This window comes from Buteo buteo, chromosome 3 (genome assembly GCF_964188355.1).
Source record: "Buteo buteo chromosome 3, bButBut1.hap1.1, whole genome shotgun sequence".
NCBI classification, from domain to species: domain Eukaryota; kingdom Metazoa; phylum Chordata; class Aves; order Accipitriformes; family Accipitridae; genus Buteo; species Buteo buteo.
The window spans coordinates 49,316,256-49,604,613 of NC_134173.1; the positions used below are offsets into that span (position 1 = coordinate 49,316,256).

The window sequence follows — 288,358 nt, forward strand, 5'->3', positions numbered from 1 at the left end:
ATACCGAAGTTTCAGAAAATAATCTATCAGTTCCCTGTTACAAAGGGGATCCACCAACTTAATGGGAAATTTGACAGTTTGAAATGGTCATGCATATGTGTAATCATTCATGGTGAATGATATAGCTGCACTCCTGCCCTTCACAGTCAGGCATGGTCTTAGATTCTTAATATAAGAAAATACTTGATAGTGAAGGGATCCTATCTCAGAAAGAAGACCAGACAACAGTAAAGTTATTGCTAAGCTGAAAAAAACACTTGTTCTGTGGCAAAAAAACTTTCGTCAAGATGAAACTTAAGTTGTGAAGCAAAAATTGAAACACCTTTTTTGTCTTCTTAAAACAATAGCAAAGAATTTTCACCTCCTCCCTACATAAGATATTCAGGTATTTATGGCCTATACAAAGACATCAGTTTTCATTATCAATAATAGCAAACACAACTGGGGTTGCTTTTTGCCACATTAATACAGTATCTTGTTCCCACTTTCTTCCAGGCTGCAAGCCACACAAAATTAATTAATGACCTGCTTCCAAGCTGTAAGTGTCTTACTCCCATCCAAAAGCAATGAAAAATTAAATTTATCATATTTCATGCTCTTACTCTCTCAAAGAAAGCATTGGGTAAAAGTGAACTTTTGTGTGTAAGAAATGTGTGTAAAACAATGAAGGTATAAGACTTGATGAATTTAAACTAAACTAACCTCTCTGGCTTTTGAAAGCCTTGCTGGCTCCTGAAAGCTAGATGCTCAGGAATTATACTACCTTGTCAGACAGAACTACATTAGTTAGAAAATAAGTCCTCAGGCAAAAACACAGAAGGAAAAAAAAAATCAGAATAAACTAATTTTGTATTAGAAAAAAAAAATCAGAATAAACTAATTTTGTATTAAAAGCAAAACTTAAAAAAGCACTACTGCTGCACATCTTGATAACTCCTTATAGAAATCTTCAGAAAATTGTCAACATTTCATGCCATCGAGTGGATTACATACATGAGAGAAATTATAACCAGTCAGTTTACTGGCAAGATCTAAGTCAGTTCTTTTCCTCAGTATGTGAATGACTGAACTCAATGGAAAAACTCTCCAAACAGTGACTTTCCCTGATCCAGTTTACATTTGCTCCACAATCTCCTAACAGTGATTTCCAGAAGGTTTTTTTAATTGTAAGAGAAAAACAACAACAAAAAATAAATATTTTGGAATTTTAGATGGCAGATTTTGCATTAAACCATGCAGAAAAATAATGTATTCAACTCACACAGACCATCCAGGCCAGCAGTACAAGAAAACTGCCCTTTCATAAGTGAAATACTGACAATGCTAAAGACCAGAAGAGATTTTAATAACTGACCATCAAGGGACAAAGAGTCAACTCCACTAACTAATGATTACAAAATTAAACTCCTTCACAAAGATCATTTGACTTGAGTCTTCTGACTGGAGCCTATCCAGTTTTGTCAGTTATGTTGGTTGCAGTAAAAAAAATATTGCTTGCAGTTCAGTCTTGTTATCAATTATTTATTCGCAGGTATTTCAGTATATTAAAAATGACAGCGGAACTTTAGAATCCTTTTAATTATAAACGATTTGTAATTTTTACACTAAACCTGTACATTCAAGCTTTGCTTTTTAAAAGAAAATGCTTTCTCATCTCCATTACAGCGTAATCCAGATTGACTGAAAATGCAATTACAACATCTTAGCTGTTGTCCAAGTCTTGTGTTTGTTGTTTGGCCACTGGTAGTGCAGCAGGCACAGCTGCTGAAAAAATAAAAGTAATACCTTGGAAACAGCAAAGTCTAAGTATATGGATCACTCTCTTATGCATAACATTTGAGGAAAGAAATCTGATTCAATTACAACCAAGAAGCTAATGTAATTGAACAAGAACAGATTGACATAGCTTTGCAGAAAGCCCAAACAGTTGTTTGCTGTAAGCAAACTATTTCAGAGTAACTCTGGATTATCTCTGCCTTAAAAGGGATATTACTTACACAGAAATATCTACACTTCCTTCTGCTTTTCTTACCATTTCCCTTTCAAATAATGACTGACCTTGAACCTTCAGGAGTGTGTAAAATCACTCAGATGCAAGGCAAGTTACCATTAAAAAAAATTACATATCCAAGATCATGAGAGTTCTCATTTTGCCGCTATATGAATCTTTTACCCCTCATTTCATTGAATTCCACTTCTGTTAACTTCTCTCTCATTTTCTTTGCATTTCACTTTCATAAAATAAACATGAAAATAAACTTGTATCCCAAGACAAATCAACAAAATTGGTCTGTAACTTCCCTGAATATGGCAAGGCTAGCATGCTCCTTAACAAACTTAATGTGATACATCTTGGGAGAGAGGGGAGAAAATAAGACTTATATTTGAGAAATGCAAGTTAACCCTCTCCTCCTAAATGTACTTTTTCATTTAATTCATAATAAAATCTATATCATTAGGGAACTTGGTCTTGACATTTTTATATTATTGACTGACATTTTTATATTATTATAGGTATTCAACACAAGTTAGAATGCTTCAACATTTTCACATAAACTGTTATTTTACTGGAAGAAACATCAAGAAACATCACTGGATATTGCTGGAAAACTATTTTTGAACATTGTGCAGACTTAAATACAGTAATCAACTGTCTGCAAAGTTACATCAGTCAATATACCTTTTTTCCTAGTAATTTTTTGGAAAAGGGCTGAAAATGAATCATGTCTTTGGGGTTACAAAATTATTATTTTTTTGTAGGTAACACACTTGTTAAATTTAACAAAATCCATGTAAATAATACTCCCTCTAGTTAATCATTCCTTCATGTATACCAAAGCAGTATTTGTCTTTTAATTCTAAAGAGGAAAACTAACACACCTTAAAAAGAACTATGCTGGTGCATGTTTCATTGCCATATGCTATATATTGTTTCTCCCTCAGGAATAGTTAGAATTGTTAGCAGGAGCAATAGTAATAGTAATAGTAATAATGTATATGGACATTAATCTTGTTGATTTCTGTTATTCAAAACAATCCATCTTCCTCCACCTTTCTCCTTTCAACCCTGCTTTTGTTTTTCTCCTACCTACCACCCAGTGAATATAAGAAAGCTGATGGGTAGTACTATTTTCTGAAAATAGGAACCAACCCTGAGGCCATAGTCATAAAGCAGAGTTTTTGTGCACAGTGTCTCACGTCAGTTCTGTAATTCACTCAGTGCTTGGTAGAGAGCCAAAGGAGACGCCTACAGTTCATACGCAGAGATGTGCAAGATAGGACTCACCCTTTAAAAACACACGAAAATGAATCTATTTGAGCTTATCTCCCACGTATATCTTCCACATACCTTTGCATATAGGAATCTATACACTTGAAAATTCTGAACTAAGCCTCTTCTTAAAAGTCTTACATCAGACAGAGAAAGACCTATGGAAAAACCTGTATTTTCTGAACTAAAAGTCAGAAAGAAATGGGCTTTCACTCACAGTAGAAGCTCACTTCCCTCCACTATACTGAAAACAGCTGAGACTACAGCAGGAAATACTGACTTAGACTTCATTGAATTGCTTGCGACATTGCCAATATTTTAGTGACCATGTCACAAACAGGCCCAACAAAGCTACAGATGTCATCTAGGTGAATGCAGAAGACAAAAGAGAGCGGAAAAGCAGCTCTATTTCAAATGTGTCTTTTGTCATTCCATCACATTTGTGCTAAAATTTTACATGTTAAATTGAGTATGCAGAATGTGGAAGAAAAACTGCAATGTATTTTTAAATGCTCTTAAAGAGCAACAGGACACTGATTTCCACAGAGTGATCATGCAAGTGTAGATCCATATTAATATTTAATTGGTTAAAACACTCCTGTATAAGTCATAAGAAAAAAGAAGTTTTAAAAATAACAATCTAAAAATTATTATTACTCCCTTCTGCGCCTAGAAGATTCTAAATAGCAAATTAAGTATACATAAGTATAATTTTTATATCTCATTTTAAAATATACAACATGCACAAATTGCTAGTGAAACTTTAATAACAATCTGGGGACAATGTCTCGTAGCTGCATTAAAAAAGAGAATAATAAGAAAGTCAAAAGTGGCAAAGTTAAACATTCTCCAGTCTATTCCTATTAACGGTTTAAACAGTCATGGAAGGAAGCGTTCACCAAGACTATTATGTTCTACCAAGGATGTGTATTGCCTTAAAATTGAAATACATTTAACTTACATTAAACATTGGAATTATACATAAAGAAATAAAACAGTGCTATACTGTAAATACCTGACAAAAAAACCTTTAACTAACAATTTGTTAAAACACATGCATGGATTTGTGAGTCTATTTTATTTACTGATATACATATAGTAGCATGGTCTAATTCTTATCTCCAGTTCAAGAAAAGAAGAGAGGATTTTCAGAGACAAAAAGAAGTACTAGGACTTGAGAAAAAAAGGCCTGCAGGTAAGAATCCAAGAAAGGTCAGAGAGGCAGGTCAGGAGAAAGCTGAGGTTCAAGATCTGTGTTTTTCCTTAGAATAAAAGAAAGTCATGGCAAGAGTTCTGCACAGAAATGAAATATGCATATATTCTATATGAAAGGAAGACAGAGCTCTCAGCTCTCATCATGAACATTCTAACAACCACTGTAACGTTAAGAGAAAAAATAGATGGTTAAGTCTCAGAAAATACAAAATTGAAGATTCGGATTTCTTAGTTTTTCTGATTAATGCTCATAGAAGTATCAAGAAAAGACAAGAGTAACTTGCAGCTCAAACTGATGGCTGCTCTGGTTCACTTAGGCCATGCTCTCACAAAGGACGAACACAAATTACATCCACTTGAGCATTTTCAGTTACACTACCTAAATAGGGCAATAAAGGAAAAAGGACATATGGTCTCTTACAACAACCAGAGCCTTGATTCTCTGATTGTGGTCTCTAGACCACAACATTTCTCAACCTTTTTAATTGAAGGAACACTTAACCTCTGGAAGAAAAACAAACTCACAGACCATCTTGTGCTTACTGTGCCGAAGTAGTCACAATGGCCTTCTTTTAGAGACAAATAAAGATTAAAAATTTATCCTAATTTGTATTCTCCTCTTCCATTTTGCTTGTATGTATGGGAGAATGTGGCTGTGCAGGAATTTCTGGTTTTGACTTGCTTTTTGAGCTCCCTTTTGATATTTTATTGACCATCAATTATCTGCAGACTATGGGCTGCATAGCATTGCTTTAGGTGGTGCTGCAATTAAATCACATCACTCAGTGAGTACTGGAACTAATGAAGCTTGGTCTCTTAAAGATTTGTTTTTCATGGTTGATTGACTGTGGTGCCTAAGAATGCAAACTCCAACTGAAGCCTTCTCTTACGGCAGGCATTTATAAGGGCTGGCTGGCTTATTGTTTACTCTTTCTCTCCGTGCTCCCCATTCTCCAGTGGTTAATAGTGTGCAATTTAACGATGTAGCTTTTTCTTTGTCTGTAGCCCTTCCAGGGGACATTTACAGAAGCTTTCTACTATACTCTGCCATCTATTTTCTCAAAGTTTGTAAGAATTTATCAGTCTTTGTAAGACACACTTGAAGTTGGCCACTGAACTCAAAAAAGTTATTGGTAGGGTTAATTGGTCACTGAACACACACTCAATAAACACGTATCTTGCTTCCATACAAAATGAGGCTAAAATAATTTACCATACTCTGATTTTCTTTTCCAAAACTCGTTTTCCATTTATTGGGGAGAAAAAAATACAAAATCTTGCTACAGAAATACGAACAGAACAAGACAAACCATTCCCCTCCCCTTAAATGCCCTCCCCATACCTGACACCTTCTGAACAATCTTATTCTCTTCCTTCCTTCAGCCCCAAACTGAACTGCTATGCTCCCACACTCTTTTGTTGCATACCACTTACTCTCATACGCTAGGACCAGAGTCCCTCACTCTCCATTACCTGTCTCTGTACTCTATCTCCTCAGACATCTAAGCCATACCCAGCCTACTTACTATCTGCTCCCAACCTCACCCCATCTGAGACCCACTTCAGAGCCAGAAGTGCAGGCATGCTTTGAAACAGTAACCCTGTATGAAGCAAGAGACTTCAAACAGTGGTTCAACATTTATCTGCCACAATTTCAAGAGAGAAGTGAATTTACATTAATACATTTCACACTATTTTCAGTGTGAAAACAGTACTTGATAAAAAGATAACTGTATGCTTTGTCTGCCTTTCAAATACATTCCAGTATGTTCACATAAAACCTGAGTTTTCTGAGTTTAGAGAAGACCTTGCAGTACTAGACTTAAAGCAAATGTTTGTGTTCATTACAAGAGATGAGACATACTGGTTTGTAATTTTTTTTTCCCCCCACAAATTAAGTCGTACATCCTGTGCCACTAAGAGATAGCCCACCAGAAACAACAACACTTTGACAAGTTGTTTTCATAGATTTTTAGGATTCGGCACACAAACCTGTAGGTTTACATGAAAAAGTAATAAATTCATTGCTGATTAACCAGCACCTCAATGATGAGTAACAGATCTGAAAAGACGACAATGTCAAGGTATTGAAGTAATTGTATTCTCAAAACACAGAGCCATTTGGGAAGATGTTTGTACACAGGAAAATACATTTTATGGAACTGTAGATGAAAATCAATGGTTTTTACGCCTCTCAAGCATTCACTCATCCTTTAAAGTTACAACTTTTGAATTAACACTTTTTGATCTAGGAAAAAGGCATAGGAAAAAGGCATAGGAAAAAGATTCTCCTTATAATTCCAAATCTATAGATAAAGAAACTAATAATGTCTAAAACCAGAGGCAAGCAATTTTACTGATTTCTACTAACTGGTGTCAAGTCTTTGGAATTTGTCACTTTTTAATTTCTCCACAATGCTGCTTAAAAAAACCTAATCATTTTATATGCAATCAGATACCAAATTCTTGCTAAGCATCGAGTTAAATTAAATGTGCCCGAGGTGATTACTGTTATATATTATTTACAGTGCTACATATGCAGAAAACCTCGTATTACAGACTAGAACCTTATTGTGTCAAATATTGCATACATAATAGTAGAATCCATATCGCATATCTTAAATGAGAAGCAACGAATGCATACCTCTGAGAGATGGGGAGGAAATATGAGACAGTAAATAACTGTAAGGTGCAGTACCCAAGTTCCTTAACCACTGTAAAACTAGAGACTTTAAATTACAGGCAGTAAAAAAATGACTACAGTAGGATTCTTCTTTAAGTATAACATCAATAAACCATATACCACCAGAAGAACAAACCCTTGCCCCTTACTTATCATATAGGTAAGATATTTTGTAATGGCAATACATATTTAAGCTCTAGTTTTACAGACACAAACATATATATGTATATAAATAAAACATAGGCATAACTATACTCAGTCTGCTTTCAGAACATAATAATCATAGAATCGGAGAGAGAAATATGAGGAGACTCTGACTGAATGCCAACAGTGCAGATATTCAGTTTTTATAGGGAGTGTTTATTGTCCTGGAACAGGAGCCAATATTGTGCATTGAAAAGCCATTGGTTAAAATGTCTGAACACTGTTGGGAGGAAGGACCAGAAACTAAAACTTTCCAGCTGTTCTAGCTATGTTCCCTAATTGTTGAGTTGTCCAGCAATACTTTCTCGCACTACTCCAGTGTGCCTTTGTGAAGTTGCACAGAGCTGGCACAGTAGGGATAATCCTGATCCCAAATCAGACAGCACTCATTGGTCATAGTCTGCCTTGAGAGAAGAGATTGGTTTGAGCTCAGCAAGGTACAGAATGCAAGTTTTCTAGGTCTCAAGTTCTCTAATCATTATGATACTGTAGGCCCCCTCATCACTGCTACTGTGTTTCCCTCTGCTTCTCTCCTTAACACAACTTCTGTACTGTGTATTGATTCCAGATGTTTTGTGTACTGGATATAACCTTAACCATGCCTGATTCAGCCCTCCATGGATTTCAGATGATATACTACCCACTGTCTGGACCCCAAACAAAACAGGCATAAGTCAAGCAGTAGTTCTTTTGCTGCAATGAAGACACCAGGTGCCCACTGCACATGCTTATGGACACCGAGTACATCCACTGGCAGGCTTGGGTGACTACATCTACAGGGTTTTGTGGCTTGTGCTCTTTAAGGTAGAATTTAAGTTCTACCTAAAACACATTTCAGGTGCCTAAATGCTTTTTTTTAATATGGTCCAAAGAAACTTATCCAAAAGTTTTCTTACTCTGTATGAGTTTTTGTAATATTAAATCTCCATGTAAAAAAATAACAATTACCAGAGAAATCTTCCCTCTACTCTTGGTACATACTGCTTTTTGGATTTTTCGCAGTTGGAAGATTAGGGCTGCATAAGCAACCAACCTAACCACTTGTATTTAAGACTTGTGTTATATAACTTTGCTCATTTCAAACAAGAGAAACCACACATATACACAGGTGAAATCAGCGTGTATTTGAATCTATTACAGGCAGAAAGATCTGGTTTCAGCCTCATCCTTTACTACTGCATTACTGTTAAGGAAGTGAATTATTACACTTCACTTTTCTATAGAATTTTTTAAACTATTCTGTAGCATGAGGGAATTATAGTTTAACATAAGGCTTTCCTAAGACGTTTGAGAAATTAAAGAGCAGAAATGCAAATAGATGGTATTGTATAGTAATTTTATGTGCTGCTGGAGACATTAATTTACAGTTTTACTGCTTCACTTCATATTGAGTTCTAGAAGAGCTCTCCAGAAGTAGAGTTTGAGCAAAACTGCTGCCACTCACATAGACCTTCCAATTAAAGGCTAGCAGTGCTCACTGCCAATCCTCTGCGTGCAGTAACAACAGCAAAAACATACACTGAAAAGGAAAGGTAAAACTCCAGCCAGTGGACACTCTAGTCTTCTGTAAACTAGATTATGCAAAAGCCCATCCTAAAATCCGTGCTTATCAAATGTACATTATTCAACCATGCAGAAACGATCTATTAATATCTAAGGAAAACCCCAGTGTATTCTGCAGCCTATTTTATAGGTATCTATTCTGAATCTGAGTTCTCCAAAACTCTCCTTACTTTGCGAGGAAAAAAATGTCAGAAATACACCCAAGGAGATGCTGTTAAAAACTTCCAATAGGCTCATAAATGACTATCTCAGGAATACTGTGTACAGAAGCTACTTTTATATTTATTTAAAATAAATCTTCATGCAGACTCTTTTGCAAAGTTCCAACTTTGGTTGATTTATGTTTTGATAAGTTTAGTGGCTTATGGGACCTTAACCTGAGGTTAACAGAGTATTTCAACCCTGCAAAGAGCAAAGCTCTGAAGCAATGCGGCAACTGAACCTGCATTAATTCCTCCTAGCCTTCAGCACTGTATGGTAGAATCTGTAATCTTTACTGGCCACGGCACAGCAGAAAAAAAAATAAAGGTGGTTATCTGCAAAATAAAGAAAACTGTGTTTGTACTTTTTCAGATACTTAACGAGTATAACTCAAGTATAACTTAAATATTTTCAGCAAGTTTTCAATGTATGGCTTCTAACCGCTACATAATTATTTATTACCTACTGCCCTAACAGTAGTTGGAAAAATGCAAGAATCTTGAGGTTTTATAAGACATTTAAAACCAAACTTCTGACATTAACAAACTTGTGACATTTTGTGTTCATAAGTGTATCAAATGTCTTTTAAGAGGGAATAATACTTGGAATGTCACTGTTCCCCAGGGTGAGACAAATGTATGACAAAGCTTGTTTTGAAACAGGGAGGAGGCAAGCCAGAGAAGGCCATAACTTGTGTATAGAGGATTTTTTCAAGTCACTACACAGTTTTCATACTTCATAGGGCAAGTAAGCAGCACTTAGTAATTTTACACATATCATCTATTAAGAAATAATGCTCATACTTTTCATGAAGTACCAGTATCAGATTACTGATATTAGTAACAAGCAAAGCCTGAAGTAGAGAAATTAAGAGCTTATGCAAAGAGCAGAGATAGAAATATTGCCATTTACACATTTACCTGCCCTTTGCGGCTGGGAATATAATGCTGCCTCTAGTGGAAAGTTCCTAAATACATTTTTTTCCCCATTAAAAAGCGTTCCAACCTAAAGGTACAGGTATTTTTTTCTCTCAATTAGATTGGTTTACATCTGAAAAACAAACACATGACCAAGCGGGGAGAGAGACGGAGATTACTAGGAGACTCTGGAAGTGCTACCAAAGGTTTGTGCAAGTAGTCCCTTGGAGCAAGTAAGTACCCAATTTTGGACAATCTCTGAACAAAAGCAGGACTGTAGTTTTCTTTAAATGTAAGCTTTTGTTGATGTACAGAAAACAGTATTTCTTGAATTCTGCAAATCAGATGGACTAATTAGGTTGCTAACTGCAAACAGCTAACCTTACTGCCCATGATGTATTTAGTACAGTTTGCATGTTCCGTGCGTGCAAATACTCCAACTACCACAGTTTTCAGGCACTTGCACTAGTATTACCAGTTAAGAGAAGACTAGCGTTGTTTTCTTTCAGAAAAGTCTAGTCTAAGATACTTTTTAAAGTTGAACTGTATGTAACGTTTTTTCTTTTCCAAAGTTTGTGCTTTTCCTATAGATTTTCTACGGAGAACGAGTAGGTTGGAAAGCAGTATTTTTAAGATCTTCCCTTTTCTCTCCTGAAGGCATTTACGAGCCCAAATCAGACTGCTGGCCCTCATGTTGTTTTTTTTTTTTTTTAAGAACAACAAAATACCAGGCTTTGCTGGAAGTTGCTTCAGGGTCTCATACTGCAAGCTTTTGTTCCTTCCAATTAACAGCGGCACTGGACCTTCTGAGACAACCACTCAAAGGCCTTGTTTGTGCCCAGAAGCTCATGCTAACGTTGCCTCCGCAGCATTACGCCGCACGGTACGAAGCTAAAGCTTCGTTAGTCTTCAGTGCAAGACGCAACTTCAGCCCCGCACGTTTCCGCACCCAAGTCCTTTCAGGTTTGTCAGTCTGCGCCTTTTTTACCGGTGGCTGACGACAGCCGGCCCCTCGCCCGGCCGGGGACGGCCCTCAAGGTGTCGCCGGGGTCGAAGGCAGCCCGCCCCGGGGTCGAAGGCAGCCCGCCCCGGGGTCGAAGGCAGCCCGCCCCGGGGTCGAAGGCAGCCCGCCCCGGGGTCGAAGGCAGCCCGCCCCGCGGCCAGGCGGCCACCGCGGGCCCCCCGCGCCCCGGCCGGCCGCCGCTCCGCCGCCGTCCCGGGCTGCGCCGAACTGCCGCTCCTCCACCTCCGTCCGTCCTCCCGCCCACGGGGCAGCGTAAGTCACTCGGAGAGGGAGAAGAGGCCAGGCGGTCGAGGAAGGGGAGCGGCCGGGCGGATGCCGCTGGCTGCGAAGCGGAGCGACGGCCGCGGCGCAGCCTGCCGGCGGGGCGCGGACGCCCGCCCTGCCTGCTTCGCCCGCGGAGGGGGGCGGCTGGAGAAGACGCCCCCGTCTTTATCGCTCGTACGCCACCGGGGCGTGCGGGTTCTCGGCGCCGCCGAGGAGCTTTCTCGGGGGGGGCAGTGACTCACGCAAGCTTTCCTTATCCTGCCCAAGCACGCTCCCCGCCGCGGACGGCACCCCGGCGCTGGAGCCTGGCCCCTCCTCCCCTGCCTTCGCAGAGGTTGATGCAGTCCGCTCGGCTCTTCTCCCCGCCGCAGCGCCCGAGTTGGTTCAGCCCGGGGCAGGCGCTGGGAATTAGCCCTGTCCCCTTTGAAGAGCCTCGGTGTGAGCTCGCCTTTTTCCCTCCCACCGCCGCTGCGCACTACTGGGTTCCGACGGGGCCCTCCCGCCCGAGCGCCGGCTCCTCCACAAGTTCCTGCTGCCCGTGCCCGGCGCGCGCGCACGAGGCTGGCTCGGCCCTTGGGGGCGCGCGGCGGCGGGAGCGGCGGCGGCAGCAGGAGCAGCAGCAGCAGCAGCCGGAACAGGGGCGGCCGCGGCGGCGGCGGCAGCAGCAGCAGCAGCAGCAGCAGGAACAGGGGCGGCCGCGGCGGCGGCAGCAGCAGCAGCAGCAGCAGCAGCAGGAACAGGGGCGGCCGCGGCGGGAGGGGGGTTGTTGTGCAGGAGCCGCCGATGCCGCTGTGAGATGGCATCATTCTGCGCGGCGGCGGCGGCGGCGGAGCGCGGCGCGGAGGGGTGAGGAGCCGCCGCGGCGGCGAGGAGGAGAAAAAGAAGAAGAAGAAGAAGAAAAAAAAGGTGGGAGGAAGGAGAAGGAGGAGGCGGCAGCAGCTGTGAGGCTGCGAGCCACGGTAAGGAAACAAAACAGGCTGTGCCGCAGCCGTCTCGCTTTGCGGTCTGGCCCGGCAGAGCCCGACCGGCCTGAGGAGAAAAACGGCTGCCGTTTTTCTCGCTCTTCTTCGCCGCCGTTCGGCCGTGGGGAAGGGGGGGTTGGGAGGCGGCGAGGACAGGGGGGTGGGCTCTGGAGGGGTGCGAGCTGCCCCTGTCACCGAGGGGCGGGGAAGGGGGGAATGGGCGTGGGGGCTAAAATGGCGAAGGGAGCTGTAGTAAGGTCTCGGTCTCTCCTTTCCGGCACTTCAGCTCGTCGCATCCCTCGGGCCCTCCCGGTGGGGGGGCGGCTGTTGCTTCTCCCCTTTCGATGCCCCCATTCGGTGACGGGAGGGCTGCTGTGTTTCCCTGCCGTCTCCCGCCCTGGCTCACGTCTGGGCAGGGCTGAGGGCCTCCTGGCCCACACCTGGCAAGGGGAGGGAGGGTCGGTACTTTGGTGAGCTTGTGGAGGTATGGGGCGGGGGGGAAGGAGAGGGGGAGTGTCGCTGGTGTCTGGTGTCAGGCGAATAACCTTGTTTATTCCCGTCTACGGCCTTTCGAGTGGGGGTGACTGAGGGCTGAGTCCCGACCTGTGTCAACGCTGAGTGGATTGCGAGAGGCATTAGTGACTGGAGTCAATGAGGTAGTTCTACGGCCGGCCCTCGCTGGCTTATCTACGGGATGAAAGCAGAGGAGAAGGATATTGTTACGTTTCAGTTCACCTTCCTTTGGTGAAACTGGGGAAGGAGGAGGTGAAGAGCCGTTTCCCCTCTACAATGAGCTGCTGTCACCCCTCACACAATATGCGTAGTGTGCCTCCCCTCAAGAGGAGGGAGCACAGCAGGGTGGGAAGTCGTTACGGTTACTGCTCAAGTTATATGTGTCTGCTAGTGTCTCTGCGTCCTCTTAATGTATGTTTTGCTGAGCAGACTGTGTGAATTCGAGACCTCGAAAGACCTATTTATGTCATTTATCTTTGTTTATGTTGTGGCAAAACGTTACAACTAAGTGTAAGTGTTTATTTACTTGGTTTTATTTGTAGTTGTCTTATTTTCAGAACAATACCAGTTCTTATCCCAGTTTAACTAGAATGATCTAGCTCTGCTTCCAGTTCTATAAATGTTTAAACGGTACATCAAAGAGAGAAAAGGACTTCGACACACTACTATCTAAGTATTTTAATGGGAGCTCTTCGATGTTTGGGTGAAACTGTAAAAAGAGACTTTCATATTTCAGTCATGTTTTCACATGGCACCTGTGTCATATAGAAAGTCATCAGGATATTTTGCATTAAAAAACCCCCAGGTTATGCAAGTTTAATAACACTGTCTTACTAGGTGATACTGTCACTGACTGCAGGTGGCTGGATTATATATGGTCATACACGTGACCATTGAGAGACAATGTGGCCTTCATAGTAATAAGAGTCTCCCCTTAAAATTCGTATTCTGGTTTAATCCCTTTGTGATATAGGAGCAAACATTATTGGTGGGCTGTGATAATACTTCACTAACATGGACTGGCTTTTTTTTTTTTTTTTTTAATTTTATATGCTGCCTTATCTGAGTCTGTGTTAGTCAAGGTATAAACTGAATTATTATTTCTCATTGATTTTAATACTAATAAAGATTAAAGAAATTTTGCATAGAAAAAAGTTTAAAGGATTCTTCAACCTCTTGAGAAGAATTCTACAGTTGTAAAAGCACAGTTAATCTGGAGTCTTGACGAAGACGCGTCCAAATGCGGCAACTAGAAATACTTTCAGCTGATCTTGCTTGTGAAACTGTGGATTTAGAATCCTTTTGTCATCTCTTTGGTGTGTATTTTGAGCTATATTTTAAAGGTCTGATCCTATAAATGCTTCTAGCTTGAGTAACTCTACCACTATCAGTAGTTTCTTTCCAGTGACACTGTAGAATGCTTCCCTTAAATACATAATTTTACTTGAAAACATGAAAGCAATTTTATGTACCTGGGACTGATTTAATCTCTTGGCATCGGACACCTTGTTACCAAAAGGATATGGATTATTTTTGTTGGAAAAATAATTTACGTTTGTGGCTAAACATCCGTGAACAAAACATTGTAAGTCAGCCTGTCTGTTTTTGTTAAAGGGTTGGCAATAAGATTTAAATAATCACCTGTCTACAGGTGCTTCTTAAATCATGGCAATACTGACAGTTCAGAGCCAACCTCTTTTCCTGAGGCTGTGGAACCCTTGGAAGAAGGAGGAATGTCAGCTAAGTTCTGTTGCTTTTCATTTTCCTTCTTATCTTTCCACATGAAGTTGGAAATTTTGATAAGTTGTAATTTCTACTCCCTTTCCTGTTTTTTCTTTTAAAGAATGTGTGTGGGGAAAGAGGTTTCTCCTGGGTTTTGGACACAAAGAAGAGTCGGGGGTAAGGATCTGTGACAAGAAGTTGGTATTGCATTCAGTTTTTTCATGCTTCAGTATTCCTATGCCATTAAAACACTAGATTTGAAAACTAAGGTTCCATAATCGAAAAATCGTGACCTAAGCCATGATTGTTAATTGAAAATGGGTACTGTTTATGCACTTAGAGCAAACACTTGTTGTTAGCTTAAAAAAGCCACAACCCAAATTCCCCCAAAAAACCCAAGTTCCTCCTGGAATTTAGTTGGATGAAATGCAGATAACGAAGTGAGAAGGCTTGGAGAGGGAATGGATGGTGGTAGACAAAACCAAAAAGGAAGTGCTTGCAGCAAGCTATGCTTAAGTGATTCTTGGAAGTTACTTTTAACTTGGTTAAAAAGACTCTTTTGTAAAGACTGAAGAGAAGGAGTGAAGCTACTGATAAAAATGTCTGTCTTTTCAGCTAGGTTAGTACTGCTCTTACCTGCTTCTGCACAGTATAACATTCACCTCAATTAAAAAAAAAAAAAAAAAAAGGCTTTCCAGCTCTGCATCAATTGCATATGACTCAAAGTCAATAGAAAACCTGCTCCAGTGTGCCTTCCTGTATGAGGGTGTGTAAATTGGGATAGGGTTCCCCAGTTTCTATGGTAGTGTCAGTTTAATCAAAATCCTGTTATTTTTGCTGTCCTTATGAAACTTGTAAACCAGAACTGCCAAACTCTTCCTTTGAATTCTGAGTTAAGCAATGTATAGCGATATTCTTCTGTATTGCTTTGGTCTGTGTACAAATGCAGCCAATAGGAGTTGGTTGCATCCAGGTCCTTCTTTAAAAGTTTGTTTTTGTTGCATCAGTAGGACACTTTCTTTCTCTGTAGGTGTTCAGATTTATCATAAACTGCTGACGTTCTCCTGTAGTGATGTAAAATAGTCATGGGTAAGGACCATTGGAAGTATTGGAGATCTCACCTCTTTTTTTTTGAAGGAAAACTATATGGCTGGAGTTGGAGTGTCCAGAAGAGGCATTCCAAAAGCTTGTAGAAGAGAACAGGTCTTATGAGTGGTGCACCCTCTTTTTTTTCACTGTAGAACAGTGACATGGCATGGTTTTTGCTGAAAGCTGCTACAGTACCTTTTAAGAGGGTGTTTTTGTTTTTAATTGCTTTCTCTAAGTAGAAAGTTCTAATTACTGCTTTTTGGGATATGTTTTTGCTCTGTTTGAAGACCTAATAGTTTAACCAGGAGCATACTGAAATTTAGCTCTGTTTTGTGAGCGTAGTGTTGCTTTACAGAGGCATGCTGGAGATTCCAGGGAAGCTATTAGCTCTCTGAGTAGTTGCAGTATGTCAGAATTATTTACCTGGGAGAACACTATGTTTTTTTTGGTTGTGTTTTTTTTTTTTTTTTTTTTTTTAAATTTCATAGCATGTCAGGGAAACCTTTATGCTTGTGTTACATATAGGTCTTAGTAACTACTACATATGTGGTATGTAGTATGAAGCAATTAAACATTGCAGGTTTGCATGATTCTATACTGCTGTGGTTCTGGAACAGCAGATATATGGCAAACATAATTTTTTTTAATTCCCTCTCCCCTTAGTCAATGTTGAGGATTGTGTAAGTTTGTAATCTAATGTACAGTTTGAACTGAGTATTGTCAAAAAAGCAAAAAAGCACTTTCAAAATCCTATTTAAAGAGAATATGGATTTGCATTTAATGTATAAATTCTACCGACTTTGAAGAATAAACTGAAATTTACTTAGGTGGTTGTGTTACTTTATAATGGCTTCTGACTAAAGTAAAGTCTTCAATAAAAATTGAAGTGAAGCATGTGTTTAACAAAGCAGATTACATTCTTGTGCTTTTGAAACTTTTTTTATTAATCACCATTTTTCTTATTGCAGGAATATGTTAGAGATGCTTATGTTCTGCTTTAAGTGACTAGAGTCTGAGCGTGCTTAAATGTAACCAGTTCAAAACCTGAAGACTTCTTAACATCCTCACTGTTAAGGATGTTAACTTGGAGTGATGTAACTTGTACAGCCAATAGTCTTTTCTTTTGTAGTGAAATTTAGCCTCTGATATCTAATGCAAGGAATCTTTCATTGGCTCAAATCACTTCAGAATAATTCTTTCAAATATAATATCTGTTACTGAAAACACAGTAGGACATTCTCTTGATTTGTCTTATGCGTAAATGGCATTGAGAATACAAATACATGTTGGTAACCGACCTTCTCAAGTAGTTCTAACAGCACAGAATTACTCCCATCTACTTTTTTCTGTTAAGATTTTAGAGTTATCTTGCTGAAAATCATTGTGGAGATGGCAGAAAACAATTTTTAAAACGTCGAGAAGAGGATGTCACATTTTAAAAACAAACAGCAAAATAATTGTTTTACACGTTCAAGTATCTTCACCTTGCAGCCTGAAGTGGGCAGAAGAGAGCTCTTGTCTGTGCTTCTGTGAACACTGACATAAGTATACAGAGTATACTCTGCGCACATTTCTAGTTACTGGGATTTCTAACCAAGATTTTTTGCTGTAAGAATTAAATGGAGCAGGAGATTAGCAGAAGGGTGCTTTAAAAAAGAAACAAATGGGACCTTTAATCTGTTCCTCATATAGGTGGGTGAAAAATACGAGAGAACTTTGGATTGTATGTGGATTTCAGGGTAGCCAGTGATTTTTCAGTATAAATCAAATCAAAGGAGTTTTAGAAGAGGGAAAGTAAACAAGAAAGATAAACTTCATAATCTGTAGAATTGCACAATATACTTGGGTATCAGAACTGAAAAAAGAACACGTGCAGTTTTGAAACAGTGGTCTGCTAGTTTGTGAGAAATCTAGTAAGTTTTTTTTTTTGCTTGCTTGCAAGCACGAACTAAAACTGCTGAACAGATCAAGATATATTTGTCTTAAAAACTGAACTTGTTTTCACTAACTGGTGTATTGGAGTTGGCTCTCTTGCATTTTCTAGTACACACAGCGTGACATTAAAGTATCTGTGTGTAAATAGAACAGTTGAAAAGCAAAATAAAATATAAGAGGAAAGCTAAATAGAAGATGAAGAGTAACAGGATTGCCAAACTTCCGTTTTCTCTTCCCCTGGGCGTAGAAGTGTGGAAGCTGCTTTTTCTTAAGTTTTAGTTCTGTTTATGCCTTCATTCTTGGCACTTTTTTATATTCTGCTTCCAGCTACCTCTTTACAGTGTTATCTTTTTAGAAAATGATCACTGTCCTTCTGTAGTAGCTGGGAAGATTCTGGGTTTGAAAGGAAAAAGTGTATTTTGACTTCTGGATGCAAGTTAGAAGGACAGGAAAAATTCAATTAGTATTGAAAATTTGGTGGAAGACTGATATTTGTGTGTCATTTCAAAATAAAATAAAATAAATCCCGGCTGAATGTCTTATGAGAGGTTGCTGACAAAGCTATGTTGTCTTGGCATGGTGAGTAAAACTGCATTGTTAAGGGAATAGCTGTGGGGAAGAAAACTAGTTGGAGTCTTAGTTCATAACATGACAAAAAGACTGCTAATAATGATCTGGCTGGCAAAATCTGTAGGTGGTGATATTACTGAGTAATGGAATTGGAAACTTCAGAGGGACATAATGGGGCTAGTTTAATATTTGGCGATAGGTGCATTTTTGTGTTAATATAGGAGACCTAATACATATTGGAAGGAGTAGCTAGAACTATTCATCAAAATGGGGTGTAAATTAAGTATTTGGTAATAAAAGCCCTACATAATTATGAATTGCTTTATGAAAATGTCCTATTAGGAATGGAATAAAAAGTAGATGTTGGAATGTGTTAAGAATATAACATATACTAGGTTGCATACTATTTTTATAATAATTGCATAAGTGTATTTGAAAACTGCTAAATGTTACTATTGTATGGCAAGTGGTTCTGGTACTGTGTAGAGACCTCCTAGCTTTAGCTCTTTTACAAATGGACTATTGTGTTTCTTTGTTGTTTGTATTCCATTTTTGATCAGGAAAAAATAACTGATGCATGAGAAAGCTGTTAGAATAGTACTGCTCCTGTGCAAATAAAATGGAAAATATTTTTTATATTTAGCATGAAAAGAAGTGAAGGAAGAGAGGCCTCCAGCAGAGGCCAACAGAATCTTGAATAGAATATGAGTAAATTTCAGCCTATGGTTTTAACCTTCTGTGGTACAACTAAACAAGGAGATGTTAGAGCACACTTTGAAAGTTGAGTAGGGTAGTCTATCAAGAAGTAGTTCTTACAAGATTCAGTTGGGATTGGCTGATGTATGATTCAAAATAAGGAATAGGTTGTTATACAGACAAGGAAAAAATCCGTTCCTAAGTAATAGGAGTTTTATTAAAAAAGATTATACAGATTGCATTTCAGTGCAGACTAACCACATTTTTAAATATTTCCTATGAGCAAGTTAGTCTAGACTGCCCACTACAGCCTGCCTTGTTTTGTTGTTTTTGGTTTTTTTTTTTTTCACTACCAGGGGCAGCTTGCTTTCAGAGTTGGTTGATGTTCTTGTCTATTTTGAGCAAATCTATTATGCTGGTTGCTTCAGTTTCAAAGCTTTAAAAGCTGTAAGAAATTAAAATTAGATTAAATAAATCTGTATTAGCAGAGACATAAATTTTGGACTTATTTTCCTGAATACTTGAAAATTTTGTGTTTCAATCCCTCCCTGTTAACAGAGGGGAAGTAAGAACATTTTTCCAGATGTTTATTGGTGCTCCCCCGCTTAAAAGCTGATGGTTTCAAAGGCCGATGTGGTAGATGTAAGAATAGAATGAAGAATAAAACAGACATCATCATCATGCCACTGTTTATAATTCACAGTGCATTCCTATCTTGAATGAATGCTTTGTGCATTTTTTCATCTTTTCCACTTTCTACCCTGTCTCAAAAGGTATAGAGTAGAACTGGAGACAGTACAAAGAAGGACAGCAAGGATGACTGATTTATGTGGAAGGAGACTTACAGAATGACTAAGGATAATATTCTTCAGGCTGGAAGACCTGTGTGTTGACCATGTTATGCAAGTGTACGTTACGTGGGTAAAGGATGCTGGAGATGCTTTTCCCTTGCTTGTCTTTCCTCTCTCTCTAATATCTACCCCTGAAAGTTCCTTGAAAACCAACATAAGGGAATTGAAAATTGACTTCTTTTGGTGGGGAGTTGGATGATCTTTTCTGTGCACTTTTTGTAGTCACTTGGTTTCAAGGCAGCATTGTTCTCAAGAATTAGCTGATAATGATTTTAAGTTATATGATTTAGCCTTTAGCTATTTACCAGAAAGGATACTTGACCCTCATGAGAGTATCTGCATTTCTCATGAACTCCATCTGTTCACCTAAAATGAAAATAACTAATATTTCAAACACTCTTTTACTACGAAATTTAAATAGTTTTCTTATAGCCCATTGATTCCTTTGTAGTGTTGAGTTAGACTTAATATGCAATGTATTGATGTGGTCCAATATTGACCCTTGAGAAGCCAAGCTTTGGGCTCTTCTGGTAAGGCTTATGTGTTATTAATTTTCATGTTTTCAACTTGTCATTTTTATGTTGTTAAAGTTTGGAATTAGATTAACTCAGGTTAGAATTGCATTGGAAAAATAATTAGCAGAAACAGGCAACTCTTTGTTTTAAGCAGTGAGAATTATTTATCACCTGGGAGCGTTACTAAGGATCTGGTTGAATTCTCTCCACTGTAGAGACTGAAGGGCTGTTTTTGAAAAAGTATGTGACAATGCTTGTGTAAGGGCTCTCGGGTAGTAATAGGTAAGATTAGTGCAGTCTGTGATTGGAATTAGGACAGACGTGTTTTAGTGTTTTAGCACTGCTGAGATTGACAGCTGGAAAGAGGCTTGCATAGCACATTTAAAAAAGCATATATTCAGAGAAAAAAGAGTAAGAACATGCAGTGAATTCTACTTGTACCTCTTTGAGCTATTTTTTGAGACAGAGTTACTGAGGAGAGGTGGATCACATCAAATCTCTTACTGCCCAAAAATGTGCAAAGGACCCTTTCTGCCACTTAAGCCCGTAATACTGAGAGGTTCTCTTCCCCGCTTCTTCAAATTGTCATCTTTTACTGACTTACCAGAACAATGGGGAGACTGGGAGACTATTTTGTGGGGCAGTATTAATGTATTTACCATTATTGGTATTCCTTAGTCATGGTTTCTTCATATCCCCACAAAAACAAGGGGGAGGGTGTAAGAGAAACAGCAGCACTCTTGGTTAACCATCTTTAATGTTATTTTATGTTTCTTTGGAATTTGTTTGTTTGTTAATTTTGCTGTGACTGCAGTAGAGATGTGCTTATGCTAGTCATGGCTATTGTGACTAATCAGGTGGTGGTGACAGGCATGAGTTCTTGTGAGTGGATTTTATAAGCTATCTGGACACTCTTGGTATGTGCTCAGGCTGCCTGCCTGTTCTGAAGCCCATACCTCTCTGTTTTCCATATTGTTACGATATGTTACCTATAGAGTTAAATTTAATATGGAAGTGCCTACATGTAACTATGGTAAGGTTTTCTGTTTGTGGTGTAGGTATGCTAAAATCTGCCCGTATTTTAGCGGTATATCTCAGTATATTACTTTACTCTTGATGCAAGTCTGATAAACAATAATTTATACCAACCATTAGCATTATCCATAGCAGAAGGCAACCCAGAGAGGCTGAAGACCAGTGTGTAGTTAGTGTATTATGTATTCTGGCAGATATGAAGGCTATTCAGCTGAATTATTAAAATGAAGGAGGAAATACTCTTCCCTGATTTCTTGACATATGTGTTGTACTGTCGGCCTTTAACTACCATTGTTCTGTTGAAGCAACCTGGAAGTAATTTATTCCATTTGTGTCACTGTGCATGTGGTCCTATCTGTAATACACAGAGGAGGCATTGTGATATTTTTCATTGTTTGATATTGCAGTAGGACCTAGAAGCATCATCGTGATTAAGCTTCACAAGTGAGGTGGACCCTAAATATTTTGCCAATAAGTTGCTTTGTGAGCAGTGGAACTAGGCTTCATACAATTTTTTCTTACATCTTTACAATTCTCTTCTTCGTCTGCTATTCCAGACCTTTCTTAATTGTAGTAAAAAAGCTGCTATGGATGGCTCCAGCTCATACTTGATTCAGAGCTCTGTCTGTGGTGACTGTGTAGCCTTTGAGCCAGGCAGCGTGGATAGCTTGAGTTCATGCTGCAGTCCTTAGCTCAGCAAGTGCAGGAAATTGTGTCTCTTTCTTCTACCTAACTGTTGATTTTCATGAAGCTCATGGGAACTTAGTGTATTGGAGGACATTACTTATCAGTTTATTTTAACTGAATTTGGTGAACAGATTCATTTAGAGGGGTGGACATGAAAGGAAGAGTGGGAAGAGGCAGGTGGACAGTATGAGTCATACATGTGATGTTTGCTTGGGAAACCAGGTTAAAAAGGTCTTTGCTAATCGAAGTATAAGGCAAAACAGAACAGGCAGACGTGTGCATTGGAATCATAGCCTGTCATTTGTTTGGATGTCCTGCATAACACTCTGAAAAATGGGTCTTTATAAACCTCTGTAATTGTACTATATTTTTTCTTAGATGCTAATATGAGGCTGGCAATATATTGTAGATAACGCATGGATCAATGTTGCAGCATCTGAAGCAATGGTCAGTGCATGTGCTTGAAAAAATACAGAAAATGAAACATTTTTTTGCTCTCCATGCCAATTTGAGTGGACAAAGATTTGTTTTCTGAGGTGGGTGGGGTGGGAACTGCATATAGGTTGGCTTAAAGATAAAAATAGAAATGTTTTCTTCACACACCAGGTCTGATACGTATTAGAATTTGTCCTAAAGAGGGCAACAAAAATGGTGAAAGGACTGGTGTGTGTGTGTGTGTGTGTGTGTGTGTGTGACTTACAAGGAGCAGCTGAGGATATTGGGTTTGTTCAGCTTAGAGAAGAGGAGATTGAGGGGTGACCTCATTGCTCACTACAACTTCCTCATGAGGGGGAGTGGAGAAGGAGGTGCTGATCTCCTTCTGGTATCCAGTGATAGGATGTGAGGGAATGGCTTAAAACTGCATCAGGGGAAGTCCAGATTGGATATAAGGAAAAAGTTCTTCACTGAAGGAGTGGTCAAGCACTAGAACAAGCTCCCCAGGGAAGTGGTCTTGGCCCTAAGCTGTCAGTGTACAAAAATAGAACAGACTGTTTCAGTTGGGAGGGATCTACAACGATCATCTAGTCCAACTGCTTTGACCACTTCAGGGATGACCAAAAGTTAAAGCATGGTGTTAAGGGCATTATCCAAATGCCTCTTAAACACTGAGAGGCTTGGGGCATCGACCACCTTTCTAGGAAGCCTGTTCCAGTGTTTGGCCACCCTCTTGATAAAGAAATGCTTCCTCAGGTCCAGTCTGAACCTCCCCTGACGCAATGTTGAACCCTTCCCACATGTCCTATCACGGGATACCTGGGAGAAGACATCAGCATCTCCCTCTCCACTTCCCAGTCAGCAAACTTGCTAATGGTACATTCAACTCCAGCATCCACATCATTGATAAAAATATTGAACGGAACTGGCCCTAGAGTTGAGCCCTGAGGAACACTGCTGGCGACCGGGTGCCAACCAGCTGTAGCCCCATTCACTACAACCCTTTGAGCCCTGCCCTTCAGCCAGTTCTTCACACAGTGCACCGTGAACCCACTCATCGCACAGTTGAACAACTTGTCCAGAAGGATGCTACGAGGGACAGTATCAAAAACCTTACTAATATCCAGAAAAACTATATCCCTCGCCTTCCTTTCATCCATGAGGAGGGTGACCTTATCATAGAAGGATATGAAATTAGTTAAACAGGACTTCCCTTTGTGAACCCATGTTGACTGTGCCTGATGATTGCATTATTCTTTAAATGCCTTTCAATAGTGCCCAGTATGATTTTTTTCCATAACTTTTCCAGGAGCTGAGGTTAGACTACCAGGTCTGTAGTTCCCTGGGTCTTCCCTGATGCCCTTTTTGTAGATTGGAATAACATTGGCCAGCTTCCAGCCAGCAGGGACCTCCCCAGACTCCCAAGACCTTTGGTAGATGATAGAAAGGGGTCCTGCCATAACATCCACTAGCTCCTTCAGTACTCTGGGATGAATCCCATCAGGCCCTATGGACTTGTGAACATTCAGCTGATACAGCTGGTCCCTTACAATTTCAGTGTTCACAAATGGAAAGTCACTGTTCCCATACTCATGGCCCTCCGATTCAGGGGACTGGGCAGCCCAAGGTCTATCAATGTTATTAAAGACTGAGGCAAAAACCCCATTGAATGCCTCTGTGTTTTCTTCACCCCTATTAGTCAGATGACTATCTTCAACAAGTATTGGTCCAATGTTTTCTTTAGACTTCCTCTGGCTATTAACATACCTAAGAAAGCCCTTGTTATCTGAAACAACACCGGCCACTTTCAATGCTAATTGAGCTTTGGCCTTTTGTGTCTTCTCCCTGCGTATATGAACCACAGCTCTGTAATCTTGCTGTGAAGCCTGACCTTGCTTCCAGAGATCATATAATTTATTTTTCCTCTTGAGCTCCATGAGGAGTTCCCTTGTGTTGAACATGGAGGAATTCAGCCAAGCTGGTCTTCTGCCCTGCTTGCTTGACTTACAACACAGTGGAATTGCCTACTCCTGCGCTTCTAAAAGGTGGTTCTTAAAGACTTATCAGCAGTCATGGATTCCTAAGCCCTCAAAAGCAGATTCCCAGGGTACTCTGCTAAACAGCTCCCCGAATAGCTTAAAGTTTGCTCTCCTGAAGTCCAGCATAGCAAGTCTGCTGTCCTTTTTTCTGATTACACTGAAAATGTTAAACTTGACCATTCTGTGATTGCTGTGGTCAAGACAGATACCTACCATCACATCGCCCACGAGTTCTTCTCTACTCACAAGTAGCAAGTCCAGAAGGGCATCTTTCCTAGTTGGCTCACTGAGTGTGTACTTGTGACGAGTCATCTTCCACAAACTTCAAGAATTTACCAGGCTTGCTCATATCAGCAGTATGATATTCCCAGTTGATATTTGGGATGTTGAAATCTCCCATAAGGACAAGGGCTACAGTTCCAGGGATTTCTCCTAATTGCCTATAAAATAACTCATCAGTGCTTATATCCTGGCTGGGTGATAGGTAGTAGACACCTGCTACGCTACCTCCTTTGTTTTCTATCCCCTTAATGCTCACCCAGAGGCTTTCAACCACATCATCACTAATTGTAAGGGCCATACAATCAAACCCTCCCTTGCATATAGTGCAGCTCCTCCACCTTGCCTATTCCTCCTGAACATCCTGTAGCCCTCCATCCCAGCAGTCCAACTGTGGGACTCATTCCACCAAATCTTGCTAATACCAATGATATCATAGCTCTGGGAACTGACCAACACTTCCAGTTCAAGAAGCGGTCAGACAGTGCTCTTAGATACATTGTTTAACTTTAAGGTTGCCCTGTGTGGAGTCAGGAGTTGGACTCCATGATCCCTGTGGGTCTCTTCCATCTCAGGATGTTCTGTGATTTAAGAACAATGACAATTTGCTTTCCAGTTCAGTTTTGTATAGGTGTGCTGTAGGGTTGGAATTTAGTAACAAAATATTTGCAATGTATCATGGATATTGAAGTATCTCTGGGGAAGCTGTTAGTTGTCAGGAAGAACTAACGCCTTGCCTTGCTGACAAGGCCTTACAGACCATGAGGAGGAGACTGCTGAAGCTGAAATTCTACTAATGTCAAAGAAGATCCTAAGGAAGCTACTGGTATATCTATACCTGTCAGTATGTGCTGTGGGCTCAATGAAAACATGAGAAATGAAATGCTACTGTGTCCCTTACTGTTTTGGCTGGCTTGCAGATTCCTTCCAAAAAGTATGTTGATCATAACAGAAAATATGAGGACTTTCGTATAGCTTTATTCTCCTTTGGTTTATTGAAGTTGGATTTACTACTTAATATTTTTGGGTCCTTTTTCAGCCTTCTCAGCCTCAAGTAATTCCTTCTTTTTGACAATGCTTGTAAGCTACTCGTAGGTAAAGGAGTGAAGGATATTGTCAATTGAAGATGGTTTTGGTAGTACTTTTTGAGTTTTAACAGGAAGAAGCAAGACATTCTGCTGGCAGAAAAGGACCTGGGGGTCCTCATGAACACCAAGTTGCACATGAGGCAGACATGTGCCCTGGGGGCAAAAATGGCTAATGGCATCCTGGGCTGTATTAGACAAAGAATTGCCAGCAGGTTGAAGGAGATGATCCTTCCCCTTTATTCAGTGCTGGTGAGTCCACACCTGGAATGCTGTACTAGGCTCCACAGTACAAGAGAGACATGGACGTACTGGAGGGAAGTCAGTGAAGGGCCATGAAGATGATTAAGGCACTGGAGCACCTCTCCTTTGAGGAGAGGCTCAGAGAGCTGGGACTGTTCAGCCTGGAGAAGACTTGGGGGGGATCTCATTAATGTATATAAATACCTGAAGGGGGGTGCAAAAAGGACAGAGCCAGGCTCTTCTCAGTGGTGCCCAGTGACAAGGCTAGAGGCAATAGGCACAAATTGAAATACAGGAGGTTCCCTCTGAACATGAGGAAGCACTTTTTTACTGTGAGGGTGACCAAGCACTGGCACAGGTTGTCCAGGAAGGTTGTGGAGTCTCATCCTTGGAGATAATTCAGAAGCCGTCTGGATACAGTCCTGGGCAACTGCATCTAGGTGGCCCTGCTTGAGCAGGGGGATTGGAACAGATGACCTCCAGAGGTCTCTTCCAACCTCAACCATTATATTTTGTGATTTGGGATTATATTTAGTCAATGTGTCATTTATGGGATGAATGTTTGGTGCTAAGAGCACTTTCATTGGACCGTTGACTTAAAAAAATGTTCACTTTTAGCATAGAATATGTCCTACAGTTAGAAAGATTTTGAAGAGCACTTACTACTGTCCTTTCAAGTTTTCCAGATCTATTTGTTTGTATAGGTAATATTTGTAAGTCTGATGGAATCCAGTTGTTGGGGTTTTTTTTTCATATATGTATTTTTAAACTCACCAATATCCAAGGAATTAGAGAAACTAGTAGTAAGTAGAAGTAAGTAGTAAAGGGATTTGCAGGAGTCTTATTATCTTGATAAGTAGCTAAGTATTCTGTTAAATAGTTTAAAGTTGCTAGTTTTTCATTTTGTTAAACAGTACCCTAGAATTTTCCCTTGGACCCTCAGTCCATCAATATTTGTTTGACCGAAGTTTAAAACCAAGAGTAGGTGCCACAGAAAATAATTTGTTGCTGAGCAAATGATGATCTTACTACAATCTTGTCATGAAAGTACTGCAGTTGTGTCTTTCCCTTGTGTGATGAGAAGTAAAATCAGTGCTCTTAGCAGTATTATTTTAAATGATCAGTGAAAAACTGATTTTCATTTCTAATATTCTCTAAACAATGACTTAAGCTACTATTTATAATACTTTTACAAATGATGCTTCATAGGGAAGGATACCGTTCAATACTACTCATTGCATCTTACAAATTTCCAAGTTAATTATTAAAGTTACTCTGTTTTATGGTTCCGAATATGTCTTGTGCCATCTTTTGCCTTCAGTTTGAGCATAGGACTGTAGCTTAAATTGTTTTCACAGGAATTCTTAAAGTTAATAACCTTTTCTTCCTCGAGCACACTGTCGCAGAAGTTAGGACAGGTAATGTTGCAGGTTCTTTCATCTTCGTGATGCATAATTTTAAGACATAGTTAGAAAAACTGATGGCAAACATGCATGGTTCCAAGCATAAATATTTTTTATTTCCTAACATACAGCTTTCATGTGTACTTCTGTGGTGGATAATTAAAATATTTCCCATAAAAATTCTAAATGATTGAGGTGTAAAACTCAAAGACAAAAATATACATAGGACTGAAAGGTAAAGGTAGTAAAGGTGAAAACAACAAAAAATAAGCGGTTTAAAAAACAGAAAGTGATTGAACTCATGCAGGTAAAAAAAGAAGCGTGATTGGGAATTTGAAGCTTGTGTTGGGGCAAAAGCAGAATACCAAAAGACAAGGAACTTGACTTATTCTGTGAAAAAACCATAACATTTCGGTGTCATATAAAGAAATCTATTAAAGAATCTAAGACCTTCAGTGTAAAGCATTCAGATTAGAAAACAAAGGTTAGAGCTGTTTGTCTAACTTGGACTTTGCCTGCCTTGCATATGTCTACCAGGAGTCACAGATCAGAGCACTGGTTACTGGTTTTTGTCTCTGGACTGTGTTTCTTTCAGTGTATGTATGAGAGAGACAAAACAAGGCCTGCTGCTTAATGGTGCTTTATTAGTCTGTAGTTCTTGTTCTATTCCTTTACTTAGTTTCAATAAATTAAAAAATGTCAAGCCTTCCTATTTGACATTAAAAAAAAAAAATCTCTTAACATTTTTGCAACTTTTAATAATTTTAAGGGGGACTTACTGGCTGTGTAACTGTTACAATATGTTCATTTACAACTAAATATAACCCTTTTTAAACTCCTTGCTAGCTGGAAGGATGTGTAATGTGAGATAATGAAAACAGTAGTATGACTAAACAATATTTTCCTTTTCTTAAAGTTTGTCCTTGTGTTCAAACAATTTGGTTCCTTAAGAGTGAGTGTAACATAGTGCATACATGAAGGAAACCTTTTAAACGTCTGCAGCATATCAAGGTACCATCTCTCCACTGTTAATTTTAATTAGTTATACCTGAAAAGGAGGAATGTAAAACAGTGTGTGAGTATTTTAAATTCTGGCATCCAATTGAAAGGAATAAAACCAGCAAGTATTTAGATTAAATGTATGTCTATGAATATAGCTTTTTGCTGGAAGCTTTTGTTTCCAGGAGAGGTTTTTTTTTCCTCTTCACATACACTGATAAATTACCGATTAATAAAAGCTAATGCCTTGGCCTACATAATGTCTCCTGCCTGTATCCCTAGTCCATCACACCTAAAAAAAGTACAAACTGGGCTTCGCACTATATTCCTGGTTACCATATATTTGGTCAGAAAGGAGAAGGGAATTGCAGACATTTTGAATTAGCCTGTAATAGTAGATCTTAAAAAGGAAGAAGGCATCTGAAATGGAAGAGGACAGATCAAATTTTTGTGAAGAGCAATGAATTAATTTTGCCACCCATGTCAAGCAGAAAGTTCAGATGTCTATATTGGTGTTTGTGGAGGATACACCTTGCTGATAAGCATAGTCTTTCCATTGCATCTTAAAGTAGGAAGCAGGCTTGTGGCATTCAGGGAAATAAAACTTTGACTTTAAAATTCTCTATTTGCCAAGGTGTAAATATTATTGCAATTTTAGTTGTTGATGACCAAAGCTATCTGTTTAGGGAGTGTCAAGTCTTAGAATTTTGTTGTTAGTGTTGCTGTAGGCAAGATGAGTTGTAGAAATGATCCTTTACTATCCCGCTCAGTTTAATAAAGGCCAACACGTTTTTGAGTCTACAGATTCTTTTCCAGATCTGAAACAGATCTGTTCTCTATTTGTGTGTGAACAGTTTCTGAGATGAAACTTTCCCAATGTCAAAGGGAGATACCCTTAATTTTTTTAAATGATATAGAATTACTGCTTCTCTCTGCAAGGAATACAGTTAAAATCTCTATCTTTTAAAAAAAACCTCAGTTAATTAGACATAAATTCAATTTGCTGTAACAAAATTAGAAAAATATTGTGCCTTTGGTAGAGATGTGATCAGAATATATTCAGATCAGAAAATTCAAGGGGTCTTGGTGTTGAGAATGTTCCTGCTGAGATTAGCAATCATTGCCATTCTTATTGTTGATAAATAGTGAAATAGACCTTCAAATCTACTGCATTTCAAATCAATTGCATTGAATAAAAGTTCTGGATTTTGGAAGCCTGAATGGAAAGGAATCAGTTAAGAAATTTATTTGCATCTGAGATAAGAAAAGTTCTTTTTTCTTTTCTTATTTTTGTTCTTTGTTCTTATTTTCATATCAGGAAACTTGCTTCCAACGTTATACTTTCTGATTTTGTTGTAGAGGAGTCATGAGTCATGTCTGTGTCCGTCATCCGTCCCGTCCCGTCCCCCCCCCGCCCCCATTGAAAGTAAACGCTTTTTGAGAGTTGAAGAGGAGAAGTGGAAAGTTAAGTTTTCTTTGGTATATCATCAATTTCATTGCCTTTAAAAGCTGTCTCTTCTATTCTGGACCATTGTATAACTCCTTTAGTATGCTGTTTTAGGAACTTTGCTATCTTCAAAGCTACTATACTATCTCTCATTTCTCTATTTCTGGTTTTGCTACCACTTAATAACACCTATTTTTGGTTTTACCTTGTGCTTTTGTGGTACTGGGTTTTTGGATAATGTAAAAAGGCCAATTGTTGCAACACTGCTAAAGGTTTTGGACAAGTGACCGGTGATTTCAGGAGGCTGTAGGGGGCAGAATCTCTGTGTACTGTAGCTGTTCTGATCTTCTGGAGTGTGAGGTGTGGGAAGGAGGGATGTTCTTGGGAGACTTTGCCCATGGTGGAGCATGCAGTACAGGGTGACAAAGCAACTGTGTGTGAGCATCTTTCAGGAAAAAGACAGCTGTTCCACTGTGTTAGGGGGAGTAGGAAATGATCCACATTTCTAGTCCTGCCTCCATGTCCTCTTTTTCCACTGAAGGAACAAGGTTATTGCCAGCAGGATTATCCCATCTTGAAAACAAAAGTGTGTGTATGTGGAGGCAGGAGAACAGGAGGGAGTGTCTGAAGTGTAGAACGCAACTTTGTACTGCTAATACTGTGATAGTGCACATATTGTTCACTTTTACATCTAATAGAATTGTGAAAGTATTGTGGTAACTTCAGGTAATCCAGCACTAAATAGTGCTGATAAAGGCATAATTGTGTTGTTGGATATCTTGTTAATCTGAACCTAAAACATTTTTGGTTTGGGGTTTTTTTTTGTGTGTGTGTTTTTTTTTTCTTTTTGTTTTAAGGATTTCTTACATGTAGGACTTTATAATCAAAGTAACATGGCCTTTCTAATGTTTGTGTTTACACTTTGTAACAAGGAAAAGTAACTAATGTCAGTGGTGTTATTTTCCCATGACTCTCCATAGAACTATTTATTATGTTAAATAGCCATAGATTTTAGAGTTTCAGATCAGTTATTTCTTCCCCACCCTATCCTTCTTCCTTCAACCTTTCCTACCTTTTTGCTTGGGGGGTGAGGTGGGAATAATCTTGAATAGATGAACTTCCTTCCCTGTTTTAAAAAAAAAAAAAAAATTATTAAGAAAATATTTTTCTGCATTTCCATTCTTGTTTGGAAGATATGCTCAGATATGTGAAAAACAGTATTTGTGGCATTATGGTGATTTTACCTAGCCAACTCAATTCTTACTTACGGTAAATTGAATTAAAGATGTTAGTAGGGAGGTTAGTAATAGGCATTTTGCTCATCTATGTACTTTGTCCTTGCTTAGTGCATTTATACAACTACATCTCAAGTTTTCTTATTCTTGTTTTGGGCATTCAGGAAGACTTTTGACTTAACAGTGCTCACCCATGGTGTAATCTTTTCGTGTTTATTTTTTCTCCTCCCTTATCCACCATGTTCTATATTATTTCCGGAACAGAAGTGTCAGGTTAGCAAGAGAATAAATCAGTGGTCATTAAAGCACCATCAGTAAGCACAAATACATTGTGATTGAATATAACTCATTTTAAATTAGAATTATATTTATTTTCTTTTCAGTGTTTTGTCTTGTATCAGATGAAACCGATAAATGATGAAACTGATAAAATTCTTAAAATTCTTATTCTGAAGTATAAATTAATAAATGCCGTTATTGTTAAATAGACTCTCTTCCATGAAACTGTTGATTCACATGAGTTAGGAAATGATCCTTTAATTTTTTAATAGACTACTGTGTCAGCCATTTCATGGTTTTGCTAGGGTCTTATTTTGTCCTAGTGGATCTGTAGTTACCCAAAATAATTTATACAACTGAAGTAATACTAATTTTAAAAATATCTGTAATAGGGGTTAATAAATAAATTGTACTCTTCCAGTTGATGTAATGGTTATTTATGATGAGAATGGTTTAGATATAAGTGTTGTGATAACTATGATCTTTACATGGCTGTCAAGACTCTCTCTTAATTTACTTCTGGTATCCAGGAATTTTGAGTGGGTGGGGGGTTGTGTGTATCAGTGAAACAGTTCTGAAAGTAAAGCTTCACATCCTTTAGGCCAATGAAGTTTAACCTAGAACTTGAATAAAGAGGTGTAGCAGGTTCATATTCGGGAATATGTGGTGACTAGCCCTGTTAGAATTAATCCCCTGATTTTCAGGAATATTATAACTACAAGGATGGTGACTCTTACATTGCTGTATGTAATCCTCTTTTTAAGATTATGTAGAGATAACCTCAAAGATTTTAACCCTTAATGAACATGTTCAGTAGCCAAACTGGGCATTTATTTTGAGTAACAAGAATTTAGGGGGATTTAGGGCTGACAAAAAAAAAGTGTGTGCATGATGCAAGAAAGCAGTAAATAGTGCCCATATGGCGTAGTGTTCCCTTGCCCATTAGTGGTTAGGACTTGCATTATTTGAAATAACACTTTCTAAAATTGTTTCTTTAACACCCCCCCCCCCCCATCTTTAACTGCTGCTTCGCCACCTGTTTTTCTTTCTCATATAGGCTTTCTTGCAAATTAGATCAAGAAAGTGCTGGTATTTTGCTTCTGACGTTATCCCTGGTTGTGAAAACTTCTCAATCCTCCAAATGAATATCATCACTTCACTTCATGTAGTTACCATCCCATCTCTTCCTTCACCAATATCAGACAATTTGTTTAGTTGAAATTTTGGTTATTTTTGGCCATACAGATACAGTTTCTTCTGGCTCATAAACACAGGAGGCTGCTAGTCCTTGAAACTTCCAGTTTTTCAGTAGAAACTATAAGAATTTCTAATTGTAGAACTTTTTAAAAACTTTCTCAACTTCTGAAAATTTATAGTTCTAATGAGACAAAAGACTGATGGTGTAATCCCATCCTAATGCAAGTCTGTCAGTCCCTCTGCTATGTGACTTCATTGTCCCTGCTTAGTTTCATACAGTATATGCTTGCTGCCTCTCTCTGCTGCAACCTTGCCCCCCAGAAACGTGAGATTTTTGGAAACATTTATCTCGACACTATTCTTTTAATTCAGTAGCCTTTTGTTTGTTTTTGTTTGTTTTCTACATGTTCCTGACATATTTATAGTTGATGAGCAGATTTACTTCTAGGACACTTATTGTTAGACTGCTCTTTTGTTGTGTTTATTCTCCCAGTAGTGCTCTTCATGTCCTGTCCTTTTCTTGAATATGACAATCAGTACTAGTACCTTGCACAATGTCTCTAATACTGTTTTTATCACTACTGCAAACAGTTCATGTGATAAATAGCATTGTTGTCCCATGTCTCATCCCCCACGCCCCACCATGACTGCATCAGGGTAGTAATTTTCCTATCAAAGGCTGAGGGGCTTAGTTTTGGATTATGCTTCTCCTCTTCAATTGTGTAGCAGCATTTGTCACATATCCAGACTAGCCTTCAAGGAGTAATAGATGTCCAAAGCTCTAGGTAAGATCCTTCATCTTGTACAATGAAACTTGGCCAGCTTTTCTTCCTGAAGGCTTTGTTTACCTGGAAAAAAGACATGTTCAACTGGGAGTGAGTGTGACCCCGTGTGCACCAGGCAGTGAAGACTTCTGGTTTTTTGTTTGGGTTTTTTTCAATAATACAGTAAGAGTAGCTTTTTGGATCTTGAATGAAAATTATAATCATCATGGCGTGAGCAGGCTCTTTCTTCTCCCAGGAGAGCCAACCTGCATCAGAGCTCATTAGACAATAATCTGTTAAGTTTGTTTAAAAGTGTCAGTAGCTGAGTTTGGGTAGTTACTGATGAAAATAACTGATGACTCAAGCCTTAAATAATTTTTTTTGATGTATTCCTGAAAAAGAAGTTAGTAGAAAAACCAATTGATTAGTTTTCTTCTTTTGACTCAGAGAAAATTTAATGTTTCCTTTCCCCTTAATTCCTAACCAGTTCTTAATTCCTAATCTGTTAAATAAGGATGGGAAGTGCTGTAGCTATGGAATCTTTGGAACATGATAGGACCACAATCAGTCAGTTCAACTAATTTGCTCTGTTCAGTAAAGCTGTTTTGAATATAAAATATGACATAACACTTTCTTCATGTATTGTTGATAAAAAGCTATGTGTATTTAAAAAACTTTAAAATCTTTTTTTGCACTTCCGTATATTTTAATTTGTTTTTCTGAATAGTATTTGACATACATGTTAATGCAGTTTTTTGTTTACAACATACTAAAAATCTGGAACTGTAATTGTTGCTATGTAAATGTACCTAGGTGTACCATATTGGCAAGAATATGAGATAGACTGCTATTATAAAAGGATGTTCATTTTACAAGCGCTGAAACAGAACATTGGGGCACTGTTGATGTGGAATGCAGTCATGTAGTTACTGCAGAAACATGCAGCCCCTCAGCCAACCCCAAACCTAGCTTTGTTTCATCTCCATCCTCTGTTGGGATCTCTCTGGCATTGTAATAATTTCTCCCAGGCATCATGGTCATTTTTTCCTTCAAGGGGAAAGATGCAAAGCTAAGTGTAGTGAATTCTCACTTCCCTGTTATCAGGAGATTGGCAAACACATATTTGCCAAATGCAGTTAGCAGCTTAGTAGCAAGCAGAGCCAGAAACTCAGGTTAGGGCAGGTGGTATGCCTTGTAGACAAATCAGTACCTGAAACCTGAAGTCTGAGGAGGTTAGGCAATGAACTGTCTACCTAAGGACTTTGACACAGTTTATTTCTTTATTTCTATATTTACTTTGCTTTGTGCATGGTGGGAGTAGAGTTAAAAAAACCCACAAACCCCAGCCACCGAACGAACTAAAACAAACAAACAAAACCCCTAGCATTTTAGGTCTCTGCAGGTTGAACAGTAGGAGGAAAAATCCTAGTAAAAATAATCATAATTTGTCAGTTACAGAAGTACGCTAAAACTAATTTTTTAACGTATGATTAGAAGTAGATTGCAGATCTTGGTTTCTTGTGAAGAATTTGAGTTTACCTGCCACAGAATTGATTGCATGTGTTGCTCCTTTGAGTCTTCCATATCAGTAGCCGCCAAAGTGGGATGTGCAAGACCATCCATTGAGGTGTGGGAAGAAAATATTAGGACTTACATTTTATCTGAAAAATAAGAAGGAAATTAAGCTCTATTTAATACATGTATTGACATTTGCACCTTCACTCGGTCTGTATGTCAGATGGTCCTGTGTCATGTATGGTTTGCGAGGTGTCCTGAGGGTGGATTTAGTATTCCACAGTGTGGAGGGATCACAGTAGCACCTTCACTTGTTCATTGTTTACAAGTGCTCGGTTAGGTGGATTTATGGATTGTATTACCTAGTTTTAACTAAACTAACCTTCACAAAATGGGCAAACGGCTTAAAAAAATTCCTGCAAAGAGGCCATGGATTCATTCACTGCATCATAGACAGGCAAGCAACAAGCAAGTTGGAGCCAGAAGTGCACAAAGTGCTGCAGGTTGTCATCAATGTGTTTAATTATATGAAAATAAAACCTTTAAATAGTAGAATCTTTACAATAATTTGTAATGACATGGGGAGTGACCAGGAAAATCTTTTGTACCGTGCAGAGGTTTGCTGGTTATGATGGCAAAGTGCTTAGAAGAGTTGTAAAACTTAAAGATCAATTACATGTTTTCCTTTCAGAAAAAGACAAGTATTCTGGATTTGCTGACCTGTTCTGTGATGAGAAGTGGCTGTCAGCAGTATGCTGACTAACAGATATTTTCAAAAAAATAGAGACACTTAATGTGTTCCTTCAAGGTGAAGGTGACGTTTTAACAATGAGCAAGGTGACTGCTTTTTGAAAAAAATTCGTGCTACGAAGAGAGCATTTTGAAAACATATGTTTGGAAATGTTTCCATCATTGTGTGATTTTGTTGCCAGAAAAGATGTGTGTCATCTATAAAAACTCTCATATCTGTACACTTAAACTTGGAAACAGAATTTCCTCACCTGCTTAAAATTCTTCCAGATCAAGAGTTTCAGGGGGTTTTGAACCCATTTATTAAAAATACAAAAATGCAACACCTTCCATTAGTTTGCAATAACAACTGATTGATATCGGGGAAGATAGAAATTTACTGGCCAAATTTTAAGAAAAAAACTTTGTATAATTAGTACTTGGGAATGAAAAATGAGTATCGTGATTTAGTAAGTGCAGCCAGTGATGCACTTTCATTTGGATGTACGTATCTTTGTAAATTGTGTTTTCCAGCTATGACAGCCGTTAAAACCAAGTACTGAAATAAACTGAATTTAGAATCAGACCTTCAAATTACTGTATTAAAAAGTGTCAAGCCACCATTTTAAAATTTCATGAAGCATATTCATTCACATGGCTGTCTCAAAAAAAAAATAATTTTTTTTTTGCGAGAGTAAAAAGGGGTTTTTGTACCATTAATAATAAAAATATTTTAAAATACTGTTTTATTTCATCCTTATCTCATCGTTTTTAATTTCTATTCTTGTATGTTTTGTAATGTACAGAATTAGTACAGTAGTACCTATATGTAATTTATACATAAATATACACATATTCAGGGTGTGTGCTCAAAAATTTTTTACTGATAGAGGTGCATGACCAAAAAGGTTTGGTGACAACTGTTTCCATATTATTACTGATACCAATTAATGTTCACAGAAATAGATATATGGAAGTTCATGCAGATCTTGGAAAGCGTATTTTAAATGTATGTATTCTTTTCTCATGAAGAACAGTTGTCTGATAGAAACAGAGAATATTTTACTTCTATCTTTGTTTCAGGTGTAGTAATTCAGGAGGACTGGAGTGATGATGTCTGCACGTGCTTCAAGTGCTGGGGTGTCCCAGCTAAGATCGAGCCACACTATTTTAGTTTCCAAATGATAATATGGGGTGGTCCGTGTAAAGTGCTTACTGTCTCAAGAGATAAGGGGAGTGATTTGTGGGTGGACTACAGTGCTATAGAAAGCTGATTGCAAATCTAGAGATAGAATTCAAATGTTTGTTGTCTGAATCACTCGTGTTACTGCTTAAGTGTATTGTTCTGGGGACAGCTTGACTTTCAAGCATGTAAACGTTTCAGATGTTTTGTTCATTTGAAGTTGTTGATGCTTAGCTCATCTGAAATCAGACCATAAGCATACCTTCTGGAGATAGGAGTATTGATATATCACAGCTGAATTTTTTTTCTTGCCTTACACAGTTATTCTAAACTATGCAAATGTATGCATTACTGAAATGTCTTCGCTTTCTCAAAGGTGACATGGGACAAATTTCCAAAGTAATTGTTTTTTTTAACTGGTGTTATGAAATAATGCAGTCTGCCATACCTAAGTAACATTGGTAATTTGCTGATTAGTTGAGCATTTTATTTAATAGTTGTAACTAGCATGCAGAGGTAAGTACTTTTTAAAAGGTACCTGTATGCTTTTTTTTTCAGGCTAAAGCCTAAACCTCTGACATGGCCACAGCCTCACCAAGATCTGATACAAGTAACAACCATAATGGAAGATTACAGATGCAAGTAACAGGCAAGTAGTGATTTGGTTCATAGTGATTTTTACAGGAAAACATGTATTCTGAAAAAGCAATCTTTGAAATGAGTGTAAAAAATGGATCAGTTAATATTTTCATTAATAACTTGAATGTTACAGTTAAGAATATAACTAATTTATGTAGATGAATTGAAGCTAGGTAGAGGTTATACAGTGAGTTGGATGAGGGAGTTTAATGATCTCTTCAAATTAGAAAAAAATGAGATTCAATGCAACAGTAGGGACAAATGTAAGGAATTTTGCTTGGGAACAAATAATGGCACAAATTCTATAGATGGAACACATATTGAAATTCTACAAAAAAGATGGGTAGTTGTAGTGAACCCCAAGCTGAAAACAGGTGCAATGTTATAGTGAAGCTGGAGAAGAACTGGAGGAGTTCACAAAATCTGCTAGCCCTTCAAAAGATTAAGGTCTTTGATTACATATCAGATAAACATCTGTTGAGAATAATATAGGTATTCTGTATTATCCTTAGGGCAGCAGGTTGGATTACGCAGTCATATGGAATAATTTAGGCTGGAAGGGACCTTTGGGGATTTCCTAGTTCACCCTTCTGCTGAAGGCATGGCTACCTCTGAAGTTGGATCAGGTTGCTCAGGGTAGTGTCCAGTTGAATTTTCAGTATCTCAAAGGCTGTAGATTACCAGCTTTCCTGGGCAGCTTATTGGGATGATAAACCACATCACTGTGAAAAAGTTTTTCCTTCTATCCAATTGGAATTTACAATGTTGCATCCTGTGACTGTTTACTTTTTTCCTTTTGCTGTGCTGGTTCTCCTAGTTCAAGGTAGAATTCAGCCATCCCAGTATCTGCTGGAAGGGAAACACAGTGCGCTACAAGCAATTCTGGAAATTTCTGCTTGTATTGGGGACACTTTTTTCAATAGATGTTGAACAGGCCACGTAGGTTATGCATTTTGCTACTCATGGATAAGAACTGGTGAGGGACGTGAGAATTGGTGTCAGTCTTAGCTGCTCTTTCTGTGGGATGGCAGAGCAGAACAAAGACTTCTTGTAGTCCGAAGATAAGCAAAATGCATCTAGGTAAACAAATTTGATAGCTAATTATGACAGTGTTACAGTAGTTAAAAGTGAAAATGTTACCAGCAAGTAGTTAGATATTGTGCATAAATATATATACGCATAAATGTATGTGTGTGCATATGTATGTATATAATTATTATTTTACCATTGATAAATAACTTGAACTTTCCAGGGATCCTGAGAAATCTGGGAACCCTGAAGTAAGAATGAATGCATGACCAAGAATATATTAAGGCTATCTTGAACAAAATTTGGAAAAAACATGAGTGAGATACCATGTCTTAAAAAAAGCTGCATCTCAAGAAAGGTTCTTCATACTGGATGGTCCAGAGATGGCCAGGTTATTTGAGGAAAAAATACATTGTTGGATAGTCCCCAAAATGGTTATTTTATCAAATTAGCTAAGAGATGAACCTTAAAACTGATTAACCTTGTGTAAGGATTACATAACTTGGTAACGTGATGAATCATCCAAACTGGCAATAACTAACAGCATAGGTGGAGCCACCTGTAGATTGAATATATATAACTGTAACAAACAGAGTTATACAAATGACCTGTAACTTCAGATCTGTGTATGCAGACATGATCGTTTTGATATCCTGTACTGTACTGCTCCTTATGTAAGTAGTCTTGTATTTTTCTGGCACTGGAGCTTCTCTTGACTTTAAGAGATCTGGTTCAAGGATCAAAGTGGGAAGAAATCTGTACAATTTTTAAGATTAGTTTTCTGAAGGTTTATTTCTCTAACCAGTCTTTATTGCAAGATCAGAGGTATGCCAGTGGCAGTACAGGGAAAGAGTGTGGGACTGTAGTATTGCTGACCTACACTGGTTTATGCTCAGATTAGTTTATGCTGCTGTAGAATCTAGACTTATATTTCAAGAACAATACTTAAAAAGCACTTTTATAAAGGCAGCAAATAGTATATACTCATTTTGTAGACAAGGAAATTCATATGGAGTGGTGACTTGTTTGAGTTTGGACAGTTACAGCATGTTGCCAACAAGTTTTGCCATCAGTATTTTTTCAAATACACTTGGAGAGATATCCTGTCTTGTTAGTTCTTTTTGAAGTCCTAACCAAAAAATGGTAATGATCTCCTTTCATGTTTGGGGACTAAAACTTAATGACTTAAAACTTAATGAGATAAAAGGGGGGAAACTAAAAGGAAGCTTGAATATTATGACTAGATGCCTGTATTTTAACAAATGTTGCAGTTGCTTTTAGAAAGTAAAATATGGAGGAAAAAGATGGGGAAGAAGTAGAGGTTGTTAAAGCTTAAAAATACATCATGATTTCAGATGAAAAAATATGACCCATGTGTGGAATTATGTTTTTAGTCTTCTACATTTAATTTTTCATTGCTATCAAGGCTGCAGTTCCCTTTTATGACACATGATGCCTGACTTAGACTGAACTTTTCAAATGTGAGGAGTTAAGTGTGCACCTTTTAATTGGAATTAAGTAAAAGTCCATGGCTAATGTCCTTAGAATCTTGGACGGTTGCATCCCGCTAACTTTGAACTAACTAATGTATACATTTCAGAATACTGTAATCCAGAAATACATGACAGACCTTTATTGTCTCCTTTTGATACAGTTTAATTAACTTCCCCTTATTTTTTAACTAGCAAGTACCATACAGATAAATAACAGGGAAGGATTATTTCCGAGTGGCTGAAGATACTTGGCTTCACTTTAGTTTGAAAGTGAAGGGAAAGAGAATCACACTGAAGTATGGGAGGAATGAGAGAGAAGGCATAGTCAGCTGATAGGTACAGCTGTAAGTCCATCGATGTGGCCTTCTGAAGACAACATCTGCCTGAAATAGAATTTAAAATGCTGGCAGTTAGGCTGCTGTTGGTTTTTATAGTAACTTCCTCAGCTGGGCGAGGAAGTGGGAGAACAGATTTGTGTTCAGGAGCACTGAGGACCTCACCAGTGATTCGGAGGTAAAGAATAGCTTCTTTGGTCGTTTGCTCTTTCTTAATTGTTGAATATTTAGCTGAACCTTTGCAAAACTGCTTAAATAGCAGAAATTTGAGAGTTGATTACTTATTTTTAACAAACTGGTGTGTTAAACCACAGGTTAACCACAGAGGTAATATAGGCAAGGAAATGAAGCTCTGTAAACAGGCTTTGCTATACAGGGACATTTTGAAATAGGCCTGAACTGCATATGCTTTCATAACTGCATGTAATAAAAAAAAAAAAAAAAGTCTGCCTGATAATCTCTCAGATGTGTCATACTTAGGTATTTTCAGTTAAGGGAAGAGTAGGAAGAACAATGAGAAAATAAACAAAGAACCCACATGATTTCCAGTGCTTATCCCTAAAATAATTGTTGTGCTGTCTCTCCAACCCATCCTGCCAGTATGTGATGGAAGAGAATATGTCACACTTGGTTTCAGCTATCTGATAAAGTAGCTTTTGAAAATAATAGCTACCATTTTAGCATTGACCTCTTTATGTTCAGCAGAAGTAGAAAAGGTGAGGAATAACATTGCAATGCTCTGCTTCATACATTGTGTAGGCAGTACATTTTCTGTTTTTCAGCAACAGTATGCTGTTACAGAGAAAGCCATGTATTTTGTTAGTTTCTAGTGCCAAACTGAAACGGAAAAAGAATTGGTTTGGAACAACTTTCTACACGGAATTAACTGCAGATGGAGAAATTAAGAAAACAGCAAAATCAAGTAGTTCTTCAAATCCAAAATGGGATGAGCAGCTGACAGTGTAAGTAGATTTTTTGGTTGTTTAATACTATTTATTAGGCAGACATTGCAGGCAAATATTTACTAAGCTTGGCTGCTTACATAGTTTTCTCTGGCTGTTGATGACTAAATGCAGACATAAGATGATATTTATCTCAGATGAATTCTTTTTTGTCAATTCTTAAAATGTTTTGAGAATGTTTTTTGTACAGAGAGTGTTCCTTGCATACAGTTGCTATACATGGTATACTTTTGATATTTGTTAGCACTGTGGACCATTCAAGTTTTAAGATTACTCTCTAGAAGATGTTACTAATTGTAACCATGTCATTCTCAACTTTAAAAGGGAAAAAATTTCAGGAAGATAAGTAGTAGTTATGAGGAAGGTTACTTTTTCCTTTAAATTTCCTAATGAATGGATACACATACAAAAACAGTTTACTGCAAAGTGACCTTGCAACTTATCCTAATATTCGACCTTTTTAATCTTCTTGTGGTTTAATTTGGTTTAACTGTGCTATAGGTATAGATATACCTGAGTATGACTCTATGAAGAACTGGCAATCTTGCACTGTGCAATTGACTAGAATGCATTATTATATAAGCAAGATTGTACTGCTTCAGATTTGGGTCTGGAAACAGCATAGCTACTACCAAGTGGCACTGAGCATGGGCCAGTACCTTTTACAGCATCTGACCTGTCTGTGCAATAGCCAGCTTTGTTAGTAGTAGGAACCATGCCAGGTTCCTATAATTAACGGTGCTGGAGGGTGGCTAATGGTACAAGATACATAGCTTTGGGGAACTGTTTGTTTGGGCACACTTACTTATTAACAGCAGACCTGGGCTGAAGCAATTAGGGTATTCCTGTGCCACATTTCTTAATGTTTCAGGTTTAGTAGAGTTTATTAGCCCTTTGCAATATTGCAAAAGAGAATAAAACAGTCTTGGACCTGACAATGGTTTCCAGGAGTTATTACTAGCACAAGCACAGAGCTATCAGTGTATTCACAGAGAACAGATTTTCTGTTGAGGAGGCAGGTTTGATTTGGCGGGATTTGGTGAGCTGATAGAAATGAGGTGATTTGGCATGCACAGTACAGCCAGACTCATTCCGTCATCAGTATTACTTCCTTAGGATCTTACCCTTATATATATATAAGGTATTCTGGCCCCCTCTTCTTCTGGCTATTGGAATGGTATCATTGCTTCAGTTACCCAGTCTATTTGAGGATAAGTGAACTCTCTGGCTTACCAAATTCCCCTCAGTTCTATGGGTCTGCCTGAGCACCAGCAATATATTCTCTGTGTGTAGGTGGGTTTTTTTTTTCTTTTCTTTGTTGAGCTGGTCTTTTAGTAAGACTTCTATTAGAAGGCAGCCTATTGAAAATGTAAAAATGTATTTGCTCACGGGTTTCAGCAAAAAAAGATCGATGTTGTCCAACATGTTCAAGTGACTGTAAAGCTAGCCCTGTTGTTGGGAGGATGAGGCTTGTTCTTAGTATTGTTTTCATCAATGCTGATGTAACTTTCTGTATCCAATATTGAATGGATATGTGGCCTTTGACTTTTTGCAGTACAGTGATTCTACTCCATTTTTCACAGCCAGGAGCACTCTTGCAGTACTAGACCCTGTACTACAAACTTACTCTCCAGGACCTAGCATAGCTTCCTGTTCTCCTTCTTGAGCAAGGGAGAGATCACTGCCAAAGTTTATCATAATATTACTGTAATTGGGTCTTTTACCTTTCTGCTTCCCTCTAATTTTTATTTTAGCTTCATCATTTGATTTTTCCCCCTCTGATTTCTGTGAGTATACATTATGGTTTTATATATATTTGTGGATTCACCAATGTTTTATTAACACTTCTATGGCAAGCTGATGCCTATTGAGTGGGTTCTTCCTGCTTGCAAGTAGCTGATTGATTGCTTTATCCTTTTTTTAAAATATTTAGTATTTTTCTTTCTAGTGGCAGACAAATATACTTACCACCTTTTTCTCCACATATAATAATGGGAGTTTTTAGTTAGAATTCTGGAATAGTGAGGAATAGGGAAAATATGTCTTTCATAAATAAAGTGAGATATGTTTTATATAACTGAGATTTGAGCTTAGTGTAGGTTATTCTGATACTCATCAAATTCTTTATGCTATCATAGTAATGCACTTTAAGTTTGATCTTAAGTATAAATATAGTGTTTGCAGTTCTTAGTTAAAAATTTCCCCTTGCAGTACAAAAACTTCTTTCAGTTAATTAGTATCAAGAAATACAAGAAATATGAGAAAGTGAATTAAGTTCAAATACTCCTAATAACAAGGATGAATACTTTAAAATCTGTATTTTTTTTAAAAAAATGTATTTTATATGCAGGAATGTGACTCCACAGACTACGCTGGAATTTAGAGTGTGGAGCCATCACACTTTAAAAGCAGATGCTTTATTAGGAAGAGCCACTGTAGACTTGAGACAAGCTTTGGAAATACACAATAGAAAATGTAAGTTATCATGAAGGATATTTTGAGTAAAGTAGAATTATTTTTACTAATCTATATACCAAACTGGCAACCAGACTACTAACTATACATGTAATTACAACTGAGTTTCAGTTGATGTCTTTACTTGTCTCTTTTAGAGATGTCTGTGCTATTGAGAGCAATTTAAATGTAACAATGGGATATAATAATTTTAAAACAAATGTTAGAGAATGAGTTACTGCAGATTAAGTAAAAGCGGAAGTGTTTAAATACAATGTTTTGTGGCAAAATAATAACTAATTGGCTAGAAGATCTGTTTTAGACTTGGTAAAAAAAAAAAAAAAGTCTAAGCTTTCAGAAAAGCCATCTATGTAATTTTTCATGTTTTCCTTCTCTGGAATCACTAATAGAAAGGCTGGATATTTTCCCCTCATAATTTAGCTACCCAGAGAGCAGTAGGAACCACTGATTAATGAAACAATTGAGAATTTCATTGTAGTACATTAGAGATCATTGTGTTCTATGTAACTTTTAAGTGTCTTTAATAGAATTAAAACAGGTCTTCTGTATCTGATTTACTTTCTAAAAATTTTTTCGTTAGTACAAGAAGATGGTGAATCCACACTTTAAATTCCACTTGAGAGTGGCAGTAGAATTCCAGCTAAACCAATCTCTAACCTTTCTTGCAAGTTAGATATACAAACCTGAGAGCTCTGTTCAGGGAGGTGGGGGGAAAGGAGAGCCAAAAAAAAGCTTCATTTTTCTGATTCTTACGGAAAATTGAAACAGAATCCAAAATCAAATGGGATTTCTTCAGCAGTATTTTAAAGATTCTGCCCAAGATTCCGTAGTTAAGCAGAAAAATTGCTTCTTTTTTAAATTAAAAAAAAATATGTCAGAAGAAACTGGGTTGTAATAATGATAGCAAAAAAATGGTTAATATTTTAACTATTTCTAACAAAATAGTTAATATTTTATTACTGTAGATCCAGGGGATGTAGGGTCCAACAACTTTCAGGGAATGGTCGACTGAGTTAGCTGTACATTGCACAAAAAGTCATTTATGTGCAGTGTTTCTGATTTGGGCAAGTCAGCAGTTTAACACGCACCGGATTATTCAATAATTCAGTGGCAGAATAATCTGATTGGTATCCTTCAGTTGTTCAGTTATTGATACCTAATCTAAAATGCAGCACTTGAAAGGCTCTTTACTGAAGAAAACGTAAAGAGGAAGTCCTCTAAATGTAGAAACTTTAGAATTAGTGCTATTACTTTATCCTAAACACCACCAGTATTGAATTGCTGCCCACACCCCTCCCAGCTTTCTTGCCAGCTCAGTTGGACTACAGCCAACTGTTGATCTGTTTTGGGGAGATAACCTGTTAAAATAGCAGAAGCTAAACCAATCACCCTTTGCAGAAATGATGATTTATAAGTATGTTAATTTAACAGCTCAGTGATAGGCTAGTTTCTTCTTCTTTCAGGTAGTACAATTTTCCAAAATGCAGATTGCTAAATCAATAGTTCTGTAGATTTGGGAACTTTATGCTTGCTCCGGCGATTTAAAGTACTTTGAAATCCATTGTAATATAGCAGTGGGTGTCTGCTACTACCTGCTGCCTAACTACACTGTCAAACCTGCTCTTTAACATCTTGGGGGGTATCTGGCAATGGCTTATGGTAGCCTTCCCTGTTTTCATGTTTATTGTTCATTTATGATACATATTAAGAATGAAAAAATGCTAGTTTAATGCATGGAAGTGCACAGTGAGCTTTAGCTTGGAATGCTGTCATTGGAGGGAAATACAGTGGTATATCTTGAAAAATTAATCTTTTAATCTGAGACCGCAAATACTAAAAGGCCTTAAGCATTTTAAACTGATTAATGTGAACTCATAGCTGATTGTGTTTGGATTTATGGTGTGTAGCTTTAACTGCTGTACTAGTAATAGTTGATTTAGAGAGAATTACGGAGCATCCACACCATGTTTTACCTCTGGATTATGTATGTCTCTCTACAAATGTGTGCATTGCTTATCAGTCACGCTGAATTCTTTTACTGCACCATGTACACATTTTTTTGTATATCTCAATTATCTCAAATTATTTGGTGAAAATGGTTTCTGATTTAATTTTTGGTTACTTGAGGTATCCTCTCTGTTACTGTTTAATCCTTGGAGTTGGGATCTATGAAAATGCTAGTAAGGATTTACTAAAAATAATTTTAAAAAATGAGGAGGGACTCTATGCAGTCTTTGCATTTACTTATTCCTCCAAGTGATGTTCTTTTCAGTGGTCTCTTAGAATTAGTTTTGGAAGATGATATGAGAAATGAACATAAGCTCTGGTTGTAGAATTAGGTTCCCCGTGACTTGTGATATTTGGATGTGTAGTTCAGAAGTTGTTTGACTTTTAGCCTTCTCATGTTATGTAAGTAGCGCATAATTTCAAAAGGGCTTAGTGGGAACAGCAAACCTGGGAAATCATTAACAACAAAGTACTGAAACCATGTGGATCCTATAGCATATCTATAGAATATACTACGTAAATGGCCATTTTATTTGTACAATAAACTGTGCTTTTACCCACAGCAGATGTAAATTTACACAGCTCTGTAGTGATTTCTATGTTGATTTGCATCATCTGAATATGTCCCATGTTCAGTTTTGTACAACTATATACATGTATCACATTTTTGTGTTGAAAATCTCTTTTAATGTTGTTTAGAATTTAATCTCTCCTTTATCCCTTCTCTCCTTCTCTGCCCCTACCCACCCCAACTCCATTTTTAGTGGAAAAGGTGAAAGAACAGTTGAAACTCTCTTTGGAAAACAAGAGCGGCATGGTGCAAACAGGTGAACTGACAGTTGTGCTAGATGGTTTGGTTGTTGAACAAGATTCTCTTACAAATCTCAGTTCATCAGCAGCCAGTAAGTTCAAATAATTATATCAGATGGTAATATTTTGATTAAGATTTCAAACAGATATAATGGAATATTTTTGTTGAATTTGTTTCTCACTGTTCAGTAGAAGTTCAGCAAAATGGCGAGGCTGTGCATGAAAGCAGAGATGGTTCAGCAAGAAGTACATCCAGGTTGGAATTTATTTTTGTATTTTACACTATATGAAGTATATTAGCAAATTTATCAGTTGAAAGGTTTGGTTTGTTTGTGGTTTGGTGGGTTTTTTTGGTTTTTTTTTTGTTTTTTTTAAATTTTTTGAAGGTGATAGATTTTAACTGTCAAGCCCTAAATTATGTTACCACAGGTTTTAGAAACATCACTTGTATGATAATTACATAGTTTAGCTCCAGAAGAATTAAATTTACAACTCTTTTCTTCCTCTGCTGGTAGAGTCTGCTTTCCACTACTTTATCATTGCCTCTTGGATGTGTAGCCCTTTAAACATAAAAATTTGACTGATTAGGGGAGCAGTGATTCAGTGTGGTTTTGTCTACTTATTCCATTTGTTTTCTTCTGCTGTTTAAGAACCATTTATATTCATGTTTACCAACTTGTTGCAAGTACCGTCTGAATGGAAGGAAGAAGAAAAAAACCACCTAAATTACTTCCTCTTTACCCGTTGCCTTTTTAAGGTCATGATCAGGAATTTGTTTAAGAGACTTGTATTGAGTTTAGGAAGCAGTATTCAGAACACTGAGGCAAAGGGATTGCCTGCTTTAAGCTGAAGTGGCAAGAAAAAGGCTTTGGGATCAATTTAGAACTTTGTTCTTGAGTTCTTTATCTTTATACCAGCTCAAGGACTGCCTGGAGAGAAGTAGGAGTAGATTGTTTGCCCCCTCACCACTAGTTAATCAAATAGGTCAACATTCAGATCAATTTAATGTTACTGGCCTACTCAGTTACCTTGCAGTAAACCCCTTTCTGTTTTAAGTTCTTGACACACAATGGATTGAAAAAACATACAGTTGCTATGCATTTGAGTGACAGGGACACATTTGTCCTTGTAAGCTTGATTTGATTCTTTTTTTCAATATGTGGAAGTTCATCTCTGTTCCCTCATGGGTGCCCAGTATGAGGGAAGTGAGGATGAAAAGTTGCTTCTCCTTAGTTTTTGTTAGAAGGGCTTGGGACTGTTAAAAGTGATTTGAAACACATCTGTATACCATTTTGAAACAGTAGTAACAATCATTTGTTTTCATTCAGCTATTGTTGCTGGAGGTGTGGCTTTTACTGGGATCCTGCTCTTGATGTTAATGTTTTGATTACAGCAGTTTTCCATACAACTATCCAACACTTTTGATCTACAGTTTTAAAATTAAGTGATGAAGAGAAGTTTTAAGGTAGCTTCTGTGCATGTCTTCAGGGAGCAAACTGGGTTTGTAGTCTAGAGTTGAAAAGGGATAAGACTTTAATTCTCTGTTTATACTACTCCTTTGGAGTTGGGTAAGATAGCATGGAAATGCTGCTTCTTCCTTTCTTACTCTGCAAAGTGGGACTTCTAACAGTTCTCACATTTTTTTGACATCTGTTTAACTTCTCTTTAATTTTTAGCCTTTACTCCTTGATAAGGTGGGGAGTTGGCATTGAATGTAATTTTCACAATATGTGTCTCTGGTGGGTGGCTTTAAGCATTTTGGGATAGATCTAATTAAAAACAGCGTAATTGTACAAGGCTTTCCATTCATAAGCCCTTACACTACATTTATTTCCATGTGGCCTTACAAACACAGAGTTGCCTGTGTGTATCTGTCCTCACAATGTCCCATCCTGCCTATGCATAGAGAAGGTCATCTTATTTTCCTTTTACTGAGGGAGAGTTTTTTTACTTTCTTATGTTATGACTGGAATAATTTTTGGAGATATGACAAACAAAGCCAAGTGTTCCGCTTGCTTAATGAAAGGAAAAGTTTTCCTGCTCCCTGCACTTTGGAAGGGTCCCTAAGGCAGCTTTGGAAGATGTTGCAGGCACATCAGTCTGCCCAACTCAATTCTAATATGTCATTACAAGTAAAGGATGAAGTGAAAATGGAAAATCTTATCTGTTTTAAGTATCTGAAATCCTCAAAACCAAAATTGCCTTTTGTTCCTTAATTGTTTTGGTCTTGCACTTGGTTGTCATCTCGGCTGCAAACACTGTGTTATAAACTGTTGTCAATTTACTTCCATTTCTTTGTTTCTTTAGCGTGATTTAGTGTATGATTTGGTTTATTTGCATAACTGTTTAACATGTTGTTTGTAGTAACCTAAAATGATCTTTTATTTTTACCAAGATCTGCTTGTGACATTTCTAATGGGATAGACAATCAAGTACCTTCCAACTCTGTAGTACAGAATACATTCTGTATAGAAGCTGTTAATGGAGACAGCGCACCATCTCCTACTCACGTTGCAGCCAGACCCAAAAATACACCAGTACCAAAACCACTTGCAGCTCACCCTGTCAACAGCACTGGTAAGAATGGGAAAGTTATGAGAACATGCTCCATAAGGCTTTTTTATCTGGTTGAAATGTACCTGAAGCTGAGCCACTCTTTCTATACATTTTTTTGTTAGATTTCAAAAATACTGACAGTATGTTTCTGGGCTTGAATTTATAATCTTGTGTGTCCACTTCTGTGAATTTTTCTGGAGTAGATCCATACTTAAATGTACTAACTTTCATATTTTCCCATCAGTTCTCTGATGAAGAAAGATGTAAAACATCCAAAACTTCAATTTCTCTGTCCCAGATGACTAACCATATTACTGGTTGTCTGGAGGAAAAATCAGAATTCTTTCACAATTAATTTGAGTAACTGTAGTTAAGTTTCTTTTGCCATTAGATAAATCTGACGTTTAGTGCTGTCAGGGAACTGCTGTGCTCTGAGTTGAGATGTGTTGCACACTCTCCTTGCCCTCCATTTTTTCAAAAGGTATGCTGTTTCAAAACAGGTATTGGCAGCTACTAAATTTCATTTTCCTCTTAAACACAAAAACTTCAATTATGACTACAAGTAACATTCAGTACAGTAAAACAAGTGAAAAGAAAGTCTTCCTTTACTTTTATTCCCTTGGAAAAACTTTGCATCTAATAATGACTGTGCTTTCTAAGCACTTTCTGCCTTTTCTCAGCTGTTTAAGAGAGATTACAGTGATAGCAGAGGAAAAAGATAACCTTATATAGAAATAGGCAAGCTGTTAATAAACGGTAGAACAGAGACTGTCGAACTTTATGTAATAGAGTGGGAAAAGTGGATATGGTGGGGAGATAGCAGAAACAATTATGAACTTTAAAAGATAATTATTAAATTAGGTCTTCTCTGAAGCTTTTCTCTATTTGGAGAACTTGAATTTGATTCCTCTGTCTTTTCAGTTGAATGCCAGAGGGCATATATATATTAGTTAGGCACTGCTCTCTTTTTCTTCAACAGCGAAGAGATCCATTTGAAATCTGTATTAGGATAGGGTAATTGCAAAAATAATTGATTTGTTCAAATAGTAATATTGATGAAATCATCACTGAGCTTGCACTCAGGCACTGATACAACCGTTTTCAACTACTGTACCAGTTGGAGACTTTTTTAAGGCAAGGCTTAAAACAGGTCTCCAGCATTTGTTGATGATAGACTTTTTTTTTTCCCCCCACTTTTGTGCTTAGCAGGATTGTAATTTCATGTGATGTTGCCAGAATTGCTGTTTTAGATCTAATTGGTGAGGTAATTGGCTGATGTAATGTTTTATAGATCTGTTTTGGAGATCAGTTTACTAAAAGAGCTGATGATTTGTCAGTTATTTTGCTCCTAACTTTGTTGTATAGTCCTGTTCACTCTTTCATGTGAATGAATTGAATGTTTTTTTTGTTTTTTTTTTTTTAATGAAAGCTGAAATTTCAGTTGGCTTTTTTCCTATTTAAGTAAAATTATTGCTAGTTAAAGCAGAGGTTTGAAGAAACTTGATCAGATTGTCTGTAGTTTTGATTTTTAATGTCATGCTTTACATTTGCTTGAAATCACACAGTCTTGACATGTAATGTAGTTAACCTCTTTTGTGTGAGCTGGAAGTAGTGATGTATTACACTGGAATAGTTGTGTTCAAAAAGCAGTGCCTTTACAGATCTTACAAATCTGCTGCTGCCTATAAATCATGCTTATCATTATGCATATCAAGAAAATATTTATGGCCCAGTGGTAATTCCTTGAAAAGACTGACTCGTTAACTTAAGTACAATGCTTATGGCAGTTTTATTGTTTATAATTCTTTGACCTGTTTTTCTGACCATCTGGGACAGCAAGAAATTGCTGACATTATATACATATTGCAGATAATAAGTAGAATCTAGCTATTTTTTTGTTCGTAAGAGTATTATACAGAATTAAAGTAAATGAACTCTTTAAAATGGTGGAACAGCATTTTATAGGCAGTAGTCTAGGGTTAAATTTTGCAAATCTGTGTCAATAAGGTTATGAGTATAGAGCAACTGAATTGGCCTCAGTCCTTAGAATTGTTAAGCTGATACTATGCTAGTAGATAGAAAATTACTTGAAGTCTGTGTTGCATATTATATTTAGTCTTGTAGAAAAATAGTTCCAACTCTAGAAGAGGTACAAACTGATGATTTTAAATAAAATCCTCACTGGTGTTGATCAGTGGTGCAGAAAATGAAAGCTGTGAATGATGGTGCACTGCTTTTAATAGGGCCTTGACTTTTAATGGGGGTCCTGCTGACTGCCGTACCTGATTTTGCTTGTCTAAGACAAGATCATCTTGTGCTGATATACTGTTTTGTTAAGCTCTGCAGATGATTGGTATTGATGTATTGTTGGCCAAGTGGGTTTGGGAGTAATAAAGCCTTCTTAGCCTCCTTTTCATGCTAAATACATGCCTGCTTTAAACCTTTTATGAGATTATGATTGCTTGAGTTGGATGACATTTGTATTGTTCTTTAGAAGACAGAAATTGATTTACTTTGTGATTCTTAAATAATTTTCTTCAGTCATTGAAGTATGTAAGTTACATAAGCCAAATACTAATTTTTATATTTTAATCCTGCTTTTGGAGGGGGATTTTTTCCAAGTCATACACAGGTGGTTGCTGCTTAATTGTAGGGTTCTGTACCTCAACTCTGAAAAAAAGGAAAAAAAAAATATCTGTAAGAACTGCCTCTTAGTTTTCCAAATTTTGTAAGAGTTACATATCTCTTAGTATTTTTCTTTCATGTCATACTAATCAAGATTCTTTTTTGAAGTTGATGTAGTTTCAAAGCAAATAAAGTTATCTTGTTTTCTAGGAAGCAGATGGATACCTTTTGATAATCTAAAGAGTAAGGTGTAATGTTGGGTTGACCAAGACATGCAGAAACTACCTTAGCAGGGAAGTATAGAGAATGGCTTGCAGACTGTAAGTTTTAATTACAGCTTTAACTGAGGCAGGTGCATTGTGACTTTCTGTCATCTTAGACAAAAATGCTGTTTATGGCATATAGGTGCGACTTAAATGTATTCGTTCTGTGTTGTTTACTCTAAAAGTTGGTCATTTGAAAAGTAAATAAATCTCCTCAGATTCTGATACACAAATGTTATTTCCCATTTCTCAGTTAATGGCGAGTCATCCGCCTCTGCACCAGAAGCTGGTAATTCTTCTGTCTCTGAGGCTCAGATAGGTTCAGTTGAAGCTCCCATGTCTTCAGATTGCACTAACACTACAGCAGAACCTCAGTCAACAATAGAAGCAACTAGTTGTTCTGAAAGCCACACTTCTGCATTACCTGTTGTGTCTGCTGGACTAGAACCTACAGCTGCAACAGACTGTACTCAACCTAATGCTAGAAACAGTATAGCAGCAGAAGCAGCAAAACCAAGGGAATCCTCCTCCACCTCAAGTGCATCTGCAGAACCTGTAAGACAGCAGCCTGGTAATACCAGTACAGAACCTTTGCCACCAGGGTATGTGGGCTTGATTTTAATGCTATAATGAAGTTTTGTCTGAACATACATATAAAGAAACAGATATTTAACTCTATACTGGGATTGTCAAATGTGGGTCAGTTGGCTATGACGGGGTTATTTGATCTATAATGGGGTTTGTACTGCTACTGTAACTGGCTAGTAGCTCTCGTCCCAGAAAGTAACAAATGATAACTGATTTGCTGAGATGGTATTGTGATCTAAATAGACAAACTCTTGGGCATTATGGACATGAAGACTTTTCATTTGATATATTCAAACTTATTTGGGTCATAATTTGTTACTCCTTTGGTTCTTAAACTATGACAATGTAGTAGGGATCAAAATACAGAGACGTGAAAATTAATAAAATAGTCTAGAAAAACTTGTAGGTTCTTTCTGTGTAACAATGAGATCAGTAATGTTATAGATAAAAATACAGATTTGAGGTGTATGTATGTGCTCAGAATAGCTAGAAGCTTTTAATTCTACTAGACTGTTAGAAACTACTTCTGTAGTCCTAAACCTTAAATGCAAAATTAAAGATGTGTTTAGACATTAAATGAAAATATAGTACATACTTAAATATATATATATAGATCTTAAATTTTTCTTATAGATGCTTTCATGTTTGAGTGAAAAGATGTCTTCAGTAACTAATTGGAAATACTGACATTTCTGTAGTATTCTAAATACTAACTGTTTTAGCATTTTCTGAACACAGAAATTGTTTCTTAACCTGAAGTGTATATACACCTTGTGTCACTGTAGCTGATCTTACAGAGAGCCAGGCTTGTACCTGTTCACTCTGAAGGAGGTTCAGTAAGTTCTTAGTGATGCTTCACTTGAGTTTCTGCAGTTGCATAAACATGAAAACAAGCATCTACAAAGATGGAAATATTGTATATATATTGTTGGGGAAGAGTTACAAAGTTTTTAATAATTTTCAGGTGCTTTGACAATGGAAGCTTTTTATAGGCGGGAATTCCTCTTGTCATCTCCCCTCCACACACTTTTTTTTTTTTTTTAAATTAGTTAATTACATGCTTTCCCACTGGGGACAGGGTCATGAGTTCCAGGCGTAGTGCACACTATGGCCAAATGCATTTCTTCGTCACTCCTCCCTATCATGTTTCTGTGTTGTTGTTTTGTTTGTGGTGTCCTGCCCCTCCACCCCCCATCACCCCCCAAATCTAGTTGACTCTCCATTATGTTTAGCCCTAGTAACTCTGTAACATGCTGCTGCTCCACCTGTCTTACCTTCTTGTAATCTTAGCATTTAACCTCTTGAATTGCAGAAAACATTTTGTAGGAGTTTTATAGGGTACTCTGTAAGAGTGAGGAAATACACATCAAATCCTGTGAGTAGCAGACAAAGGTGTTCTGCCTATGTTTTTAGGAGCCAACTACATAATGTACATAAGAAAACCAAACATATATATATATAATGCAAGCAAGGACTTCAGCTTTTCATCTAACATTTATCCTGGCTTCCTCTCCCATTTATAAATGCTTTTATTGCATTATGGCAATTCTCAGCAGCATGAAGCTTCAGTTGTTTATAATGTTTAGTCCTTTCTCCATCTTCAATGTAATTTTGCTTTGTAACCAAAACTGAAGAAATAAACCCTAGGGATATCAGATGGAGAATTTACCAGGATAGGAAATAGAAACACAGGAAGACCATCTCATAACGCACATTTCAGGTTCACTCTGAAAGATCCTGTTTGTTGGATACAGGGAACAGTGCTTCAAAATGTAAACTCCCTCTTTTTTTTGAGAGGTATGTACTTTGAAATGAAAGAATGCATCTCTAAGCACTTTTTGAATGAGGTTGTTTCAGCATCTGAACCTTGAGCAGATAATTAATTAGCTTTGTTTTCACGTATCTTAAATAGAATTTGAAAATGCTTGTGAATATTGATCTGTGCTCATTTTATGTACCAAGTCCCTTAAAGAAATCTTTATGGTGGTACCAGTTCAAGTAGGAAGTAACTGATACGTATTTTAGTGTGAGTTTTCTTTTGTGTTTTAGAACGAGTTTTGGATCGTAGTATTTTCATTCAATACCAAAGTACTTTTTTGGCATAGTGGGAAATAAGTCCTAAGGAAGCATTTTCTTACTTATCTTGACTTACATGAAAGTCTTTTTGTCTTGAAGGTGGGAGCAAAGAAAGGATCCTCATGGTAGAACCTATTATGTTGATCACAACACACGAACTACAACATGGGAAAGACCACAGCCTTTACCTCCTGGGTAGTGTAGACTTTTTTGATTTAAACATGATAAAGGTACTATATTTTGTTTGTTTGTTTGGTGCAGGAAAAATACCATCTTTTATAAGCAGCTTATCGAAGCTGTATTATACGTCATATATTAAGAAATTCTAGCTTTCAGTTAATTTAGAATTATATTAATTGCAGCTATTGTTGTAGAAATGTTGGTACTCTGTATGTCACTTGTTCTGACCACTTGTTCAAATACAGCTAATAAATTATTTTGTTCTTCCTTTAAAATTTAAGCATTAAATAATGCACATTTGACCACCTTTATTTAGGTGGCACCACTAGGTGTAGTGCACTGGTTCCAAACCTCAGATTTCCAGGCAAAGTGTTTTCTGTGAAACATGCCAACATTGCTTATGGTCACAGGAATCTACAAAGTTAAAAATGAGGTGACAGAGAGCTGAGCATGCTATTGCTTGAAGTCTGTGTTTGCTCAATGTGGTTGTCCTTCTACCAGTAAAGCTGGCGAGTACTTTTGTGTACTTTAGAAATTAAATTCATGCCTGTGACTCCAGTACTTCATTCAACTACTGTCTAGGAATGTAGCATAAAGAGAAAATCAGTTATGTAATATTACTGAAAAATTTAGCTGTTCACATTTGTGTTTCTTGAAAGCTGGGAAAGAAGAGTTGATGATCGTGGGAGAGTTTATTATGTGGACCACAACACCAGAACAACAACGTGGCAGCGACCAACAATGGAATCAGTCAGGAATTTTGAGCAATGGCAATCTCAACGGAATCAACTGCAGGGAGCTATGCAACAATTTAACCAACGATACCTCTATTCGGTAACTTTTACATAAATGATTATGAAATAAATGAATAGAGAGGTATAGGTATACTTTTTGTTCTCTAACTTTTTCTAAAGTGGTTTTATAACTATTCGACCATATGTGTTAACAAGACGTTTGGCATCAGTAATTTAGATTCTGATTCTGTTTAAAAATGTCAACAAAAATCATCCTTTAAGGCAAAAAGTACTCCCTTCTGAGTCTGTTCCCTAACCTAAGCCTTGTGTAGTGCATGGTACTTAAGACTTTTAATGACAGTAGTAAAAGGTAAAACTAAAGCATTCACTTAACTGAAAAGGAACGTAAAAGCTGAGTTATGGGCATTTTGAACATTAAATAGCCTCAAAACTGTTTTAGTGATTAGGAGTCATTCATTAGTACAGGTGGCAATTCTTTTACTTTGAGCTCATTTTGTAGCTTATGAACCGGGTTCAGCTTTGGAATTTCCTACATGGTTTTCCATTTCTCTCAGATAGTTGCTCGCTTACTTCTGCCTGAAGAAAACATCATGAGTAGCTTCAAGTAAGATATTTCTTGAGACAGATTTTTCCGTCTGTTCTGGATAAATAGGATAATTGCTTTTTCAGAGTTAAGAATGATGGTGCCTGCATGTCACTGTCACTCTAAACAGTCCCATTTAAGAATTGTGCTTGGTCTCTTAAAAAAGATCCAATCCCAGAGACTTTGTAAGTGGTACGTAGCAAAGCTGGAGTGTTTTAAAGAAGAAACCATTGAAGTACAAGTCTGAAACAGCTTCATTGGACTGGGACTCTATGCATCCACAGACCTAACTTTGCTTTGAATTTGTTGAACTTTATTCAGGTACCCCTCTGAAATAAAGGATGCTGCAGTATTCTTACATTTAACAGTTCTCAGGCTCATTATCTAATTATACATTATATCTCATCACTGGCAATAGCAGAAACATGCATCACCACTAATTTTCTTAACTTCTGGAGCTGTGCATCAAAGTAGATTTATCTTACGCAGTTAGGGAAAGACAGAATGGTTGAGGGAAGGGACCTCTGGAAGTCATCTGGTCCAACCCTCCAACCCCCCTGCTCAAGCAGGGCCACCTAGAGCTGGTTGCCCAGGACCATATCCAGATGGATGGAGACTCCACAACCTCCCTGGGCAATGTGTGCCAGTGCTCGGTCACCCTCACAGAGAAAAAGTGTTTCCTGATGTTCAGAGGGAGCCACCTGTGTTTCAGTTTGTGCCCATTGCCTCTGATCCTGTCACTAGGTACCACTGGAAAGAGCCTGTCTCCATCCTTTTTGCACTCTCCCTTCAGGTATTTATATACACTGGTATCTTTTAATGCAAATCCAAGAATTACAGATGAAACATAGCAAGCCAAGAACTCTCCCTGAGCAACTTCCTGTACTTGTGTACTACTTTGATCAGTTGCTTAAACATCTGAGAAAACTCTCACTTTTCCTGATTCTAAGATTTATTTTGTTTTGAGCTAGATTTAGTCTCTCAGGGAACAAAACATTTGTTTAGTACAATTACTTTCCTTTCTTCATTTAACGATAATTCTTACTGAAAACCACAGACTAATTTCTTAAAATGTCCCATCTGACCTTAGAATCATTAAATTAGGATTTGTTTGTGAGACAGAATATGCTTGAAGGAAGAGAAAAGATAACTCAATTGTTTGTGTTTCTTTAGAATTCTGTTTTCTAAGTAGTGTATCAGTTGTATACCTAGGACTCATATTTTATTTGGGGAAAAATTGAAATTATATTGAAAAAAGTGTGAATGCCTTTTTTTTTTTTTTTTTTTTTTTTTTTAACTTTAGTGCTGCTGTATACTCTTCTTCTAGAATTGTTTAGTATTGTTAAGGTCAAACTACAGCTAACTGTTCTTCCACTGGTGACATACCAGGACTCTGCCTATATAACAGTTTATAAGTGAGATTGTAATTTATTTTTTGGGAAAAAGTGAATTAATACTTTTAATGAATAAGAGAATGTTTCAGTTACCTTGAATGGTCAAAGCCAAACTATGTGAAGGAAGAAAAATAGGTTACAGTTATTTTATGTCTATTTTTACCTGGGCTAATATATTCAACTCCTTCTGGTATGGAATCTGGCTCATCCCATGCCACTGCTTAGTGTTCCAGTGTGTTCTGTTAAATATACATTAGCCAGCAGCCACACATAAATCCTTGGACCCATTAAGAAGATTGGAAATCTCTGAATCGTGCCACCATTCAGTTCTTTGGCAGACAGCATTTTCTGTTGTGTGCTATTCTTTTTATACTCTGCATGGGGAAGTCTTTGGTTACAGGGTCATTGTGACTGTATAGTTTCCAAAAGCAGAAAAGGCTAACTGCATTTGCTGCTGAGGTAGTGATAGTTCTCTGTTCACATCTAGTAGCTGGTGGCCAGAACAAAGAGGCAGCTTGATTTTGAGGGTAACTATTGCATTTTCTTCTGATCCTTCCTCTTTTTCTGTTTCACAGTAAAAATATCATAGCTTTTTTTTTCCTGGATTTGCTGTTGTAAACTCTTAAGTAGATTTCAGATTTTTGGATGGCAAATGCTATATAAAGCAATATTAGTAGCAAGGTGATCCTTAAGATACTCTTTGGAAAATGTAGATTAGTTCCCATATATCAAAATTACACTCTGTGCAAAAAAAAAAAAGAATTTTAGTGTCAAAAAAATTTTAGGGGTGGATGCTTTTAGTTATAAATCAAAGCATGGATCCTGTAGTGTGGGGGATTTCTGCCTTTTATGTTTTATTTTTCCCATGCTTTGTATTCTTGGGAGCGACTGGGGGTCTTCTGTGAGGTTACAGTATATTATGTTATGAGCTTAGCAGGGTTTTATGTAATAATTTGATCTGGTTTTTTTACTTATTTTTTCCTTTTAACCTTACTGTGTGTTGGTATAATTTTAACCATCCACATATTTTAATGAATGCAGCTGCATTTGCAAAGAATGACAAAGTCTGAAAATAGCCAAACATCCAGGGAAGACATCGTGTATTGAGGAAGCAAAAACTCCTGTGTTGGCAGTAATCACTGTGCTTGGAAATGTTTATTATGGTAAAGCATGTTCTTAAGCAAGAACATTGTGCTTATCTGCTTATACATGCTTACGCAAAACTTCTATGAACTTTGCATCTTTAAGACCACTGACTCTCTCAAGTTTGCTGTAAGAAGGGAAAGGGAGGGTACATTGGGTTGGAAACAGTGGAGGCAAGCGCACAGATCATATCATTGTCATATAATCTATGTTTCTTCACAAAAACAGACTAAAAATGGCATGATGTTTTTTCAGAATGGATAGTCTTCAGAAATAGTGGTAATCTTAAAACACATTAAGGAAAAAAATATGAATAATATTTGGCCTAACTGAATGTCCTCTTGTTTTTAAATAGGCTTCAATGTTATCAGCAGAAAATGATCCACTTGGGCCTTTACCACCAGGTTGGGGTAAGTTAATTAGCTGTTGATTTCAGGAAGTGACAGTTACAGAAAACTGGAATACAATTGTTGTATAGTGGGTTTTTTCTTTTTTTCCCCTAGAAAGGAGAGTGGATTCAAATGATAGGGTGTATTTTGTAAATCATAACACAAAGACAACACAGTGGGAAGACCCTCGAACTCAAGGGTAGGTGTGTACATTGACTGTGCAGATATAAAGATCTTGCTTAATTCTTATATGTCATGATGTGGGGGAAAAAGTACTGTCTGCAATTTCTTCTGCAGTTTACAAAATGAGGACCCTCTTCCAGAGGGCTGGGAAATCAGATATACCAGAGAAGGTGTCAGATACTTTGTTGACCATAATACAAGAACCACCACCTTCAATGACCCTCGTACTGGGAAATCTTCTGTGTAAGTGAGAAATCAAATATATTTTTTGACTTTATACCTTTTTATAGTTTAATAATGAAATCTTCTCATACTAGAAAACAATCTATACTTTTAGCTGGAATTGAGCACTAAATTTTGAACAAACTGTTGTTCTGTAAATTTAATCTATTTTTAAGCTTTCATTGTCAGATTATCTATGACACACCTTGCTGTATTGCTTTAAGGTTCAATAGTTTTTATACACTTTTCAAATACCAAGATTGTAATTATTTTATAAACAGAGAAGGGAAGTGAGGTAAGCTTGAATATTGAACTAATGTAACTGATAGTTAAATTTTTAAAGAAACAGCAAATGGTTGTAATGAGTATTGTTTGTAATTGTACACCTTCTAGCAACATTAATGTCTAAACAAAGTAGTTCTAAGTACTTCTTAAAAATTTTACATGCAAAACTTTTTAAAAATAGTTTAGTCAGAAGTATTGACCCAACCTATGGTGACTGTCTTAATGTCTTTTATATAGGGAAGGGTTTACTTCTGATGACATGATGATGACCTTTCATTCAAAGAGCCTATAGAGTATTGTACTAGAAATTCCTTTGTAGTTCCACAAGCAGCTGAATTTATGAAGCCTAATTTAGCAGTCTTTCTCTCAGTGAAGACAATAAATTAGATGTCTCCACTCTAGCTGACTTGTAATTTTTACAAGATTAACAGGGATTTGAAGTCCTCTAGATCTGTACCTTTCTTTCAAATTTGGTAAATTGACTAGCATCTTAAACGAAGGAAAAAGGCGGGGGTGTGGAAAGGAAGACTGACCAAACCATCAACAGCATTTTGTTTCTGTTCATATCTTACGATATAATGATTTTTGTGTATTTTTGAAATCTACATGCTGTTGTTTAGCATTGATATTACTGTTTGATGTCTGTATGGTTAATGTATCTCAAATTTATTGCCTTACAGAAATAAAGGGCCACAGATTGCTTATGAGCGTAGCTTTAGGTGGAAACTTGCTCATTTCCGTTACTTGTGTCAGGTACTGATTACGTAATTACTTACTTTTTGAAACTAATTGAATTTACATTTATATGTGCTGCCTTTTAACGTTATTGCCTTATGATTACAGTCCAATGCACTGCCAAGTCATGTGAAAATCAATGTATCCAGACAGACTTTGTTTGAGGATTCCTTCCAGCAAGTAAGCCTGCAAAGATTGTTGTGTTTATTTATCAAGACAAAGCATAAGAACAAAAATGGCCATAGCCAGTTCAGACTAATGGTCCTTCAGGCACAATAATCTTCTTCTGGTATTAGCCAAAGGGGTATTCTTAGGGAAGACAGTAAGAACAGAAGCAATGTATATAATACTCGTACCAAATGATCTTTCAGCTCCCAAGTGTTTACAGTTGAAATGCTTCTTGAGCTTGATGTGGTTTCTGGGTATTTTAATAATCCTCAAGAGAATTCTCTTCTGTGAGCTTGTCTGTGCTCCTCTTGTGAACTTTTTGCATCTACAGCATCCTGTGGTAAAGAGTTCCATAGCTTAACCACATTACATACCATATTAACCACACTGGATTTGCTTTTCTGATTCTTGTGTGTGGTTATATACATTACAAAATGTTGTTTTCTCCAATTAAAACTGGTGTCCTGCTTTGTCCTTCAAATGTTGAATCTGTGTAATTGAAGCTTACAGTTCTTGAGCTCTTACAGTCTGCAGCCAATGTTTGTTCCTTCCTTCTTTCTCTCTAACAATGAAAATTCATGCAGCTGTCACCACATCAAAACCTCTTGGGAGGGATTCTCTATAAGTAAAAAGTATGTTATTAATGAAAGTATATTACACTTATTTTGGATTAAATTAAGTGATTTGCATAAAACCAAAAATCTGTAATGTATCAGATGAAATGTCTTTTTGCCTATTTTCCTTTAATGATAATGAATGCTTTAGGAAGAGTATAAGAATAGGGCAACCATATAGTGATACTTTCCAGATACACTCTCCCACTTGCTAGCAGTCTGCTGCTGAAGGATTTTAAGTCCAAGTTGGTATTTTTATGTGGAGTTCATTGGTTGCAGGTTCTATGAGATGGTCTAATTACTTGTCAAAGCTGTGTAAACATTTGACATATACAGCATTTCTGTATCAATTAAATAAAGATATTATTACTCAGAGTAAGAAGGAGCGATTGTATTGACAATGCATAATTTATAACTTATTACAATTTTTCATTTTTTTGATAGATTATGGCATTAAAACCCTATGATTTGAGGAGAAGATTATATGTTATATTCAGAGGAGAAGAAGGATTGGATTATGGTGGCTTGGCAAGGTAAAAGAAAATTTGTTTAAAATAGTTGTTTTGTTTTTTTTTAATAGCACTCCAACCTTGATTTCTAATATTCTGTTGGCAAAGAAACTGCTTGCTTTTGCAGTCTGACCCTGGTTACCTTTTTAGCTCCCTTTAATGTATTAAGGAGGTGGAACTGGCAGCACTGGCTATTATGGGTTATAACCTTGCATTAGTAAAACTGGGATCTCAGTTGTTCAGTTCTTTGACAATGATTGACGTTTAAATTGGAATTTTTTTATGCCAGTTAATTGCTCTAGACCAAGTTATTTCAGAAACTTTCTATCAGAAAGTTCCACTTTACTGGAAGTGGCGCCTGTGGAAAAATAAACTGGTTTGCTTATTTGGAAAAAAACAAGCGAACACCAGATTGAGGCTGATATAAACAGAAAGGACATAAACAAGAGGAGAGTAGTGCAGGCACGAAGTAACAGCCGACGAACAGACTAGGTAGGCTGTGCAGGAATGCAAAACAGCTAGACTACAAGTTTTTCTAGAATCTGAAGTGGAACTTGGAGGGAAAATCTGGTAACAGGAAAACCATAGACAAAGTGTGTTTCATCTGTTGACCATATAGAAGACAACCGCTGACTACTGCTGCTGGTTACTTGACTGAAATGCTACTATTATGATGAAAATTTCAGTACCACTGCAGATTGAGGGAATTAGAAGTAGTCATAGGTGACAGAATTTTCCTTGTTTGGTTGGTTTTTTTAATGTAAAGGTGTTCTGTTTTGGTTTTGTTCTGGTTTTATGTAGCTGTGTTAAAATGAGGTTAGGTGAAAATGTGTAGTACTTCTAAGTAAGGGAGCTTGCCTCTGAAGATTGAGCTTCTTTGCATATGTGGGTGGTTATGCTTCTGAATTACAATATCTGGTAGGCTTTTGGGGGGTGAGTGCAGGGAGGAATCCAATTCTTGCTTTGTGTGGGTTTTCTTTGGCTGGTGTCCCTATCATGATGGCCCTAGGCATAGGATGGAAACCAGGAGGATTGGAGTAATCTGGTCCAGAGAAACAAAGTATTCCAAAGAAGTGATGTTAGAATAATTTAACTGAAGAGTGTTAGTCTCTTAGTAGTTAGAAAGTAGCAGAATAAATAAATATAACAAATATGTAAGTAGTATAATTTCAATAGTTTTAGGAATAAGTCTTGCCCAAGCTTTTGTATGTGAAATTGAGAAGCAGCGAGGATCTTATTGTAACTTGAGCTGAGAATTCTTAAGTGACACTGAGTAAATGTTCGTGTACTGACTTGCTAATGTAATGCTGCATTAATACAAATATAGAAAGCTGATGCACCTGATTTATCACCTGTTTCTCAGGAGGCTAAACTCAGTGTTTCCTCCAGATTTTTACCTTGCGTTTAGGAGGACCAATCTGACACTATGTCCTATGGCTAGTTCTAGCTGTTGACATGAAAAATTCATTGCTTCTGCAAACTTCTTGTTGATGACTGATTACTTTGATTCTTCCTTTGTTAACTGGCTTTGATCTAATTTAAATGCCTATTAAATTTGATGCTTCTATGCAGAGTTAATATAATTGTCTCAGTATAAAACTTGCATAGAATGCTGTACAACATTCTTGTGCTTATTAAAAGAAACACAGAACCCCTTTAGGGTTATCGTATCCTGGCTGCCTTTCTCTGTTTACTCTTTCTGCTTGGCCTTTGGATTTGAAGCGTATTGTAGCGAATCACGATCCATGACTTGAGTTTCATAGAACTTTTAGGAGAAACATGCCAGCAAACCTCTCATTTCTATTCCCTGATCTCAGGTAAATATAGGGATAGAAAAGATGCCTGTTAAATATGACAGCTGAAAGGCAGTCAGGGTGGAATTCAGTCCCTGCAGTTATTGTAGGACAGACTTTCAGCTTTTTTTGGTGGCTTTTCCCTAAGCCTGGTTGTTCAGTTCCAAGCATTTAGGGCTTGATACAAAAACTCCTGAGTATATATGACTGCTTCTGAGGTCTCTGATTATATGCAAATACTATAAAGCAAAAAATATTCTAAAAATCAGGTATCCTAACACTGAAATACCAGATTCTATTATTATTTCAGGTCTGCTACATTGGCAGCTATGAAGGTGATGAATAACATCTATTAGTTAAACCTCAGCAAAAATATGTATTCACACTGTTGTGTCCTGTGGGCTTAACTGATGCATGGTAATTTGTTAAACCACAGTAACTCAGTGTGTGTTCTGCTGTCAGATTGGGAAAGCAAATAAGGTGTGCTGTGGTTTGGGTTTTTTTGTTTTGTTTTGTTTTACCTAGGTTGTTTATAATAAGCACTGCCCGTGGAATAATCTGTAATTTTTTTGAATAAAGATTTGAGTTGTATGCAGTAAAGCAGGCATGAGGAGGATAAATACTGTGTGTACTGGTTGAGGCAAGGACTCTGCAGGCAAAAATGTTACTAATATGCAGCTAAAGCCTGTGCTATGAGGGTGTGTTCAAGGTGACAGTCTTAATAATTTCTAAACTTTGGAAACCATGACTTTCTAACATTATCATTTTTAATGAATTTTTTTATATTTAAGAAAGTATGTAATGCCATATATTATTCTGTGATTCTAATACAACACTGTTTATATTATTTTTCTAAGTTTGCATATATTTTGACCATTTTGCTAGTTACCTAAGGGGAATGGTGATAAACATCTGTATCTGATGGTTTTTATGTGTATACATGTTTTTTTTCCTTAGAGAATGGTTTTTCTTGCTTTCCCATGAAGTACTGAACCCTATGTACTGCCTATTTGAATATGCTGGCAAGAGCAACTATTGCCTGCAGATAAATCCAGCATCAACAATCAATCCTGACCATCTTTCATATTTCTGTTTCATTGGGCGCTTTATTGCCATGGTAGGTTAGATTTTTAAGGTTTTATTATTTGCTGTAGCTATACATTTATTCCTGAACAGTATTTGTTTTTACAGTTATTAAAGGTTATATTAATCTCTTAGAAATGGAAGATTAAGGCATGTAAGGTTATTGAGCCAAAATATTCCCTGAGAGCTAAAGTCTCTTATACACTCAAGTTTCCTGGGATAGTGATGAAAGTTAATGACATTCAATATAATATTTTATTTTTATCAATTGGATGTGTGTACTTCATGCAAATCGCTGTTTGATTGAGTGTCTGAATACTGATGCTCTGAAAAATGTGAGTAGTATTTTCTGAAAAAGGCTCCTCGGTTACACTTGGTATACCTTAACTGTATTAAAAAAAAAGAGTTAGAAATGTTTTTCAGAACACTGAGCCTTAATTTAAACGTACATACTTTGATACAAAGGTCAGATACTGAGGAGAGCAGAAGCTGGCAGGGAGATGATTCTCTGCCATCAGGTTTCTCTTAAACTAAAAGCTGACGAGGCACGTTGTATCATTTCTTCTTCTGGTATCACTGAGTCAGTTTTCTATAGTGGACTCCTGCTCTGTCACATTTCTTTCCTTCCATGTAGTGATACAGTCATCTTTCCACATAATCATCATGATGTCTACAGGTAGTCCTCAGCAACATCCCTGAACATGGTGAATAGTGAAACCAAAAAGAGTAGATAAAAGTGCATTTTCAGATTGAAAAGACTGTCGTCTTCCCCTGTTGTTCAGGCTTCTTGTATGAAATTAGAATAAATACAAGCAAAGTGTAATGTAAATGGAAAAATACTTTCAGACTTAAAATAAGTTAGGTTTGGGGGGGGTTCTTGGTTTTGCTTTTATTATAGAAGCTTCTTGAGAAACAAATTTGTTCAGTTTTGATGATAACATCTCTGATTTCGAGGATTTTATGGCCAAGTTCCCCATTTCTGTGCTGTCATGAAAATTTATTTCATTGGGTTAACACTTTCAGGCTGCCAACTTTTTTCTTTCTTTTAGAATCCTCAGCAAGGTATAAGGCCATTTAGCAGGAAGAAGTGATAAAGCCAACTAGGTGCTAGAGCCAAATTCTGTTTCTTTTGGTCGGTGATTTTTGATCTTGCACATAAAATAAATCCAAAATTGAAATGTTAACTTTAGGAAAACTACTTCATAAAATACAGATCATAGAAGAGGACTTAATTATAAGTATTTAATGTAATTAGAAGACAAGCCTTTCTTTCCTGAAGTATTTTTGTATTTTTATTTTAAATTCTCTAAGGTGGGGTGTGGAGAGAGACCTGTGTAATGGTGCTTAACGTGGTCAGTTGCAAGTTGAGTATAGTCATGGTTTATAATGGATGGTACTTCCTGCAGTACTTCCTGGGATACCCTCCAGTGGCTTAAAATAGCTTAGGTACTAATGTAAGTGGGAATCATTTTAAGGAGTCTAGATAGGCTTTTTAAGTGCAGTTGTAGTTTCTGTCCTTCTCACAGTTCTAAAACAGGTGTGATTTTCAGATCATAAAGACTTCAGTACTGAAATAACCACAGATGTTTTTGGCTGAAAGGGAGTTGAACATAAATAATACACATCTTATTCTGTAACAAAAAGCTGTTAAATGAGGTTGGCTGAGGCAACTTTTATATTTTGCTGTAAGATTATCATAGACATTAAATGAGATGATTTAAGAGTTGACTTTTGCAAAAAGCAGGAAATAGAATGGCTGGATGCTGCACTTGACATTTAGTTTTTCTGTTTTTCAGCTTGCTCTCCAATAAGACGTATAGACTAGTTTAAAGATAAATACACAACCAAACAAATAAATATATAAATAAAGGCCTCTGAGAGAACCTTTTTAAGCTCTCCTAAAGAAGAAGAAAATGCATGCTAGAGTAAGCCTTAGGGGGGAAATTAGAAGGTGGGGAAAAAAGATGGAGCATTGCCTTTTTCTAGAGGAAATGGGCCGTTACATTGGCTCTTTTGCTTATAAAATTTCAGCTGTAAGGAAAGACAAGCAATGAATGCCACATGTGGCCTATGTTTACATGATGTTTTTTAAAGGGGTGTTTTAGTGAAGAAAATGTACTTGGTAAGGATGAGGGAAAAAATATTTTTCATAGTTACAGCTGTGCTGTTAGCTCTCAGATGCACTGAGTCAGTATGGAGGTTAACACTGTGTGTGTGTGTGTGTGTGTGTAATGCTATGCTTCAGTACTAGAAATTAGCTTACACCCTTTGTGTATGCATGGTGAGATAAGTGTGACCATGTTTTGGTTTTTTTTTTCAATTTCATTTTGCAGTAGAAGGGAGAACCTCATTTCTCAGTTCTGTTACTCACCTGTAAAAAAACTGATTCCCAAAGCTCTTTTTGAAGCAGTCTGTGATTGCATTGTGTAAAGGATGATTTTGCAGGATGTATGTATGTAGTAAAAAATGGCAGTAGTACTCAAGTAGGATCAAATAACCCTTGGCATATATACCTATCCACATAATATGGAGGAAACTTAGTTAATTTTCTCTTTTAATAGACTTCATCCTTTTATGATAAGGTTTTTTTAATGAAAGAATTTCTAAATTGTAATGATAACTTATGCGTGGATAAATTTTGTCAATTAATCGTTTTTTTTCTTCCCATTTAATGTAATGTTTTGTTCTTTTTAAATACCAAGCTGCTACTGCTACTTGGTGCTTTGTATTATTTGAAGGAGAAAGGAAAAAAAAAAGAACTCAAGTCCAGAATACTTCAATAATTCAGCAGTTCAGTAAAAGCTAAACAGACTTTTTTCTATTCAACAGGCATTGTTTCATGGGAAATTTATTGACACTGGTTTTTCTCTGCCTTTCTACAAACGAATGCTGAGCAAAAAACTTACCATTAAGGACCTAGAATCTATTGATACTGAATTTTACAACTCCCTAATTTGGATAAGGTTTGTAGATTATTTTTTGTGTGTGTGTTGATGTTTTATGGATTTTTTTTCATGTATACAGCATTCATTGTGCCTTTTTTTTTTTCATTCAGGGATAATAACATCGAAGAGTGTAACTTGGAAATGTACTTTTGTGTGGATATGGAGCTCTTAGGAAAAGTAACCTCACATGAGCTGAAATCAGGAGGTTCAAATATCTTGGTAACTGAGGAGAACAAAGAAGAATATATTGGGTAGGAAGGTGTAGATGTTGAAAAAAAGTGTTCCATATTTATTTTGTTGCTCTAGTCTTTTTTGACACAGTATGTGATTTTTTTTTTCCTATTACTATGTAATTCTTGGGTCTATTATTGAAATGGTATCTTGGTACACATGATCTTTTGATACACTTTGATCTCTCCTATTCCCCTCTTCCCTCTCCTCCAACCCCCCTTCCCCCCGTCAAGAGAAAAAATAGAGAAGACCTCATAGAGAAAAGATGACCTGTCTTGTTATTACATGTACAATGAGAGAACAGGTGAAACTGAAAATGAGCAAACCTATAACTTCAGGTAACAAATCCAGCTGAAGGGAAGACATGTACTTAACAGAGGATTTCAAAATTGTTCAGAACTTTGCTGTCACTGTGGAAACTGAAATTCAGAATGGTGTGTAATGTGATGTGACTTTGAACAAAGAGAAAAAAAAGTTTGTTATGCTGCTCTTACCTGCTTCTCTCCTAATCTTATCACTGCCTTTCTTTTTCTGAACCTGTATTTCTGATCCATTTATTCAGAATGATCTCAGAAGCAGATGTACACGGATCCTTTTCTGTTATACAGTGTATGCCCAGTGCTGCACGTAAAATTTCCACTTAAATTAGCAGTCTTTAGTTTCTCCGTGAAATAGTTTCTATAGTATGTATTTGTATTTATTGGGTTTTTTTTTGTTTTGTTTTGTTTTTTATTCAGAAGTGGCTTGACCATTTTAGTTGAAACTTAAAAAACATTACCTCTTCCTCCAAATCTTAGCATAAATCAGAAGCTCAGAACAGAAATTGACTACTCTTTGTTGAAGCTGGAAATAGTCTTATGCTGGAAGTATTGAGCAACCATAGTTATAGGTATTATAAGCAACGGTATTTCTTATTATTCTCTGCCTACATGGTGTTTTTTGCTCAAGAACGGAATATTTTAAAATCGATGGAAATTTTTCTACCATTGAAACACTAGGATGATGCACTTTTTAAGCTAAATCAAATTTTGCCATAACAAAATTGTAATGCTGAAGTAGCATTATTTTCATTAAAAAGTTGCTGAATTTTGATTAGTGAAAGGTTAATAATAATAATTTTTTTTTTTAACTGGAATGGTAATCTAAGTACATCTTGCTACTTTACTGTTGTCTGAGTTTGGAGATTTGTGATAATACTAGAATGTTAAATCCCTTATAGTCTATGGAATCGTACAGTGTAAGAAAGTAAAATTGGCGGGAGTGCTACCTCATGGGAACACACACACAATCACACATGTTTGAACTTCTTCATGTTGAGTCAAAATTGATGTTTAATTTATGTTTGGTTTTTTCCATCCTAGCCTAATGGCTGAGTGGCGATTTTCTCGGGGAGTTAGAGAACAAACCAAAGCTTTTCTTGATGGTTTTAATGAAGTTGTTCCTCTACAGTGGCTACACTATTTTGATGAAAAGGAGCTGGAGGTGAGGTTTTCTGTTCAAGAGTTTTACCTTTTGCAAAGGTAATACATATGGAATGATTAAATGGATAGATCAGCTTGAAGCTTTCATCTGTGGCATGCTGCATTTGATAGCTTCTGGAACATGGAACATTCAATAATAGGAGCAGTGGGGGTAAATCATGGTGAAAAGACAGTATCTATTGAATTGGTGTGGTGTTCAGCAGTTGGGATTTTTAGATTCCCTCCCCAGTATTAAAATGTGTTTTGCAAGTTTCTATGAAAGGTTCAGAATATGAGGTCACAGATGGATCAATTAGTCCGAGAAAACTTTTCCCTCTGTGGTAGATGGGTAGAATTACCTTGTAGCAGCACAGAAGTTGATTCCGGTGTACAGTGATTGCTTAGTTTCACCTATATAGTCTAGGACAGGTTCTAGGGTTATTACGCTTAAGGACAGAAAGTTGGAGGAATCCACAAGGTTTGAAACTGGAATTTGCAGTATGTAACCCAAGGGCTGGTAACAGGAATCGCTTGCACCATGTTTACTTAACAATCAGCCTGACCTCTATGTTTGTAGCATTCGCTACATATCAAGGTGCCACGCTTAGATCACTGGTCGGCCTGGACCAGGGAAAGAGACAGATAACACACACAGCGTGAGCGCCAACTTCCGCCTTTTATTGCACAGTTAATTCCTTTTATACTAACAAGGGGAGGCGGGATTACAGGTACATCACAAGGCTGCGACTAACCCTCTAACTTTCCATGACATTGCAAGATCTTCCGAACGCCGAACCCTGCATATGTTCACTGTTGGGTTTGTCATTAGGAGCAGGGACAAAAGGCTCTGTAGTGCTATGCTTATTTATTTCTGTGAGACCTGCCAAAGTTCCCTATATATAATGAGCAGTGTTCTGAAAGCTTCTTAAGTTAAATGGGAGTTTTTCCTGAGAAAGGACTTTGATCTATCTTACAAGTTTCTGGTATGCAGGCTTTCAGACCACTTAAATACATAAACAATTTTGGAGGAGTTCTGTAAACTTAGGATAAAGGAAAATCTAACTGTGGAGTAAAACAAAAAAATTACCAGTCCTTTTTTGGAAGCAGGAACTTCCATTTTTGTTAGTGTGTCTCATACAAGATACAAAATTAACTCTTAATTTATGCGTGTAGACATGTATATTGTCAAGTAATCATTCTCTTTTCCAGGTTATGCTCTGTGGTATGCAAGAAGTTGATTTAGCAGACTGGCAGAGGAACACTGTTTATCGTCATTACACAAGGAATAGCAAGCAGATCATATGGTTCTGGCAGGTATGTTGATCAGCAAAATTTCTGACTTCTTCAGATATTTTTTTTTTTGTAACACAAATGACGTGGAGTGGAGGGGTGCCATCTGAATGAAGATTCTCATTGCTTCCTTTCTTTTTTTCTTTTCAGAGAAGGAAAGGAGGATTACTGATTCTTAGGGAGCATACTTTAGGGTGGGAAATGGCAGATAGATACCCACGTTACATTTGGATGGCTGGGTCATGAATATTTTTTCTATATCTTGTCCTTCTTATTGATTGTACAACGATAGAGTTTTTTGTTTTCTTAGCAGTGTTCTACCTTCTAAATGTTCTTGTATGTAGTACACATGTACATCTGAAATGCCACATATTATTTATGATTGTTGTCATATTAACTGTGCCAGTCTTGCACTGACTGATTATAACTCACATTTTAATTAAGCTGGCTAAGAATTATTTTCAGAAAAAACCTCCAAAAATGCTATACAGACTTCCAGTTTCTATGAATTTCCCTAGAGAGAAGTCACAGCTAGGCAGTTCCTGTCTTGTGATAAATCACCACTTTAGAGATGCTTTTAACAAAGTTCCTATAAGAAAATGATGCAAATCAATTATTTCCTAGCTTATTTATATTGTCAGTTAATGTAAGATCTGATGATATGATCTATTTTTAAGAAGCTTGGTAATGAAAGAATCTTAAACAGAAGTTCAAGTAACTTGGATATGGTTTCAACATTCATAGAACAAAAATGTTCATTTTGTCAGGTTTTTCTGAGTCAAAATTCTAGCTTATACATGCCCTGTCTTACTGAGATGTTCTCCCTTTCCCCCCTCTTTTCTTCCTCTTCCCTTTCCCAGTGAATTTCCTTACAAAGTGATGCAGCTGTTACGGATGGTGTTTTCTCTCACTGAGACTGCTACATGCAATCTTGAAATACCCAGAGCCTGTGGCTAGGCTATTGATATGTTTAATCAAAATGGCAATAGCCTTCGTATAAAGCATTGGCATGATTTATATTTTAGTGTAGAATAAAATAGATAAAAATTCTTATTTGCTGTTGCCAGCCTTCACATTGTAACAGTCGACAGTGCATATAATCTGAAATCACTGTCTTCTCCTTCCACCCAATTTTGCTGAAATCAAGAAAGGTAAACTGTTCTCAAGGTGGTGTCTTTTTAAATGGAATTATACTTTTTCAACAATCATGTGGGGTTTTTGTTTTTCTCCAGCTGTGTTAAAGATTTTTATTAAGTAATTTGAATTTCTGTACCTAGTTTGTAAAAGAAACAGACAACGAGGTTCGCATGCGACTTCTGCAGTTTGTCACTGGCACTTGCAGATTACCACTGGGTGGATTTGCTGAACTTATGGGTAAGTAAAAAGTGACCAAAACTTTTATACTGTAACTGTTCCATTTGCAAATGAACCATGCTGCAAGTGTACAGATAGCAGGAACTTCATGTACATCAGCTTGGATCTAGAAGGGCTTTTTATATCAGAAAACCCATTAATACATTTATAAATGATTAGGAAATTAGCTCATTTCTAGGAGAAGAATGTTCATGTAACATTGAGTAGCACCTAATGAGTTCTGTCTGCTGTATCTGAGTTGTCTTATGTCACGTATATATCATGTGTGCTACTTAAAAGGAACAGATTACACTTTTTTAAATCTTCTATTCTAGGAAGTAATGGTCCTCAGAAATTCTGCATTGAAAAAGTTGGTAAGGAAACCTGGTTACCAAGAAGTCACACTTGGTGAGTTGTTACATGTGAACTTTCTGTTCTTTTAGTGGTTCTCTCTTTTGGTCTTGCATTGACCAAATCAAATGAAATCTAATTTGAATCAGTTCGCTATCTCCATCTTCATCTTCTCTGATTGCTCTGACATGCCAGTATGGAAAACTTTTCTGGTTGCCCTGTTCTTAAATTTTGCTACTGTACTGTATACAGTTTGTCAGTATCAGATCTATCAAAAGTATATCATCCTTCTTGCATAGAACTGAGAGGTGTTTTGCTACTTCTGTATTTTAGAGAATATTAAATAACTGAACAAAATTCTTGTTGGTATTAGGTATATACAGTTATTAGACACATTATACAGTAACATTATAAAAGATAAATGTATAGTCATGAGAAAAAGTAGCGTGAAAGAAATCACGGCAAATGTTCAAAACAAGGATGCTTAACCAAGAATGCAGATACTTTTTCCTGTCAGGCTTCAGACTGTTATTGGCTTGGCATTCCTACACCAAACTGGTGGAACAGGCACACAGATCACTTTCCCACATATGCTGTGTGCAAAATGGATGCACCTTCCTTTGGCAACATGGTGACAATAATATTCATCATACTTTTAAACTGCTTCATAGGATTCTCCATTTTACCATTTTCTCCACCGGTGCTGTTTTTTCAAGTGATGATTGCAAGAGTTAAACATCCCTCTTTGTCTAAGATAATTTTGGGGAAGAGAGGGAATGAAACAGAATTTTGGCAGAAGCCTTTTAGGGTAAAGTTTAGAGGGAACACCCCCCCTATATCCAGGCATGTGTAGGAAGGAGAAAAATTCAGCTTTTTCATGCTCTTGCTGGAATTTGGAGACGCATCAATCTAGGATGATATTAAACTTCATGGCGAACATTTCCTTTTCTGAGTATTATAGTTTCTGTCTTTAGTCTTCAAAGGTTCTGGGTTTTATCTGATGTGGTAACCAGTCTTTTGTTTCTTAAAGTATTCCTCTCAAACTTTGTCTGTTTTTACTGCTCATAGAAATGTCAAGGCAGTAAGATTGCACCGATTGCTATTTCTTCATTTCTAATTGTTAGATCAGAACACTTTTAACTTCTGCTATAGCAGTCGAGTTCTGTAGTGTTCTACATGGAATTTAGATAACCTTAACAAAATCTTGTTTTTTTTCTGCTCAGTTTTAATCGTTTGGATTTGCCACCATATAAAAGCTATGAACAACTAAAAGAGAAGCTGCTCTTTGCCATTGAAGAAACAGAGGGATTTGGTCAAGAGTAGAAGTGGCTTCTAGTCAAAAAGGAGATCTTGCATAATAAAAGGCCCAGCCAACTAAAATTGCACACTTAATTGTATATAAGCTTTTTGTTCTGTACAGTGATATTTCTGAAACTCTAAAAGTAGAATTGTTCTCCGTTCTTCCACAAAGATATGCAAAACAGTTCAGCCTTTTCTACTTTTATTTATTGCCCTTCCAAAAGACCAGAAAAACCCCTCATAAATTTTGAAAGCAGACAAGAGACTTATTTAAAATATATATAAAAAATATAAATATATATACTAATAGGCTCTAGTTTTATAGAGCTTTAAGTGTTTGAAAAGTTGCAGCCATTTAAAAGGGCCTGGATTTGCTTTATCTTGGCTTTATTATTCAGAAAAAATGTTTAAACTGCTCTGTGTTTTCTCTTAAGAAACATCTCCAAGTTTGTTTTATTGCATGGCTGTTCTAAAAGGTGTTAAAGGCTTAGGCCAAACGTATCCTAAGTATGTAGAAAGATGCTGCTGGTATTTGAGACGACAGAATATGTTGTTCTGTCAGTTTAATTTTTTTAAATATATAAATAGCTGATATATCCCTCTCTACTGATGTAGCCAAGGTCATGAATAAAGCCTTTACTACTTGCACAAGAGTCATGTACAATAAGATGAATGTGATTTAATGTTGAAAGGAATTGGTGCCACTGTTCTGACTTACTGTAGGAGCTGAACAGAATATTTTAATTCATTTGAGCAGCATTGAAATTTGTTTACGTATTACCTTGGGTTATTACCACGAGGATGTTAGGTAATCTTCAAAGAAAAAAATAATAATAAAAGAGAAAATACTACACATTCTCTCCTTGGTCTGGTGTCTTACAGGTTTCTTTTTTGTTGTTGTTTTTTGTTTCCCTTTTCAATCTGTGATGTCCTTTTTACAACTTTGTAGTATATGAATGTAAACTGAGTTATAAGGTATACAAAAGGCAATGTGAACTGCTGCTTTCTATGTTCATATTCAGTTTCAGTTATTGGATCTAGTAAACCCAAATAAAATGAAAGTTACATAAGCTTTGCACAGATAAAAATATTCCTAAGTATTAAATACTTTCGTTCCTCTTAAGTTCTTACAGAAATTCAGATGTACCTGAATTAAGTTAGTATGTCTAAAATCTGTCATTCTTTTACGTAGGTCAGGTTTGTCCTAAGTGCACAATAATATAAAGCCATTTTAAAATTAGTTTTATTGGCATTGAGGGCATTTGCTGAACTGCAAAGATGTGTTTTAAAAACAAAAAGAAATTTAACACCTTATTCATGTGAATTATATTAAATGCTACTTTTAGCAAACTGTGCTTCCTTATTGTAGAGTAAAAACATGTTTAAAATTACCATTTGTATTATGCTTTAAATATTAACTGTAAATTCCATTACATTTAACTTATACAGAATTTTGTACACATGCAAATGATTTCTTAGAATATGATTAAAACCACTTCTGTAACATATCATATTGCACTGTTAAAAGTGTACATGCAGGAAAAAAAAGCTATATCTGTTCATGTATCTTTCCAACACAGCAACTGAATTCTGCCAAAATTTTATTTTTTCTACATATTGGATTCTCTTGAGGCTTTGTATTGCATATGCACAGCCTACTGTGGAGCTGTTAACCTGCACATAGCTTTGGTAACACTGGTAGTGCAACGGGCCCAATAGACTGCTATCTTAGATGACCTTTCTATAAGAGTTTCAAAAATTTCCACCACTTTGAGGATTTTTCATACTACACCAAATATCTTCTGCAAAACCATTTTCATAAATATAGCATTAAATTAATTTCAAGTGTAAATCCACTTAAATTATGACTTATGCTGGTTAGAGTGGAGGGAGCTTTAAAAAAAGAAAAAAAACAAAAAAAGGTCAAAGGCTGGGCAACAGAAGTGTGTGTGGCTTGCCTAAAAGACAATTAAGAGGGCTAAATGTCATAGAGTTGAACTTCATGAATTTGCACTAATGAATGACTTGGGTGACCCACTACCAACTGCTGAATTTTGTGAACCTGTGAGTAAGTGAACAAAACAGTAATAATAAAAAAGACAGCACATCACAAGAATGTAGTTGCTTTATTGTTTTGATAATTTTAGCTGTCTGATACCTGCAATCGTTTTTCCTGTGGGTAAGGGTTAGTAAGCAAGGAAAAAAACAAACCTAGTGGCCTTCTGTACGTGTATATGATCTATTGGTTTCAAGACTGACTGAAAGCATGGCGCTCGAGGAAAAAAACCTACGATTTATACACTTGTGTGTGTGTGTGTGTAGTTAGACTTTCTGGGAATTTCAGTAATACTGCATTGTAACTTCTTTTCCCATTTGCATTCCCTGTAATTCAGCTGTATTTGGGGGGAGGAAGGAAGACCGCAAAGAGAGGGAAGGTAGCAAAGGCTGGAAATCAGACGAGGGAACCAGCGAGGGAATACCACTTGAAGGAGCTACTGAGTAGGTCATGGGTTCTATTTGTTCCTTTCTTCCTGCAAGCAACTCAGCTGCTCTCCAAACACTCGACAATCTTTACTTGGTACCTGGATACCCTTTCTCTTTGTGCAGATACTGTTTTCTGCAGCAGAAAAGGCACCGAAGTAAGGTGCCTCTGCCACAAAGCTGCCAGAAGCGGTTTTGTGTATGGCAGATGTTTTTGTAGTCTATGAACGCAGAAAATTTTGAAGAATCTCTCTGAAACACTACATGTCATCTACCCCAGGACTTCTGACATATCAAAGACTTCATTTTGATGCTCTACTAATAGAAGAATTACTTTACTGTAGTGGAGAAAACCACCTTTTAACTAGTTTCATGATCTGAGGCTAGAATTAAAACTCTAGATCGTCTCTCAGCTGTGGATTTTTCTACTGACTTGGCACAGGCTTGCTTTCTTAGTCTAAGCAAATTATACCCTTCTTCATCTTTCTCCTATAGATCACAACACTTTTTTCTATTAAAGCGAACACCATGTATTTATAGTCAATTTGTTCTAGATTGTTAGACTTTCTACTGGCAATACCATGTGTATTTGCCTACCATTTTTTCATTATTTGGTCCTCTTTTTTCTGCTGGGTAACCAGAATATATTGTTTGGAAAGTCTGTAAATATTTTCTGTGTTGGTTATCTAACTTAGATTAATTTATTTTTCTGGTGAAAGTTCCTGCTAAAATAGAAACAAGAACAAGAAGAAAGTTTTACTTTATCTCTACAAACAGAAGTGTACGTGCTTCCAAATTGTAGTTCCCTCCTAAAGCACTGGGAGTATCCAGTCATCATAGCCTAAGGGAAGAAGCACATATGTCCAGTAAACATTGTGCAGCCACTAAATCCTCAGACTTCACAGCCGCTCAATGTGCAAATAAGTATTTATATTTCACAGAAAGCTTCTCATTGCATATGCTGGTATCACCCATAAATGGATTTTCTTAGGTATTCCCAATTTCACTTTTTTTTTTTTTTTTTTAAACCACAGCACTTTTTACGAAGTCTAACACTACCATTTAACTGTACTGGAATTAAGATTGCTTGTGCAGCCTTAATGAGAAATCTGTAGGAACATCTAATAATGTGAATATATATTACTCTTGAAGGCCACTGAACCCCACAGAAGGAGAATGCTCTAGAAAAAAATGCAGGTTTGTAATGATGTAATGGCCCTGTACCTCCTTTCTTTAAAGTTATGCTTATTCCTCATACATAACTTGCAGCTGAACAGTGTAAAAAAATTCCCATGTAAATCAACAGACAGGATCACATAATGAAACAGATCTAGCTGACAGTTTAATTGAAACAAAATGGAGACAGCAGGTTTAAGCTATACTTTTATTAACAGCTTCAATAAACCAAAGTAGTATTTGGGGTCTTTTTCCTATGCTGCTGAAACCTGAGGCACTGAATTCCCATTATCTTGTTTCTTGTTATATAGAATTAAGCAACTCCAAAGCTTCTTTCTGTACCTGAAAGAAATAAATATACTCGAAACAAAACAGTGCCAGCTAGTTACAGGCTCTTCTAGCAGAACTTAGCATGCAAGCACCCAAACATTTCACCACAGTTCTGTAAATTCAGAACCCTCCTAAGACTAGTCATTTTTCTTCTGTAGCTCAAGATGCTCAGTACTTGAAACACAGATGCCAGTGCCTTCAGTGTAATTCACTTACTCTATGTAGTAAGTTTGTGTTGAATACAGATGATTAGCTCTTGATCTGCTGTAGTCCAATAGTAGCATGTAGTAAGTTGTCCTGTATCTGACCATAACCAGCCAAGCTAGGGTTTTCAAAACTCTGGACAGTGGCTAAGGGAGTCTGAGAAGACTGTTTCTGAGGCTCCCTTTGCCTAGGGATTTTGGTAAAATCTAATAACATTTGAACATGACCTCTATCATCTATATTAAAAAAAACCCCAAAACCAAAACAAAAAACCAACAAACTTCTGGTCCTGACAGCAAGCAGTGCAGACAATGTAAGCCAGATACTCAAGAGGTAACAAATGTTCAGAAAACCTACTTATGCCTACCTCTGCCAAATGCAGAGACAAGAATTCCAGTTTCTTTGCAAAGGCCAGGTTCCTTCTTACTGGACTACCAAGTCTAGTTCCCAATTAATTTTGCATTTTACACATGCACCCAGAGAATGGAGAGAATACCACCTCTCTCAGGTCAGCAGCTCTGCACGCTTCCAGGAGATAAGGAAAGATATTTGTACCAGGAGGCCAAGCACTGCTGCAAGCTGATAAGCGGTTTAACAACTTGGCTACTGCACAAAAATTGCTACTGACTCCTTTTGCATGGTTTCTAAAGAAAGGCAAGCTTTTGTGATCACTGGTTTCCTATGTGCCTCCAGCTACTAGTAACCGTTAGAAGATTTGACTAATTTCCTACATGCCAAGACCACTACTCCTTCAGGCTATTAAATTCCTATACACTTTGCAAAACAGTGGAGGAACAGAACCTTTACTTGTATTTCTATTGAAAGGTGTTACTGAAGGAGCTCACTTTTGGGAGAAACAGTTCGAGCCTTACTGAAGAATCTACGGAGGCAAACCTCAGTAGTGTTTTTTCTGAGGTGTGAAGTGCAAAATCTTACCAAACTATTTCTTGCAATTAGGACATTCAGAATGTCACAACACATTCTGATGCTTTCTCTAACAGTTAAAGTATCTCATGCTGCAGCTTCATGCTAAATGAATTGGAGGTCAAACACCTATAAGAAAAAATCAATTGGAAATCAGGCTTTGTTACTCCTGATGTTAACAGGATTGTTATGAAAGATAAGTGCAATTGCTGTGGTTTATACTGAGTGAAGTATTAGGTCAGAACAAGTCTAATGGATTAATCCTCCTGGAAGTACTCTGTATGTGTTTAGGTAGGAAGCAGATGTCTACCCATCCAAACCAGGGTCTTTCCGAGCAGTTCAAAAGGGTAATGAAGTGCCTCAGGTCACCTAGTGTTGGAGATTTGCTGTCAAAGATACATTGCTTCCATTTGTCTCAATTCAGATAGTCTGAATCTCTCCCTGGGGGACTGCAAAGGACTACAATGTCAAATTTTATGGATCTAGCAAGTTTTTGATACATCCATGCTTTTTTCTTCCTCCTGTTCGTGTGGTTTTTAGCTCTTCCAAAATATGATTTCTACCTTTCCATTTGTAGGCATATGAAAAGTGAATCTGTGCTCACACAGACATAGGTTAGCTCAGGTGCCTGCCTTAACTTCAACAACACAGTTAAGCCTGAGTTGTTGTTAGCACTACAAAAACATCATGAAGAACAGAGAATAATAGTTCTTTATTATAAACAGAGGATTTCCAACCACTGTGTTCAGAGGCAGTTACCAACATACTAGAATTTCTTGGTGTCTGGATGTGATCCTGGATTACAGGTGCTGAACTACAATTTATTCCAAGTTACCTTTATAAAACATTCCACTGCCATGATGTCACATGTGTTGGTTACAATATATGATTGTACTATTACAGTTCTTAACTTCCTACCTGTTTGTCCTCTTCTGTATGTGCAGGATACTCCTTCGCCTTACTTAACCACAGAAGAGCCATCTTTTTATTGTTTAACTTCAAGTATGTCTTTCCCAAAAAGAGCAAATTTTTGCTGTAGAAATTTGGGTCAGCTGTATAGAGACAGGAGAACAGCTTTAAATGAGAATGAGCAGCATACTACCAATCAAAGCCATGATATAGTGTCACTCCTTTAAATACTTAGTTCAGAAAAGATTAATAGTATTTTGGCTTTGTATCAGAAGGAAGCCAATGTAAAACTTCTACTTGCTAGATTTTGGTCTCATGTACAGTTACATTAGCTAGCAGCTTGTTAGTTAATATACCAAATGAGACTAGATTCCTCACAAAGAGGAAAGCAGTGAGGTCAATGCACAACAGCTTTGCTTTGCAGATTCTGTGATTTTCTGGACCTAGTAGGTGCAACAGGCAATGCAACAGCTTAGCAAGTGCAGGCAAGGAAATAAAATGGCACAGTTCCTAGCTTCAGACCACACAAATACGGTATTAGCTTAGCTTTTGCTGCACAGAAAGAAAACTTAAAACTGTTTGTACCCACATTTAACATTTTTCAGGAGAGATTTAAGAAGTTGGTTTTATAGAGCATACTTTGGCTATCAATCATTATTAGTCTTGCCTACTGTTCATACTTCTAGCAGAGGCTTTCTCTGCTGCTGGATCTAGGGTCAGGATTCAAAACATATGGAGGTGTTTTGGAGGCACATTTTGAGATTAAGTCCACCATTCTGGTTCACAGGTGCATTCCTTGACACTGAGGGGAAGATACACAGTGAACTTTTTTCCTTTTAACTTCACTGATAAAATCTTTCATAGAACACTGTCGTCCCTTGTCTTCCTTTATCTTTCAGCTAGTCAGTTTTGCTTACTGGCTTCCCTCTTGGAAAAATAATAGTCCGTATTTTCTTTTACATCTGGACAGGTTTACTGCCCGTTAGATTGGCACTCTGATCCAAATAGCTTCTGAAATAATAAAAAAAGTGTGCTTTCTCTTTTGTTCTATTTAGAATACAGAGGACTTTTGAACTTTAAATTTAGGAAAAGTGACAAAACATTTCCTTTTGCTTGCTTCTTCCCCCTGCATTCCAGTGGAATGCCTTGGGGAAGAGTACTTCGTTACTAATGAAGGTACAAATTTCACTTTAATACTTATCCTGAAAAAAACCCTGGTGTTACACTCAAAGTGATGATAGTGAGCGTGTAATGTACTTAAAGTATCTCTGATGAAACATTCCAATGTAACAGTCCAGTGTGTTGACTAGCACAACAGGCTGATATGTTTATCTGCAGATCATATGCTACTAAGATAATACGAAAAGCTAGAGTTTTATTGGAAGTCATCATTCCTAAAAGTTATTATTCTGTCCAGAAAAGCTAGAAGTATTACCTTCCTCTGCCATGTGGAAGTAATGAAGAGCCTGCAAAAGATAAGGTTGTCTTCTTTAAAATGGAGAATAAACTCAACACAGTAGTCAAACTAAAGCCTTACACACATGCTTAACACAGCTGAATAAGGACTTTCTGTCCATAAGTACAGTACCTCCTGTTTGTCCCTAGCAAATTGGATTGTGTTTTTCCAGTCTTCAACTTGTCAAGATCATTTTTTAATTTCATTTCTACCATCCAGCATATCTGCAGTTTCCCCCGTCCAGTTCTCATGTATAAATTTAATAGATGAAACAAATCTTATGATTCAGGTCATTAATGTTGACTATACTTCAGGGAGAACTGATTCCTACAGAAAACCAGTTAGTATCCTCTTACATGAGAATACACCTTTATGAAATCCGCATGTATTTTTCAACTGGTTTCCCATCCTGCACATCAGAAATTTCAGTCCATTCCTACCTCTTCTGATGTTACTATCTGGAGGGAAAATACTGTCAGAGAACTTAAAAGCGCGGATGTATCTACAAAACAGATTTTGTACTGAAACTGCAGAAGTCTTACCAGTATGGCTCAACTACAGGTTCTGGGACAAGTTTACTTCTTCAGCCACTTTAAGCGCTACAGAACTCGATGCTGGGACTGGCCTGATTCTGCAGTATTTGAAATCCTGGCTGAGACTGTATTCTTCCAAGAGTGATTTTCAGCAAAACTTAGAAGGTTGATGTTCCATTAAAAAGTTCTATTTCTTTTTCAATCAGAGCTTAAATTGCTTTCTGTGTAACAGCAAGCAGCCTTCTACAATTACTTTGTAGTGACTCTTGCCCCCTGCCCACCCTTAAAAGAAGAAAACATAGTGGGCCCATTATTGGTTGAGCTAAACAAACGAAGATTGTAACAGCTGCAGCAAACTTTCCTAATACCGATTTAGTTTTCAAGTTTCTATATACGTACAAGTGTTTAAATAAGATGCACACTGTGTAGACACCCTAGAAGATATACATATGGACATATGTTCTAGGGCGTATGACAAAGCAATTTTCATAGTAAAGATGAACAAAATTACTCTCAACTGAAAAAAAACACACCATAGGGAGCCAGGGGATGAGAAGGTACTTGTTCGTGCTAAGTAACAAAGCAAGCTGTTGCTTTTTGCATTTAATATAAAGGGAAAAAATCTAGTAGTCCTATCAAATAAGTACATGGTATAACACCACCATATAAATCATCAGCACTGGAACTAGTACAGACAGTTATCTGCAATAGATCATAATAGTAAATACAAACTAAGTTACATATAGCTTGTTATTTTCTGCTGCATGAACTACATGAAATAATTTTCACTATTCTAGGTGTGTTACAGCTGAAAAAAAAATTTTTCTCCTGTTTTTAGATATCCCTCACTCTCCTGTTATATTCACATTTTATTATTGACAGTTGTAAACTCACAAGCGCATGCTTATTCCATAAGTAGAGGTCAGTTTTGTCAGGAAGGTTAGTAAAAGTGTATCAGCAGCTTTGTGAGGGGAATAATAATCTGTGAAACATTTTCATATTGTACCTCTTGAAATGTGGAGGTTGGTGGTGTGGCAAATAGTGTAGCAGCTATTTTTCTTTGGTACCATGGCATTTCAGCAAAGGAGTAACACCTGGAGTGAAAGGAAACATTCATATATACCCTTCACATTTTTCTCTTTTTTTGAGTAACACTCTCATATCTTGGATGTCTTAATTGTTGTTTCCAAGAGTCACAAAAACTGCAGCCACACTGCAAGTTCTATAAGCAAGTTCTTACGACTGTACAACAAAATAGCAAGATGTTTGAAGTTGCCGCGTAGCTCTGCTAAAGAAATTTTGGTGTGTCTTTTACTGGGAACTGCTATTACATTAGACAAAACTGGATACAGTTATTAGCCATGAGACAGCTTTTGAGCTTGAATGATTTTAATGATTTATGTATATTTGATATTTTTCTAATACATTTGCAAAAACAGGGCACAACCAAGTAATGTCATTGCCTTACCTCAACACTACCTTCTTTTTCTTAATTATTAATATAAATCAGATCTGCAGTACATTCCTGAAAGACTCTATAACCTATAAGAATGAAAATAAACCCAGGAATCAAACTACTGTGTTCTAGGCTAGGCCATACTATGCTGTTTTCCTATGTACTAAATAACAAAGGTAATCAGTCACCCATCTCAGAGATGTTGAAAGGATTAAACATTTGTTAAGTATTTCAAATATGTAGAACATTCCAGGTGTAAAAATGTTAAACAATGCTATTCAATTTATTACCCTCCCACAATGAGTATAAAAATATTATTCACTGTGTAAAATAGAGCACTCTAGAGGAGGTGAAAAATTAACAAATGGAAGTGTTCAGAGGAGATGGGGGCAAGGCACGGAATACACAGTCTGAGTTGAAATTTTGCCAAGAGATGTGCCTTACCAGAAATGCCAATAAAAGAGGTTCAATCCAGGATAGACTAGAAAGGAGAAAAATATTCAAGAATTGGCTGATACCAAATCCCAGTTTCAGATGAAGATGCTCTGGGATTCAATAATGAGTATATTTAAATATATAATATGGGGATATTTTAGTGCCAAAAGCAATAATAAATCTCACATTTTTATCACCTTTTCTAATTTTCCTTAGGAACAATGTCTTAAGTATTTTCCAGAACAAGCTTCCTATCTTAAAACTGACCTGGAGGCTCATTCAGTTGGTAGCATACGCTTCTGTTTAGAAATTTGGACTATTGCAATTGTTAGGTCATATGGGAATGAGTGGTGGATGCTGAAAAAACAAAGTAAGTTTGTAAAGTAGTAAACTCTGGAGCAGTAGACTGTAGTTTACTCTGATACTCAGGAGTCCAGAAAAAAACATAGAGAAGGTGGCTGTGGTTTTTACTATTTTTAAGCTACGAATACATTGGCTTTATTTATTTTCAATTTCTCAATCTCCCAGTAGAGATTTCCTGCAAAACAATGTAGCAGCTTTGGTCTCTTTCAGACAAATAACGAGAAATGCTGTCTGGGGTCTCTCACTAACCCATAAAAGATACTGCTTTCAATCACACTGCTTCCACAGAACACTCCGGTTAGTATGGAAAATTGTATTTCCAGTCCCTTCACCTGCTATGTAACAGTAATTCTTAGAACCAATTTCACTGAGCAGTAAATTCAATTTCAGAGATTTTTGTTAATGCATATGCATTTATAAGCTGCTTTACTTAAATGTAACTTCTAAAATACAATGACAGATAATAACAGAAGTCTTTTAGGAACACATCTCACTTTCAATAGCTTTTCACTATACACAGATTGTATTAAGATGCACCCATCACTGAAATTCAATGTAAATTCAGTGTTGAGTTTTGTCTCCATTCACACTAGTAGGACAAAATGAGTTGTACTTACAATCTCTGGTGTCTGCTATGGAAACATACTTGCGTCTGCAAAATGAGTTTTTAATAGTTCCATATAGTAATACAAATAAATTGAATGAACAATTATTTTTCATCTTTTTGAACTGCATAAGAATTAACAGCCAAGACTTTTTTAAGGCATGATGTCCTATACAGGTTCAGTAGGTTTTCATGTTTGCATCAACTAATTACAAGCCACTGAAGTATTCCAAGCATTTCTGCAATTCATGTAATACATTTTATATTCTGGCACTTTTCTTTGCCACATTCTAACTTTTGTTTGAAAATACGCCTTACCAAATGCCTATAAGATGAATTGTTGTAGCATCTTTTGGATTCAGTTCAATGGCTCTCTAGTGAGGGGAAAAAAAAGAGAAACAGAAGATGTAACAAGTTGTTCTGCCACATCTGGATTAAAATACATTAAAAAAAAAAGTAGACTTGTTTTCCTACTGTTAATTAAACCAGATTAACAGTGTGTAGAATTTCAAGGCAATATGGTATTTATTCAGTGCACAAAACTAAATCGGCTCATCTCCAAGAAAGTGAAGACACTGACAGATTGCTAAGCACTTCTGTTTAGTAGGTCATTAAGAGTTTCACATGAGACTTGGCATGTTCAGATTTTGAAATAATTTCTGGTCATATAAAATTAGTAGTCCTTTATCTTCTCCAGTATTTGTCCTTTACTGCTACACAATCCACAGTTAGAAGGACAGCCACACTTCCATTTCTCAATAGCACAGTTACACTTTATCTAGTCCTAAGAGGTTTCAAAAGCACTTCAGCTATTTCGAGACTCCCTTTTATAGGGACTTAGTTTACTGCAGGGGATCATTTGTACTCCTTGCTGCTGGGGCATTCAGGACTGTCACAATAACCCAAAAACCAAAGTGTCACCAGGAGATTTGAACAGAAGTACACTTGCAAATTTTTGCCAAATAGTTCACAACTATCACTCAATCTACATACTGGACGCATTAATGCTGTTGTATGCAAAAAACTTTACATTACCTGGAAGTGCTCTTTGATAACAATGGCATTTCCAATTTTAGTCTTGATTCCTTCAAAATCTCCAACATCACTAAGGCAAATCCCATACCACTGTAATTCAAAGAACAAAAATAAAACATTTAATACAACACTATAGCTATTAATAGTAAATTAAAAAAAAAAAAAAAAAAAGAATAGCTGCCAACACCACTAATGAGAACAAGCAAGAAGTATTTGTTATGAACAGCTCAGGCAGCATCAGAGCAACTTGCTGGTCTGCTTGCATTAACATCCTCTTCTTATCCAAGATGCCAACACAACTGACTATACTTTGTTGCTCTCTGCCTGTGAGAGAAGCAGCACAAAAAAACCCCCAACAGAACAAACCCAGAGCCTGAAGTATTTCCAGAGAAACTCTGCAGAGCTACTACTGTGCACAGAAACACCATGCTGAATGTGGGGCATGTACATTTTTAAGGCTACATCAGAGAAGGATGAGCTGATTACATCAGCTGTAATCAACCTGATCAGTCACCTCCTTCCATGGTCCTGCACACATTTAACCAGTTCCTGTTTCCTGTACAGAGGAAATATAGCTGCAAAAGTCTGAACTCTGATACTCCAAGAAAGTTAGGGAGAATTAGAAGTCTTACTCATTCTCAACTGAAAAGTTGAATTATGCTGAAGTTTGCTGAAACAGCACAATGACATTTGTTCCAGTTTCTACTGGCAGAAATCAAAGAACAAGATTTCAGTTATTTTGCTTGGCTCACCTTGTGTGCTGCAAAATTTGATTCATTTTTTTCAAGTGCCTTTTTTGCATACTCAAGGGCTTCATACGCCAGTTGTCTTTTCTCCTCTGCAGAAGTACTACTAAGCTGAGCTAGATCTCGTGATGCCCGCGCCAGCCGCCATAACAACTCTGCGTCATCACTAGTTATGAACAGAAACACTAACATTTTAAAACAATAATGGAAAAAAAAGCAAGCAAAGCTCTTAAACCAGTCTTTAAATATGTATCTCGAGTGATAAGACAACAGCATATCATCTGTCATTGTATGCTATATACAACCCCAAGCTAATGATACCTTCGTTCTGCGAAGCAAACATATCTGTAGGAAAGGACTTTGTTTTCTCAAAAAAGATGCAGATTTTAAAAACCCAACAGTACCACTCAAAACACCAGAAGGAAAACAAGCACTACTTTGTTCTTAGATAGACGGTATTTTTTGCAGTATTCCACTGATTTTATATTAATGTTTACTAGAATGTTTAAAAAATTATGCATCTTTTTCCCTGTAATTGTACCTAAATAATGAAATTCTTCCTACAACAATAGTGAAAAAACATAGATTAGCCATACCCCCAACATATAAAGCTGTACATTTATAAATTTATTTTTATCACTATATCAAACGGTGTATAGTATGTTATAGCCAAAGATAAGGGATTTTAAGTTTTATTATTGAGTTAACATATTGTTTTGAAACACTGCTTGCACTTTACTATACTTTTAGCTAATTACCATTTTAATTTTGGCTTAGTATTTTAATAGAGACTTTAATATTAAATTTAAGTTTAGAAAGTCTTTCAGAGGTTCTGGCTATAAAACTCCCCCCCCCAGCAATACTGAAGTCAAAACTACCAGAAACCAAAAATACTAAAAAGCATACAAGAGTTATTGCTAAACTCGGAGTATCAATAAAAGCCAGTTTTCTTATCTGGAGTTAAACTGAGTCATTGCTCATGACACAGCAGTCTTGCTCTAATTAACACAGTAACACAGAACTAGCAGACTCGTTTTTCAGCCAAGTCACAAAAATGTGAAGTACTGCTACTGGAATCATTACTCCTCACAGAATAATTAGTATTGTTAAACACCTAGTAGCAAGCTTACATGTTGCTTATGACACAGTGTCCCTTACAGACTAGGACCTTTATTTAACGTCCAGGCTTTATACTTGCACCCCTGGCAAGAACGAGGGAAAAACCCCCAAAACTAGAAACGACTGAAAACAACTGAACAGTTGACTTCCTCCAGAATCGTTCTAGGAGATGCCTTGTCTCCTCCAAAGGAATGGACTCTTCAGTTTGCAATGCATTTTCTGCTTTTTCCTTAAACAGCTTGTCCCAGTTCACTTATCAGTAATGTTCTGTGCAGTTATGACAACTACATGAGTAAGGAGCAATTTTGTTCAGACTCAAATCCTAGTGTGAGACAAATGAAAATGGAAAGAACAGCTGCTCAGCAATGAAAAAGAAATGAAACAATGACTCTCAAAAATTTTCAGTACCTGAATTCTAGGTACTTTGATTATTTAGTAATGTCTAGACACATCACGAGGTTTTGCATTGTATTTTAAAGGATTCTTAGAGTAACAAAACACAAGCAAAAACCCCTCCTCTGCAGGACTGAAAAACTTGAGTGTTAATCCTCACCTTCTACAGCTACCTGTCCTTTCTTCATTCATTTTTGCCATTAGGAGGAAAAAGATCAAGAGTCCTTCTTTCCTGCTTACATAAGGATGAAAGCAAGGTTCTCCAGCATACCACAGTGGGAACATTAGTTGAAAAATTGATACAGAAGAGCACTGAAAAGAAGTCACAGTAATATCTCAATGCAATCAAGTACCTGTTTTTATGTTGAACCAACAACCGATATAGCTTTTCTGTTTCTCCACTCCCATACAGGTAGTCTGCTTGCTCTATAACTTCTTCCACTTAAGGAGGAGTTAAAATTGTGGAAACAGAAGAACAAATTACATGTAATTAGGACATTACAGCATAAATAAAACATTTTAGAGCAAGACAACCTAGCTGAAACACAAAGAACAAACACTGTAGTTCCTTTTTAGGCCATCATTTCAAACAATGTAAACGCACAGCAGGATTGAATAAGCTACATTTACAATGAACAACGAGGAAAAGAAACAGTGCTGAACACATGCCTCTCGTGAAACTACAAAACAGCTTTCAGCAACAGAGTTCTGGATGCTTAACAGACTTAACATTCAAAAGTGTCTTTCTCAATGGATCAGACTAGTAGAAGCAATTTGTTTTCTTCTTTGTGAAAACAGCGGGGGGGGGGGTGGGGGGGGGGGGGGGGGGGGGTGGGTGGGAAGCAGCATGAAAAATACGACCAGGCGGGTAAGTGCAGTAGAGATCTGAAAGTAACAAACCCCCTTCATTAGTATGTATACAGAACTTAAATTTAATAATAATAATTTTTTTAAAAATATTCTTCATTGTCAGTATGATTCCATAGTTTTGCCAGAATGACTGCAGATTGAGTGGGTCCCATTATCTTACTCAACAAGCCAAAATGAAACATTGCTCAAAGGTTTTCTGACTGAAGTCCTTAAGATTTTCACAAACACAACTCCAAAAAATACAGTTCATCTACTGAAACCGCTATGTGTTCAAGAAGATACTAAAAGCAAAAATAATTTTGAAAATCAGAATTGACTTTCTAGAGTATCTATTTATGGACTAAGTACCCATTGTTCTTAGAATACTTTAATTCTTTTTTAGAAAATACTTTAAAACACAACAGAGATGGGGGAGTACGATTTCCACAACTCGCTGAATATAATAATATATAAACAGCATTCCAGAAACAGAAATATTGAACACCACACAATGCCGGATTCTAGCATGAGAACAGATGGAATTAGGAGGAAAAATACCCAAAGGGAAGCAGGTAGATAATTCTGTTGAAGTACATAACTGTACAGGAGAAGAACAAACTCCGCGTTTACTCTTCTGCCAATATTAAAACACGAAAAAATTACCTTTTAAGTCAAAAGCTTTGTCTAATTTCTTACAGAACTTTCAGCTAAGTTTATCATCTCTTTGGTATTACTCCTGGGTCCGTGATCAAACTTTTAAGTCAAAACATAAGCTCTACCCCCCACTTCATAAAAATGAATTTTGTTTATAAGCTTTTATAACTTTTTTCAAGTTATCTACTGAATATGGTAATCATGTTTCACAGCGGCACAGTTTTACTTACAGAAGAAAAAAACACTGAAGGCTACTAAACACAAAAGCCTTCTCTTCAGCTTAAAAAGATCCTAGAATATAAATCGTTGAAGATCAGAAGAGCATTCTGGATAATTTTTAACCCTGCATCTCTAAATGCCCTCTATCAACCATTTCAAAGATAAGATAACGATCTATGTGGACTTTGGATTTTAGTGTCCAAGATTAGCTTCATGGTACATCCTCAGTATTAGCTTCAGTGAACTGTTATCTTTGCTTGTTGAGACTCCCTGAACACTACTAACTTATCTAATGACTAAATGCTCAGAAATCAGTCTTCTGAACACATTTCCCACCAGGTGTTTTACATAAATTATTAGACTTATATTTCTTCAAGAGTATTTTTCAGGTATTTCTTTTTTATTCTTATTTTCACCGTATCTACTACTTGTCTTGCATAGAAAGCCCACTAGCATTGTTTTTCTTGGCAATGCAAATGCCAGATTCAAGTGACAGCACTAAAAAAGACCAGAGGCAACTAAGTAGCGTTACTTATGTTCCTCAGGGGAAAATTTTCTTGTTTGTGTACTCAGTAGCTATCTTAAATCTACTCACCAAAGTTCATTCTATTATAGCAAATGAAACAGTTCCTTATCTGTTCAAAAGTCTATTGTCTGAATTTTTATTTCTATAGGCATAAACATCCAAGTAGTTCCAAACAGGTTATCTGAGCTGACTACTATCTAATCTACACAGTAAGCATACATTTCATTTAGGCTCATTCTCCATCGGGTTAGGCTTACTCTCAAAACCCCTTAATTTAGCACATGATAGACAAGTTCCAAGTCTGCAACAATATCCCCTTTTTAGATAATGTTACTTTTCTTCCAGTAGTGAGACTATCTGTATTCAGATCTCAAGAAGGACATTTTATCACTTGTTCTATTCTTTCCTGGTAGGTAAAGCAAGGCTTTTCTTCCCCTCTTTCAGCGTGGCAAAAATACAAGACATTGCTCAATTTTGTCTGAAATGCAATCTCAGTGTTGCTCAACTAGATTAAATGGGAATTGCACTGTGTTCACATTGAAAAATCTGAGCTAACTAAGATTTCTAGAAACTGATCGAGGTTTGGTCCGCATTCCTAACCGAACCATATCTTTCTCAAGAAGAGTTCTTTAAAGCTTGGGCAACAAGTTAGGTATCATACACCTTGTGCATGTGTTGTAGCCTAGATGGATGAGCTACTAGATCTGCTTTCAGTGACACTTAGGAGAATCACTTGTTAAACTGCTACAAGGCTAAGGTGAGCCAATTCAAAAGCATCCTGTCATGGAAACATGCTGCATTCAGTCTTAGTGGAGAAAATCAAAAGCATTACACCCTTTTCCCCATATAATTCTGGCACTACAGCTTTTAAGTTTTGCATTAGAACAACCTGTGCACTTCAAAATTTGAAAATATTACCTTTGAAGCTTGCATGAACCTCAGCAAAGCCAGAAATCAGCTTGTGAGCTTCATAAACCAAAAAGGACCCTGTTGAAAGTGCAACCCCCCTTCGAAGGCTTTTTCTAAGCACCTGCATGGGATCATAAGATACATATTAATAAACACTGTCACTCAGAGTTAAAAAAGTTCTTCTTGTCTCTAGCACCAGTTATATTTCAGAATTTGAAAAGAGACTTTTGAAAGTTAAAAAAACCCTCGTTAAGAAAAACATCAGGCGGGCATTTTAAGTTTTTTCAGCAGAGGCTCATAACTACTCTTTGAAATAGGAACAGAGCACTGCGCTGAAAATCAACCACGAATATGGAGCAAACACAAGGTAAGAAGCAAAAAAAAAAAAAAAAGCAAACTTGTGCTCTTCAGACGAGCACGGGGATCCCAGCTTTGGCAAAAATAAACGAGCCCTTGGCTACGTCCGGCCAGGCCGGAGTCTCCGCGGCTGCTCCCGCCGCGCCGGGGAGGCGACCGGCGGGGGCACCCGCCCGCCCGCAGACCCTGGAAGCGGTCGCGCCCGCCGCCGCCCCCCCCGAGCAGCAACCCGGCTACCTCGCTCCCGCCGGCCCCCCCCCGGCCCCGCGGGCCGCACGTCGCGCCGCCCGCCCCCCGCCGGAGCAGCCTCCCCAGGCAGGCCGGGCCGCGGCGGAAGGGCCGCGCCAGCGCCGCCATGACAGCAGCCATCGCCGCCGAGCGCCACCGACCGCCGCCGCCGAGCGCCGCCCCCCGCCAGCGGAGGAACCGGTCCGTCCCCCAGCCCTGCCCGGGCGAGGGAGGAAACCAGGGCAGCGGCCGCCCGTTCCGCCTGCCAGCCCGCCGCCGCTGCGGGCGCCAGCCATTGCGCGACGCCGGGACCCGCGCCACGCCTCGGCCCCCAGCCAGGTCGCCGGCCTCGGGCGAGGGGGCGCGGGGGGAGAGCGAGGGGGGGAGGGAGGGAGGGAGAGAGCGGGGCGGCGTGCGCATGCGCCCCTCGCCCGCGGCGGCCTGCGGGGCAGGGCGCGCCCGGTTGGCGTGGGCGTGGCCGCCGCGGGCGCCAGGGGTCCGCAGCCGCCGCGCTGCCGTCGCCGGACCCGGCAGGTGAGGGGCCGGGCCGCGGGGCCGCAGCTCCGCAGGGGAGCGGCGCTGTGCGCCGCGCCGCCGTTCGGGGAGGGACTGGGCGTCGTCCGCGGGCGAGGCAGATCGCTCGGGGCCCCGTCGCCTTGCCGTGCCTCAGGGGCGAGTCCTCCGCCCGGCCGCCGCGGGGTTCGCCCCGCCTCCGGCCCGCAGAGAGGGAGCTGACGCCTTCCGCGCGTCGTGCCTTCGGGCTGCCGCCCTCCCCAGCCGCTTCACCCTTCCGGCGGGCGAGGGCTGTCCCTCGTACGGCCGGGAGACGGGCGCGGCTGGGGCTGGGGCTGCCGGCCGCAGCCGTCCTCACCGCCCGCTCCGGTGGCAGATCCCCTGGGGCGGCTGGGCAGCTCTTCGCGGGGGACTGGGCACCCGCTGCTGCGGAGCTCCCGGAACCCCATCGGCCGCGCGAGTCGCCGTCCCTCAGGTAGCGGGGCGGGGCGGGGCGAGGTGGAAGCTGTACCGCGGAGCGCGTGCGCCGCGGGCGCGGATCTGTGGCGGTGTAACGCTGCTCGGGGAAGCGCCCGTTAGGAAGGAGACTGTCGGGAGTCATCATCGTCCCTAAAAAAACCACGCGCTGTTCCTCCTGAGCTGCTGCTGGAGTGGGTGGTTGTTTTTGCTTTTCTTAATTGCAGCTGCACGGTATGTGTAGGACAAACCTTAGCTGACGTGCACGTTGTCGTAGTTTTCTCCTCCGCTAGGGAAAAGTTAAAATGTGAAAGCTCTTCACTTTTGCTTCCGTGCTTGTGTCTTCAAAGTGCATTAAGTATCCTCAGGGTAATATGCAACGCTCCGCCTCTGAAAGTTACGTTTGTTTTCTTGGGAGTTTTATGTCCCCAAAAGTTCAAGTTAAAGATGTTTCTGTGGCGGTACAAAAAAGTTTATCTAGTAGAAGTAATTAGAGTAAAACTTAATGCCGGATTTTTTTTTCTTTTCAGTTGAAGTTTTAAATTTTAGCTTTATATATGTATAATCACAGCAGTGAGATGTTTCAAAGGGCATGCAGAACATCAACAAGCATTAGAAGAAAAAAAAAAAAGTAAGCAAGAAAGATGTGTAGAGGAGCAAGGAGAACCAGACAGAGCTCCTTTTGTTTTTCTGTTATGCTGTTAGGGAGCATGCAGGGGTTTTCCAACAAGTACATTTGTATTAAATATCTCAGTATTAATCTATACAGATCTATTATATGTGACTGCTAGACTAATTTTAATTCAGCTGTTGAAAGCAAAAGTCCATTTCTGGTAGGTTCAATAACTAAGCCATTGTTAAATGTCATCTGCCAGAATTCAGAGGTAGCAGTGCTGTACCACAGTGTTTTTACAGCCTTGTGTTATGCCCAAGGCATTAATGTTTTTCCAGAATTTAAGGCTAGAGGGAAGCTATAGTAGCTGTTTTGTACCAACAACACCAAAGATCCTTCTTTTAGGGGTAATAAAACTAAAATCTCAATTCCACAAATAGGTTAATGTTATTACCTGGGGTGGCGTGTTTTTTTGGTTTGGTTTTTTTTTTTCCTTTATTCTGATTCAGAATAAGATGCTGTCATTACCATGGTTTCCTTTAGGAAACACCTTTAGGGACAAAGTTGAGCAGAAAGATATGGGTTTTTCCTTCCTTATTAATTCTGTTTATTTTCCAGTGAAAGTCTGCATGCTCTTCCAATATAAATAACATATGGTCGAGTTAGTATTTGTAGGTATTACTTCCTGTTAAACCCAACAAAGTTACTTCTATTCTTGGATCAGTTAGGCTAAGATTCGTAATGGCCGCTTCTAGCATCACATTGGAAGCTGTGGTGTGGCTTGTGCAAATGAGTAGACAGGAAGTAGAATTACGGTGCTCTTTACCGTTTTGTGTTTAATTTCTTTGGTATAACTTTAATATTGCTCTAGATGAGATGCTGTTGCTCAGGGATTTAAAAATGGCATTATTAATCATTTGAAGGATTTCTGAATGTGGGAGTTTTGGGGCTGGGTTGCTGCATTTGAAATTCTGTGTAAGAAATAGTCTTAATGATTTGGATCACTTGCTTCATACTTTCTTCTGTGGTTGAAAGAAGACTGGGTCCTGTGGATCCTTCCTATCCTGTAGCTGGATCAAGTGCTCATGTTCACGCAGTGCTTTATCCAAGACAGAGTTAGGAGCCAGCTGAATTAGTTCTAGTGGTGTCAACTTGCTTCTGGTGCTCCTTGCATTCAGGAGGGTTATTACGAAGTCCTCATGGTAGTGATTAGCAGATGTGCAATAATCTGGTGGTTCCAGGAAGCAGCATGATTGCTGTGAGCTTGTGTTCAGAGCCGCTGCCTACATATACACAGAGCATGTATGATGCTTCCCAGGCACAGTGAATGCAGGGTGCAGGTAGCTGCTATGATACAGAATTGAAGCAGAGCTGACTGGAGAGCTCTTTGTTTGCCTATAGGAAGGTTTGAAATACATCTGGGCTATAGTGTGTAATCTTGTGATTGTCGGTTTCAAGTTAGTGTTGTTTACCCTGAGATACAAAATGTTATGCCGGACCCTTGTGGGATAGTGTTTTTATGGATTTTTCTTAGGCAACCTTTAGCAGTGTAGGAAAGCATAGGATTCTTAGAGCATAAGCCACATTGGGAGTTTGCAAGCCACTGGTTTTGGTCTACTTACTTTAAAACACTATCACCTGATTGGTAAAAAAGGGTTAAATGAATAGGACAAAAAAGGAAATCTGATCTTTGTTCTTAAAATCTTAAAGGGCTTTTCTTGCTGGACTTTTAAAATATCTAATTTATGTTGTAGTTTGTTTTGTAACAAAAGCTCTGAGTTTCTCATAAATAATCTTTACAGTGTGGTTGTCATGGACGCATAGAACTATTGGACAGGTTATTTATTTTAAGAGAAGCTGTAGTTCCTCAAAGAATATGCATTTGAACCTGTTACTTTGATTGATATATGGGAATAACAATTCTTGGTTTTAATTTCCTTTCATTTCACATTTTAATGCTACTGCTGAAGTTTTAGCCTTCTCCTGCACAGAGACAGACCTCTGAGGTAAGTTACCATAAACCCATTTTTAAGAACTGGTATTTCTAACAGTGAAGTGTCACAACATGCCAGACTTGGAATGGACTGTGGGGAGGATTAGTCTAAAACATGTGATCACTTGCATCTTTTTTCTGCAATAAAAAGCAGCAAGTTTTAGTGAGATAAAAGTTTTTGTTTCTTGTGGATAATGTTAATTATGTAAAGTCAGTCAGTGGCTCTACAGAGAGGAATTGCAATGAAGAATACACAATTTGAGATACTATTCAAATTGCATAGTTGATAGATTGTTTTCCATAAAGTAATTCATATAAAAATATTCTGTTAAAACATAAACACAGGAAACATTTTTCCACTGGTTGAATGCTGTCTGCTTAAAACAACTACAGTTTGAAGTCAGGATATCTGTGTTTCTTAATTTTCTTGTTCAGGGCACAATATTACCTTTTATAGTTTAGCTTACTTGTATCAAAACATCACCCAAAATTCTTAAAATGCTTTTGTGTGAGGAAGATGCTGGGAAGAACCCTTAGCATTAAAGATGTGCCTAAAGGGTGAACACGCATATTCAAGGATAAAAAGGTCAACAGAAGGATGTTTAGAAATAGCTGTTTCTAAGTCATCTTGTGAACAGGCATCCTAGAAGTCAAATTAATAGTTTCTGGTCTGTGCAGTGAGGTTTTTTTTTTTTTAAATAGAATTCTAAATATGGTCTTTGGCAATGTGCTTAATGATAGATTTTTATATATAGGAACTATCTGCAAATAGTTGCCTGACTTGTTACACCAGTGTGCTACCAATCCAGTAGATAAATATTTAAACTGCCTGAGTATGGTGAAGCTTGTATAAATAGATGATTCATTTCCCATAAAGAAAATAATGTCTCTCTTCTCACACACTCATATGTCTCAGATTTTTTAAATATTAGCTCTTATTTTTGTTTGGCATAATCACCAGGAGAATGACTTCTGTGGTCATTAGGGTTTTATCAACGTAATCTCACTTGTTCAATTAAGAACGATATCATTCCTTCCTGCATTCTAAATAGTGAATGTGAGAAGATACAGCTTACACTCAAGGTTTTGTGTGATTCTTCAAATACAGAATGATGCAAGTTGAGATGTGTTACTTTGAGCTGCTTCGGTTGTTCAGTTTGCCAGCACATCAGCTAGTGCCACAGGACAATTTTATCAGCTGTGTCTCCTGTAAAGAGAGTGGAAAAGAGGAGCCAGAATTCAGATTTAGAGGTATGGTTTTTAGAGAAGTCTCTAGTTTTCAAATGCAGTGATGAAATTAGGTTATGAAACAGTCTTCGCTGTTGTAACTTTATACGCAGCGTCAGCTCCTGTGAGGTGGTCAGTTTCCTTGAGAATTGAAGGGTTACCCTGAGTGTTTTTTAAATATACATTTATATACATGTAGTCCAAGTTCATTAGGAATTGTGTTGCTGCTAGCCCCATCGGTGGAAAGAAGCATCCATTTGTCATAATTTCATTGTCAGCTTCTTGCAGCAGACGTGGCATTTTCTGTGAGTATGTTGTCATTCTCTGTTCTTTGCATATGCAACTGTTATAAAGAGATGCTAGACAACTATGCTGAGATGATGGATTGAGCAGGTTATATTGTGAGATGGATGTTGTCTCCCAGGTTAATTTCATTTAGATCTTGTTTTGTCCATCTTTGTGCCAGCTCTTCACCGGAACCCTTCTTGTGAAAGGCTGTTGCAAGAAGTGCTGTTATTGCTTGCTCTGAGATGCAATAGAAGAGGTTCTAAGGAACACAGAGATCTTTACCACAAAAATTTCTGTTTGTGAGAAATGGCACCTTAATCCTGTCTGAAAGAGCAGAGACTGAACAATTGCATACACTGAATGTACAGGACAGTAAAGCTTCCTATGTATTATTTCAGGTTTAGGCTTGGTTCAAGACTTTAATTTTCATAGTCTCTCTGAATAATTAATTTATTTCTGTGTTGTCATCTGCCCACGTTCATGGGAAATACTTAATAATTCAAGAAGGGTCTGAGCACTGCTTTTATGTGGTACTGCCTTTTTCAGTCTGGCACACAGTTTACATAAAATGCTTAAGTGTAGCATTATGGCTAGAAGATGAACTGATCAGGAATAGACTTTATTAGCAAGTTCTGAAATGTTTCCCTTGCTTTTTCTGTGTCCATCTGGGCCCTGAGGTAACTACAAAGTATGGATTTTTGGTCCATTGTCATCAGTAGTTTGCAGGAACTAGGAAATGTTCTGTGACAGCAACAGCTTACATCAGAACAGGTTTCAGACTTGTGACTAAAGGCAGTGATGCCAAACCCAGGTATAGCAGTGCTCACTTCATTAGTCTTTTTGTTATCTTGTAGTTATGTATTTTCTGCTTGTCAGATTGGGAAACACCTATAGTTATGAACATAATACCATTGTACTACTCTGGTATGTTATCTGCACAAGCCTGTACTCTCCTCTGGTATTGCAGCATAGATAGGGTTGCTGCAGTCTGACAGTTCCCAAGTACTCTGTTAGAAGATTATTCTGATAATAGATCTGTTCCCTTCCAGGTAGAATGTCATGTTTACAGTTTCTGTTGAAAAGCAGACATTGGCTGGATTATTTGGTGGATGCCATTTATCTTCGGTAGAATCATTAGTGGAATTCAAAGAACATTATGATCGGTGGAACTGCAAGACAAGACAAGTCCTCGATTTACAGTTTTGCTTTAGTAATGACAGCTCAAGCAGAAGGACTTGTAATATACTTAGTTGACCTAATCATGCTCTTGAGCTGCCTAGACATGGCATAGGATCAGGAACAAGTATCTCCCTTGTGACTGTACATTGCTGCAGTTCACAGTCTGGATGTCACAAGTTCTGCCATACAGTTTATAGTAATTTTCAGTCTTCTCCTGTCCAGAATTATCAGTGGTTTTGGTTTTTTTAAAGCCTGATATGCTCCTGCGGTCATAAAAGCCATACCAATAGAAAGGACTATTAGCTGTCATCTGGTCTCATTCTGGTGTGCTTTACCTTACTTTACGGTGTACCCTACGTAGAGGACAAACAGTTGATAGCTTGAGAAAAGGAGAGGTTTCAATTATATTTGCACAAAGGGGAGCATAGTTACTTTCATAACAATAACTAATTGAATAAAGAAGTCTCTTGTTATGTGATGTAACTTACTGGTAGTCAAGGCTGCCGGACCCCAAACAGTATCATCTGTCCATGTAAAGTTATTCCAGTATCCCAAATGTGCAAGTAATCCAGTCATGTATCTAGAGTATTTTGCATCTGATTTGCCTACTAGATCTGATAGTGTGTTGTAGAATGGTATTTCAGGAGGTAATGCACTAGTGCAGCCATGATTTTTTTACTTCCACTGTCCTGAAGAGACTGCAATTTGCCACACTGTATTCCATCAAGTCTTCGAAAAGAGCATGCTTACTCACCTGATAGTGACTCTGATCCTTGAGGTTGTTTATCATATTTAGGAAGATATTTATCATCTTTAGGAATCCTATCACCCACCTCCCAAACATGTTCTGGAAATTTTCACCTAACACAGGCTTTCAGACGTGAGGAGAATTGGGTGGAGCTGGAGTCATTCTTCCTTTTATACAGTATGGGATTACGAGGATTCATGCAGTATATGCAGAGCTCCAACAACCATGCTGTTGAAAAGACTTCTGAATTCACACATGTGAAGCATCTGTGTGCCCTCTGCAAGTTCTGTAATGACTGCAATGTTGTAAGGAAAGTATCTGTTGTTTATGTACTGAGTTTCACTACCATAAATACTGTTTTGGGTTACCGAGATATGACTTTTTCTCACTAGTATTTTACTAACTTTTAATGTTTATAATGTTATTGAAAATCAGGTTGCATACAACTATTTACTGTAAAATGTATCAGTTTTCTGGTGTTATGGATAGTCATGTTGTCTTTCTTTCAAGTAAAATAGCAAAATTAATTCTTGAAACGCATTAGTATTACAGACCTCTTCAACCCATTATACACATATTGATTCATGATATTCTCAAAACCTCTGAGGAAAATGCCTTGCATTATTTTTCATCTCGGATTTTGCAAAACTGGAAATGGAAGGGATTAAAGGACCATCTCAGGATTTGGGAGGTTTTGCTTTTGTATCTGGGTTTCAAGTTGAGTATCCTCCACTTGGATAAATGCATTTTCTTGTTGTAAGTTGTCTTTTACCTAATATGGACACAATTATTACATCTCAAACAAAAGCATTTGCATTGCAGGGAAGGGAAGCAAGTTTTTTAATCCTTCCTTTCCCTGTGTGTTAAAGGATGCTTTTTGCATAGCACCTTTTTTGCTAAATCTGCTCTTTTCCCACATTAGATGCATAGTGGGACACTCAGTGACGTGAAGGGGGAGAGGGAGTAACAGAATTGATGTATTCATGTGAGAAAGTACTTGTGATGGAAGAGAACTGGGACACACACGTGCACACGCACACACAAATGTACATGCTAAGTAGAGAAAGCTGACCAGATTTTTAGGTTGACTGGATGGTATCCATTTACCAGTGATTTTGGAAACGTTACTTTAACAAAAGAAATGTGGCTACAAGTCCTTTTGGGGACTCAATAATAATGAGTTTCAAGGAAGTTAGAGCAAGAAAATTTTGAGTGTTTTTAGAAATATGTCTCAATTCAAGTTTGAATTCTGTTGAATTTCTTGAAAACCCTTTTTACTTGCTGTTGCAGCAGTGGGTATTAGGCCATCATTTTGTCAGCAGAAAGTTGTTTTTCTGGAAACAGCCATTGAGGAGTCATGCACTGGTCTGCACTGGATTCTATGGGCAAAGCCACTGACTGTTAATGAGCTCTGTCTGGCAGCCAGGAAAGCAACAGGGAATGGAAAATACCAGCACAAAAAGAGAACCAGGAAAAAAGGGACAGACTGCTTTTTAGGGGTATGCTTTCTAAACCTAAAAACCATTGGTTTAAAAACAATTTAAATAGTTAGAGCTTCACTTTTTTTCCCCCTCAAGGACAATGACTGAAGCTTGGTAAAGTCATGGGAGCAGAAGATACTCAAAGATGGAATCACATTTAGGTGTTTAGGAGGTGCAGGAGGATTTCCATGAATCTGACATGCTTCTTAAAAATAATGTATGTGCATGGATGTTTGAGTGGTTCCTTTACAGATAATTTATATTTACTTCAGTCTCCAAAAGGTCCATCTCTAAGATAACAAAACAGAGACAGGAGAGGTAACATGTGAAGTGTGCCCTAGTGGAATACAAGAAGCCTCAGGAAAATTCCTTCAGACCACAGTGTTTTCTTTCTCCTGTTTCCAGTTTATTGTTCCTTTTTATCATGTTCCTTTCCTTTTTTGCCTCTAAAAAAAGTTCCTTTTCACCAAAAGTTGTAAGAATGCAGTGAGAGGAAGAGAGATGGGTTGGGTTAAGTATAGTTACAGTATACTTGAACATGAATGTGTAGGATGCAAGTGAGTTGGCTAGATAGAAGCAGATGCCTTTGCTTCCTTATTCTGTTTAGTGTCTCATGCACTTTCAAGGTAAGTTAATCCACAGAGATACTGTGTCTAGACTGTGGACTTGCTGTAGAGAAGGAGAACCTGAAGCTACAGAGGTTTGGGAACTTCCAGGATAGGCTGCTTGTGGAAAGATTTGGAAGTTTTAGTCTCTGAGTCAAGGGCAATTGTACTGTAGAGACTCATCTCCCAAAGAGGTGTTGGAAATGATCAACTGTATTCCTGAAGAGTATAATTATAGAGATTTTTTTATGTAGAAAATATCTGCTGCTCAGACCTAATAAGGCTTGCAAATGCTCATTATCCCGGTGTGGGATTCATAACTTATAATGAAGTTGGTTTTGTAGTTTGTAATATCTGCTGGTCTTCTTAGTTCCCGTGGAGAATGATTGAGATACTTAAGAGGAAATGTAAGAAAGCTTTCGGTTGTTCTTTTTTTTAAACGAACCTCCAGCAAGAAGAATTGCTCCTAATACTCAGTTGTTACTTGACTTCAAAGTTGTTTATCCCTATTATTAAAAATTGTAGTTGTTTTTGAAGATATACTAAAGCAAGATCACCTATGCTGTTACCTACCTAAACTCCTTGTCCAATCCTGCCATGTTCATGGCTTCAGGATGTAATTTAAAGCTTGCGAAGTTTTATTGTCAGCAGTTCAAACCACTGTACTTTCTTTGTGGTGTTTTCTATTTGGTTCCTCAAGCATTCTAAGAAACCTGATCTTGTTTCTTATGTGCAGATTTTGAAATGAAGTTTTATACATATGTGGCAAAGCCAATATTATGACAGTAATACTGTAATGTTGGTACATCATAAATCTTAAAATCTGCATTTGGAGCCTCAAATCTCGCTCCTGACAAGCTAATAACTCTAATGATCAGTCAGAGAATTAATGCATTGTGACAATCCCATTGTTTGTTTTCTAGCTTAACAAATGGCGGCACAGTGTGTAACAAAGGTGGAGCTGACTATTGCCTGCACCAATCTCTTGGATAAAGATGTTGGTTCCAAGTCAGACCCGCTGTGTGTGCTTCTCCAGAACACGAGTGGTCAGCAGTGGTATGAGGTACAGTGTGATGCTTCTCACAAATCTGCTAAAAACACAGTCAAACTTGTTGGACCTTCTAAAATGCTGAAGTGTGTGATTTTGTTAAAATATTTTAATTATATACCAGCACCTCTGAGTACTTTTCATTAGATTATGTCTTTAATAGTTATACAGGCAGCACACTAATAATCGTTTTCTAATAAATATTTACACCTGTTTGATTTTTAGCACTGTTCCTCCAGCCATGTGTGGACCAACTGAAGAAGCCTTCTCAGTGCTTAAATGTGCTTTTATAAGTACAGTGCTCCAAAACTAGGGTCTCATCCTGGATTTGACAATATCAACATTCTTATTTAACATTCTTATGTTAGTCTTCCGTATGCAGGAGTAGGTACTCCTTATAGGGAGCAAAGAAAAACAGGTCCTCAAATATCTCTGACTTACAGCAGTGGGTTTTGTAATATAATGTGGTTATTTATATTTGATGGAAGGTTTGTAGGAAGATACAGCTTTATACTTTATAGTAAGAAGAACTTTTGAAAGTTTCTAATAAGATGTTATTCGATTGGAGTGCTTGTTTGGTTGGTGAAATACTGGATAAAGTGATATCTTTCTAATTGCAGGTTGATCGCACAGAAAGAGTTAAGAATTCCTTGAACCCAAAGTTTGCCAAGAAATTCCTAATTGATTACTATTTTGAGCTTGTTCAGAAACTTAAGTTTGGAATATATGACATTGATAACAAAACCTTTGATCTGAATGATGATGACTTCTTAGGAGAATTTGAGTGTACACTGGGACAAGTAAGTATGCAGATGATTTTCCTTAGAATTAAGAAAGTGTAAGTTACTGCAAATCATTAACCACTTTTACCTTAAATTTATCACTATGTTCTTGTGTAGTTGGGGTACTCCTAAACTGAATAGGATTCCCTTCATTTGTGTTTACAAGCCTCTTTATTTGCAAAAGGTCTTGAGATGATGCCCTGAAATGTACTCTAGGATGGTGACTGTCCAAATTGCTGTCTGAAAGTAAGTGGACGGTCAATGAGCACAAAGTAATAATTGCTGTTTATTTACTCTAAGACTCAAATTATTATTTTTATGCTCCATAGAAAGACAATTGGTGTTTAGCAGCATAAGAGTGTTCACAAGGGCCATGTTAACCTTATAATTTGCTTTCCGCTCAAGGCCAGCAGTGATTCTGGTTGTGCTAACTGTTGATGTCACTCACATTTCCCTGCCAAATTCTGCTATTGGTGCTATCATAATGGGGCAGCTTCTTTTCAACTTGTTATTTCTAGTAGATCCGTTGAAGGCACTTCTCAGGAGAGTCTACTTGGTTTTTTTCCTCCCCTGTGTCTGAAGTATTTTTATTTTAAGTGCATTATAAAGATGGAGGCATTGTGAAATGAAATTCAGTAGCAATGTAAAATTAATCATTCATTCTTGAAGTAAAGAAGGACCTGTAGAATGAGTAGACACCCTTCTGATAAAGCATTGCCTGAAGAGGATAAAGCAAAATCAACTGGATACACGGCAGGGGAGACTGATGTTTGTTTGTGTGACAAATACTGAGTTTATAAATCTGTTTGCTGAAGCTGTTATGAGATATGGCTTGCCTGTGTTTGAATGGTATGTGTGAAAAACTTAGGAACAATTTGAGATTGGAACTTAAGGTATTACATTTGCCCATGTATGTATATCATGTTACTAGAAGACATTTTATTTCATATTGCTCCTGAAACTCTGCATGTGTTCATCTGCATATGTATTTTAAAATTTTGAAGTGTATCAAGTATTACCTATTTATTCATACGACATCATGGGAAGTAAATGTAATGTTGTTGTCTTCATGATAATGGAAACATTCCTAAAATGAAAACACTTCATCTCATTTCATTCCTTTGAAAATATATGAAATTGTGCTAATAATGCTTGATACTCAAATTTTGTCTTGGCAGGTAGTTTCTAGCAGGACTCTAACGAAACCATTAGTGCTTAAAAATGGCAGACCTGCTGGAAGAGGAAGTATTACGGTAAGACAATAAATCTCCTTAGCATTTATCCTTAAATGTTTTTGTGGCTTTTTTTTTGTTGTTGTTGTTGTTAGTTAGTTAGTGGCTTGAACACAGTGAGTCTAATGTACTGTGGTGTAAAAAGTATCTTAAAGCATTTTTTCTTTCCATTCACTAATATTTCTTTGTTATCCAAAAGGAGAGCAGCCCACTTTCTGCATCTATAAGTCTTAGTGCATCCATCAAAATAATTAGGGCATCTGATGTGCTACTGTTTGGGCAGTATCTTTGTCAGTGTCATCATCTAGTGAATCCCAATGTCAAATCAAATTGTTCTTCCCTCCCCCCACCCCATTTTTTAATGCTTCATTTGTGAGCAAACATGTTTTGTTTTGGTTTTTTTATGGACCTGTCATAGGAGCGTTGAGAATATGAGTAAACAATGTAGTTCCTAAATACAAAATAAGTATTTTGTTTGCCTATCTAGATTACAGCAGAAGAAGTGAAGGATAACAGGGTGGTTGTATTGGAAGTAGAAGCAAGGAAACTGGACAATAAGGTATCTGTGTGATTGCGGTTCCTTTTGATACAGTAATAAAATCAGAATCTTGTCAAAACAGGAAACGTTAAAACGTTCATTCCTACTTTTTGCTGAAATAATGAAATCCATTAAGATTTTTCTTATACCAAAAAAAGAAATTGAAGAAAGATTTGCTTCAGAGTAACTTCATTGACTGTTTTGAAATGAATTGTAATGTATTTCTAAATAAGACAAGTGCATTGCAGGGATAGTCTGTGAATGGCATGCTTCCATTTAAATGTAAATCTTTACATTTAATCATAAAGATAAGGGAGTTTTGGTATATCCATTGGTTTGAATAGCTGTATAAATGATTACCCGTTAGCTCTCTGAAGTAAATGGTGAAGAGTGTACTTGGAGTGTATAAATCTGTTACGTTAAATATTTTGGGGCAGGCTAAAATTACTGTATTTAGAAAGACTTTTAGAAGGAAAATAAAAAAAAATTAATAATGGAAAAAATGTTATCATTTTTCCCAGTCAATTTAATGATACTTTTCTGAACTGGATGAAATCCTTAGTTTCCTAACTATCCATCACAGTACTTATTCATATAAGTATTCTTTTGTTTGAACTGTCAGGTATTTACTGTGTGGACATTACAGAACTTTTATCCTAAATTGATGGACATGCCCTGTTTTCTTTCTCTCTTTCGCAGGTGGTAATATAATCAGACTAAAGCTTTTTCATCCAAAGCTTTTGTTCCCTGAATATTTAGTTTACTTTTTGTTAAGCTAAGCATGTTTTAACTAGCATTTAGTGGCATTCATGCCACAGGCTGTTCTGGGATAATTACACGTTCTTTAAATACAGGACTTTTTTGGAAAGTCAGATCCTTATCTGGAATTCCACAAGCAGACTGGAGATGGAAACTGGGTGATGGTTCACAGAACAGAGGTAGGATATTTTCAGTCAACAACCTAGAGCTTGACATTATTTGATTTCCATTGTGTCACAGCACTAGAGGTACAGTGCCTTACAAAAAGAAGAGAATGATCTGGCAGTTGACATGCAGACCAGTTAGAAACCACCTCTGCTCTTCCACTGATTTTTCTCATAGAACAGGAAGTCTACCTTTCTCTGATTCTGATGTGTGTCATCCTATTTCAAAGGAAAATACCTTTTTTTGTTTTTTTTTTTAAACTTTCTGCAATCCAGAAGAAAACAAATGTTTTTGAAAAGGTACTGCATACTCATACAGGGACATTTGCTTGGGCATTCCTATTACTGCTGTTCTTATGTCAGTATCACCTCGCAGTACTGTTTACTAATAAATGTAATCATACCAAATGCTTGCATAGCAAGGGCAAGTCAAGGATTATGCTGAGTGAGGGAAAACATGCTTGACCAGCAGCCTTCCACCCAGGAGGAGGTGCAGAGGTCCCGTGACAGCAAGTGACAGGGTAGGAGTAGGTTCAAAATGTCTCACTGTAGTGGAAGCTCAGGCCCTAGTCACAACTGAGGTACTACTGTGTGCATTTGAAGTGGTGACTGTATTAATTTTGAAGCCTGGATGTTGAAGAAGTATAAATCCTTTTTTGTGTCAGATTTATAAAAATAGTTTCTCTCATGAGGTGGTTCTTCTGCATAAAATGTGTCTTTTCCATGAGGATTTCAGTCATCTTCAATTTCAGTAATGAATCCAGAATTCGCTGTTCCAGCCTAGAACTGGCTGGAGGATTAGTTCTTTATGTTACAGATTTTAAAAACCTTTTTATGTTACTAACTTTTATTTACTGTTTTCATTTTCAAAAGAGAGGTTTCTTTCACTGCACTCCTGCAGTGCTGGAAGTATAAGTATTACTATTATTAGGTAGTATTAATTAAGTATTGCTTGTTGTGTGTAGTTTCCTGTACTTTATAGTATCATTATTTGGTGTATTGGGTGTATTACAGATACTGTCCTGTTCACAAATTCTGAAGATCCTTCAGTATTATTCTTAAATATCACTTATTTAGCATTCAGCCTGGGAGACCTTTTATCCTCATGCACTGTTTCTGCTTAACCATACCATGAATTTCTTGAGGGAGTATTTCGATAAGTGGCATTTCAGAATAAATATAAGCTGGAGTGAATTGTAATCTCCAGAGTATTGATGTATTCAGAAATTCCAATGTAATCTTTTTTCATGTTTTTTTGGTAAGTCACACTGTTATATATGTTTTTGTGTATGTATATATGTGTGTGCTTATTAAAAAAAAAAAAGTCAATGTTTATGTAAAGATTAATTTTTTGCAGTGTAGTAGCTGAATGATATAGTAGATCACAGTGCAGTCTAGAAAAATATGGAGTTGAAAGATACCATCTCTTTTGGAGAATTATATTGCATGTTAAGAATGTTTAGTTTGTTTATATGCTGTATGTTAGGATTTTGATCACAGGAAGTGATTGACAGCAACATTGGTCAACTGGTTTTGCTTACAACATTCATGGCATGAAGGTATTAGCCATTATGATGACTATTTTCCACTCTGGTGAACAATACTATTCTGTCTTTTTTTTTTTTTTTTTTAACAGGTTATTAAAAACAACCTGAATCCTGTATGGAGGCCCTTTAAAATCTCTCTCAATTCTCTGTGTTACAGTGACATGGATAAGTCAATTAAGGTAATGTATATGAAATGTGCATATAAATTACTGCATTGAAAAAATTAGAATATGTAATAAATGGAAGTTGTGTTATTCTATTGCCTCTTTTTGTTTCAAATTGAATTGAAAGTATTGGGTTTCTTATTCTTACTTGAAAGTCACAGATATATGCATGTTTCAGGGAAAAAAATATATTTCACATTAGTGTTGCATCATGTGGTAAAAGTTGGTCTTTGAAAGTCTGGGAAACCAGTTGAATGCAAGTAGCTTTGAAATGTCCAATTCAGTTTTGTATTTGGATTGTACAGTTTTAGTGTTGCATCAGCCAATATTGGTGGTATTAAGATACTGTATAGTGAAAGATGCATGATAAAGGCTAGAATATGCTTTGTTCTATGTTATGGATTTGTTAATACTTTGGTACTGGTGCAACAGGTAATACTAAAGAAATTCGTAATATACTACCTGATACAATTAGTTACACTTAATGTACTAGCTGAGATAAGATGTGAACCAGATGTCTTTTGTGGATACCAGATGTAGCGACTTTTTCTGCTCAGATAAAACTGAGCTTTCTGTTGGAAAGTCAGCCAAACCTGTGAAATGATAGTTCTACCAGGACTGGTCTTTAACTCTTTGTATCTTCAAATCTTGTCTTGAATAAGTTATGTTTAACTTCTGAATGTTTTTCTTCAGGAATTCCCTTCAGGGGTGGAATTGAAGCTAAACAACCAATCAAAAAGCCATTTATAAGTTATTATGAGCATGTTAGGAGCCTGGCATTTTAGCATTTGAAAAAACCCAAACCAACCAACCAGTTTACTTGCTGTTCTTCCTCTGGGAAGGAAAAATGAGAGCATGATCTGCATGTGACAGGTATTAGTCATGTGACATGAGGCAGTCCTGGAAAAAGCTTAAGAGCCATAGGGATCTGGGTGTTACAAGCACCTGTATAGATTTAAATACATAATTACAGAGCAGAGTAATGAACAACGTTACAAGCCCAGAACCTGTTTCCCTTACTGCTTCTGTGTTTTTTCCTTCTCATTCCTTTCTGCTTCCCTTTTCCCCAAAATAGCTGTAACAGCTCTTACATCTCCATATACTGTAAATATATTTTTCTTTTTCAGTAAACAGCCATACTAAAACTATAGACCATTGATTAAAATATATCTGTTGAGGTGGAGTCATTCTCAGCTCTGTCATCATTTTATAGTCTGTTCTTCGGAATCTTACCTCAGAAGTGTAGGTTTATTTCCAGCAGAAGTAGATTTTACTTGGAGTTGTTACGGACTTGCAGACAGACAGTAGGATTATGTCTTGTCTTAGAAATCTGGGAGCTATCACTTCAAACATTAAAATGCAGACAGAATTATATTGTAATGTTGTTGAAGGATTAAACAATACTCTTAACACTTTTATATGCACACAGTTGCATACGTAATGGGCTATTTATCATAGTAAGTAAACCCACCAACTTTTCCATGATGAGTGGCTTTTCACCTATTTAATGGCTTAGTTTGTGTATCCCCAGCAATGCACAAACCAAGTTGATTCTTTATCTTTTAGACTTATTGCTATATTCCATGTGAGTGTATTTGCAGTCAGTGAAGTTTTTCTGTCTTGAAAATGTGAGCCTTTCATCTGGAGCAAGCATGCCTGGTTCTGCTGGGGAAAATATATATGCAAATTTATCACATAGTTCCCTAGTGGTACTGTGTGTCCATGAGAGCATACCTGGAACAAAAGAAGTATTTCTATCTTGCCTGGAGTAAGTATTGAAAATTGGCTTAGATGTGTCACATATACCAAGCAAGACAAACTTTGATCCCTTTGAAAGGAAAAAGAAATAACTGTGCTAACTGTGAACAGGTATCATAACTGTTGGCTCAGGAAATGTCTTCAGTTTTAAATTTCAGGTACTGAGGCACTTGGCTGAGTATTTGATTGGCTTGATTTATGGCATTCAAAAGAATTTACATAGTATTTGCCATGAACTTTAGTCTGTTGGTTCTGTGGCTGCTTGTATGAGTTTTAAGTTGCTATTGAGTGCATGTGCATGCATTTTAATTATCTCTTAGTGCATTCAAAATGTTGTAGGAGTAGTGCAAGTCACAACTAGAGGCATGTTCTGCACAGCGTAGAACTTGCAATCTACGCATCTTATTTTGTACTACAACGTTACTGTTTGTTTTCAGAAAGTTAATTCCTCTCAGATGCTCAAGTGTATGTTGAAGTTGTTTGTTTTACTTTGTTATTCCTAAATGAAGTGGCCAAGTAATCAACTAAATTGTTTCTTGAATATAGTGTACAATTTTTTCAGTCTGGAAAGACAGACATGAAAATAGCTGTTCAGTTTAACCCATATATGTTCAGAAAAGTTTTTCTTGAAGTTTATGTTTTGATGCCAAATAATGGGTGATTTCTACTTTGACTCTTGATTTATTATTTATCATTACTATTGTTAAATTATTTTGATTTGATTAAGTTAGCTAGCATGTCTGTGTTGCTAATCTGAAATAAAATACCAGAAGTGGATAGAATTAGCATATGCTATTATAGATAATATAGAGAAAGGCAGTTGGGTCATATTCATAAATTGAGCTTTTAAAAAACAAAAATTGAGGACATACAAGGTTAAAGTAACAGTGGTAAAATTATGCTCATTCAAAATGAGAGGTTCTCAAAGAGAAAAAAAGTCTGTTTTTCACTTGTTCTGCCTTCTTTGGTGGTTTAGGGTGTTGAAAGATGAGTTGATTGAATAATAAAACTTAGCATTAAACATTGAATACAGGAAAAGAGGGTTTTTTAGTTGACATTCAGATCCATGAAGTGTGGATCATAGTGACTGTTTAAATTTGCTGATCTTAAAAAAAAAAAAAAATCTTGTTTCTAGATTTAGGGCTAAACCTTCATATACTTATAGATTCTAAGTTTATCTTGAATATTTGTAAAGTAATATAAAAGTATTAAAACTCTTGTGATCCCTGAATAACTATTTATTAAATTTTTAGCTGGATGGTCAGAGATAGTTAAATTTCCTTAATATCTCTTAAAAATTAAGTCTCTTAATCCATCATGACAGTAAAAAAACATGCATTGTTTTCCTACTCTTCCTGATACCCCCTCACTCCCCAAACATAGTTCAATATAATTGATGTTACTCACTCATGCGGGACCTGACACTGCTTAGTATTCTTGTCTCTTCTTCACTTCAGTGGAAGGTCTGAATTGAAACTGGGTATATTGGCTTTTACCCAGTCTGTAATTTTTAGATGTAACTCTATGCAATTCTAAGACTGCAACGTGAGAAAGACTCCATGTTATAAGACATCTAGGAATATTTTGGGTGTCAGTTTTGGCTGAACTAGAAATGCCATTGCAGTGTTTATTGCTTTTGTACGGCCATTTCTGTTACTAACACTGAACAATGCTTCATTTTAGGTTGAGTGCTATGACTTTGATAGTGATGGGTCTCATGATCTCATAGGAAGTTTTCAAACTACTATGTCAAAACTGAAGGAAGCATCTCGGTCCTCACCTGTAAGTCTTACATAGTCTAAGCTGCCTGTGTGTTTTTGATAAGCTGTTTTACTCATTTTGGAGCAAAGCTTACACCACTTGACTTGCAGGTATTGAAGTAGTGTTAGGCTACACCTTAACAATGCTACTGTAGTTGAGGCTGACTCAGCATTTACATTATGCATCCACTTCCCTAGGATTAGTATCTTGGTTACAATTTTTAATATTACATATCTAAATACCCAACTGCCAGCACAAATGGATTTCGCTAATCATAAAAACACAGAAATCAAAAAATTTTGCATGTCAGAGGACAGAATGCAGTACAAATTTCACTGCAGTTAAAAGGCCAAAGCTTGTAGTATTTTTTTCAGGTTTTACTTAGTCCTTTATTTCAAGTATGGCACTTACCAACTTTCATGCATACTTCAGTGAATATGAAAACAATTCAACATTTATGGTACTGCAGAAGAATGCAACTGAATGTGTTACATTAGGTGGCTCTTATTTAAAGTGAAATTACCCTTTATGTTCTTAACGAATGTAACAATTTGCAAACCTTTTAATAGACAAGGTTTACATTTAGAAGGTGGCATAGCAACCTTAACGTAGAAGTCTTTGTTTTATGGACATGTATGTTATCAAAATATTTTACCATCTTTTCCTTTCATTCTGTAAAACCTGCAGAACTGCTCCTGCATTTAATAATAATGGGATATATATACAAGAGTGCCTGCCTGTACTTTTCTAACACCTTGAATGTTGCATTTGTACTGAATTCTTCAGAGCTGTTTAATGCGAAGAGTCAACCTTGTATGTAGTGGTTTTTTGATTGCTGCTTTGTCCCTTGCCATGCTTTTCTTTCAGATACCTGTTTCTGAATTAATTTTGAATTATGCATGGTTTAGTTTAATGCCTGTTAAGGTTTTATATTGTTTGTAAGAAATTTTGGACTCGTATCCTACCTATATAATTCATATGCTGCCTAGTTGGAGCTCTTGGGTGTTTTCTCATTTTTTCTAGATTTTCAGGGGCCAGATGGTATCAGTTTAGCTTTCGATGCTGACAGTGATCCTTCTTATTACTGTAATTAAATTGTGCAAAAAAAAAATAAATCAGGGAGCAGAAGGGTTTCATAAAATCATTTTTTCTGCTTATTTTAAATGAAGACTTTATGAATCTTCTAACAAGATGGTTTTCTTAATTTTTTTTTAATAAAAAAACATTGCACTTATGTAGCAGTGTCATAAATTAAACTAACCTAGCAGGTTAGTATGTTCACATTTTCAAGCACATATTTTTTGTAAGAACTGTGATAGTGTGTTCCCATGCAGTGTGAAGTGTGTTGGGTAAAGGCTCTTTGAGAATACAAATGTCTGTTTTCATTGTGCCCCTAGTAGCATAATAGGTGCGGTCTCTTTTGAATTTAAGGAACAAGTATTTTAAGTTATAATCTGCCTGTGCTGGTTTTGGAAATGCTTTAAGAAATTTATTTTCATGAGAACTGTGGCTATACCTACTCTAAGTAACTTTCTGCTATGTCAGTAAGATGAAGCGAAGATAAGAGACAACACAACTAATGTGCTCCAGGTTTCTTCTACTTTTAAAAGGAACTAACCTCTGATCCTCTGTGATCTGATAATTTGATAATGTCTGTAAAATATTTCTAGTGCACATTAGAATTTGACTTTATATATTCCAAGCATGATCTTTAGTTACTCCCATGATTCTGACATCAACTGCGCCTGTGGGAGATTTGGCACAACTTCTTTGAAGTTTGAGGTGAGCATGAGTGTGACTGTATCCTCAGCTGCTGAAAAAGCTGGTCTTGTATGACTGAAGGGAATGAATGGGTGGCTTTTCTTCTCTGGAGAATTGCTGATTTCTGCCCCCCCCCCCCTCACCCCTTCCCTTAAGGTGTATCTTCCCCCTAAGCATGCTGTTAGTGAGCTCTGGTTGGAGGATGATAAAATGTAGTTGAAAGATTGTAAATGCTATGTATCTCATGGCTGTTATTAGTGAGTACCTCACCAATTGACATAGTACTAAAGTAAGTCAAATAGAAGTGATGCTGGGGGTGAAATGTCCAAAAAAAGAAGGTAAAAAAGAGGCATGTAGACTTCTCAGGTGCTGACCTTGTTAGTGCATTTTTTCACTTGATTAATTGCAAGATCACTTCTTAAAACTTAATTAATTTAAACCAAAGCAGTGGAACCTATTTCTGGCACTGAGCCAGAAGACATGTCTGGAATACCTCCTCAGACTATTTATGCATCAGACACGCTGCATTGTGCTGTCATGACTGCATGATGGCAGGAGCTGCTTAACCTGGCTAGCTGTTGATTACACTCAGAGGTTAAGTTATTGGTTTAGTTGATGAAGCTTCAACAACTGAGTTTGGAAAGCTTAAACATATCCCTCTTATCTCATATGTTACTGCCACAGCTTCTGGAAACAGTGGTGCTTTGCCTGAATCACTGTGTCTTTACCAAAAAGAAAGTTGTTAACAGAATCCTCAGAGGGAAAATGGTACAGAATTTCTTTGTCTGGTTGAAATACAGTTGTCTGAACAAATGTATTTGTAAGTTTTTGAGTAAGAGAGGATTTCTGTCTTGATAATGTTTTTTTTTTTTGCTGATTTTGAGCAGGCTGGGTTTAATTTTGCCGGATAGTGAAATAAACTGCATTTTTAATACAAGCCCAAAGTATCAGTCCTAGAATAATGAATTTTTAAATTTGCTGCGTAAATGATATTTATAGTGCTTTTGTTGGATTTGTTTGCATTCATGCAGGTTGAATTTGAATGTATCAATGAAAAGAAAAGACAGAAGAAAAAAAACTATAAAAACTCTGGCATTGTGAGTGTTAAGCACTGTGAGGTCAGTAATATGTTCTGGTATAACTCTGTTTTTAAGTGTTCAGGCATAACAGTTCTCATCTAGTATGCCTTCACCCTCAACTTTAAAATGTCTGAAAGTTCTGGACACAGTAAATATTTAAGAGCTCTGATTCATATAAGGAGACAGACTGACAGCTGAATCATGTGTCTGTCCTACCCTGTCTCCTCACTTTCTCTTGAAGATGCCATCTATATGGCAAAGGTCGCTTACCAATTTGTAAGGCCATTCCTGAACCACTGCATTCCCCAAGTCACTGTTTTATGGCGAATTAGAGTCTGGTAAGTCTGTTGTAATATGTTGTTTTATAAATGATAGTGCTTTTGGAGCTTCTTTGTTGTCTGTCTGTAATTTTGTAAAAGGCCTGATCCTGATGCACTGAGTGTGTGATGGCATACACTATAAATATCCTCACTGCAGTGGGTGGATGGGATATCTATAGAGTAAAAGTAGTGCTTTGCATGGGTGAAGATAACAAATCCGGAACCTCAAAAGTTGCTGCAATAAAACTTATTGTTTTTCTCCCATTAAAAAAAAAAAGTAAATTTCTATCTTTAACTTCTATTTTTAGATCCTAGTAGAATGCACATTCCTTGATTACATCATGGGTGGGTGTCAGCTGAATTTCACAGTAAGTTAAATCATTTATATAAAGTAGCTTTTGAGTTTTGGAACAAACTGAAGCATATAATTGATTGCCCTTGCTCTTAATTTGATTATTGGGGGGTTTTTTTTGCTGTTGTTGTTCTGTAGCGTGGAGGGGGGGAAGCCATTTTGCTAGAGCTCATCTAGTCTGTTTAGAAAAGATTATTTTCCTTACTCAGGGCACAAAGTTCTGAACCCGTAGTTAGGAGACCAAGGAGACATTTACAGTTCTCTGATTTCCTTCAAGTTTCCTTTTCATAAGGGCTCCCCTGCCCGCCCTTTTTCTGACCAAAGATTTCACTTTTGCCCTTAATGGTGATTTTCAAGGCCCTTTGCCATTGAGGTCAGAGAATGAACTATCTCTAGGCTTCTGTGATGTCTGGCTAGTCGTACTTCTGAGAAAAAATATGTGTATGGCAAGATACAGGATGAAATTAATGTAACAGCTATTGAAGAGCTGCTGTGAATGGTAACTGAAAGTAAAAACACAGCGAAAACCTGACAGATAAAAGTCATTTCAGCCCTTCTGAGAGATGCAGAGCCTTCTGCTGGTTTTGTAGTAGCATTGTTTTAAGAGTGTTAATATTCCAAGAAACCTGCATCTATGTATTGTGCCTGTTAGATTTGTAGATGTCCTGGTAACTACTATTTACAACTCTTTCATGATTTTCACTTTGGCTTTGCCAGAGATAAGAAACATAATTTACCTCTAACAGCAATTTGATATACATATTGCATTTGACAGGTGGGAATAGATTTTACAGGGTCCAATGGGGACCCTCGCTCTCCAGACTCTCTGCATTACCTCAGCCCTAATGGAGTTAATGAATACCTAACAGCCATTTGGTCTGTAGGAATGGTCATTCAGGATTATGATACGTAAGTTTTAGATTTTCATTTAAATAATTTTTTAGGTATGTATTGATTTTTGTGGTAGTTTCTTAAACTGGTGTTGAAGATGCCAGCAGATATATTGGAATGAAACTTCTGAGCTGAAATGTAGAGCTAAAAAAGACTTCATAATCACTGCACGATCGCATAATCAGAAGCAAAAGCTTGTGTCTACAGCAGACAAGCAAGGTTTTTCATCTGTGATGTAAAGAGCAGCATTAATTTAAATAAATACTTGCATTCTTGCCAATTTGGTGGTAAAGATTGGTTTTGGTGCTAGAAACAGTTACAGGGGGGAACGTCCATTTAATTTTGCCTCTTAATGCTTACTAAACAGCATTTTTAATGCTCAAAAGCAGCACTGATTAGCTAACTTACTGAACTGTGACAGCTTTTAAAGGAACACACTTCATTTTCTTTAAAATTACTTTTTTAGAGATAAGATGTTTCCAGCCTTTGGATTTGGTGCACAAATTCCTCCTTCCTTTCAGGTAATGGGATATGTAAATGCACTACATGAGACAACTAAAAGCACTTACTTCAGGAGGAGATTGTATATACAGTCCTGACTATGTCTTTTGTGTATTGGCAGGTGTCACATGAGTTCCCATTAAATTTTAACCCATCAAACCCATTCTGTAATGGTAAGTCTGAGAAGGACCTAGAGAATAAAATGTCGAAGGTGAAGGGATAAACACACTTGAAAAGTGAACTGTGAAGCGTGTTGTTTTAATTAAATAATGAGTTTAGTCATGTAGCAGGAAACAGTTTTATAACTGTTTTCTTAGTTAATAGAAATAGCATTTGGTCTCTCTTCTGTAATGATTTGTGAAATAAGTGTTTTAAAGAGCTAGGGCACAGTACAGGTAAGCTGGGAATGGTTCTGTCATGTTGTCAAGCCACTTCATTCTACTTCACTGCTGGTGTGGAGTTGTCTGGTTTGAGTATGATGCTGCTAGTGCCTGTTCAACGTGGCCTCTCTGATCACACTAGTAACTACCACAAGCTGCCAGGCAAAGGGAACTGTTGTAATTAGTTACACACGCTTGAGTGTACAGTATTTCTATTCACATAAAGCCAAGCATGTTAAGCATGTGCATTAAGCATTGGTCAAGCTGAAGGCCTCCATTGCTCATGAATAATTCTTTTTTTTATCATGATTAGTTTTAAATCTTTGCATCATCACTTTAAATAACTGATATATACAGTGTTTCAGGAAAACGGAGTGCTTCAAAACATCCTAATTCTAATATGAAAAAATTAATATGATCTATTTGTGTTCTCTAGGAATCCAAGGCATTGTTGATGCATATCGGGCTTGTCTTCCTCAAGTGAAGTTATACGGGCCAACAAATTTTTCTCCAATTATAAATCATGTGGCAAGATTTGCTGCTGCAGCTACACAACAGCAAACAGCATCTGTAAGTTCTTTAGGGTAGTATGTGTATTCTGCTTACTTTTTGCTTTCCCTTCTAGTTTATAAATAGTATTTTTCTTTTTTAAGTATGTTTCAACAGCTGGCCATTTACTTTGTGAATTGGTGTTTGGTACCATTAAAACTATATAAAAGCTAACTGATTTTTGCAGATCGTACACAACAATTGTCTCCTAAATTAAATAAACTATTCAGAGTTGAAATATCAACTTAAAAATACATGGCACCTTTATGAATCTTCTATTCAAAGCTCTTGCAGTGCTATATAGGTGTTAAAGTCTAATTTAAGCCTTAGCATATAGGCGAATGATCTAACGTCAGCTGAGAAAAATCAGCTAGACCTTGTTTCATATCAGATAGCTGAGAGACAGAGTTCAGTAAGGTATCAAAGAAATGGAGGATATAGCTCCTGACACCTACTTACCACCATAGATAATTAACTGTCCATACTATAAAGCTTTAGGTGCTATATGTGCTGTGCTCTACTCCCTATCATAAGTTGTTGACCTTATTAAGAAATAGGAGGTCTGAAAAGCAAGTTTTGAGTATTGAACCATTTAGATAATAATCCATGCAAGTTCAGGAAATCTGAAACCATATATATCCTAAATCATTGATGATAGCAAATACTAGTATCTCAGATGTCATGTAAAATCAGGAAGTAAAATCAGCTGTTTTTGCGTATTAAAGTACCTGTGGAAACCAATTTGGAAAAGAGCTATTGATTTTCATATGCCAAGAAGTTTATAAGGTTTTGCTTTGGTAGCCTTTCAGTAGTAACTGTCATCTCTCTCTCTATATATATTAGGAAAGTAGCAAAACCTCTTGTACTTTTTTTTTCTGAGACTGCAATATGCCTAGCAAGAGCTTTATTTTTTCTGCTTAAAAGCATGTATTGAAGAAATTTTGCTGCCTTGCCATTTAATGCATATTGTAGGTATTTTGGGTTGGCTTTTGGTTTTGGTGTTGGGTTTTTTTCAGTACAGGGGAAGTATAAGAAGAGAGAAATAAATCCAATGTGATGTGCTATCATGCCACTGGTTATAGCCTTCTCTGATCGTGGCTGCTTTGTAGATATTCTTGCTGGAGTGGGGGAGTGGACTGGTGGGAAGCCATGAGAAAAGGTGATACCTGAACACAGAGATAAGGGAAGACCAGTTATTTTGGAGGCAGATAAGGGAAGATGGGAAGCAAAGTACTGAAGAGGAAGACTTCTGAGAATACTGGGAATACCTTTGGAAGTTGCATTTGTGCTGCCCAGGAATCATCTGAAATGAACCAAGTGAGAGAAGACCAGAAGTTCAGGAATTTGGTAGTTTCTGAACTTTGTACTTCTAGTTTGTTCTTGGTACTTCAATCCAGAACAGAGGCGAAGATACCAACTTTTAGAAGCCTTGGCAGTATAGTGGAAGTAACTCAAGTGGTACTTGAATAAATTACCAAAATACTCCAAGGTGGTTTCAGATGACTAAGTAATTAACTTAATAAAGCAGCTAGAAAACATGATTAAAGGAATTTGAAAAAGTGCATTCTGTTTTTTTGGTACAGAAAGATGTGTTTTAATCTATGTTTAGGATTTTAGAGATACATTATGAAAATGAAGGCCTGTTCCATTACCCTTGGTAGCACTTTTTGTTCATCTGTTCTTAACTGAATGAAACGAAGGCTAGCATTTCATAAAGGTATTGATAGACCCGAAAGGAAACAAATACAAGTTTCACAGGTGTTAAACTGCCATCTGTCCTAGGACAAATACTTGGAAGATAGGTTAACTGTTGGTTTGTCTGGGGGTTTTGGAGAGGAGGAGGAGAAGGGTGATACCATTGTTTTTTTGGGAGGTGGCTCTTTAAAGATGACTTCTTTTAAAGGATTCATTATGTTGTCCTTATAAATTTCTTTGGACTGTACAGATGAAGCCTGACCACAACTTAAGATGTTTGATTGTAAAATTCAGTGAGTGCATTGAACATGCTCAAAGTAACAACAGTATGTAGTCTGTGTGTGCATTTTTCTAAGTGTACATGTCTACACATTTTCTATTTCTCTGTCATAACACAGTGTGTATTGATTTGACAGCAATACTTTATACTTCTGATCATAACGGATGGTGTGATAACAGACCTTGATCAAACTCGAACTGCCATAGTTAATGCTTCGAAATTGCCTATGTCCATTATCATTGTTGGTGTTGGAGGAGCAGACTTCGATGCTATGGAGTTTCTTGATGGTGACAATGGAGTTCTCAGGTCCTCATCAGGAGAACCAGCTGTCAGAGACATTGTCCAGTTTGTGCCATTCAGGAAATTCCAAAATGTAAGTAAACTTAATAGTATGCTTAATAAATATCGTAGAGGTATGCTGGGTTTGCTAGGATAATCCTACGTATAGTCCTAAGCTTTTGCTTATGAACTCTGAAGTCTGAGATAAGTCTTTATCAAATGCTAAAAAAAAAACCAAAAAACAAAAAAACAAAAAAAACGACAAAAGACTTCAGCATCTGTAGAATTTCCATTAGGTCTGCTGATGCATGTTTAAAAAGACTCCATTTCTGGTTTCAGCACTGCATTTCTGACAAGTTGCTGCAGGGGAATGACCTTTGTATAAATCTCTCCCAGACTTGATTAAACAGATGGATGTGTTTTTCATTTGGGAGGAAGAACTTACTGTGGTTTTGTTCTTATGGTAAAGTGTTTTTTATTGTGGATGCCCATTTGTAAACGTGGATTAGTCTCACATTTTAGTGCAGTGTTAAAATTCAAGGTTAAATTGGGGAGGTCGTAATCAGTAGAAATTGTGTGTGGGCACAATAGTGGTGATAGTTTTCATTTTCATTAAAGCAAATATACCAAAAAAATAGGTGGTGAAAGAATGGAGTCCTGATTTCTTGCTGTAGTACCCAATAAATATGCACAGGCTAATAGAGTCCGACTTTTAAATGCCATATCACTGGAAGTAGTTGATTTAAAAAAAACAAACAGCAAAACAAAAGTTTCCTCAGGATGGGGAAGATAAGGTCATTATTTTTATTTCCATCCTCATATGTTCTAATTTGGTTTTGTTTCTTCATTTTAACCCTATTAATAATACTCCTTATACCTTTGTATTTTGTCTTTGTATTTCTGTTTTTACTTTTGATACAAATTCTTTGTTTAATCTCAGAGCAACTCAGGCAAACTGAAAAGAGAAAGAGAGCAAAATCAATATAGAATATACTTACTGAATAATGCACTTGGATGTAGAGTAACTAGGGTCAATATTCAATATAAAATTACACATTCAAATGCTTTCAGTTTCTAGAAAATGGGGTGCTTTTTTTCCCATGGATAGTTAGTATTACAGTAAAAACTATCTCTTAGAAGAGCTGCTCTGTAGCAATACAGTTACTGTGGATGAGACTTGGTGCAAAAGGTTGCAGATGATTAGAGAAGCCCCTAAAGTATCATCTTAAGCAGATAGTGGAAGTGTGTTTACATGGCTGAAGTTCAACATCTGCACTCTGTGTGTGTGTATATTTCACATGACAAAAGTTATCTTAAGACATGGCAGCCCTTTGAGCACCCAGCTCCTGTTACTTCAGTGGAACAAGGCAGCCAGCTGATTCCTGGTAATGGGAGCAAGCAGGTAAAGATGTCAGAGAAGCTTCCACCTGTCCCACAAGGGCACTGTGTAAAGCCCTCTATAAAATGTCAGACTTTAAATTGGTCTAGTAGAGGAGTTGCTTATTACCTGTCTTAGGATCTCTGTTAAAATTTGGTGAAAACTGAAACTTGATGTTCTTTCTTTCTAAGTCTCCAAAAGAAGCTCTGGCGCAGTGTGTCCTGGCAGAAATCCCTCAGCAAGTGGTGAACTACTTCAGCACCTACAAACTGCAGCCTCCTAAGAATCCTGCTGTAAAGTGAATGGGCTGAGCAGGGAAGCTGAGACTTTGTGCTTGCTTTACTTGCTATATCTGCAGACTCTGGTTCTCAAGATACTTCTGTATACCTGTAAACACACACCTCTGTGTGGTAATGTCTGTTAGCTTTTGCCTGCAAATCACTTTGCCAAATGTGCCTTTTAAGGGCCAAAATCTAATTGTGTTAATATTTGATGTTGATTTGAGAGATAGGGCTTGCATGGGTGCATTTTATTTTGCAAAGTAAGAGTGGAAAAAAGAGGCTGAATATGCAGAGAGAAGGAGAAGAAGGGGTGGAAGTGGAACAGCTGCCTGTTTGATAAATATGGCCAGTGGGAGTGTTCAATTACTTTTGTGGGATCAGCACTGCAGTTTCTCAGTGGTCGTAAAACCAGTCTGAAATGAAAAAGAGGGTATATCCCCACCAAGCAGATAAAAGTTTGTATGTGCTTCAACGAATCTGGAATACTTTAAGCTTCTGTGTCTATTAAGCCACCAGAGCAAAATTTTGTCACAGGAGTTTCATAATTAAACAAGTGCCAGAACAGAGCATAAAGGCCCTCCTTGCATGCCTACTTCACATTTGCCACTTCAGTGCCTTTGGCCAATGCCTGGGATTCAGGGCTGTGTGAACATAAGCCAAACAAGTCATTAAAGTATATATTCTTTTATAGTATACATTGTCTTAAGGTAGTACAGGAATAACTAGGGTGAATCAAGGTGAACCTCTAACATCTCAGAATACTATTGGCCTTCAGGGCTACTACTGTAAAGGCTGTAAGATGTATTTCAGTTTGTACTGTGCTGGAAAACAGGAACTCCAGATTTTATTTTGGTCAGGGTTTTGTTTTGTTTTGGTTGTGGGCTTTTTTCTTTTTTTTCCATAAGAGTCATGACTACTGATCTTTAAAGGGCTTTTTGTGAAATGGGAATTCACTTTCTAGTTAAAAAGTTTTGTCTGATTTATAACTGCATATTTTCAAGCAAAGGCAGTTCTTGAAAGTGCTACCTATGTTGGTTTCGTCATTTTGAATCATGCTTCTTTGTCATGAGTCTACTAATGAAAAGTGCCTGCAAAACCCCCGATCTTCCTTCTTCTCTCCCAGTAGGAAGACATCAAGTCTCTAAGCTCTAATCGTGTAATCATACTGCGTTTCTCTAGGGCAAACAATTTCTGGTTTATTTTCTTGGCCTGAATTTTCTCTTCACCATTTACACCAAGTGTAAATCATATTGTTTGCTTAGTGGAAAGATGAAGCTTTCTTGTCTCTCAGTTGCATACTGCTTGCTGAGGATCTCTTCTGATCCTGTCAGTGCGTGTAAAGTAAGTGGATGTAAAGGTCTCATTTATCACTTCCAAAATGCCCATCTTGAACATTAATTTTGCAGTTTCACATTTGAAGTGGTTTACAGGTTAGGTATCTGACTGATCTGATTCTGGATGGCTTACCTGTAACATGTAAGAACAGAATGGGCTAACACTAAATTTAGAATACTTTGGCACTCAAGATTGCACCAGGTCATAGTGTATGTGACTTCTTTTTAGTTGCTGGAGCTGCAATGTGTGGTTGTTTTTTTTTTTTGTTTTTTCTTTCTATACATGTATACTCCTGTCAAGAATCTGAATTCACATTAACATTGATGGATGAAAGGTATATGTACCGAGATTGTTTTACACATCCTGTAAAACATACCAAGTGTTTTGTAGACAGTTGACTAGTTACCAATCATGAATGAATGTGTTATTCTCCACTCCATTTTCCTTGGTGGAAGGGGTCCTAAATAGTTTCAGTAGTGGAATACTGAGGAAGAGATTTTGTTTCATATTAAGCCAAGCTCTTTCTATTTTTTAAATCTAATTCATGTGTTTATATAAAAATTTACAGACATCTTTTTATCAGCGTAGTGCAAATGTGTTTCTACTTCATACGTAAATTATAATGAAGTGTCATGCCAGATATGCAACACAAAATATTAAGATCAAGGAAGTAGTTATAATGAACCTAAATCACACTGCTGCAAATTGATATTGTATGATTTTTGGAACAGTAAACTGTTTCACAGCTACATGCTCCATGTACAGAGATAACTGGATGCAGTATTAATGCTTTGTCTAGATTAATTGAAGTGGGCGAGTACTACTGATAGGAGTACAGGATACTACTGAAGTTCCTCTAAGCTGTCTGCCAAAAAGATAATGCTGCATCTGAGTTCTGTTACCAATTCTGTTTTAAGTTGCCATGGAAGTGCATTTAAATGCATTTACATATGTTAATAGGTATTATTGTACTAAATACCTGCTTAATATAAAATAAAACCTTCTGTTTTGTCTGTATTCTATACAGTAATTCTGAGTTTCTACAGTAGAGAATTCATTATCTCTTACTGGAAAAGTGCCCCCATGTTCCTCAAGCTTAGGGAATTAAATAGCATATCAACAATACCTACTTCTTAATGTGCCCTATTCTATGTAAAAGAAAAGTGTTTCAAACCTGACGGCGACAAGAACCATTTTTCAGGTATAATTTCTCTTAGAGGTGTACAGCTAACGCTTGTTGAAAAATTTGGAAACTTACAAGTTAAGCTGAAGCAATATTCTGAGTCAAGGAATGCAGCAGATTGTGAATCAAGGGGGAGGGGAGTTACTATGTTGTTTTGCCATTTTTTGTTTGTTTTTACATGTAAAAAATGCCTTATTAGCTTGAGGGTGACAAAGCAAAATATTGTCAGTTTTGTAAAGTGAATGTGCTTATAGGTCACTTGCACCACCTTGTGATAAAAATCATGTATAGCAGTTTTCATAATCAGATGCTTTTTGCCATTTAATGGTCTTGATTATATACATATGTACAGCAGAGAAATAACCTGTAACCTGTATTTTTTACTTTCCTATGTATTTCATTTCTGATGAAGTTAACTGATTTACAATATATATGCATTCAAAATATAATTTCGATATCCTGTTACTCTGTTGTGCTTTTGTATTCAGCATTTTCTATGTAATGATAAATGCTGCTTTTGCAGTTCCTATGAGGAGTATTCCACAGGCTGAACACCTCAGATTTATAACAAGTATTATCAGATGAAAGGAAAAATGCCTTTTCACTCAGTGGTTATGAATGTGCGGTGTATATTTCGTAAAGCATCTCATACTGGCTTTTAGCAAGAAGATATTCTGAAATGGGATGGTTTTAGCAGTGACTGTTTCATGCTCTTTGCCATGTTAGAGTTCTCCCATGCATGGTATTTCATACAATTATTATCAGATTTTCCAAAACTTTTTTCAGAACAGTGTCTACATTTTAAGTAGAGAGTCATGGAGATTTGATTATTTTAATTTTCAAATACATTGTTCTACTCCACCCTTCGGTTTCTTTACATTCAAGTGTAGTCAAGTCTGAGATACTTTTATTGGCAGAGATACTAGAGACATAGTATTGCAGCAGAACGTGATGCCATACAGAACTTGAGTGAGCTTTGATACTGGAAGTTCCATCTTCTAAGTGCTTCAGAGTAATTCACTCAACTTCTCCAGCAGTCAAGGATCCACAGGGTAGAATTAGTTCCTGAAAGGATTTAATACATCTTGACATTTCTTGTGTTGTTCTTTCTGGTGAAAACCCTATAAATAGTTGCAACTTGGATTCCTGGACCCTTCCTCCCCCTGCCTATACCTAAAAATGGTGGAATTCAGGGAAGGGGAAAATACTCCAACAACAGAAAAGTAGGATGTCAGAGAAAACCAGGTGGATGTTACTTGTGTGTGGCCATGATCTTCTGCAAACACTGACACTTCTCTTTCATTTTGGGTCTAAGGAACTCGAGAACTGTGCATAACGGTAATTTTGCAGACAGAACTGACAGGCTTTCCTGCAATCCTGAGCTGTTAAGAGCTGTACCAAAGCAGCAACTTGTGGGATGATGCTCTGTTGCTGCACTGTAACACTTGCTGCTGCAGTCTCAGCTCTTACTTTGTAATATATGTCAGTGCATGATTGATGAACTTAAAAATGCCAATAGTGAAAATGTTTGAAGTTACCTGGTAGCACGTGTAGGCAGAAGGGGATTGGATCTTTTGCAATGAGAGAGTGCTTTACTAATTAATATAAAAAATGTTAAAATATGGGGGGTTATGTTTTTTCTCCCTTTCCATAATGTTTTGACAACTCTCAAAAAAAATTGAGAATCATATATTGTAATGAATTCATAGATCATCATTATTCACAGAAGGCCTCATTTGTGAAGCAGTTCTGCAATATTTCTAATTTTGAGATTGTATTGAGACGTTCCTGGATGTGCAATAGATGAGTAGGTATTTATGATTAATCTTATAATTTTCATCTCTGTTGTGACATCCTTTTTTTTACATACCAAACAAGTAACGTACAATTAAAGATGGTTCTTTCCATGTAGCAGTTGAACCTTGACCTCACTGTTAATGCAGCAGAACTTTCTTTTTGAAAGAGATTTGGGTTTTGGTCATGTCAGAGGATGTGTGGAATACACAACATATGGAATTCAGTCATCCAGCTTTGAATTGGTGAAAGCTCCCACTGATTCTGGTTGGGCTGCCAGCTTTGCCTGTGGTGAGAGAAGTTCAAAGGCGTTAAAAGAGCAGGCCTACAGAATGCATAGCCTGCAGGATCATATATAGCCTGCAAATTGAATGTTTAATTTTGACACGGTGCCTTCTGTGGTTGGCTGGTTAGCTGAGGAGCTGTGAAGCCTGCCCTTACAATTTCTTGGCTTGGCCTCTGTGTAATGGTGTTAGTTCCCAAAACTGTTGATCCAGTGGTGTCCCGTCCCGCTCGGTGGGCTCAGGGGAGGTGATCTTTTAGATGGTCCATTGCCACACACAGGAGTCATGACAATGATTCAGGAGGGACAGGGAAAATTTCAACACCCTGTTTCACTTGGCGAAACCCAGGGTAGGAGTCATGACAATGGCTCCTAAATGCTCAAAATATGTTTTATTTAATGTTGACTTAGAACGCAAGTGTGGCTAACTTTGGCGTAGCAGATACTTCGAATAAAAAACTTGACACCTAACAGCCGTAGCAAAATACTCCTAACAACAAGGTAGGAGGAAGAGAAGAGATGAGAGAGAGAAGAAAGAGAAAAAAGGAGAGGCATCACCACCCTTGCATCGAGCGAAGAAGGAGTCTCGGAAGTAGCTGTGTGAATTCCTCAGGCAGCAGGCCGGCACCTGCGGCTTGGTCTCTCCCCGTTTTTCACCCTCGTCCGAGAGGTCTTTGCGCAAGTGTTGTGGGGTTTTCTTGAAAGTTCTTGGGGGGGTGGGGAGGGGGTGTGTGTCTGTGTGTGTTACTGATGTCCCCTTATCCCATTGAACTTGTTTATACAACTGCCATGGTCAGGGCCTGTGGCAAAACTCCAAACCTGTGGCAAAACATCTGAAGTGCAAATGCTAGCAAACTTCCCAGAAGAATTGCCAGAAAGCCTCTTTGAGGCACAACCGCTAGAAAGCCTCCCAGAAACAGTTCACTACCCCACCTCTGCAGGGCCCGTCCTGTTTTGGCTGCTTGCTGCTACGTGCTTGGTTGGCTGAGACAAAATGGTTGCCACAGTCTCTCACAGTCTCTTGGTTCCTCACAGGTGGGGACTGAAAGTGGATAGGGGGAGAGAGGAGTTGCAAACCCATGGAAGAGAAAAAAGTAAGTGAGAATTAAGCTTAAAATACAGCTTCAGCCTTTTGTTTAATATTGCATCCCTTTCTGTCATGAGTCAGTAGAGAAGGTTGACAGTGTGGGAGCTCCCTGTTAGGAAGCTGTATCCCACTCAGCTGTGGCACTCATAAAGGATTTACTTTAGTTCACAGGTATGATGTAGCTCAGCCCTGGTAAGGCACAGGGCTCACTTTGCACCATCAATCGAGGTCTGTGATAGAGGTGAACAACTGGAGCATTGGTTGAAACTCTGCACCCCAGAGTCAGAAAGTGCAAATCCTGCTTTTTGTAAAATAGCCTTTATTTTTGAAATGGCCAGTTTAAATACCAAGATTCTTCAGAAAGTTAGCCAGTATCAGCTGCTTGCTCTTCAGAGAGCATTATTAATGCCCCATCCCTTGAGAAGATCAAGTGTGTAAATCAGCAGCCCAAAGTTAAAGGTCACCCCTGGGGTGGGGGCTAATATCCAAGTCTCTGCCATGTTTATTCACCAGTCAAAGACAACTGGGGCAGATGTTCCTGCTTTCAGAGAGCTGGCAATAATTCTGCAGTCTGCTTCCCCCTTGTGGATTTTGTGATTTTATTTTTTGACAATGGTTTTGTTTTGTGGCCCTCTGTCCCAAGCTAAAACATCCCAACACACAGCATCACAGCTTTCTGCACTGAGCCATGCTGGTCACAAAAGCAGGTCACTGATTACAAGTATAAGGGGAGGAGAGAGAAGGATCGAGAGAAACATGAGTAACCTCAGCAACAGTAGGGCAGTAACCAGAAAAAGGATAACTATGGGAAACCAGAAAAGAAAATAGAAAAGAACACATACAAAAATTAAGAGCAAACTGAGCAGCAGGAACAGCAGTAAGAAAGCAAGGATAAACAGGAGAGGGAAGAGGAGAAGCAGGAACAAGACAGTGTAAGAGATAAGGGAGAGCATGGATCAAACAAGAAACAAGTGGTCCTGAAATACAATCTGAGCTCTAATTCCTATTACATCAAAGGTTGTCTCCTCAGGCTCAAGGTTAAGAGGTAAGTATATAAATAATTTGCCCAGTTGTCAGGGGAGGAAGGAGAGAAGAAGAGGAACTGGGGTAGATTTTTCTCGAGTAGTCTCTACTATTATCTTCTGTACTCAAAAGCAAAGTCACGCTAGCCCTCTGGATTCAGCAAGACAATAGATGGGGCCACAGCCCAAAGCACCATCTATTTCCTGTTTTTCTCTTTAACTTCAACTTTAAGGATCTCTCCTTCTCCTGCTCTGGGAGATGGAGACATACTAATGATCAGAGACTCATTACTGGTTCCCCTGTGCATAACAGCAGGTTTAGGCTTAGCGCCTGTATTTGGCTCTTCCTTTTGTGCAGGAGGTGCAGATGGGGCTGCGGGCTCCACGGGTTTCTTCTCTTCTCGTTCAGGCTTATTCTCTGCTTCAGCCTGAGTTTCCTAGAAACAAGAAATTAAATGTTTTCCAATGCTGCAGAAGAAATTCAGGAAGTAGTTCTATTCTGTATATGCAGTGGAAAGGCACAGCATGGATACTGTGATGCAACATATGTAAATTTGTATTTAGATGCTGAAAATCAGTTTCTAAATGAAAAACACAATTTCAGAATCAGAATGTCAACATAAAACCTAGGAGAAGCTTGTGGATTGTGATAGTATCTGCTTCTTATTAATACAGCAGGATGAAACAGGCACGTTTTGGGGCACGCAACCCTTCCTCAGGTCTTGCCTTCCTTTATGTACTTACACTAGTATAGAAAGAAAAGGTGTTACGTAAATCTCATCATGTTGCCCAGTGCCCCAATTCCTTGGCAAAGTGTGTTTGCTGTTAAGTTCATAAACACACATTAAATTGACCAATGTTTCTGCTCCAGTCATAGTGTTGTAGTCATTTGTGTAAGCAAAGTTCTTTATTTAACTTAAAAAAATAAATAAAAGCACAGCCAGTTCACCTATAAAAACAGAAAAGGATTCTGCCACCTTTCAGTAAGTATGTAGAACTGAGCAGGTTCTTATTAACATTTCTCAGAACAGAATATAATATGGGAATTATTTTTAATCGAGTAAAATAGCAGTTTTCTCATAAGTGCAATATGTTAGAGATGTAGTCAGTTTTAGCTGTGTGGGCTACACTTTAAATTTTGTCTTCAGGATTTTTGACAACCAGAAATCTGACTTTGAATTGGAAGGGTCCACCATGTGCTTGAGTCAGCTGGATCAGATTACTGTTAGGATATTTCTGTATTTACTGTTGTGAACATAAAATTAGAAGATCAGATGCCCTTAAGGTCTTTGTAACGTCTATTTTATCCTTACTTTCTTTAAGGATTTTTGTTTGCTTGCTTTTTCCCTTGCTTTTTCTTTGCTTTTGTTTTCTCTGTTCTGCATAGAGTCCAGGTCCAGGAAGATTTGAGCCAAATTTTAGAATTAGTGTTTACAGAGGTTAGGTACAGTGATTATATCTCAGCTACTGAGAGGTTTTTTTTCTGTCGATTGCAGTACAGCTGCATTTTTATCTACTCTGTTTGCCTAAGCCCTCCCAGTGTCTTTCAGCACCTGGAAGAATCTAGTCTATTTTCTGTGGCATTACCTGAGTGTCTTGTTGTCTCTTCAGCTGCAGCAGCTTGGCAAGGCCTTCTTTTCCTTTTCCTCCAACCATCGCTTTAAACAATTTTGGAGTTTCCTGTTTCTGCCCGAAGAGACTGGCCAAGCCCCGTGGTTGTTGCACTGGTGGTCCTGGAGGAGGTTTCCCCTTTGTCTTCAGCAGCACCCTGGAGACAGGAAGGAATGAGAACACACAGCATTGCTGTGAAACCGAGCAAAGTTCCTGCAAAACTAAAATGTCATATTCATGGATGAAAATCTGGCAACTTTTCCGGCCAATTTTTTTTGGTCCCGAGTCCAGTGGCAAGAGCAAAGCTGGAAATGGTAAAGGTAAGCCTCCAGAGCTGGAGGCTACTGCTCAAATTTGCAGCTGCTTGCCTATATCCTGGAGAATAAACAAGTGCAGGCTCAAATTAAGGTGTTGCAAAGCAGATGAGAATTTTATAAGGTGAGAAGTAGTATGGAGGGAGATGGATGCCTTGTACCTGAGGTGGCAGTCTCTTACCTGGCCTTCTGGATGGAAATTCAGAGAGCATTTAGTGCTCAATTGGGGAGTCCAGCTGATGCTTGTTCAAGTAATAGTTTACCAAACTAACTTCCAGCATGGCTTATCTCTCACAGGTCAGGTTAGACAGCGGTACTTACTTTTAGTCTTCTTCAGTAGAAGACGACACCCTGAAGATATAAAAATTACTGCCAAGCATGTGGCAGACAAGATTTTCACACCCTTCTATAGCTGTAGTGATTTGCAGCCATAACGACAAGAAGTGAGAACGAATGACAAGGGTAAAGATTAGATGATAGTTCCGAGATAGATGGAACCAGTGAAAAGCAGAGGGTTCCTGTGCTGATTTAAGGCTTTTTATGAACAAGGACTATACTTGCAGTCTGAAGTACAGTAAATCCCATAATACTACAATTTTCTTAAGTGTCTTGTAGTTTGTAACTTTGGGAATTTCAGAAGTGAAGATTTTACTTTTTTTAAAGTTTTATTGACATAAATTTAAAAAGTACGCTTCAGCAGCTTGCGTGGGTTTATTATGTAAAGACCATACAGTGACTATCAGGCAGCTGATAATAGAACAAATTTCTTCCTTTGATTTTATTTCAAGGAGGCCTTTAAAGGTGTGGGATGGCCAATGCAAACCCACAGAGAACTCTAACATAAATGTTCCAGGGAAGAGCAACTCATAACTTGATTCCAAAACTGAACAGAACTTCAATCTTTATCAAAACAGTGCACAAATCTCCTGTCGATGCCTAGTTTTTCTAGAGACATGGCTGACCATATACAGAGCATGGGAGTTTTGGAAGAGTTAGTGGATACCTAGACAGGTGACCAGAATACATGCAGATACTACCTATCTTTCAAATTAAACAGATATCCTGTATCTATTCTGATATCTAGAGAGGGCTTTGAGCTCAAATAGGAGTGCAGATATGAGGGATGGATGATTAAGCTCCTGCAGTTGAGAAAGGCTATCCGGAGGAAACAGAATTTAATGGCTTGGCAGGGTATGATTAGGATGGGGAAGAAAGCAGAAGGCAGCAGCGTGGGACAGAGAGACAGGAATAACAAGCAACTGGTCATACAACTGTTTAGAAAAAAGGTGGAGAAAAGTCAGAATGGATGAATGCTGGGGACCATCAGTCAGTGGATTTGTTCCACCTTTCTACCTGTTGATGCTAGTTTTGAAAATTGGGAAATCAGCCCATTCTGTGTCTATGTTCCTTATTCCTCAGGGATGTGATGATTCTCAAGATACTGTTGTTTGACAACCAGGGCTGTTGAAACATGCTGAATGCAACCATCTGCTAGCACTTTCGCTAAACAAAACATCACTCCTGTGCCATGTTTAGTCTTCTCTGGTAGAATTTCAACTGTCTGGGAGCAACCTTCCAACCTTTGCTAGCAATGCAAGGCAACACCTGAGAACAATAAGAGTACTGAAGTATACTAATAATGACAAACTGTTTCAAGTATTTGGACCTTTTACAAGGTAGCAAGGTACACATTTTTTTTTATGACAAAATCTGACAATATTTTGCCCTTTCAAAGTTGGAGAAATGGTGACCCTAGCAAGCTATAGCCAAAGCAAGATGAACAGCAGTTAGGGTTTGAAATCCCATTTCAGAATCCTTTCGAACAAAATGCACACCTCTCTAATCTGTGTACTTCCATCTTGTTGGGCCTTACTTTAAATCCATTCCTAACTACTGCTTAAGGTTTTGGAAACGCATACAAGTGTGTGGGTGCATTGAAGTGTATCTCTGTAGAATTGTGAGTGTTCGGTTGCATCTTTGAAAACCTACTCTTTAACTGACATCTGTCCTGCAGTTTCTTTCTTGGCTATGTAAGGAGTCCTGATACACATCTGTATCTCCTATTTGTTTTGTTACCTTAAATACAATGGAGAAGGCAACTACATTCAGGACTTCATTCTACTTACCACATTTCCAGAACCCTTGCAATGCCTCCCATGGAAGACCATGACTTCCACTAGATACTACTGGGCAAATTGACCTCTAAATACAAATGTGTTTACATCTGTTACTTTTCTAAGAAAGGAATGCAAATCTGTCTAGAAGCCACAACTGTCCTTTCTGCAGCTAAATAATGTGATTTAAAAACTGTTATTAGGACATACTTTGCTTTCTTCATAAGAAGTTTTTCAGAGTCAGGATAGTGCAGCAAGATTTCATTGAGCGTTTTCTTGTCCAGAATGAAAAGGTTGGCAAAACCATGAGCCACCACATCAGCAGTCCTTCGATTTCCTCCACCTGCAGCTAATAGGCTGGAATGAAAATAAACATCATCTGTCACATCATTACTTGACCTAGTGAGGAATCTCTTTGCTGGTGGTTGTCCATTAAAGTCATCATAAAGCTCACTTACGTACCCAACTGTTCTGTCTGACGTTCTATAAAGGCCCTTTATGGTTGGGATTAGAAATATCTTTTTGCCTCAGGAAAGCAAATTGTCACTACTGGTCAGGCATATGTAGATGCTAAGGACTGTGAAAAGTCTTGCTAGGTAGAGACATTTCTCCCAAGAGACACCCACTTCAAGGACTGCGTTTGTTTTAGTCCTCATGTGAACTTGGCATCTCCTCAATTTTATTGTTGAAAATTATTTATATCAGAATTAGAGCAGCACAAGTCTGTTATTGCTGAAAGTGTTATTTACAGTGAATGAATGATTCTTCAAGAATTTTAATTTTCCTGAGTGAATAACTTCTGTGGGACTCTGGTTTTCAGTTTTCTCACATACCACATCTCACATTTGAATGTTGGCAAATTGAATGATACAGGTTGGGAAAGTCTTTCAGGCTGACAGTTACAAATGTGTCTGCCAGAAAAAGATGACTTTTGTTTTCAAAGGAAGGCATTAGACCAGTTTAGCAAGCAGAAGTTGGCCATAGGAAGGATATCCACATAAGAATTAGATATTGTACGAATAAAAATTAATTTGTTCATCTTGCATTAAGCAAATGGAATGAAGAGACTTCACTTCTTAGCTGGGGTAGTACGCAAGAGAAGTTGCATTTTGCTCTTAGTACTAAAATTGCCTTATCAGTGTGTTCAAGGAGATCTACCCTAAAATTTGTCCCTTAAATATTTCCCAATGAGTTAATACTTTCAGAGAATATTTAGTAATCTCCAAATTTAAAAGTTATTAATAAAGGATAGTCTGGACCCCATAAAATATGAAGAAATACTTATCTAAAATATTAATCAAGGATATATAAATATTGGTTTTAGTATGAAATATATACTATATTTATAAATATTAGATCATACAGATAATATATTTTGTTTATAAAGGATAGTATGAGATGTCTGCAACTGTGTGTATTAGGCTATTTTTACACACACGAACACGCACACACACACAGTGGTTTTCTGCAACCCAAGACAGCAATCAATATATGAACTCAAGCTGAAAATGCAGTATATTGTCTTCTTTTTAAACAATTCTGTACAACTCCTCAGATAGAATAAATCTATTTGCACAATAAGAAAAGCAGCTAAAGAAAATTGCAAACAGCTTTAAGTTCTGATGAATCACTTCTCAACAAGTCATTGAACAATCATTTTCAGGCTTTCCTAACAGAAAGCTCATTTTATCGAGGCAGACTAGGACTGAAGAGATCAGCTTTTTCATTATTGTGATGATGTGAGGTGAATTTTACAAGTAAGGCAGCCCTTGCTCAAACAGAATCATCTTTGACTAAGGACAGCATTATGGACTTCATCACTGAATCTGTTTTGGCTAGTGTTCTAGGAGTTACATGATAGACCATATCTTTAAAAATAACTACATGTGCCTTGCAATGGTTCTTGATAATGTAATATCTATATTAATAGAGAAATTTGCTTTTTTTACCTTACATTTTTTACTTCAGTTGTTAGCCTGAAATGCTGTAATATTAGTATGAGATGATAACTTTTGAATTCTTATGCTAGAAAATTTAATTTTGAGGTATAAAGTTGTCAAAGTAAGTGATGACTCAGCTTATCTATTACTTTTTTTAAAAGCTGATCTCTGTAGGAAGCTGCTGTTCATTGAAATTAGCAGATCGATCCAGGGAATGGTGTGCGTATCAGCTGAACATGCAAGGTTGTGGCAGCTCAGCTCAGCACCTATGTGCATATGGAGAGAACTGGTAAGTCAGGAAAGGGAAATAGGTCTGGGTCTTGCTTCCGACCAGGATGTTAAACACCAAAGGGCAGAGCTCATTGAAAAGAAGCAGCTGCCACTTTGTGGGAAATCCTGGGCCAGAGTGCAAAATGTAATCTTTCACAAAGCTATATACTGCCTGTAGTTTTGATTTTTTTTAATAAAAGTTAAAGTTACTAAACAGCTGAAAGGCTGAAGCTGAGACCAAAAATTTAGAGATCTTCCTGTCAAAAATTTACATATAATAGAGAAATGTTTTAATTTTTCCAGAATTATCATTTTCTGATAGGAAATAGTTCTAGTGAAATATCAGTAAATGGATGAATGATGACAGCTGGTTTAAAGTATAAATTTGTCTGGACTAATGAAGTGTTGTGTTATAGCTGAATTTCTCTCTTTCTCAATTGTCTGTGCAGACAGGCTCTCATTAAGGCAGCAATCTGTTTGCCTTTGATTCTAAGATTATTTTGCTTCCCCAAACTGATATTATCTATACAGAAAAGTAGTAACGAGGCTAAGATGTTAATTGGAAGGCAACTCCTATTAGTTAATCTGTTTCTGTAATAATTTTCAAGGATGAAATTGGCAAAGGACTTGTTTGAACATTAGTCTTGCATTGGCCTTCTAGTATAATTCAGGGAAATTTTTTGAAATAAACATTTTTTGTTTTCTCAACTCCTTTGCCCTCAGAGACTTTTTAAGCATCATTTGCATGCATTTTGAACAGAGTGAGATTAAATAACAAGTGTCTTATAAATTGTGTAGTTAAACCACTCTGAATAAAGCTGACCTATTTCTCTAAACAAATCTTGAATCAGAAGTCAGAAGGAAATCAGTCTGATATCAGGTGATAATTATGCTATGAATACTGAGGGGAAAATTTGGATGTGCTAAATGAAGCAGTATTTCATCCATTAAAAAAATTTTTTTTCATTTGCTTCTGCTATACAATATTCAGAAGACCTTGACAAAACTTACATAGGAAGGCGCTATACAAACTCATTATTTTCTGACACTTTGCCACAAGGAAGAGGATAAATCTCTACTGATACACTTAGTGCTTCATGTCTTTGCTTTTCTTCAGTTTTGGAGATGTCTGCCAGTTGCTGTGTCTTTTCTCCTCGAGTTTATCCACTGCCTGACATTTATATGCAAATTACATGTGTCTGAATAGTATACTGCCACAGTAGGTCAATGATGAATAAAACAAGACTAGAAGTGTAGGGTTATAGCATTGCTGAGGGTTTTACTGGCCATATTGGCAATTATGTAAAGAGTAACACGTATTGGGAAATGAATCTTTAAAGGCCGTTGTGTAGTTCTCACATGGAAACACGTGCTCACCTGTATTAGATCAAAAGTTTGAAAATCCCTTCCTTGTTTTAAAACCAGTCATTATCATTTCTCAGTTTAAAAAATAAAGTCCTTGCTCCAAATACAAGACTAATAAATAATTGAAAACTATGTGCGTGTTATATATCTGGGCTGCTGTAGCTTTTTCTTTTATCTTTTCATTATTCAGCCCTTACTGAAAACCAGTGTATTCTTAGCCTTTCCACATAACTTACAATAAAGCATTTTGTTTTGAGGCTTTGCTCAGGTATTATATTGTCACACAGAGAAATACCTTTCAAATAACCTTCTCTCAAAGCGCTGATATAATTTCACTTCCCCACTCAATGAAAAAGTTCTGTATCTATGGGATATATCAGGTTTTTTCCACTTGAGGTCTAAGCAAGTTCTGGACACACGTCACTGGATAAACAGAAATGTTTCCCCTACTACAAAGGGAGACACAAGTAGAAGATAAATGTAAACCTGGCAAAGATCTGATTACCACTTTTCAAAAGGCAGATTAAAGCTACCAGCAAGAGGATTAACAGTAACAGAAAGGCAGCTGGAAGAAAACAAGGATCCAGTTTATCACATGCAGCAGCACATATATTTTATTACTTTTCTTCAGGCCAACCTCAGCAGGGGATGTAGTGCCTAAAATCTAGCACTTGGTTGGCTAATTGGGGACCATGGCATGTAAGAGTTAATAGATTTTGCATAGCAACCATATGGAGAATATAGAAAACATTTGTAGCCACAAGAGAAGAATTTTCTTCTCCAGACCTAAAAACTCAGAACCAAAAGTCTGATCTGTCAGCCTTTTTCTTGTTTTGTATGCTCTTAAATAAATACATTTTCAAATGTGGGTGCCTGATTTTTGGCAACTTAATCCCTACTTCAGCTCCTAAATGAACTAGTTTTATTTGCTATTTTAGACTTTTTAACTCTTTTGTTGGAAATTAGTTATCATTTTTACCATCTGCTGTGTAAGGGCACCTAGTCTCACTATACAGGCAATAAAATGCATTTGGTCCTGCCGTATTGCAGACCTCAGAACAGGAAGATGTGTTACATCTTTTAAATGCTGAAGGAGAAATTTGTCTGTATACTCCTGTGTACATTGACCAAAACACTGGTCTTGGATCTTGCCAGATTAGCCTCTGATGCTTCACTTAGAATTTCCTTCACTTACCTGCACCTCCTTGCTCAGTGTCCTCTTGGTTGATCCTACCCACTTTCTAGCCTCCCCATGGTACCTGTCGTGCTTACCACAGAGAAGTTAAACAACCATTGATTATTTGACCAGTTCTAAAGAAAGTGTTAAAAATAGAGATGGACCTACCTGATCTCCCCAAATACAGCTCCTGCTCTTAGGGTAACCAGGACTTTTTTACCATCAGGGCCACCAAGGACTTGAACTTCACCCTGTTTGATGATGTACATCTCTCTGCCAATCTCTCCCTGGGCACGAAAACACATAAAGATCCCATGTTTTAGCAGCACAGTGGTTTTTTGTTAGAATAATCTGACAGACTCTTCTTTAAATATCTTTCCTCTTTCTCACAAACAGGTTTACTAGTATTACAGAGAAATAAATGTTTGAGCTACTTTTCCTAGCACTGAGCACAAGCACAAGGACTGACTTTGGCAGTTCCAATTGTGATTTGGGACAATATTTAAACAGGATTAAGCTTGGAAAAAGAAGAGTAGGTAATAATCAGGATTGTAGCAGTCATTTCCATCAGCTGTTCTTGTGGAAACTAAAGTACTGCAGAAGTGTATTTAATAACAGAGAAGTGCAAAAAAGCCCATGCTTTATGGTCTAAATTACTTCTAATCCTCATTTACCTATTTTAAAAGGAAAATAAGAATAAACAATCATTCAAAACTTCAGCAACTTTTATGTAATCACTGGATGGTTTAAGAGATTATTCATTTATTTATTATCCTCCACATGATCTACTAGGATTCAAAGGTGTGACATCAATATATATAACAAAAAGCAGGCAGACTGGAGCAATATAATGGACTTCATGAATATGATCATAAAAGTCCTCACAACATCTAAATAGGGCAGGCAAATAACTATTTTTCCACTCGTGCAGCTGGAGTAACTGAGGCAAAGCAGCAATTTCATTTTAAAAGTGAAAAGGCAACAGCAACAAAGCCGGGACTGAAAACGTGGGACTTACACTTGCTATCCCTTCACTTGCTCTTCCAAGCCTGCGTGCAGGCCTCCTCAGTAAAGTACAATGAGGTCAAGATACATCCAAGGAGGAGGTAGTTCCAACAGGGTTTTATTGCCTACTACGTGTTACAGCATTAATAGGATTACTATGGTTGTTGGCCACATAGTAGATCTATAAAAATGAGAGGCCTTTTAGCTCTGAATCAAGCTGGAATAAACTGATAACTCATTTTCCCATAATCCATCCTTGTTGAGAACTGCTTTGCATCTGACTGTGGTATCAACACTTTGAATCTGTTACTGTCATTTATTTCTCTGTTGTGGCAGAGTTCCAGCCGCAGTCTAAGATCCTTCATGCTGTGCATTGTACAAGCAAACACACCAAACTACTCTTCTACCCTTTCTAGCCAACAGTAATTCTGGGGTTGGTCTTTGAAAGGACACGCATGATCCTTCGGTACATTCACAAATGTTTAACTTCCTACACTGTAAAGTCAGTGGGACTACTCGGCAATCAGGAAGAGGATCCTATGCTTTACTTTTGGAGGGAGCAGGACCTTAGTGAACATGCTGGACCAGAACTGCTAAAGACAAGTTAAGGGGTTCTGATGGTCACTTCTGAGTGTGGTATGAACTGTGGGTTGCTTGCCAGAACAGTATCAGTACTGATGCTTCATCCGTCCCATGCTTTAATTACATCCTACACTGCCTATAAGTATGTTTACATGCCTTCTGAAAACAGACTTCAGCTCACTTGGTCAGAAGCTGAGCTATCTACCTGTTTTACTGTAAGGCCATGTTTGAGCCAAAATGGTAAGAGAAAAATAGACGTCTTTGCAAAGGGACAGCGTGACAGCATTCAGCTGGAAGTACGGAGGCAGCTCAAAGCTGTGAGTGAAGGCAGAGCAAGATCAGATCCTGCTCTAAGGAGCAGTATGGGATGCAGTGTATTTTCTACATACTTGGATAATTCCACTTAAGAGTTTCTGAATGCACAAATGAAGCACATGCAGAGCATCATAGATTGAGATCTGTAGGCTAAGTTTGTTTGTGTATATGTATAAAAAAAAATTAAGCTTGCTCCATTTTAAATATTAAAACTTCATGATGTATCATTAGATAAGCCTTATTTACATTAAATACTTTCCCATATTACTATAATCTTATGTTTGATAATGTAAGTAATAAAATCCATATAGTCTTGTTCTAGGCTGAAATTTGAGAGCACATTTGTTATTATTGCACAGAGTACCTTAATTACTTTTATGCTATCTAATTCACTCAGGATTAATTTTATTTAAAGGACACTGTTGACCGATATCTGAACTCTTTTTCTAAAACACATGCTATAATTATTATTTGAAAGAGACAACAATGCTCACCTTTTTGCAGACAAAGTCACCAGGTAAATACACAATGGATTTCAACCTTAGCAGCATGTCATATATCATCTGGGTATCACACCCCTGTTAAAATAGTTAGAATTGATTGCTCTATTAATTCAGTAGCACAAGTGACTATCAGTGCTTACACTGGGCAGCAAAACCCCAAAATACATGAATGATCCAGGGATTCATAAGTGGAATGCAAACTCAAAACATCATAAGGATCAGCTTTTAGAGCAGAGAAAAGACTGAAAGAATTGTCATTTCAAATACTTCTTATGAAGTCCTCTTTAAGTTGAACATCTCTTAATTTTTTACAAAGTAAGCTTCTGTACATCTAAATTTGCTGTGGAAGCTCAGTTAGTGTTATGTTCAGGAATTTATGGGTCTTTTATGTGAATGTATTTTACTGATCCAGGGAAAAAAACCAGATCATGTCAAATGTTCCTATGAATCTATGAATTCCACGTCTTCAGCAAATGTGGCAGAAACTGTGCAGCTATGTTTATACTGAGATATCATGTGATTTCTTGCAATTATCCTAGCAAACAAATTAGTGTTAAGGTTACTGTATGTCAAGACTACTCCTTAAGTACTAAGACTACAATCTTAAGTAAATACCACATTTAAATTTTATCTCTGGAAATCTATCATGATAATAAAGAGAAAGCTCCTTTGCACAAAAAGTTACTAAAAAGTAGCATTCATTACATCAAAGTTGTGTTGCCAGAACACAGCATTTGTGATCTCTCAGGCAGACCTAGGTGGTATACAGCAAGGTGGACTGTGTTAAAAATTACATTCTTCTATGTCTGACTCTTGAGATTAGTTATACTCTGAAATCACTTACAGTCTGACCATAACATCAGCTTTAGTATGTTGACATAACAGGACTGTGTTTTAATCTCATTTGTTTTTTTATAGTTTTTTTGACACAAAATTCAAAGGCAGGCACTTGGCTTTGTCCTGACATGTCTCCATTAACAGAGATATTTCTTACACCTATTTTGCCTTGCATATTAACAAACATGTTCTTAAGTGTTGCAAGATGGACAAAACAAGGTTTCTGTCTCAGGAATACCACACATCTCTACATTCTCCTGTAAAACTACTTGCTTTGAATAAGTCAACTTTATTGACAATGGCAAAGTTCACATCAATTGCAATGGCTAATTGCATTTTGGTTGGCATCTGCTCCAGTAATTCTGATTCATCTGTAAAAGAAAAATAAAAGCAAACTCTGTTAGTTAGAAAATATAAAGGAAGAATAAAAGAATGTCCATATAAATGAGCATTGTACAGAAAAATAACTTAATGCAGCTATTCTAGCATGTGTGAGTTCAAATGAGAAATCTGGTAATATGCTTTTACTAAGATATTGTCTTTTAAGTTGCATGTCTTGTCTAAAGGTATAACCAAAACATTATATAAATTAATAGAATTTGTGAAGTAGTAAGTGCCATATTGCTTTGGATTTTTTTTCTTTTCTAAAGTAAGTTGAATACTCTCTTCTCACTTCTTGCATGTAATTCAGAAAAGGAGAAATGTGAATTTCACCCTGTATATGTATCTATACAACCACTCTCACTGGAAGTTGCTACATAACTGGAATTAGAAAGTCTTACCCAGCATTCCCTGAGAGTCCCATGTATATTCATACCAGGTTCGAACACGATTTTGGACCACTCTTGGAATAGAATAAGTGTTCATATAGGAGACAGTGTTGTCCATACAGGAACGGTAATAGTTCTGTCCTGCTGTGGCTGCTCCAATTACATCTCTCATCTGCAAACATCAGTTGTTGTTACTACGCATTTCAACAAAAAATAGTCTTGATTTGAATATCTTGCCACCAACATATAAAAAGAATAAAATACTTGTTTGCAAAATCACTGATTAATTATACATTCAGCTGCATGTTTTGAATAGGTCCTTCATCCGCTTTTTCAGAAGCGTTACAGATTTAATCTAATTGTGTTGGAAATTCTATATTTATGATTTTAAAGGTATCATTTGTGCATTTTAACTTATTCTTCTGTCTCATATTTCTGGACATGGATGAAAAATGTAGATAATGCTTTTCTTAAAAATCCATAGTAAAGCTATTCTGCATTTGGTGTGCAATGCAAGTCAGAAGTGAAGCAAACTGGGCTAAATTTCTCTAACAACATCAGCTGGCACCACTAGAATTAAGAACCTGCCACTGTTTAAGTAGCTGAGTGAATCTAAATCAATCCTAAAAATGCACTTTGAACTGAAAGGTGACCTTGAAGTTTTTAGTGCAGGAACATCATTTAACATTCCAAAACAAATGTAATATAGTTTTTAGAAAGTGCATGAGTTAATGGTCATAGGTATTCCTTCTTCAAAACATAACTATATAGACATTTTTTTAGTAGGATGGATTTATATTGCGGTGGCCAAGGATTAGTGTGCCAGTGGGCTGAATTCTGCTCTTTATTACAGAGATACAATTGATTGCAATAGGAATAACAATTTTTAGGCAAGTGTGCTAAACCAGGAATAACTTGGTAATTTTAAGAGCTCTTTATAAACAGGAATTATAAAAAAATGCAGTGAATATGTTCATGTGTTAAGATTTAAGGATTGAGTCTGCAAATAAGTATACTAGTTACAAAACCCAATCTGCAGAATCTTCTTGGGGAATGGTGCTTTCATTGACAGTTATATCAATTTAGGAAAAAAATATAAATATCCAAACTCTGAAGTTTAATCCAATACACTTGAATTCAATAGTTTTCCAGAAGAAATATCTTATATGCACTACTTTGTTTTATTCTTGGTAATTCTTGTTTGTGGATGAATTTTAAATCCTACAGGCAAGAGTCTGTTTCATGATGGTTATCTCTTCTTGCACTTCTAAATGGCAAGGGACATATGCAATTTTTAACTGTTTGATTGAACTTTTTGAATCCTGTATTCAAAATAAAAACTACATTTCAGTTTTCATTTTTATTTTTTTATAATAATTCTTCCAATAACAGACATGTACAAATCAAAAAAGTCTGGAATGATTTATACAGGAATCTGATAAATCACAGTATCACATAGGAACCATGGCATTTCTTTTTCTGTAGGCAAGGCATTTTAAAACCATGCATTTGTTTTTCTGTAGGGAAGGTATTTTAAAACCTATGGATCTAAAGCCCAAGTTTAGTAGTTATAAGCCAGAAACAGTTCAGTTTTATTCATTTGGAAATATAACTGATGTGCTGTGATTTGCTGTGCTATGGGCTTTTTTTTTTTTTGCCCTCTTGCCAAATAAGAACCAAAAGAAATAGAAAACAGTTAATTTTCAGGTTAGCAAATATATTGTAATTTATGGAAGAGAGCAGAATTCTAGTTTGACAAAAATCATAGGATTTGCATTAACAGTATTCTATTGGCAGTAGTATCGAGCATGACTTATTCAATAATTTGTACATATTAATACATACCTATAATTATATTTTTTCTATCAGATTTAACAGTATAATGTGAATGTCAAGGAACTGGGTCCTTGGCTGTGAGGAAGAAAAAAGGAATTATACATAGTTTCAAGAATCATCCATGTCCTGCAGAGTCTTGGCTTTAAATCAGCTTGTGTGCAAAAGGGCTACAAGACTGGGAACTGATTAAACACATGTATTTGTCAGAAGAATAAGTACAGATGACAGTTAAATAGAAGGACATTCAGATGGAGGCTAAACTTCTTCCTAGAACAGAACTCTATTAAATTGAATATATTATCACTACCACTACATTACAGTAATTTGAATGTATCTAGTTATTGACTTTTTTATGTACCTGACCAATTAAGCTGGAGAAGACAAAGACACCCAAGAAAAAATTCAGCAGTTGAAAAACTATTTCAAACAGAGTTTGTGGTTCTGGAAGGCCACCGATGGTGATTAAAGTACGAACTGCCCAGTAGTAACACCTCAGATACCTGTGGATACAGACAGCATTTTTGTTACTGACTGTAGGTACTTATGTGTTTGAAGTTAAGCATATACATACCTGAGTTGGGCCTTTTAGTGATACTTTTCAGTCCAAAAGACCTTCAGCACTTTTTATGAAGGGTTATGATTTTACTAATGATACAGTTGTGTAAATCGTATTGAGCTGAATGTTCTCACTGACAGCAAAATAAGAATACATGGGGAATGCAGCGGTCACTTACTGTTCTCCAATAACTATGCAGCATTACAGAAGACTTCTGTAACAAATTGCCAGGGTGGACATTACTGTGTTAGAATGCTACCAGTGAAGGTGCCATGATGTTAAAAGCAGTGTAAAAATGTTAGAAACTTCCCAGAGTTTATCTGTAGCACACTAGATGCACACACATCTGAAGGTCTCTTCCATGGCTTCACTTCATAACACCAGTGTGAAGCCTTTTGGTGGGTACAACAAATGCAGTGTTGATCTTCTTGTGTCCATTCATTTTCCTAGTCCTTTAACCATGTTAGGTCTTCCTTCCACTCTGCTTAAGCACCCTTCATTGGCTCTGCCTCCTGGGTTATGTCAAACAGAAGTTATATGTTTCCACAAGCTGAGTGTTAATCCAGCTTCTCCAAACCAATTCACTTATTCAGCACTGCAGGGTTGACTCCTGCATTAACTTCTAGTGGCTGGCCTCCACTACCCCTTCTGTCACCTTTAACAAACACATTCTTGCCTTCTTCACTACTTTCCCTCATGCCTGGGAAGAGCTTTCCCTCAATGGCTACAAAACCACCTTGTTAGCACCCTTCAAGACTTTTCTCAGAACACTCTTGGTGTAGAAACCAAATATAGCAGTGAGCAATGGGCAGTCACTAAGACGCTGCTTCAATGTACGGCTCATATTGACTCCTTCACTGTATCCATCTGCTGTCTGTCACTTCTCATACCTGAAGCGTGAGCTCTTTGGACAAAGATTTTTTTGTTCTGTTCGTACAGCACTCTTTGTACAGCCTTGTCCATGACAAAGCCTGTTGCATTCAAGCAGTGTATTTCTATTAGTATGATAACACAAGTTTATGAAACAGCAAAGGACCTGGACAGAATTTTTTTAATTATTATTATTTTGTGAGGATAGTCACACTAACTCTCTTTTTTTTTTTTGTACATATATATATATGTAAAGTGCCTTGGCATATCTAAGATTCTTTTTTAAGAATCTGTTTATCTAAGATTCATGTTTATCTAAGATTTATGTTTCTAGAACATGGCACCACTAGTACTGCAGTATTCCCCCTACTGTGCAGTGGGGATTAATTAGCTCAAATCATTGCTGTGAATGTGCCTTCATTTCCTTCTTTTCTGGGCCTACAAGTAATTGGTTTAGGAATATTTTTAAAAGTCTCCTATTAATTAGAATTTGACTTCCTGAGTCTCTGTACAATCAGACTTCAGCTTCACTAATGATTAGGAATGGAAGTTCATTTTCCTTAATTGTACAATGAGATTTTCTATTATTTCATCTATGACTATTGCTTCTGAAACAATGAAGATTCCTTCTATTTGTTGAATTTCATTGAGTTTGAAATTAAGCAAAAAACACACACAAGAAATATTTTCGGAGATGCTTGTTTTGAAATAGACAGTTTTGCATGCATCTTCTCATGCCTACCCTGAATCTGAGGCCACCTGATCTGCTTGCAGACTTCAGGTGTACATTTTAATTTGGTGGCCTCCACTTTTAAATTCCTCTCTTATTAAGGTACGAGCTCCATTCCTATTAATAAATGGTCCATGTAACAATACAATTGGAGGGTCAGTTTGTGTAAATATGAGAAAATAAACTCACAATAACAATCAATTCCAATGAGGGGTTTTATTTAAATCACTCGAAAGTGTTTCCAAGTCTTTAATCTAAAATGTCAGGCTTTACAAAGCAATTGATTTTTGCTTTTCATTACGAAGTCACTTTTTTCTTGGTTGTAGATTAATGAAATGCATTAACAATTATCACTTTTACCATAGTTTTCTAGTTTTAGATTTTAACAGCCAGAACTGGCTGTTTTCATTCAGAGATCTGCCATCATATAATTTTTCCTTGTTAGGGGTGCAAAATGAACAGCTGGATTAGACCACTATAATGTTTTCACTTGGGTTAAAAAAAAAATCATCACCTATGCATGCTTCCAGCAAAGTATGCATAAGTGGCAGCTTTCTCTTAGACTTCTGTAGCATAAATAAGTAGTAAGAAAAAGCCTCAGATCTGTTTTGGAAGAATTGCAGATTTAAGCATAAAATGATGTCTCTAGCTTGTCTGAGGGGAATTATCATATAAAGCATATTGATATCATATTCCTTTGCCATAACTGAGAATGCTGTAGTGCTTGAAACATGTGTAATTTATTAATATAAAAGTAAAGAAATTAACATTACTCTGTGCTAGTTACTACAGGAAACAGAAGTAATTAACCAACTCCCTCACCCCCAATGGCCTTGGGTGCCAAGCTTGCTAAGTCCACCATGATAGGCAATATAATCTTCATTCTGGGAATGTCTACAAAGAATGAAAGCAGCTCCTCAAAGAAATTTAGGGGTCACATTCTTCTTTGCAGTGTTGTATATGCAAAATATGAGATATCTTTTCCAAATCTGCCCACCCCTTTCTGAACTTGTTAATACAGTATATTCTTCTGCAATTTTTCTTCAAAAGAAACTTTCTACTGGCAGTCACATGATATTCACTATCTCTTAGGCACAGTTTTTATATTTTCTCCATTTACACATTTTATTGTTTTTATTTTAATCTGAAATGAAAGTTACACAGTTGAAATATAAAGCAGCTTTTTTCCCTAAGAAGGGGAAAAATGAGATTGTAAATTTTGTTTAAGGAAAGCCAGAAAAAACAGATTCCTATTTCAACAGTATTAGCAGCTCTGCTTCCTACTAGCTAGTGTCTGGAAACAATCATTGCTCACCATACAGCTTACTACCCTGCTATAAAATTACTGTTGAAGCAAATAACATGAGACAAGAAAAGGATTTTCCCTCCGCACAACATAGAATATATGTTTATCCTTCAGGCAATCAAACTACTAGATTTTTCCCTAAAATAAGTCCTAGGTATGAAAACATTCAGAAACACTGCAAATAAGATAACTTGTAACATTATGTCAATAGAAATATCTTTGTCATAAAAGTCCATTTCAGAATATGCTAAAATTCTTACATGGTTTTGGTTAATACAGGTAAATCAAATCTTTGTGCATGTGGCTATCAGATTTTAAGGTGGTATTCACACATTCATTTCAGCCCAAGGAAGCATTATTTCAGGGCTGTCACATTTGACTCCTCTCAGATTACAGCCAGGATGGGTTTAAGCAGAGTAAAGAAGTGGCCTTTATAAACTGGTACTCTAATGACCTTCTTCTTAGTACCTCTTTTTCTTGAGTGACTTATTCATCGGGTGGCTGTGGGTATGATGATCTTAGGCAGAATGTTGTAAACTACAAAGCTTTTATCTAAAAAGTACGGCTGCAAGTAGCAGGTCTGAAAGCATTAGGTCTGTCATACTTATGAGTTGGGCTGTGCATTCACAGATTGTCTGGAGGCAGATAACTGCCTTTGTATAGCAAGCACTGCTAGTATGACACATCAGACCTATTGCAAGTGCAATGTATAGCTGATACCCACGAGACACCTTTTAAGATATGCCAGTCTTACTGGGTGTTGGGCAATGCATACCAAAGAAGTAGAGTTGTTCTACAAATGTACAGTGACCATTTTCTGGGACTTCCAGATATCTGCTAAGTCTGTGCCCGAGCAGAAAGGCAGCAAGCTACAGAGAAACATAATCAGGATGCAAATAGATGTCTTGATTAATAAATATGCCAGTGAATTTTGCAGACTACTTGTGGATGACTTGCAAGCAGCAGAAGAATTACACCATGAGCAAAGTCAAATTATTTGTTTGGTCTAAATTTAATGCTGACCTGTGGGGTTTGCACAGGAATTTCAGCTCCCAAGTTTTAGTTCCCTTATGGGCAGTGATGAAAGAGACAGATACTTCCATGGGACAATTCAGGACAACACTACATTCCTGCCTTGAATCCCTTTCTAGAGGATTTGTCCATTTTCCTGAGGAATTAGGGAGATGGATCTCTTACTTAGTAGTTAAATTAGATTGTAAATATACACATACAGTTCAAATTGTTCACTTAGCTATAATAAAAAGACCTTTTCAATATCCTGCTGCCTTGGTTACATAGGCTCTACACTATGGTGTTGCATCAGGGATGCTATCCTTCTGCATTAGGGGACACTGAGGTCTCTGCCTAATACAAGCTCATGAGTGCAGTTTTAATGCTGGGAACATCTTGTGTGGCTAATTTGGGTGTGTTGCAGAGGGGTAAAGTTGACTGCCTTTTGCACCTCAGGTCAAAGGCATTTTGATTGAAGGCTGCCATGCAAAAGACCTCAAATCTTCCTGGACTGGCACTAACACTTCAGAGTCTGGACATGATGTGGAAAAGAATACAGCTAGCAGAAATTTGCAAAAAGAGCTACTTTTTGATAATTTTGTTTGTGGTTCTAGTGCTTTGTACAGCTGTTCATTAAAAATTGAAGATCAGCAGTTAGTATGTCTGCTCAGGAACATATATGTAATCAAATTGATAAGGGAAACTGTTGTCTGTGTATTCTTTTAGCCTGGAAAGTAAAAAAAAAAAGATCCTAGAAGTGCTTACATTTTTAAGAACTGGTTTTGGCCATAACTAGCAACATTTTATGGACACAGCAGGGATTCTACATAAAACATTCATGCCACTAAATCAGTGCCAGATCATTTGCTTTGGGTCAGTGTAATCTGAGACCACTAGAATTTTGATTTATTTGTCAAACTGCTTACTGTCATTTTTTTTTTAATTAGCTAAGAAGCTATGTTTGTCTTATCTTCTTTCTGAATGTGTTCCCTTTCTGTGTGAGACCAATGGCATATTTTGCTTCAAATATTGGCAACTCTGACTGCCATGTGAAAGGAAATTACATCCGCACTGCTGTGCCATAATATATACTGCAGTTCTGGTCACTTTTTCTGACAGATTTTTCCCAGATTGTTCTTAATTCCTGCTTTCCAAAGAAATGAATATACCTAGAAGTATCTTGTCTGATATGTTTAAGTTCACATGGCATCTCCAATAATAACTAATGTTCACACAATGCCTCTCTGTTAAAAATCCCCAAATATTTGACACTCAGATAATATGTCATGCCTGATTCTCTAAGGCAATGACTATCCCGTACAGAAGGCATTTGCTGTTAGTGAGATACTGAGCTATACTTCATGAAATGCAGCTCAGCATGGGGTACTCTTTGGGGTTCCATGTACATGGGACCATATAATCCAGTATGAGTTAGATGCAGGCAAAAGAATAAAGTCATACATTCACCAACCAATGTCAAGATGAGGTAGATAAATGGCTTAATGAAGCTTACATGTATATATTCTAATATGCATTTTATTTCAGCTTCTCAGTTTAATGTAGACCTTGAATTATCAGTTTATTATAATTGTTTATAAAAAATTCTGCCCTAAATCCCATTTAAGTTCAGTGTGACATCATTTGAGAAGTGTTTTTGTCTCCTTGTGGAAAAGGTATCACAAAATATTAAAAAACCTGACCATTGCCTCTGGGCACAACCTCATTTTTCTGTGATCAAACTAGCAAATAATTTCTACCAATTGTTTTCCTGAGTGAAATGTAAAATATTATTGTCCGTGAAAAACAAGAAGACTTTCTTGCCTGTTCTCTAGGCTGTTCTGAAGAAGAATAAAAAGATTGAAGACTGAGTAAGCTCTCTACTTTCAGAGTGTTCAAGTTGCTCAGTCTTAGTTACCTTATTTTTTAATTATGAGACAAGTTTTCCCAAGAATGACATTAACAAAAATAGTTATAATGGAAATTCTTTCTGCATTTTTCTTGTCAGATTTCTGGCAGCCTTGATCCTGCAAATAAATACCTGTGTATAATTTCACTTACATAAGCGGTCTCACCTGAGCTCTATGACTTGCTTGCACGTGTCTGACTGTAGTACTCAAGCTGTGTATTTTAGCAGTGTGTGGAAACCAGCCACGTCATTTTTTTTGAAAGAGAACCCTAATTATAAAAAATCAATGCTGCTTTACACAGTGTGTTTTACTCTCAAAGGCTATTTTCTTACCCTTCAAGATAGTGACTTCACACCAAACTCATGAAGTCTGAAAAAATTACAAGCAAGAGAAGCATGTCTCCAAGAGAAACATGAAATGTTGTTTAAAGGGTGATTTATGACAGCAGTAATATATTATATGCTGGTTTGCAAAGAATGTAATTAATGAACAAATTGAGCTTCTGTGACTTTAACTATATTATGGCCTTTGAAAGAAATGAACATTTATACATCTGAACCTACAAGATATGTTTTTATATAACTACACACAAAATATATTATGACTTTGCTATTTTCTCTTGCTTCATCTCCATCATCTTAATGTATGTCCATTACTTGGCACCCAGCCTAGTGCTGTCACAAGGAGTTTATGGAAAAGTGTGCCAACATCTAGTCCTTCCCACTAGAGACACTCTGCCACATGTTTAAGCATGACCTTCTCAAAAGATCAGAGAAAGTGGGTGGAATTTTTTTCAGACCAGTCACCATGGTGTTTAGAGGGACTAAAATGTTGCATTTTAATGACACAATGCTGTGTGGCAGAAAAAAAATCCATGCCTCTGATTCCTTTGAGGAATTGTTCTGCAATCTTTCTAACAGTTCCCATGTGCATATGCAATCAGTAAGTTTAATTTATACCCTTGTTGCTTTCTAAATGTTTAATTAAGTTAGTGCTTAGCACTGACTCATAAACCTATAAAAGCAGTAAACTGATTATTCACTGCACCTGCCCTCCTAATATGTGTTAGTAATGAAAGCTGCTAATCAGCAGCCATGGTGCTAAAAGTTTTCTATCGAAGCACTTGTAAAGTAAGGGTATGCCTTGCAAGCAAAAGCATGGGAGAAGGAGGGGGATGCAGGAAGGAGCAAAATCAACAAAAATCTCTTGCAAGAGAAAAGAACTTACATGTTTCCTTTGCCATCGTACACCCATCTAGTGCTGCCAAGTCCTTCATAGTCTGAAGCCCAATAATACAGGCATGCATTAATGTGCAAGATAAACAGCAAGTATCCAGTTGTTCGAATGACCCTATAAAAGTCAACAGATTCTTTTAAAACAACTTACATTTTTCCTTCCTTTTAATATGGAACCCACTGCTTTTTTGGATCAACAGTGTTTATGTTAAGCATCCACTAAGTAGTTCCCCACCTGTATTGATTCTGTGAAAAAAAGAGCTGGCAGTTACCTGTCCCTCACGTTTGTCCAAGGTCAAATAAATATCTTTCCTAGAATATTTGGCACAGGGTAATTTCTAAATTATCATTCCCTGAGTACTTCATAATCCTCTGCATTAACTGGCTGTGAATATTTACAGAAATTTGAAGCTATATTAATGAGGCTAGAGGGTACAAATTAATGTGTTTGCCAAACTCTGTTCAAGATAGGCTCTAAACTTGTGAACCAAAGCCAAGAAATGTCTGAGGTCAGAAATGAACTGTTTTACAAGAGGTGTGCTAGGAAGTCTGCAGTAGATCCGCTAAATAGTATGATTTACTGGCTACAGCAGGAGTTATATCATTCCTAATCCCAGTTCTTATGCTTATGGCCAGTTCTTTGAAGAACATCAATGAGGAACTACTTAAGCACCAAGCAGCTTTCTGTTTAACACAATAATGATCTCATTGTATATCCTCTGTTCAGTGCATGAGGATGAAAGGGAAGATCTCCTGGATTGAGCTCTCCATTCAAATGTTCATACAGGCAAGGGATAAATAAGCAGGAAAAGTACAGGACTTGCCTAAACACAGGAAGTCTGGTACATAATGAGTTTATCTGCTACAGCTAGAATTCAGTGCAGTTTGCAGTGCATAGAAACTGAGTGCATGGTTTTATGAAAATTTTATAAGATCTAACTAAGTCAGGTCTATAAACTAAGTTAATGGGAGATAACATCTCTGTGGTTGCTTCTGTATTATGCATTCCCTTGCTGTTTCTTGAGGTGCCATTGCATGCCCTCCTTTGCCTCTCCATGCCATTGAGCAATTTATCTACAGGTACTCTTCGTCTTTAGGATGTTGACAAATGAATGCCACTTCTCTCTTTAAATGTTGGTGTTCTTCCAGGACAGCTCTGTTTAGGATTGTAAACTTTTGAGAACAGCAGATAGCTGATGTGATCTGGTAATATTACAATATTGACCATGCTGGGTCTTGTGCACAAGTTTGAATCCATGCAGCTGGACTCCTGAGGTCAGAGTAAAAGTTTTGAAAGCCTTTGCTACAATATGTATTATATTTCTCTAGGCACATGTTGAATCTACCACAATGGGTAGGTAAGGTGTAGTAGCTTTTGCTAGCTGTATTTCAAAACTAATGAGTTTGAGAAGAGAGTCCAACCAGGCACATATACTTGCTGTGTAGAAGTTCAGTTTGACATTATCCAGTTAACTGGTGCCTTATCGCTCAGATGGTGACCATACCAAGATCTCAGATCAAAACAACATTGCTACATTCAAATAAAATGCAGTGGTTTGCACAAACAGCCCATCTTTTTTTTTTGTATTTTTCAGCTCCCATCTGTACTCTTCTGCATAACTACCTCTCTTCTCCTTTTGTTCTTTTTCTTTCCTTACCCTAATGCCGTCTGGTAAGACAATTAAAAGATCTTTGCCATATAAATGTTTTTACTAATGAGTACCTCAAAAACTTGGAGTGTTTTCTGAAGTATGTCTTAAAGCATTGTATCAGGGCATGGCATGACATATTTAATAGGTGTTTTGCAAATACAAAATATAACATTTTGGTGGGACAGTATGCAGACATTTTTTTTTTGACCACAAACCTTAGCAATGCACTGATGGGAAAGCCTATAGATAGTAAAGCGTTAATACTGTTAATGCCATATATGCTGAGCAATATTGAAATCCATGTTCCCTACCATTGTTTTTCTGCACATCTTCAAAGAGATTTAAAGTTGCATTTCAGTTATGAAGAGTGCTCTATTTCACAAGTTTCAGGTTTCTGGCCTCTTAAGAGTATGAGGTAGAAAATGGATTAACTTTGTAATATTTACATTCTGCAATTTACATTCTGCATTTTACATTCTGCAAGTGATTTAATACTGGAAAATGCAAGTGGGCCTGTGACCAGGAAGAAAAGACACAAGCAGCAACAGACAGTTGTGGCACTCAACAAATACCATGCTACAAAACTGTCTAACAAGGCAGAACAGCTTTGCAGAGTAGCTGGCTCTGTCTTTTCAGCTACTTCGTACATTTCACGTGACCAGTGAGATCTTGCTCTGTGTGTCAGCCTTTCTAAACCAGCACCTTCCCTGTTTTTCGACACACAAATCAACATCACATTCTTCAAAGTTAGGCTAGTTTGAAGATACATGCATCCCATTCTCAACTTGCCTTTTAAACAATCATTTCCCATTCCATACTTTTATATAGTGTGAAACTGTCTGTTGCAAAACTGCTTATTTGGGTGAAAATGGGTTTGCTAATTTGTTTCCATTTCATTGAAATCCATATACACACAACATTGTTGTTACATACGAACTAATTACTTGATTCAAAACCATCAATATTAAAAATCTGTATCTCCCAGGACTTACTGCAAATATTATAGGAGATACAGAAAAGTCATTGAATTATGACTCCAAAGCAAAGGACATAATATGGGAAATAATTAATTTTAAAAGTTCTCAACATTAGAAAAAATTAAAAAGTACAAGCAAGGCAGATGAAAACCCATTCTTTTTAATGAGATTAGAAATTGGAGAAGATAGGGAGGCAGTGATTCAGCAACTGACAAGAAATTTCTTCATCTTGTGGAAATTCAGAAAAGCCTTCTCTTGTACCAACAAGAATTTAAAAAAAGAAAGAAAAAAACCCCAACAACCAAACCACACAGACTCTTCAATAAGTGAAAGGAGAGGGCAACATGAGAATAAGCTTTGTGGAGTTTAGCATCTTCAAAAATACTTTAGTAGAATTTTCAAACTTCTAAGTTTTGTTTCATTACGCAGGTACACAAAAATATGAAAGAGATGATGTTTCAACCTCTTCAAATTTAACTAGTCTCTAAATCTCATAAAATATCACATTTGCAATATATAAATACCAAGTCTAACATTTAAGTGCAATAATGTCTGAAATAGAATAAGACAGTAAACAGCAGATTCTTATTTCTGCAGCAGCAGCACACAGGAACAATACATGCCCCAAAACTGGGACAGGGAAAAAAAATCTGTTGGCATAGGAGTTGCACAAGATAAACTAGGGCTGATGACATTGACAGTAGATGACAATAATGGTGACACAGTAGATACGTTCTTTGTCTCTTAGCAGCATCACTGACAGCTGAGGGGCCTATGAAACTTGCCATAACCATGTCCATGGACTGCTTGAGTTGGAAAAAAATTCTTCTTGTCAATGCAGAAGGTGAGAACATAGTGCAGCAGACAACAGTCATAATCATTATTTGAGATCTGTGCTGAGTTGATTCTCATTCCAAGTTTAGTCAATGCAGTGGATGATCAAGTTTCTGTATATGCCAGGTTCATGGTGAGAGCATATTTGAAGAAAAATATTGACACAGGCTCAAGCTCTTAAGTTTTATTAAGTACAAATAAACAGCTACTGAGGATTTGGCACTGCTATTAGCAACCTGAAGGAACTGTTCTTTAGCTCTTTCACTGAAAAAACTTCTTTCTGATACTTCTGATCAGTTAAATTTTGGCAGGAACCTATGTTTGGTGGACATTTTGCCTGAACCAGGCCAGCTGAACTGAGCTAGATTTCATTTTACAGTTGTTATTTTAATGATGACAGTAAAGACAGATATTTTAAAAATCTTAAATTGAACAATAAAAGATGTATCATATTCCATCCAATGCTTCACTGACAACTCATGAAATCAAATAAAATGCATTCTGTGCCAAGCTTTGCATGTTACAAGAGTTTAATAAGCACATACCTGTAGATGTATGCTTTGTCCAGAATAGCTTCCAAACGATCATTAAACTCAAAGAATGTGTTATGCTGAATGGGAAACAAATGAAAGTAACTCAATCACTATTCTTCATTACACGTCTTACTATAATAGTACTGACATTAGTTCATATACACATTTTGAAAATAATGGATTTTTCAGTAGTCTGACTTTCTTTAAACATTTAACTAAATAGTGAAATGCAAAACCAAAGATGAAAATTGAGTTAAACATTGTTTTGGGTGTTGAGTGTCCCACTAATCTGATTATAGAAATAACCTTGCTGTTTAGGTCAGACTGCTGCAGCTGAATGACTTCTATTTCCTCAAACAAATATAATTGCTTGGGCAACTTTATCAGAGAGAATTACACACATAAAAATCCCTTTTTTTCTCTTTCTGAAATTCCAATAATTCTCCAGTAACTCATCATATGTATCAACAACCACATACTAGATGATACCATGTAGTATCAACTGCTGCTATATCGAATTCTTCCTGTTATTTGTAGTTTAGCTTTCATGATAGCCCTTAATATTCACATGTAGCTTTTTTCTTTGTTTTTGTTCAGTACACATCTGTTTGCCTTATATGAGGTACTATTTAACTTTTCATTCTTTCATATTGTTTTGGTTCTGATTTATGGAATTTTGAAGTTTTGTTGAAAACTGAAGAGTACCCTGATTTTATTCTCAGAGTTCTTGTGTCTCCCCCCAACTTTAAATGAAAGCCAATTCTTTGTCAACATACTGATTATGTGAAGGGGAATGTATTTAGTTGCAGAGTGACCTACTAGGTACTGTGAAATGCAGGGAGAGGGTTGCTGTCTAATCCCTTCTCAGACCCTTCATTGCACAGCTCCAGATGTCTTTGGACTCGATAACAAAAGTGGATTTATGCTTGTTAAGTATGCTGTGTATAGTCTATGTTGTCCTTAAAATTCCCTCCTTTGCTCCTAAACACCTGACATTACTAACAGAAGGGGAAAATACATTAACTAGTGATCTTAAATTAATTTTTCTGATCTTTAAAAACCAAACAGGTAATTTAAGATTAATCTAATTTAAATAATGGAAACAAACCAGCCTTAGTGACAAAACACCTTTTGAAAGTAGGAAATAATAAAGTCAGAAGAAAGCTTCATTTGGCTAGACTATAACTTGTATTTTTTGTTGGTTTATTTTCTGATGTTGTAACTTATCCTGAAGATATTTTCCAATTTCTAAATTTCATATTCCTAAATATTATAAACAACTTTCAATTGGGTTGTAAAAACATTTCTGTGTGGTTAGCCATCCGTCACTAACACAGATCTTACCTTTAGCATCCTATTTGCTCTAAATGCTGGGTTAAATCCAAAGAAGAAGTATAAAATGTCAAACGGCAATACTGATATCACATCGAGCTGTTGAAGAGCAGAGAGGTCAATTTAAACTTCACAATAATCATAATGCATTTACTTGCTGTCAAAAACCTACTTAGATTGGATCATGATTGGGTGTAATATTTGAACAGTCAGCATGCTAAGCCTGTAACTTCCCAAGTACTGGCAGGCAAGATTATCTCTTTGAAAAAACACCAACAGCTTTGCTCTGCCCTGCTTTTAAGTCTCCCATGCCTGAGATTTTAATCTGTTTCATGGGGATTCTTAACAGTATCTCAGATATTTGGTTACTAATAGATTCTGTTATTTCGATTACAGTTCTGACGAGAATAAAATGGTAGGCATGTGGCTGGTGAGTGGTTGTGGGGAGAGAAATCCACAAGCCCTTCTTAGAAGTCCTACAGCTTTAAAACCAGACTGCCTAAAGCAACCTGGGGGAGCACAATGAATTAGACTCCTTGCTTGCAACCTCCAGAAGCCATGTGTTCCAAACAACAGGTTCATCATAGGATGGTAAGTCTGGTTGTTGGGTTTTTTTTTTAATAGATATTGTCTTTTGTTACATTTGGGTGCTTCTTCTTCCCATATCACTAAGATTTTCAACATCTCCCTGCAGTCCATCAACTGTGTGATTACTCTTCTTATCTGCCTACTTTATTCTTCCCAAGAATTCTGTGAAAGGAAGGAAAGCTGTGGCAAACTTGGCTTTGCCTTTTTAAAGATCCTGTGATGCCTTGCTCTCTTGCTGATATCATTTGGGAACAAAAGAGGGATGTCGAACTGTAGGCTTCATCTCACTGTAATAAAAAATGCCTTTGCTCTGAAAGATGCAACTCATGTTGGCAGCAACTAGCATGCAGCACTGACCTTTTATTCCATGCAAGTAAGATGCAGTTAATAACCAAACTATGTTAAAAAAGCAAAGCAAACCAAAAAATTGATTGAGGACAAACAGCCTTTTATGGCTTCTCTACCTCTCTTAGGCACATGTCTAAGAGGAGGCAAAATTTAGTCAGAAGTGCTTTAATATCAGTAACTGTTAATTAGTACTTAATCATATGACAAATTCCCAGATTATATCTATATCTTGCATGTGGTGAGAACACTCAACTCTCATTAGTTTCTGCAGAAATCAAGAGCACTAAACATACTGCAAGCGTGGACTTAAAATAAAACCATACATATTGTCTTAGTTCTCTTGCTGTAGGTTTGACTCTGTCCTACTCACTTGCCTGTACAGCGTATATCCTGTACTTTTGGATAGCTTAACCTCAAGTACATAAGTAGTAATACCACAGTCACTGACACAAATTTAACTCTAAAACAAGGCAGGTGCAAAAGTATTTACAGAAGAGGAGGGGGCAATAAGTGACATTTCAGAGATGTGGGCTCAATGTCACAGAGGTGTATGTGTATCAGAAATTCAATAGACTACCTATCCTCTGGTGGCAAAAACAATATTTGGGAACAAAATGAACAATTTTGCTGAATCAAATGCATCTTTGTTTTTACAAAGTGCAATGAGCATCAAAAATCTAATTTTTTGTTTACTTGTGTGAGTGATGACCTATTCAGTACCATGAGGTATTTCATAAGAGTTCACCGAATAGGATTATCATCTAACTTAAAGACTTTTTGTTTAATGAATCTCTGGCAAACCATGCTGTTGTCTTGCAGTGTGTGCAGGGATGACCTCACACAAATAAATCAAAACAGAGAATTGTATTAATTCAATTTTATTAGTTTATTATTATTCAGTATTAATATTTATAATTGCATTTATAATTATTCTGTTTTACAATTAAACACTGTTTATGAAGATGGCAGTCTTCACCTGGTGAGCACTGACATGCCATCAAGCCAATGCTTTCTGGTGATGTTCTTAAACCAACAGTGACTTTCACTGAATGAAAAAAATCCTGTGAAATCCTACAGCCAGACAGTAACATAGGGTCTGCTTACCCGAAACTTCATAGAGCTGTGGTAGAATTTCTTCATTTCCACTCTGTCTGACTACAGTGATAACAAAAGGAGAAAAAGGCATAGTCAAGAACAGAATGTCAAGAATAAGCTTCTGCTACTCAATAATAATTCACTTCTGATAGTAGGGATGATGACAGTTATATTAATGATGGTCTAAGAGTATGAATGGAGAAAGATCTGTAGGAAGAAGAAGTACTTTTATTAGACCAGTTTACATTAGACCAGATTTTATTAGACCTACCTGAAAAAATCAAGTTCGAGGTTTGTCCAATTTTTTCCAAGTCTGGCTGTTGGTCTAACAAAGTATGTTACATATTTCCCACAAATCTTTCTTCTCAAGACATCTGTACCAGTTGGTGCTTGACCCAAACCCCTTCAATTTCAGGGACAAAAACTCCATTTGACTTCAGTGGTTCCAAGAAAAATGCAAAGAACATTTCTGATGGTGCTGTATAAAATTAGCTCTTTGAAAGCTAGTATTAATATGCTAGCATTATTAGCATTATAATAATCAACATTACATTGATTAGTAATGATTAGCTGTTTATTTTTAAATTGCTCTCCATGAGAACTGATGCTAATACCTTAATAGCAAAGGGTAATCACAAGTATCTAAAGAAATATATCTGTTACTATACTTTCTGTATTTATACCAGGGACACTTTAAAAATAGCTTTAAAATCTTAAGGATATTTCCAGCCAACTTTTCACTATTATCCATTTAAACATTAAACTAAATGCAAGAGATCAGGCAGTAGATGATCTCTTCATGGACTAAAATCTATGAATTGTACAAACAGCTTCAAGGGAAATACAAGGTAAGCTTCCTACGTTAGAGTTTTAACCTTGCTCATAAAACATGAGTTTTGTAGGATTTAGGTAAGATTGCCAGTTACTGAATGTCTTGGCATGGAAAAATACATTATACTGCACTGCATTTAATGTCTATCTAACTATATTTGCACAGTTTTATCTGAGATTCCTCTGTAAAGGTATCAGTATTATCTTGTATGCACAATGTGTAAAATTTTATGTAAAGCACTGAACTAAAGCTAGTTCCAAATTACATTTGAAGACATATAATTTTGAATTTTCTGTCTGTTGGGCACAGTAGTGTCACGGAAGCTACCTAAACTCATTTTTTTCCTCATTAGGCTTTCTTCTATAAGAAGTTACAGAATCAAAAGCAGGGAAGATTTTAAAGAAAAGTAAATGTTCTAGATGCCCTTTAGATATGTTAAGGGCAAACTTTTACCTTTTTTCAGATGCTTTCATAGAGTTTTATTTTGCATTTTTCTATAAAAAAGGTAACACAAAAATAGTAGCAAGAAGCAAAATTGAATGTACCTATTTTCCCAAAATAAAATCTCTCAAATAAATTATTTTTAAAGCATCCCAAAATTACAGGGATTTGCTCTGATTTTGCCCCCCCCAACCTCACAATCTGTAACAAAACACGCATATCCTGTCCAGCCCTAGAAGAATATGCACTGTCTTCAACTATGATTCTTGCACAAGGTGAACAGAAAGCTGAAAGTTTCACACAATCATACACCTGCATACACGTATGAGTACATAGTCATATAATCACTGATTCCAGTGAAGCTGCACCAGTTCAGTCCTGGCGAGAAAGAGCTTTATGTCTGTTCCGACTGCTCTCATCTGTTACTTTCAAATCTGTTTTTTCTTTTTTTTTTAAGAATGTAGACAATGGATATGTTTCCTTCTTCCCAAATAGGATAATGGAAGGCCAGTGAAGAACACAGGTATCCTCTAATAAATAAAAAAGTTACATATATTTGACATAGCAGGAAAAAATGTGTCAGATTAGAGGGAATTTCTATAAAGTACTTTAACACACAACTACTACCTGTGGAAATCCCACTTCCAATACTTACTATTATGTCTCCACCTCTTAAAAATTGCACTCGGGGCTGGAAAATCAGTAAGTCACACAGGTAGCAGATATCACAAAGGATGTCCATGGTAAACCAATATATTGTATTACTTGGGGTTTGATATGGGAACACAAAGCGAAGGGGAATAAACCAGCAATTCCAATTATACGCGACTGTCACAAGCATGAGCCATGCTACGTAACGGCGATCTGAAAGAAAAAAACATTGAATTTACAGACATGAACTTAGAATCTTTTCTGATTCTTTTAGACACATTTCTGCTGTAGTCTCTGGGAATGTTTCTTCCCAGAGCAACCTACCATTCTCCCTTTTTCAACAGCACAGGCTGATAAAGTGATATAGGCTGGAACTAGGAGTCACAAAAAGAATTTGCAAAAGGGAAAAAAGATGAGTTTATGAGAGCATATAGAATTTAATGTATCTGGAGAAACTCAATACATATTGCATGCTGCTGGTGTGTGTTATAACTGACAAAGGACTATTTGGCCCTATTGAATAGGACAAATTCTAGATCAAGAATCAGAAGACTTGGGTTTTAATTGTGGTTGGTTTGCATACCAGCTTTGTGCATACCATCTGTACAACTGTTGTCACTTTTCCTGTCTTTTCCCTGTTTGGAATAAATGTTCTTTGGGGCAGGTTGTGTGTGTCCCTCTGAGTTGCAAACTGGAGTGTGGATCTTATGGTGGCTTATAGGTACTATGTAATCATAGGTCACTTCAGTATGGCTTTACCTCATTCTATTGCATAGCTTTTAATTTACCTGTGTATGAGTCTATGCTGTCTGGTAGCTGCAGATGCTCCATGTATTTTTTCAGTGGAGGTTTTTTGAATTTGCAGCATAGCATATCGCAGTAATGATCCTCCTCTGGCTTTGCTTCTGCATCCTCTTTCTTTTCTTCTTTTTTTTCTTCTTTTGGTGGGGGTGGAGGCTTCTTCTTTGATGGTGCTAGAAGATGCAGCGTAGAATGCCGCAAAGGGTGATATCTTTGTAATGGCTCAATTACTACACCCTGGTTTAGCACGTACAAGAGCCTTATCATGCTAAAAACTCTTCTAAAAACACTTGGCAGTGACTAAAGCTACAATTCATTATAATATGGAATGCATTGGAAAACAGATTGGAGAATAAAGTCACCACTGATAATCATGTACATCTGCTATCAAGAACAGGACACTTCATGTTACGGAGTGCGATATATATATTACTGTATTTCCTTGGACAGTGCTCACAACTAATGCTGTAAAAGACTGACAAGAAATAAGGTAATTCATAATTTAACATTCATTAATGCAACTGGGCATTTCTTTTTACATGACTGTTGCAAATAATGCATGCAGTTAGGATGGAGATAAAAAAAGATGACTGTGCCATGGGCTGATCTCTCCCCTCTCCTAAGACCTCATACGCAAGACGCAGCAGGTGAAACTAATGGGAAGCCTACAGTTTTGTATATTTCTAGGCTTACAAAAGTCTTGTGGCACTCCTTTGAGTCCAGTTCTTCCATCTTTGGGCTGGGTAATTTTGTCCATACATTTGTCCCATTAATTCTGGTGGCTTTACCTCTGAGAAGGATACACAGTCTTAGCAGTAAACTGGCAAACTGGATCTATAATGATTTAGGAAATAAATGACTGTAAGTTCTACCAAGAGAACAAAAGAGGTAAAAGACCAAAGAAATAATTTTTTTAAAAAAGGAATTCCTTTATCAGCTGGGATAGTTTATAATACTTCAGGCACTATTTTTTGCAGCTTATTAAAAAACAGGTAAGTAATAAACAGCTTCTAAAAAATGTCAGAATATACAATCACCACACTCAATTCTTTGGAAAAGGAAAAAAAAAGTAAAACTTTCTTCTGAAGAGGAAAAACATCATATTTTTTATGTTTCATATTTTGTCAAAAGTCAATATTTAATTAATTTCAGATGAGTTTGCTCTATTCAAGGCATGTACTTTGAGTCCTCAGTGTGTCTGGAAGATTGCTGCCATGGCTAAAATTTTATTTACTTTTACACAGCAGAGCTAATCTCAGAGAGACTAATGTCTACTCATAAGATACGTATGTTTCTTCATATGTTTCAGATTCATTCCCATGAATAAACGTATCTGGGAGCTATTTTAAAATATAGAAAACTGCTTGACAGGGATGATTCTAGACATTACCCAAGTTTTTTTCCCCCAGTTCTTCAGGGATGGGGTTCAAAGGTAGCTCATACCTAAGGACCTGGCTTGTTTAGCTAATATGGATAAATTGACTTCAGTGGGCACAAACTGATCCATTTCAGTGGGTAAACATGCTATACTTACTTGAAAATTTTATCACAGTATTTTCTGTTCCCACAAAATAGTTTTCATCTTTAAACTCAAAAAATGCACAGCTATTTCTTGAGTCACTTACAAGCTGTAGGACTGCCTTCAGGGGAGGACAGCACTGGGTCTTTCAGCTTTTCCTTGTATACTGTTGCCCTTTCCCGCATTTTTCTGACAATCTCTTGAAGCTGGGCATCAGCATACTCATTTGTTTGGAAACCTGAAGGTGTTGGCTTCTGTATGCTAATTAAAACAAAAGGGAAAAAGCTTAATGTACTGGAAAGCAGTGGAAAGAAACAGTGCTAAATCTACTTCTGAGAAGTCAGACATTAAGATTAGCTCTTTATTGGCCACAGTGCTTATTCACATCACTTAATTCATGGTAGGTGCACATCTAAGTTAACTGTTCTTGCTTCCTGCTTATGCCAGCAGCAGTCTACACGACATTTCAGGCAGAGGTGGTCAGGGTACCCTGTGCTCTGTATAGCCCACTGAACTAATCACTTCTCACTACTGCTTTTCACCAAGTTCTACTGTGGCTATGTAAGGCCTAGAGCTTATCCCATGTATTTGCTAATATACAAGGCACGCTCTTCCCATCTGTGCATAAAAATGTGCTCGTTATTATACTGTAATAGCCTAATGATGACAGGACATAACCGAGTGAGAGAGTGATGTGCAGGTGGGGGAGGAGAGACTATGCTTACTTTATGCTTCCTAACATGGAAAATTTATTTTATCTGGGTTTTGTTATGGATCTTAGCTAACATGAGCTAAAAAGTGCATCTGTTTTACTAAGTGGAAACAAAACACTGGTGTTCTTGCTGAAATTTCTTTGGTTTCCACTAAGCACTCACAGCATTTCCTCAAACCTGAGGACCATTGATTTTCAAATACCTGCAAACTCACATTCTGGACTGAAACTAAAGTTTTTAATAAGATCTATGCATGCTGCACAGTCAATTAGAAAATCTAGGTGAGAGTGATTCTTGATCAACTCTTTTGGGCTTATTCATACTTGAAATTTCATCCTCAATTACATGCTACTGTCTGATTACGCAAACTAGGGCTGTTTTGGAGTGCCACCTAGCTGGCAGCTGGGCCATGCATTTGTACTTCTGTATCCTAGGCTCAACATTTCTCAGCTGGTGTCACGCACTGGTGTCAGAACTGGCTGGAAATGGCTGTGACCAGCACAAGGCAGCTCAAGGCTTCCTCCCATACATGTCACAACTGCCACCCCTGTACCAAAACCCTGCCAGCTATGCCCAGTACAGGGAGTACAGCAGAGAATTGTTCTTTCTTTCTTAACAGTTTTTCAGCTCTGTCCCAAATACCATGGGGATGTGGATGTTACAGTAAGAGAAGAGGCAGACCAAGAGTGAAGCATGCCCCAAATTTCCAGATTCTTGAGAAGACCTTCCCAAAGGTGAGTAGAGGGAAAGTGGTATGACAGCACCTTGGGTAGGGAAGAAACGAAAAACATTGCGAACTGATCTTTGAATAAACACCATGTCTCCTCAAGACCTAAACCTACATTGAAGTTCCTAACAGGAGCTATAACTAAAAAAGGAGAGGGTCAGAGTGGGATGTATGTAGCTTTTTGAGAAGCATGCTTTTCTGGAGGCAACACATATCATGATGCCCAAGGAAGTATAATTTAAGGATGTGAAAATCCTTCAGCAATAAACTATTGGATAAAATGGAGGGAAGCTGTTAAAGGCAGAAGAAGAAGAAATCTGGAAGAAGTACGTGCTTATCATTCCTCTAATTTAAGTCTTCTGTAGTGTCTATTTTTTAAAACTTCCCAGACAGGAGATTAATCAGGCAGTTCTGATATACATTGTAATCTCATCACAGTTCCTTTTGTGTCACATATTCCCTTTGCTCAGGCTATCTTCAGTGTAATGAAATCCTTTCTTATTTTGAGCTAACATGTCATAACTAGTTTTTCAGCTTCTGTGCAAAGAATTTCTTAGTCTTTGCTGTTGCTGTATTTGCTCAGGGCTTTAGCTATCTTATAGTAAAATACACTTAACACAAGTGTCATGCCAAAGGCCCCTTCTATCTGCTTTCTAGGGATAAGCTATAAATTGTGTGGGATTTTCTTGTTATTTCACAGCCTTTCCAATAAAAGTTAAAGTCTCCTCTGTCATGAGTTGGGTCCTTTATCATTGCAATTTAGCCCAAAGGAACCATGTTGTTATTTGGTACTGATCAGAAACTGTGTGACTTTGTTTAAAGTTATTTGCCCCACAGTTGATGAGAAATTGATTTTCCTTGCCCTACTTCTCATTTGGTTTGTGTTATTTCCTCCTCTATTATTTCTACTAAAAAAATGCTTACTTTAAATTTTCTCTGGTTACTGCAGATGGAAGAGGCTGCATGTTGAACACTGCTAATTTGAAGATGTGTATTGTACGTGTGCTTTGTGTGGAGGCACACTTTAAATTGCCTTGGCTAATGAAGCCCATTCAAATTTGACTAAATCACTTCTAATAAACTTGACTCCATCTCTTGCATTAGGTGGTGCTAGGATTTGTCTCTAGGCTGATATGTTATTCTTTAAGCAAATTTATCTCTGACCTTTTTGCAATATGTTACAATAAACCTAGGTCTATATTACTTACTACACCATATAGTCCTTTACAGAGCAGAAATGTTTACTCCCTACAGAAGTAATAATTTCACATGGCCTAGGAAATGAAAAAGTTAGGACCACAACTCATGTACTATGCACACAGTTTTGTTATTACCTCAAACATACTTTGTTTAACAATAGCAACATATGTAACAATAGAATTATAATAATAATGTAGTTTTCTTATGTTTTTGTTGTGGTTTAACCCCAGCCAGCAACTAAGCACCACGCAGCTGCTCACTCACTCCCCCCCACCCAGTGGGATGGGGGAGAAAATCAGGAAAAGAAGTAAAACTTGTGGATTGAGATAAGAACGGTTTAATACAACAGAAAAGAAGAAACTAATAATGATAATGATAACACTAATAAAATAACAACAGTAATAATAAAAGGGTTAGAATGTACAAATGATGAGCAGTGCAATTGCTCACCACCCACTGACTGACGCCCAGCTAGTCCCCGAGCAGAGATTCCCCGCCCCCCCCCCCCCCCCCTTCCTAAACTAGATGTGACGTCCCATGGTATGGAATACCCTGTTGGCCAGTTTGGGTCAGGTGCCCTGGCTGTGTCCTGTGCCAGCTTCTTGTGCCCCTCCAGCTTTCTCTCTGGCTGGGCATAAGAAGCTGAAAAATCCTTGACTTTAGTCTAAACACTACTTAGCAACAACTGAAAACATCAGTGTTATGAACATTCTTCGCATACTGAACTTAAAACATAGCACTGTACCAGCTACTAGGAAGACAGTTAACACTATCCCAGCTGAAACCAGGACAGTTTTTAATTTGTAGGGGTTTTTTTTTCACTTATAGGTTTATACTTGTTTGTTCAGTGAATAAAATTACAGTGCCTTAATTCTCCCCATGCTAAGAGAAAAGATTTAGACACCTATAGCATAGTGGAAGAAAATGGCCTTGAAAGAACAGGCCATGGAAATACTGTGTTGAGTGTGCTAATGTATGTAACACCTCTTAAGTACTGTGGCTTGGAAGTTTTCTGTGTTAAGAGTTCAAACAAAACAGTGATCAAGAAATGCAATAGGTTATTTCAGGATAAATCAAGTTTACCCTTTTCTAAGTTGCAATCTAGAGTTTAATTCTTTCTTGATTTTTGGCCATGAACACCAAGTACCTGAGTTCAATTCCATGTTCTACCTACATGGTGACCGCTGAGAAAATGTATTTCATAAATGTATGCTGCTGCCTGAAAAAAATCCATACCACTTTTTGCTGATTTCAGTTATAACCCCTTTTTTTGCAGCACTTAAGAAACTTTCTCTTATCTTCCTGGAAATAAAATTCTTGATCTTGCAATAGAACTTTTAATGCTTTTATTGAGCTCTGACATTATGATTTATGATTACATTTACAACCTGTGTCTTGAAAAAAAAATTTGTTGTCTTGAATAAATTATGGAGACTCTCTAATTCAAATAACCAATTTTCAGAAGGATATGACAATGCATAGCTATACAAACATGCAAAAAACATGATGGTATAGCTGAGAAAGATTTCAGCGAGATAAAAAAATGTAGTTCTAGGCACCATGAAAGATTGATTCAAAAACACATTCTCAACTTGTGCTGACAATCCCAGTGTGGGTAATGCTATAGAAACCAGAACCCTCTATCTGTCCCCGGTTCCAAGTCTAAGCTCACACATCCTAAATGACTAGGAAACCTAATGTTTCTCTGAAATAGAAAAAAATACGTTAGTCATCTGCTTGGTACAGGAACAGGGGTATTCCAAAAAGCTAACTTTAACTATTCTGATTATGCTCCATTTATAGTCAATAGAAGGCTTCTCTGAGGAGAGGTTCAGAATGACTAAGATTGGTTTCTGCTCTGAATTGCCTGCGAAAGGAGCCTATCCTCCTTTACCTGCACTGGAAGCTGATGGAGTTTTAGGAGTGAGCTTTAATATTTTCTTTAATGATGTCGGTACAAAATGTAGCATTGTGCTAATGATGTTTGATAGGACATTGGATTTGGAAGATTGAAAAGTAGGACTGATTCCTATACAAGAAAAATTGAATTATTTGAACCGAGTAATAGAAAGGAGAACAAATCTAAAGTTACATAATGCAGACATGCATTTAGAAACAAATTGTAAGAATTTCTTTTGTAAATGGTGGGATCATCAATTGCAGATAACAAAAGGATAAATATCCAAGTGTTTTAGTCAACAGCAAGGTGCTTATGAGCCATAGTGTAATCTGGCTACACTGGTACAAATATAATCATAGACTGAATCTGACATATTGCCAGTGAAGGAAACATTACTATTGGTATATAAGCCAACGGTGGGAATTATACTGACCAGCTATACTCAAAAGGTGAATTCATGTAGGAAACTGTATAAAGCCTCTTAGAATGATCAAGGCTGCTGGGAACATAAGGGCAGCAAAACAGACTGAGAGGCGGTAGGATTGTTGTGTATAAATTCAAATTTTGGTGGAGAACTGTGTAGGGAAACAAGTATCTGAGCTGAGGAAGAGTATTGTAATAATAATAAATGTGAATAGAAATGCCACAAAGTAATATGAGTTAAAGGTCTGAAGAAAGTTTCTAAGCCTTTTAAGTCCGGGATACTAGACAGCCTTCTAATGTGAGTGAGGAGCAGTTGAAACAAGCATGACAGACTTCAAGATTATCTTAGCTAAGATCATGAAAACTATTGCAGGCAGTGGTTCCTGAGAATGTAAGACAATGTATGCAGCATGACAGGAAATCCTTTTTAGCAAACAAACTTGAAATACATAAAGGTTTGGAAAGTGAATGAGTGACTTAACCTGTACATATACCACCAGGTCCACTACTACCAAAAATCTCAACAGTTCAAGTGCAAAGAAAGTGAGTTTCTAAGATAAATATATCATCTTACAGTCTTGAAACAAACTGTTGACAGGTTAGATTCCATGGAATTTCAAAAAGCTCTTAATTAAATTTTAATTTTCATTAGCAGTCTTGAAACAAGTATCTTCCTCTGCCCCATCATCTCTTCTTTTAAGAGGGAAAATGTTTGAGAGAGACCCATCTTTAGTGATCCAGAAGATTATGTCTTTCTCTATTTGCTGCATATTTTGAAATACTAGTAGTACATTAACTTGTCTTTGCAATAAAAAAGAATAAAATACATTTCTATTTTCATTCTATTTTGGGATTGAATTGTTCTTCACTATACAATTTGAATTTAAATGGGTGTTACTTTTGTCCTACTATTTTCTTACATATTTCTGTAATTTAAACATAGTGATATAATAATATATGTGTTGGTTTTGATTATATATAGAAGCAAGAATAGGCCATAAGCATTAGTAAGCTTCATGTGGATGACATGTAAATAAAACTTTCTGTTGGATTTCATGACTTTCCCTCAGTTCAGAGTCTTTGTACAGAAATTATGCTCGTTTGGGTGCTAAGCAAGTGTTCTTGAAGTAAGATGCAGAGATCATCCATTTCCCAGATCTCATGTTGTATTCATACAGCAAAACGAATATAGAAGCAACAATGTTCAAGGAAGGCACTATCTTTCAGAGTTATCTACTGGCATTGGACTCAGAACAAACTTCTTGATGCAGTGCAGACTGAAATCTAATCATCTAGGCTGCATGAGATTCCTCCTGTTTAGTTCAAAGGTTTGTCACAGCACCTTCTTTGACAATCCTCCTAGTTACTCAATCACAACAGGGTGCGAATCCTCTAATCTTCTTTACAGTACTCTCTAAGGAGAAGTCTGTCTCAATGCTGAACACATGGAACTCTCACTGAGGTACCAGATTAAAATGTGAATAAGATTTTATTTTAATTAGTAATTTTGCAGTATGAACTATACAAAAGAAAGTAGTAAGAATGTTGAAAGTATCAATTAAATTTGAAAAATCATCTCTCTTTAATGTCACTGGTGATATAAAGTTGTTTAATTGCACTGGATATTTACTATGATGTTAAAAATAAGGGCGGCATAATTTCTGAACTGATTGTTTTAGAAGAAAAATATAATATTCTGAGAAGGAACCATATGATAATAATGAGGCATTCTTGCCTCACTTATTTCCTTATCTGATGCTGTTGTGTCATTGGGGCTTTCTTATCTTTAGGTGATTAAATCTGTCTGGGGCATCTGGCTCTTATCAGGAATTTTTAAAGATATTTCTTATCATGTATATACATAGCATCTGCTACATTCAAACACATTTAAATGCAAACTCATAACTTATTTACATAAGCATATAATGATTTATGGCTAAGGAAGAAAAGTCTTAATCAGAGTATGATCCAGTGCTGTACAGAATTCATGAGCACAGCACAAATCCTTCTTCAAACTTTCTATTCTTCAGTTTTTATTAATACACAGGAAATAAAAAGCTGAAATGAAAACACTATAATATTTCCCAAAGTGAATTTAAAAAAAAAAAGTTGCAATAAAGTGTCTCAAACTTGAAAAACTTAATTTTCAATAGATGCTTTCATTTCTCATCTGTTTTAATACAGATCTTAAAAAATCACACAAGCATAGGACTGTAGAGAACTTTGAGACATCCTGTATTGCTATTCCTGACAGATTCTTGTGTAACCTGTTCTTAAATATGTCTAGTGATGGCCCACAAAGCTGCTCTATCACTCCCCCTCCTCAACTGGACAGGGGAGGGAAAAAATAATGGAAGGCTCATGGGTCGAGATAGGGACAGGGAGGGCAAAACAGACTCAACTTAGGGAAATTAGTTTCATTTATTACCAATCAAATCAGAGTAGGATAATGAGAAATAAAACCAAATCTTAAAAACAACTTCCCCCCACCCCTCCCTTCTTCCCGGGCTCAACTTTACTCCCAGATTCTCTACCTCCTCCTCCTCAGCAGCGCAGGGGGAGGGGGAATGGGGGTTGGGGTCAGTTTGTCACATGTTGTCTCTGCCGCCCCTTCCTCCTCATGGGGAGGAATCCTCACACTCTTCCCCTCCTCCAGCGTGGGGTCCCTCCCATGGGAGACAGTTCTCCATGAACTTCTCCAATGTCAGTCCTTCCCACGGGCTGCAGTTCTTCATGAACTGCTCCAGCATGGGTGCCCTCCATGGCATGCAGTCCTTCAGGAGCACACTGCTCCAGTGTGGGTCTCTTCCATGGGGTCACAAGTCCTGCCAGAAAACCTGCTCCAGCGTGGGCTCCTCTCTCCATTGGTCTGCAGGTCATGCCAGGAGCCTGCTCCAGCGTGGGCTTCCCACAGGGTCACAGCCTCCTTCAGGCACCCACCTGCTCTGGCGTGGGGTCCTCCACGGGCTGCAGGTGGATATCTGCTCCGCCGTGGACCTCCATGGGCTGCAGGGGGACAGCCTGCCTCACCGTGGTCTTCCCCACATTCTGCAGGGGAATCTCTGCTCTGGTGCCTGGAGCATCTCCTCCCCCTCCTTCTTCACTGACCTGGGGGTCTGCAGGGTTGTGTCTCTCACATTCTCACTCTTCTCTCCTGGCTGCTGTTGCGCAGTATTTTTTCACTTTTTAAATATGTTATTGCAAAGGTACTACCACTGTTGCTGATGGGCTCGGCCTTGGCCAGCGGTTGGTCCGTCTTGGAGCCAGCTGGCATTGGCTCTGTCGGACATAGGGGAAGCTTCTAGCAGCTTCTCACAGAAGCCACCCCTGTACCCCCCTGCTACCAAAACCTGGCCACGCAAACCCAATACATCTTCCTAAAGAATTTATTCTAGTGCTTCACTAGCCTCATTGTACGAATTTTTCTTAACATAAATCTCTTTTGGTACAATTTGTCCTATCCATTGTGAACATGGGATAAAATTTATAGTCCCTTTTCTTTTATCTTACTTTTTGGCTGTTTAAACGTTTTCATGTTCTGACTGTTTTTTTTTTGCAAAGGAAAAAAGATTTGGGAAAAGGGTAATAATTGTATGATGACTAAGAATATTAGTTAATTTTATAATTTTCAGTGTGCAGAGGTGTAAGTACCTGAATAAGAATCTTTTAGCTAATATATGCTTCAGGAAGCTTTAATTCAACTAGCAAGAGTAAAAATACAAGGAAAAGAAGTGGTCGCATAGATTCAGCTTGCGTGGCAACTAAAGTTGCTCTGCTATTGGAAACACTGGCAGACTTTCACAATGTACTGAACTTCATGCCATGTACTATTGTTGCCGATGCTAATTATATAAAATTAGCTTGGTGCAACCAACTTTGTTGCAACTCTACCTTCATTAGTTGTAAACTGCTATACAGCCACCTGTGTAGGACCTCATTTCCTGTAGCTTTCCCAGTATCACAAAGAAACTTGGTGAGAGATAGAAAGAACCCATTTCTCTGAGATGACTTCCAATTACCGCTATCTAAGACCATCCTTTCCCCTTCTGCAGGCTCCTGCCACATTCTTTTCCAAATTCAGCAATGAAGTTGGCATGTTCCCTGCGGACAACAGATCATCACACATCTCCTCCTGAGTATGATTCATCCAGGGCACCAAATAAGACTGGGCTGCCAGACGCCTTTGACTTCTCATCTGATCCTCATATCTCTGCCTGTCACTGTTTCCTCTGTTCCTCTCTTGTGCTGCACAACATGGGATGTTTTCATCTTAAATAGCTAATATTTGGAAAATGAGTAAATAAGTGGAGACACAGTGTTTTAAAAAGAAGTGTTGGACAAGATTAATTATAAGCATGAATATTTACACTTGTCATGAAGTAATAATCAGTTTTCCTTTACTAAATGACAATAAGCATGTCTTAGATTTATATGTCTGTTAAATTTATCAAGAAAGACCCTGATGTATGTGCAAATGTTTGGTGTAAATGTAATTGAAATATAAGTGCAATTTAAATACAAATATTTTATACTACACACACTAGTTTACCTGTCACAATGCTCATTGCTTTGCTTTTTTCCCCACAATTGACTCAACAGATAATAGCAGAGATAGCATTTTAAATAAATTATCATTTCTTCCATCAAAAAAAAAGGTATCTTCCTACTTTGAAAAATGTTAGGTCAATGGAGGATTTACACAAAATACTTTTAATTAAAGAAATAAACCAGCAGCAAAGTATGACAAACTATACCCTTGTTTTCTTACATATACTAAAAAAAGAATTTCTCTCATTTAGACAGTCAAAAATAAATATGTATGAGTATTACGAATATATAATTTAAAATAATGCAAGGAAAGAAAAAAAAAAAGCAGCATTTCGGTCTGTGTAATGACATTCCTGTCTTTTTACTTGCTTCATTTAGTTTTCAAGGAAATCGCTACCTTTTTAACTTCAGGCTACCTACTTGATTGTCATGCAGAGTGAGTGGCATTAAATAGCATGGGTAACTGCATCCTGCAGAATGGATAGAATTTAAAGGCTGTAGGAAAATACATCTCAGCAATGATTACAGCAAGTTTAATCCATTTTGGTACAGGCAGCACACCATCACCTTTCTATTTAATTTGCAGGTTCTCAATTTAGCCATTGCAGAAATTCAAATGCAAGCACTAAAAGTAACAAGCTCTGAAAGAAAGACCTAAGCAGAAGGAATGTAAGTGCTAAGAAAAGTATTTTGATTTTTTAATATATTAATGTCTTTTCAGTCAGGCTTACAAACTGTACTGGATGTGTTCCATCTGTTTACAATTTCAAGTACTGCAGTGGTTAGCTGGAAACAACTAAGGAAAGGTATTAGTCTCTTCAGAGAATATACTTGTAACTATGTCTAAACTAGGGTTTTTCAGAAGTGCCCAGGACTGGCCTTGTTTTACTTTATTTCAAGTTGATTGGAATTTAGTGCCAAGAATGTAATCTTTTTGGGTCTCTGGTGTTCCTACAGTAATCAAGGATTTCTGGAGACTCTGCAAAGGGTTGATACTGGTTTTGTTTCACCAGGGAGCTGAGATTTTGTTCTTGTGATAGGACATAGTTTCTCTAAGATGCATCAGCTTGGTGAATTGATGTGTTGCAACTAGTGGATGGCAAGCACTAATAAGCACAGTAATTTTCTTGGTCGAGGTAATTGAGCTAAATGAAGTGCATTACTCACTAAGAACATGCTACCAGCAGGAGCTCTCTTTATTAACCTGGCTATGCACCACATAGCAAATTGCCTCTTAATCTTTGTTTGTTTTGTTATCTTTTTTTGCTATTAGCCAAATTAGAGAGGAAAAAAATCTCCTTTATGGGCCTGAGAAGGACTGGTATAACCTACTAGGTAATAGGATGTGGCTATGAAAAAGGCAAACTACGAGCACAAAACTCAGTCTTCCTGAACTACCTGTGCTCATATGGTGGTTTGCAACACTGGGGCTCCCTTTTTTTGAAAATGTTGAACACTGGGTTCCTGCAAAAGCAGAATCAGAAGAGTACATTTACAGGGTAAGAATGTTAAACTTATTTTGTATAATTTTTGTATTTTATTAAAATTTATTTAGTGCATTTTACAGGAACATGTTTTGTTCATAATACCTAGATTCTGAAGGTGACATATCAGATAGAAATTTTTGTTCTTCTCTAAACATAACCCAGAATGTGTAAGATCTTGAAGTGAAATCCAAAAGCATCCAAAGTCCCAGTTACCCACTGTATTTTTTTCTTCATGGACCTTTGGATATGTGGCCCACAAATATGGATTGTCATTTTACACAGCATTTTGCAGAGTGGGGTTCATGATCCTTGACTGGTGTTTCAGAGTAGTGCCTTAGTATAAATAGTACATTGTAATCACTTTGGTAATCTGGGAAGATGAAACACTCTTATCCAGGCTTAAAGGCTTTTAAAAGACACAGAGGAGAGAAAAGGTCATAGAAGCTCTTTGTATCCCTCCATTTTCTCTGATCTATGCTCTCAGGTGCTTTGTTTACCATTCTTCCATACTCTACTTTTTCTAGGACTTGCTGTACCTTCTTTGTCTTGTCCCCTGATGCCAGGCATTGACTACTACTTGTTTCTTAGGCATCTGTCTTCCCTCTACTCTTACATGCCAAAACACTTCATACATTCCTCCTCTCCATCGGCTACCACATGCCACAGTCTCTTTATTGGTTCCCAGCCTTCAGTGTGGGGTCATACAAAGGTCTCTCCTATGTCACCTTTGCGATCATCTAAGTCATGTCTTTGTGTTTGTTTTTTTTTTTGTTAGATTTTGGGTTCCAAACAGTACCCTCACGAAGCATGTTGTCATTTTCTCCTGAGTACACACGGCTATATTTCTCTGTTTGTGGAGCAAGGTGGTCTGAAGACCTTTGCTTTCATTGGCGGCTGTAGTGCTTGGCCCACAACTACAGCTCCCACTGAGGGGCAAGCGCGACTGGGCCTGGGCCTGGCCGTGGGCCCTACTGATCCTCACCCACCCCCCGCAGGCTGACATCCCGCCTGCCCTCAGCCCAGCCCGGCCTGGCTGCCCCAGGGCTGGGTCTGACCCCGGCTCCCCTCACCGGACACTGACTGACTGACGGGCTGATTGCCTTCCTGGCTTGGCCCCGGATCTGCCTTGTCACCACAGACTTGCCTGGTGATCTGGGCTCTGGGCTGGCCTTGGCTGCTACCTCTGGGCCTGCCCTGCTTGCCTTGCTGGGGCCGGGCCTGGGCCATGGCTGGGGAGGCCCCTGCCCTGTCCACCATGCTGCCAGCTCCCTGTCCCTGAGGCAGGGGCTGGTCCTTGCAGCTCCCTGGCAATGTGCCATATTCGCTTAAGCGCTACGCATATCTCCCGTGAAATGCTTGCGCTGCATTTCAAAGAAGTGCAGGGTTGTGTATGCACATATGTGTTTTTATGAACCCTCCCCAACAGAAAGCAATCTCGATATATTATTAAGGCCACAATGATGTTTTGTGCTGGTTCCTTGTTAATAAGACTCCGCTGTCTTCTATTAGAGTGCAAATTAGGTCCTGAGTGTTGTTTTGTTCCCTCATTTCTTGCTGTGAAGAGGCAGTGTAGTCTTAGCCCTCCCTCCCAGAGATTATTATTGCTCAGTAAATACCTATTCATGGAAATTACCTACCGTTCTGTTACATTATCATTAAAGATGGAGGGGAGAAACAATATATTGGCAGACAGGGTCGACTCGTGTGCAATCCTATCTAAGCCATTAGGAAACAGACATTAGAAGTTTCAGTCACTTGGCCACAATTCAGTGCCTTGGCACATCAGCCATTCTTGTGTGTCTCCTCTTTCAGATGTAGTGTTCAGGTGGCTGAGACCAGTGCTGTGTCTTTCTACTGTTTATTAATGTCCATCGCCATGTACTGCTGTATTTTATAAATGAGGAAGTGCTGAGAGGGAAAGCCAGAAATATTTTTTTTTTTCTTTTGGACAGTTTCTATGGGAATTTTCAGGAGTAAATGCAGTCTTTGTCAAAGCTGTTGTTGACTTAGCAAGAGAAAAGATGATTTGTTATTTCAGAGGAAGTTAAAAAACCCTATTTTCCTATTAATAGATAATACAGGCTGCACCATGAGTAAAAAGCTACTCTAATGCAACTGAACTGAAGAAGGACATAGCTGGTGCACAATCTTGCAAACTGTCATACATATAAGTGGTCTTACTGATTTCAGGTAAGTTAATTACATTAGTATAATTGTTCATAAAACAGTATTACCTAAGATTTTAAAATTTAAAGTCCTTATGTGGAAGCTCATTACCTCCCCCTGAAATTCTGCATGGAGAGGCACAGGTCTAATCCAAATGAAAAGTGTGCTGCTTCAAACAGGACAACTGCCTTCTTCCCTCTTCCTTACTCTATGTATCTGAGGCTGCACAGATGCATTTTAAAAAATTAAAAGTCACAGTAACAGAAGATAAGGTGAAACCTTTTCTGTTAACATAATTTCCATGAAAGTTGAGGTGCTCTGGATGGATATGGATTGTGAACAGATATATATCCACAAACTTTACCTTATTATGTATCTCACTCACAGTCTACAGGCATACTGGTGATTTCTTACTGTGCAGATCAAGTGACTTTTTATTAAACTTTCACTCTTGGAGAATAGTATAGAAAAATAGTCTATCTAAGTAAGTCAAAGCACAGTACCAGGACACTAAGTACACCAACAGGCCTTAAAGGCCCTGAGCAGCCTCCAGTGGGACTTCCACCCACACTCTCTGCTCATGGGCCTGGGATGTCCACTTAAGCTCAGGCCTTAATCACTGCCTGAACTATGCCTAGGTGTCTATAGCTCCATTTCTGTCTCTGGTGCTGTCTCCTGGGTGGAATTTGGAGCCATTTTGTAGCCTTGTCTCCAGTCCTGTCCCTGATCCAGTCTTTTTTCTCCTGACTGGGCTCCCTGGACGGACCCTAAACCTGGTTCATCACTTTGCCTTGTTGATGGACCCTGTTACTAGGATCCTGCTCTGCTTGCTGTGTTCAGACCCTGTGGGACTACACCTTGTTGATAAGGACACTGCTTGTGCTGGGGTTACTCTTGGCTCCCATCTCCCCTCAGATGCTGCCCTGAAATACAGCTGGATGAAATCTGAGATTTCAGTTAAGAAAATTCTGCCAACCATTTCACCAGCCCTGAATTCATTCAACCAACCAAATTATGGCTCTTTCCCTAACAGTATCATAGAATCATAGAATAGTTTGGTTTGGAAGGGACCTTTAAAGATCATCTAGTCCAACCCCTCTCCCATGGGCAGGGACATCTTCCACTAGATCAAGTTGCTCAAAGCCCCGTCCAACCTGACCTTGAACACTTCCAGGGATGGGGCACCCACAACTTCTCTGGGCAAGCATTGTCTCACCACCCTCATCACAAAAAAATTTGTTCTTTACATCTAATCTAAATCTACTCAGTTTTAGTTTAAAACCATTACCCCTTGTCCTGTCCCTACAGGGCCTGGAAAAAAGTCTCTCTCAATCTTTCTTATAAGCCCCTTTTATATATTGAAATGCTGCAATAAGGTCTCCCTGGAGCCTTCTCTTCTCCAGACTGGACAACCTCAACTCTCTCAGCCTTTCCTCATAGGAGCGGTGTTCCATCCCTCTGATCATTTTTGTGCCCCTCCTCTGGACCTGCTCTAACAGGTCCATGCCTTTGTTGTACAGAGGACCCCAGAGCTGGAGGTACTATACATGTGGGGTCTCATGAGAGCGGAGTAGAGGGGCAGAATCACCTCCTTTGACCTGCTGGTCACGCTTCTTTTTATGCAGCTCAGGATACTGTTGGCTTTCTGGGCTGCAAGCACACATTGCAAGCTCATAGCTAGTTTTTCATTCACCAGTATCTCCAAGTCCTTCTCCGCATGTCTACTCTCAATCCATTCATCACCGAGTCATCCACCGAGTGTTGATACTGGTGATTGCCCTGACCCAGGTGCAGGACCTTGCACTTGGCCTTGTTGAACTTCACAAGGTTCATATGGGTCCACTCCTCAAGGTCTCTCTGGATGACATCCCTTCCCTCCAATGAACGAACTGTACCACTCAGGTTGGTGTTGTCTGCAAACTTGCTGAGGGTGCACTCAATCTCACTGTCTATGTAAATAATAAAGATATCAAATAGTATTGCTCCCAATGCAGACCCCCAAGGGATACCGCTTGTTACTAATCTCCATTTGGACATTATCTACATGTGGATTAAACAGTGACAGGGGAAACTACTGGACAATGGAACTCTCAGTTGACTATCTTGTTGAGTTGTATGAACAGTTCTTGATATGGTTTTGAATAGTCAAACTGTCACTTTTCCAAGTAATTCCCAGGTATGGGAATACCCAGAATTTGGCATTGAGCAAAGATAGTTCATAACTGACACTTCTTTCAGGAGGCATTTTCTATTGTTCTAGCTGGCCTCAGTGCTGGAAAGTGATCTGAGCATGTTTCATTTACTGCTATTTTTGTAGACTACATGTATCTATTTGACTCAAATTCTCCATATGCATACACATTTACATAGCTTTCCTCACATGATAAAGGCAGTTGTTCTCCTTAAAAATATTCTAGTGAGTAAATTTGAACTCATAGACTCAATAAGGTAGTGACCTTGATCAAGAATAGTGTCTGAATAGACTCTCATGAATCTTCAGGGGCAATGAATTAAATTCTCTCAAAGGCACATTTTAAAAATTATTCTCCCTCCACCTCTGAAAGTCATATAATAGGTGTTTAGTTTAGTTTCATACCAATGCAATGACACCAGCCCTATGCTTTCCAAGCTCTGCTGCAGAATTTAGCAGGTAACTGTTTTGACAGTAGAATTTACCAAAGATTTACTGTATTTTTAGAAGCTGTTGCTCAAATTAGACTGACTAGATAGATCTGGATGCACACATGACAGTGACTCAGAACAGTTCTGAGAGGAGAATGTTTAACATAAAGATTTTTAATTTCCTTTTAACAGATGGATTTTGTCTTCTACTAATAAGCAACATACCCCTTTGTTTCATAAGCACATTGTAATCATGTTAACCATGGTTACGGGATTTACCAGTGGAACTGTAAGCATCTAATAATATATCCTACAATGACAAAAAAGGAGATACTTTATCTAGGTTTTCATTGTTGACCTACTGATTCACATTCAAATTACCAAGTTATTTATAACATTTCCAGTCATTCTAGTCAAAGTTATTTTAAATTGCATTTATTATTTTATAGAGGCGTATACAGTAGTATTTTGCTTGATTATTCCTTGTCACTGCAGTACAAAGTCTGTCTTAGTGAAGGAGAGGAAACAGATAATCTTCTCTATAATTTAATAACTCTATGTCAGGTAAAGACTTTAGCTTTGTGTCATCAGTGTAATCAAAATAATAGAAGGCAAAAGCAAGCAGGAGGAGTTTCTATCCTGTTCTGTACTGAATGTATCCATTATTTTCCACTCAAAGGGATCTCAACAGGCTGTAGGCACAGACTGGCAGGAACTTCATGAAGCTTAGCAAAGGCAAATGCAAGTTTCCATACCTGGAATGGAATAACCCCATGCAAGAGCAAAGACTTGGAGCTGACTGACTAGAAAAAAGCTTTGCATAAAAGGATCTGGGGGTCCTGGTGGACAAAAAATTGCATATGAATCGATGGTGAGTTCTTTCAGCAATGAAGGCTAACTACATGCTATGCTTTAGAAAAAGCTGATTGAAGGGGAGTGGTTATTTCCTTCCGTGTGACATTTATGAGTTTGCATCTGTATCCAGCTGTAGTCTCCCCTGTACCTGGAAGGCAATACCCACATGGTGCAACACTAGCAGAGGGCTATTAAGATGACTGGGGACTAGAGAACAGGATATATGAGGAGGTGCTGAGAAAGCCAGGTTTGTTCAGACTGGAGATGAAAAGTTGAGTAGATGGAGGTAATTGCAGTGTTCCACTACCCAATGAGCGGTTATAGAGAACGTGGACCCAGACTGTTCTTGGAGGTGCACAGCAAAAGGATGAAAAGCAATGGAAGCAAGTTAGAGCAAAGGAAAATTTAATTATATGTAAGGTAATAATTTTCATAATAAGCATAGTCAAACCATGGAGCAGATTGCCCAGAGAAACTGTGGAAACTCCATTCTTGGAGATACACATTCACAATTATACTGAACAAAGTTCTAGGCAACCTGATCTAATTTGGGAGTTGGGTCTAACCTCTAAATTTGTCCTGCTCTTAGAAGAAGTTTGGACCTCATTCCTTCTGGAGCAGTTTTCCAACCTGAGCTGTTCTATGAAGCTGTTTAATAGCTGTTTAATCAGTGACACAGACAGTGGATTTGAGTGCAGCCACAGCCCAGAAAGCCAACCACATCCTGGGCTGCATAAAATGAAACATGGCCAGCAGGTCAAGCGAGGTGATTCTGCCCCTCTACTCTGCTCTGGTGAGACCCCGCCTGGAGTCCTGCATCCAGCTCTGGAGTCCTCAGTACAGGAAAGACATGGACCTGTTGGAGTGGGTTGAGAGGAGGGCTGCAAAAATGATCAGAGGGATGGAACACCTCTCCTGTGAGGAAAGGCTGAGAGAGTTGGGGTTGTTTAGGCTGGAGAAGAGAAGGCTCCAGGGAAACCTTATTGCAGCCTTTCAATACTTAAAGAGGGCCCATAAGGAAGATGGGGACAGACTTTTTAATAGAGCCTGTAGTGATAGGACAAGGGGTAATGGTTTTAAACTAAAAGAGGGTAGATTTAGACTGGATATAAGGAAGACATTTTTTATGATCAGGGTGGTGAAACACTGGAACAGGTTGCCCAGAGAGGTGGTAGATGCCCCATCCCTGGAAACATTCAAGGTCAGGTTGGACGGGGCTCTGAGCTGCCTGATCTAATTGAAGATGTCCCAGCTCATTGTAGGGGGGTTGGACTACATGACCTTTAAACGTTCCTTCCAACCTAAACAATTCTATGATTCTATGAATCTATGCTTCTGTAATGAATGTAGGCTATTCCAAGACTATTGTTTTCTGGACTTCATGTTTATTTCTATTTTAGCAAAACAAACAGTCACCTAAGCTTTTTCCAAAGGTTGAATGACCCTAGATTTTCCCCTGAAGGAACATTACTGTTTAATTTATTTGTCTCTTCTCAGGAAGAGACGGTCTTAATCCTCTGGTTGTGCAGAGTAATGCTGATTTAATGGTGTAATTCAGCAAAAAATGTGCAGGGTAAAAAGCTTTTAAGTCAGAATGATGTGACAAACATTCCAGCTATTCAGGGCAGAATCCTGGGACTTATTCTTTGCTAAGGTAGAGTAATAATAACTGAGCAACAGCATTGCTAGAATTAGTATATAAGTGTAGTTGAGCAAATCCTTTTCCTCATTCCTGCAATTTAGGATGATGTGCACAACAAAATATCAAAAGCACATACTAAATGAATACCTTATATATATGGTTGCCTTAGAAATCAAATAAAGCTCTTCAGATCCTTACAGGACAGGAGGGACATTTAATGAACTGAAATATGCCACACAGAAATGTTAAGTCACGATGTCTGGAAAAAAGCTTCAAATTTTTTAATTGAATTTACTCACTTGGCATCTTCTTTCCCATCATTGAGCTGATGTTGTTCCTGTTGAGTTGCCTTAGCTGGTTCAGTTGACTTTTCAGTTTTTGAAGGCTCAGGTTCTTTTGCTGGTACTGCATCTAGAAAAAGGTTTTAATTTTTGAATATCAATTTTAAAAGAATTATGATAATACTTTTGGAGGAATCACAGCTTGGCTGCCATTATTTCTTCAGTGGACAAGCACTACATGATACTGATTCTGGGACCTGATCTTTGAATAATTTCCTGCTTAAATCAATCTTAGTGCCAGCTTTACAGAACATGTTTATGGTGAGTGTTCCTTTTAGAATATGTAACTTATTTGTGGTTTTTAAACTAGATGCATCTGTAACCAGCTCAACAATGGTCGATACAGAGCTCATATATTTATAAGCAACACGAACTCATGCAGTAAGATACAATTTTAGTGTGTGCTTATTTAAAAAAATATGTAGAGGACAGATAGATAGATCTCTCCAGAAATGCCTTGTGAAATACAGGAAGAAAAATTAAGTGTAGCTTGTTTGCTTATGCATAGAAATGCTAATGACATTATTTATACTCCAGTGTTTGAATTGCATTAAACCTCTTTTTGCTTCAGCTGCCATGACAGTCCTGTTTGTTGCTGAGTAAATTATGATTTAAATATATCATTAAGGATGTGAGTGTGCAGAACTTTGGCTAGTCTATTTCTTCTTTTTTTGTACAAGTAGCTTTTTTAAAGGTGTTTAAGTGGGAAGTTTGTAGAGTTTGAAACAAACTATGCAAATTGTATAGTCTCTTGCCATTTAAGTGGCCTTATGTAATTAATTTTTACAATTATTCCTATATTTTTATTTTAAATTTTCATGATGACAAATAATTTGAAAGCTCTCATCAGTCTGACACTTTGCATAAAGGAGGAACAAGCTCAGCCTTCATAAATACTTTAAGTAATATGATTATACAGGAAAAAGCTTGGCAGCAAAACATCATACCAAATAAATCAGGAGCCTGTTGTGTGTGCTGTATTTTAAATTCAAGACAGCTCAAAGAAAATCAGACCTTGAGTATTTTGGATAGATAGTGTAAGATTAGTCTTCTGATAGTTAATCTCCATATTTAGAGAATTGTTATTCATTTCAGAGGGGTAAAAGCAGTTACACCGGTAAACTGTTAAGCTGCTCAGCTGGAAGGTGGTTGCTTGAAATGGCATTGAAACAAAACTTAGTGAAGGACAGCAGGTCAGTTTGTTTACAGCACTCGATAAACCAAACTACCCTCCTACTACCATTCATTCAGATTTGGGATAATATTTTCTTCCAGGCATCTATTAAGAACAGATGCAATGGTTCTTGAGCTGAGTTTCAGACTTTTACTGGATGGACAATTGATTACAGGACCAGTAGGTCATTTCTAGTATTTTTTCTTAGTATTTATGTTAAGAAGCCAGAACACCCTCTGTGAGCCCTGCTACTCTTACAGGAATTAATTTCTTAAACAGGATCAAAGACAAGACCTGGACAGAGGTATCTGTGGATGCCAGAAATACTCAAGCCAGAGTCAGATAATGAACTGAAGAGAAGGCAAAGAAATCCATGTTCCCCAACATCAGCTGGGTTTTGACAGCAAGTTCAGGGGTTAATTTTCAAATAGTCCCTCGGGGAAATGTAGCACTATTAAGTATGAATGGACAGTCTGCAGGATTTGTACTACTTATCACCTGTAGGCTGGGAAGAATTTTGTGAGGAATTCCATTTAAAACTCTGACATTCGATTCAATTTATGGCTTAAATTGATAACAGTATCTCATCCACTTAATGGAAATGCAGATTATTGTTTCCTTTCTGCAGCAGTTAGTATTGCAGCACTATCTTGAGGAAAAGTCTGTTGAAAATATAACACTAGGGAATGTTTCATCTTACCCGAAGGATCTGCCAGGGAATTTCCAAGGTATAGAATAACACACATTCAGGAAAGTGAGGACTCCAAAGAGGACTGTTGCCATTCCTGTCCCCAGAAAGGTTCAAGAGAGAATGAAAGAGTTTCTTACCATTTGATTACAGGAGTTCAAAATGCTTTTCTGGGAGTTCCAGTCAAAAAGGCTTTTTTTTAGGAAGGAGAATTTTAAAACAGGTTCAGATTTCTAGCACAGTGAACACATTCTCATAGTGAAATAAAATTTATTTCTCCTAGGAATTTCATAGACATCCTCTGTAAGAAAATGGCAGAGGAGCTGCAGTTACAGAAAATAAAGGGGGTTTGGACCTATTTATAACTGACTTATTTGTGGGTCTTGCTACAAAACCTTAACATGTTAAAATTCTATTTAACTCTTTCCCTAGGGGATCTCTATAAATGATGCTACTGACTTTGTGCTTTCCTTGGCACGTAGTCCTGCTGTAGTTTTGTGGTCAACATGTGATGTAGAAAAAAGATGCAAGAGCCCAAAATTTCAGCACTTGCTGAAATACTTGAGGTTTCTGCTCCCTTCTGAATTCATGGTTTGTAGTTTCCCAGTTCTCCCTGCCCTGACGGCCCCAGCCAAAAAGCCATGTACTCAAGAGTGAAAGAAAGGCTAATCTCAACATTTCTGTAATTATCTCACTTTAGGAATTTTCTTTGTAATAGTAATTGCCCCTAGTTACATCTATACTAGCAGAGAATACAACCTGATAGGAGCAATCAGAACAGTGAAATGGTGCTGAAGGCCTGTTATCCAATCTATATTTGTTTGGGGCAGCTGTATTTCAAAGCAGGTCTATTGTGATCCTCTGAAATGGGTGACCATCAGCAGCTTAAGTAAAGTAGGTTTACTCATGGAGTGCTTCTTCTGGTTTAGTTTTATTCTAAAGGAATCCAGTCATGCATTCCTAGAGGTTTTTTTTGGTGAAAAAACAGAGCACAGTGGGGGACAATCAGGAGATTTGTTTCAGAAGGGCATTCTTCATCTGAAACAAAGTGCCAGTATAGACACAGTACCTAGAGTAACAGGCTCCTGAATAAGACAATCCATCTCTGGAATGACAACATGTGTATTGGAAGAGAAGACCACAAAGTAAAAAATATATGGTGCTTGCACATAAGCATCCCATTGCAGAAGGATAATGGCTTCTCAGCCTCCTAGATACTCTCAAGGTATTCAGTCTGAGGTCTGAACCCACACCAGCCATTAAATGCTGACTGGACTCAAACTGATGGAAAACATTGTAATCCTATGAATATTCAATATTTCCACAAGTTTTTAGAGTTCATAAATCTTCAGGACCAGCACAGGACTTACTTGCATTAAGGATTAGGATATCACAGCCTAACACCACTGCCAGCTGTGTGTCAAGTTTTAGTTGTTTCTTTCTGTGTGAAATTGTGTGGGCTGTCTTTGTAGTCACATTTAAAAAACCCTATTCGGTCTTTGCTGCTTAAATCTAGCTTATACTCCCCTGACTTATGAGACCAGCCGCAAAAGAATGCCTTTAAGAACAATGTGGTAGTCATTTTAGGGAACATTTAGAGTACAACAATTGGTTTCTAGAAGAATAGATCCATCAGGTAGATGGCAAAGCTTATGGGACAACAAAGAAATCTTCTATTGGCTTTACATAACTTTGGTCATGGTAAAGAAATCATGAGAAAAAGGAGCCAGAACTATGCCGAGGCACTAACATCTAAAGCAATTTTCAAACCAGATAGAACCATACTTACTCAACAAAATAAGGGATTTGAATTTTTCTAAATGATTTCCATTTCCATTATATTGGAATATAAGTAGGTAAAGCTGCCAAGGTATTAGCAGTGGCAGTTGAGGAATGCAGCCCACTGGTGTCTACGTATTCTAGATCATTTGGCCTCCCCATAAGAATAACATAATTTAAAATGGACTTGGGGTAAGTGTTGCTGGTTCTGTTTTAAGATGGAAGGGAAAAGCGCCAGTTGTGGTAGTATATCTCTGAGGGCAAAACACTGCTTGATGGAATCCCTCAAAAAGATAGCTGGTTAACTTCAGAGGCCCACTGAAACCTCATCATACCAGTGATCTGCCTAGGATAGCAAGGAGCAAGGAACACAATGCAGGTTATAAGACTGATTTGTTTCCCTCTCTTAGTCTTTCAGATTTTTCTGATTTTCCACAGGTCTTTGTTGTGCCAAGAGAGACTTAGGCCAGGCAAAAAAGTAATAAAAAAGACTATTGATGGGTTGTCAGTCTTTTACCTGTGTTATCTTAGGCAGGTTGATGACGCTCCCAGCTGAAAGTTAGTATTACTAAACTTTCATTGTTTATTCTTGTCCCCTATTTTCATACTTCCAGTAAAATAACATTGGAACAGTATTGCAGGATTAGGTTAGAGTAGCCAGAAGATCTCTGCATGTTGGAGGAGTATATCCAACTTATTCTGAGCCTGCTCAGCTCTCTTGTTCCTGTTTCCATAAAGCAGTTTTTATCTTCAGTTTTCACTTCACAATTTTGGACAGAGACCCTTGACAGTCTTTCCAAATTAATTTGATTTCCTACTGCCATACACACACACACACACACACACTTGCAAAATAGCCCATAGCAGAGTATTTCCCATTTCTTAGTAGAGCAAAAAAGAAAATACTTTACTTATCTATGGAAGTAAATACTTATCTATCCTTTTTGATTGATAATTTAGATTTTTCTTCCTCTGCAACTCAAAAGGCTAAATGTTGGGGTTTTTATTAAAACTGTGTAATAATCCCATGAAACCAGGAGTTCAAGCTTTGCAAAAAGCAGAATATTGTGAGGCTAAGCATAACACTGGAAGACCTGGAAAAGTTGTTTTTAATTTGAACCTGCTTATGTAGGATCAACTCCACTGTCATGTTTTTAAGATTTAGCACTATACACACTGTCCTAAAACTGTAGGCATTAGTCCTAAGGACCTTTCTCCACAGAGGAAGCTGTTGGTATAGGTAGATTTGTCAATGCCAGGACACAGCACTGCAGAGTTGCCCTTCTTGCCATAATCAATTTGATTCTTCTAAAGCCTTCACTCAGTGTATGTAAGTATTGGTGGATCCAAAAATCTCTTTCATAGGCCTAGCCCCACAGAGGTGTTGCTGACTTCTCTTCTGGCAATAGGCAATGCCAGCAAAGGACTCTAAAACCTCATGGATCCACTGAGATAAGTGTTATCTTGTAGCCATGAATATTATCGTGATCCTTCCACCGGCAGAGCATAAAATGTTACTTACTAACATAGTAAGTACTAGAAAACAGAAGGGCAGATTAAGTCAGTCATTTTACACTAATTAATAATTTATTGTACTTCCCAGTCCTATTCCTGCTGTTACTGGTGTTCTTCAAAAGCCCTAGATTTGCAAACGACAATGGTCACCTCTCCAGCCTGGCTAGGACAGCTCCTTCCTCTTATTCCCTCCAAAGGTCAACGTGGAGACTGAGGTGCTGCACTGCCAGCTGTGAAAGACTGAAAGAGTTAATGTCTCAAACATTGTGGCGGGGCAAGTTCTGCATAACAATGATGAAACCCAGGTGAGAAGCCAACTGGCCACAGGACAACAGGGAGCGGAGTGTGTGCTGGAGGATGTGCAATTCTGTGTTCTGATACACTGAGCAGGGCAGCTCACCATGCATGGCCAGAGGTCAAGCAACAGTCATGCCTGCAGGGAGGGAGAAGTTACTCCCCAAATAACCCTCAAGTCCACCAACCCATTTTCCAAAGGTTCTGAAAGCAAAAACCGCACATGACACCTAATTAGCCTGATGAGTTTGTGTGCTTGCCCAAAGGAGGGGCAAGGAGAATATCGACAGACAGAAATTGAAGCCCCATGTGCGCATGCCCTCTGGAACTGGACCTCTAACCTGGCTGCACTAATGCTGGACCCAGGGCTGGTGAAATCTTTCTCTTTTCTTTCTCTCTCTCTCTGTCTTTTTTTCACAATCCCCACACCTCATCCCTTTAGACATAAACCGATGACCAAGTCTGGGACTCGTAGTGGATCCAGCCACCCCTAGGCTCCTCTCTGAGAAGTAGTCTAGAAAGCAAGGGGGTCTGCTCCGAGCCTCATGACACAACAGAAGGGGTGTCCTTTTTTTTCTTCCTGCCCAAATAAGCAAGTCTTGTAGTATATGTTTGGTGACCATGGTTAGCACGTTACATGGTTTACTGGTGTAGTTTCATGCCAATTCTTGTTGTGAGTGAATAAAAGTTGAGTTTTGTGAGTTAAAGGATCCCTGGTGTCGTTTCACCTTAATCCTGACCTGGGAGTTGGTGAACCTGAGTCATCGTCCTGAGAAATTGGGATGTGACACCAGCCTGCTCTTCAGAGCAAGTCCTGACCAAACAGGCTCTTTTCTCGTATCTGACCCCCACTTCTGTCTGTGCAAACAGCAGCAGGAGGCTTAGGGACAGGGAAGAAAGCACTTTGTGCTGTGGAGACCACCGGCCTTACTGGTTATTCAGCATCAGGAGCTGTGCCTCTGGAGCAATCAGCCAGTCTGAAGGGACTTTTTTCCAGAAAGTAATAAACCATAAATCTCTCAGTTACTAGGCTGGCTTTAAAAGTTCTATTTCTTGGATCAGTTATGTCCAGGTACACGTTCCCTAGCCATAATAACTGACCTTTAGCATCACAAATCTATTATCCTTATTGAAAAAATGAAGAGAAGCAAAATGTCAAATGAAAGATTAGTCTTTAGAGATAAAGATATGAATAAATGTCAGCAGCTAGATAGTAGCAGTTAAATGTATTCCATAGCTTTTGTTTTGCCATACTTCAGAAGGGGAAGACTTTCTTCCCCAGAATTCCCAGCCAGCTCCATTGCCTTGTACTAGCAAGTCTGACCAGTATCTTATCTATGCTTCCTCTCATTTTCTGGACTGGTTGGTCGTATGTGAATGTAGAACTTTTAATAGCTAGCAGTTACTTATGGGTCTCATATAAAAAACAGAGAGTTCCCTGGGCTGCTTCTTTTGGCTGTACAAAAGCACAGTTTAGCACAACTTGATCATTATCTGACATAGTCACACTTCATCTTGAATCCACAATATATTGTTTTACATGACCATTTACAAAATGTTGGCTCGCTTGTAGTTTTTTTCTTTGGTGTAAGCAATATTTCCATTACAACACCCTAGTATAGTATGTATTTTATATGAATTAAATATGTTTTCAAATATGTTCTTCTACTGCTTCTTAGTGACTTTTTAAAAAATGTAGGCATTTTAAAATAAACTGATGCTTAAAAAATACTATATTAACTCACAATGATGGTGTCGTACTAATTATAGTTAATTGACTTACTATGTATGTAATACAGTTGTAAACCTTAACACTCAGTTCTGATGTTTGTTACCAGGATTAATGTAGGCAATCTTTATTTAAAGAACATTTAATGTTGTTCTTTTGTATGCCTTCAGTAAAGAAAAAAGTCCTGAAAATCTGATTGGCTTTAAGTGTCTTGATCAGCTTCTCAATACTTAGCAGAAACACAGAAGAGAATTAGTCATTAGTCAGAGGAAGTCGTTTTTCTGATAAATATGTATATTTAACAGTTGCCTGAAAACCTTGTGTAGCTTGGTGTTTGTGCTCATACGATAAAACTATTTTAGTTAATACACAAACAACAACCTTGGCAATCTTAACGGTGCATGGAAATACTTGAGGTTAGAAAGCATTGTTTGAGATGGGAAACACTGCATAAAGACATGGGTAGAGCTTGCTAGCAGGAGGCAGAGTGGCTAATGTTTGAGTAATCTGCTTTTTAGCTCTCTCAGTGACATATATCCCTTAGAAACATAATTTTAAGCACTTAAAATCAGTGAATTTTTTTTGTCATTTCCTCTTTTTGCAAAATATTAAAAGTTTCAAAATGGGTTAGACTCTCAAATAGGCTCTTAAATGTTATCACCTGCCAAATAACAAAGAGAGCATGTTCTCTTAAATAACGGGAGTAAAGACTGACTTTGCATTTGAAGAAGTAGCATGGGAATGAGAGAACTGGTCTACAAACTTCCTGGGATACTTCTGACATAGTTAATAATTTTCCTGATTGTCCTTGCCTCCTAGAGGTGTTCTTGAGCTATCTCTGTAAATATTTGAAAAATGGCTATAGGATCATGAAGATGTCAAGAAAAATAAACACACAGGAAACCTATGGACAAAGGAGAGAAGAGGCTTCAGCTCTGACATTACAAAATACACACCTTTGTGTCTTTCCAAGCAAAATTTTTTGAACAAATGCTCTGTGCAGGGAAAAGAGTTCAGAAATCAGTGGGGTTGAAGTAAATCAGTAAGTAGGTCTATCTTAACTCAACCTTCAACTTCAGTGGCTAACAAAAGTATTATAAAAGTTTATTTTCCATGTAAAGAAAGAAAGATTGCATAAGAAGTTGGGTTTATTTTCCTAGCATTTAACCCTGTCACTCACATGAAAAAGGAAGATCTGAAAGGAATTAAAAGACTTTACATGAGCAGGAGTGGAAGCAGTCTGATTTAACATATTCGAATTCTTGGTAATCTCGAAAAAACACATTTTATGGGAATAATAGCTGCCTGTTGACTAAGTGCCAGTGAAGAGTATAAAGGATAAGAAGACAAGGAATAAGATTATTATTTAAAAGACTCTTTGCATTGACAGGTTTGGTTCATTGAGCTGCAGCATATTATATCAAAATGCTGTACCTGATTTGTATTTTTTGAAATACAAACCACTTATTTAACCCAGGATTTCGAGGTGTTAGGGGACAGGTTTTGCAAAGCAGCTTAAAAGCCAGCTTCATAACAGGACAAAGGCAGGTTTTAGCTGTGAGATTTCACATTTAATTCAAATCTCCCTTCTCAGAGACTTGTAACTCAGTTGTAGTCCATGTAGAGTTAGTTGGTGCCTAATTAGCCAAAAGTAGCTGGGGTTTCGCAGGAACAGGACTTTGGTACCCTCAGTAAATATATCTGCTTTATTTCTATCTACAGGAAGAGGGAGTGACTATCTTTTATATAGCAGCTAGTGATTAACGCTTTCCTCTCAGAAGAGGAAATCTTGGCTCTGGGCCTTGTTTATTTGCAACAGGGTCAAATACCCATTGTGAGAATTACTTCTCCCTTTTTTAAAGTATTCAACCATGTTGTAATATAAATGCATACTGAAATCAATGTTCTTCATTCCTCCTACAAGGTTAGTGCTTCAGTTAACTTCCAGGTTAGTTCCAGGCTCAGTGTTGTACTCCATCTTCTCAGACTTCACAGGTTTTTGCATTCTTTTCTGCACAATGGCCCAGCAATTAGGAAGGCTACAGAATTTCCTCCCACATCTCTTTAGTCTAGACCTTACGTGGGTAGTTAGGGAACTCTACTGGAATGTGAGAGATACGGGTTTGAACTCACTTATTATGAAAGAGTGGAGGTAAACCAGCTACGCTAATACATGAAAGCTGGCAGCTATCAGCAGCCTCTGCTGCTTTTCTTTTTTTAGTTAAACACTTAGCAGAAAAGTGAATGTTCCTCGAGTACCTAAACAGAAGTGTACTCACTGGGAGAGAGTCTGGAGTGGACTGAAGTTCCTTTTGAGCAGCCTTTCCTTTGAGGTACTACACATTCAGGGATGTTGATTAAAATTCTTGGTTGGTTGGTGGTTTTGTTCTGTTTTGTTTTGTTTTTTTTTTTTTTAAATTCTGTTTGGGCTTCTCACTTAGGAAATAGATTTTCTGACTCTGTCAAAACCACCAAAATCTCATGCACTATAGAATGGCACTTGCATTTAATTTGCAGGCAGTTATATAACCTTTTATATATCCTCCGTGTACTTTCCAAAGCGTCTAGGCTCTGAAGATACTAAATATCACTGAAAACTAATAGGTAATCTCCCATAAGGAAGGTTCTGTCTACGTTATGATCCAGAGGTGCAATTGTAGCATGGATAGAAATACCTGTGATAGTTTTAGTCTAGCTTTCTCACTCAAGTCCTACCAAGAACAGAGTGATGACAATAGGGACTTTGGTAAAAGCTGTATAAATATGTCTGTGAATCTGGAAAAAATCTTTGAGACACATGTTGATTTAATAGAAGTAGAAAGACCAAAAACTGGAATATTGGAAAAAGGCCAGTTTCTAGTAAGGGAAAAGTGAGAAGATGAGGACAGACTTCAGAAAAGCAGTACTTAAATGTGGTATTGAGAGTGTTTAGAGAAAGGGAAAGAAAAAGTATGAGTTGGAAAGAATCATACTGGAAGGATCTGCTAGGAGGACAAAAGAAATTGTGATACACAGAATGATAATGCAGACATCAGCTAGCAGGTGGAGGCTGGATGTGGCCTTCTAAATAGTATAACCACCAACAGAGCTATTGAACAACAGTGTGTAAACCAAGTGAAGCATTTGTAGAGCCAGTCAGTTATGGAAGATGATAGATATGCAAAAAAACCTATAGCAATCGGATTCAATATCACAGAAAACCTGTAATTAGGTGAATCACACTTTGTTAAGTACATGAAGGAATGCAGGGAAAAAAAAAAAATGAATCCGTTATGGAACAAACTGACTAAGCACAGAGAGTTAATTACAGAGTAAATTAATTATGCAGAGAATTAATCACAAAGCAAGCTAGTGAGAGAGAGGGCAACTGAGGAGGTGGAGATGAGGCAATGAGTAGCCAATAAAGAAGCCAAAAGTACCAGGTGTTGCTGAGTGATGTAAATGTCCAAGTTTTAACCAAACAGACTCCAACTGTGCCTCCTGCTGAGTTCTCATCTGTGTTAGGAACATCATGCTGCCTTGTGAAGTGCTAGCAGAAAGGGAGAAGGTGATGGCTGGTTTTGGCCATGTGAGAAGAAGGGAGTGAAGATAAGTTCTACTCAGCCTGTTGGTTTGTGTTTCAGGACAATGGAGCTGCAAAATGGAACTATGATTAGAGGCTTTACTGGTCTATTTTATTCTGGTTGTACCAGAGACACTAATGAGAGATCTTGGAAAGGGTTTTCTCTAACTAGTTTTAACTACTCTGTTTAACTGATCTCCCTTAACTAGTGTTAGTTGAGGCCTGGCTGTGCATTAATAATTCTCTCCAAATTTGTACATACACTGCAAAATGTTTTCTCTGGTCTCTTGTGCTTTGCTTACCCACAGGCATTCTTATTTTCTTCTTCTAGCAGCTGTCCACATGATTTTAGGTCTGATGATACAAAGTTCACCAAGATTTGCAGGAGTTTTTATCTAGACCTTCCTGTGAACCGCTTGAGACCAGCCTCACTTTTCTGCCCAGAGATAATGGAGTTCCTTATTCACCTCAGATGGTGAGGACTTTTATGTACAGGGTGCTGGAATTCATAAACTTCTTCTGAGGTGTGGTGCCTGTGTAAGTTCTCTGGCTTGTATAGCTGTTGTCTGTCTAACTCATTAATGCCCACAAGCAAAAGGAGAAACTGTGTTGTGGCTGTTTGAAAATGAGATTTGAAGCACTTTCCAGAAAACTATGGATTAAAAAAAACAAACCCAAACAAACATGGAGCCTAACCATGTTATTATATTTTCTTAAAGTAATTGATGAGATAGTTGCTTCTATGCCACCACTTATCTTATAATTTAGAAGGGGAAAAAAAAGTAGTTTAGTATGCCAAAATATAGAGTAATGAATTACATTAATCTGTAAAATTAGATCAGATTTTGGATGGAAACAAAAAAATTTTCTATAATGATACTTAGTTCTGTCATGGGATAGCATCTGTGATTTAGTGTTGCAAAAAGCCACGAAACATCGGATTTGATTTTTTTCATTGTTGGCTTATTGCTACAGTTAATTCATGCCAGATTTTGTTTTCTCTTGATTTAGTGCTACAGCCATTATATAACAAGATAATTGCATTAAATGGACTTTGTTTAAAGTTTCATTATATGAGCAAAGGAATTGTGATACTTGTTATGATTGCACAAAGCACAAGTAAGGATTATGCAAGTTTTCTTGTAGTCTTTTTCCAGTTGTTCCTCTCTCCTTAAATTATCTTTATCACAGAAAGCTGGAGGTTCCTCAGCTTTTGCTTTGCTGTTCCAGTGAAATGAACCTGAATTGTTGTCCCAAAGGAAAACATGAGGTGACTGGAAAAATGGACTTGGTGTTTTTCTCCAGTACTGGAGGATAGAAAAGGAAAGGGCTGCACCACTGATGCTGTGAGGGAGGGAAGAGGGAAAATGGTCCAGCAATAGTTGTTGCTTCACCCATGCTGAGCTCTTATTTTGGTAGCTGCTGCAGCAGTCATTCTGGGTCTGGTATAAGCAAAACAGGCTTGTCTATTGGGAGGTGAGGGAACAGGAGGGCAGAACAGCCATGGCCAGCTGCCACTGTTTTCAGCAACCAGCTGCTTAGGCAAATAATTAGCTTGTATTACTGCCCTGAGCTCTGTGTTCCTGTGTTCTAGTCCTGGATGTCTTCTGAATGGCGATGGCAAATCCTTTTTAATGGAATTGTTGGGTTTTTTTAATTATTTGTTTGTTCACTTTTTTTGAAGAAGTTTTGAATGGCTGTTCAATGAAAGATTTGAATGTCAGATTGTCTCATGTTTGTAGTTTTTTAATACATATGAGAAGTATACCCAAAAGAAACATTAAAAAAATATGCAGTTTTCTTTCTTAAGCTACTAAATATCTTTATTTTAAAGTAAGGTTTCTAAGAAGTCAACTTACAGTAAGAGGAAATAATTTGTTAGACTAGCTAATTAAAGTGGACAAGCTCATGAAGGGACTGCGTGCTTGAAAGCTTGTTGCTTTTTATTATTGTTGAATAGTGCTCATATTTCTGTAACAAATCATTGGTTTGGGGTCAATGGGAATTCAAAGTTCTTAATTTCTTCCACAAATTAAAACCAAGATCAGCACCTGGGAGAGCATTTGAAAGAAGAACAATTTTATTTACAGCCCTATATAGTGTATGTATATTTTGTCCAGATGATCTTTGAACACTCATAAATACTGACCTTGTTCCTTTGGTACAGGTTCTGCTTTCTGTGGTTCATCTGGCTTTTTATTTTCACCCTTAAAAAAAAAAACAAGATTACAAACTGTTGATGCTCATCATTGAGAATTATAAGGATGGTTTGATGTCTACAACATTCTCCTAGGAATTTGATTAACCAAGTTGACACACACTGAGCTTCGTTCCTGGGTGTTGTGTGTGTGTTCCTGGACAAGACTTTCCAGATAGGTTCACAAAAGGACTTGGATGCTGAAATAAAAAACTCATGTCTTCACATCTGCTGTGCAAACCCAGTTACTTAGCCTGGAGTTCTGCTGTTGCATGTTCCCAGAGCCTCCTTCATGTTGTCAAGGCTGACTTGTTCAGTGCTGCCACTTACAAGGCGGTCTGCATCTCTGAATTAGTCATTCTTCTGCCTAAACTTTCTGCTGGGCTAATGCACCTTTGTTAGAGTTACCTTAACACAGTGACAGATCTCAATCTTTACAAAATATAGAGACAGTAGCAACTTTCACAGAAAAAAATTAACTTCCTCCCACACTTACTGGCTTAGATTCATGAACTAAGTCCTCTTGTACCTGTACCTTGGTTCATCTTGGTTTTGACAGAGTGACCCTTGGGGGAGGGAGTGAGAAGTGCATGGGGAGTTTTAGGTGTTCACTACTATGCAACAGCATAGTGCTATTCAAGACCATGAGCATTTGTTAGCCCAGACAGAATGAATACGCCTGGTGTTTACCATGGTGATTAACAGCGAAAGATATCAGTATAAGCATATGGAAAATTATTTGACTTTAGGAGACTTCAGGTCTTCATGCAACTTCCCCTCCCCTGCCCCTCTAAACTCAATGACCTTCTCTTTCTTTGAGTTTCTGATATTAATTTGGAGTTTGTCTTTTTCTATGAAAGTATTTTTTTTCCTGTCTGCTTTTATTCAGAGAATCTGGTACTGAAGTTCTGATGTACATATATATATAAATAATTACATTAGATATTATATATATATAAAAAAATTAAAATTAAAAACCCAATCAATCTCTATGCATACTAGAGGTACTTGCAGGATGTTTTGTTGTAAAGGTTGTTTTCTTTGTTTCAGGCTTCCTTCTGACAGCATAAGAACATTACTGTGAGAATAGTGCTCTACAGTTACCAGATACTGTGTACATTTCTTCTTTTCTCTTTAGATGGTATGTCCTTGCAGGCAGAAAATGTCTTAATGCTTGACCCATTCATCTGCCTCCATCTTAACAGTATCTAAAATTGTGGAGGCTGATGGTGATATAATCTGAGCGTTGCGCTGATATATGGAATTATTCTGGTGAAAAAAGTAATCCATGGGTCCAGGAAAATCTAAATATATATATTTTCCTAGAGCAGTTTCTTAAGTGAGGTATCAGGCTGCACACAAGTCAGCTGCTGAGATTCAGGATTTTTCTTCTTTCAAGGCAATGTTTCATTGACCCAAGAAAACTGATGAGCAGAACTTTAAAAGAAGCATGAACAATACTTTGCCTGCAAATCTGCAGCATAGGAAGTTTTAATAGACATTTTTACCATTTTGTGTGGATGGCAGTATGGTTATGCCGTTTCATCAAACGATTTGTTTTTGCACGTTTATAATAATGACAAATCAAATTTGAGTTGTAGTTGGGCTGGATTAAACTGTACCTCTTCTTGAGGTTGTATAAACCTATAAGCTCTCAGAAAAACATCAGTTCTAGAAATTATTCAGTCTTCCGAACATTTATGTTTCCATCAGTTTTACTTAAAACTGTAAAATTTATGGAACACTTGTACGTGTAAATCAAGGCTCCCAGAAGTTAAGTCAGAGTCTTTGTATATGCTTGACCATTGTGAACATGTTAAAAGAGACTGCTTAGTTAAAATTAACTTTATAATGGTGGCAGTTCAATTGTTTCATTAAGCATGAATTCAGATTAATAGATCAGGCTGACACTAAAGAACTCATTTCACTTTCTAAATTATTTGGTGAAATCCTAAATTGTTGCCATTTTGCCTTGTAAAGTTTTGATTATGTCAAGCTAGAAAAAACCAAAACACTCCATAGGACATTATTGAGGAAAGATAAAAATGCAAAGGTAACAACTGAAGGAGTATCTATCTTTCGGTCTCATTTAAAAATATTCCATTAAAAAACAAAAAACCCCTTAACTTTACAATGAAGACCTACTAAATAAAAAGTATAGACTGTAGACTAATATGACTTACTGTATTTTTCAAACAGGAGTTATATTAATAAAACCAAGCCAAATATAATGCTTCTTAAAAAAGCTACTAAATTACTTTGCCTTTCAGACAGTTACCAGGAAGAAGGCTGATACATATCTTATTCCATTCTAAGATTGAGAAAGGATATACTGACATTTTCTGTGAGCAGGGAACAAGACCTCTCATAAGCTTGTACTATTTCAGGTTAGCCTTATTTGGAAAGCAACTTGCAAAAGGAGGAAATCTATATTTTCTTCATAAAGAAAATGTGGGATGGGGAATAAAGCCATTTATTTGATTTTGCTAAATAAAAATTGATACCATGAGCAGTAAGTATGTTTGAAAATCTAACCTTTGGCATTTACTTACGTAAATAATTTCTAAACAAAAGGTAGTATTACTGAGTCTATACTAAACAATAAAAACTATACCTGGCCTGTAGATGCCTTGGGTGGTGGAGGGACACCTTCATTCTTGCACTCTGCTTCCTCAGGTGATAATTTTGGTCTAGAAAATACCACTTTTAGTTTTCTAAACATCTTGCCTATTCAACTCTCCTGAAGCCTCTATAACTCTTTTATCATGAACAGGTATACAGCACATGTTTTCTTGCCATTAGTAATCAAGCCAATTAGACACTTAATCAGGTTTAGGGCTGATTAATGCCTTAAAGAAATTCCTTGCACAGTCTGTTTCAGTGATGGCTTTTTGTCACCATTAATACTTTTGTTTTATGTTGTAGACAAAGTTATTTCTAGTCTTGACAGTTACATTACATACAGACTCAACTTTTCACGCACAAATTCAGAGGAGAGTGAACACTTTCAGGTTAGAATAAATCAGTGTCTAATCTTTTACGTACTGGTAATTAAGCATTTAGTTTATATATAGAAATTAAGTTTTATGTTCTAAAGACACCTGTAGTTTAACCAGGAAATGAAAAAGATTAATTAACCAGTAATCACCAGCTACCCAGTAGATTACATGAGATCTCAAGAGGTTTAATTTCTTTGCAGTCCTGAACATTTTTAATTTTTTTTTTTTAATTTTTTAAGATAATGACACTAAAAGGTCTTCTGTTGGGGTTTATTTTAGTAAGTTTATACCTGGTTTTATTCCACCCTTCTTATTTTAATACATGGAAATATTTTCATCTTTCATTTTTCAAGGTATTTACAGACAATACTATTTTATGCAGTCTTAGCTACAATTTTGATGAGATTAAGTTTTAGGTGAATGTCCTACAAATTAGTAAAATATAGATTTTTAAAGAGTTTATAACTAGGATGTAATTTTGAGATTCTATAGGCTTTGGGTCATCCTACATAAATTTCCATAAAATCAAGCATGCTTTAGTTTATAGGTAAAACCCAATTTCAGAGTTCACTTCTAGTGCCATGTTGATTCAACCCATTAACAATGGTCTTTACAACTCAATTTTCTTTTCTTGTCCTTAATTCCACTTTATTTATTACAAGTCTAAGCCTTCACTTTAAGGTCTGAATTTAAGCTAACAGCTTATAATTGATTTATGCTGGTCATCAAGTCATCAAGAAATGCAGAAGCCTACTCCTTTGAGTTATTTCCATAATTACATATTTATCAATCATATTGAAGTATTGAAAATGTCCCAATGGCAACCTCCTTGGCGCTTCTATTGTCTGGCGAGAATGGTTTCTAATCCTTATTCTACCATAGTAGTAACCATAAGAATGAATCAACAATATTCATGAGTTAGTTTGTAAGCCTTTTTCCTACATCGACACTTATGAGGCAGACCTTGTAATAGTTGGCCGGACTTCAGTCTTGTAACTGGGAATGCCCCCACATGCATGATTTCGTTGCTGTTAGACGTAGCAAGAGCTTGGAACCTCCATTTTTATTAAGGTCTGTGTTCTGGTTTACTTTAAAAGCAATGCAATTCTTGCTAATTCTTCAGTTGGTGTTTAAGCTTAGTGTTTGAATGACTAAATTATAAATCAGTATCTCAAGTATTTTCACTTACGCAGGTCTGGACAATAGGTAGCTTCTTGTCTTTTGAATGTGAAATTCTGCCTCCATGCTCTTTTTACATCAGCTCATAACAGAAGAATCTCAGAAGAAATCCTAGAAAACAAGTTAGTTTTTCTTTTACTATGTGAAATTTTAGTAGATTAAATTGGTTAATGCAGGAAACTTTAATCAATTGCTACATAAAAACTATACCTGCAGACTAAGCCTTTTTGAGAGCAACTGTTTTCTCATTATGAAAAAGAAATTAATTATTAAAATTTTTTATAACAGGTAATTTTTCCCCTTGTTTATTAAAAATAGTAAAGTTGTGCATAAAGCATAACACAATGGAAATATATAGCAATTGTTAAAGGAAAATATGTATCTTTTAAGAATTTATGCAAAATTATGCACGTTCATCTTTTAAAAAATGTCAAGCAACAACATGTTTTAATTCTTTTTTTTTATTATAGTGTTTATGCTGGTTTTAATTTATAATTACAAGGCATGCAAAAGGAATGTAGTAGACATTAAAAGGAAAGTGCCTTTGGGAGCCTGTTAATAACTATTGACATCTGCAGTTAATGAATGTTATATTGGTTTAGTCTGTGACTAATTAAATAAATGTTTGAAACACCTTCATATGATGTGATTTTGTAAATAATAAGCAGACCACAACAAACCTAATATTTTGATACCAATGGAGGTACAAGTTCACCTCCTGACCCTGGTAAGATAATTAGTCTGCTTCAATATTTCATTTCTCTTCTATGTATTATGGCTATTTAGTTATTTTTGTTGGGCTCTGAACATGCTAAAAGCACTTCAGTTAAATTAATATCATGATACACTGTTTAAGAAGATTAAGAGTGCAGCAGCAAAGCAGATAGCCTGTATCCAGTTAGCTTCTTAGCTAAGTTGGCTTTAACCAGTGCTTACTATATGCTGTATTTATGGTAAACCCTACAGGGTACAGGGATTTCAAGCCTGTCTCATACATTCTCTAGACACAGGTAGAGTACATCCTATATTTATTAATGATGTACCCCCTTCCCCATTTTTATCCTTCGAAGAAATGTTGCTCCTCCATTTAAAAATCTGGCATATGCACTGGCTTTCCAAACTTTTGATAACGTTTTTCTTTAAGAATTTTTTTTTTTAATCCAAAAGTAAATTTGAAAGAAGGCACTAAGACTGGATTTTATGTTCTAAACTTGCGCAAGAGATTATTCTCCACGAAACATAGCAGGTGTCTTATAAACTGAGGTAATTTAAATGCCATATGTTTACTTGATTTGTAATCACTGCTAAAACAATTGGCAGGACTCTTTTCCACCACCCCATTTGAAGCTGTGTTAAAGAGTACAGTACTTCTTAAATCATGAGAATATACAAAAGGAAGCATGGTTTCTTCTTCTAATTAATTGTGACAGTTGCTGATGAGAAGAGATTACTTTCTTCAGGACTGTCCTTGGAGGTGTTGGGTGTTTTGTTTTGTTTTGTTTTGCCTGCTACTTGTTATAAAATGTTTGAAAGCCCTGTGAACTCAGATTTAACTACCAGGGTATTTAATAGGCATAGAGTGAATTCCAAGGACTGCTTTACAGTGTCAGTTGCTCCATTTGTTTGAATCTACAGATCAATAGATATCATGTGAATTTTTTACTTTTGTATTAAATCAGGTGTAGCATGTTAAAAAGATCAAAGCTTGAATTTCACTTCTATTCAGATCTTCCCATGGTGCAAAATGTAATGTGCAGATGTTTTTCATAGGTATTTCTCTTCAGTTTCTCTCTGTGATTCAAGGATCTTGACAGCTAGGAGCAGTACATCTTTCTTTAGAGCTCTGTAATAGTACTCAGACAGAAGGTGGAACTAGCACCTATAATTTTTCCTCTGCACAGTGTCAGATTTGACAATTTTGCCTATTTTTTGGATTAACAAAAATCATAGCACTAATTCATCTGTCTTCCTTAATTTTGAGGACTTTGTTAAAAGACTTTTTTTTTTTCTCAGAAAAAAACGGTTCTGTAGCTCAGATTTTTCATATCTATGCATTGTTGTCTTTTTTTTAAACTCAGGTGATACTATCATCTAAAGAACTATGCCTTAATAAAGAAAATTAATTCATGCTCTTAATGGAAATATGTCTCCTTAAGCACATTATCACAGTCATGGCCAGATGTATGCATTATAACTGCAGCATTCATAAAGTATCTTTAGAAATAACTAAGGTTACTTAAAAGATGATTCTTCACTGTTTCAATATAGGTAATTTTGCACTGGTTCATAAGTCTTTTTTTATGTTGCAGTTTATACACTGGCACAAATGTACCAGAATAGGCCTCTGCATCCTAAGTTTGAGGCAGTAATAGGTCTTATGGTCTGGAGTAATCTGGAAATACACAATAATCTTGATTGATTTGGCCTTCAATGAATGCAGACTCTAATTTTTCCTTTCAAATTCAGTTTTATATATGAAATCCAATTAACAGGATTTGTTCAGCTAACAAGAAAAAAAAAAGATGGGAACAATTTGGTGACAGTACGCTGGAAAAGACAGGGTGCTGATATTTCCTATTCCTTTTCACATTCCTCTATATAAAATTACTTAGTGAAGGTAGGAGCCATATCCTAAAGACTAATTTTCTGGAGCCTTTACCAGATTCTGGCTTGCTCTGAGTGTAATACTATCATGATGCCATAATGTGATGGGTGGGTTAGAGGAGGTGACAAAATTGACTGTCAGCCTGCCAAAATTATGATGGCTGATGCCACCTCTTGCTAGTGACCTCTTCTGATGAAAGTAACATGTGAATCAAAGGAATGGGACATAAGACAGAAGAAAAATTTAAGCCCACTTATATTTAATTATGCCACTGGTCTGGAGGCATAATAGAAGGTGAAGAAAGGTTCCTCTCTACTAGTAGAGAGTACACTGCCCTTAAAATGTCTGAGGTTTTTTTTCTCTCTTTCTTTTTGATTCTCTTTTTTTCCCTCAAAACAAAACAGGCACCACCATGAGATGTTTAGGCCTGTATTTCTTATGTGTCCTTACAGGCAGAATTTTGTTAGTAACAGTGTGTTGCTGCCTAAAATGTGACTCATCACATGAGAAAGCTTTATCAATTAGGGTAGTGCTCAAAAGTCTCTCTCTCTCTCTCTCTCACTCAAGCAAATATTAAAAAAGAGTCTCTGGACCTAGGAGAAAAGAGGAACAGCCCCTCCAGAAAGGTGGTCATGAGACTTACCTGGAGGAGTCTCACCCACGGGCTAGGTCACTGGAAGAATTAGGCCCCTGGACCCCCTCCTGGAAGACCACAGAGTCTCAAACTGGCAATTTAGGGTCTCTTCAGTACCTTAGCTGGTAAGCAGAACTGATTTGGAATGTGTAAGAGGTCATTCTTGTGTCAGAAGCAACCAACCTAAAAAGCAGTGCTCTCATGGCACATGTAGTTGTTTAGTAATCTTATACTACACATGTCATAGTCCCCTCTTTCTTCCCATTTTTCATGCATCTCCATGGAGAAGAATAGATTACTATAGAAGGGAATAGATTCTCTGCATCATCCTTTAGAAGGGAAAGTGCCTGTATGTGGTCGTCTGGATATTTCCCAGGGGAAGCCCTCTGTGTGTGAGCCACTTCTAGGGAGACTGGAATTGTTCAAAATATGAATTTCAAGTGCTAGAGTTTCTCAAAATATGTGAGATGAGCTCAAATATCATTCTGTACTGTTACATTTTTTGTCAATACGTACGGCAGCTGTTTACAGTATGGAAGTTGACAAGGGCTCATCTGCTGAATTTCTTCAGTAGGAAACCCCAGGAAGAAGGCAGGGAGGGCAGACAACCTTTCCCTTCAAAAGGGCTGATTCCTGGACTGGAGCCTGTATTTCAGCGTGGAGCTGCATGGGCTGGCTGTGCACCAAATTTAAAAACTTTTACTGAAAACCACTGGATGAGGTGTGGGTGTTTTTTTTTTTTTTTTTTTTTCCTGAAGTCTATTTACATCAAGAGGTTGAAAAGTAAGTCACTTTGGTAAAATTATTTTCCCCCAAATGCTAGTAGGATCAGTAAGATCTTCTCTGAACCATGCAAGCATACACTGAAATAGTAGGCTGCCAAAAAGCTCAGTAAAATGCCCAGACTCCGAAAAAGGAGGTGGGGTTCTGCTGCTTTGTTCTCTAGCCTTGTAAAATAGCAGCAACCTGGAATACATCTTGCTGTTAAAAAATTTGAATATCTTTTTCACACAAGATATTGTTATTCTGGTTTCAGAACCACTGCTTTACATATAACTTTATACTCAAAGCTAGAATGTAAAAGTTATTCTCTAGTCACTGTGTTCATGTGATTTCACACATGACTAGCTGGTTATGATTGGCTTTTTAAACTGCTAATCATTGTTTCTCTTATGTAGAATACCCATGGAGAACAAGGATGGTAGTATTTATCTTTCCAGAGTGGTAGAAAGGAATTTTATTCACTTAAATAAAACTGTAAGAAAACGTCAGGTGAGTTTAACTTTCATATGTGTGAACACATCAGGAAAAGGAAACTTTGGTGTACATGAAAAGCAGAGAAATTCTTGAACCATGAGTGAATCTCAAATTTTGGTAAGGTTTAGGTCTAGAACCTGTTCTGTTTTAAACCTCAGAACCATTTAATGTGAGGTGAAAAGCAGAACCCATTAAAAAAAGGATTTTTTTTTTTCTATTTTAAAAAAACCCCAAACCTAAATAAGTATCTCTTGTTCAGAATGTTTTCAATATATAATCTCATTCTTGGTGCCTGACCAACACCATCTCAATATTCCTCCATTATATTTCCTTATAGGAGTAAGGGGAGGGGGGGAAGACTTAGAGAAGGAAAGATTTTTATTTTGTTTACACTGAAAAATATCTGAAGGTGATCAGGATAGAGTTGGACTTTCATGTTCAATATTTGACAGCTTTTGAAGCTTCCCTTTTTAATAATATTGAGAAGTTTAAGAAACAGAAGCAAATGTGATAACTTAAGTGATGCAGTCCCATTACTTTTTTTCCTAAGACTACTTTACTTTTCAATCATTTGATTATAAAAGCTTGACATACTTTCCTGAAGAAGGACTGGGGAGATGAACACATGGCTTAATTTGGATTAAAAAGGACCCAGAGGTGCAAGGCAGGCACCTGTGGGGAAGAGCAGAAATAAGCATGGAGGAGAAACATCTGTGGCCACTGCTTTTGTATACTCTTTTGTAAGTGAATGATCATTGTGGGGAGGGGAGGAAGAGAAGGTGATGCATTTAGGGCATTTCATGCCAGTAATGTTAATGCTTGTATAATGTTAACACTTCTATCTGAGGTAAATGGAAATAGGAGCCTGGTTATAAATTGCATCTCTTCTGGAAAGCTGAAATTCACTGTGTTATCAAAAGAATGAAAGCTCTCAGAAGTGTGTCATGTATTCCTCTAAACCCACCATATTTTCTGAGTACCCTCAGAGCATCCTCTTCCCACTGCAGTGATGCTAAGCCTTATGTTTTTGCTAACATTAAATATTTAAAGCATGACACCAACACAAGCTATCTAATCTAGTCAACAACATAGCAACAAACTGAGAACTGAGCACTGCACAAACAGTGGCTTAGTGGAGGAAAAAAAACCTCTTTAGAAAAATCTCTTTAAAAATGGAGTTAATTTGATACAGTTGATAAAGCACTGAACTGGGACTTGCCCCAGTTTCAACCAGTCCATTAAACTTTTACAGTTTTCCTTTGTGTATTTTTCTCTACTTAAAGGGAGAGTTGTAATTACTGTCTGAGAAGGCTTTCCCTGCCACCTATGGATTGAGACCAGTCTACTTGTTTTTGATTCTAGCATTTTTTGGTGCTTTTGCAGTTGTGATGAATGCCAAATTGGTTGTTTGGATGGGGAAACCTCTGGTGGAAGGGACAGGGATTCTTATTATTTTTAATCCATTACTAATGGTACTTTGAAGGCAAATTAACAGTCCAGTTCAGTCTGATGAGATAGTGCGTTACAAAAACCAGATGTTAGGCAAACATTCACTTTTCGTATAAGTAGCTTGGCTCAAGAAAGTAGTGCCTAATATGATTAAATTCTTCAGAGTGCTGTATTGGCTTCTGCTTTCTCTTCTCATCTTCTTTTAAAAGAAAGCAGTGAGAATATTTTAATGAAACTGTCTAGTGGGTTGTATCCTAAGCTCAAATACAGGACCTGGCTTTGGTTCTGACCTCTGATAAAAAGGGATTTATATTCACAGCTCACACTCTTCTGCAGTACTAGGTTGACCTTTTGTAAAGACGAAGAGCACTATTCTTGACATCTCCTGTTGAATCAGTACAGCTATATAAATTATAGCTAGAAGATTAACTGAAACACAAAAAAAGAGGAAGAGCAAGAGCAAGTGTTAGCTCTGCACTTCCATCTTTTGGGAAGGGAAGAACAGAGTGGTAGCTTCTACTGTAAAGACAGGAAATTTTATACAAATAATTTCATTTCAGGTTACTAGATAAAATGCCTGAAACTTGTAGGAGTGAAAATTAAAAGGAAAATGCCTTGAATAAGCCTGGCCTATGTAGTACTTGTGACCTGTTTGGCCTGCACTTCACAAGGGTCTGGTGTTAATGGTTGGATTTGATTTTTAACTCTGATTCAGTAACAAAAAGTAGTAGAGTAATGGCTCTATGAGCAAGTCAGGCTCCATTTCTTGCTTCTCCTGGACCTCTTGTTTGCGAATATAACATTGCCTATACTTCTGGTTTACATGTGATCAGCTCTAAGAGAAGCAGTAGAGGCTAGGATTTCACCATTAAGAGTCACTCCCACTAAACAGTGAGATAGGTATTAAAAGAAGAGCCTTTCATGGCAAAAAAAGTTCTTTATTGATTTGGCTGGCTTACAGTATTCACTTTATATTTGCAGGAAGGGGTTTACTTATGTTCAGGTAACGCTGTGAAGAATTCATCCTCCCTTTTTATTTAGATTTTTCAGGGCAATGTGAATGAAAAGCTGTTCTTCCATTTGCAAATTTTAAATTGATAGATTGTTACTACCACATGCTCTCCTAATTAAAAATAATTCTTCAAATTCTGGCTCTCCTATCCTGTACATAGGGAAATCCTACAACATGCATTGGAGCCCTGCTAACCCCAACAGTATTTTTAAACTTAACGGATTTCTTTTCATTTTAGCCGATTGTCTCTTTAACCTCAATATTCCTACTGCTCCACAAATGCATCTTTCTTTACTTTTAAGGTTAACTCTACACAGCTGTCACATAATTTAGGGAGAAGGGTAACTTAACTTTCTCTAACTTAATGTACTGAAATTGGCTTGCAACCATGTGAAATACCAGTCTGTCTCCTGTGTCCCCACATAACACTGGAGTGATTCTTGTATACATACAACAGCTGTGTGAGACAGTTACTGAAACTAGTGATTCTTCTACCTGCCAGCAGCTATCGTGCTTATTGATTCTGTGTCTGCTGAGATATGTACATACGGCTAACTTCAAAAAAGGTAAATTCTTTCATTGAAATTGTGAGGGGAAAAATAAAGAGAATTTGATGGGATTATTTATCTGTTTAAAGTTCACCATGTCCATAAGTCTTTGGAAGACTGTGTCTTAAGTGTTAGGAGTTATACTTGAATGTTCTTAGACTCCAAAGTACTCTGTGCTGGAGATAAATCTAGATAAAGAGATTTCAAAGATGATATGTTTGGTGGTAAGATGCAATAAAATACTTGCTTTTTAAGGTCACTAGTGCTGGAAGTCTACTTCTATTTAAGGAGGAAAAAACCCCACAGAACACCTGAAGAATTTAAAGGAGTTGGTAAAATAGGGCTTCTCCCCCCCCCCCCCCGTATTAGACTTTCGTAATGTATTTGATATCATCTCAGGTTTAAGCTTGTTCTTGGAACAATGAAAGTTTTAGCAGTGTAGGAAAAGAGATTTATTTAGTATTTAAGAGCTCAATCAGTGCTGTAAAAGCTGGAAAGAAGCCATTTCCCTTCTGTTATAGAGTTAGCTTTGTTATGGCTCTCACTGCTACAAAACTGCCATTTCTTATTCAGATAAAATATGACTTTTTTTCTCTCCCCAGTCATTAATCAAAAGCACTACTAAGTTCATGATTAAGTAGTTTATGAAGAGCAGTAAATTTTATCAGGGAAAGCAGAAGATTTATGTCTCTCTTTAAAATTATAGTTTTTCCAGAGTTATAAAGCAGCAGACCAGCAGTCAGTTTTCCTTCAGATCAAATCCTGGAAAAGTTCTTAGTTACAACTTCCCTGTTTATTCATACATGGCTGTTTGGTCTTTAGCGAAGACACCTTATTTTTAAGGGCATCTGATGGAGGTAGGCTAGAAGCAAAGCACCATGAGCTCCTGGATAACTCTATTCTTCTACTTCCTTCTACGTCCATGTGTATGAGCATGGAGGATGGTATCTGCTCATACCTCCAGTTACCCTGGTCTTTTTTATCCTCAACCCATGTGTATCATGAGAAACATGTTCCTTCAGTAGTTTAGCAAAACTTCCCCCTATTTTCACTGCCAACCTCATGTCAACCCAGAAAACCCATGAATCTTGCTATCAGTTATATAGTTACTAATTTTTACTTGTATAATCATCCAAAATTCTTTTCTTCCTCATTCCCATTCTGCAAGATGTCCCTTAAATCTTGTGATTTCCCTCTTCAGCTCCTCCACAACCAGTAAACATTATATTCTTCCTTAGGTGCTTCAGATGGGAGTTTGGAGAAGAACTTTGTTTAGACCAAGCAAGGGATGACAAATGGTTCACCAGATATGTTTTTTCTGCTTATTGACCAAAAATAATCAGTAGGTCATGAGTTGGAGAGTCCTGCTATTTACCAGTACACACATTGAGCAGTTTTGAAGGTAATGCTAAAGCCCCAATAACAGATTGGGTTTTGTAGCTTCATTCATCCTTTTCATACCAGTCAATTAGAAGTGCTCTACTCTTTTATAAGAGCTAAGTGCTAGATCTAAAAGGGGTTTCCTTGCTTGCCTCCCTTTATAAGTCAATAAATACTAAATGACTATTACAGTATAACGCACACATAAATAACTTTCGTGAATGTAATCCTGAATGCTTAGGGACCAGGTCTGGTGAATTTACAACCAAATGCTATGGATTTAGAGCCTCCTGCTGCAGTGTCTACTCTTCTGCTGGATAGTACTTAATATGTATTAATTTATTCTAGTAGATAACGTTGTACGGGAAGGAGCCTCTTGTGTCAACAGGTCTTTCTTCTCTATTACAGTTGGTAGATATGTATTACAGTCTTCTGGAAATTAATCAAAGTTCATCTTAGGCAGTAGTCAAACTTTTGGCTACCACTCTCCCATCCCAAGGTTGTTCTGAAAACGTGCGTAGCCTGTAGTTAAATTACTGATTTGTCCTGCCATTTCTCACAAAAAACCAAGCTCTGCTTTCAGCACTGCTCCTGCTTTAGTGGTGCCTCAGGCACAAGTGATGGAGAAATTGTCAGATAATTGCACTGCTGTCAGCTGGACAAAAGTGTTATCTTTTTCATATGCTCTCAGCTGTATTGGTTTTGAAGGGCCAAAAGAGGCAAAACCAGTAACAAATATTTTCTAAATGTGCAGGTATGATCCTGGACTCAGAGGAGGAGCAGCCGGTTTGGTAAGATAATGTCATGTCTTTGCAGTTTCTTTTAACATAGACTGAAAATTATATCTTGCTATTTGTAATTGAAATAAGTAGTTCACAGTGAATATACAAATATTTTAATACAGATGTTTCTTTACATATTCATTTTTTTGGGCAGGAGCAAGCAGATTTTGCTGTATTGCTCTGTAGCACAATAACATGAGATAAATATGTCCTATAGGGCAAGCTACACAGAAGAGTTCATGCATTCCTATTGGATTCATTAGCCTAACCACATGCAAAGCCAAAAATAGCTTTGAGGTACTTACAGCCTACAGAATCTGCCAAGAAACCAGATGTCACTGATAGAAAATACAATAACCTCAGCCACCTACTATGCTTTAGCCTTTGATAAATAGCAGGCTCTAAATCATCAGTCACTTTCTTGCCAACTCTTTGTGTTGTATTAATTGTTTCTTAATCCTACTGTGTATTTTATTTGTTCTCCTTTTTATGTTGATTTACACTTTGTCACACACCTGTCCAATGAAGTCGAAAATGACAATTTGGAAAAGGATTCCTTTGACAATAAGCACTGTGTTTAAAAACTCTGACTTGATATGGTCATGTAACATGTTCATTCTCATTTCTTTCCTATGTCTTAAAGCAGTACCACTGGGGAGCTGAGTGTAGAGACTGAGATTCATCCCAACTGTCTGGAGGGGAAGCAACAGACCTCCTGGAAGGAGATTAGACTCATTTATGCCTTTCTTCTCACAACATTATGAAAGGAATTAGGACAACTGAATTATTGAGTTGGGCAATTCAGATGAGTGCCTGCCGATGAAGTTACTTGACATGGTCTCTTAGAAGTCTTATAGCAAAGCCACAAGAATATATCAAGAGAATAAATATCAAAGAATAAATATCAAGAGTTCTTCTCTAACAGATGGACAAATTTTGTTCAGTGGTGCATGTTAGCTCTATAGTAAATCATAGCACAGAAGGCATGATACTGCAGTAGTACCCAGATGAGAGTGTACTTCTATATTTCCCTCCCGTCTTGGAAGATGTACAGCTTTTCTGTGTTCTGGACCGAGTCACCAAGTCCTACTCTTAGTGTAATTTGTAGTTTAGTGTTCTCCTGCACCATGTTTATGTGTCTTTTGCTTTCTGTATAGTGGAAGACCATGGCTGCTGTGGAATATTTTGTTTGTTTACTTCTGCAAAGGTAATTCAAAGAATAATGTGAAGGAGGGTGGAAATGAGGTTTTTTGTTGTTTTTCCTGTAATCTCCTTTGGGAAAAGATGGACTATTAATGTAGACAGGAAAGCTCCTATAATTGTTGCTGACTTTGGATGCTAGATTAATCTAACAAATTGAAACTCTTCAAGTACCAGATGTAGTTACTGGATACATGTAATAGGAAGGAGGGGGCTCATGGTTTATCAGAAAAATTGTTAAAATTGAATTTTGCTTCTTCAAGGAAGAGGATCTACTCCATGTTGCCATGGCAAGGCTGTGAGCTAGGATGAGAGCACACCAGATGGTTGAATTTGCTGCTCCTACATTGTGGACAGATGTAGGACATCTGTTAGATGGTTGAGGTTACCACTGGGAGATGATCTCCCTGCACTCCTGTTAGTAGCTGACATACATCCTTATTACTTCCTCAGATGCACAAGTCAGGACAGCTCAGTGTAGGAAGGGTAGCTGGCAGGGCCATGCTGTCTTAGATGACTACCGATTTTGCTTATGTAGCTCTCAATTGGCTGTGTATCAGACTTCCAAAATGTAGTTGTCTGACTTGAACTAAAAAAATTTGCCATCATACCCAGGTATGTTATGTCACTTATCTTCTTATTTGACCAGCTATTCAAAAGGCACCATGTGTGTTTACAGACCCGTTCTTCTTAACATCAATGTGCCAAATACATACCTGAAGCCCAAAATTACACAAAATCCATCTGATGCTAAAAAACAGAGTTCAGTTTATGATCCAACATATATAAAGGTTGTTATGCTTTTACAGGAGGTACAAATATTTATTCAACTTCAGAAATTCACTCCACAATTCTGAATAGGCAAGTTAAACGTGGTCTCTGCTAAGAAGAGTTAATGGTTTAAAAGATAGGCACAAAGAAGGCAGGATATTTGATATTTTCATAAATTCAAGAAATATGTACATATGTGGAAAAATAAATGAAGTGTTCTCACTTGAAATAGGATTTTAACAGAGACTTAGTTGAAGAGAGTAAGTTATGTTCCATGCATGGGTTGAACATGGCATGAATGATTAAAACAGGAAAAGAAGTAGCAATTAAATAAGCTATTGAAAATGAAACTGCTAAGACTGGAAGAACCAAGAGGGTCTTTGGATGTCTAGTACAAATAATACAAGATGAGAGAGCAATTTTCACAGAATTTTGAAGGTAAAAATATTGAGATACTTACATATTGTGAAGGGATAATTTTCTACAGAGCACATGATGATTATACATGGCTGCACATTAGGACAAACAGGTAAATGTGACTTGATGTCACAGTCATCATGAATTCAGATGCCCCAAACTCTACTGGTGAGAAGGGGAAGAAACTTCTCCACCTTCTCAAATGCTTACAGTGGCATCTTAATCCTGGAATATGTCTGGAATTTAAAGACTGTCCCTCCATTTCTGCTATGCTTTAGAGCCATAGTGAGTGGGTTCTCCCACTGTTTGGGTGTTTGTTTAATTGTTCAGTAAGTGTCTTCTCAGGAATAAAAACAAATTAAGGAAATAAAACACTTCTTTATTTCTCTGTGGATTCTGCTTCATTCTGTGAAGCCATAAACTTCGGAGTCATGTCCTTGTATAGAGTGATCTCTGTTCTCTGTAGTTTCCTCTCACACTGTTTTAACTGATGCTTTGCAATAATCCCATAGGATTTGTGAATCATGGACTGTACTGGGTCTGTGATAAGAATTTGTATTTCGATAGGAGCATAAGTCTTGCAATCCCTTGGGGTAAGTATTTTTATAGGATTTGTTCATATAGCTTTGTTTATTCAAAAGAAAAAGTTTTAAATTACTTGAAAGATTTTGAGAAGAAAATAATTTAAAAAGATACATAGTTTTCTAGACAAACCAACAATAAGCAGAGGGAAAAAATTGCTCCATCTTTGAAAGCAAGCTAGTGGAGCAGTTACTGAACCATAAACAAAAGGAGGCTCAAATATATTGGGTTCTTAAACAAAGCATATTTCAAAAATACTAAATTCAATTTTCACCCATGCAATCAATCATTCAAATTATACCTATTATGAAGCAAAGAAAGTCCTTGTCTCCAAATCCATGCAAGGTGAAAGATTTCAAAGAATAAATCCCAGTGGATTTGTGTTTCTGCAACATTTACTTCATATTTTCACCATTTACTGGCTTAGAACATTTTCAATACTCCTCAGTTTATAAAAGGTTCACAAGAGGTTAATGGAAGTTCTTACTAGAAGAAACCATTTAAGAATGGCTGAATACTTACCCACTGTCCTGAGACAGAACACGAGTTCAAATGAGAGTGCCACATCATTAAGTCTGTCCTTGTCAAGTCTGTTTTATTTATCGTTAAGGCCACTGTCACATAAATAAGCTTTTACATGGCATTGTATTACATATACCATATATATCAAGTACTATATTTGCAACAGTTTACATCTCCCAGCTATGCAAAGTGATAAAATGCTGCTGATTGTATGCTGAATTTCTTGTCTTTTTGATTGAACTTGGATGGTGATATGTCTGTTCAGTTTCACACTAGGCATTTTTTCTGAATGGGAAACAATGAAAAATTATGAATTTCAAACAAGCATCTTGTAGAACTCTTTCTTATAACTATGCCGCAAATTTGGAGAGACAAAGCCTAGCGGTCTTCCATCTGCAGCTTACCTCTAGAGGCATGTAGACATCCTAGTGTATATGGGCAGCACGAAGCTGTAAGAGCTTGTAATGGCACAAAGTCGGAATTAAGCTGTGATGAAGCAGTGTATGAGGGAAAGCAGGCTCTGAAGAAAAGTGTCTTTTCAGTGTCTTGCCTTGCAGCAGCTTCTGCGCTAAGAAAAACTGCTTTGCGAGCAGAGGTGAGTGGGAGTCCTTCGCTGCTGTGACTTCCCCCAAATCCACGGGATGGCTGTGTTGGATTGGAAGAGGCACCACAGCTGGGGCCAGACGGCAACAGGCTGTGCCTTGTCTCCTCTCAGCCCCATTGCTACCGCTCTGCGCTGTCAGGGCTGGGGAGCGGGTCTGCTCTGAGAGCCCCTGCGGTTCTGCACGGTCATGACCGTGTTGCGTGGCAGGAGGGGATGCTGAAGGACATGCAGTGCACCTGAGGTTTGTGAGCGCTTTAAAACTTTTGCCATGTCAATTGGTTTCTGCGGCTGCTGCTCACATCAGCTTCAAGAGCAGGTGTTTTAATACAGGGAGAGTGAAAGCTTCAGCTTTAACTGGCTTTTAGATGTGCAAAATACCTCTGGGGCAGCCACTTAAGGGACCCAGGACTTCCAGAACAGCAGCATGGCCAGTTTGAAGTTATGGTGAAAGCACAGCAGGAATGAATTTTATAACTGTCGTTGTGACCTCAAGGAAGGGAATCAGATTAGAGCTAGTGGGGAATTTTCCAGTGGAAAGGCATTTTTCCATTGGAACATGTTGCTTCAACAAAACTGAACTTTTCCTGGAAAAGCATATACAGAACCTGACAGGAAACACTCTCTAAGTGAGGGAAGAAGTTTTTCATCAAGAAAAGCACATGAGAGAGATTGATTTTTTTTTTTTTAAATTATTTTTATTTTTATTAAGCCTTCTTGTGGTTATGTGGATTAAGTTTGTATCTTGATTTATAACCTGTATGAAAGTAGTATGGTCTACACAAGGAAGACAGACAGTTGAAAGTAGAATAATTCAGTTCTATGGACAATCACTCATCTCATTTTTGTGTCAGTGAGATTTGGGGGCATCTCCAAACTATGTTAGGCAGAAACTTGGACCTGTACAGCCCCCCCTCACCTGTTTCATCTTAACTGCTCAGCTACTGGTTATTGTAAGGTAGCTGAAGATTTTTCACATTTTTCTAAAAGTAGGAGTTCCTGCTACAATAAAAGAAATATTTAAAACTTCCACAGTACAGTTAAACTATTTAGTATAAATATCATAACTAGATGGCAAAGAGTCTATGTCAGGAATAATTCAGTATTTTTTCAAATGGATTAAGCTCCTTGAGTTATGATACAGAATTTTAAGAAAAGTACCCTCAACCATAGAACTGAATTGATTAAGAGAGTGATGGTAGCAGTTCCTGTGGAAAATGTGTGCCAGTCGACAATCAGACATGGTCATGGACAAGGTAGATAATACTTTACATAAGGGTGGCTGTTCTTCAGTACTCCTTTCTCCACAGGTTTAAAAATTCTTCATGTGTACTATTCTATTTTCTAATGTTGAACAATAATATTTTTTTTTTCTGAAGGTATCAGTCACTGTGAAATTAAGTAATAATAGTCCTACATTCAATCCTTTATAGGTAACTGCTTTAGCCCTTTCATCTGTGAGCCTCACTAATTTCTTGGAAAGTTGTTCTTTATTCTGCTTATAAATTGTTTTGTGTTTGCCAATGTAAGCATAAAAGAGTCCAAGTCGGGGGGGGGGGGGGGGGGGAGAAAAAAAATAAAAAATGGAGTATTTCTACCTTTCAGGATACATCCAAAGACAATAAATTAGTGAATTGCTAAAAGCTTCTTCCAGAGCTCTGCAGCTTCAAAATTTACAATAAATCCCAAGCCATTCTCAGGTCAAATAAATAATACTGCAAACATAGCATTTCTGTTGTTCTGTTTTAATTTAAGGTTAGAATTACATGGATCATTGCATTAAGTTTTCAGAACATCATGCAAAGTTTCCACAGAACCAGAAGACGAAAGTAGTTCCAGGAGACAATAAACAATTTTTTATTGGGATTTACAGGATATACTTGTTCAGGATTTCTGTGATTTTGCAATTCTTTAAACTACCCAATACAAATGTGACTCAAAGTGTAACAGAACAACATTGCTTGCAATAACAAAGTGATAATGCTTTTAGCCTCACCTTTTAATAAAATCAGGCTTATACGGTCATGTTACCTGTCTTTAATTCACTCCAATATTTGTTTTATGTTGTCCAGTTTAGCTATATCTGACAAAAGCCTAAAGGTATAAAACTCTCACAAAATTAGAGATGTGAATTTGCGTTCCTGCTGATGCTGCAGGTAGATGTTAGTCCTGAGCTGATCAAAGAGAAATCAGCCAGCCAAGAAATCTATGAATATCATCTGTTTGTCCATAGCTCTGAATCAACCAACTGTGTGGTGGCTTGTGCTTGGTCAAAGTGGTGGGGCAGGATGAAGGGCAAGTCTGAGGTCTGGACAAGGAAAGGGAAATATAATTTACTGTCCTTGGGAGAGGTGCTGTGTGATACACCCTCAGTGCCCATTGAGTTTTGCTACTTCTGCTTAGGAAATAACTTGGAAGGCAAGTGACAGCCACACTTTTTTTTTTTTTTTAAGAAAAACAATTAAATATAGAAATGTATCTACTTAGGAACATATTTTTTAGGAGTTTCATCCAATGCCTATTATCTTTTTGTAATAATTTGGGCTTCAGAGCAAGTGCTGTGTCTTCAAATCTCAAAATCATACTGTTTCCACTTACAGAATCACATCAACATTTTGGAAAGAGAAAAGGAAGCCCTGGAAGTCTAATAAGTGTATCTAATATAAAGTATATCCCAGTACTACAGTTCATGTTTCATTTTAATTTATTTTGAATAATCTTCTCCAGTTGTTATGCAGTTCTGCCTTGATAAACTGCTGTAATACCTGTTATAACCCTGGAGAATTTCTGCTGAGTGTTGAAAAATGTTATGTGTCTGAGACCTCAAGCCTGAAAAATAGAGGTTTCGCTTAGTGCTATTTTCATTTCCCTTTAAGTAGAGTAAAAAAGCAGGAAACTGGAAGAAATTAGTAACATTGGAGTAGATGGTGCACAAAACAGTCTATGTAAGTCAAACGATTATGGTGGTGTCGTGATTTCAGCCCAGCCGGTAGCAAAGGACCACGCAGCCGCTTGCTTGCTCCTCCCGCCCCTCTCCAGTGGGATAGGGGGGAGACGGAGGAGAGAAAAAAAACCTGGAACCTCGAAGGTTGAGATAAAGGCAGTTTACTGGGACAATACACAAAAAAAGTTACAACAACAACAACGGTACTAATGAAAGAGTATACAAAATGAGCGATGCACAGTGCAACTGCTCACCACCCGGAACCCGACGCTCCGCCACTTCCCCCACCGAAAGCCAAGAGATCCCCCCCGGCCGCTCCCCATTTATATACTGAGCATGATGGCACATGGTATGGAATAGGTCCTGGGCTGCCCCGGCTATACCCCCCACCTCCCAGGTTCCTGTAAAAATTAACTCTATCCCAGCCGAACCCAGGACAGGTGGGTAAATCTCTTGACTTTGATTCTTCAGTCCTAAAAGTTTTTTTTTTTTCTTTTAAAAGAGATGAAATCATATATCTTAAGATTCAAACTAACCTACTTTAAGTTTCTTATGATTTTCTGTGGATTAAATAATGTTTGAAGCCTGATACTCCTCCTCAGATTAAATTTAAAGAAGACAACTTTCTTTGAAGATGGTGGAATTGTTCCAGTGTAAATATGGCTCCATTGTGAGGGTAATCAGGCCAGTTAGTGGCAATACAGAAAAGATAATGGCAGTTTTACCCATGAGAATTAGATATAGTTACTTTAGTTTCTGCAGGATGTCTCTCTCGCTGCACTTTACTTCAGAGAGTACACTCAATAGAGTAAATACATTGGTCACATTTTGAAAATTACACTTACTTAAGGCAATTAGCAGTCTAAGTTTCCAGTATTCAAAACATTTAAAGGTGAGATATGCAACTCTGCATACTGAGATGCAAAGGATGGGAGATAGGCATATGAAGTTACCTACTCAACTTTGTAAGAAAAAGAATGTAAGATCAGGAAAAATTTAGTCCTGCTCAGATTGGAGACAGCTTCCCCTTGGTCACTTTAGTAAGTCTGTATTTGAAAGATGCTTATTACCATTTTTTAAAGTGAGAAGAGCAGTAGTCTTGCATTTACATCATGTACCTCAACATCAGATGTATTTCTCCATTTTCCTTGCACTGTGTGATTAGCGTAATTGCTCTGCTACCTCATCTGAAAAAAAATCTGTATATTTCCAGTTTGTCACTATTAAAAATTCATTTGTCACTAGAGTAGGATTTGATGTCGTTACAGTTTGGCCCAGGTTGTCTTTTATACCTAAGCTCCACCTAGTGCAGGAACAGGCTTGAGTAAGTAGAAACAGTAACAATACTTTCATCTTCAAAACCGAATGGTGCTAGTTCCTACCCCAGTAGCATGTGGTCCAGCTGCAAACACACCAGTAAGCAGGGGTCCAGTGCAACGTAGAAGTACTCAAAATATCTGTGGAGGAACTAGACTGGACAAGTTACTGGAAGCAGTAAAATTCAGCAGGTTTTTAATTTTAAGTGGGGGAAAATGGCCTTCAGGGAACACAGATGCATAGATAGCTAGAAACTTCTACCTTGGACCTTCCTCTGGATGTGCATCCCTAAGGCACACTGGTCCATCTAGAGCTGCAAAGTTCTATCTCATCTGGCTTCCACTACATCCTTGTCTTTGACAGCATTAGGTTAGTTGCCTAGTCAGAACCATACCCATAGTTACACCTGTGATGTTTGCATATAATTTCCCAGAAATTATGATGTTTAGTTGTAATGAGAAACTGTTTACATAGATATTCTTAAAGTGTCATTTTTAGGGAAATAATGTGAAATTTTGAACTGCAAAATTTAAACCAAAAATGCTTCAACAAACCAGAAACCAATTAACTGCCATTTAAAAATGTCATTAACTGATGTAAATAACACATTACACATACAGAAACACCTTATTTACTAACATTTTCAGGTAGAAAATAATACTGGACTTAAACAAAAGCTAACTTTGAATTACACTGTCCAAATGCATGTAGGAAACGTTGCCTGATCTGATTGTATAAATTCTAACAAACAGACTTAATATGCTAATCTTTACACTGAAAAACAGGGAGAAAGCAGATTTTCTTCAGTCTTTCAGGGTGGCAGCCTACCCTGGAAAGGAATGAATATGAAGCTGGGGCATCACTGTGTACACACTACTTTGGAAATCTATTCAAACCCAGTGATTTGCAATCAATGAGATGTTCATTACAAGAGAGTACCATACCATCAGTGTAACTATGCCACTTTTTCCTCTGCCTAAAGTAATTGGTGATATTCCTTTGACTTGTAGGTGCTGGAACAACAACTTACTCCCTCTAAACTGATACTGTTTCTGATCACCAGGCACCAGGCCTGGAGAGCGCTTCTGTGCTGGTCATGCATACGTTTTTGTTCTTCTCTGCCTTGTGTGTGTTTGTAGAGAGAAATTCAGGTCTTTTTATGTCATTACAGTCTAAATTATCCTCTGTCCTTTTGTATAGCTTAGTGAAGGCCTTCAAAAAGATGCAAAAGACATTACCTAAAAAATTGAGATCCTAAAGTCTGTGTGGCTTGCAAAAGTCCCTGCCAGGTCTGATTAAGGTTTGAGGCATATCTGCATAAAACAATGGCAACAAATAATCCAAGAACTGCAATATCAAATGTAATAAAACCAGACTTAAAAGTACACAGACTGCTGTGTTTGGCTATTTCTTGGAGTTGCTGTAAGAGATCATTTGGGGTATAGAACTCAATAGGATAGTAGCAGCCATGGAAACCATAAAATTCTGTACTAGCTCTTTTTTTTTTTTTTGAATGAAGAGTAGGTACCCAAGAAAAACTTAGTCTGATTTACACTGCATGCTCTATTTTCTTTCTTGGAAGTGTCAGAGAAAAACCATGGAAAAAATGAAGTATAGGGATGGATGCAAATACAAGACAGAAAAGCAAAGTTATGAAATTAGTTTTTGAGATGAAACAAAATATTTCATCGTGAGGAGAGATTAATGGTAGTTTCAAGTCACTTGAATTTGGATTACTTTGCTCTTGCATATACTTTAAATGAAGCAGAACTGCTGGGAAACAACTGCAAGCATTTCTTTATGAGCATCAGAACTTGTAAACTTGCACCGATGAATAAATGCAAATAGTTGGAACTGAAGCCTAGGGGCTGACTGACTTTACTGATGTGGGTCTGGGACCTGGTCTGTACAGTGGGCATGCCCTAGCACGTCTCTGTAGTTGAAACACAGCTGCTTCAGCAATAGTAACGAGTACAAAAGCTGGAACTGTAGAATGAAGGGATCTAGAGGTCATCTCATCCAACCCCTGCTCAAATCAGGGATGGCCTAGGGCATTTACTTATGACCCTGTCCAGTCAAGTTTTGAATATCCTCAGGGATGAAGATTACTCAGCTGGGTAAGCTGTTGCCATAGTTGATTGCCTTCATTGGGAAGTTTTTTCCTAACACCTGTGTCTATCACCCATGATCCTGTTGCTGTGCACCACCAAGAACAGTCTGACTTCATTGTCTTGCTGCCCCATTAGGCAGCGTCTCCAGTTAGATCCCCATTAGCCTTCTCCTGAACACTGAACAAACCTTGCTCTCATCTTCACTCTGCATGCCATGAGCTTCAGTCCACTGTCCATCTGGATATTCTCTGCTGGACTCATTTCAGTCTGACATCTCTGTATCAATCATTAAGTTTCTGTTATACACAAAGGGCAAGGGGTGGGTTTGTTTTTCTGGTTTATACCTGCAACATCCTTTCACAGAGTGTAAGGAGCAGGAGAGAAATTAACAGAGTACGGTACCTGAAGCACTTCTTCCAGCTCATTTCTGCTGCTTAGTGCAAGAATTTCCCAGCAAAAGAAATTGCACATCTGCAACACAGGTATTTTTTTATAATTTTAGACCAAATTGTTTTAGAACTGAGTTGTAATAATGTGTCTGAATGACCTAGGACAAAGTAGGTTGCTAGGAAGCCAAATGTTGTTTATCCAGGTAGTTCAGAGAGGGGAATGAATTTAGATCCAGCTGTGTAAGAGTGTGGAAACACTTATCCAAGATAATCATAAGTTTGTCCTACTCCTTTATTTGCAGAGAAAGATCAAGTGTAGTGGTTAAACCATTTAACCTGAGTTCACAAACACTAATATGCCATAATCAGAAGTGTAGAGTTTTGTGTGATGTCAGAACATGAAAAAGTTAATGTTCACTCTAAGTGAAACTTCCTTGTAATAGGAAAAATTACCCTAAATCTCCACTCGCAGATTCTGTGCAATATTTCAGTGGCTTTAGCTAGAGGTAAATGCAGCCCTGTTGTGGATACTTTTGCCTCCTATGACACTCCCAAAGGCAAGAACCACATGGTGCAGGTCATCAGGCATCTCTTCATACAGTTTTGGCAAAGACAACTTAGTCTAAACCTGCTGAAACCTCAGGGATAAACTTCAGCTTCCTTTGTCTTCGTTTACCTCTTCTCTCCCTTACCACATGCAAAGTGCTTCAAAAAGCAAGAACTCAAATTAATATGAAAAGTTCCTGTTTCCTAAAAGTGGTATTCTTTATCAGAGAAAAGAGAAATAGTGCATATAAGCCACATTTTATAAATTAGACTTATAGATAGCTATTGTATTACACCTCACATCACCAATGTAGACTAACAACCTTCAAGAGTAACTATGACTCTTTTAAGATGGGATCATAGTTACTAACTGGGCAGAACTGCAGAGGTTACACCTCCCCGTGGTCCCGCTGGATGCCCTTCGGGGTAACCAAGGTGACCACTGCAACAGAGTGGGAATTATTTCTACTTCCTCCCTATCGATTGCCTTCACTGACCATTTGATAGTTTTCCTAAAGGTGAAACAAATTCCTGGCACTGATTTCCTATTGTTGCCCAAAACCTGTGCCCATGGGTAAGTTGGGCCCAGCCTGACAGTCCTTGAGGGTAGTGCTGTCCGGCTTATACAAACCCTCATAATCGGATTGGGAAACTGGGGCTGGCCAAGTGCCTCCAGCCATAGTCAAGGGCAAGACTGGGTTGGCCTCTGTGTTTGCCACCATGAAGAACTTCTAGTTCTGCTGTCGGTTGCAACCCAGTAGGCGTTGAGCGGTGGGGACACATACCATACCAGACCTTGACGTGAGGGTCAGCTCCCTCAGTTATAAGAGGACCATCCAGCAAGAGAGTGCAGCCATGCAGTCTAGATTGGACACAACTTACTGGATGTGACATAGGTGGATGGGCCACCTTTAATTAACTTGGAAAAGAAACAAAACATATATACATATATATGTTTGTAAAATAACAAATATTTTGTGGGCTGCATGAAACCTTTGCGGTGATTGAAATAAATATTAAACTGATTAAACATTTTCCCCTTTCTCCCTGTATTGTTTACAAAAGGTCAATGTGTATATTAACAAAATTCTCCTGGAAATCCGGAAAGGTAAAAAGCAGAGCCTGAATGCAGAAAGATATGTAATCAAACACAGAATACAAATTAAGGAAAGAACCCTTCTTGTTTCCTAAGTTGTTCTACTATTGCATTTGTAAATCCATTCTTTTCTTCTATCCCCCCTGGCAGACTCATGTCTTTTCAAATTCTTAATGTTAGAGGAGATATGAAAGTTATAATCTAAGGGTAATTAAAATCAAGATTTAAAATTCTGAACCACTGAAACAGAAGGATAATTCAGAGTCTATTGTGGGACTGAGCAGTTAAAATTAATATGTCTGATTTTTAAATCATCTTGATGATATAACTAAGTAGATATTGGTAAACATTTCAGAAGTTCTGGATACAAAAAGAAACTTATGTACTGTGATGCACATGTCTGCAAACACTCAGCCTGGAGGCTGGATCCTGCAGTGCAAATCTCAACCCTGACTTAAGTCAGGAACTAACCTGAGATTCACAAGCACGTGCCAAGTGCCAGGTGCCTAAATAGGCCAACAGATTGTGCCACGCAGTAGGAGCTTGCTGAAATTTTGCCTTACCTGAGTTTAGGTACTGAGGATATGCATTTGTGCAGGACTGGCTGGATCATCCCTGTCTCCTTTAATGCAAACCAAAGTGGTATTATTCAGGGCATGTAAGAGATTCATGGTCACTAAACAAAGCAGTCGGTTTAAGGTCTATGCACTCCTTGGTGCTGCGTGTTCTAGACACATCTACTGTGTTACAGGAGTACCAGTACAGACAGGGTAGAGGCCAGCGGTGGTGTTTTTCCTCCTCTTTGCTAAGTCTGAACCATTATGCAGTTGGGGACACAAGATTCAAGGGACAGTAAAAGAAGAAGAGCAAGAGGGAGCATGTCTTTGCATTAATGTTAGGGTACATAGTGGGGAAAGGGCTGGTTCCAGTCCCCAGTTCTTACTCCTAAGGGTATTTTATGCATTTTAAATCAAGCAGTTACTGAACAAAGCCCCCATATACTCATGAGAACAGAGTTTGGTAACCATATCTTTCTTTTTTTGGGGGAGGTGCCCTAGCCCTACTTGTCTGGTGGTTTGGATACTCTTATGGAAAATATGAACTTCATTTATCTTTGATACCTGGAAAGCCCAGGTGTCCTGCTCCCTAGAGGAAAGTTCTGGGCTAGAGTATGAGGCTGGCAGCACTCCTTTCTCTTCAAGCCACGTATTTAATGGGAACAGATGAAAGTGCTATGCTTTGTATGAACTTCTGCACTGGTGGTGTGTTCTTAGCTTTTCTATGGGGCTGGGATGCCTAGCTTGTGAATCCCAAACAGGCCTGCATGTGAAGCAGGTAACACAATTGTCAGCACAGATAGGAAACCAAGAGTTCTGGCCATAAGCATTAGCAAAACTTAAGGTATGAAGATGCTTCTCAAGGTATGATGTTAGTGAGTTTGCATTTCTCACTTAGGTGCTTCCATACAAGCTAATTTTCACCCAGTGCCTAATACTTTTTTTTTTTTAATTACAAACAATGCAGGTGCTTGCTTTCACCCTGAGGAATGTGAAGAATAAGGTGAGGAATACTATTCTCCAATTGTGAAAGCCTGTTGTGGAAATAAATGCTGCAAACTGAGGTAGAATGCTACCAGGTTTCAAGTGGTACGTTAGTATGGGATTAGGTAAGTGCACTAAACTCATATGTCTGCTCACTCCTTGTTCCTTTGTCTCAGTAGAGGCAACAGGGATGATAGAAACATTAGCAAATCAGCTATGCTCCTGGACCTCTTTTCTTTTAAAAAAGAATATTTAAGTGTTTTCTGGGCCTGTTCCAGCTATGACACACAACCGAATGCCATTCATCTCCTGTTAATGCAAGAATGGTAGAGCTATGAAGCAGGGAAATATAACCAAGAACATTTGGTTGTTCAGAGATTTTCTAAAACCAGACTGAAAGTTGAGCTAGCTCCCCAGATGTCATGGTGTTGCATTCACTTTCTTTTACCTCCATTCTGACAATTCTGGCTGGTTTCAGCAAGACCTGGAAACCGGTGCCAACTATGTGGGTGAAACAGTGTTATACTCTGACCGTATAAGTAAAAGAATTGCAAATTAAACTAAGGCAAGTGAGAAGAACGTCATGGACAGAGTGATTCATGTAAGTTACAACTTATATTTCCAGGCACAGTGGTTTGCAGTTGTTTTTGTCACATGTTGTATTCTGGATTTGTACTTATTTTACAAAGCCAATGTCCCCTGTATATTTTTGTTTGTATTTTTGCTAAGCTACTAATCAGTGTTTCCTTCACATGAGGAGATATTGCAAGGAATCAGTTAATTTATGGGCTTTATTTATTCATTTATTTGTAAGAGTATTTATATGGGCAGATATTCTTGGTGATGTTGAAGAAACTTACTCAATCCCTGTGGAGTACTGAAAGGATTTTTCTTCCATCTACAAAAATCTGTCAAAACACAGAGTGTTTTTAATTGTTCAGGTTGTTGACTGTCATCTCACTGACTCTTGACCACTATTTCCCTCACCTCATTAATATCCCATGCATATTATTGATTTTTATTTGTCCTGTCCTGTCCTAGACTATGAGTTTTTCACAATGAGAAACATGACACTTCTATTTGTTCACAGTGCATATTGACATTGAACATACAGTCTGTAAAATATAAGTGAGAGAGTACCAGTGGAATATCTAATGTAAAGCTTTATTTTTGTAATTAGGGAAAACACTTACTGAGATATTATTTGATGTAGAGTTAAGTAGAAAATTGTGAGTCTCAGACTTCAGTGGGATCATAAAGGAATACAAATGAATCTGTCCCTAAGCCCCAACTTGCAAGGAGTAGGGTGCTGGTCCTAGCATTTATCTATGGTAGCATGTATTCATTAATAGATATTTTCCAGTATTTAAGAATGTTCATATGGGACCATATCAAAATGCAGTTTAACCCAATATCCCGTCACTGATACTAGTCAAAAGGGGATGCCTAGGAAAAGTCATATGAAGAATGACAGCAGAAATTATAAGTATATTGCATTTCCCCTCATGATCTCTCAGACTCCAAACTTTTAAATCAAGCCAAATGTCATTCCTGTGCAATTACTGAGCCTCAGTGGTTTTTCTTTCATGAATCTCTCCAGTCTTCCACTGAAAATATTTAACTTGTGTAAATATTTAAAAGGATGCTGTCCCTCTTTTAGATTCTACAGCTAAACACATAACAAACAATTGAAGAGGTGGAGGTAGAGATTTCCATATACCTAGGAAAAGCAGAAATATGTAGACTCAATATATGGACTCTTTCCTTTAATTTTAATTTATTTTCCAGCAAAATATGGAGCACACAGTTCTTTGGATTTATTGAAATCCTTGAAAATCAGAAACCAAGGGACATTTTTTATTGTTTATAGCATACTGGTGTTTTTGGAAAGACTTGGTAACACTTCCACTGCTCAGGGTGTCTTGGCACTAGTAGTACAACAAATTCCAAACCAGATATTTTTAAAAGATGTAATAGTTTTAAAAATTATGATTTTTACTTGCAACCAGTTTGAATCAGAAAGTTTCTACCATATGGCAGAGAAAGAATATGAAACCATATGCACCCAGCTCTGGGACTGTGTTCCTGAGGAAAACCAGTTTGCTATTTTTATACTGGCCAGCAGGTGTCAATACCCCAAAGTGAAGAAACTGCCCAGCAGCCAGATACAGTTAGAAAGAGTGAGGCTGGAACAGGGAGTATATGTGTTTTGGATGTCTCCCTTTGGAAGATGATTTTGTGAAGTTCTTCCGTGCTTCACCACCACCAGGAAGGAAGCCATCTTCTGAGGGGAAAGGGGGAAGGAAAATTAAGCAACCCTTCCATCCTGAAAGGAGGTACCTCTTAGTTTCTTTTCCTACTGATCCTAGTAATAGTATTTTTATTCCCTGTCCCAACAACTCCAAAGCTCTGTGGTCTCTGACTTCAGCCTTCAAGCCTCTGTACTCCCTAGCCAGCCTGGCTGAATGCACCCAAACAGTGGAAAAGTGGCTAAGACTGGGGTACTTGCCTGTTTTGATCAGTGCAATGGGCTTTAATCGAAGCTGTTGAAGTGCTATTGCACCATATCTATTTTTCTCCTAAAGGTTCTATTCCACTACGTATTAATGGATATTTTTCTATTTAGGATCATAATACCGGTTAGCTGCTAAAGTGAAAAAATCTTAAGTGAAATTTGTTTTCAACACAAATTTCAGCATTTATATGATCGTGTGTAAGTAACGTCTGTTTGGACCCGTTGTAGACTTTCATGAAAGAGAATCTTGTAATGTCTTGTGTAGTTACATGACACGTCCTTCCTAGATTAGACTTGGGAACTTTTTCAATTAATAGTAAAAATATCCATCTTTCCATATTACTATAGATTAAGCATTATGAGTACAGACTGGGTAGCCCTTAGGAAAGACACGTGATTCCTTGAGGTATTTCAGCCTTTTTTTCCTGATTTCTGCAGAGGCAGTGCCTACAGGATGTATCCTACTGTTTTAAACACTGCATAGCCATAATAATGGAACAGTCATAAGCATTGCATTCTTTCACTGATTTTTTTTACTTTTACATAGCTTCTCAAGGTAGGACATTTTACTTTGGAGCAGTTTGTTTGATCTCTGGTAATAAGCAAAGACTTGTGAAAAGCTGACATAATTTAGGCAAATATAAAATTTATCATATTACTCTGATAGTATTCGTCTCTATCTACCACTCATCCTGGCTGAAACTGAATGTTTTGAGCTATTGAAATTCTGGACTTAACTTCCTATCAGCTGCTTTTTTACAGTGAGCTGGTAAGAGCTAGGAATTTACATACTCCATTTTTAATTTAATCAAATGTTGTCAGTCAGCATCACATTAGATACCATTTCCATCAGAAGTAACTTAAAAAACAACAACCTGAAAGATTAAATACCTCTGCCTCTTGAAGATAATAATCTTAGTGAATTTTAACAGATTGCTTTAGCAGATGGAGATGTGATATTCACTACAGTAAATTACATTAACATGCTCTCAGACAGAGATGTCACATTTGCCACAGTAATTTACATTAACATGATTTGGGACAGATTTAATTCCCCCAAAAGAATTAGAAATAACGTTTTATCAATTCACTTTGCCTTGTCACTTCTTCAGATAACTGCCAGTCTGGAGTGGGACACTTTTTTTACGAATGGATGCCATGGTGAACAGGACAGAAATACAGTTTTGCTGTGGCCACCTATAAACAATACAGGATCCTGCATGGTACTACACCAACACCACGTACCAAGACATAAAGAAAATATGTCCCAGTTGTTGGTGCATGGTTGTGGAAAATAAGTTACTTTTGATTCAGTGTAATAGATTAATTTGACTCCTGGACATGATATCTGCACTTTTGCATGTCTATATAGCCTTCTACCACTGCCTCTAGGAGATCTTGTCACTCACTTTAATAAGTTGATAGAAAGCACTCCAAAAGGAAATTTAACCATCTCTACTGTGTGTTAGCACTTTCAGCCAGTGGACTGTGTGAGTGCAACTTAGCTGTCATCCAGTATTGTGCAAGGGATCTGGGAGACATGTTTATGACACTATCTGCTATACTGGAAAGAAAGTATGCCTGGATCTCTGTGGACTATCTGAAATAACTAATGGTCCCAAGAAGTCCTTAATCTAGTCCTAAAATCAGAACAGAACATGCAGAATCTGTAAGCAACAAAGAAGCCTAATAAAGCTGCATTGGGAGAAAATGAGGCAGCCATCTGAAGCTTTACAGATATGTTTTCAAGTTCTGCTCCTCTAATTACTGGATTTCTGAGTAAAACAAACAAGACACTCCAAAGTTCCTGTTATGGACCTTCAAAGGGATTTTTATGGTCAGAGGGTTAGAGGCCAGCCTTGGAGAAAATGCTTCACAGATATTTCAGGACAGTAACTTGAGGCTGTGGTGAGACCATTTCAAGTGATTTTTCTCTGTGATTTGACTCAAAATAGATCTAAGCAATGTCCAGAAAAGTTTGGAAGACATGTTTCTTTGGACTATGAAGCCTTAAAGTCTTAAATCCAAACCTGCTTGGAGCAACTGAAGGTACTCACATTACCTCAACTAGGCAATCCTGTATCAAATAAAAACCTACATAAAGCACTTATACATGTGTGACGGTCTGACAAATTATAGTCAATGTCTCAAACATTTGTTAAAGAACTTTGGTGGAGAAAACAGCCTCTGTAAAAATGCTGGAGTTTTGTGAACAGGACAATGTGGCTGGAGGAGAGGGCCCCAGGGAGGGTGGGACTGTGCTTCTCCAAAGCTGCAATTCTTTATCTTAAGTGACCAGGAGAAGGAGCACAGCGTATGCACCTGGAAGAGGGGGCCCCCTGGAGGATGAGACTGTGCTTCTATTTTAAGCAGTCATGCCATCAGGGAAAGAGAGGCAACTCCTCAATGAACCCCCCCAAAGCTCACGGACCAATTCCAGAGAACCCTGGGAAAGTGAACTGCGCATGTCGAGACCAACGACTGACACACTATAAAAGAAGGGAGAACGAGTTCTCAGTGCACGCCCTCCAAAACTGGATCTCTACGCTGGCTGGACCAATGCTGGACCCAGGACTGGTGAAACCCTTCTCTTCTCTTCTCTTCTCTTCTCTTCTCTTCTCTTCTCTTCTCTTCTCTTCTCTTCTCTTCTCTTCTCTTCTCTTCTCTTCTCTTCTCTTCTCTTCTCTTCTCTTCTCTTCTCTTCTCTTCTCTCTCTTCTCTTCTCTTCTCTTCTCTTCTCTTCTCTTCTCTTCTCTTCTCTTCTCTTCTCCTCTCCTCTCCTCTCCTCTCCTCTCCTCTCCTCTCCTCTCCTCTCTTCTCTTCTCTTCTCTTCTCTTCTCTTCTCTTCTCTTCTCCTTTTCTCTTCTCTTCCTTTCCTTCTTTCTCATTCTCTGCCTCTCCCCCCCGCCCCCCCTTTTTCTTTCTTTTCCACAGTCCCTACACTTCATCCTTTTAAATATAAACTGTTGACCAAGTCTGAGACTAGGAATGGATCTAGATACCCTTGGACTCCTCTTTGAGAAGGAGTCCAGAAAGCAAGGGGGTCTGCTCTGAACCTCGTGACTCAATGGGAGGGCTCTCCTTCTGACACAGTTTCATGTTCCTTTTCCATTTCTTTTTCTACACCTCCCTTCTCTTTTCAAAGAGTGGCTTAATGCAATGATGCAAGGTTTATATTGATAAGTTCACTTGTACTTGGGCAAGGTTAGCTAGGTTGAATAAATGTTGATTGTTGTTTGAACTCCCCTGGTGTTGTTTCACCTTAATTCTGACAAAGGGAATCCACAAACCTGAGTCGCTCCAATTTTGGGACGCAACAACATGTCTTTTAGAAAAGCTGATGCTGTACATTGAGGGATACTAAATGATATATTAGGCTGGTTGGAAAGAGAGGGATGGTAACCCTCAAAGAGTTGTGGTCAACAGATCAATGTCCAAGTAGAAAACAGTGACGAGCAGCGTTCCTCCACGGTCAGTATTGGGACTGGCACTGTTTAACATCTTTGTGGGCAGCATGGACAGTGGGATGGAGTGCACCCTCAGCAAGTTTGCTGATGACACCAAGCTGTGTGGTGTGCTCAACACGCTGGAGGGAAGGGATGCCATCCACAGGGACCAAGACAGGCTTGAGAGGTGGGCCTGTGGGGTTGTTCAGCCTGGAGAAGAGAAAGCTCTGGTAAGACCTTACAGCAGCCTTCCAGTACCTAAAGGGGGCTTACAAGAAAGCTGGAGAGGGACTTTTTACAAGGGCATGTAGTGATAGGACAAGGGGTAATGGCTTTAAACTGAAGAGGGTAGATTTAGATTAGAAGTTAGGAAGCAGTTCTTCCCTGTGAGGGTGGTGAGGCACTAGAACAGGTTGCCCAGAGAGGTTGTGGCTGGCCCATCCCTGGAAGTGTTCAAGGCCAGCTTGGATGGGGCTTTGAGCAACCTGGTCTAGTGAAAATTGTCCCTGCTTATGGCAGGGGGGTTGGAACTACATGATCTTTAAGGTCCCTTCCAAACCAAACCATTCTATGATTCTATGACTCCATGAAAATCCTAATGCCTCTCCAAAATACTGCCAAAAGGCTGTGTGTGGTGGCACATGGTGAGATTTGTCTGGGTTTTTTTTGTGTCTTTAACCTAGGCATTCATGTGTTAACTTGTGAATTGGGAGATTATAATGCTACAGAGTGATAAATCAGAATATGGCAGGAGTAAGATTGCTTTTTAATTATTCAGTGTGTAGTATAGAGTTGTGGCTAATTTTGTCATGATTCAGGTTTGTAGCGTCTGTGAAGGAGACTGCAGTCTGTGGCTTCCCTACCTCAATTATAAAGAAATTATTGAATCAGATGGTACTGCAAGCAGACCCTCCTTCCAAATGATATGCATTCCACCTTGGAGAAGTGACTACTGATTCTGCCTTGTCCACAGAGCTCATTTTGATCATAGGCAGGCACTAAAACCAGTCTTATCTTTTTGATCCCCAGATGTCTCATGCTTTGTCTCCTGGGACCCTGACTGAAGGCTTTGGGTTCGTTTGCAGAAGTCTGTAACCCTCTGACAGCTACAGACTGAGCAGGCAAGTGCTCAACGAGGCTGCTAAGAGGCAAGTCAAGTATTTAGTACCTCAAACCATGCTTGCAGATTTGGGGAGATTTGCCTGGGATATCTCAATTGCCTTCTCTATTTGTAGAATGGGGATTATCCTCATTCATCTTCAGTCAGGGACAGTTTAAGAAAATGATGTATTATTTGTCAAACACCTGTTAGAATGAAAAGCATCAAGGGATGGCTAGAAGAATTTAATCATCACCTTCAGAGCAGCATTTTAAGGTTAGTGAATTAAAAATTGCTAGAAAAAAATTTCAGTTATGGCAAAATAAGACATGGTATATATTGTCATCCCATTAGTACTTTCCTTTTTAGAATGAATGAAACAGATGTCCAAGAGGTCTTATCACCATACACAGGAAAGCCTATTAAGATCTTATGGGCAATCTGAATTCTGTCATTTCCTTATTTTAGAGTATTTTAATGTACATTTTATTCTTATTTTTTCTCCTGAAGGGAGCTGGGGTGCTATTTACAAGCAGTTTAATGGACTATTTGCAAGAAATGGAATTTCTTGATCCTGGTGTTTGTTCTAATCATCCTTTAGGAATATAGCTGAGCTGCAGCACTGATCTCATGTTGAAAATGAAAGACAGATCTTTCTTTTTGGATACAATGTTTTGGGTTTTTCTTTTGGTTGGTTTTGTTTTTTTTTAAGAATATGAAAGTAGGCTATACTCTTCTTAAACACAAAGCCAAAGTCCTTCTAGGCGTTTTAGCTGTATAGTCTACTTCCACTGACTGGTCTTTTTCAATTAGAGTTTTGCTGGTTGCTTGTAAAGTTCAAGCGTTGCTCATTCATTGCTGTGCTTTCTCAGTCTCGGTCCTGGATTTCCCAAAGCCTTCTCAAAGCTTGCAAGAGTTTAGGGCAGTCTGTGTCTCACCACAGTGTGAAAATCTCCTACATACTACAGTGTGATTGCTGAAGCCAGTGAAGATGCTGCCTACACAGGAAATTTATACTGATTTAAGATTGGTGCAGTAAGTAAACCAGTCCACTCCCTCATCTCAATTCCTCTTCCCCTATTATAAGCATATAATTATATGCAAGATGTATGCAGTGACATGTGCCCATATTCTGTGCAGTCAAGCATTATACTTATAACTGAAAGATTTTGCCAGTAAAATCTTAAGTAAAGAGGGGGGGTCAAAGCTTGTCTGAGAAGAATTGATTTGTGTACTAACATCTCACCAGAAATGGCTGCAAAGTGCATACAATCCAAGGGAAACTTCTAAAACATCCTTTCTGTGTGCTCCCTTCCCCCACTTCTAAGTGGGAAACAAAGTGCAGTATTTTTTTCCCTCAAAAAATATGTTTAACTTTTAAACAAACAAGAGATCTTCACTCCTCTAGGTCACAAAAAGTCCTGTTTTCCAGAACTAATAACAATTTCCAAAGATCTTGTGCAGATTGCAGAAGTCACTACAATGGTATTCTTCCAAATAAGTACACCAAAAAAAATTAAAATGTGTTATTGCAAAACTTAAAAGAAAAAAGCACAAAGGATGATTGACAGTGAGTTAAAGAAGTGTTATATGAAGAGAAGCATATTGACGATTATCTTAAAGAATTCCACTATAATACATATATTTTTTGCATGTAAACAAACATAAGGTAGTACAATGAATCTGGACAGTAATGTTGCTACATCAGAGCCAATAAAAGACAATTACAGAGACAAATGGTACTTGCCTATCTGTTTTTGCTTCGGAAAGAATGAGGTGCAAAGAGCTGTAAGTCTGTGTTAGTCATATGCTTGAAAAAAAGATTCACAGAAATCAGTGGGGTTTCATAGAAGAATTAGAATCCATCTGCATATATCAGATTGGAAGACTGGGTTTTGAACAATTAACATACATTGTAAAAAGTAAAGCTTCAACAGTCTAAGATGTCTTTAGTAAAACTAATACAGCTAACACTTATTTCTCTTGAAGCTGTTTCAGAGCAATGGTTCATACCTTGTGGGACAATGCTGTGTACAATCCTGTGATATTGCTCTCAGTCAGAGGGAACTGAAAGATTAAAACTGAGCACAGTGGGATGGACGCGGTACAGGGCTGCTTTCAAAATGCTACTTTCACAGAATTGTTACTCAAGGACCAGTGATTGCTGGGAACTGCTGTTATGCACATTTCATTTAATCTAAAAACAAACTTTTCAAGAGAACTCAAAGTCTGGCCAGTGAAAAATCTTGGACGCTTTTGAAAATGTTACTCTACATTCCTGAATATAGTAAGTGATAAATACACTAGTTAGAATTGCAAAACATGTTTTTTTTCAGTTTGGATCTATTAAATTCATTTTTATTACACTGAGAAAATAACCTCAATCTTCTATTTTTCATGCTTTGTGGAAAAAGAGGGGTTGAGCTGAGTTTATTTTTATAAATATTCTGCACTTGCAGGTGAAGTTTGACAGAATGTCACAACGTACTTTCCATTTAATTTCTAGCAATTGCCAGTCTATACCCTCTCCAGAATTAACAGCCTGGAGACATTCAAATTTCACATTCTGACTCAGCTGCACTCAGATTTCAGGGTTTTTTCCCCCCTTCCTTGAAAACTTTACTGTTATGACTGGCAAACTGTATTTTTTTATTCATTTTATAAAAATTAAATTCTGGATACCTGCTCTAAGATCTTTCCTGACACAAATCACAGTCCCCAATGCTGTCATCACTGATGATATTCCTTACTTGGATACATAAGTTTATATTCAATCTATGGGGTAAACTAACTAAATGAGAGACCTGCACAGATTTTCATGAGCCTCTCTTTAGTTCAGTGATCTCAGCTCCAGTCGGTGGATCTTCTGCAGTGTGGGAACAGTGCAGTTATTCAAAATACCCTTTAGTGTCATGTGTCATGGATACGCTGGCTGGGAGATGTGAGGAGAGCAGATAGAATAAAGAGTCCAAGTTAAATTACACCAGTGGGGTGGATGCAAGTAAATAATGATTGTGTTGAGCAAAGGTATTTATTTTTCTGCTATTGCTATGGTTATTAGCAAAACTCTTGCTGGTTTAAGATTGGGAGCCAGCTGGGCCTACAGTTAAGAATAATTGTTGTTGCTTTTCTGAGCAATGCCTTATGAATTCCTGCTGGGCTTATAATTAATTCAAAGTGCACTGGGAATATTACATGGCAATGTAGGTTGTTTGATCCTTCTCGACATCTATGTAACTTCTTGGACTTGAATGCTGGGATCTCAATTGACCTAGAAGTCTGGTAAAAATAAGGCAGAAAGGTGTTGTCTGAGTACAGTGGGGTTAGACTTCTCCTCATTTCTCCTCCTTGTTTTCCTTTGCTCTGCTGGAAAAATCAGTAATCAATGTGGGGAAAATACAGGGACATACCACCTTCTTATCCAGAACAGGAGAGGGAGATCTTAGTTCAGATCTGAGATCCCCTTTTACTCCTCTTGTCAGTGCCAGGGTCCTGGTTTATGTGTGTCTTTCTTAAAATTAGTGAGTGACAGTACCTGTGCTATTAAGTTTGAGGACAGATTCATGATATTGAAGACAGTAGGGTCTTGTTTCCCTCCCCGTCAGCCATTGACAGCGATGACAATGTGGGATTGCTCTGTGCTGCTGTAAAACTTAGCACAGAAGCCTGTGGTCTCCAGAGACCTGAGTTTCCACCCTAGGCTTTACATGGATTTTTGTCACTTGAAGATGTTATGTTGGTGAGACTGGTTGATTGGAAGAAACTGTGAATTAAAATCTTCAGACCTGTAAAAAGTCTTAGGGACAGCAGAGTTGAGAAGCCTCTAGACCAACAGAGCAAGCAGAGAATCAGCTGAAGAAAGGAAGAAATCTGGTTCACTACTGTGTTTAGGTTTGCTTCTTTTTTTCACAAGCCCTTAATTCAGTGATACACTTTTCACTAGTCCAGCTTCAAATATGCAGCATTTGAGGCAATGTTACTGGTAGCCTTAAAGTGGTACTGAGGAGAAGTCAAATTATTAGATAAGCTGAATTCTACCATTGGAGGCACTTCCACCAAGTGGCCTTGACCTTGAAAGTCACCTCTTAAACCTTAGGCATTTAAAACCTAGACATCTAAATCTTAGATTACTATATCAGGCTACTTCTGTTGGGAATAGAAATAAAGAAACAGGGGTGTTTACAGGCCAGTTCATCTCCTAAACCAGCTTAGATGACTTACTTTAAATACCTACCAGTCTAGGTGTATGAAGTAAGCTGACGTGAATCTCATCCTCAGTTTCATTTTAATATATGAACCTTTATCTTCCTCAAAAGTAAATCGGCATGGAAAGTCATTAAGGCTTTGTTTTTGTACCCTTAATGTCTTCACAAGTTGAAAACTGTTGATTGTCCTGTATTTCAAAATTTCGTTCCGTTTTAAAAGACAGGAAGTTATACTTTGAGGCATTGTTCTTTGTCTAAGGATGGTTCTGAGGTCTCAGGCAACTGTTCTAAACCGGCCACCTATTCAAATTCTTTGTATACCATTTCTGATTTCAGAGGAAAATGAGATGAGAAAGCTAAGGATGGATGAGAAATCTGAGGAAGGACAGCTCTTATGATTAAAGGTACACTTCGACTTTGCAAGATACTTCTGAAGATCTTGAAAGAACAAGATGTCCTTCTCCAGCACCCAGTAATCCTCATGGGAGATGGTGCTACGAGGGTAGCATTTATGAGGAACTTACACTGTGGTGGGGCTCCGGAGCTTTTGGTCAAACAGGAGTAGCTGTGAGTGCTGGAAAGGTCACCTTATCTCTGCTGCTCATTCAGCATGTGGTCTCTAGTGTATCATTGAAACTATTGTCTTTCTCCATTATAAAGGAAAAATTCTGGTGTTCTACAGCAGAATAGAAGAGGAAGCTTCTGGGCTCTGGTACCGACATGGTAAGATACCAACATGAAAGAGTAGCAAGACTGATAATAGCCATTAATGAACCCCAAATGCTTTGGAGGTTATGTAATAAATAAAACCTGGATTTCTGTGTATTCATTAAAAAAAACACATTTTGTGTATAATAAATATTTGTTAAATGTAAGACAAATCATGAAAGTATTTGTGTGTTTCTGTTATCTATGTTAGGTGTAGACTGGCCATGAGCAAACCTGGATTTGCAAAGGTGGGGAGGTTCTGGAATTGCCTCTGATCACAGCACTGGGCCAAAGAGACTGTCTGCTTTGCAGGTGATGCTAAATGCACTAATGATAGAGTGATAGGTGGCTGTGTTGACAGGGGACTGGACTCTGTGATGCAAGAGTTTTAACCAAGAGGCCTAGATTTATGGTCCAGAAAGGCTATGTAAAAGGGATACAGTCTCTACAGTAATGTGTTTTTTATGTCTTATACCACAATGATGTAAAGTGCTACCATTCTGATCTTGTTTAAAATCTCCCATGTAGGCATTTTGTAGATGTACGAATCTGCAGGGTGTAGCATAGTAGAGAATTTAAACCTCTGGACCTGATTGTTGGTGTAATCCTATTGAATTTGATTACAGTATTCTGCTGTCTTTGCCAGGTGAACACTTTGTAAGTGAATTGCCCTGGTTACTGTCTTGGTTAAGTCTCCGTACGACTCAGCAGCACTTGCTTCTTCAGCTACAGACAGTGATGAAGTTTGCTCTTTAGTAGATATAATTCAATTCTGGTATAAATGAGGGTCTATAAAAGTGACTGAGTTGAAGCTGTAACTTCTATACAGAACTTGGGGTTTGGATGTGTATCTAAGACCTTGTCATACAGAATCTCCCCAGGAGGGCTCTGTATTTCTGACAGATTTTAAATTAGACTGCTTTTTGCCTTGCTATCTTGACTGGCTTCTGATATTTTTCTTAGAGTAAGGGCAGTTCTTGCAGAGTACATAATTTATATAAAACTTGTTCTAATGTCTAAAGCTTGTAACGACGTATGGAATAACAAAAAAGGCAGATCTTGCCTTCAGTCAAGACGCTTCCATCATTCAGTCTCTGATTTTTGAAAAGACCTCTTATCACAGCATTTGAAAAGCACTGTATGAAACCAGACTAATGTTCCAAAATGTTTTGTGTGTTCTGCTATTTCATGCTGAAAGCCAATTGTGAATGGCACTTTTGAACTATTTATTTGTGGAAATGTATTTGTTGCACATAAAAGAAAAAAAACCCAGCACCCTCATTGTTATTTCATTCTTCCTGATGGAAAGTAATAGGTGAACAGAAATTCTTTGAGAACACAAAAATGTCCAAGCTTACAAACCTGTTGAATCAAGGTAATTGCACAAGCCCCACATTATATTCCTTTTTTTTGACTGGTGACAACACAGGCTGAATTTTACATGGCTGGGACCTGATATAAGTCAGTGGAGTACATCAGCCAGTAACAATAGATGATCTATCCCACATACTCTTTGTTGGCACTTTGAATTCTCATTGTGCCTCTCTCAGATTTTCAAGGAAATTCATCTATGCACAAGGTTAGAGGCAGCCAAATCTGGTGATCTTTGGTACCCAGGGCATTTCTTTTGTTTTAATTTTGTCGTGCACCTGAAGGAAATGACATATGCTTCAGAACTAGCTTTCAAATTCCATCTTGGAAATATGTGAATGAACTTCCCATTGGGTATATGATCTGAATGTAGAGAATCCAGCAAAGTCCAGTTTCCTTGCATTTCAAAACTAATGCTTCTTCCCTGCTCAGTGTCAGCCTCTTACACAGGTATTTTTATGACAAAGATTCACGGCAGTTCATAAAGGAGACACTATAAAGCTGAGAAAAGCGAGGTGTGTGGCTGTGTGTGTGTGTGTGTGTGTGATTGTGTAAAAATGCCACCACCAGAGTTGTTCATCAAGGTTAGTAATATGGAATAATATCACCCCCTTAATTGCAGTCTGACCCTGGTTTATGTGCATATGACTCACATAGGCTCAGCTCTAGTGTGAATTTCTAAGATTCTCTGTAAGAGTGCCATGGTTGGATAACAACTTCTCATAGACATGCAGTGCAATGAATGATGTGTAGTTTCTTATGGCCATTCACTACATCTGCTAGAGAATCTAATTTCTTTGCCTTTTTTCTCCCCTCATGTTTCTATTCTTTTGTCCACATTATCACTCTATACTCTGATTTAAAAACCACAATAGCATAGTAGCAAGGAAGAGTAATTTCATTATCAGTTTGGGAACACTGAAGCAAAGTCCATCCATACCATAAAAAATAGTAGATTATAACATGTATTTATTTAAGGTAATGTTGGGTATCTGCTTGTCTTAGGAAGTTTCATAAAGAAAAAAAATCCTCTTCCTAAATTCCAACAGCTTAACAAAGCTGTAAAGTTTTAAAAATGAATAATTTATAAGTTAAAATAACTATAATTTTAAGATGTGAAATGAGACTTCATTGGTCTCATAAAATTTTATGTCCCAAGGGTTTTTCATTATGCTTAAACTACATGATTACCATATGCATAAAACCCTGATATTCATTACATTAGAGAACTTTTTCAAGAAGGAATTTATCTTTCAACATATCTTTCATCTCCATGAGGGCATTTGACAGTTAGTTCACTCTATTACAATGTAGTAAGATTGGAATGTACCTCTCAATCTTTTTTTCATTTTTTTTTTAAATAGCCGCTCTCTTTTTTTAAGCTAAATTACTAGACTTTAAATGAAGTATCTTCAGAAATCTCATGAATGAGACTTTATGCCATATTTTTTTTTCTGATAGAAAAATTTCCTTTGTGCATTGTTTTTATAATGTTGTAAAAGCTTATAAAGGAACATAAAACATTTTAAGTCTTTTGCCATGAAACACTTCAATTTTGTTCTTAAAATAACGCTTAGACAGCTTCACCCCTCTACTGACAATTATTCCTTTGTATTATACCTGGCAGCTATCTTTGAAGAACAAACCCACAAAAAGCATCCTTAGTTATAAATTCATCTTTCTTCTAGTCACGCATGTCTGTAAAAATTCACTGTCTACCACCATTCTGTTTTCCATCATTTGTAAATGTCTTCTTGATCTCTACTGCCACACACAGCAGAATGGCAACAAATTTGAAAAGATGGATTCCATTTTTGTAGCAAAAAGTGTTTATTGAGTTTTCTATCTTGTTATGATGAAATTCTGCTGTTTTCTTTAGTTGCTGGTTCAGAGTACCATGACGAGAAGGGAACTTTGTCAAAATGGATCTAATTAGCCCAATAAAATTACTAAGAAATTACATTTTTTTAAAAAAACCATACAAGCAAAATTGCAATGTATTTTCCCAGTAATCATGTCATGTCCACAGTCAATTAAAGTGAAAGTTGGTATAGATTAAATAAGTTTGGTTGGTTTTAATTAAGAAATTTTGATATGTATATCCAGGAGAGAGGATAAATAATTGATCTGTTTTCTCATAACTGCATAGGGGTTTGAGAATTTTATATGATCAGGATGTCCAAAATGTGTGTATTTATGTCTTGCAGTGAACTTCCTCTGTCAATTCCTGCAATTACTCTAAAGCAGTTAAATAAAAAATTTGTGGTATCACAATATTTTTTCTTTTCATAAAGACACAAGGTTATACTTTGAAGTATCTGATTGAAATAAATGGATTGCAAGACATTATGTGATGACTTTATATTTTTTCAGTTAAAGAGAAAAATGTGAATACAAACTAGAGTCTAAGATTGCTTCATAGAGCTGTAGTCTAGCAACCTCTTACTAATTGTATCTGACCATGTTAATCTCAAATTTCTCTTCTAGGATAGTCACCAGCTTCAGCAAGGATGTATAAAATGGCCTTTATCCAATATTGCATATAAGGTATTTTTTTGTGTCATGAAAGACATGGGTGAGAAGTAGCTTTAAACTTTAAGGTGTTGAGGAAGTGCACTCATAAGAAGCCAGTATGTAAAAGGCTGACCCTAGGGATCACTAACTTGCTAGTGTCACTCTTTAAGTCTAGAAAGGAGTTGTTAGGTGAGAAGCTTCTACTCACAGACCTGATGACGCTTATGTTTTTTATCCCACCCAGATCAGAATCTAGGACTTTAGCTGTGCTACTCAGAGTTTTACACTGTTCTAAACAAATACCAGGTTCTGCCAAATTTGGTGGGGTATGTGTCAACAGGTGAGTGACAAAAAAAGAAAAAAAAAAATGCCTGAGCTTTCCACTTGGTAAAGGTATGAAAAGTTAATATGCTCCTGTTTATTAAGGCAGACTGGTTAAGAGAACCTGCTGGCTGTTCTCCTTAGTTCACTTGTTCCTCCTGGGGCTTTTCAGCCTATGTAATTGCTGGCTTTCTGAACTCTTGTCAGCAGTCTAATTAACACAATTAATTGACAAGAAGAATAATGTCAGAACTATCTACTAATCGGAAAGTTGATGATATTACTCATCACTTAGTTTTTGCTACTTCCCTAAATTTCTTTATTTGGATATAGACAATAGAAATATACATATTGGTTTTGATAGTGGATGTAGGATTCATCTCAACCAACCTGAGACATTTCCAGTGGAAATAATTGTCTAGATTGACCTCTAATGCATGGGTCATTGGTTGCTAAGATGGACGTCCTAAATGAGTCCAGTGAACCATGCTTGCAAGTACCTGTTTCTCTCTACTGGTTTTAATGGGAGAATACAATTAGCCTGTATAAAAATGCTATACATTCTAAAGTGAGTGAACTTGAATTTCACTTCAAATGTTTCTGCCACCTCTCGTTTAGTTCCAGCTCTGGGCTCTGACAGGTGAAACATAAAAAAAGAACATGTTCTAAATGTAGGAAGAGGTTGGATGACTTCCCAGTGTTTCCAGTTGTCTCTGGAAATGTCATCTTGTTTAGCGTAATGTGTTTTGTAAATCATATTTCAAAGAGTCTGAGTCGTCGTATTCAACAAAGAGGGAAATTAGGCTCCTAATTTGGATTTGTGAGTTCCATTCCTGAGGCTTGGTTCTTAAATGTTGCATTTCTTTTTATGAAGGGTTGCTCCTTGTAATCCCTCTTTAGACTTTGATCCTACTTCAGTACTTCTTAAATACTGCTTCAGGTATTCCCTGTGATATTACACTGTGCTCAATTAAACAGTCCTAGGCTTCTCTCTGCCAAACTATTTGAAGTTAGATATATAGACAACTCTGTATTTGCTTAATCTCATTCTTGCTCAGAAAGTCTTTTAATTCCACATTTGTAAAATTTGGTCTGCCATTTTTGACAAGAGTTGTTGTAAAGTGTTGTAAACTCCTGTGAGCATTTCAGAAGCGTCCACAGAGCTGTTTGAGGTCATTTTATGCACTTACTATTACTTGGCAGAAGCATTATTATGAGTAAAGGATTTTTCCACTGCATGGGCCTGCAAGACTGTAGGGTTTGTATGGTTGACCAGCTGTGGCTGCATGGAGAATTCTGGAGCAGAGACAGCTATACAATCCTACAGATGGGGGTTATTGAAATACAAGACTTTTGGACAAGGTATTTCCCCTATGGCACAGTTAGGTACACCTGATGTGTAGGCACTCATGCTTCCCTACTGGATTCTCTTGCTCAGTGCACACCAAGATTACAGTAGCTTGGATGGCTGGAACCACTGGTGTCCCATCAATGATGACTGCTCTGCAGTTTACAATGGGCTCCAAATTGGTAAGATTGTCTTCCATTACAATGTTTTAACTAGCCCTGTAGGATATACAGGGACAGGATCACATCTTCCCTAACTCAGTTTCTTGCTTGTGAAATTTCACTATTGCTCATTGTTGTAAAAGTAACAGTTTCTCTTGGAAGTTCCTTAAAACCAGATTGTTCTGACACCTGCTTGTCAAGAAAAGTCTGTCTAATAGAAGAGGGATAAATTCATGCTATTTAGACCATTTAATTCACATGCTGATAATATTAAACTCCAATGTGTAACTGGACAGCTGCTTTGGCTGCCGTTGTCTTTGCATGGAAGAATAATACCAAAGTCATGTAATCTGTCCAAAGCGTCACATAAAAATCTTATCTTATATATATATATTCTAATTCTTAGAAAACTTTTATTTCTCAAAGCAAGAGTATTTTTTTTTTTCATTCTTACTCTCTGACTTGGAAACATAATAAGCTGGCAAATCTTTAATATCTTTTGTGTTATGAGACAAGTCGGTGTCTGACATACAAAGCATTGCATAAAAGGTTTAATGTTTGTCTTGCCAAATGAACAAATAGTTCCAAGTAGCTTTTTAGGCTCCCCAAATATTCATATTATAAAGATATCCTTCCCTGGGAGGTAATGAAAGGCTTGGAAATAGCCTGAAATAGTTGAGAGATGTAACAATTAATCATAAATAAATATAGTCATAGCTTAGGTGTTTTTTGTAGTACTGAAGTTTTCTCCTTTGCTGTATTTTGCCTCTGATGAATTTTCTATCTATCTGTAGCTGGCATACACCATTTTTTGGATTCTTGAAATGTACCTTCTTTAAACCATGCCCTGATGTCTCTATCTCTTGAAGTTAGTTCTCTGGGGTAGATCACTGTTCAGCTTGTTTCTGCTGATGAGAATGTCATCCATCTTTTATTATTATACAAGGGATACTTTTCAACAATTTTTCTCTCTGAAAATTTCCAGGTGCTGATAGTATTCCATATGCTACTCTAATACTAATATATACCCTTGTGAGATTTGAGGCCAATATAATTTAAACCTGGGAAAACTTTAATTGTTTATGCATAGATTTACTTTGATAAAATATAAAAGGCAGCTTTTATTTTCAGGACAGATGCCATCTTGAGAAGTCATAAATTTATTGCTGTTATTTCCCTTAATTCTTCATCAGACTGAAGTCCAGATCATGTTAGGAAATGCTGAAAACACTAACAGACATGTTCAAAACTTGCAGAGAAAAAGCATTCATTAAAGTAGTTTTTTTTTATAACAAGCTGCTACTACTAACTGTGGATCACTAAAGTCACCTAGAAGGTGAAGTTGTGTTTTTCAACAATGTATTCTAGTTATGTTTCAGATTTTGTATTCTCAAAAGATTCCTTAATCTATAGTTGCTTAATTGATTTTTTTCAAATGATGAAACTTCTTAGTATGACTCAGTGGAACAATCTTTAAGCCATAAGAGGATTTGCATTTGTGGGTTTTTGTTGTTTTTTGAAAACACTTCCATTTGCTTGATTAATCCAAAGCTACAAAGGTAGTCCCTGAGGCAGAGTAGATGGAAAAATGTACACTGCAAAAGCAAAGGAGCATGCAGGATCCCTTGCCCTGTAACATCAAACTCAAAATTTAATTTGATTACCTGCTAAATTTATTTATGAACTTATGAATGTAGTCTTCCTTGTGACCCTACCTTGAAACTGCGGTCCATCTTTGACTAAGGTAGTTACTTTACTAAGATAATTAGCATAGTAACATTCTTGCTTAAGTGTACTTGCTAGCTTTTAATAATTGTTATTAGATGTGGATAGAGCAGGTTTATTCTGTCAAATAGCAACATGAATCACAAGCACAAGGATATTGGTAACTTTGTGAAATATATTTATACATTTTTAGGACCTCCTTTCAGATTATACCAAAGTGCTTTGGGATTCATAGTGATAAGGTATTTGCGATCTTTCTTCAGTCTAATGTCCTGAAATGCTAGCAGAATGTCCAGGATAATATTTTCTTGTTGCCAACACACTGAAAGAGGTCTCTGAGGCCTGAAACTGAATGAGCTGAAATCCCAGTACCTAATTCTATTTTCTCTAGATTTCCCCTCTACTCCTCTTGCATTAATTTATGAGCTTTATACCTTCTTTTTAGGCCATGTATACCCCCTATATCTTCCTACTTCATAGGGTAAAATGTCCTGCATTATCATCTTTACCTGTGCAGGAGCTCTGTCTTCATGGCCATGAGACACTACAGAAAATAAAAAAGTGAATGTTTCTGGTTTGAGGCTATCGTGATGTCTGCGCATGTCAGACTTATGAACAAATGCAGAATGAAAACCTCCAGAGGAAACACTCTTCACGAACCATAGTCTGTCCAGCAAAGTTCACCTTTTATTGGATCAATTAATTATCCTGTCTTTCATAAGGCATACCCCTTCCAAAGCCCAAAAGATTCCCTCCCACCCCACCCCTGAGAAAACCTATCATGTTTCTTCCACTCTTCTACTAATTTCACTTTTAATAAGCTGCTTTGGAAAAGACTAATTTACCCTCTGATAGCAGTAGCTTTGTGCTTCTATAACTTGCACAATTCTATAAAGCGTACCTTCTAGAGAAATGGATAAAGAGAAATTAGATCTCTTCAGCTCTACAATTGTACTGTGCTTCTTCACAGTCCGCTGAAACTGTTTTCTACAAATTAATGTTTATCTTTTGTAGATAGGATATTTTTATAATTCAAAATAGCTAAAGAAAACTCTTAAACTTTCTAAAGTAATCTGTATTTTATTGTATCTGACATCAGTGATTGTTTCTTGCTTATCCATAGAAGCCTCCTTTGTGAAAGAATATATTTGATTTTAATTATGCCATTCCTCAACCAACATCCCAGCCTTCCCCTAAATTGAGATTCCTATGGCTTGATTCTCAATTCAAAATGTTGAGACTGAAAACTCCTTGTTGATTTTTATTTGGATTGTGATACTTAAGCTTCCTAGGTGCACCATTTTTTAATAAAGACTTGTCTGGTAATACATAGAAATACTTTAGTTTCAATAACACCAAACACCTCAGTTTGGTTTCATACCTGGTTAAAGTCCAGAGCTTAGGTATGTCTCTGTCTCCCCTGACACAGATCTAGTAAATGTTATCAGTGTATGCTAAACACATCAATTTGGACAAGATTTAAATATGGCAGCTGCTTTCTTTTGAGGTGTATTACCAGGTATACTGCCCCTTATATACAGGAGATCAGAGTATAAAGCATGTATTCAGGACAAAGAAGATTAAACTTCAGTTCCTCCTGGTCAGGAGATTCAAACTTGAATCTCCTGTTAGTTTACCTTATCCACTAGGTTATGGGATGGGGAACATGTGTTTTCTATTCCATATAAAACAAAGAAAATAAAGGATTGTTAAGATAAAAAGGCTAAATGAAAGTGCCACCCTTTTGCTGAGAAAATGAAATTTCTTTTTTTTTGTATGTAAACACAAATTCAACTCCCTTCTTCAAAATTTGTTTAGTCATTTACATCAGTTGTCTGGTAAATACTATAAAAAATTTATGCAGCTCTAAGTGTATGGGTAAGTACATTATCATTAAGCCTGTGTCCGAAAAGGAGAACAATTTTCTTTAGGCTTTAAAAGAAAAACATTTTTCTGCTTCTGACATCCTAGAAGATGTCCAATGAAGGATGCTGGGCTGTGAATTGGGAGGAGGTGCTCCATGATAACACTGAGAATCTTTAAGCCCTTTGAAGTGAAATATGTAACAGGGAGAAAACAGAACCTGGATCCACCCTGCAACAATGTGGGTAAAGTATTTGACTTCATTACAAACATTTTAGCAGTGTATTCAGGGGTATCACAGAATAATACAATTTTTTAGGATGAAGTCTAATTAAGAGATGTGTTATGATTAAGAAATTTGAGTGATGTTTAGTGGATTGCACATAGTAAAGACTAAGGGGAAAAAAAGATACAAATGGGAGAATGAGGCTCTAGTCATTAGCAATGCATGATTGGCACTTTGAAGGAAATTATGAGAACCTCACATTAATTGGCCCAATTATGATCTCAGCTTCTCTGCTCTAACTGTTTACTTTGACAGAACTATTCTTTGTTCAGAGACAAGAGAGATCAGAGCTAAGACTCTTATGTGAGTAGGGATTAGTGATGTGTAAAGATTACAAGAACAGAAAAACATTTTATTAGCTGAGTAGTATCTGGAAGTTTAGGAAGTTTTGCTGGCTAAACTGGAGAACACCAGTGCTGCTCCATGTCAGGTGCAGTGTGGTTCCTGCCCCGCTCCCACAGCTGTCTGTAACAAAGGCCAGCATATCTGCAGTATTTTACTTACTAAGCTCTGTCTTATTCTTTGAGTATTTATGTATTAGGTGCTTTTATGGAGTAACAGAGAGACACTTTCCCCCTCAGTTTTTCCTGGAGATACCACTTTTTACATTGAATGGTTGCACAGTGGGATTTAGGAAATCCCCATCTCCCCGTCATGCCTACCTGCTACAAGCGGCAGCTTTCCTTGCTTGTCCTTCATCCCTGGGGATGGTTGCATCTGTACAGAGCCTGGCTGTGCACCTCGGAGACAGGAGCTGTTTATTGCCCGGCTGTCACTTCCTGTGAATTAGCACCAGGGTTTCATCTTCCAATGCAGGGAACCAAGTCCTTTCCTTTCTCTCTTCTTAAGTCTCGTGATTAATATCTGTTCACCTTAATTAGCACATTCCTGGCTTCAGGCTTCTTTCTTCTGTTACTGACTTCTGAGAAGAAACTGGTAAAATAGTGTTATGAGAAATATTTATGTGCAGCTTTCTTACTGGATGCATAATTATTATTTTTTCTGTAAGCTTTATGTAAATATTAAACATGAGATAGCAGATGGTGAAACTGGGAATAGGTTGCTTTGAATAACAACCCCCCACCCTCCACTCCTGTAGTTTTAGGGGGAACCTCATGAGGCCCTCCCTATTGCAGTACCAAAGCAGAAACTACATGTCAAGGCACTGATTCTCATTAGCTACCAGTTTGTAACTGTGAGATATTCAATCTGTCAAAAGAAAATGCTTTAGAATAACACTAGTTAATAAAACTTCTGGGATTTTATTTACTTGTTTCTGCATTTGTAATTGGAAGTATGTTCTCTCCTTCATCTCTTTCCTCAGAGTACTCTACTGGGTGCTTGGCCTTCTCTTTGATGGTCTTCCTCTGCTGGAGCTGGAACATATAAGTGCTTCAGTCTTGTTTCTTGAGAAATCTCTGTCAAGAATAGAAGTGTTTTGATCACTAGTGTGGAACTGAAATAAAAAATTCAGCTACTTAATTTGTGTTGACAATGATCGTCCTTTTTCAGAACCATGCAGACAGTGCTAAAAACTGAAACCAATTCCAGGAGCATGAAGCAAAAGAAAAAGAGGTCTTTGATCCTTTCAAAGATTTAAACAGGGAATGGCTATCACAACTTGGTTTTTTACTCATGAACAGTTCATCATGTGAAGATTTTAAATCTTGTATAGCGGCAAAATGTCAGGTTTTTTTCAACAGCTTAAAAATGGATCCTTTTAAAATTAATTTGTCCTGGTACTACTGTTCTTCCTTGTCTCTCATATCTTTATTTTGAGTCCTTTGACTTTTTTCTTTGGAGGCAGTGTTCTTGCCTACCTTGGACCCTTCTGACAACACTATCTATGGTTCAGTTCTAATGATTTAGCAGAGTGCCATCAGGAAACACCAGGATGCTAAAATTTGATTTGTATGCGGCAGACCCAGTTTGAAGGCCTGCTTCTGCTTGTGATGTTTCCACAGATATTTGCCCTTACTTGAAGAATGCCCTGACCACAGGTTATTCTTTGGAAGTGTGCCACTATGCAACAAAACAGTCAGTGCCCTCTAGGCTAAGAAAAGGGACTTCAAAAGAGAATTACTGTATGAAACCCGGGATTTGCAAATGCAGTTATTTTTCAACACCCCCTCCTTGCCTTCCACTTCCTTTAGGCTCAAATCCTGCTACGTGCTGTATGCTTGCTGCAATGCTGCAGGTTCTGCCATGTCAGCCTGTGGTCAGAGCCTGGATCTTCCCCCTGCTCAGAGTCCTCAGTGCACACCCACTACTGTCACATTAAGCGATGTGTGTGAGATAAAGGCCTCTGGCCCCAGCACTGACACTGTGGCCTCTTACAGGCCAGGCCAGCGTTGAGGACTGCAGCATAAACCACCAGATTGATGCTTTCCTAACACAAGCTAAAAATCTGCATGCTGAAAGTGAGCATTTAGTATCCTATCGAAACTGGGCTCTAGATGTTATAGAGGATTGAAGATACACACTTGTGCCAAAAGAGAGAACTTCTAGGAACCTGAGTCAGCAGTTCTTTTTGAGAAAATCATTTATCTCTTATCAAATTCTTTAGAATGCTTGAAAAATAACTAGGATGCTATTAAACAATTTAGGTGATTTGTCAACTTTGAAATCACATTCCTGCTTATTTTGTTCTTTGTTTTTTTTACAAGTAACAACACGTTTCTTTATAATCAAAGGAGCAAGAAAATAATTAAATTTTACCTCTTCTGAATTCTTTATGCATCTGTGGCACATTGACAGGTTCTTCATGATCAGTTTTCCTCAGGTCATAAAAACGGAAATAGGAAAGAGAGAGGAAGTTCTACATTAGGAAAAAACCCAAACCAAGCCAAACAAAAAAAAACACACCTTAAAGATGTCTTGGTTTGAGACTCAAACAATATATAGTACCTAAAATTACTCTTGGCTCTTATTTTTTTTGTTTCATTTGAAACCAAATATATGTCAAGGTCAGATTCCCCTGAGGTCTTATTTCTTCAAATAATCTGAAAGACTTTTATGACCACTGAAGAAACGGTAAATGAATGTGCAATTCAAGTTTGCACATGGGATATATACATTTTACTCTGTATGGTATATGTTTATTTTCATAAAGACTAATGTTTTATATAAAGCTTTAAAAAATCCATCTGTGCTACAAAGTCAGCTTTTTATCAGAAACTTTAGCAAAAAGGGACGTAGCCACTTCGGTTTCGGATGGAATAGCAGCAGCTATTGCTGCATTGATTCATTCAAATGCACAAAGCCAGTCCTAGTAACAACAATATTCCTATTCTTTCTGCATATGCAGGACCATGATTCAGGTTGGAAGGGACCTTGGGAATCCTCTAGTCCATCCAACCTCCTACTCAAAGCAGTGTCATGGGAAAAAGATCCTCCTTATCTCCAGTCTGAACCTCCTTGTTTCAATTTATGTCCATTGTCTTTCATCCGCCTTCCATGCACCATGGTGAAGCACATTGCTTGCACAGGGATGTCACTGACTGGGAGGATCATATCTGAAACCACTACTGCTTCAGCTAAGCTGTTGCAAATGCTTGTTTCAAGGCTGTAGTAGGCTCCTTGCTGTCCTTAAGATGGAGCAGTAAGGGGATTGCCCTGGCTGCAGAGAAGAATGCTGAGGAAGCAGAATTTGTTCTTATGAACTGAAGCACCATCGCACTTTAAAATAATCAGGTTAAGACTTCTGTGTGTCTGGTGACAAAACCTGCATGCAGTTCAACAGCAATAGAAGAGATGAGATTTTAACATACAAGATTTTTTTTTTAATGCTGACAAATGGCTGCTGCTCCTTTCTGGGTCAAACGTCATCTTGTAAAAGCAGGACAATTATTCCATCCATTCTTGTTTGGAAACCCCATGAAAATTCCTGAACAGTGAAGAATATGAGCTCTAATACTGATAGTTTTCCATCTGTCACATCCACTTGCTAAGAAGGATTAGAAAATAAAACTAATTTACCAGAATTAAAATGAATTAAGTAATGAATGACAGTAAATTATGGATAAAAACAGGGAACACAGCAACTCTGAGAAGCAAATAAACAGTTTCTTTTCAAATGCATTTGTCTTCCAAATGAGAATGCACTTTATGTTGCCAGCCTTTACAAGGGTTTTATTTTGGGCATTTCTTCTCCTAGTTGAAATAATTATGACATGTACACCTTGAATGACACATATTTCTGGCACTTATCTGATATCCTTTAGTGTGGCCCAATTATTTTCAGTGATGAGTCAGGGGCGACTGAATGTGTTGTGTACATCCAAAGGCTATACTAGTACTGCTTCATTAGGCACAAGCTGAATGCCCAGGGACACTCAAAGCAGTTAAGCATCTGGGCCAATTTAGACTTTTATGTTTTCAAAACTGTTCCTTTAAATATTTTGCATCTCTCCCCACCCTTCTCCCAGTCTCATCAGAACACACTCTTCCATCTTTCAGTCCCATAGTGCAGAATAGGCATTAGCATATGCAGAATGTAGGTCAATTTGAATGGATTTTTACAAAGTGACTTGAACACTGAAGGATATGCAGTGTTGTTTTAAAAGGAGACACATATTCACCCATGTGCAAAGCTTGTCTTGGTAAAGTAAATGTTTTATCAAGCAATAAAACTTTATGGGCCAGCCTCTGAAAGCTGGAGGCAACACCACTATACTGCTATTTTTGTATAGACTTGAATCAAGCATGTGCACGCAAATTCTTTGCATGTGAGTGTGTGCACATGCAGAGCTAGGGTGCAGCAGCACTTAGAGGAGGGGTGCAGAAGGGAATTGTTATTCCTACACCACCTGCACAAGAGCATGCAGGGAAGGTGTTCTCGTTTTATAAAAATGAGCTGTCTGTGTATGTGTGTGTGTGCTCACCTAGGTATTGCTTGCATGCACTGCACATGCACTTTGTGTATTAGGAGTACTGCTTATATTTGAATTTGGTACTGTTGAAACTGATTTGGTACCAAATGAAGGACTCAGTGCCCTTTTGAGATTCTATCTAGCCATTTTCTCCATGATTGCTGTAAAACTCTAACTCTTAAGACTTAGTATATTAAGTCCCTAAAATGCACAAGAGAGTTTTTATATATCACTCTCTTCACCAAAAATTGGTTTGTTTGCTTGAATGCCCTACTTTAGGGTGGCAATGGGAGCTCTGAACTCAAAATTGAACCTCAATGCCCGGGTGAGTATGGTTCTTTCAGCCTGACCTTCACAGGGGAACCCATAATATTCTTTTTTTTGAGGAGGAAACTTCCCTTCTGTTCCATACACATCTTTCCTTTTTCTGAGCTCTTCAGGCCTCTATAGCCCCACTCCATTCATCTATCATCATCCTTAAATATTTTAGCTGAAGATAGCATAGGACATGCTGCTTACACTTTCTCTGAAGAGTTCCTGAGTTCTAAGATTCTGAGCTCTTTTTTCTGTCACAAAGCCTGAACTCAGCCCTTCATGGGAATTTTTTGGATGTATGACAGGGCTTGTTAGGCTTTCTTAGGCTTTTGAAAGCAAGGAAATTTGTGCAGGGTGTTTGTCTTTGGTTGGTTATTCCTTGTTTTTATCTTCAAAGGGGTAAGACTAATATGTTTCATCTTCTGTATTATTTGTGGCTTAAATAATGATGACATATTTTGGGTTACTTCTTTAAGCATCTTCATACAGAAGTAACATGTAAATTAAATTTTCTGATTCAGAAAAAGCAATTTAAAATAGGTTGTATGGAATAAGTAAACTAATGGAACAAAAATATAGAGCATAGCAACTGTATTGCTGCAGGATTTTTATAATGAGGAACAGAGTAGGCAAATGTGACATACTCGTATAATTAGTCATTTAAAGTATTTATTATAATTAAAATGTAGAAATTATGTGGATAGTAATCAGTTTTCATTATAGTTCTTTGCACGTTTCAGTGTTATAATTAGATTGTGGCATCTGTCATTGCTGATTAATTTGTAGACAGCTCTATCTTCCCAATAAGATTTACTGTGCACCAATGCAAAATTTTCATTATCTAAAAATATGAAATAGTATGATAAAGTGGTAGTAGTTTGGGGGGCATTAGCTTTTTCACTTTATAATTTTGGAATTGAGAATATCCCAGCAGGATCTGTACCATTGTCTGTGAGCAGCACTGGGTGGAAGGATCCAGAACAGTTCTTTTTGGGCTTAGAAAATAACAGCCATTTCTTTCGTAAAGACTTTTGCTGTAAGCTTACACATTTTGGGCACAGCAGTACAAGAAAATCTGTTCTAATGGTAGAGACAGAAAAGCTTTACAAAATCAGGCTGTAATGAATTAGAGTCTCATCTAAATTACAAAAGATTTAAATACCTCTGATGCTCCTGCTGTGGTCTGTAGAAGCTTGGTTTTGGCCTCAGTTGTGCTAGGATTTTTTTTTTTTTACTCATATTTGCTATTTTGGCTGTTGTCTTGAAAAGCTTTCTGACAAATGTAGTGGCCTTCTACAATGGCATTCCAGCATTGGTGAGTAAGGGAAGAGCAACAGATGTCATCTGCCTAAACTTGTGCAAAGCATTTGACACTGTCCCACATGACAGCTTTGTCTTTAAATTGGAGAGACATGGATTTGAATGATGGAGCACTTGGTGGATAAGGAGTTGGCTGGATGGTCACACTCAAAGAGCTGTGGTCAACAGATTGATGTCCAGGTGGAGAGCAGTGATGAGTGGGGTTCCTCAGGGGTCGGTATTGACACCAGCGCCCTATTTAACATCTTTCTGGGCAGCATGGACAGTGGGATGGAGTGCACCCTCAGCAAGTTTGCCAAAGACACCAAGCTGTGCGGTGTGGTCAACACACTGGAGGGAAGGGATACCATCCACAGGGACCTTTACAGGCTTGAGAGGTGGACCCGTGTGAACCTCATGAAGTTCAACAAGGCCAAGTGCAAGGTCCTGCACCTGGGTTGGGGCAATCCCAAGCACAAATACAGGCTGGGCGATGAGTGGATTGAGAGCAGCCCTGCAGAGAAGGACTTGAGAGTGTTGGTTGACAAGAAGCTCAACATGACCTGGCAATGTGTGCTTGCAGTCCAGAAAGCCAACCGTATCCTGGGCTGCATCAAAAGAAGCATGACCAGCAAGTTGAGGGATATGATTCTCCCTCTCTACTCCACTCTTGTGAGACCCCACCTGGAGTACTGCCTCCAGCTCTGGGGCCCCCAACATAAAAAGGACACAGAACTGTTGGAGCAAGTCCAGAGGAGGGCCATGAAGATGATCAGAGGGCTGGAGCACCTCTCCTATGAAGACAGGCTGAGAGAGTTGGGGTTGTTCAGCCTGGAGAAGAGAAGGGTCCAGGGAGACTTTACAGCAGCCTTCCAGTACTTAAAGGGGACCTACAAGAAAGCTGGAGAGGGACTTTTTACAAGGGCATGTAGTGATAGGACAAGGGGTAATGGCTTTAAACTGAAGAGGGTAGATTTAGATTAGAAGTTAGGAAGCAGTTCTTCCCTGTGAGGGTGGTGAGGCACTGGAACAGGTTGCCCAGAGAGGTTGTGGCTGGCCCATCCCTGGAAGTGTTCAAGGTCAGGTTGGATGGGGCTTTGAGCAACCTGGTCTAGTGAAAATTGTCCCTGCTTATGGCAGGGGGGTTGGAACTACATGATCTTTAAGGTCACTTCCAATTCAAACCATTGTATCATTCTATGATAAGTAAATGAAAGCTATAATGTCCCTGATCTGTTCACTCAGCTACTGGGATGCCAGAATGTTGTGCTTGCTTAATTTTTGAACCACATGTAATATATGTTATCTATAGAAAGATGAATACAGCTGACTGATGACCAGGGGTAGGTCTGCTTAGCTACTGTGTTGCTTCTCTTATGGGCTCTATTTGGGCTGTACTTCAGATTTCCTGGATTTAGCAGCAAAAGTAGTTTAAGAAGTAATTTATGAAGTGGCTTCTCCTTACTGCTTGTTCTCAGTTGTCCTGGTTTCAGCTGGGATAGAGTTAATTTTCTTCCTAGTAGCTGGTATAGTGTTATGTTTTGGGTTCAGTATGAGAAGAATGTTGATAACACACTGATGTTTTCAGTTGTTGCTAAGTAGTGTTTACACTAAGTCAAGGATTTTTCAGCTTCTCATGCCCAACCAGCGAGAAGGCTGGAGGGGCACAAGGAGTTGGGAGGGGACACAGCCAGGGCAGCTGATCCAAACTGGCCAAAGGGGTATTCCATACCATGTTATGTTATGTCCAGTATATAAACTGGGGGGAGTTGGCCTGGGGCAGATCGCTACTCAGGAACTAACTGGGCATCGGTTGGTGAGCAATTGCATTGTGCATCACTTGTTTTGTATATTCCAATCCTTTCATTATTATTATTGTAATTTTGTTATTGTTGTTATTATCATTATTAGTTTCTTCCTTTCTGTTCTATTAAACCATTCTTATCTCAACCCATGAGTTTTACCTTTTTCCTTCCGAGTCTCTCCCCCATCCCACTGGGTGGGGGGGAAAAGAATGAGTGGCTGCGTGGTGCTTAGTTGCTGGCTGAGGTTAAATGATGATACCAGCTCTCTGCAAGTTTTCATGATCTCCTTGGCTGTGCTGGGGATTTTTTTCTGTCTTCAGTAAAAACTGAATCACTGGGCTGATCTAAGCTAAAATGTTGCTTAGAAGAAGGCACAGACAGCAACATATGGGCAGAAATGACGATGAGATCGAGAAAGATGGGAACTTTTTGATCTGTTTCTTTGCCAAGATTAGCATGTTGGGACTGTATGGGCCCAGTCTAGTCTGCTGCATACCAAATCACAGTGAAATCAGGTAGGCAAAGCCATCAAACCAAGACATACCTTGTATGTGCCATTTTAGGACTGGACATTGACCCTCACCACCACTTCTACAGCATTTGCTTAATGGTGGAGGACCTATCTGGACTAATTTTGCCATCAGTTTCCCAATCCATCTATGTTACTGTGGCAAAATTTTCACTTAGTAACAATCTTCTTCCCTGTACTGAAAAAAACTTTTCTAATAATTGGTATCCTCACACTAGGAAATCAGGAGCCAAATGGCAATGTTCCTGGTGTATGACAAAGAATGATGATAACTTTCAATGATTTCAGCTCAGAGGACTACCACCATAGCTGTAGGTGATTACAACATGCAGCCACGAAACCATTTCATAGGGACTGAGACCAGCCTTTTCCCAGACCAGTTAGGGTAGTAGATTATGTTTGTACAATTATTTTGGGGTGAGAATTGTATGGATGTTCTTCAAATTTCTACATGGCTTGTCCAAGTCCCATAGAAATAGTTATATATATATATATATATTTTTTTTTTTTTGTCCTTGTAAGGTTAAGGTTTTCAAATAGTGCAAGTTTACAGGTAGCTCTGGAGATCTTTAAAGTTAATGAAAAATTAAGTGTCATATAACAATGAACTCAAGCTTTGAATTCTTGATTTCTGACACATTCATAAATAGTTTTGTGAGATGAGGTGAAAAAACCTAGACAGTATCAGGGACAGAAGAGGTTAATGAGCTGAGTCTGATATTAACTTAAAGCACCTGTTTGCAATGATCCTGGCTTGTCAGCTGAAAGAAATAGAAAGGAAACAAAAAGTCTGTATTGAGGAGAGGTGAGAGAAAATCTTGTAGTGATAACGTTGTTAAAGCAAGTCATATAAATATATACAGTGTAGGCTTGGTGTTTGATACAGTCTGCTGTTAGGAAGACTTATTTTTCCTTTTGAATCTCTTGTGATGCAACTTGCATGAGCTACATACAGTGTAGCAGGTATGTTATAAGCTTTCCAAAAACTAAGAAGCAATTACAGTGGGATATGTGTTTTAGACTTTTATGGTTCTGTTTCAAGCTATTCCTCGCAGTTCAGGCTTGGCTTTTATTTTCCTGAGGTATCATTGTCATTCATTTGATTGTGACTGACCTGTAAAACACTGTCCAAAAATAATATTAATATTTTCTGAATATTTTTGAGAGCTTTCACTTTTCCAGGGAATGTAATTCATATTTTCTTATTCTTTCAGATAGGAAAAGAACTTCTCAAAAGGTAAATTATGATCACGTGGATGAATTGTGTAACATCAGTGGGCTCCAGAACAGGTAACTAACCGTAAACTCATGCCAGTGTATTTGTTAGAGTAACACTGAAGGAGGAAAGTAGTTGTGAAGGCTCTTAAAGCATGGTTTCAGCCTGAGAAGTCTGTGTGGAAAATATACCTGCTGTAATTTGCTCCCTGCTTATGTTCAGCACCATTTTCTTTCTTTGGGGATGGGAGTATCGTAACTTATACTAAGAAACACTACAGAATTAGGACAGCTTTGAAAAACTGACTTGTACTATAGTGTGGAATACAGTTCTTCACTTTGCCAATATTAGTAAAATCCTTCAGTGCTATTTAGGAGAATATAATCTCTTCTGACACACACTGCAAGTAGGCTTAACACTGATGAGAATGGCAACCATATTAAAACTAGACTATGCAAGGCAGGATGGGTCACTCCAAGAAACATTTTTACAAATTCAATTACTTGACAATATCATATGGAAAAATAAACTCTCATGATGATCAAATCTATGCTACTAATGAACCTAGCATTAGACAAAAATATAGCTGGCTGTATTAATAATGTCAAGACATCCTGTATGTTAAGTCCTGCATTGGTATAGATGTGTTTTGTATGAAATACTTTAATGTGATATGGCCCTCTAAATAACACAAGTACACAGAATTCTGTCCTGGAAAGAAAACAGAAGTCTTAGGCTGTCAAGATTTCCGAGCATGGAGAATCTCAGCCACAGCACTTCATTAATGCAGCAATTTCATTTATAATGCTAAAGCTCACTTGTTTGCATGTACAATGAGTTGTTTCTCTGATTTTTGGATGAGATAAGTCTCATGCAAATCACTTTTTTCTCTAGATATACAGCCATCCAAAAATTTTAAATCAAAGATTTTTATTTTTTAATTAAAATAATGTTTAAGGCATATTAAGCAGAGAGATTGCATTATGGAAAAAGCTGAAGTGAGCTGCATATTGCTGTGACTGACTAATATATTGCATGTATCATAATCACATTGCCCCATGATAAGCAGTTCAGGAACAGCAGCAAGAGGAGAGCAAGAAAAAAGAGGGAATTAATAGAAAAAGAGGTATTCAAACATTTATACCTAGCCCCAGCAAGGAGACTAGAAAGAAATCCAAGATACAAAGGTAGGCAGGTGAGGTGGAGAGAAGGTTGTAACAACTGCTGTTAGGCATATGTGCTGTCACTTTCCAGCAATTTCCAGTCATATTCAGAGTTACCCTAATTCTGGTGTTAGTATTCTTCTAAGATAATTCAAAAAGACAGGTGTGAAACGTAGTAAAAAATATTAATGTTTTTCCCAGTCTTGTATATTTATCCTCTTGAAAACTTCTCTTTTCTCAGAAGCACTTCCTCTTTCAGCTGATCCTTGTTTTTTCCCTATCTTTAACATTACTATGCCTTTAATAAATCCCAAGTGATACAAGGGTAGTCAGAACTGGAATCTCTTCCAAATTTCTATTTTACTGCTAATAAATAGTGGCTTACTGCTAATAAGTAGTAGCTTTCTGCCTTTGATACAGGTCGTCCCCCCCCCCCCCACATTTTGGCCACTAAATTGGAGAGATACAGGTTTGACAGATGCACTGTTAGATGGATAAGAAATTGGCTAGACGGCCACGTCCAAAGAGTTACAATCAATGGCTCAATGTCCAAGTGGAAACCATTAACAAGTGGTGTCCATCAAGGATCCATATTGGGACCAATACTATTTAATATATTCATCACTGATATAGATTATGGGATTGAGTGCCCCCTCAGCAAGTTTGCAGATGACATCAAGCTGAGTGGTGCAGCTGACTTGCTAGAGGGAAGGGATGCTATCCCGAGGAAACTTGACAGGCTTGAGGTGAGGGCCCATATGAATCTCATGAAGTTCAACAAGGCCAAGTCCTGCACCTGGGGTGGGGAAATCCCCAGTATTAGTAGAGGCTGAGGAATGAAGGGATTGAGAATAGCCCTTGCAGAGAAAGACTTGGGGATACTGGCGGATGAAAAACTGGACCTGAGCCAACAATACATGCTTGCTGCCCAATCATATCCTGGGCTATATAAAAAGAACGATGCCCAGCAGGTCAAGGGGGGTGATTCTGCCCCTCTGCTCTGTTGAGACCCCACTTGGAGTACTGCGTCCACCTTTGGAGTCCCCAGTACAAGAAAGACAGGGACCTGTTAAAACACCAGAGCTGGGGTTGTTCAGCGTGGCGAAGAGAAGGCTCCATGGAGATTTTATTGTGGCCTTTCAATATATAAAAGAAGCTTATAAGAAAGATGGAGAGAGACTTATTTTCCAGGGTCTGTAGGGACAGGACAGGGGTAATGGTTTGAAACTGAAAGAGAGTAGGTTTAGATTGGGCATAAGGAAGAAATTTTTTATGAGGGTAGCGAGACACTGGAACAGGTTGCCCAGAGAGGTTGTGGATGCCCCATCCCTGGAAATGTTTAAGGTCAGATGGGGCTTTAAGCCACCTAATCTGTGGAAGATGTCCCTGCCCAGGGGAGGAGGGTTGGAACTAGATGATCTTTAAGGTCCCTTCCTACCCAAACCATTCTATGATTCTATGAATATGTTGTGTTACATGAATTGTTCAGGGTTGCTTTTTCACTCTAAAAATCAAGGATCCTTTAGCAGAAGCAGCTCCTCAAAGCAAACGTGCCTCATTTTTATGTTGGTGTTTTTTTACTTGCTACATGTATACAGTATAGATCATCAGAACAAGCAAGTAGGATTGCAGGCACAGATTTTGTTATAATCAATTAAAATGGACAGTGTTCAATAGGACAGATATAATGTCTTTCTTCAAAGAGGAAAGCTTACTGGTTTGTGTTGTAACAGTATTTTATTCCTTTAGGAAGCCAAATAGGGATTGGCAGTTTCTGATTCTCAGGAATTAAATACTGTTCTTCCTGGACTCCTGTAAATAGCAAAATGCAGATTAAAACAGCAGCAGCAAGGGAATTGGCTAAACATGTGCATTCATCCTGCTCACACTCCAGAACTTTTTTTGTAAATTAGACTAATTTTGATTACCATAGTTTAGAGAATTTTCCTGTGTGTAAATAGATTAAAACCACGTTAGAACAGCTGTTAATGCCTAGGCACATGCAGGCTAAACTGATTGCTAGTATCAATCCTATAGTTGGCCATTTGTTAGGATCCTTAAGAAAGGAGAAAATTTGAGTAGTTTGCTTGGAAGAATGGCTTATTCAAAGCAATGTATTTCTTCAAGGATTCACTTTAAATGGGTTTTCACCTTCTGAGCACTGAAACAAACAAAAGGAAGCATCATGCACTTTTTTGTTCTTCTACAGATTCAAGACCTCTTTATTCTCATTTTTAGAAAACTTAAAGGAAGAGTATGATGTTAAGAAGCATATACAGTAGAAATGGATGCCAGAATATAGGGAGTGTGAAGATATTTAACAAGACTAATTTTAGCCTAAGGAAATTTATTGCTTGGCTACTTTTGCAGTCAAATGTACTTTCATGTTCATTGACTTGCTCAGCGGAAGAGTCTTCTCCTTGGCTACCCTTCTGTCCCTGAGCATGAAATGGTTGAAGAGGTAATCTCAACTTTACTTTTTTTATTCAGGTATGCAGAAAAATACAGCTTTTTTCCATGTGTTGTCAGTTGTTACGTCAGACTCCAAGGAAACTTTCAACCCCGTCATAGCTCCAGCATGATGTGCCTTCCTCTCCTATAGGTCATGCTTCAGTTATTACTGCTACTAGCTAGTGTAGAGTTTACCCTGAGCTGTCATGCTGAGGATATAATATCTGGGAATTACTCTTTCTGCCATAATCTGTCAGTCCTGGCGTCAGATCATCTAGGAAACAAAAGACTGGAAATGGGGAAACTTGACTTTGCTAGGAAACAGCCTCACCAGTGTTTGCAATGTTTATATGTAACTGCAGTATATAGTCTGTCTCCAGCAGAAAAGCTAATACCTTCTCTGCTGAATTGGTGTTCCTGTTTGCTTTTTTTTAATATGTGAACTCCTACATGACAGATCTCCACACAAAAATTTATGGGAATGATATGGTCAGAAAACTTGTAATATGGCCTTGTATGAGGTTGAGTCTCTGTTCATTGTTTTTCAATTTAGAAGAGAGTAGTCTGCCTAATGTGACCCAAGGTTACAATTACCACAGAGCATGTGGCAGAAAAGATGGTGTGAAAGCAACTTCGAAACCTAGTGTTATGCTAGCAAAAATCTCTGGAATTCTAAATACCTTTTTTTTTTTTTTCTTCGTTCATCTGAGAAAGTAAAAAAACCACCTTATACATTAAGAAAAGTAAGATGTTTGGAGAGCTGTTGGCATGACTTTAAAGATGGTATTAATTAAAGTAATCTCATGGTCTTCAAATACTTAGTGGGAGAAAGGGAGGATAAGAAGCCAGAAACAGATACACAACAAACATACAACCTCACCAGTTTTATTTTTCTTTTAATATTTGCATGGTGATAAGTTGTGGGGTTTTTTCTTAAAAAAAGAATTAATAAAAATAATTCACAAACAAACACACCAAAACAAAAAAAGCAACAAAAACTGCAAGCATTACGTTATTTTACGTAGTAATATATGCCCCTTAAGGTACTGACCTCTTTATTTTGGTTCAACATACTTGTTCTTTTCACTCTGTTTGAGGAGTCCCTCATATAGAGCCACAGCAACTATAGATCTTTACTGATCATAGTACAGGATGTGATATGTATTTCAGTATGAAATCAGACAGCTTGAAGACAATTGTACAGTACCTTTATGAAATCTTCAGTCTAGGCTGATTTAGTTCATAAAGCAATTCACATTCAGGGCAAGTTTCATGCAGAGCTTGCCTATTTACTTCTATTTTTTATGGGGGGGGAGGTTACTTGATAGTTTGCCAGGGGAAACATTAAACTGGTGATGTTTAAGAGAATAATTGCTTGGTCTCGACTACAGAATTTTAAATTTTCCTTATGAATGTGATCCTCAAGAGAAGGAAGATATAATTTGTTGTTGCATTTATAATGAAGAGTTATTGCAGAATGTGGTTTTGAACTTCAAGTATTTGTAGAGCAAAAAAACCTCAAATCCATAACTGTGCCTGAAAACTTAAAGCTGCCTCCTTGTGCATTTCTAGTAATGTAACTGCACTGAAGACTAGATTGACACCTGAGCTTAAATGCATGCAACCAGTCTGACTCACAGAGTTGTCCCCTTATGAAATGAAAAGTGGCCACTCAGCATTGAGGAGCATGATAACCACACATGGCTCTGCTCTTCTATGACAAACAGAGCAAATGTGTAGTAACGCATGTTTCCAAAGTATTTCCTTTTGGATATAATATGAATTTTAAGCTGTGTCTGAATAATTTATTGATGGCAATAACCTTTTAATTTGGGACATTTCTGAATTAATGAATAATTCTGAATTTCTGAATAATTCCAATAAAAGTTTCTTCAAGATAGCATCCAATTAAAATAATTCAGCTATGGGTATGTTAAGATGTTTTTGAAATTGGTTAAAATCATATCAAACTGCTTTTTTTTTATGAAGTGGAAGATATAAATTTTCATTTCCATTTACTCTTTCAATAAAATATGTGCTTTAGATGACTATTTCTATGTCTAAAAAATTTGAAGGATGATCTTGGCATGCAAAGAAAGAAGGATGAATATCTTAACTTGTGTATATAACCATATCAGGCTGGTCTTAGATATTTTCTTCTTAGAAACTAATAAACAAATCTTCATTGACTTTGGCAGGGCTTGATACTGTGTTATGACACATTTTATTATGAGCATAACTTTTTTATTTGTTTTGTGTAGTTGAATATCTTTACTTAGTATCTCAATAATGCAAAGAGAGATTTTGCTTGTCTGTTTATAATGAAGTACTACCTCTTTTGAGAGGGAACTACAAAGGAGGTATCTGTGAAACATAGTAGAGGCAATATCTCTCTATCTTTTATTAGGCTGACTGGTTAAATGAGTAAAAATTGAAAAAGTTTTTGGGAAACTCTGAAATTTATTTCAGAAGCAACTAACATAGAATCTTCCCTCCCTTTTTGGCTTTGACCTGCCACCTAGTAATTCCCTTGTGACACCCATCACTGTGGTGGTTTTTTTTTTTTTTTCCCCCCAGTACTTTCTCAAGGTTATTTCCATTGCACACCTGCTGTAAGTGTACAGCATAGCATAACCATAGAACTGCACTGCTGATACCTGACAGTCTTCTGTATGTATGTACTCTAGCAGGAGACAAGAATTTTTGCATGGTTTACAGATGCTCGCAGACAAGACCAATACTTTTATGTAGCTGCTTGAATGAGAGATGAATACTATTAGTCCTGGATTCTTCGGTACCCTGTTAAGGCCATTTTTGAAAGACTTTAGTCAACTATTGAATATTATTATGGGAACTCTACTCTTAAGATAGTAATTCTCTTTCCTCTGGAGAAATAAAACTTGATCTTTTTAGTTACATTGTATTTGTGGCTTTTTTCTATGATGTGCATTTTTGTTTTCACTGTGATGTCTTTTTTTTTTCAGAACAGTTAATGCAAGGAGCTCAGCAAAAGTTTAGTGAACTCTATCCTGTAGTGTTCTACCAAGACAAGAGTGTTTTGCCAAGAATTCCTGAAGCACACCTCAAAAGGCAATAAAAATACTTTTGATTTTTTGAGGTTTTTTTATTTTCAATGGAATGAATTTTATTTTCTTGCTGTTCTTGAGGCATATTAAGAAGGAAGAGCATAAGATATTATCAGGTCAAGCTTTACCACTGAATACAATGGAGCAGCTGGAGGAGACAAAGATTAGTAGCTAGTGGTAAATTCATTTTCTGCATGAGCAGAAACATCTGTTCAGTGCTGAGAAGTTCATTTGTCCAGCCTTTAAAAAAATTTTAGTTACACATACCCACTTCTCAGTGTGAAGCTGAATTTGTGTGTTGGGGGGAAAGATTAAAAGTGTGGCTGCATTTATTTATTGTCTTTTGTCTGCAAAAATGTGAGCTGTATAGAAAGTACATTGTTGATGAGAAAGTATGTGTATGCCAGTCTAGTCACACCATACTTTGCACCTGTGTTGTAAACTCTTAACCAAGACTGTGCTTGATTATGTTATCACAGTTACTCCCTGTGGTGGGTTAGCCTTGGCTGGCTGTCAGGTGCCCACAAAGCCTTTCTCTCACTCCCCATCCTTAGTGGGACAGGAAGAGAAAATAAGATGAAAAACTCATGGGTAAAGATCAGGGCAGTTTAATAAAGGAAAGCAAAGGCTACATGCAGAAGCAAAGAAAAACAACAAAAAAAGGATGTATTCTTTACTTCCCAGCAGCAGGTGTTGTCCAGCCACTTTCTGGGAAGCAGGCCCTCGGTACACATAGCAGTTGCTTTGGAACACAAATGCCTTAATAACCAATGCCCACCCGACCCTGCCTCCTTTCTCTTGGCTTTTATTGCTGAGCGTGATGCCATATGGTATGGAATATCCCTATGGTCAGTTGGGATCAGCTGTCCTGGCTATGTCCCCTCCCAGCCTCTTGCCCACCCCCAGCCTACTGGCCTTTGGGGGTGGGGGGATTTTGAGACACAGCCTCAGCAGTAGCTGAAACACCGGTGTGTCATCAACACCTTTCCAGCTACAAGCACAAAGCACAGCACTATGACGGCTGCTATGGAGAAAGTTAACTTCTTGACAGTGGCACTAGCTGCTTGAAGCACCACTATATCTTGGTTTTGATGCTGTGGTGGTGTGCAGAGTGGACACTTTTTACCGCCCAAATCTGTGGCTTACTGAAATGGATGCCCTTGATGAGCATTAGTTTGCATGTGGTCTACTAAGTGATGATGACTTACAGGTTTGGTTTGAATTTTTTTTCCTTCTGTCCTACACAGTACACTACCTAGAGTGCCTTGTACACAAGAATGATTAATATTTTTCCTTTAGATTAAAGTCAGATTTTTCAAAGAAAAAGAATTTGATGAATTTTTCTTTTAACCAAATCATAAAAGTGAATCTGCATGTATTATTCACATGCAGAAAAAAAGAATATGGATACTTGGGAGTGGGTCTTATTTCTAAAATTCAGTAGTGAGTCTGGCAGTGTTTATTTGCTAATCCTAATGGTGATTATATCATATTTTAAACAGAATACTCCTAAAATTAATGGTCTTCCAGGAATGCATGAAATCCATTAATGATATTGGAAAAAACCCAGACTTCCTATACTTTTCAATATACAGTATTCCAGGGATGACTTACAGTCCAATATCTTGCACATAAGGACTAAGAGGGACTTTTAAATTTGTATTAAAATACCAGTGAAGTTAAGATGCCTCAGGAATGTGTTATGCTTAGCGCTTAGTATGCAAGTTTGCCTGTTATAAAGGTGTGTTGAAGATGAATTCTGAAACTATTCTGTAACTATTTAAAATTTTTTCTTCTTTTTAATAAATATTCCCAGTAATTGCTAATAGAAAACGCAGTATGCTTTTAAGTAACTAAACCACAGGAAAATATCTAATTACCTTCTGTAAAATACCTCTAGAAATGGCAAATTTTGCCATAATTTTCAGTTTTGTTTAGGAAATACGGGATATAACATCATGTGAATGCCTCCTTTTAATTTTGTATTTGAACTAGTCTTAAGACTGCTGTATAAAAAACTGCTTTGGTGAATCACTGTCCACAGATGCTGATTATTCTGTTTTAAAAGTTAACCTTAAATTAAAAAAAAAGTACATTTCATAGAAGCATTTGCCTTTGGTAGCTTGAAATAATGACGAATTACTTCTACCTCTGCTCACATTTTTTTGTAATTTACATCCTCTCATGTTCTCTTGCATAAGCAGTGCTCTATAAAACAGAAGTGAAATGAAGATTATTGGTATTATATGGCTACAGTTTGGGTGGAAAAAAACCCCAAACCTACGTTTTTAGGCCATAGATCAAATTATTCCTTGATTTACAGACTCATGGCCTTCGAGGAGAGCTACAAATCATACTGGTTTTACATGTGATTCTCTCATAAAACTTCGAGTGTGTAAAAGCTGTGTTGACACATTTGAACTAAGTACTGAAGTACTGTAATTTTCCTCCTCACTGTTAGCTTTCTCTGTTTTTTTGGTGTTTGCTTTTTTTTCTAATAGAGGATTAATAGCATGGTTTCCTTGTTTCTGTCTCTACCTTACCCTTGTTAATGCTGACAGGGACTGGGATCCAAACTTGTGGAAAAAGCTCTCCTTTTTTCCTTTGGAAATAATTTGTTTTACAGGTAACAGTGGGATTATTGCATGTGTATCTGAAGACAAAATCTGGCCTAGTGACTTGAGCTTGTTTGCATCAGGCTTAGCTGCAGAATGCCATATAGGGAATTGTTCATAGTACTAGGCAAATATTGTAATTGCTAGATTATAGACAAGAGCCCTGCAGCAACAGCACTGAACAAAGCAGTCTTGAGCTTTGCATATTTAGATTCTCCTGCTACCGAATTCAGGCTTTGAGGCGATGTGCAATTGTTTTCTTCTGGGACTGCTGAAGTTAGAATGCAAGATCTTAATTATGTGCAAGCCCCGCCCAACTTAGGATAATTTACTACTGCTTATTTTGGGCAGTTTTCTCCTTTGTTTCATGGAAGCATGTCTTCCAGTAGATTTCCTGCCCCAAGCATTTCCTTTGCCTTTAAAATTCCTATCTGATCATATGAATGTCTTTTGAAAGTACTAATCTATTCTGACTTTGATTCCTAAAATGCATATGTGTGCAGCATGCAGAATCACTGCAGTAAAGGTGTGACCAGTACAGTATCTCACTTAATAAATCATTGGATGACACATGAGAAAGCTGTTGGCTTCCCCAGATGCAGGTCAAGCCTGGGATCCTAAGAGGAGCATTCTCTGAAAGCTGCACTCTAAAGACACCAAAAAGCATCTCAAAAGGTCAGAGAGATAGGAAGAAAGCAAGACAGTTTGAATGTCTGTGGCTAATATGATATGGGTGTTTTTTCATACATAGTGCAGTTAGTTCACTACAACAGCTTTGTTAAAGTTCTGTTTTGGCTCTCATGTTTAGGAAAACTGTTACAGGCCAGGACAAGATTAATGGAAAACCAGTCAACTAGATCACCCAGTTAGCCTGGTGGGGTATGTTGTAACAGCCTACAGCAGCCTGAAGAAGTGTACAAAAAAGCACCAGGGTGCTTAGATGGAGCCAGGAAATTCTTCCAGCAGTAATTTACAAACCAAAATTAAATGTTAGAATGAAAAGCCACTCCATATGCCAAGCAAATAGCTCACCAGAAGTTCTGAAGAGGTGCAAGTGCCATCATTTTACACTTTCTAAGAGTTAGGAGGCTTTTATTGTAGTAGGTATTTAGGCATTTTAATTCCAGGAAAGGCTTCAAGGCTGTGAATCTTAAGATTTGTCTTAAACAAACATATATCCACCAATCCTTTCTTTCAAGAGACCACCAAAGATGAAAAAAGAGCATGTGATCTCTTTTATGCAGTATTCTTGTGGTTATGGCATCCATCTAGGAAGAGGAAGATCTGAAATAATTTTTCTATCTGTCTCCCATCTTGTAGTTTACATGGTATTTTGGGGTGAAGTATTCTTGATCTTGTCTCATTGGAGCTGCTGTTTCACAGCATTTAAGTCTTTTGGCTGGAGAAAATGAATTTCTTTAACCCACTTCTGTTCAGTTGACCTTGGGCCAGCAATGGGAGTCCAGTGTCTTGAGAGTTGTTCTCATGCTTGTGACTTTTCTCTCCCTCATCCCCTCATTTCATCTGGCCTTTCTAGCTAATCCTAGATTAATGGCTTTGGTGCCTCACTGAAGATGCAACATAAGTGCAGTTTGATAAGTGTGTTTTAAGTCTATTGAATGAAGACTTGGAAGGTGGAGTCCAGCCATTTGCATGTAGGGTAGAGAATGGGCTGGCAGTCTGCACCATTTAGTATGGACCTGTGGCACAGTTATCACTGCTAACTTCTTATGGCTCTCCCCGTTTACAGTGTGGAGTGCACACTGGCCTGTACAACACACTTTCTTGACCTCTTAGTGTTCTCTCTGCTAGCAATAATTAGCCTTTTTTCTTTGGGTTGAGTGATACAGGTTCTTGCACAAATATGCTGTCTTTGGTTGTGGCAAAAGGTTTGTAAGCCTGGGGCTTCTTAAGTAGTACTGAAGCATGCAATGAAGATAGAGCTTGAACTTTCTATCATTACAACTTCCACTAAATATGAACCACAACCAGCAATACACCCTGGGGGAATGGCTAAATGGCTTGCTCTCCTGCCTGAAGCAAGAAAGAAGTTTGAATGTTGAGGAGTGGGCGTTTGGCCTGTGGTAATTTTGGTTGACTCCAAGTTTAAAAAAAAAAACAAAACAAAACCCCAAATCCAAACAAAACAAAGTGTGAAGATTCTTCTTCTTCCAGGTCTTTTAGATTTTTGTCAGCTTCAGTAATGTTCCCCATTACATCAGCATATCTTTAAGTCCTATCACAGAAGTGTACATCTGAGGATGTTTTAGTAGTCCAAAAGTAGGAGAGAAGAACATCTTCATTGATACACCGTACCTAAGGTCCCGCTCAAGCTCATATCTTGCAGGTTGAACAAGTAAAACCCAAGCTTACCACTATGATTTTTCCAGAAGTTTTTCACAATTGTGTGGAGCCAACCATTGCAATGTGAAGACTCTAAGGTAGGAATGTAAGGGTAGAGAAGTTGCTTCAAACTTGCATGTTCTGCCTCCTGCAAGTAAAATTTTAAAATCTGGTATTACTTTGGCACTTTTAATGTGCTAAAATGTATCGGCAGGTACAGAGAACACAGCATCTCAACCGTTTTCAATTTTTAATCTTGAAGAGCAATCAAGATGTATTTTATATTTAGCAGTAATCACGCCAGTCGATATCCTTGAGCTAACAGAAATGTCTTGGAGGGAGATGGCTATAGGACAGAATGAATTCCTTTATGAAAATTTATTATTTAAAATATAATCTAGTCTAGTGTTTACAGTGACAGGACTTTGTAGCAGTCACAGACAGTCAATCTCTTTCCTTTCAGGAAGCCATTCAATAAATTACAGCACTCAGGGTGCTGTTACTTATTTTCTTACAAGAGAAAATACAGAGGAGCAGTGATAAGTTTGTTCAAAATTCAGACAGAAGAAATATATATATGTATATTTTGAAGCAGAAGCTTTCATTTTTGCTGATGCACTGAAAGCTCTTTTTGAAATATATTCCAAATGACCCATTAAATCATTGTTGTATATCTTGTGTAGTTTAGCTTACAAGTGAACCGAAGATGAATAAGCTAATAAGTTTATACACATATATTAACTACAAGGTATAAGGAATAAAGAAAGATGTACATGCATACTAATGACTTGTTTATTACTTGATTGTTCCACAGTGGAGTGGGGGATCATGGCGTACAGGGGGGTTTTCTGAGCCGAGGAAACCCCAGGGGACTGTGGAGACCTGCCAGGAGCTGGCAGCTTTCATGAGAGACAGAGGCTGACAAGTGGTGGGCAAGGCCAGGAGTAACGGCAGCTGCCCCCCACTCCCACCGAGGACAGCCCACGGGAGCGCGGTGACCAGAGTGGGCAAACAGGGCCTGGCAAGGCAGCCATGGCGTGGCGCAGTAGGGAGCCTCTTCGAAGGAGGGGCATTCCGCTGTCTGAGCGGAGAGGCTTGAAGTACACATAACCCAGCAACTGGGCACCATTCTGTGACCATATGCACAGGCCAAGGGCACTCATGCTACCTGACCCTCAAGGCAGAATGGTGGGCACTCGTCTTAAATCAAAGACGATGTGGCTGGGGGGTCTGCACCATCTACCCCAGCGGTGGCCGATGCCTCCATCCAGATGGAGCTGCTGGAGGGAGAGGCTGCAGTGCAGACCTCAGACTGCAGGAAGGGCCCAGACCTTTCTCCTGGGGCAGGGACAGGCAGCAGACCTGCCTGCAAAAGGTGTGCCCAGGTGGAGGACCTCCTGCAAGCGGATGGCTGGCCCATCCCTGGAAGTGTTGGATGTTGCTTTGAGCAACCTGGTCTAGCAGAAGTTGTCCCTGCTTATGGCAGGGGAGTTGGAACTAGATGATCTTTAAGGTCCCTTCCAACCCAAACAATTCTATGTTTCTATGATTCTGTGATGGACAATCATGTTAGATGAAGGGGGGGGTGAGTGGTAGTCAACAGTTCCCTTCTAGTTTTCTCTGAGAAATATAAATGTTCCAAATGAAAATGCTCAAACATTGCAAAAAAAACCCCAACCCCAGTCTACTTAATCAAACCAAATTCAAAGTTTTACACTCCGGAGGATAAAGATATCATAAAGAAAAATCTTTAATAAAGTTTCTCAGACTGGGTAAGGGAGAGTAGCTTATTGGACATGGAAGTAAGAATGGAGACTACCTGTTATGTACTTTTTCATAACTGAAGAAGGGCTTCCGCATTACATGGAAAAAATTTAAACAATCTTTCAATGTAAAAAAAGGGGTTTGATTGTTGTTTCCCCCACCCCCCCTTGCATTTTTTAAAAAAATTCCTCTAAAGGACACTGCAGTTCAGTTAAAACCACCAGAATTTGCTGAAAACTAAAGATATCACAAATTTAATATACCTGAAAGCCAAGAAAAAATGGATTTTGGAAACTGGCTTTAAGACTTTTTCTTAAGTTGCTTCTTGTATTTTACCAGTTTTTGAAACTTTTGACCCATTTTCTCATAAAATAGTTTCAAAGGTACCAGTAAAACAATCTCATGATCAGGGCATCTTTATAAAGCAGCATTCCCCAGAGTAGGACACTAACAGCTGCTTAATATTCATCACTGTAACTTATGGGCACTCATTGAGAGGTATGTCAACAAAATCAAGTTTTATTCAGCTAAAGGTTTTTCACTGGTTTTAAAACTTGATTTAAGTTTTCTTTGTTAGCTGGAAAATCATGATTTGGCAGTGTGTGAGTCTGTGCAGAGCTGTAGAAATTGCTTCCTTTAAATGAGAATCTAAATTGCTAGCTGTTTAATCAAAATGAAATAGAGGTGGTCAAAAGATCTCCTTGTCTATAATGGTGTTTCCCAAATGTTGGAAAGTTAAATTAAACTTTCAGAAAAATGTATGCTTTCCGTAGTACAAGGACTGTGCTGTCAGAAGCTTTGTCTTGAGACTTGTTTAAAAATAATGGTTACTACAGAGTGGAAGACTGTTTGGATGGTTATCTTGGGTTGGTTTAAGTGGACTTTGACATAAGTGCAAGCTGAATGGAAATAAACCATTCTAAATTTAAATGTGAATCTGTATAGGAATTTAAGTTAAGCCACTGCCACTTTTGTAAGTAGTATTTAGAAACTTCTATGTCTTCTCCCTTTTGGTTCCCATTCTCCCTGCATGTGGAGCCTTTTGAGCCATTTTCCTACTGTGATCCCTGTCATTATTTTTTTTTTTTTATTTTAAGTGCAGCTGACACTTGTACTTGTGTGTAAGCTATGATGACATTACATGATAGGCAGCAAAATCTTCAGATCTATAAACTGAATTGCAGATCTCATATCATTACTGCTCTATTCCTCATGTACACAGCATCACACTTGCTGCAATCATGTAGGCAAACTCCTGGTACTAGAAGGACGTACAGTAAAACAGAGGCCCATAAATTAAATGCTTATTCTTTCTGACAGCATTTGGAGAACTATCCTCATCTCATACACAAGTGTCACAGCTTGCTCTTCTCCCAAGTGAATTGTGTCTTAGCAGAGGTGTTAATGTGATGTTGTTATGCAAAACTACTACATTTGCTGCCCATTTCCACAGCCATGTATGGGTGCATCAGGGAGTGCATATATTTCCCAGTACACACAATTTATGCTGTGGTATATGTAAAAGGAGGCTCTTTATTTACTGCCCATTATGGGCCCCAGTCAGATACAAGCAGTCCATTGGGCTTAGCTTGAGATAATTTCTACCCTAGAGTTTGTAGAGTATAAAGCTACAAAACAGAGCTGCTCTGCTCAGCAGATTGTGGATATTACATGTACAGAAAACACTCATGACTTTAATTGTGTAATTAAATTTCATGGAAAGAACCCTTCACAAGAGTGAGAAACAAACATTTCTGACACCCAGACTCTCACTGCTGCTAGCAGCTTTTTTTGTTTGCCTGTTAGTGATGGCTTCCAAATATTGATGCTTGTATTCACTGACTTATCTCTGTTTACCCATTCTACCACCTTTCTCATCTTTCACATATCAAATATTTCACTTTCTAGTGAAAAGGACATGAAACAATTTCAATACAGAGGTAAGATCATTGCCAGGCAGTTTGTTTTATGTGTTTATTTTGTGAATGGCATGTATGGTTACTGTGTAGAGGCTTACTGTTGATTCTCTGGCTCCCTCCTTGTTATTCTCTCTGCTCGGATTTTTTCCTGCTACTAGTAGCCATATGTCTTCCAGTTTTCTCAGATTTATAGTTATCTGCCCATGCCACTTGGAGCAAACTGCTGCAAGAAGAAAGGAGGTGCAATACACCTTTGTACTCTCAGGAGTTGCCAGCGCACTGTTTTGACAGACACAATAGCCATATCCTGAGCAATGTCTCTTGGCTATCTGTGTGACACTGTTTCAACCATTTGCAGTTGACATTACCCTCACAACTTCCAAGGCACACTGTGACCGTCATGGTTAACCTGAGGTGTTTTGGAAGGGGAACTGCAAATCATGCCCCACAAACCTGACTATAGTCAGTCAGAGGAAGTACAAGGCCATTTTTGAAGTCTAAGATCCTTGCATGTGGGCAAAGAGAAGGAAACCCAAAGTCTAATTCAGTCTAATTTTTGTAGAATGAAAAACTGAGCATGAGCCGACAATGTGCGCTCACAGCCCAGAAAGCCAACTGTATCCTGGGTTGCATCAAAAGAAGAGTGGCCAGGAGGCCAAGGGAGGTGATTCTGCCCCTCTGCTCTGGTGGGACCCCACCTGGAGTACTGCATCCAGCTCTGGAGTCCTCAGCACAGGAAGGACATGGACCTGTTGGAGCGGGTCCAGAGGAGGGACACAAAAATGATCAGAGGGATGGAACACCTCTCCTTTGAAGAAAAGCTGAGAGAGTTGGGGTTGTTCAGCATGGAGAAGAGAAGGCTCTGGGGAAACATTATTGTGGCCTTTCAATACTTAAAGGAGGCTCATAAGAAAGATGGGGAAAGACGTTTTAGCAGGGCCTGTTGCAATAGGACAAGGGATAATGGTTTTAAACTAAAAGAGTCTAGATTTAGTCTAGATATAAGGAAGACATTTTTTATGATGAGGGTGGTGAAACAGTGGAACAGGTTGCCCAGAGAGGTTGTAGATGCCCCATCCCTGGAAACATTCAAGGTCAGACTGGATGGGGCTCTGAGCAAACTGATCTAGTTGAAGATGTCCCTGCTCATTGCAGGGGGGTTGGACTAGATGACCTTTAAAGGTCCCTTCCAACCCAAACAGTTCTATGATTCTAATTAAATTAGCAAGGTTTGCTATTGGTCCATCTGAATTGCTCACATCCAGTCTCTCAGAATCAAAATGCTGGTTTTTTTCATGTAGTTGCTCTCTTGAAAAAATTTGTTGATTGTTGTGAAACAGTAGCACTACCATGTGATACAGAGCAAACCATTCTTCTAAGAGTTAATTGCAACTCTATTTACTTGAAGTTTTGCCTGATGTGAACAAATCACATGTATTCCACTTCTGTAATATGTTCACACAAACTACCTTTTTCTGAAGAGTATGACAGTTTTTAAAAAGTCTGTTCGTGGACAACTCAAAACCAGAAGGATGATCTGAATTTAATGAATGTATTATTTGCTAGAAATACTCAGGGCCACTGTCTCACTTCTTTGAATGTTATTATTATTATTTTATTCAACTGCTGTCTTCTTCAATGCCTTTGATTACAGTCATGAAATAAAGATTTTCAAAGCTGTTTAACTTAGTCACAGAGATTACATTAACTTTAATCCTTTGAATATCTCAAAACTCCCTGATGTTACAGACAGAAGCAAAACTGGCAATCTATAGTAAGGGAATCTCATTTGAATCCAATTGTAATAGATAGTTTAGTATGTGGCGTTGTCACAAGTGTTCTGTATGAAGAAAATGCATTGCACAGCAATTATAACTCTATACTAACACTGGTAAATCTCTTAGTTTCTATTTGTCATGGTTTAAGCCCAGCTGGTAACAAAGCACCACTAAACTGCTCACTCACTCCTCCCTCCCTGGCCCCGGTGGGATGAGGAGGAAAAAATATAAAGAAAAGCTCATGGGTCAAGACAAGGACAGGGAGGGATCACTCACCAATTATGGTTATGGGCAAAAGACAGGCTCAACTTGGGGAAGAAACAAAATCAATTTAATTTACTACCAATCAAATCAAAACAAGGATAATGAGAAGTAAAAAGAAACATTAGAACACCTTCCCCCACCCCTCCCTCCTTCCCAGCTCAACTCTACTCCCGGTTTTCTCTACCTCTTCCCCCCAGCAGCACAGGGGGACGGGGAATGGGGGTTGGGGTCAGCTCCCCACACGTTGTCTCTGCCGCTCCTTCCTCCTCAGGGGCAGGAGTCCTCACTCATCCCCTGCACCACCATGGGGTCCCTCCCACGGGAGACAGTCCTCCACGAACTTCTCCAATGTGAGTCCTTCCCACGGGCTGCAGTAATTTCATGAACTTTTCTGGCATGGGTCCCTGAACTTCACCGGCATGGATCCCTTCTGCAGGTTGATCTTCAGTCACACACTGCTCCAGCGTGGGCTTTCCCATAGACTCACGGCCATCTTCAGGGGCTTCCGCTCCCCCGCTCCCCTCCACGGGCTGGGGACACAGCCTGCCGTCTCACCAGGGCTGCAGGGGCATCCCCTCCTCCCCCGCTCCTCCTCCCCTCCTTCCTCACCGACCTCGGTGTCTGCAGAGGGGTTCCTCACACACTCCAATCCCCTACTCACTGCCGGTTCCCCTTCTGAAATCTGTTCTCCCAGAGGCGCTACCACTGTTGATGATGGGTTCGGCCTGGGCCAGAGGTGGGTCCGACTGGGAGCTGGGAAGCTTCCAGCAGCTTCGCACAGGAGCTAGCCCTATAGCCCCTCCCCGGCTACCAAAACCCCACCACAGAAACCCCAAACTTTCTTGAAAAAGAACACTGTTTTCTGCTCTCCTTTAAATGGTATTTTTGGATTACTTGATAATTTTGGAGCAATTTGAAAATTGGGGGCTAAGAAAAAGTAGGGTACTGTAAAACCAAAATAAATGTTGACATGCGAGCTATACCACTGTATTTATATCAGTACTATTGGCAGATATTTTTTTACTAAGAATTACAAAGCTCTGATAAGGAGACTATATTGAAGGCTAAATTAAATCCTGACATGTAACATCAATGGATGATAATTTTCCTATCATCAATGACTTTCTGTCAGGATATAATTTAACTGATATCTTAAAAATAGTGATGCCTCTTCTTGGGGCTTCTATAACTTCTCTTCAGCCTGCTGAAATCTTTTTTTTGCCCATGTAGTTATTACATTTTTCATGTATGTGCAAATAGGTTCCTCTGGTCTGTCTATATCAAGTGAAACACAAAATGTATTGGCACCACTGGGCTTAATTAATCTTCTTTTTTCCTCTTTTAAAGAAGATGAAGAGCAGTAATATAGGAAATAAATATTGTGGGAGCAGATTTATTTCCCAAGTGAGAGAAAATAGACTAGCTATCTCTAAGGGAGGAGTTAGTTTGGTCTATAGTATGTAAAATCTCCAAGCAAGGTAACGGTCATGGCCAAAATAAAAACAAGGGAGAGGAGGAATAACAGAAAAGCCAGTCTGAATATATAAATACCTAATTATACTTCTTTACTTCTGGCTAGTTAATGCCTCTTTTTATATTCATCTTCAGGTTAACACAGGATGCAGAAGTGATGGTTACACCAAGCCAGTAAAAGGAAGTAGAAAGGGGTGAAATCTTAACAAAATCCATGGAGGTTGGATTGATCAAAGAGAAAGCTTAAATTTGCTTTACAATGCCATACTGTTTTAGGCAGCCTGTAGGAAATAGGAAGAGGAAAAACAATAGATAAACTTGAAACATGTTCACTTCAGGGCTTGAATGAGAATCCATCACTTTAGGGTCATAGTGTCTTGCTTGTTTCACATTCTGCTAACCAGAACTTTATAATTTTAAACTATTCTAAACTATTAGAGAAAGGAGCTTCTTTGTAAACTGTTTGATAATTTTAGTTTGTCTTCTTTTCATTTTTTAAATTTAATCAGGAGTCTACATTTTTTAATAACTATCTTCTGTCTGTTGCTCTAATTTGCTCTTTCCTATGGGCAAGTGAAAAAAACTTGTTTTTAATTTTCCTCTTTTTTTAAATTAAGATTTAATGAAGCACATATTCTTAATACTGTAAAACTATAAACAATGGTGTTTTATTAGCTCATAAGGTAATGCCCAATTTTTTTACCTTTTTATAGCGAAGTATATATTTTTATGTGTTTTGAAGGTTATACAGTGGCTTAAAAGAGGAAGTGAAAGGTTCTTTTAAATAAAAAGGAAACATTTAGGAATGATTTATTTCATATGTAGGAGAATGGTGAAAAGTGCTGGTGATACTTGAAAAGAATCAAATTCACATGTCATTATATCATCTAATAGATTCTAATGACAACAGAAAATATACTTGTTGTGGGTTAACCCCAGTAGGAAGTCAAGCTTCACCCAGCTGCTCACTCACATGCCTCCAGCAGTATGGGGGTGTGAATTGAAAGGGTGAAAGTGTGAAAACACATAGATCGAGAAAACAACAGTTTAATAGGGAAAGAAAAAGCTGTGTGTGCAAGCAAAGCAAAAGAAGGAATTCATTCATTACTTCCCATCAGCAGGCAGGTGTTCAGCCATCTCCAGGAAAGCAGGGCTCCATACGGTGTAGCTTTTACTTGGGAAGACCAACACCATAACTCCAAATGCCTCCCCTTCCTTCTTCTTTCCTGTAGCTTTTATTGCTGAGCATGCCGTCCTATGGTCTGGCATATCCCTTTGGTCAGTTGGGGTCAGCTGTCCCAGCTGTGTTCCCCCCAACTTCTTGTGCCCCCCCAGCCTCCTCGCTGGTGGGGTGGGGTGAGAAGCAGAAAGGGCCTTGACAGTGTGTAAGCACTGACCAGCAATAGGTAAAACATCGGTGTGTTAACAATACTGTTTTGGCTGCAAATCCAAAACAAAGCACCACACTAGCTACTATGAAGAAAACTAACTCTATTCCAGCCAAACCCAGTACAACACTTCTGTGTATCATTCTCTTCACAGTTCTGGCAAATGTTATGCAAGCAGCTCTTTAAGTTACAGACCCTGTGCTTTAATAGCACTCTGCAAATGGATACTGAATCAGACCTTTAGGCCTCACCTAAATATGGGTATTAAATAGTAGTGATAAATGAGAAAATTGATTTTCAGGGAGTTACTATCAATACTTGTATGCAAATGGAAAAAGCTGAGGAATAAAAATTCTGTTGTCTGGAGGATCTGATATGCCTGAGAACTTCCCATGGATGTGGTTTATTGAGTAGCCACTGACGTATTCAAAAAAGACAATTACAACCACAAAGAAAGGACTTGGTTCAAAGTCAGTTTATGTAAACCTGTGTGGGTGGGTGCCGAGGTTGGCTCTTTTTTTCCTAGAGGCTTCTGTCATCAATTACAGGGTGGAAACTGGATGCAATATGCTGTCTTGGGAACACATTACACTAGATTTGTTCAGCACGGTACCCAGGGTGATGTAAAATCAGACCTGTGTACCTCAACAGCAGAGTCTAAATCTGAAGATTAATGAACTTTGTCATTTACTATGCAAACTTACAACTTTTCTCTGCTTCCTGTAATAGGCTGAATTAGAAGTGTGTATCCACATAGCTTGATGTATTAGGGAAACTTAGATTCGGACCTGGATTTTACAGTTAGTGTTATCTGTAGTATATGGGTCACAAGGTTCTCAGTGTCCAATAAGTCCATGCTGTCATGAACTTTAAGAACAACTCAGAACTGGTCACTTTTACTAGCTGGGTTTGCTTCAGTGAATCCCTAGGCTGTGAAATTCACCTAAATTGTCGGGACTAAGTGTATTTAAGAAGCTGTGTTAGTTTCTCCCCAGCACACAAAATGTGATTAAAGTTTTTTAAAGCTCTCCAACACACATCTCTAAGGAGCAAACAGAAGAAGAAGAAAAAAAACAAAACAAAACGTTACCAAAAGTGAGGTAAGCACACAGTTCACCAAAGAAGTATTTTGGTGCCTAAAAACATGTAAAATGGATATACTGTTCTCCACCAAGAACTGTGTTCAGGCTGCCTCAGTGGTGGGCTGTTCTGGTAGTGGAAATGATTGGTGTCTTTTATGCAGGTTGCCTGAAAGCATATCTTGGAATTAGAGCTGATGGAGCCCTGAATAGCCAAGGATCTGTGAAGTCTACTGTGAAGCAAGCCATATGATCCAAATATAGCTTAAAGCCAAATCTATTCGTTTACCACATAGTATCAATATTAAAAAAAACCAAAAAACAAAAAACCCAAAACACAATGAAAATAATTGTAGTGATGTAAAAACTAAAACAAATGTATAATTTTGTTCCAGTCACCTGAGCAGAATACTAATGAGGCAACCTCTGTATAAGAATCACTAATAAAAACCTTTTTATAAGGTAGTTGATTTAATTTGCCTATAGAACTTCGCTAGTAAACACACTATTAACACTTTCAATTCAGATTGTTCAATGTAATTTTTAAGCCCATACAGGAGCTGCATGGCATTCTAAGGGACAAAGCTTGCCTGCAAGCTGCTTCTGGAATAGAAAAAGGTGAAAGTAGCTTTGGGCAAAAGTTGGACGGTTTTGTTCCACTACTGTTCTCACTGAAGAGAGACTCTTTGCTTGTATTCAAAATGGCTGGTTAGTTAAAGAAATTATAAATCTTGCCAAAATGCAGACATCCATTTTGAAGTATTGTGCTGGTTTTGGCTGGGGTAGAGTTAATCTCCTTCATAGCAGCTAGTATGGGGCTATGTTTTGGATTTGTGCTGAAAACAGTGTTGTTAATTCAGGGATGTTTTTGTTACTGCTGAGCAGTGCTTACACAGAGCCAAGGCCTTTTCTGCTTCTCACCCCACCCCACCAGTGAGGAGACTGGGGGGGCACAAGGATTTGGGAGGGGACACAGCTGGGACAGCTGACCCCAACTGACCAAAGGGATATGCCAGACCATATGATGTCATGCTCAGCAATAAAAGCTGTGAGAAAGAAGGAGGAAGGGAGGATGTTCAGAGTGATGGCGTTTGTATTCCCAAGGAATTGTTACATGTGATGGAGCCCTCCTTTCCTGGAGATGGCTGAACACCTGCCTGCCGATGGGAAGTAGTGAATGAATTCCTTCTTTTGCTTTGCTTTCGTGCACGGCTTTTGCTTTACCTATTACACTGTCTTTATCTCAGCCCAGGAGGTTTTTTTTTTTTTCTGATTCTCCTCCCCATCCCACTGGGAGTTGGGGAGTGAGCAAGCAGCAGCATGGTGCCTAATTACGAGCTGGGATTAAACCACAACAGTCATTTTTGGCACCCAATGTGTGACCTGAAGGGTTGTAGGTAAAACTGTTTGGAAAAAAACCCACACTACAAAAGTAATTGTTGCTTTCTACACAGATCATTTCACATATTCATTTGAATAAGCAATGCAATATCTAGTTATGTCAGAGGAAGTGTGGGGATAGAAACCTCCAGCAGAGTTACAGAAATGGTAGGAGGAAGCAGGCAAAGGGCATCTTTAATCCCATTTGCTTTTAATTCCAACAGAATCATTCATGTGTCCTGAAGGTAACTTGTATTACCAAAGCTTTTTCTTTAACCTAGATCATTTCACAGATCTGGTTTAGGGAAGGGTTAAACAGTTGTGTCAGTGTTACTGGGAGGAGAGAAGTGTGGGAACAAACAGCTGACAGTGGGTGAGAGGTGATAATGATTTAAACCAGACCCAGTGCTGAGAAGTCTCTAATGTAACTTCTTGATGTAACCAGACTGCTATATTCCAAAGAAGGGAAAATGAAAATTCTTGGAGATGATGTCAGTGTTCAATAAGACTGAAATTTCATATTTTTACAAGTTCAGTAGCAAACTACCGTTGAGTTCAGTTAGCCTGAAATCCACTGAAGTCAACAATATGGAATACTCAATACTTTCTGCCTCTTAGTGTCAGATACTACATTATCTCTAATGTGTAAAAGTGAGCTGTGTTAAAAGAAACTCCCTCCCTTCTTCTACTCCTGCTTTTGGCTGCATGTATCCAATATTTCCATTGAGTCAGATCCAATGACAGAAATTCATCCCACCACTAAAAGAATAAATCCAAACCAAACAAAAATTAGTTTTCCATTAGACTGGGTTGCTAAAGTGACTCATTCTGCAGCTGTGGATTAGTTACATCTGATGCAAGGGAGTGAAACAGCAGCTGAGGCTGCGGAAGAGACCACCATAGTCAGTGACAGCTCAGGGTTTCTCCAAATGTGCTGTCATGTTCTGCAAGAAACAATCTCACCCTCCAGCCCACTTCCTTCCCCTCCTGTCAACATGAGCATGAGCATCTGTGTGGCAAAAGAACTGACCTGTGGTATTACTAGCCTGGATCAAGTTTACCAAATAGTGATGCAAACTCATATATTGCCATAAGGGAAAGGATAGTGCAGACCAGGGTTTACTGGCCAGGACTAAAGTGAGACGGCTTTTCACAACAGGAATGCTTGCTTAAAGAGCATGCAAAGCTCTGGATTTAGGATATATTTCTAAGGCTTCTTAATCTAATCTAAACCACGCCTCCTGCACTCATGCTGCATCTTCCAGTTCCCTCCTTTACACGTGGGGCAGTATTCTTCTGATGTGATGATGGCAACCAAGTTCAGAGAAGTAATCTAGTCAAAAACTAAATCCATTTAAAAATGACTGGTTTTTGACCATATGACTTCTCAAATCACCTCATTGCTTTATCAGGTGACTAACAAAGGAAACAGAAGAAACTCTGATTGTGGTAGCCCTGATTCTAGATCTATTCAGGCAGCTAGTGAATCTCACCCTTAAATGTATCTACTCTGAGTTGAAATAAGTAAGAAACAATGCTAATCTGGTGCTTCCCTGATGCCCCAAGTGTGAACAGCCATATGATGTTAGTAGTTTCATTGTGGAGAGAAAGAAAGACTTGGCTAGTTCTTTGCCTTTTAATGTTTCTGGTTTTTAGACACCTAGAATTTTAGGCCTGTATTGCTCATAGGTGATAATAAAACTGGAACAATGTTAATCATCCCTCTGCTCTTTCCAAGTCTAACACAGTGGAAGAAATCAGTGATCGGAATCTACATCAGTTGAAGAAATAATTTTTATTCCTGGTATAATTTCCTTCTGCAGCCAAAGATAGGGTATAGACATGGGCTTCCTGATAACGAAGATGATCAGAAGAATGATTCTATAATAATTGCAGCTGTGAAAAGCTATTTGTCTATTACAAAAAGGAGGCTTTGTTTTTCTTAATTGTTTGAATTATTTCTGGGTACATTTGTGTAATTCATTTTGGAGGGGAGATGAACTCATAAATTGGCTGTGAAAATATTCAGTTCGAGCTTTCAGTATACCATGTGGTTATAAATTCTCTTGACTGTTCAATCTGCCAGAAAGTATCAGACCCTCTGAGAAAAAATAGGAAAAAAAATCCCTTTTACTCGCACCAATTTTTGTATGAGGATAATGGATCTGAAGATCATGATCTTTCTGTGGCATGATGATACAAGGCTTTTTCAAGGAAAAGCCTCCAAAGAATGAGTCCCAGGAGTATCGTGAGTTGGGAGTTCAGACTCTGGGCCTGGTGGCCACAGCAAGGAGGATGGGTCATGCCCAGGTTCTGAAAGTCTTGGTGGCTAGCGAGGATGGTAACATGTTGTCTTTGGTGGCATATGTGATCGTGGCTGGTAGATGCTGCTGACAGTCTCGGAGGACTGAGGGACACTTCCCCTTAGCCAGTATATCATTGTTTTTCTGTCTGTGGGCTGATGCATTTTACTGCCTTTCCTTTTCTCTCTTCATGCTTCTCTTGAGATTTTCCTGTCCTATTTGTACAGAAGGGAGAAATACGCAACAGTTTAGTGAGGATGGACCATATGCATGTTGTAGTTTGAAGGCTGAGCTGGAGTTGCAGACCAGATTCAGATTCAAAGGCAAATTAGGGGTAGGAAAAAGCTCTCTATTTAAAAAAATTCCATTTATCCCAGAAACTCCAAGGCAAGGGTGTTTTAATGATGCTAGGGGACTCTGACATAAATCAGTTTTTCCCAGCACATGTACCTTGACATATCCCACACTGGTCCAGCTGCACACTGACTTATAGTTCTGGGCAATTCTTTCAAACCTGGGGTTAGAGAGTTGGGATGGTTTTTAGAGATAAACGTAAAAATTAAAAAGTTGTATTTAAAAAATGCTACTTGAAATGCTTCCTTGGATCCAAAATGACATCTTTTGTTTTGTGGTTATAAGATCGCATTTTAATCTTTATTTTAAATTTCTTTCCTATTTTAAACAGCAGAATTGCTACCTTGGTCTTCTGCAGGGCAGACTTTGGCCTGTTTAGGAGACTGGTTGACAGTCTGGGAGGCAGTCCTGAAGAACAAAGGAGTCCAGGAAGGCTGGACCTTCTCCAGGAAAGAAATCTTCGAGGCACAGGAGCAGGCTGTCCCCATGCACCAAAAGATGAGCTGGCGGGGAAGACCGACCTGGCTGGACAAAGAGCTTTGGCTGGAACTCAGAAAAAAAAAAAAAGGAGAGCTATGACCTTTGGAAGACGACTCCTAAACCCACCAACCCAGTTCTGAAAGCACAAATCTTGCATGACACCTAATTAGTCTAATGAGTTTGAGTGCCCACCTGAAGGAGGGACAAGGATGATAAAAGGACAGAAACTGAAGTCCCAGATGCATGGCCACTGGAACTGGACCCCTAGGTTGACTGGACCAACGGTGGACCCAGGACCGGTGAAATTTTTCTCTTTTTTCTCTCTCTCTCTCTTCCATAATCCCTACACTCTATCCCTTTAGACATAAACCGTTGATCAAATCTGGGACTAGAAGTGGATTCAGCTGCCCCCAGGCTCTTCTCTGAGAAGTAGTCTAGAAAGCAAGGGGGTCTGCTCTGAAGCTCATGACTCAACGGGAGGGATCTCCTTATTGTCTTCCCTGAACTGATTCCCAAATAAGCAAGGCCTGCAGTATATGTTTGGTGATGTATGGTTAGCACATGTCACACAGTTTACCAACATAGTTTCATGCCAATTTTTGTTGTAAGCATACCATTTTTTTGTTGTGAGCATGCCAATTCTTGTTGTGAGTGAATAAAAGTTGAGTTTTGTGAGTTAAAGGGTCCCTTGTGTCACTTCACCTTAATCCTGACCTGGGAATCAGCAAACCTGAGTCGTCATCCTGAGAAATTGGGACATGAAATCAATGATTAATTTGGGATGTCTCAAGCTCCATTTTTTTTCATCAAAACTGAATATTTTCTTCAATATTCTATACTGTTCTTCAGATAAGTCATGAGACACAGATATGTAGCTGTAGAAAAGTGGTCTAGTCTCCACCCTGTTTCATCCTTGTTTCAGGAAGAAATGTTTATGTAGGCATTTATGGGAATGTAGCTAGGGAACTTTTCTCCCAGTTTCTTTCCCAAGGGATCTTGCCACAGATTTCTCTTTATGTAGTGGTGAAAATAGGTTTTGTATGTGCAATCTTCAAAATAACAAAACAAAAACTTTGTTCCACTATTTGATGAATTGATTCACAATCAGTGTAATGTGCAACTAAAAAGGAATTACACTGATTAATCTTATAAATTCATACAGGTGTCTCGCTGAGAGCTCTAGTCTGTGCATTTTATTCTCTTCTGTTGTAATCTAAACCAAACATTCTCAAAAGATGAAAAATCTCCAGTGCCTTTTTGGTGCCATTCTAGTTACAAAAATGAACTGCACACTAATTTTACTGTGGGCTCTTGGACCTTTGCTCAGCCAACTTTGGTATCACATTCCCTACTCTAGCATGTGAATAGATAGATCTATTTAAGTTATGGTAAGGAGTTTTTCAGAGTTGTTCATTGTTGACCTGCCTCTGCTCCTTTACTAATTTCAGCTGAAGCAAAGTGAAATTATGCTAAGCGTTTCTGGAAATCCTTCCTTTTAGAGGAATCAAATAGATAGCTTGAGACAGTAATGTTTTCATAAAATTGCACTTATTATTTAGAAAAAAATTTCCTCATCTGCAAATTCTACTGAATATGTGTTTTTTTTGATTCCCCTAAACAGAAGGATGAATAATAACTTCAGGATTTTACCCTGTGTATTTTTTTCTTTGATCTTACAGTATTACTTTCTGGTGATATTTATCCTTTATTCTTTTGGCTTCCTTTGGTAAATGAATATATGTAGAACTTCTAAAAATTGCTTCAGTGGAGCCAGTAGAAAGGGAATTACATAAAACCATTCTCTTTCCCAAATAACCATCCCCTTGAAACAGCTAATTATTTTCATGTTTGTGGGCATCCCCCCCCTTAAGACTTTTCTGAACTCCCACGGTTCTAGACTGTCTTGGTTTCTGACCTCCCAAGTAAAAAATCGGGTGGTAATGCAATGTCAAAACACTTCTCCTTGATCTCTCTGAAAAGGCCCTTTCTTGTCATAGTTTCAAGTTCCTCAGCTGCAAATCTATTAATTACACAACAGATAATTGGGTCCATAAAAAAGCTGCAAAAAATTCCCCAAATTTGAAATCACCTCAAAACAGCAACAGAGGCTAGATGTCTTTGTAAATTAGCTAATACTAGTAAAGGATTGTATCATAGAATATTCAAGCATATTCTTCATTATTATCTGGAAAGAAAAAAAAAATCATTCTAAATATTTTCTCTTAGGCGCTTCGACAGCAATAGAAAAAAAATTCCTTTCTTGCAGTTTTTTGTTTGTTTTTGTTCTAAAATTGTAAGGACATATTTTAAGAATTCCCAGAATGACTGAAAATACCACTGAAAAGAATCTGGCTCTGTCTTGTATACACCCTCCCTTCAGGTATTTGTACACATTGATGAGATCTGCCCTGAGCCTTCTCCTCTCCAGGCTAAACAGTCTCAGCTCTCTCAGCCTCTTCTCATAGGACAGATGCTTCAGACCCTTAATCATCTTCATGGCCCTCTGTGGGCCTCCCTCCAGTATGACCAAGTCTCTCTGGTGAGCCCAGAACTGGACCCAGTGCTCCAAGTGTGGCCTCACCAGTGCGGAGTAGAGGGGCAGGATCGCCTCCCTCAACCTGCTGGCAATTCTTTGTCTAATGCAGCCCAGGACACCATTTGCCATTTTTGCCCCCAGGGCACATCTCTGCCTCATGTGCAAGGTCCTTTTCTGCCAAGCTGCTTCCCAGATGGCTGGCCCCCAGCATATATTGGTACACGGGGTTGTTCCTGCCCAAGAGCAGGACTTTGTACTTCTCCATGTTGAACTTCATGAGGTTCCTGTCAGCCCAGTTCTTCAGATGTTGAGGTCATCCTGCTTTACATAGCTAATAAATAATCTTGCTGCTGCTGTGAAAAGGTATTTCCTTACCTAGTGTAATATAAATGATGAAATTAGTTTTGCTTCTCTTGAAGCCTGTCTCCAAATCAGAGTACACTTGTGCAGTCAGGATCAGGCTCTTGGTCTGTAACCAGGTGTTTCTTTTTCATATGTCCGTTGTGGATTTTTAAAGTAAAAAGTAAGTCTTGGGTTGATTTCCTGCTAATTCTAGGATATTTTGTATATTTATTGGAACTATGTATATGTAACAATTTTCTGGATTAATATTGTGCTGAAATCTAAATGAATGTATTCTAGATTTCCGTAAGGTCATGTGTGTCAGAACAAAGATAAAACCCTATTTCTGTTTTAAAATGAGATCAGTTTATCAGTGTTATGTGATAACTATTATGGGCCTCATTTATTTTGTTTCCATGGCTCAACTAAATTATGTTACTTTTCTTAACATCCTATTTTAACAACAGTCATTTGGGGAATAGGTGCAGACATTTTCAGAACTAAAGGAATTAATTTTTCTGAAGGCTTTGGGAAAATTGTCTATTTCAAAACCTTTTATGGAGCTGTTTTGAAAATATTCTTTCAATATATTATTCTGAAGTGAAGTCCTAGTCTTCTAAATTCACATTTCCAATTGTGATAAAAAAGTACCAAGTGGGCTCTTTAACCTTTGCTTCTGAGATATATTAAATGCTTGCTTATGGTTGAACAGCAATAATATTATTAGGAATTTATATTAGTTACCACTGTTGGTGATGCTGAAGTGAAAGTTTTTTTTTAACATTGAAATCTTTAACATGGCTAGGAAAAAACCCTATACAATCTGTAACCTTGCCAGTGGCCTAATAAATTCAATAAACTTCCAAATAATGTAAGAAAAATTAAGTAATGAAAGTCTTTTCAGTGGCTACCATCTCCTCAATTTTTTTGTCTTTCTGTCTTACTCAGAGTTAACCTATGTTAGTTTTTTCCCTGAACCCTTTTCCTAGCCACTGTCAGGTGCTTCACTCCCGGTAAAATTCCTGTCTCATACATCCCCACATGGAGAATTACTCTTCAGTACATCAACACTGATAGATAATTTTATGTCCTTTTTTTCTTTTTTTTTTTTTTTTTTCTGAAATGGAAGTGATTTTTTAGAGGATTTTGATTTTTGACTCAACTTTTCTGCCTATGTGATTATATTTCCAAGCTTTTACACCCATGAAACTGTGTTTAGTCCCTGAGCCATTAATATCTATTCTTTAAAAATGTTGGAAAACTTAGCTATTATTTCTTAAAGAACATCCCCCCCCCCCCCAAACAGCCCCACCCCCCTCCCCCCAAAAAAAACAAAAAAACAAACCCAAAACAAAACCTGTGGAAAAGCGGGGGAGGTAGCCCAGCTTCTTTATTAACAGAGGAAAAAAAGACACTCTACACATTTTTGATTTGTTATTCTGGATGACCTTAATAGTTTGGGACACCAGAATGTTCAGTACAGAGTTGTTCCGAAGAGCGCCATCCAAAAATCACAGTCGTTCCCACAGCCCAGGCGGTAGTCAGCTGTTCCCATGGGGTGTATTAGCAAAACCTTTCCATGTCAGCAAAGTCTTTAGATCAAATTTCACTTCTCCAAAAGTCATCTGACACCATTGCTGCAAAAAATCTTACATAATTGAGACTGAATTTGCACATATAGGGCTGTAATTTGCGTCTTCAGGAAAAGTACACAAAGCCTCAATGCACAAAACAAAAAACAGTGAAAAAAATTGAAGTATTTGAAAAGGGAACATCTTCCTGTGGCTTTTCTCTATCAAAACAAAGCTAAATCTAAATTGACCATGCAAAGGTGAGGATCCAGAACATCTGTTGGTGCAGTTCCCATGAGTGTGTGCTGGCACCAAAAGAACTGAAGTGTGACTGGCGGGAGGATGAAGGCATCTGAGTTAGCTGAGAAAAAAGTTCTGCAAATACCCCCCCCCCCCGCCCCCTCCTTTATATAGAACTTGCAGATCACAACTTGTATCCTGTAGAACTTTAAAAAAGGTGTTCCTTACCCAGATCAGGCTTCCTTACAAATGCATGACATGTTAATCAAGTGACTATGATATGCTAATTTCTGAAAGGAGATGAAAGGTAGTCATTTGTCTACTTCTCTAATCTACTTGGGCTGCTTAGATCTCTTTCATGCAAAGTCCGTTTCTGGCCCCTACTAATTGGAAGTTTCTTAATCAGAGTTATTTTCCTACAACACAAGATCAGTTTGCCATGATCCTTTAGCCCTTAAAACTGTTTTCTGTTTGCTGAAGTAAAAGCTTATATTTTACATTCATAAGCATAATAAATATTAACACCACAAATCACACAGATGTAGCTGATCTCACTGTTTGAAATTATATTAGAGGCTTGATACTGTCATTATGAGTAATGTTGCGGAAGCTGTGGCTTCAAGATGATGGATGACTTTGCCTGTTAAACTGTTGCCACATAGACTGATCCTAAAAACTGGTTTAAACAGAAAATGGAATCAAAATGACAAAGCAGAATATTGGTTTATATATCTGTCCTCTTATGTAATTTAGGTTTCTTTACTAGAGTAACACTGTGCAACTGAGATTGGTTAAGTATGTGGTGGGGAGGAAGAAACATGCTTATGAAGTTTAGCAATTTAAGGTATTCTCTCCCCCCCCCCCCCCAATACTAAAATTTTGCAGTCCATTATTCCATAGTAATAACTATTCTTCTTTGGACAGAGGGACAAATGAGAGTAGCAACTGACTCAAGTAGACATATCTGGCTACTGGTGATTAGCACCAACAAAGTAGTGTCTCTCTTGCTCTTCAAAAGTATTGTGGATCCCTTTATTGCCTCTTCTAAAAACAGTTGTCTGTCTAGCAAACACAAAACCAAGCAACTATGTGTGCAATGCCATATGTAAAAAACTTGTCCCCTTTGCACCAGGAAGCATATGTATTTCAGAGGGAATCACTGAAAGAGCAACACCCTACAGCAGAAGTAGCATTATTTCCTCACCATCGCTACTATCACCACTCCCCCTGTTTTGTTTTTTTTTCACTTATTTGGGCAGCTACTTGTTAGTAGACCCAACAGACAGCATGGCATTTTGCCAAAATACTAATACAAATGTTTATTTCATTTTTATTTCTCTGATGCTACTTTTGCTCTGTTAGGCAGGATTCTGATTGTGGCAGATCAGGTGCTGGTGGACAGGATACCTTACCATGAAATTATGGGGAGAGCAGTATTTTTGGATGATCTTTTCGATTTAGAAAACTTACACTGACCTATGCTTTATCTCACATTCTTTTGAAGGTTAATATTGGCCTTTCAATTTACAGGTTACTTCATTACTGTACTAGTTACAAGTTTTCATTAACAATGCTGCTCTGTGAGTAATGTCATGCTAGCGAAGCAGGTATCAAACCTATTGTTGGACTTTCTCATAATTTATCCTCAGCTGAGCAAATTGCATGCAGTTGTTGTTAATTTATTTATTTATCAGAATTTATACACAAATGAGGTATCCTGTTTGTTATTTTTTTCTCTAATATAAGTCAAAGTAAGTCCATCAAATTAAATGGAACTAAAGTAAAGTTGAAGACTTACTCATTTATCTTCACAGTCCTGTACAAAACATATATTGCCTCCTGGATGCTTAGCTGATAAGAAAAAAAAAATGTTATAAGTATTAAGTAATAATTATACTATCTTACTAGACAAATTCTGGATCATATCTATATACTCTGCAGAATGCAATACGAATTTGTCTTTCTTTGTAAATGAGTTTCCAGTCTGATATCACCTGAGTGCTGGGGAAATTTGTGTCACTTCGTAACTTGCCATTCCTTATATCACGTTCTATTTTTTACACCTGCTTGTTTTTCATTTTCAGTTTAAGAATCACTTATTGTAGGGAACTGAAATGAAACATTCAGAACTCAATATCCAAAGGACTTTGGGTCTGGATATGTTAAGCTTGAAACAAACCTAAAGCTTTATGTATTCCATAGTATGTGCAATGGACTGCCTTTGTTTTAAATGCCTCTGTTCCAGACTGCTCAAGAATAATCGGTTTGGACTATAAGTATTCTTTTGAAAATATGAAACAGTGAAAATGAAAATATGAACCACCATTACTAGAGCAGTAATGACTTCTCGAATTTGCAAAAAAACCTTTGAAACAGTAAGTGTGTGAGTGGTGTCCATTTCTGTATTGTGCTGTTGTTCTGAAACTTCATAATGGCAAGAGAAATGTCAGTCTTGCTTGCAGTTTCTATTCCAAATGTTTGAGCAGAAAAATCTAACCAGCATGCTTATCTCTTAGTTGCAAGCTGCTTTCCTTGCTTTTTCAGGTGCCAAAAATTCCAGCTGCCCAATATCCTACTGTGAAAATCTTCAATTTCCCGTAGCAGCTTTTATGAAACAGCAAACATTATCATTATAAAAACCTTATAGCAGATCTTAAGTTGAAAATGCTGGGGACAATCTAGAACCAACTGAATAAAAGCTTAGGGGTTGGCTGCTGGTTTGATTATTCATGCTCAAACTCATTTAAGGAGAATCCTCTTTTCCTTAACAGATCTGACATTGCTGTGAAGTTTTTCCAGAGTTGTTAGGACTGAGAAGCCTCAAAGGCATTGAGAATGCTTCAATTCAGTGGCCACAGGCTTGGCTGTAAGTGATGCTCTTTAGGAAAAGCAACAACAGAACCCAGTGTGGGGTTGGCTTCAAGAATGTTAGCAATCACAGAATTTACCACATTTCTCAGCTCTGATAAAAACTTAGAGAACACTTGCAAAGATGATAAAAAATATGCATGGAGGGTTTGTTTGTTTCTTGTTTGGTTGGTTTCTGTTATTTCTAGGCTGCTTGGATAGGGGATTTCTCTCCAGTGACTGTGCTCGTCAGGTTTCTGTGCACACAGAACTCCAATTCAGAGTCTCTTACGAGCTATTTGAACTAAATGGAAATTGTTTTTTATTACTGACCCAGCAGAACTCTTTCCATTGTCAAATGTGCAACATCTAATTGCACAGAAGCTCTTTGTACTACACTGTTCACATGCTTAAAAAATAGCATTTTTTTTTTTTAATTCTCTGTTACCCTCTGTCTCATTTTGATTCTCAAATAACATTTTGAAATGCATGAACTTTGGACATATGATGGCACTGTTGTGCCTAAACTAACTCTGTTTAGTGATTACATGCCCCTTGCCATGTGTGGTTTTGTTGTTCAGAAAAAAACAACCATAAGAAAACTCCAGAAAGTAGTCTTTATAGTTTTTTAAAGAAACTTTTCTCAGTAGTTCATCTATTTTCACCCCATCAATGACTTCCAACCTCATTTATTGACCGACACCTTGATCTCTTTTAATTGTTTAATATTGTCAATCATTTCAGGCACTGCTTTTTCTTCTTTGTGTTTTCAAAAGTATAGGATGAAGTACTTGATATATTTTTTCTTGTTTTGATTGTTTATTATCAACATAACTTACTTCTGGCAATTCATGGAGGTTGATTCCAAAGCCAAGGTTCCTAAATTGGTTTTTAGCAGAACTCTGGGCCTGCAAGTATGTGTGCACAACCCAGTGAGACTTTTGTAGCCCCTGGGGCCCCGTAAAACTTTCAGTCTAGTCACTCAAGAATGATAATAGAGATATATCCTGCAGGAAGCCAGATAGAAGGTTTCCTGCCTCCTATACAGAAGCAATAAATGGGACAGCAAAGGTCAGGGGATCTGGGAAGGTCAAGTGAAGGGAAGCTGTGTCCTTTCCTTTTCTAGCTAGCTGAGGCTGGCAAAGTTTGAGTGGATTGTTTTTGCTTCAGAATTCTTGTTTGAAAATAAAACCTAATGTAAAAGAAAAATTTTGGGGATTCATGGCACTCAGAAACTTTTGCTCTGTTCTTTGAGTCAGTTCATATGACTTCTGGTTTGCAGTGTCAACAACAGTAACAGACACAGATGATTCAGTTTGCAGCACTTTGCGATTTGTTTTCCTCCAGGGAAACAAGAGGCAAGTATAGTGTTCTTTTCCTCTTTAGTTGGCTCATTAATTGCATGCAAAGCTCTTTATTTTTATTTTTATTTTTTATTTTTATTTTTATTTTTTTTTACCCATGTAATACCTGTCACCCTCTAGAAGCTTACCCTAGTGTTTCAGACATGTATAACTTCCCTATGTTCTTTCTGTCCCTCCCCTACCAACCACGTGTAAAACTGTGGTATATGTCTGCCTGATAGGTTGTTGCTCGAATGTCCAGATTGCTAGGGTTAAATTTATATTTGTTACCTTTGGAGTGTCATTTTCTGGCCAATAGGTGTTTTATCTGGTATCTAATTGCTTGGCTGGGAGATGACACAAACAGCTCCTTTTATAAAACCAGAAGAATGAGGCAGGTATGAGTAACAGCTTCTCAGGAAGCAGTTTAAGTTACAGAGGACTACAAAGTGAGCAGGAGTCAGCAATCTTGTGATTTTGAAAGATGTCAGAGAACAGGAAGTGTAAGTAGAAAACTAGCTAATGAGTGAAGTGATCCTTCCACCCTTCTGAGCTGAGATACTGTGACTGTTTTTGAGTGCTGTGGTTGAAGAAAGGGAGACTGGCTGCAGGGTATGTAGACAAAAGTCACAGAAGTGATCATAGAGGTAGGAAAATTGACTTTTGAGTACAACACAAACACTTTGTGGTTGTTTAGAGAAGACTTACAGAAAAAAATACATAAATGGATCCTGCAAACAGGAAAAGGTCTACATGTTTTGATTTCTGTTTCTGTGGTGGATAATAAACCAGTTGGAAGTATGGCAGGCACTCCCCTCTTCTCACTTGCATTTTTTGATTGTGCCTATATTCAGCTTGGCTCTCCAGTTCTGGTTGCAACCAGGAGTGACAGAAGTAGCTGTAGATGTGTGATTCTCTGAGGAAAAGACGTGAAATGGAGGGAAAATTGAGTAACATCATCTTAACAACTGTGTCAAAAATTCTCAATGAAGAATGAAGATTGATGCTTTTCGGGAACAGTTGTGATGGAAGAAAAACAGTCCCCAATGGACAGTCCATGCAGGTAAGAGCTTGTGCTGGTCACTTTTATCCTGCAGCTGAGTGGCAGGAAGAAAAGGCAACACACCCCAATTTCAGCTCCCTCAAGTATAGTAATTCTTCCTGTGTCTGAGTCCATTTTCCAGTTTCTTTCTTTTTCAGTTTTCCTTTTTCTTTTTTTCATCTAATACAGTACAGTATTTTAGGTCATCATGACCTTTATTAAAGGGGTAATGTGACCTCTGTATGGCAGAGATTTGCTTTAATCTTTACTCCATGAAATATTTTTATTACAACAATGACTTCTATTTTGGATAGGAGAGTCCCACCCTACAAAAAAAAAACCCAAAACACCTGTTGTTGAATTACACCACTTCTTTGCTTGAGAACATTTTTTGTCATCTGTGTGTGCATTGTGTTTTTCCTCTATTTCAGTGTGTTGTTAGATTTGCATGTGTGTATTGAGGACACATTGTGGCCTTTATTTAAGACCATGTCTAAGCAGGTTGCACTAGATTTGTTTCTCAGATATGTGCTGGCAACATTCCTAAATTAATTTCATTTGATATTTAATGTCCTGCAGCTCCTATGAGGTTGAAAGAAGTTTTTTGCTGTGTTCACATTTTTTTCTTATTGATAAGACTATCTTCTTTCAATGTGCTTCAAACTTTAAAATTTCACATGTGTAAAGAAACTGCTTTAGTCTTCTATTTAATCTCCTCTGTGGAGGATATATTCTTATTACTCAGATGATGTAGTCAGCTCTTGCTTTTTAGTAACACAGTCATCTAGGTTTTAAGAGTTGCTTTCCTCACTTCTCTTGTTCTGCTTCAGTTAAAAAGCAATTTAATGGTGCAGAAATGGAAAAGTTAACTCTACATTAAGCGTTAACACTCAACAAGTGAACTTCTAGGCTTCC

At 37.8% G+C, this 288,358-nt stretch overlaps 4 protein-coding genes across 20 annotated transcripts; 2 read left to right on the forward strand and 2 right to left on the reverse strand.

The window, feature by feature from the left end:
- The first annotated feature begins 12,097 nt into the window (after positions 1 to 12,097).
- WWP1 (WW domain containing E3 ubiquitin protein ligase 1) lies at positions 12,098 to 75,395 on the forward strand. 8 transcript variants are annotated; one of them, XM_075023529.1, is made up of 24 exons: positions 12,098 to 12,301; positions 37,308 to 37,398; positions 41,028 to 41,207; positions 43,558 to 43,682; positions 46,454 to 46,591; positions 46,689 to 46,755; positions 48,895 to 49,076; positions 52,197 to 52,545; positions 54,707 to 54,802; positions 55,447 to 55,621; positions 59,018 to 59,072; positions 59,166 to 59,250; positions 59,349 to 59,477; positions 60,422 to 60,494; positions 60,585 to 60,656; positions 61,703 to 61,791; positions 64,518 to 64,677; positions 67,473 to 67,606; positions 67,699 to 67,839; positions 69,181 to 69,301; positions 70,489 to 70,593; positions 71,847 to 71,943; positions 72,258 to 72,330; positions 73,497 to 75,395. In XM_075023529.1, exons 3-24 carry the CDS (start codon positions 41,035 to 41,037, stop codon positions 73,594 to 73,596), a joined length of 2,739 nt encoding a protein of 912 aa, XP_074879630.1. In that variant the 5' UTR covers positions 12,098 to 12,301; positions 37,308 to 37,398; positions 41,028 to 41,034; the 3' UTR covers positions 73,597 to 75,395. The 8 variants fall into 8 exon arrangements, with proteins under 8 accessions (XP_074879630.1, XP_074879629.1, XP_074879628.1 ...); XM_075023528.1 differs by having other exon boundaries at positions 41,069 to 41,207; positions 46,692 to 46,755; XM_075023527.1 differs by having other exon boundaries at positions 12,099 to 12,301; positions 41,069 to 41,207.
- Positions 75,396 to 77,382: 1,987 nt separating this feature from the next.
- RMDN1 (regulator of microtubule dynamics 1) lies at positions 77,383 to 91,799 on the reverse strand. Of its 4 annotated transcripts, none has more exons than XM_075023545.1 (10): positions 91,640 to 91,789; positions 90,903 to 91,014; positions 88,090 to 88,177; positions 86,231 to 86,390; positions 85,479 to 85,568; positions 84,762 to 84,817; positions 82,592 to 82,679; positions 81,032 to 81,062; positions 79,606 to 79,739; positions 77,383 to 77,571 (listed from the first exon to the last, which is right to left on the reverse strand). In XM_075023545.1, exons 1-10 carry the CDS (start codon positions 91,772 to 91,774, stop codon positions 77,533 to 77,535), a joined length of 933 nt encoding a protein of 310 aa, XP_074879646.1. In that variant the 5' UTR covers positions 91,775 to 91,789; the 3' UTR covers positions 77,383 to 77,532. The 4 variants fall into 4 exon arrangements, 3 of the variants coding, with proteins under 3 accessions (XP_074879646.1, XP_074879647.1, XP_074879648.1); XM_075023546.1 differs by lacking the exon at positions 91,640 to 91,789 and adding an exon at positions 91,488 to 91,633; XR_012649854.1 differs by lacking the exon at positions 81,032 to 81,062 and having other exon boundaries at positions 91,640 to 91,793.
- CPNE3 (copine 3) lies at positions 91,799 to 121,772 on the forward strand. 7 transcript variants are annotated; one of them, XM_075023540.1, is made up of 16 exons: positions 91,799 to 91,817; positions 101,505 to 101,644; positions 102,250 to 102,429; positions 103,590 to 103,664; positions 104,131 to 104,202; positions 105,036 to 105,119; positions 106,741 to 106,830; positions 110,257 to 110,355; positions 113,127 to 113,213; positions 113,803 to 113,862; positions 114,622 to 114,755; positions 115,204 to 115,258; positions 115,360 to 115,411; positions 116,055 to 116,188; positions 118,279 to 118,515; positions 119,991 to 121,772. In XM_075023540.1, exons 2-16 carry the CDS (start codon positions 101,513 to 101,515, stop codon positions 120,099 to 120,101), a joined length of 1,602 nt encoding a protein of 533 aa, XP_074879641.1. In that variant the 5' UTR covers positions 91,799 to 91,817; positions 101,505 to 101,512; the 3' UTR covers positions 120,102 to 121,772. The 7 variants fall into 7 exon arrangements, with proteins under 7 accessions (XP_074879641.1, XP_074879644.1, XP_074879643.1 ...); XM_075023542.1 differs by lacking the exons at positions 91,799 to 91,817; positions 119,991 to 121,772 and adding exons at positions 91,854 to 92,012; positions 118,761 to 119,974; XM_075023537.1 differs by lacking the exon at positions 91,799 to 91,817 and adding an exon at positions 91,859 to 92,012.
- A 5,209-nt stretch (positions 121,773 to 126,981) lies between these two features.
- Positions 126,982 to 194,925, reverse strand: CNGB3 (cyclic nucleotide gated channel subunit beta 3). The gene is made up of 18 exons (XM_075023536.1): positions 194,818 to 194,925; positions 192,156 to 192,213; positions 179,224 to 179,335; positions 160,748 to 160,902; positions 159,110 to 159,295; positions 158,326 to 158,534; positions 156,407 to 156,457; positions 154,379 to 154,465; positions 153,047 to 153,111; positions 149,031 to 149,153; positions 141,782 to 141,923; positions 139,600 to 139,759; positions 139,091 to 139,188; positions 137,972 to 138,055; positions 135,744 to 135,862; positions 131,034 to 131,180; positions 128,372 to 128,552; positions 126,982 to 127,221 (listed from the first exon to the last, which is right to left on the reverse strand). The coding sequence occupies exons 1-18, from the start codon at positions 194,923 to 194,925 to the stop codon at positions 126,982 to 126,984; spliced, it is 2,325 nt and encodes a 774-aa protein (XP_074879637.1).
- Between the last annotated feature and the right edge of the window lie 93,433 nt (positions 194,926 to 288,358).

What these genes read in the sequence shown, in the direction of transcription:
- WWP1 (XM_075023527.1), top strand. Translation starts at nt 37,329, where the DNA reads ATGGCCACAGCCTCACCAAGATCTGATACAAGTAACAACCATAATGGA. An exon ending in ATTTCCGTTACTTGTGTCAG is followed by an intron (nt 60,495 to 60,584) that starts GTACTGATTACG and finishes TTATGATTACAG; the next exon opens with TCCAATGCACTGCCAAGTCA. An exon ending in TTGGGCGCTTTATTGCCATG is followed by an intron (nt 64,678 to 67,472) that starts GTAGGTTAGATT and finishes TCTATTCAACAG; the next exon opens with GCATTGTTTCATGGGAAATT.
- RMDN1 (XM_075023545.1), bottom strand. Translation starts at nt 91,774, where the DNA reads ATGGCTGGCGCCCGCAGCGGCGGCGGGCTGGCAGGCGGAACGGGCGGC. An exon ending in GGTTCATGCAAGCTTCAAAG is followed by an intron (nt 88,178 to 90,902) that starts GTAATATTTTCA and finishes CTCCTCCTTAAG; the next exon opens with TGGAAGAAGTTATAGAGCAA. An exon ending in CAACCTCCACATTTCAAGAG is followed by an intron (nt 81,063 to 82,591) that starts GTACAATATGAA and finishes TATCTTTTGCAG; the next exon opens with GCTCTTCATTACTTCCACAT.
- CPNE3 (XM_075023540.1), top strand. Translation starts at nt 101,513, where the DNA reads ATGGCGGCACAGTGTGTAACAAAGGTGGAGCTGACTATTGCCTGCACC. An exon ending in GTGGTCAGCAGTGGTATGAG is followed by an intron (nt 101,645 to 102,249) that starts GTACAGTGTGAT and finishes TTCTAATTGCAG; the next exon opens with GTTGATCGCACAGAAAGAGT. An exon ending in CATTCAGGAAATTCCAAAAT is followed by an intron (nt 118,516 to 119,990) that starts GTAAGTAAACTT and finishes TTTCTTTCTAAG; the next exon opens with TCTCCAAAAGAAGCTCTGGC.
- CNGB3 (XM_075023536.1), bottom strand. Translation starts at nt 194,925, where the DNA reads ATGTTTAGAAAACTAAAAGTGGTATTTTCTAGACCAAAATTATCACCT. An exon ending in ACCTGTACCAAAGGAACAAG is followed by an intron (nt 179,336 to 192,155) that starts GTCAGTATTTAT and finishes ACCTTTTTCTAG; the next exon opens with ATGCAGTACCAGCAAAAGAA. An exon ending in GGACTCTCAGGGAATGCTGG is followed by an intron (nt 139,189 to 139,599) that starts GTAAGACTTTCT and finishes TTTCTTTTACAG; the next exon opens with ATGAATCAGAATTACTGGAG.